General features: G+C 42.6%; 2 protein-coding genes across 6 annotated transcripts; both read left to right on the top strand.

The window, feature by feature from the left end:
* Positions 1-2,823: 2,823 nt before the first annotated feature.
* PTK7 (protein tyrosine kinase 7 (inactive)) lies at positions 2,824-127,177 on the top strand. The gene is made up of 20 exons (XM_020796900.3): positions 2,824-3,026; positions 96,870-97,163; positions 101,193-101,295; positions 101,711-101,901; positions 103,647-103,794; positions 104,445-104,575; positions 105,353-105,622; positions 106,358-106,491; positions 107,984-108,119; positions 108,486-108,605; positions 109,521-109,670; positions 110,635-110,785; positions 111,683-111,810; positions 112,714-112,917; positions 118,277-118,432; positions 120,002-120,234; positions 121,102-121,182; positions 122,876-123,027; positions 123,124-123,302; positions 125,572-127,177. Exons 1-20 carry the CDS (start codon positions 2,981-2,983, stop codon positions 125,730-125,732), a joined length of 3,168 nt encoding a protein of 1,055 aa, XP_020652559.3. The 5' UTR covers positions 2,824-2,980; the 3' UTR covers positions 125,733-127,177.
* Positions 127,178-155,638: 28,461 nt separating this feature from the next.
* Positions 155,639-240,076, top strand: SRF (serum response factor). Of its 5 annotated transcripts, none has more exons than XM_020796927.3 (9): positions 155,639-156,363; positions 189,321-189,587; positions 216,850-216,936; positions 217,549-217,810; positions 218,349-218,531; positions 230,249-230,368; positions 234,195-234,386; positions 236,112-236,188; positions 237,561-240,076. In XM_020796927.3, exons 1-9 carry the CDS (start codon positions 155,791-155,793, stop codon positions 237,654-237,656), a joined length of 1,857 nt encoding a protein of 618 aa, XP_020652586.3. In that variant the 5' UTR covers positions 155,639-155,790; the 3' UTR covers positions 237,657-240,076. The 5 variants fall into 5 exon arrangements, with proteins under 5 accessions (XP_020652586.3, XP_020652587.3, XP_020652589.3 ...); XM_020796928.3 differs by having other exon boundaries at positions 236,051-236,188; positions 237,561-239,508; XM_020796930.3 differs by lacking the exon at positions 218,349-218,531.
* Positions 240,077-243,793: the final 3,717 nt, after the last annotated feature.

Here is a 243,793-nt window from a genome sequence, read left to right on the forward strand (position 1 = left end):
GCCATGAAGCACTATGTATCATGTTGAGTGTTCATCCCATGGTAATCTAACATTTTGAATTACACAGGCTTCTTTTTCAATCCAAATATATATTGCTCCAGTAAAAGGTACCACCTTACAAATTTAGCTTTTACAACTCTTTGGGCAAAATTAAAAGGTGTATGGACCGGAAAGATTTAAAGTCCTCATGTTTGGGTCAAAATATGTCTGGTTAAGCACTAATCATGATGACTAAGAGGAAATGAAAATGTCTTTATTACTTCCTTGAGGGCTTGTGGTTACTTCTCAAAGAAGCTTGTTTAAAAACTGACCACAGACTCTAGTGGCAACCCCCCTCTTCTCCTCCCCCAGATCTTAACAACCTTGCTTCAATGATACATAGGTGGGTATTCAAGCTTGCTTTGTGACTAGAAAAGATCTGTTGGACTTGAGGTTCCCTGCAGTGCCTCAGTCACTGGAGTTGAAGGCTGTGCTCACTTGGTGAAAGTCTTTCACCAATTACATGGAGTAATCTCTAAGCATTTTTACCTAATAATGTTTATAACAAATTAAACAACTGTAAATATATTGCCCTTTTGCGATGCAACAAATGTTGCTGCCTGAAGTAGCTTAGCCATGATTTTCATTGGTATTATGTGCAGGGTAGAACTGTTTATTTTCAAAAGAAATTTAAAACTGTTTAAAGTGTTCTTGAAATGGTTTGTTTTTCAGTGTGTAAACTGCATTAGTTTGTAATGTTATTTAATTTATTTACCTTGTCCTGAGATCTCTTGTTAGACAGACAGACAGACAGACAGATATATAATGTCCACTTTTTTTACTATAATGAAAAATCTAAATTCCTTCTACTTCGAAGTTTTGTTCCTCTCTTAGGGCCAATAATTTGTACTGTACAGGATGACACATGATGGCACAGTCAAACTAGGTTCAGCATCCTGCAAGGATTCTACAGCTGTCATTGAGTGCTACATATGTCTGTTTTGCATGGGCAGAACTATACCACACTTTGTAGGCTGGCCTATTTAGGTATGTAGTAACATAGGGTCAAGAAGACAGTTGCTCTTGTGAGTATGTATCTCAGGTAGCTCCCAATAGATTTTAAATACTGCTGTTTCGAACAATATTGTTCCAATTAAAATTTAAAAACTGTTGTATAGATAAAGGTAAAGGTTCCCCTTGACATTTAGTCCAGTCGTGTCAGACTCTAGGGCGCGGTGCTCACCCCTGTTTCCAAGCCATAGAGCCAGGGTTTGTCTGAAGACAGTTTCCAAGGTCACGTGGCCAGCGCAACTAGACACGGAACGCCATTGCCTTCCGACCATGGTGGTACCTATTTATCTACTCGCATTTGCATGCTTTTGAATTGCTAGGTTGGCGGGAGCTGAGACAAGCGACGGGGGCTCACTCCGTCGTGTGGATTTGATCTAACTGCTGGTCTTCCAACCTTGCAGCACAGAGGCTTGTAGTATACAAATATTTAAATACATTATTTAAAACTATAAATCAGATTTTAAAAGACATCTCCATCTCAGTTGCCTGCTGACTTCCCAAAAGTCTGTCTAAATGGGTAAGTTTTCACCTGCTGGAGGAAAGAAAGGAACAAAGGAGCAAACAGCAGCTACAAAATAAGTGCTCTTTGGAGTTCCCAATAGATTTACTTGTGAAAATGGTGACGTCCAAGGAAAATACCCCCCTAAGGATTTTAATACACATGGGAATACATACAGGGAAATATGGTCTTTTAAATAACCTGGACTTAAGCTTTAAAGGGCTCTTTACAGGTCATACCACTCTGTTTTACAAGATCTTAGGGCAGAGTACAATGAAAACAGATTAAAACATACAAAATAATTTATCAATTACACAGCTTAAAACATAATAAAATTAAGCAACTGAAAACTATTTGAAAGAATACCCTCGCAATACACATTTATTCATTTTATTTTAAATATTTTTACCCTGCCTTTCTCTTTCAAAAGAACCTAAGGCGGCTTCCATCATTAACTGACACACTAAGTATACAAATACTAAAAAGGATCCAACAAATATCCTAAAATTAGTAAACAAAAGCAACACCAAAAAACAAAATGCTGTTTGCAAATTATAAACCCAATATAACTTTAAATACTGTTTAACTGCATCCTGAGAGCAATGCAACTGATTAATAAAACATGGATTGCAATGCAAACTGGGGATGTGATAAATTTTACTTTTTCATTTAACTATATAGCATGGTAGCCGTTAGTACTGTGTAAGTTCCTCTCCAGCTTGTGGAGGGAGCATTTTATGTGTGCTTGCTGGAAAGCTTTCAGTGTGCATTTGTTGAACCCAACTTTTAAAGATTTTGAGCGTTGTGCCCCAAAACAATTGTGTGTGTGTGCTAGTGCTCACAACGTCCTTCTCATTAAAAGGTGGGCAAGATTTATGTACGCGTGATCAGACCTTGAGTGGGTGAGAAGAGAACTAGCGTTAAACCAGAACGTTACAGCAACGCGAGTAGATGCGTTTCTCCTCAGTAGTAAGCCCCATAGAACTCAACGCAGGTTTACTGCTACGTGAATTTAGACCCAAACGAAACAATCGCCCTTCTGACTAGAGCTTGGGATATTCTGCGGGCGCCGTGAGGGAGAAAGTCACCTCAGCCTTCCTGCAGGCGTCGCTCGCCAACCAAGGCAGGTAATTCGAAAGAAGAGGGGAAAAGTAAGTACAAACGGGCGGGTAAAGGAGTGGGTTCCGGCCTGCCTTGCAGGGAGCGGGATGCTCCTCCCGGCCGGAAGCTCCTCCTCATCCCGGGTGTGTGTGTGTGTAAGGGGTGGAGTGAGAAGAGTGCGGTGGCCGCTGGCAGCCCCGGGTGCAGGGAGTTGGGTGGCGGTTCCCTGAGCAGCATGGAGTGAAGGCGGGTGCTGCCCGGGCTTTGAGCTGGTGGCGCGCCGCGGAAGGGGAGAGCGCACAGAGAGAGAGAGAGAGAGTGCAGAGAGAGATGGCCGTGGCGATGGCGCGGGGGCTTCAGCTCCTGCTGCTTCTCGGTGAGTCTGAGGGAACGAGACGAGCAGGGCTTGGCCGGCCTGCCGGCCGCCCTCCCTGACCTGGCTTCGGGGAGGCGAGCCCGGGCCCCTCGAGGCGCCCCCCCCCCCGGGGTGTGTGTGCCTTCCCTTTTGCGCAAGGCTGCGAAGGGCGGCGCGGCTCTGCGCCTGGAGAGAGGTGGGGGGTGCGCGGGGAGAGGGAGCCGCAGGAATGTAACTGAAGGGGAAAGAAACGCGCGTTCCTCGGTTTTTTTTTTGTCTCTTCTGCCCCTCCACCCCCCCACCACCCAAGGAGGGAACTCGTGCTTAGGAACCCACTAGCACCCCGGGGCGCCCAGCCCTGGAGACCGAGGCAACCTGAGCGACTCTCCCGGGTCGTGCGGGCGCGCACGCCAGGAGGTGTGAGCGTGGCCATTCGTGTGTGTGTGTGTGTGTGTGTAAGCGCGAGAAGCGGCCGGCCAAGAGCGGCCGCCCTTCAGGAGGCTTCTTTTGTGTTCCGCCCGAGGGGGTTGGAGGGAGCTGGAAAAGGGGCCGCGGAGAGTCGGTCTCTTCTCCCTCGCTCGCTCTCTCCGGCCATTTGGTGCCAAGCCCCCCCCCCCCAGTGCAGTCTCTTTGCATCCGAAAAAGGGATTGCTATCCGCCTCCCCCCCCCCCCTCACCCGCAGCACTTTGGTTTTACACCCGCCGCCACAACAGTTACGCTCCCCCCCCCCCCCCGGACCCCGCGCCTGTTCATTAAAAACGAGGCCAGCAATTGCTCGGTGCCATTCAGACTGAACAGCAGGATCTTTCTCGAGCAGGCAGCCAGGCAACGTTTCCTCTTCTGGCTGCCTGTAACGTGCTGGTTGGAAACGGCTCCAGGGAGAGAGGGGTGTGTGTGTGTGTTTAGGCTGGCTGGAGCAACCCAGGATACACTCCAGTATTTTTCTTTTTAACAAGCGGACGCAAAGAAACATAAAATTACATTCCTGTCCTTTCATTGAGGTTCGTCCCTCCCCCCCCCCCCCCGAACTTTTTCGCTCGTTCTTTCTTTCCCTTTGTAGCAGCGTAAGGAAGGACTTTTGGTTGCACAGAGGGAGAATTAAAAGTTAGAGAAGGTCCTGTGTTTTGCAGTGCAAAACATGTCTGCTCAAGTGTAAATTCGATTGAATCAAAGGTAAGTATAGGTTGCTGTTTTGCTAGGCCAATGCTTTTGCAGAACTGTGGCCCTCTGCTGAGGAGAAGAATTTAAAGGTGTTCCGCCCCTTATAAGAGAAGCCTCAGTCTAATCTGTAGGATGCAGGCTGGGTCTCAAATTTAGACATGGATATGGTGAATTTGAATGTCAGTGCAGATTTTAGAAATACACTACAGCTTTCTAGGCAGTCTGATCACAGATTGGTTAGAGAAGCCCAGATTGTCAAATTGACTACTTGATAGACTTAATGTAACTCTGCAGAAAGATGAATTGATTACTTTAACTCAGTTTTCAATAGGTATTCCAAAGTTGAAATTTACAGACCACTTCTAATTAGGCAAATCTGTGTTTTACATTAGATCATTTTGAATACCTTTAGCACCTCTGGTTGATAATGTAATGATTCTCACATAATCCTGGGACAGGGTGTTGACATAAGGTCATGAACCTAACTATGAGTGGAATCTCTGTGTTAGGGAGTTCAACAAATATATATAATTGACACAAACAAGGAGTATGCTGGTTGCTTGTTGCCACGTTGTGCAACTGCTGTGCTATTCCAACTGTGTAGTTCCTTCATATGAACAAGCTAGAGGCAGATTTTCCAGTAGCTTAGATTTTGGAGCAGATAATCTTAACTGAAGAGACTGTATCACATGCTAGAGAATTAACTGGTACAGGTACAGTATTTGTCTGCCATAAGATGCAAGATAGGGCAGATCCCATTTTCACATTATTACTTTTATCCCACCCTTTCTTTGCAAAGCAGTAAAAATCCTTGTTCATATGCTGTGCTGCTCAGAGAGAAAATTACTCCAAGCTGTTCAATCTGAGATTTACAAAACTGTTGAATTCATGCAAGGGAGATTGCATTCCCTTTTTTCTTCTTTTCCCTTCAAACAGTGTTTTTAATTGAGGTTTCTCAGAGTGTAAATTAATATGTTGCTTTCCCTTTTTTGTGTGTACTTTGTTGTGTTTAACTTGAGTGTCATTCTCCAAAATTCTGGTTTCAGGGTACAGTATTTAATTTTCAAGATATAAAGTGGTGTATTATATACTCTGTAGGATTCAGGGATGCTTGATGTGAATGAGAAACCCACCTTGATATTTCTTTGAAGGTCTTCTGGAAGTGTGACATGTTTAATCACATAGATTCCTCAAGGATCATCTATTGGAAGTGGAGGAAGACAATGAGGGGGTTAGGGTTGCAGATGGAATCCTGATGGATTGGTTGGGGTAAACCTGTGCTGAAGAGCCAGATACAGTTTTTGAGGAAGCTCACTGGTTATATTTTGATTTTAAATTGTCTCTGCTCATCCTTTGGTGTCAAAAAGTCTTTGCAATTTCTGAGTTTCTGTGGTAGAAATGTGAATGAATTTAAGAGTTGTTGGCTCTTAAGTCATGATTTATGCAAATAAAAGTGTTGGCTTTTGTATTACTGACTAAAGCAGTGATGGGAATGTATGTCCTTTAGGTGTTGTTGAATTACAGTTCGCAGCAGCCTTAGCCAATGGTAGGGAAGGTTGGGATCTGCAGCCCAGCAGTGTCTGGAGAGCAACACTTCACACAAACCTTTTTTTATTGTTTTCCATCAGTCTTTTGTCCCCTTTTGGTCAGTTTAATTCTGAGATCTGTTTCAGAAAGTATTGTTTTATAAAGTATTGTTTCAGAAAGTATTCCAGTCTTCAAAAGCTTATGTCAAATAAAACTGGTTTTAAGGCACCACAAGATTTTTTTTTTGTTGGTTTTGTTCAACAGACTGACATAACTCCATTCTACTGTTTATTAACTGTTTGGTTAATAAATTGGTTTGCAACTTACTTTACTCCTCAGTAATTTTCATTACATTTTCGTTCTGAATAGTTTGATGAAACAGTATACTCATTCGCTGAAATCCTTTGCTTTGCATAGCAAGTTGCAACTAGAGTAGCCCTATTGTTCAGAGAAGGGCGACCAGGATGATCAGAGGGCTGGAAACCAAGCCTTATGAGGAAAGGCTGAAAGAATTGGGCATGTTTAGCCTTGAGAAAAGAAGGCTGAGGGATGATATGATAGCACTTTTCAAATATTTGAAAGGCTGTGATACAGAGAAGGGGCAGGATCTGTTCCCACTCATCGTAGAGTGTAGGACACTCAACTATGGGCTCAAGTTAAAGGAAGCCAGATTTCAGCTGAATATCAGGGAAAACCTCCTAACTGTTAGAGCAGTGCAACAGTAGAATCAGTTACCTTGGGAGTTGGTGAGTACCCCACACTGGAGGCATTCAAGAAAAACTTGAATAATCACCTGGCAGATATGCTTTGATTGTATTCCTGCATTGAGCAGGGGGTTGGACTTGATGGCCTTGTAGTCTTCTTCCAACTTCACTTTTCTGTGATTCTATGATTCTGTGAACCAATAGAACTTATGGAGACGTTGATTATCAAATTCCCACTGATTCAGTGTGCTCGTTCTAGTTGCAAATTACTGTGCTAACCAACAGGATTGTAGCCTATACAGTACGTCTGGGTTGAAAAGTGGATGCACTTTTACAGTAAAACATTTTATGTCTCCCCAGTCTTTCTCTTACTGGTAATTCCTTGCAGAGCGGCTGCTGCTTAACTGTATGTTCCTTTTCTTCCTATAGCCATTTAGTGATGCTATTTTCTCAAGTGCATTCTTCTAAATGCATTGCTAAGCATCAGAGAACAGTATAATTACACAAGTACCAAGAAGATCAGAGACTGAGGGGAAATCCACTATCCCTTGCAGCTTTTATGGTTGAGTGAAGGTGTTGTCTGTTTGGTTTTGGAATCTTAGGCACAGAAAACATTTACTCACTCTCAAATTGGCAGAGGTTTTAATGAACACATTCTAGGTCTTGCAGGTCTGTTGACTTTGCGTTTATGGCATATGGATTAAAATCCAGATATAAAATGGTTCAGTTGGAGGCAGAGGTTGTGTGTCTTCATTAACAGAGCAAGTTAATGTGGTTAACAAAGCAAGTATCTGTGGCCAAATAATCACTTCATAATAAAATCCTCAAGTCCTAGTGAGTTCAGTGGAATTTACTTGCATGAACTTTAATCCTTTAAAACTCCTAGTCTAAGACAGTGTTTTAGAAAACCATGTATATTTGTGCTCTTGTGAAACACAAATTCATCAATGTAGAATACTCAAGGGGCTGGTCCTCCTGCCTGTTTATTGTACGTGATAGAAATTTCAGTGGTTTGGGTTTGCCAAAATGGCAGCTTGTGTTGCCATTAGTTTATCTCGCTATCAGCAGGACAAAATTAAGGAGGCACCATTCTCAAAATCATAGACCTGGAACAGACTCCCAATCCAACTTCCCACCCAGAGATGTTTTACATAGGAGAAAGCAAAGCTAAAATAATAGTGCCCATTCTGAATCCCACTACTCTAAGGCATGAGGTTGGAGAATTATATTTAGTGTAATGCTCAGTATTTGCCTGCCAACACTTGGGATTATATGGCACTGAATAAACTTGACTGAGGAGTGTGTGAAAGTTATAAGGAATGTGTCTGTATCCTCTTTTAAGCATCTTATAAAATAACAAGCAGAAAATGTTAGAAATGTGGCTAGAAGTACAGTTGGCTTAAAATATACAGTGGTGCCTCGCTAGACAGTTACCCCGCATGACAGTTTTTTTTGCTAGACATTGACTTTTTGCGATCGCTATAGCGATTCACAAAACAGTGGTTCCTGTGGGGGAATTTCGCTGGACAATGTTTGGTCCCTGCTTCGCAAGCCGATTTTCGCTAGACAGTGATTTGACAGTTCCCTCCGCGCTCACAAAACGGGTGTTTTTGGGACCTAAGCTTCGCAAGACAGCTATTTAAATAAAGTGGCTTTCCTATGGCCAATCTTTGCTAGACAATGACGCTTCTTCCCCATTGGAATGCATTAAACAGGTTACAGTGCATTCCAGTAGGGAAATGCTTTTCGCTAGGCAATGATTTAGCTAAACAGCGACTTCAGTGGGATGGATTATCATCGTCTAGCGAGGCACCACTGTCTGTAAGTTCTTACACTGGCTAGTTGAACAATTGATAGAATATTTAAACAACATGCTAACTTGTTAATGAGTAGTGCCTGAATGATCAGAATATGTCAGTACTGTATATATTGGTTAGATACACAGTCTTGTGTAATGTTGCCATATAAGAAAGATGTTATCTTAATTGTTCTTAGCCACTGACATTAGTGGATTTAAGGTAGTCATGGCTATCTTGTCCTGCTTAAAAGGAATAAGAAATTGGAAGTGGTTTACCAGCACAGTATTTCTTAACCTTTTCTTTGGCCACAGCCATAAATACAATATGAAAGAAATATAATCCAAACCAGGATTGTGTAAGTTGCATAATGGACCTTAAAAGGTGGTATGTGAAGAATTGTTTCCAGTCTGTGGGCCTCTTCAAATGGCTGCACCAGCTGAAGCTAGGATTGATTTGCAATGATTTTGCTTGGCCTCTTTCAATATGGTAGTCTTCTGATGTTTTGAATTACAGTATAGCTCGTTCATGGAAGGTGAAGTCCAAAACAGAGGACATCACGTTTGTTAACATTGATTTATGGCAGGCAGTGAAAAGGCAGATTTCTTTGCGGACATTAAGTAATTAGAGCTAGTTAAAACTATGCTAAATTCTGATACTTACATTTCTGAAACATTTTGGTGTGGTTTAACTGGAAAGAATTAAGTTACTTGCTTAACTTGCTAAATGAAATAAATGGGACTTGAAATTTGCCTAGATTATGTCCATCGTAGTAGGCATCCTTCAGTCTCGAAAGACTATGGTATCGTGCTCTGTATGGAGGACTTGGAACAGCGTCTAGTGTGGCTGAGGAGGCCAATTCGAGAGTGACAATCCCTTCCACACTGGAGACAAATCCAATCTGTCCCCTGTCCAGCTCCCTGGTTTTGCTTCCTTTGTGACTTCCTCTTTGCCTCAGCCTGCTGGACAAGGGTCTCTTCAAATTGGGAGAGGCCGTGATGTACTGCCTGCCTCCAGGCTGAACGATCAGATGTCAGAGTTTCCCATCTGTTGAGGTCTATTCCTAAGGCCTTCAGATCCCGCTTGCAGATGTCCTTGTATCGCAGCTGTGGTCTCCCTCTGGGGCGATTTCCCTGCACTAATTCTCCATATAGGAGATCCTTTGGAATCCGACCATCAGCCATTCTCACAACGTGCCCAAGCCAGCGTAGACGTCGCTGTTTCAGTAATGTATGCATGCTGAAAATTCCAGCTCGTTCTAGGACTACTCTATTTGGAACTCTGTCCTGCCAGGTGATACCAAAAATCCGTCGTAGGCAACGCATATGGAAGGTGTTCAGCTTCCTCTCCTGCCGGGCACAAAGTGTCCAGGACTCGCTGCAGTGCAGGAGTGTGCTCAGGACACAGGCTCTATAGACCTGGATCTTGGTATGTGTTGTCAGTTTCTTATTGAGCCATACTCTCTTTGTGAGTCTAGAGAACATGGTGGCTGCTTTCCCAATGCGTTTATCCAGCTCGACATCTAGAGAGAGGGTGTCAGAGATGGTTGAGCCAAGGTACACAAAGTCATGAACAACCTCCAATTCTTGTGTGGAGATGGTAATAGAGGGAGGTGAGTCCACACCCTGGCCCATGACTTGTGTTTTCTTCAGGCTGATTGTTAGTCCAAAGTCTTGGCAGGCCTTGCTGAAACGGTTCATGAGTTGTTGGAGGTCTTCAGCAGAGTGGGCAACAATGGCTGCATCGTCTGCAAAGAGGAAGTCCCTCATGCATTTCAGTTGGACTTTGGTCTTCGCTCTCAATCTAGAGAGATTAAAGAGCTTTCCATCTGATCTAGTCCGGAGATAGACACCTTCTGTTGCAGTTCCAAAGGCATGCTTCAGCATGACAGCAAAAAAGATCCCAAAAAGTGTTGGTGCGAGGACACAGCCCTGTTTCACTCCGCTTCGGATGTCAAAGGGATCTGATGTTGAGCCGTCAAAAACTACAGTGCCTTTCATTCCATCGTGGAAGGACCTGATGATGTTAAGGAGACGAGGTGGACATCCAATCTTGGGAAGTATTTTGAAAAGGCCATCCCTGCTAACCAAGTCAAATGCTTTTGTAAGGTCTATGAAGGCCACTAAGAGTGGCTGTTGTTGTTCCCTGCATTTCTCCTGCAACTGTCGGAGGGAGAATACCATGTCAGTGGTGGATCTATTTGCTCGAAATCCACACTGTGATTCCGGATAGACTCTGTCTGCAAGCACCTGGAGCCTCTTCAGCACAACACGGGCAAGCAGCTTCCCTACAACGCTAAGAAGAGAGATACCACGGTAGTTATTGCAGTCACCCCTGTCACCTTTGTTCTTGTACAACGTGACAATGTTTGCGTCCTTCATGTCCTGTGGTACTCCACCTTCCCTCCAGCAGAGACAAAAGATTTCATACAGTTCGGTGATGATGATCTCCTTACCGCATTTCAGCACTTCAACAGGGATGTTGTCCCTTCCAGGTGCCTTGCCAGAGGTGAGGGAATCCAAGGCCGCATTTATTTCTGCTAGGGTTGGTTCGCTGTCCAGCTCTTCCAAGACAGGCAGGCACTCAATGTTATTTAATGCTTCTTCGGTTACTACATTCTTTCTGGAATATAGCTCGGAGTAGTGCTGCACCCAGCGTTCCATCTGCTGTGCTCGGTCCTGGATGATCACACCTGTAGTAGACTTTAAGGGAGCAGATTTCTTCTGTAATGGACCTAAGGCCTGCTTGATACCATCATACATTCCTTTGATGTTACCTGTGTCCGCTGCTATCTGTATCTGAGAGCAAAGCTGAAGCCAATAGTCATTGGAGCATCTCCTGGCAGCCTGTTGGACTTGGCTACGAGCGGCTCGAAGAGCTTGCAGGTTGTACTCGCTAGGACAGGCTTTGTATGCTGCTAGAGCTCTTCTCTTATCCTCAATGGCTGGCATTAACTCCTCCGAATGGGCTTCGAACCAGTCAGCCATCTTTCTGGTCTTCTTGCCGAAGGTGGACAAGGCGGTGTTGTAGACAGTGTTCTTGAAGTGTTCCCATCGTTCAGGTGCATTTACATTAGCTGGACCTGGAAGGGTTTCCTCGAGTGCTTGGGCAAATTCCTTCACTTTTCTTTGATCGCGAGTCTTGTTGATGTCAATACGTGGTCTTCCTTCCTTTTTCATGTGATACAATTTCTTTGTTCGCAGTTTTACTCTACTACACACCAGGGAGTGATCGGTATCGCAATCAGCACTCTGGTAGCTGCGTGTGATCATAACACTAGGAAGGCTAGAACGTAGAAGCAAAGCCGTAAAAAAAACTTGGGGTGTTAGCAAAAAGAACTCCAACAGCACCAGGAAGTATACTGTAAATTCTAAATTAATATGTGCCACTGGCCAAATTCCTTTTACATAGCTAGGCAAATAGTGTATTTTTGGAGGCAAATTACTCCAAATTAAAAAAATCACTGTAGACATTATCAGCTATATGCTGAGTCACACAACTAAAAGTATGCAGCAGATAGTGTCTGTGATTATTTCTTAATTTAAGACAGTTTACCTCCAGAAGTTACAATGTTTGCGTTATGCCAACATAACTAGTCATGAAGACATAAGCCATCAAGTCTGTTCTCACTGATGGAAACCATGTTAGGATTTCCTGGGTTATACTAAAGGGAGCATTCTGAACTACGTACGTGTTGTTGGGTTCTAAAGTATTGGCTTGCTGTGAATAAGATAGTTTGTAATTTGTATCTGTTGCAAGGACTGGGGAATAGTGAGAAACAGCACAGTGAGAGCAGTCTGTGTAGTGTAAGAACTGGGGGCTGGAACCAGATTTAGTTGAATGCAGGTCCCATTGCAATCCATGGGACTTGTTAATTTCACTGGGACTTGGGTTCAGTTAAATAAGTGTGACTAATTCAGAGACCTCATATGCTAGAAAGATGTTTGCATTTCTGTATAGCATAGCAGAGGTTATTTGTGAAGCTGAACAGAACAAAAACACATGTGAAACTGATTAAAGGCTGGGTTGGTTTATATACAGTGTATGGTGCTGTGGCAGTCACATCCCTGAGGGTGACTTTTATATCCTTCTGGAGTTCTAAACATATAAACTGGAAAATGCGAATGGCTGCCTGCTAGTTTGGGATTCTGCTATAGGAGTTGCTGTTTATGTCATTTAGAGTAAATGCAGAAAAATACACTATATGCCTGAATGCGTTACATTTCTAAAGTACTTAAATATTAAGCTGTTCCTCAAAATAGTGCCAAGGGCAAGTAAGCACAAGTACGAGAATAACCCATGAAAGAAGGGTGGGAATGCATGGAAATGAAGCTGGTGTGATTAGTTAAATTATAGGGCAGAAATGTGGGCATAGCTGGATGGAATAGCAGCAATCTTTGAAGTAAGGTAGCTGTTAAGTTGTAAAAGCAGTCCTTATACTACCCTTTCACCAGAGGTAACATCTGTAGAGTGCTGTTGAGCTGAGACATGACTGGTAGGCCCAGCCAAATACAGGGGGAATTGCACTCTTCAGATTACATTTATTTTCATGCGGAGTCATGTGGGTGTGAGTATTAAAAGTGTGTGGGAAAGCGGACACCTTTTAAAAATTTATAAATTCACAACTAGCAAGTCTTTGGCTGCTGTCCTGGAGTTTTGAAAATGTTTTCCGTTTCAGATAACAAAAGCTGTACAGTGGTCCCTCAACTTACAGACGGCTCCACTTACAGACTTTTTGAGTTACAGACTTCTCTGGCTGCAAAATTTAGATTCGACTTGCAGCCAGAGAATCCACTTACAGACCAGAAAAAACCAAAATGGAATAAAAATAGAATAAAAACCACTGGTTATGGGATTAATCGGTTTTCAGTGCATTGTAGGTCAATGGAGATTCGACTTACAGACTTTTTGACTTGCAGCCACCATTTGAATACGGATTAATTCCTTAAGTAGAGGGTCCACTGTATCTACATAAACTGTCTCTAGAAGCTGTGGGTAGTAGGAATGCTTTGGTGTTCCAGCTATCGCTTCTTGACTCCAAATCCCACTGTCCCTAGCCAGCATAACCAGTGGCCATGGGAGTTGTAGTTCAACAAAATATGGAGAAACACACCCCTCACTCTTGTGAGGCAAGGGCAAGGTGACTCTCTCTGCCTTTGTTTGCCATTTAGTACAAGTGACAACAAACATTTCAACTTCCAGTATTTACAAAGGAAGTGCTGGACAGATTTCAGTGTAAATGATTACAGTAATATTCTCAGCTTTTGGAGTACTTAAATTTTATAATTGCTTTGAATAATGTGCTAGATGCTGCACAAATAACAAACAGTTTATAGCATTGTTATTGCAAAATAGCACCTTGGGATGATAAATTCATACGAAGATGTACACGGATTTGTTACATTAATTAAGCTGAATATATTTTGTTGTTGAATGTGGATTAACCACTAGCATGACTGAGGGTGTTTCTGTAAATGTGATCCTTGTTGCAGGCAAGTTGGAGCTGCTGTTTATCCAACTATAGAGCTTTAAGCATGTGTATGCTTTGAGCACAATGCCCTTGGGAGGGAAGGAAGGAAGGAAGGGCTATGTTAAAGAATTCCTACAGATGCCTGTGATAAAGCGCTTTGATGTGAAGGATACCCAGTCCTCACCTTTTTCACACTGTCTTGATAACTGTCCTTTCCTAATAATCCTTTGTGTGTCATGTTGGAAGAGGAGGAGATGTGGTGATGTCACAAAGACTTCTCATTCTCCTTTGCTTACAAGAGGTGTTTAAAATGTCAATAGCCATGGGAGTAACTAGCGTGACAGGGGAAAGGAAGAGGAGAATAGGGGGGAAAAAAAGCTATACTGTATCTAAAAGAGTTATGTGACTCCTCCTTCCAATCCCCCCTCTAAAGAAAACATACAAGTGTAAATGCACATGCATATACCAACCTATATGATGAGTCGTATATTATTCTGTATGCAAATAAGGTTTGAACTGAAGCACTGTGCTTCAAAACAGGAAAAAGGTGGAAGAAGTCTTATGGTGCCTTTAAAATAAAGAGATTTATTTTAGCATGAGTTCTAGTGAATTAGAGTCCTGTTCTTCAGATGCACACCCAAGAAAATGGATTGTAATCCACAAAAGTTTATGCTGAAGTAAATCTAAGCTACAAGATCTTCAAACCTTCTTTTCTTTTCTATCATGTTGTGGAAGACTAATATAGCTACTTGACCTCACGGACAATTGATACTTGTTTCTGTATGTCTTGTCAAAATCATGCTCATAAAGATTAATATTCTTTCCTAAGTTTTGTGGCTATCCCTTAAGAAACATTTTCCATTCATCCCTGGTAACTGAGGTTACAAATACCAAATACTTACTGAATTAACATATGACTGAAACAGTTCTGTAAAGTAATGACCATGTACTTCTCAGTAGATGAGGCAATTTAAATCTATCACAGATGGATAGAACAAGCTAAATTATTTTCCCAGACAAAACTGCTTCTCTTTAGAAGCCTCAACCCATCTCCTGGCACTGATTATCTTTAAAGCCCTACCAGGAGAAAAATAGTTTTAAGTGCTGTTTTAGGAAGAAAAGTAAGATGAGAAAGTTTGATCTGACATAAAGATGTCTTGCAACTGTGTCTTTTTTTTTCTTTTCAACTAAATAGCCTATGAGAATAACAGGGAAAAGTATGTTTTTGCCATGATCTGTGTGGGGAGCTGTAAAAAAATAAGGTTTTAAAGCTATTTTAGAACAGAAGTCATTGCAGAATGCACCGTGGAGAAATGAGGGGTTTCCCATGACTTTGTTTAGGCAGCAGACAGGAACACTGCTAATTAGTAGAAACAAAAAGTGCATTTGTACAAACTGCTTCTTAACAAACAATACTCAAGCAAAGTTTTTTAGTTGTAAAAAGAAGCAGAACGAGTTTTTGAATATAATATCTATAGGCGCACAACTCTGCTCCCACAGACACATTCAGTGTTAGTAAACATCTAACTTTTGTGTTGTAAACAAGAGTTGGAAGTGACAAATGATTTTATTTAACTGAATAGAGAATACACATTACAGCTGAGTGCTTTTCAAAACCCAAGTTCTCAAGAGTTCATTAGTGTGCCAAATATGCAGTTCTTTGCAAGAATGCGTGTGTAAAGAAGCATTTATGAATAACAGCACACTTCAAAGACTGAAACCTTGCCCTGCCCAGGAACACTTTGGCAGGTATCACAGGCTCTCTCTGTAGCAGGTGTGGGGACAGGAAGAGGATTGTGTCTGAGAATATTAGCAAGAACCAGAGAGAAAGAGAGAGGTTCTTGTGATGTCTAAACAAGAGAAAAATTGAATATAGTATTACTAAGTAACATCTTGTAAGAACATTACCCTCAAATTAATTAAGTGCCCATAAGATAAATACTTTAAAAATGCATCCAGGAATCATGTTTTAACCTTCCTTCTCCTCCTGCTGTCATTATGAACAACACCAAACAAAAGAGGAAGGGAAAGCATAAGTAACACTGGGAGATTTCTGAGACAAAATTTGAAAGAGATCAAGCTGATGAAAAGTGTTTAGTCTGCAGAAACCTGCACAGGGCTCTAAAACAGAAATCTTTGGGGGGGGACATTGATTCACAGTCACCATAAGTGGGCAATGACCGGACAATATGTAGCAAATTAAACGACCTATCAACTTTTAGCAGTTTTTTTTAAAAAAGAAACCGATATTGTTGCTTCTTTACTCCTTGAGGATTCAGCAAGAAGACAAAATATGAACATTGATGTAAATAAATATTAAAACTGCCAATAAATTCTTTCCCAACCTATTGCGTTCCATTCATTTGAACTCATTAGCAGGTGACCTCTAACCTGTGTATAAGCTTGCACAGTATTTGTAACACAGCTGTACAGGGGATCTTTTAACCTTGACAGTACCACATCAGAGCAAATCTGTCACAGTAATATAGACTCAAGCCTGTCCTGTTTCTCGAGAAGTGTTTATCACACAAGAATAAAAACATATGCAAAATGATCACTTGGCTGCTCTAATGACTGCCAGCCTCCAAGCTGGGTACAGAGATGATACAACCGAAGAATATTTAGGTTATTGTCTTCTTTTATAAAGATAAAGATGAAAACATATTTTAGAATTGTTCTCACGCAAAGAAAATCAGCCACTGGAATTGGGAGAGAACTCTGCATTTCTAAACATGTATCAAAACATTTGGAAGATGTGTATTTTTTTTTAAAAAAATAAAACACCTGTAATTCTACAAAAAAAATGAGCTACTTGTGACTCCATTTATTTAATGAGGGTGCTAACTTTCAAAGCCAGTGATCCTTTGATCGCTTAAGTGAATGGAATGTGGGTGGAATGGAGTGGGAGTGAACCTCACAGAGAGGGGAGTCCGGGATGCAGGAGAGAAAAATCACAGAAAGGCAAGCGAGAGAGACATACATTGAAGGAGACTGAAGATAGGAATGTCAGGAAAAACAGGCCTCTAAATGTTTCCATACTTCTTCAAGAAAAGAATAAAACAACTCAGTTCCCAATATTTAAATTCAACACTAGTTTCTTTATTAAGAATTATTCCTCCCAAATTCCTACAACTTACAGAGCAAGAAAGACTTTGAAATAGGAACAATGCATTGAAAAATCCAACATATAAGATATTTATAAGAAACCACAAGAAATCAGCTCTTCCCTTTCCTCCCCTCACCCCAATAGTGGGATGGATGGATTTACTAACTGTACGGCTTTACTTCGTCTTTGCTTAGCATAGTTGCCTTTGAGGGCTCTTAGGAATTCCATCCTTGGATTGCTGCAAGGCAGCCATTCAGCCTGATACTGTGTACTTACCCCTTGTGTGTGGTACTTCTCAAAGTCTGATGGTTCAGGAAGGAAGGATTGCAAAGTGTTGACTTCTTAAAGTTTGAGTTTTCTAGAAGGAGGATTGCAAATCTGTGGACAAGACATAGAGGATCAGTGTGCTGGAACAACTTGTTTTCTGGCAAATTTGCAGTAGAGCACTAGAACTGCAGACATAAATATTTCTGAAATCAAGCTTGCTATGTAGTCATGGATCAAATGGAGTATGTTCTATCTTAGTATCTTTCTTTTGGCAGCGAATTAATTTTCTCCTACTTTGATAGTTATGCCTCTAGCTTTTTTTTCTCTCTGAAGCAGAAACTGCCTCACCAATATTCATTAGCCAGGGTATTAAGCTGGAAGCCATTTTAAATGAACAAGACAAAGAACATTAATGGAAATGTGTCTTGTTCTGGTACAGTACTCTTTCTCCTTTGTCCCCAGTTGTATTTCACCTTTTGCTCTAAATTAATAAAACACTCTGTTATCATTATTATTGATAATGTGCCATCTGTTTCCTTCAGAGGCAATCCCCTGTTAAAGGTGTTACATGACAGATGCACATCATAGGAGTCTCTTGCCTAGCAAGGCAGTGCACTTAGGAAGAAACAGCAGGGCCCTTTCTGAAGAGTTGGGAGGATTCCCATATATGTGTGTGAAGCTGTCATGTCACAAGACACCTGGTTGAATCTTAGAGAGAAAGGAAATGTTTGGGATCAAAGGACCTCAATCAGCCTGTCTAAGAAAGGTGATTGTCTTTAAACTATTTATAGTATTATATTCAGTGATCAGGTGGAGAGAATGATGTGGAGCTGTCACATCACACAAGATCATGCTCCCATTCCATGAAAAATGAAAAGTTGAGTTGGAAAACCAACTTGTAACTTGTATAAAATAGATGTGATCATGAGTGTGAGTAGACTGCTTGCAGGAGTAGGGTCTTTTTCTTTTTGATTAGTGAACTCTTACCAATCACAGAAGACTACTGTATGCTGGTCTATAAGGTCATTATCTCTTTGTGCAAGGGATGCAGGGTGAGGATTATTGGGCAGCACAACTTTGGAAAACACTCTCTGTGTTACTGTATTTAAAACATACATAACTTGTAGACTTCAGGATAGCAGTTCTGGAAGCTTGGGTGTAATAGTCCATTTAGAGAGAGTGTGCGCGTAGAAGTAACATTCAAAACTGTCTGCTCTTTTTTACGACTAAAAGCCTTTGCTCTGGCATTGCTTGTTATCTCTTTGAAAAGCAGGCTAGTTCTTGCACAAATGTACCTTTTGTTTGTGCTAATTAGCAGTTTCCCTGTTGGCTGCCTGAGCGAAGTCATTGGAAACAAGCTTCATCTAAGAGAAACCCTTGATTTCTCTACAGTGCATTCTGCAGTGATCTCTGTTCTTCTAAAATAGCTCTTCTATTTTACAGCTCCCCACACTGATCATGGTGAAAATACACTTTTCCTTACGATTCTCATATATTTTTAGTTGAAAAGAAAAGGAAAAAAGTCCCACTTGCAAGATGTCTTTATGTCATTTTTAAAAGTAGTGTTATTGTTTTATAAACCGTTTGCCTTTTTAATCTGCTGTCATGAATTCTATGGGGCTAAAGGTAAAAACCTCATTGGTAGAGATAATTTAAAAGAATATATTGTTTATCCTCACTAAAGAAAGCCATGGCCTTTACGTTGCAAAGTCTGGGCAAGCCTTTTGGAGGCAATGAATTCATAGGGTTGCCATAAGAGGAAGCAAAGTGATAGCACATAATAAAGCAGAATCAGAAAGCGGAAAGCTGTTGTGTTGACTAAATTGTTGCACTTAGATTCCACAAAATCATTGGGACTACAGTTGATTTACCCTGTTGATTCAAGTGATATTGTACAGTGGTGCCTTGCTTAACGATTACCTCGTTAAACGACGAATCCGCTTGACGATTAGGTTTTTGCAATTGCAAAGCATTGTTCTAATGGGAAAAAAACCGCTTTATGATGATAGGTTCCCTGCTTCGGGAACCAAATTTTTCGCTTTATGACGATCAAAACAGCTGATCGTCGGGTTTCCAAAATGGCCACCTGCTGTGCAAAATGGCTCCCCCGCTGTTTTTAGGACAGATTTTTCGCTATACAGGGAGCAGAAAATGGCCACCCTATGGAGGATCTTCGCTGGACGAGCAGGTATTTCACCCATTAGAACGCATTAACCGGATTCTAATGCATTCTAATGGGCTTTTTACTTTCACTTGATGATGATTTCGCTCTACAGCGATTTCGCTGAACGGATTAACGTTGTGAAGCGAGGCACCACTGTATTCAGTTAGTGTCATCTAGAGGCAACCTGCTCTGCTCTCGGTAGTTCTATGCATGTTATAGTGAAAGCATGAGAATGTTTGAATCATTCAGGTTCTTCAGCAGTAGATTGTTCTCACTGTTGTTAAAGTTATAGCTGTGGTATCTGTGTCATAAGGGTCACACTAGTTTTAGATCATGGGGTGGCATCTCTGGCTGTTTGTCTCCCCCTCCCCATTCCTTTATACCCAAAGTATAGGTGTTTGTCATTTTAAACATAGAGATGATCATCTCTTTTACAAAGTGTACTATTACCATGAGTCTTTTCTGATGTTGAAAGGAACATTAAACATTTATATTGTTTAGAGTTTTATTTTAGCAGCCTTTCCCATTGCTGGTAATTTGCACAAGCTAATAATGTAGTGTGCCAGTTTAAAAAGCAAATTGGCAACCATTCAACTTAATGCAAGAACAAAGCCAGTATTTTATTAAATCAAATACACATTTCCCAGCATTACTCTTACGTGGTTTACTTGAGTTTCATCAATAACAAGTATACTAGTTTTCTTTTATTCATTTATTTTGCATTTCACACCTTCAGTAGATAGTATGTATTCCCTTACCTGCCATCTCTGGGAGTTTGGATGATATGTAGATTACAGTACTTAGGTTTTCAAAGTGGAGCTGTCATCTAGATGAAGAACACTTAATTGATAGTATGAGTTTTAGTTGATTTAAATTTGCTTATTATGTATCATGCTACTCAGAGGTAAAGCCCACTGAGCCTAGTGGCCTTGCTTCTAAGGAAACGGATGAATTGTGAAATAGGACAAGAGCTGTCTCATACAAGACACCATTGCTACTACTCCTGTTTTTTTTTGTCTTATGAATAGTTTTGTTTTTGTTGATGCAGGCAGTTTCAGAACTGACTTCTATCCCCAAAATGTGTTCTTTCTGGATTGAACTGAATTTGTTTTGTTACAATTCAAGATTAATTTTAATTAATGTGGTTCGGATTTTTTTTTAAATTGACTTTTCTCCCACTTTTCCTCCTTGCTGGCCCCACCATAGATGCACCTAAAACATGATAGATTATACTTTGTTGTTTAGTCATTAAGTCGTGCCCGACTCTTCGTGACCCCATGGACCACAGCACGCCAGGCCCTCCTGTCTTCCACTGCCTCCCGGACTTGGGTCAGATTCATGTTGGTAGCTTGGATGACACTGTCTAGCCATCTTGTCTTCTGTTGTCCCCTTCTCTTCTTGCCTTCACACTTTCCCAACATCAGGGTCTTTTCCAGGGAGTCTTCTCTTCTCATGAGATGGCCAAAGTATTGGAGCCTCAGCTTCAGGATCTGTCCTTCTAGTGAGCACTCAGGATTGATTTCCTTTAGAATGGATAGGTTTGTTCTCTTTGCAGTCTAGGGGACTCTCAAGAGTCTCCTCCAGCACCACAATTCAAAAGCATCAATTCTTCCGTGATTATACTATTAAAGCATTATTAAATAAATGGTCACATTGAAACTAACACCAAATTAATACATTTACAAGCCATTTAAAAGCAGCAAGAAAAAGAACACCACCAACTGCTAAAAGGCACTTCATCAGTTAAAGTTAATTGGATGATCCTCTTAAAGTATTGTGTCAAAGAATGCTTCAGCCGTTTCCACTTTCTTGAAGATATTTTTGCAACCAGTTCTTACTGTTGGAATGTATGGAGCAGGATCAATTGTAGCTATAAATCAGTAAAAGTTGGTATAATTTGAGCAACAGTGGCCTTTTTAAAAAAAAAATTGACATGAAAGGACCATCCAAGTAGGTAACTGCAGGACATTAAATGGAGTGTCCTGCTTCTCATCAGGCTTGTTGCTCAGATCTGAAGATCAAAGCCTGGTCTTATCAGGTATAGGCTGGCATAGGTAAACAGGCAAGTTAATAGATAGCGAGTAAACATTTCAACTTCTAGATACCCGAAGCCAGGTTTTAGGTACTGGAATGCAGTCTCCTTCACGTGGGCTGTGCTATCATAGTTTCTACAGTTTGCTTTTTTTTTTTTTGTGCACATGAAACAAGTGTTCATTTAGTTGCAGACAAGTCCTGCTATAGATGTCATCTCTGTGGAAGCTGAGGCTGATGGTACCACAGGTATTTTTAGAGAAATTCCACTGGGATATGTGTGCATGTTGAAGGATGACAGGAATGTACATTTAAGTCTACAGCGGTATGCGTATATATACTACTGAACTTATAGGGACTTTTGAGTAACAATGACTAGGATTGCATTAAAAGTTAAATGTTAAGTTCCAGGGCTTTTAACTTCTAGGGTTGTAGTATCTATATAGCACGGACAAGTAACACAATGTTTTACTTTTAATTTTGCTTACAGTTCAAATAAAGTATATAGGGGTCTCTCCCCCCCCCCATAAGCATTGTAATATCTGGAGAACCAGATTAATACTCTAAGGCCATTTCTAAACCCAATAGTTTTGGCAGAGTTTGGGAACATTATTTCTTTAAACATTATTTCTTGTGGTTGTTATTTGGTGTCAAGTTGCATCTTAATTATATGAACTATAATAGGGTTTTCAAGGTGTATGAGATGTTTAAGGAGTGATTTTATGATTGCCATCCTGCAGTGAGGTTCATAGAATAATGGAATCGGGCCAATAAGGCCATCAAGGGCAACTCCCTGCTCAGTGCAGGAATCCAAATCAAAGCAGAACTAATAGATGTTTGTCCAGTTTTCTCTTGAATGCCTCCAGTGTTGGAGTGCTCACCAGATTGTGAGGTAAATTGGTTCTACTGTCACGCTGCTCTGACACTTAAGAAGTTTTTTCTGATATTCAGCCAAAATCTGGCTTCCTGTAGCTTGAGCCCATTATTACATGTCCTGCACTCTGGGATGATTGAGAACAAATCCTGCCCCTCTGTATGAGTACCTTTCAGATATTTGAACAGTGCTTCATATTTCCCCTCAGTCTTCTTTTCTCAAGGTTAAAATGCCCAATTCTTTCAGTCTTTCCTCATAAAGCTTGGTTTCCAGTCCCCTGATCATCCTTGTTGCCCTCCTATGAACTTTTTCCATGGCTGAGCAAGGATTTGAACCAAAATCTTCTGAGTCCTACTGTGACACTCTAGACGAGTGGTTCTTAACCTTTGTTACTCGGATGTTTTTGAACTGCAACTCCCAGAAACCCCAGCCAGCACACTTGGTGGTGAAGGCTTCTGGGAGTTGCAGTCCAAAAACATCTGAGTAACCCAAGGTTAAGAACCAGTGCTCTAGACCACCCTGTCTCTCACCACATTAGCTCTCCATACCTGGACTAAATAAAATACCCGTAATCCACAAGCCTTCATAGCTGAGAGAGTCTGGTAGTTTAAAGACCATTTCCATGGTCATGGTTTTAGTTTAAGGCCAAATGTATATTTAATTTTGAAAATATGGGTCGTAGCACAAGTCACTTTGATTTGGAGTGCTTACTGAATTACTGTACTTAATGGGAGAAATAGAAACACTTCGAACTTTTTGCATTATCTTGAAGAGATCTAGCTAAAGATCAAATATTAAATATCGCAACCTGTATCCTATGAGTAAGATGGAAAATACAATTAAAAAGTCATAGCCTAGGAAGATTAATGGATGGAGGGATGCCGCTGCTTTTAGAGATCACTTTCTATTGTAAAGGGAACATGAGCACAAAACATAGCTGTACACATTTTTCCCCTTCATAGTCTTTGATATGGTAGATGCCAGAGGCAACCATCATTGTAGGTAATGCTTAATTTACCTTGTCTAGTAATGACATGCACCCCAGAACAGGCTCTTTATAAAATAGTGTATTGTTTCTGTGTACAATTTATGTGATGGTGTGGAGAAAGGCTGTTCAGAAACCTTAGATAATGATTGTCAAAATTACAGTGGTGCCTTGCATGACGATGTTAATTGGTTCCATTAAAAACATCGTTATGTGAAAACATCGTTAAGCGAAACGCCATTTCCCATAGGAATGCATTGAAAACCGGTTAATCCGTTCCAATAGGAGCCTATTCAATACATTTCAATGGTGAAAAAAAATCACCAAAAATTCAAAAAGACTCAGAACGAAGCCAAATTACTTTAACGAAGGTTTTATTAGGTGCACTAATGATTCCAAGTATTTTAAACATTTTTTAAACATTTTAGAATATTTTTAAAATAGCGAAAACAGGGCTGTCAAAAAAAAAACGTTAAGTGAAACAGGGGACCTAAAACTGTCATCGTTAAGTGAAGCAAGGTCCCAAACATCGTTATGCGAAAATCCCCCATAGGAAACATCGTTAGGTGAGGCGGCAAAATTTCCAGCAAAGGCCATCGTTATGCGAATTCATCATTGAGCGAGGCACTCGTTAAGCGAGGCACCACTGTATTGGGATGATAGACCTATCTGGAATGTTGAGAACGTGTCATAGTTTAAGCTTGGAAACTTGACTTTGAAAAGTAATTCATTATTTACCTTGTAGAGCTCAGCTGTGTGGCCTGTTAGTATTATTGAGGGAGGGGGTGCTGTTACATTACCTGACTGGATAGCTTAGTGGTTTAGACATCTGGCTGCAGAGACTGCATTTGGGAGTTCAGGCCTCCACTGTGCCTCCCAGGAAAATAACCAAACTGTGTAGCCTTGGGCAAGCTGCATAGTCCCAGGGCTTCTTAGAAGAAGGAAATGGTTTACCGTTGAGTTCTCTGTACAAAAAAAAAAATTGCTGGAAAGATTTGCCACAAGTTGAAACTGTATCGTTATTATCATCAATCTACCAAGCAAGCAAGCAACAGAGGACTTTGGCATACCACAAAAAGAGAGATTGAGTTTTAGCAAGACATTTACTTAGTTTCTGATGAAATCCAGGAATCTGCATTTCCTAAAATATCACTGTACCCACATTGTGTTCAGGGGCATTCTGAGAAAAGCAGATGAGAATAACTGATGGCTGGAAGGTGGGTGCTTTTCTTTGCAGCTCCCCGTAGTGTGTATGTATAGATCACTGGTTCTTAACCTTGGGTTACTCAGGAGTTTTGGACTGCAACTCCCAGAAGCCTTCACCACCAGCTGTGCTGACTGGGGTTTCTGGGAGTTGCAGTTCAAAAGCATCTGAGTAACAAAGGTTAAGAACCACTGGTATAGATAAATGAGTGAAACAAAGTAGGTTTTTTTTTAAAAGCGGGAGAGGCAGAAGATGGATTCATTCACCAAAGGAGATACCAATAGTCATTTTACATGTAATAGGAGCTCATGGAGATGTGGGCCAAAGCAGTACAGTAATTTACAAAGCATTGCTGCCACAGAATAGATTTGTCACAGAACTCCAAACCTCTTTTAGCTTCCTGAAATTCTCAGAGTAAATGTTTAGTGGCAGCCTTCCTTTTCTTTTTCTATTTTTTTTCCTTCATTGGAGGAGAAAAGAGGTTTCTCCCTTTTTTTTCCTATTTTGCACCTCTGGTGAGTTGTTAAGCCATCCTGCCCTTCTTAGCAACCATTCATTGTATTTCAGCTGACACCTCTTGCAGCTATCATAGAATGCTGTCTCCCAGTTTGATCTTGTTCAGCCAGAGAACTTAAGAGGAAGAATTATGTGATGTAGGGAAAGGTGTGAAGTGAGCAGGAGCATATCTTTATTACTATTTTGTTTGCACATCCTCTCATTACAGTATGTCTGCATAGCTACTTCACACATCCTGAACCTCTGATCCATACCTCTCCTCTATATCTCCTTTATGCACTGGAGCCTAAAAAAGAAAAGTTGCAATAACCTTATGCAAAGTAAAATTCAAAATAAAAAATTACAAGAGTTATTTTGAGCTTGTGAAAGTTAACATCTTAGAACAGGAATGTGTCTTGTTTCTTGAAACTCCTTACAAGTTGATGTTGAACGATCATCAAAAGTATTTAATTGACAGTCATATTAAGCTATCCTCATATATATGACAAATACCTATATACTAATGCAGTAACATAGGTGTGTGTGTGTGTGTGTGTGTGTGTGTGTGTGTGTGTATATATATATATATATATATATATATATATATATATATATATATATATATATATGACAAGTAATCATCTTAATTATCTGCTTAAATTGCTCTCTGATTCCTTTGGAGTAAACAGTGCAAGGTGTGTTCCTTGTGGAACAAGATATGCAGGGTCTGTTCTGGATGGATGTTTTTGGGGTAACCAGTTGCAGAGAAATAGCAAATTAGCAAAATTCCTAAAGCTTTCAAGTTTTTGCCATTAAAGGCAGGTAGTGGCTTTGACGTTTTTGACATTTATGCATCAACGTACGGCTGGAAGATGAATTTTCATTTTGTGCAGGTTTAGTAGCAGTGTTTGGAAGTTTTCAGTTATGTGAAAAATTTTGCAGGTCTTGGTCTAGTTTTGTAATGGATAGAAATCTTCATGAATCTTGACTATAGAATTGATTTGGATTGCATGTAGGCTGAAAATGTGTTAGACACTTTAGTGGAATAAGGAGCACATTGTTTGCATTGCTTCTGGTCATTCCGTCCCAACTCACATCACTCACTGGTATTCAGTGAATTTTGTCAATTCTCGGTGTGTGTAATCTGCTGCTAAATTGAAAGCAAATGGAAATATATCCAGAAAACATACATGTGGTGAATTGATTGTGTGTGGATGTATTTTTGAAAGATACAGTCAACCCTCGACTTACGAATGGCCCTAGATACGAACATTTTGACTTACGAAACGCTCTGATAGGAAAATGGAACTTGGACCTTGCGAACTTGGATTCGAGTTACAAACGGAAAAAAAGTGCGGGGAAGACAAAGAGAGCGGGAAATTTGAACTTTCCGTTAGCGAAGAGGCTGCTTGTCTGCTTCCTCGCTTGTCCAAGCGGTTAGAGAGTGGGAAGAGAGACCTGGGACTGCCTGGTATTGTCATTTTTAAATGTAAAATTTAGTTTAAAAGGTGGTTTGTTTGGGTTAAACGGTGCTTGGGTAAAAAGGAACTCGGTTTGAGTTAAAACCTGCTTGGGTAAAAACGTGCTTGGTTGCTTTAAAACAGGCTTGTCCAACCCGCGGCCCGAGGGCTGCATGCGGCCCAGGTGAGCTCGTAATGCGGCCCAGTGCAATTTTTTATTTTTAAAGAAATTCCAAAGTTTCAAGTTACACTGCCGGAATGTGGCTGGGGCATGTCACAACAGTAGAGGGGGAGAGAGGGAAGGAAGGAGTGGGAGGGACGGTGACAGGGGGGCTGTGTGACTGTATTGCGCCATCCCCGTCAATAGGTGGACCTCCTCCTGGCCCCATAAAGCCGCCGGAGTCGAAGCTGGCAGCCTCTGCTGTCTGAGATTGCAGCTACCGGTAAGCGCGCTTGGAGCGGGACTGCGGAGGACGGCTAGGGCTGCCCCCCCATGTGGCCCAAACCAAATGTATGTGCATCCCAAACCAAATTTTCATCTTCTAATGTGGCCCAGGGAAGGTGAAAGGTTGGACACCCTTGCTTTAAAAGCTGCTTGTTTTGATTTAAAAAATGCTTGGTTGAAAAGGTGCTTGTTTTGGTGTAAAAGGTGCTTGATTTAAAAAGTTTTCTTTTTAAACATTGTTCGTTCATTCCCTCCATGCCTGCCTTTATTTTTAACCTACGCCATCTTAGGTTAAGAAAAATATTCTGCCCCTAGTGGTAGGAATGGATTAACCGGCTTTGCATTAGTTCCTATGGGAACTAATGCTTCGACTTACAAACCGCCCCTCGATCTAAGAACTAAAAACAGCCGGAATTGATTAATTGGTTTTAAGTGCATTCCTATGGGAAATGCTGATTCGAGTTATGAACTTTTTGACTTACAAACCTCCTTCTAAAATGGATTAAATTCATAATTCGAGGGTTGACTGTATTGGACTCTCTGTGATCCAGATTTTGTGGTTTGATGTGGGTTTTTTTGTACTATGTAGACAAGAGGTGGGTGATCTGATCATTGAGGGTTAACGTAGCTTCATTTTCATGAACAGATCACTGATCACGTGTTGACATTCTGGCATTGTAATGTCTTCAAGGGATGATGGCTTATTAAGCCAATCCAGGTCTTGGTGGCTCACCGGCTCTGAAGAATTTTCTTCGTTTTCTTAAAAGTATTCAAATGAGGATGATTTATTAAGCCAATTTAGATTTTAGTGGCTTATTGGCTCTGAGGGAGTTTCTTCCTTTTCTTGCTGAAGATTTTCTCCAAACTTTGGAATGAAGATGCATCCCAAATAATTGACATAATTGCTCCTGAATACCCGTTCCACTTGGTAATGGTCAGTGAACTCTATAGTAGGCCATCAAGGCCTTGAAGGCAAAGAAATATAAAGTGAGACAAAGTGGGATGAACTGCAGTGATAAAAGCATGCCATGCGGTAAGCTTCAAATTGTGTTCTATCTCACATTCACTTGCACTTTTTGTTTTAAAATAAATCTAAATAAAATATATTTAGTTATATTAAACAAAGTGCATGAGTGACTTACTGGTTTTGGTGCCTTTTGAAAATAGACAGGAGAAATAATTATACCTTCTTATAAGTATTTTTTAAATTAAATCAGTCATTTTAAATCTTGAAAAGTAGTTTATTTGGATGTATCTCGCATTAATATTAGATTGATAAACTATTTTACCCAAGTGGGGGAAGTACAGACAGATTTTTTTTTAAAAAGTCAACAAACCAGCAATCAAACAGAGTTGACAGATTATTTTGGAATAATTTTGTGAAATTATGTTGCTACAGTGTATATGTCAATGGAAATGGATTAGACACATCTTTTCCCCCTTACTTGTGTATATGTTAATCAACGTACAAATTACAAATCCATCACTTCCAGTTAAGAGAACTAAATGAAGGAGAATTAGAAAACCTGTAGAGATGACCATTTTTGCTCTGTAAATGAGGGTTGTGTTACCATTTCAATAATTCCTTTGTTTAAAAAAACCCACACTCAACACTTTAAGAATCTGGAGTATTAAAAAAAAATTCTGTCTTACCTGTCTGGTCTGGTCTGGTCTGAAGCCACTCTCTGTGACAGGGGTTGGGTGGATGCATGGATAGAGTTTTGAGGCTGGGGAAATCTGTGGCCTTCTTCAGCTTGTGACTGTTTTTCAAATGAACTTTCAAAATCAGCAGACAAATATCCTCCCTCCATTAAGAGAAATCTTGCAGACTGTATTAGTTATATTAAACGTTTCCTTTTTTCCCCTGTCCAATGAAAGGGTTGTGTCTGTTTTGTGTGTATATATTTGTACATGTGTGTGAGAGAGAAAACATACAGGCATAAGAGGCTGACTGATTGTGGATTACCATATTTTTCGCACCATAAGATCCACTTTTTCCCCACAAAACAGGGGGTGTGTGGAAAGTCTGTGCGTCTTATGGAGCGAAGAAAACAGATTATATTTTCCTGTTTTCTTCTCCTAAAAATTGGTGCGTCTTATGGAAAGGTGCGTCTTATGGAGCGAAAAATACGGTATATTCTGCAGCATTTAGCACAATGCACTTCCAGTTTCCTACTCAATAGTTTTTTCATATTAACCATATTCTTTAAAAAAATCTACTTTTTAATAAAAACAGTATATTTTGAAATTGAAAAGTATGGTAAGACCTATAGTTGGCATAGATAGTACCTATTGTTCTCTTGTTTAAACTGTCACAGTTCAGCTGTTTATCCAGATTCTGGAAAAGAAGCAAAAATAAAATGCATTCTTGTACATATTTACATGTGTACGTACATCTTATTTTGATATAATCATATACCCAACTTCCTTAATAACTTACAATTGAGATAGATAGATAGATAGATAGATAGATAGATAGATAGATAGATAGATAGATAGATAGATAGATAGATAGATAGATAGATAGATAGATAGATAGATAGATAGATAGATAGATAGATAGATAGATAGATAGATAGATAGATATGTGTGTATCACATATGATTCATGATCGGACATGTGTTAGGAGGTAACAAGGAGACTAGTGAATTTTCTTAATGAATATAATTAACAGAAGAAGTACTGTGATGATCAAAAGGCTTTACTTCAGGCTGAATGCAATTTTTATTTATAATATTCTAGATGTTTAGTGTAGGAGGTAACCTCCTCCAGAAGATTAAATTGGTGGCTGAAATTCTGTTGCTTAGAGTAGTAAATTGCACTTGAGTGTCCCATTGAATCAATGGGGATTTGTTGAATTCATTAAATTAAAATAGGCTTACTTTAAATGTGACTTACTATTGTCATAGTACAGTAAGTCACAGTTAGAATCCTGTTGTGTGGTATAGTAGATTGCACTAGAGTCGGCAAATTGAACTGAAGGGGATTTAGTGAGTTGGCTCTTCTGTAAGTTCATTGATTGAGATGGGCTGACTCTGTGACTTACAATGCTGAAAAGCAAATCATAAAGTATACCTATTTGAATCCATGGAATTTATGGAGGAGTTGACTCACTAAATCCCTTTTTATTCAGTAGGCACCAAGGAAGATGATTTTGACCAGTATTATTTTATTTGCAGACCCATTCACATAATTATCTCATCTGTTCATATGATTTAAATTTTTAATGCTAATTTGTATAATATTTGCAGTTATTATTTATGCTCATTATGCCGGTCTAATTATGTTGCATTATAAATGGTGTTTGGCTGTGGCACTTATTTCTTTCATACACTATAGGAGGGATTGTAGAGCAGGATCAACACTGTCTATGTTGCTCTTGATGCAGACCTCAGCCCTTATAGTTATGGTAGGAATAGGCAAAGTGTGGCTTGTGGAACTGCATATGGCCTTCTGATCACATTTTTGCAACTTTTATGGGCCCTTATACTGAAAAGCATGTCACAAAAAGTTGCTTTCTATGGTTTTGCAGTAAAACATACGGTACAGCTTCCAACTTTCCCAAATTACAAAAATGAATCCAGAAATGAACTTGTAGTGACATTTAATTTTTTAAAAAAATCTTTGCTTATTTTCTGAGCTATTGTGGCACCCTCTGCTTTTTAGGCTGGAAAGTTAACCAGGTGCAGTTCTGTTTTAGTGAATAATAATTACTATAACTACCACAACCAATTGTATGCGGTCAAGATTCGGACTTATGGTGACCCTTTCGAGGTTTTCTAGGTGGAGCATACACAGAAATAGTTTACTGTTCCCTTCTTCTGGGGGCGCCCTGGGACTGTGCCAAAGACTAAGGCTGGCACATCTCCCAGGAGGCTCAGTGGGGGAATCAAACTCCCAACCTCTGGCTCCACAGCCAGATGATACCTAAGCCCCTAAGCTATCACCTCATATGGGAAGGAAAGCTTTATCAGGTACCAGGTAAGCAATTTCCATCTGCCTCCCAGCTGTGTTTATATTTATAAATTTGGCCTTTGGACTCCTTATTTCCATTTGGCATTTGGAATGAGTTTTTTTCACATTCCAGAGGTAACAAATATGTATGCAACATGGACTTTTTAATATCAACCCGTTTCATGACTATGGCCAGTAGATGGTGCTGCTTAGAGAACTGATTCTCATGAGGTGCAAGAACTAAGTCAGATATACTGTTTTCTTTCTGAAATATATCCCAGAAATAATTGCTACACATTTATTTATTTATTTATCGGTCACATTTATATATAACCCATCTAGTGGCAAGCTGCTACTCTGTAGTTTACAAAACATAAAAACACATTTAATTCAAATATTTTATCAGATACATAATTGCATTAATGAAAGCATCATCTCTTGTTATTGAAAGGCCCAGCTAAATCCAATCTGGAAGAAGAGTGGTGGATTTCTCCATATATCTTGTGGGGCTGACAAAGAAAAAAAGGCTTTAAGGCAGTACAGTTTCCTATATTTACTAGCAGTTCTCCCCCCCCCCCCCAGGGCAAGGAGGCAGCTAATTTTGTATTGTAAATAAATGTGGCCCCTCGTATTCTCTGAATATTACTGCTTTTTCTAGTTTTTATATCCATTGTGTGGAATACATTGCTCAAATGACTGTTGTCTTGAATGATTCAAAAAACTTTGCATCCATAATAATAAGCCCTAAATAAAAAATCCGAAATGACTTGAGACCATAACATCAGGAAGACCATCTCCTTCCCTCTGCCAGAAATTTGATATATTTAATAAGGCTCTAAGGTATGTTCCATCGCCACAAGAGACTTGATTGATGAGTAGAAAAATGCAGCTTGCTTTATGGCAGTACCTTAAGGGTGGTCCTTCCTCAAGATGGGCTAATATTGAGCTGGCACACAGTTAAAACTATTATTCCAGCTTTTAAAATGGTTTCTAAGTTGTTTTTAAAGAAAGTTTTTATCTACTTGACTATACATCACTGTTACAGGGCTCTGCTGGGGGCAGAAAGCAACAGAAATACAATCGATCAGTTTGTTTTCCTTTGTATATGAATAATAATTTCTTACATTCTTTCAAAAAGATACAATTATTGCTATACGTTTGTATATATTATTTTCAAATTTTAGAAGTATCCTCCACTACTCTTCCAATCATGTATCGCACGATGAACAGTGATGAACAGTTCTTGGCTAAATGTAATATTTTTGAAGCTTCAAAAATAATTATTACAGATCTCTTTTTAAAATTGAAATCCAAGATTATTATTTTTGACTAATGTTCCTCCTGCATTAAAAAGTGATTGAAATGAATGTCAACATTGGTATTAGCTTGTTTTTGCATTACAGTGGTGCCCCACATAGCGACGTTAATCCGTTCCGGATTAATCGTCGCTATGTGGAAACATCGCTAAACGGAACGGAAAACCCCATAGAAACGCATTAAACTGAGTTTAATGCGTTCCTATAGGGCCCTAAACTCACCGTTCTGCGATGTTCCTCCATAGCGCCGCCATTTTCGCTGCCCTCGGTAAGCGAGGGCAGCAGAAATGGTTGCGGGGGCCATTTTGGAACCGCCGATCAGCTGTGTGAAAATGGGGCCTTTGGGAGACCAAAGCCCCCATTTTTACACAGCCGGAGTGCTCGCGGCGAAAATGCCGCGAAAACACACACACACACACACACACACACACACCACAAACATAACCCCCCACCCTCCAAAACCCACACAGAAAATTTTTAAAAAAGGACTTACCGTCCGAAGCCTCCCGGCGCTCTGCTGGCTCCGTGCGGCGGGGGGCGAGCGACCAGGGCCCCGGCCTGCTCTAGCCGCCCGGACCTCCGCTGGTTCTGTGTGACCAGGGGCTAGCGGCCAGGGCCTCGGCCTGCTCTAGCCACCCGGCCCTCCGCTGCCTTTGGAGCTTTCAAAGGGCTTCCTCCAGTGTCGGGGAAAGCCCTTTGAAACCTCTGAAGGCACCGATCGTGGCGGCGAGGACCCCCAGGGAGGTCTCCCATGGTGGCATGCAAGCCCTGGGAGACCTCCCTGGGGGTCCCCACCGCCACAGTGGGTGGCTTCGGAGCTATCTGAAGCCAAAAAGGCAGTGAGAAAATGCGGGAAGTTCGAACTTCCCGCGTTTTCTCCCTACCTTTTTGGCTTCAGAAGCAAGCCGGGGAATCATTGCAAACAACGCTGGGTCCCCCTCGCGCTGGGATGAGCTCATCCCAGCCCGAAGAGGACCCATGGTTGCTTGCAAGGATTCCCCCCCTTGCTTCTGAAGCCAAAAAGGCACGGAGAAAGTGCATTTCTCCCTACCTTTTTGGCTTCAGAAGCAAGCTGGGGAATCCTTGCAAAAAAACGCTGGGTCCCCCTCGCGCTGGGATGAGCTCATCCCAGCGCGAAGAGGACTCAATTTTGCTTGCAAGGAGGGAGACGATTCCTCTCTGGCCGCGGGCTTGCTTCTCCTTTGGAAAAGCAAGCCAGCCAGGCAGGAAGGAATCGTCTCCCTCCTTGCAAGCAAGGAGCAAATGTCGGCCGGCCGGCGCGTCAGAGCGGCCGCGGGAGAGACCTCGCCCGCGGCCGCTTCGACGCGCCCGCCCTGAAAATGCCGGCCGGCCGGCCGGCGCTTCAGAGCAGCCGCGGGAGAGACCTCGCCTGCGGCCACTCCGATGCACTCACTGGGGGCCTATGGGGAAAAATCGCAAAGCGATTTTTCCCCATAGGAAACATCGGTATGCGATCGCATTTGCGATCGCCAAATCCACATCGGTATGCGGATTCTTCGTTAAACGGGGCGCTCGTTGTGCGAGGCACCACTGTATCTGAATTTGTGCAGAGTACATAGACATTTGAGGATAATTTTGGCAGCTATGATGGACAGTAAGCATTAATCACTTGAGAGTACAGTATAGCAAATGCAACCTTTATATGGGAGCTTGGAAGGAATCAGTGAAATTGTTCGTACAGTATTAGCATTTGTGCTATTGCAACATGCTCCAAAATACTGCATACTGTATTGGCTTTAAATATGTATAGGAGTGGAGGAAATATTCTGAAAAATGTAAGGCAAATAATTTTGCAGATGTCTTTTTCACTGGGATCTCTGCAGTGAAAAGCAGCCTTTTAAAAATAGCATTTCATCTCCCATTAATGCTCTGTGTTTAGTGATAAGAGAGCCTAGCTGTAAAAAACATTAGAATCCCATAGCAAAAATGCAACAGAAGCAGCTAATATTGAGCAATACGTTAGTGTTAAAGTGGTACATCATTAAAACCTCTTGAAGCCTGAGAGGCTTAAAAAAAGAAGTCTACTGTATTTGATGGTGACAAGATTGCATTGTAAGTTCCAACTAAGCCTCAGAGGAGGAGAGCATTCATAATTGGGGGGGCCACTACTGAGGAGGCCCTCTCATGTCGTTATTATCTAGGGGCTTTGCTTTGAGGGAGACAGGGAAAGAACCTTGATTGACAGTCTTAAGAAGCAGGTAAGTACACTTAGATTTGTGTAAATCCTCCCTTACTGTCAATGGGAATGATTGCATGGAAACCAAAGCCATTCTGTAATCTCTGACTGGTTGAACTGAAGAATAAAAGGGGAAAGAATTCATTACGAAGAAATGTATTCAATAGAAGTCGATGTATTGCTGAAATTCCTTTTTTAATTGACTGTCATAGTTGGTTGCTGATGCTGTTGGTCATGCTCTGTTGCAGCGCACATTATACCCCCTTAATGATTTTTTTGAAAAGTGCTTTGAAAAAGTGCTTAGATTGTTCTTTTCTGTTGTGCAAATGGCTTTTGGCATTTTGGAGGGGAGGAAATGACACAATATTTTAGGAGTCGAATACTGCAATGAATAATACATGAATGTGGGCAAACCTGGCAACCTTTCTCCAGTTGATCACCACTCCTGTGGCTTTTAATGCAGGCTTACATGTTTATATAATCCACCACATATCTAAAGTTATGCTCTCTCCTCTTTAGCTGTGTACTCATAAATAGTTGATCAGTCAAGCCTTCTTCTTGCAACTAAATTTGCTTAATAGTTGCTATTTTTGGAAGGTGAATATGGAGGAGCAAAAAGATCATTTTCCCTGGAGCCTTGTTTTTATTAGACTTTTTAGAAAAACATTGGTGCTCTGAAATTTAGCATGCCCTTTGATGCTCTTGAAATCCCCAGCTTTCTTTCAAAATAAAAGCACAACATCTTGGTTTGCTAAATCAAGGAAGAGTGTTGTGTTAACACATAATTCCTGATGGTGTTCAACGTTCTGGCCGTCCAGAAGTTTTCCAGACTTCTTTTTATCTCTTTTACTCCGAAGAAAGCAAAAGAGAAGAGAGATTCCTTAACAGGAATGTTGGGGTTTTGTTTCATTTTGTTCTTTAAGAAATGAGGAGTGGTTTCAAAGAAAGCTCTGCTGTTACTCAGCTTCCAGCTCATCATCTGGAAAATAGAATGATGATGATCTGCTGCATATGATCATTCTGATGCATGAAACTGATTAGTGTTGTTGAGTACACTTGGCACTGGAAATGATATTTAATTATCAGCACAACCGTAGACCTAGACTCACATAAATTGAACTGTCACCTTCCTTGGCAAATTGCAAGTATGGGCTTGGATCCAGTCATTGCTTTTGCTTTTAAGGGGGGGGGAACACCCTTAAAATATAGGGAGATAAGAATACTCTCCAGCATAAGTAGAATCCTTTTCCCAGTTGAAATGCCTTCCATGGTTGTTGTTGTTTAGTCCTTAAGTCGTGTCCAACTCTTTGTGACCCCAGCACGCCAGACCCTAACCTTCCATGGTTAGAAGGTGCCATTCCATTCATGAAATTAAAATTCCTGATCCAGCACATGGTGGATAAAAAAATTAAATGATTTAAATTGCAATTCATTCATTCATTCATTCATTCATTCATTCATTCATTCATTCATTCATTCATTCATTCATTCATTCAATTTATACCCTGCCCATGTAGACCGAAGTCTACCCTGGGCAGCTGACAACAATACATAAAAGTAAAAGCAATTTAAAATATAAGCAACAGTATTAATATAATTCAAGGCGGCAAAGGATAGATTAGGTGATGACAGGAGGTAAGGCCTGCCTAAAGAGCCAGGTCTTAAGTTTGCTCTTAAACACACCCAGCAAGGGAGCCAGGGAGATCTCTGTGGGTAGACTGTTCCAGAGGCAAGGGGCCACTGCGGAGAAGGCCGGGTTTCTTCTTCTTTCTCTTTAGGCCTCCCTCAGCATTAGACCCCTCAGTTGCCCATCTTGGCTAGAAAGAGTTGGGAGAAGGAGTTCCGCTAGATATTGAGGTCCTAAACCGTTTAGGGCTTTATATGTCATCCTTAACACCTTGAAATCAATGTGGAAATGAATAGGCAGCCAACGCAAGGTAGCCAGAGTGGGGGAAATCTGCTGATATTTTCTCACCCCAGTGAGACGTCTGGCCACCGCATTCTGCACCATTTGAAGCTTCCACATCAATCTCAAAGATAGCCGCACATAGACTGTATTACAGTAGTCTAATCTCGAGATTACAAGTGCATGGATCAGAGTGGTGAGCACTGCAACATCAAGATAGAAAAGCAGCTGAGCAGTCCGCCAGAGATGGAAATAGGCAGAGCGGACCACTGACGCTACCTGGGTTTCCATGGTGAGCACCAGATCCAGATGGACCCCCAAGCTGCAAACCTCACTCTTTGCAGTGAGAGTCACTCCCCCGAAAGAGAGGGAGTTTCCCAAACCACCGATGATGGGGTTTAGTCCATTCTCCTGCATCCATTGTAGTACAGCCTCTAGGCAGCGCTGAAGGGACAGAGCAGCATCCAGTGTTGTTGGAAAAAAGGAGATGTAGAGCTGGGTGTCATCAGCGTACTGATGACATGAAGCCCCACACCCCCTGATGGCCCCACCCAGTGGCCTCATATAGATATTAAACAGCATTGGGGAGATAATCGAGCCCTGAGGAAGCCCACAATTGAGACTCCACGGGGCTGATACACTATCCCCAAGCTGTGCTCTCTGAGGACGGTTCTCCAAGAAGGCTCGGAGCCAGGCAAGCGCCAGACCACCGATTCCCAACTTGGGACAGCCTCCCCAGGAGGATACCGTGGTCAGTGGTATCGAAGGTGGCTGAGATATTGAGGAGGACCAACAGACATTTTGCCCTGTCAGCCTCCCTCAAGAGGTCATCAAACAGGGCAACCAGTGCCGTTTCTGTGCCGTGGTGTGGCCTGAAGCCCGACTGAAACGGATCCAGGGCATCGGTTTCATCCAAAAGGACCTGGAGCTGGTCAGCCACCACCCTCTCTACCACTTTGCTCAAGAAGGAGACATTGGCGATGGGCCTATAGTTGCCAGTGTTGTCCACCACCAGACTTGATTTCTTCCTGATGTAGGCCCATGAGTGTCTCCTTGAAGGCAAGGTGAACCTTGACCTGCTGGAGAGACCCATTAATTATTGCAGTGGCCCATTCAGTTGTTACAGGCCTGGCTGCTTTGATTAGCCAGGCTGGGCAAAGGTCAAGGGAGTTGGTGGTGGCATGACAGCAATCAAGCACTTTGTCCACCATATCTGAAGTCACATGCAGAAAACGATTACATCTTACTGGGCAAGGTGGAGCACTGGACGTTTCCGCTCGATGTACTGTTTTAAATCATTTTTTATTTAAATCAAAAATCTGATTTTTTTCAATTAAAAATATGATTTGCATCAATTTGATTTACATAAAATCCACTCTGATTCAGCCCATGACTTATAGGAATTGATTTCCTTTAAATGTGCAACAGAAGCCCAACTAATTAGAGTTAGAATTTAGCTACAAGTCTGTCTTTAGACACCATCCTTTCCCATAACCAGCACTTTGTAGAAATAATACTTAGGAGGCCAATTGTAGGTAGAAAAACAAAATGTATATTTTACTCACTATTTCAGTCGGCTTCATAAAGGACCAGAAGTTATGAGAAGAAAAGAAGACTAAAAGTAGCAAGAGATGGATTTCTCAGCCCCATGTGGCTGGAGAGAATCCATATTGCACAGAAAAGGCTTAGTTTGTTTGTTTGTTTGTTTGTTTGTTTGTTTGTTTGTTTGTTTGTTTGTTTATTTATTTATTTATTTATTTATTTATTTATTTATTTATTTATTTATTTATTTATTTATTTTATATCCCGCCTATCTAGTCACTTAAGACCACTCTAGGCGGCTTACAACAGGCGTGATACAATATAATTAAAACAATTTTAAAAGGGGGACAAACTTTGGACAAGATGGAACAGACACTAGGACAGAGGAAAAAAGAGGGAAAATCAGGAATTGGTTGAGGGGAAGTTTGCTTCCTTCCCTGGAGGTTATAGAAAGAAGAGGCGCTAACAAACAAAGGCAGTGGATGTGTGTAGCAAGAAGGAGGACGACAGGGGTTTCTTCTAGCCTAGCCAGAGGAAGATGGGCCCCCTCTGTTTGGTCAGTAATGCAAACAAACATGTAAGTTTGGTGAAGGGGCTTCCTCCTCCCATATAGCCATGTGTTTGATTTACATGTAATATTGCTAATTTGCCAACATAAATTTGTCAGTCTGATACTAAGTACTTCATCTACTTAGAAAAGGGTAAGCTGTGGGTGAAATGGTAAAAGACAAATGTTAGAAATTGTTAAAGGAAAAAAAAGAAACTCAGTTTTTCCTGAGCCTGTCTTAAGTATTCCAATTTAGAAGTCTGTTTCTTCTCTTTGTGTGCTTTATGTATTTTTTTTCCAGGCATCTAGCAGATTAACTTTTGGCCCTGCTAATTTATAAAATTTCTAGCGGCTCAGAGAGAAGTACACCATTCCTTTTTAATTTCGTCAAGACCACAAAGTCATGAGGCCATGGCTTCCCGTTCTAAGCACAGACATCACCCTGTTTCCATTAAGCATTGCTAAGCCAATTAAGTTAGCTTGCTAAAACTTAGACTTTTATAGCATCCATGTAAGTTTCATTTCTCTTCTCAAATTTAAGGGAAGAACAGTTTGGGAATTATGTATGGCAGGAACGAATATGTAAGCTGATGATGATGCAAAAATGTACTAGGAATAATATTCCTAGCCTATTCTCGTGCCTATTTGATTTCTCATTTGAAAAAAATAATAATAATAACTTTTTGCTACCTATGATTTATCAGAGATGGCCTAAAAAATACAAAAGCTACTAGTTGTTGCTTTTCTAGAACAAACAGATCTCACAGTGGTAGGTTTTAAAAATTCTTTATACAATGTGATTATTCAAAGGGGTTTACAAATCCTTCCAGTGCGTATGTGACCCTAGTACAGTGAGAGTATATTTGTATTCATTTTCTTCTACTTAATGCCATCCTTCTGTTTGCTGATGTGAACCACTGGCTACACAGGTGTTGGTGTTGGGAAAGATTGAGAGTCCCGGATGACGGCGGTCTCTGCTTTCATAAAAAAGGACTTTTGGCAGTAGATGAGTTGTGGCTCACAGAGATTGAGAATAATATTTTTGCTAGGCATCTTGCAAACCTGGTCAGGCTTTAAACACAACTGTGCCAGGGAAGGAGGTGGTATTTGAAAGGACAAGCGGGGATTGAACAAAGTACAAAAGTATCAGTGACACATCAGAAATTGGAATGGTCGAACTGGAATTCATGGATGGATGAAAAAAGAAAGCAGCTGGAAGAAAAATTGATCTAAGTGACTTAATACCAATGTACCATCTGTGGGAAACTTAGCAAGAGTATGACTTTTTTTAATACAGGAGGGCAAGTATAATTTACCAGGCATTGTGGAATGAGACTCATAACTGAAATGTAGTTATTGAAGGGTATTAGACATGAGATATTTGTATTTGTCTCCCAAGGGAGAGGAATATGAATATCTGTGCTACAAGTGCCTGGGCTTTTTGGACCCTTCTCCCAGAACCAGTCGGTCCACTTACCTCTCGCCGTGCACAGGTATCATCGTTCATGTCATGCCAATTGCGAAATAGCCTGTCTGGTGCTTCCTTGCCTCCCTGTGCTGCTGACCACTCCAGCAAGGAGGCGGTATGACGAGTCTCCTTGCTGAGCTGCTGAGTGATCAGCAGCGCAGGGAGGCAGGGAAGCACTGGCGGGGCTACTTCCATGATTGGTACGATGCAAACGACGGCGGCTATGTGCGGCGAGCACCAAGTGGACTGGTTGGAGTTAGGGGGAGGATCCAAACAGCCCAGGCACCTGTGGTACCAATATTTGTGAGCTGAATATGAATATCCCATGTCTAAAGGGTATAATTGATTGGAAAGAAACAAGAAGAAAAGGGGAAGTAGAATTCTGTGTAAAGTATATATACATTTGTAAGGAAATCCGTGACTTGAACCATGGAAGTCTGGTGTAGAGCATTTGGGTAAAAATGAAAGGAAAATGAAGCAGTGACATCACTGTGGGGAAGATCTGTTACAAATCTCTACTCAGGGTGGACATTCAGCATTTTCATGGGGATCGAGGGACTATTAAAGCTGATGTATATATGACATTCACACTGTGCATGTTTGCTGTGAAAAATGAAGTTTCTCTTGCTAATGAAACTTTCTGGTTGACCTTTCCACGTCGTCGTCTCTCAACCAGCTCCACTCTTAGGGGTCTTGTGAGGCTAGAACACTCTCTGAATACCTCTAGAACAGTGGCCCACAACCTACGGTCACCCAGGTGTTCTTGGAATGCAGCTCCCACAGGACTTCACCACTAGCTGTGTTGGCTGGGGTTTCTGGAGTTGCTGACCAGGAACATCTGGGGACCGAAGGTTGGAAACCATTGTTCTAGAAGAATGGAACGCTATAAATACAGTAAAATTCAGATATAAAGGTATATTAAAATAATTTTATTAGGATGTTTTCCTCTTTTGTACTTGCTGCATTATATGCCTTTCCTGTATAGTGTTCTTTACCCTTTGAGCTTCAAAGCCAAGCTTGCTTGCCACTTGAATACATTACACATGCTGTGGTTCAGTCTCGAAGTATCACACTCATCTTGATGGAACTCGTTTTGCATTTACTGATAAGCTGGTCTAAATGAAACCTTTCTAGTTTGTCTCTTTCTTTGTGTAGTACTGGCTGCTGACTACAAACATGAGGCTGGTTTTTCTCACATGATAGCAGCCACTCCTTGCATTGTTCAACTTCATTTTCAGCTATGTGTTTATTAAACTCTAAAGTGAGAAAGGAAGGAATGTAACATGAGATAGAGTCCTGTAAATGATTATGAACAAATAAGAACTACTTCTCGTTTGCTGTGCCTTTTGGGGGGGGGGGTCAATGCAGTGGATTTTATTCAGTGGGAACAGAAATTGAAAGGCTAGAAAATCTGAGGGTGGAGAAAGAATCCCACCAAATTTATTTCTTGCACTTGTTAATTGGTGGTTTCAAATGTGAAGAGGGTTAGGACAGCTGTCCCTATAATACTGTGTTGAGCATTACAGCCAGGAAACAAAAATTAAGTAAGTTGATTGCGCAGTCAGTCATGCAGTTCCTGTTGTGACCAAGTGTGCAGTGCACACGTGGAAGTGTTTCGGGAACAGCACTTCTATCTTGCTGTTGTTACTACTAATTCTTGCATAATTTCAAATTACACCAGTTTAAGTACACGGCAGGATTTCAGCCTTTGAGAACCACTTGTTACTATGCAGTTGTGGAAAATACCAAAGTATATATGAATTGCATCCTTACAGCACCCAAAACATGGTATTTTTGAAACTTGGGGGAAAAAACATATGGACAACCCTTTAAGACATATATGTTCTTGTAGTTCAGATGGGAGGGATGTATCAGTGATTTCAGCAAGCAGGAGTCCCATTAAAAATAGGGCTCAACTATCAACAATATAAAGTTTCTTTAGATAACTGAAGTCTCAGGATAAGTTGGCCTCAATTGCAATCTACCTGTAGATCTGCCAGAACCATATTGTATGCTGCCAAACATAGAAATGGAGATTCCAAATGGGACACTTCTCTTGCAAGCCAGATGATAAATCTCTTCAGCTTTATACACATTAACTGTGAGTGCAGCATTCTGGATAGAGGCCAGATTAATCTTGTCCAGGTTTGTTATCAGCATTGAACATGGAAATGGCCAGGAGATTCTCTAGTTTCCTTGTGGTTTTTTTGGAACGGAGCAAGTCTGTTCCCTTTTCAGACTTTCACAGTACTAGGTAGCATGATAGGTGTTATCTTCTTTTATCAATGATGTTTTGAAAGCTTTATTGTTATGTTTACAGCAGAACATGTTTTCAGTCTCCCAAGATTTTTTTTGTGTTGGCTCTAATGATTGCGTTTTCTTTCATAAAGCATCTTACACTGATAAAATGATAATAACAATAAGATGAAATGTTGCTGCTGCAAAACTGGATTTGTTGATCTATCTTGGAAATAATTCTGTATTGCTACAACTGATTGTGATTGTATCTTAATTTGGGGACTTTTCCCTTCTTGCTACCAAATAAACTTTTCTGGTTAAATGCTTTCTCGTGGGGGGTACCTTGAACTTTGTATACTGGAGGAGAACAGTCTTTTTCAAGCGAGTTAAATTCTTCAGATTTTCATTAACTTGAGAAATCTTCTACATTTCTTGAATTTCTCAGTATTCTGATTTTGAATTTCTCTGGGGAGAGTCATACGTGGATGAAATACCACTGCCAGCCCCACACAACACAGCTAGTTCCATATTCAGGAAAAACTAATTTCAGTGAAAGAGCTTATCAAAACAGCTTGCCTATTTATTTATATCCTACTTTTCCTCTAGAAATGGTGCTTCAGGAGGCTAGTAAGCTGTAAAATGCAAGATGAAAAACAATAATTGTTAATGTAAAAATAATCTGGTCACTCATCAGTTAAAATCTACTTGGCAAGCATTTTAAAAAAATCAAAAGCTTATCTAAATAAGGATAGTTTTGCCTGGAGCAAAAGGATCTGAAAGACAGAATAAGCTTCCCTTGGCATGGAATTCCAGAGCCTAGGAGCAGCCAGTGGAAAAGTCCTATTTTAGTTCCCACCAATAAGCTTCTTTTTCTTTTCTTTTCTTTTCTTTCTTTTTTCTTTTCTTTTTTTGCATTTTTTGTTTTAATCTGTCATTCAGGGAGTTGGAGAAAGGTAAAGGTGAATACATATTGCTTTCCCAACAGCAGTTCCGATCAAAAGAAACAAACATTTTAAGTATGATTCCAGAAGGCAAATAAATGTATACTCCATCTTTCATTAAACATATTCTGAAAATTAAAAATACATTAAAAATAATTACAAATAAAAGCAATTCACTATGATATAATATGTCCTTAATCTTCTACTCATACCTACATTCTCCCGACACAATGCCTGTCCTGTTTTATTCATAGGTTTCTCATTGAATAGGCTTTCTTCTTCTGGTGGTGGTGGTGAGACAGAAGTAAGGTCCTCTTCTGGGGTCCTTAAAACCTAGGAAGGTTCATATAGAAACATGTAATGTTTCAGGTATCTTCATCCTAAGTCCCTGGGCCTTTATAAGTTGTAAACAGCAATGAATTGTCTCCAGAAACAAAATAATAATTAACAAAGCTATTCTTACAAACATGTTCCCTGCAACTGTTCAGGTCAGTACTTTTGCACCAGGGTTTTTCTTGGAAAATGTCCTGTGATAGTCAAAAGGTGAATTTAAAAAAAAAAGCAAAAGGTTGGGTTCCTGAAGCAGCAATATGTCTAAGGTTTCCAAGGCTTCAGCCACTGGCAATCAGGATGAAGAGTAACCGTTCAGTCTCATTAGAACTCTGGCTAAATAGCAGAGTTTTGATAGAGCAAAACAGAACTGCTTTGTTTCCTCGAGTGACCTGGCCAGATGCTCCATTAGCCAGTAGTGTCTGTAACGTCGCCTGTACAAGTAAGTCTGGATAATACAATTCCGTTGCCAACTGCTTTCGCAGAAATATTGCTTTAGTGGCACAGGAGTTAAAGTGCTGGAACCTCAAGCTCCAGGTGGATCAGTTTGTCTTAAAACAATAGACAGATTTACAGGGAATCCCAGTCAAGCTTTTGTCTGGGAAGGGAAGGAGTAATTGTAAGATGATACCTTGACATCTGGATCTTTAAGCTAAAACTGCAAGCTGCATCTAGCCTTGTTAGCAGTCTGTGTTCGAGAAGAATGAATAGCAAGTCTGCCGCTATTTTTTCTTGGACTGCTTGTTTTCTCCCCACCCTGGAATATTATACCATCTCCGTCTGATGGAACATTTCCAGAAAAACTTAAAAGTTTGACTGGTTTGTAACATCTTAGTGATTGACAAAGATATTACCCAGAATTTTTATTTTATTTTACGTAGTTATATGCCATCTTTCTTCCCATAGGGCAATGGTCCCCAGTCTTGGGCCTCCAGATGTTCTTGGACTTCAACTCCCAGAAATCCTGGCCAGCAGAGCTGGCGGTGAAGGCTTCTGGGAGTTGTAGTCCAAAAACACCTGGGGGCCCAAGGTTGGGGAACACTGCCATAGGGGACCAAGATGGCTCACAATCAGTTAAAACAGAGTAGTAGTTGTTGTTTAGTCATTAAGTCGTGCTCAACTCTTTGTCACCCCATGGACCAGAGCATGCCAGGCCCTTCTGTCCTCCACTGCCTCCCAGAGTTTGGGCAAATTCATGTTGGTCGCTTCGATGACACTGTCCAACCATCTCATCCTCTGTCGTCCCCCTTCTCCTCCTGCCTTCACACTTCCCCAACATCAGGGTCTTTTCCAGGGAGTCTTCTTCTCACATGAGCTGGCCAAAGTATTGGAGCCTCAACTTTAGGGTCTGTCCTTCCAGTGAGCACTCAGGGTTGATTTCCTTCAGAATGGATAGGTTTGATTTCCTTGCAGTCCTGGGGACTCTCAAGAGTCTCCTCCAGCACCACAGAACAATAGTCATCATTAAAAATCCACCCCTAAAAACACTTCAAAAACCTTTCTCAAAATCCCCAATTTAATCAATGAAGCTTTCCTAAAAAACTCATTTGCTCAAATCACTTAAAAGCCTGCCTGAAAAGGAAGCTCTTTACCTACTGGTGGAAGGACAGGAGGGATGGGGGCCAACTTGGCTTCTCAGGGGAATTCATGCCACAGTCTGGGAGCAACCACTGAAAAGGCGGTCTTCCAGAAATCTTTGTTTCTACAGATAGCTTGCATGGTGATGTTTAAATTTTAGTGTAAAATCAGTCATTATACATACTAAAGGATTGCAGGGAATAGCATACAATGTCTTTCATTTTCGGGTATTTAGAGCCCTATCTGGAATACAGACATACCTTGGTTTACGAATGCCTCGGTTAACGTAATTTTCGGTTTACGAATCAAAATCTATGGAAAATAATGCCTTGCTTTACGAGTTTTTTTCAGAGTACGAAGAAAATTTCCCCAGGATGCGTTGTGCCTGGAGGTTTGTAGTGCCGCCCCCCTTTCCTATGGCAATCGGCGTTTCAGATTACAAATTTTCTGCATTACATAACATTCCAGAGAAAGCATTACATTTGTAAATCAAGGTACGCCTGTACTGAGAATGTTAACACACATGTCGCACATGTGGGCAGAAAGGATGCTGAACAAAAACTGATAGCTTGACTAAGTACTTTTCATAGCTTTCCTTTACCATCCACCTGGGCAGGTGCCTCAGTTAACTATTGAAAGGGAGGAACAGCTTTACTTTCATCAAGAGTTTTACATTTCTTCTTTTGCTTTGGGTGTGCAGAGGAAAAACATGGGTAGAATTTAGAACACAAAGGGAGGCATGGTTGTGGACTTTAAACCTGAATTCTTTGTGGAAATTATGGCAGATGAATGCGCATGCAGATCAGATAATAAAACTGCAGCAGTGAAGAGCAATACTAGTTTCATGCTCAGTCAGTAAGTAGCACAACATTCCTGGCACTTAGGAGGGAATTAAGAAGGAAAGTTTTAGATAGCCTGTGTTTTCTCCGGGTGTTTTAACCAGGCAAGGAAAGTTTTATCTGTCTTCAGGGTGGATAAAATAATCAATGATTTTTTAAAAATCAAATTGATTTAAATCACAATTTAAATATTTTTTAAAGTTTAAATCAACAAAAAATTCAATTTTTAAATCAGTTTAATTTAAACAAATCTAACTTGCTTGTCTCAGATCTTATTCCTATGTGGATACTGATTCCTTATACATTAGGCATTATTCTGGGCCATTTCTTACTTATTTTGGTACATTTCTTTTCATTTTTTTTAAACAAAGCATCTTGCAGCACCTTGAAGACTGAACATGTTTTGTTGGGCATAAGCCTTCAATGGACTTCATGCACACCTTCTCGTAGGCTGCAGTCCATGAAAGCTAATGTGAAACAAGACCCCTTAAGGTGCCAGAAGACTTATGATTTTGCTGTAACCGACGGCCGTGAGGCACAGCGACTCTTCTTTGTGTTTTCCTTAGGGACCAAAAATCTGCCACTGGAATTTGTTTAGAAACTTTAGTCAAGGGGGAAGAAACTTGCTGTGTTAGATGATGGAGGTGAAATAGAGAAGCAAGTAGAAAGATGAAGGGTAGGAAGAATCTGCGTAGACAAACGAATGTAAGTGATGGTCACTAGAAAGAGTTTAAAGGTTTCAGATCTTGTGTTTTTTTAACTGGTTCATGCGTCATCAGGAATATTAGAAGCAGTATCTTAATGAGAAGACTTTAAACCTTTTGAGGAAACTGTTTTTTTTGATAATCCACTGTTGAATTTTTGTTCCTTTTGATAAAGTGAGGCTACTTTTTCCAGCTTGGGCCTGTATTCTGTGGTTAAAACAATGCTGGCAGCAACACCTTGATTGTAGAAGACAACAGAAATTCTTTTGTTTCAGGTGATTGTGATTCTGTGAGCACAAAAGAGAACAAGGTCTTAAAGATGCCACGAAAGCAATTGAAGGGGAGTAAAACAAAGAAAGCAAAACAACATTTTTGTCCTCTGAAGTATTGGAAAAAGAGTTTTCGCCTTGCAGTCTTGTGTTTTTTTAAGAACAATGCTACCCTAGAGCCTAGTTAAAAGTGAAAAATAAGAGTGCTTACAGTCTATGCATTATGGTGGGAAGATGTACAGTGAAACTCTCATGCTGAGTATAGTGCTGGGGAAATTCTTCTAAGGTTTCCTGGGAATGGTTTATTCTCATGTACGCTATTGTGATACTTACTTCAACACTTTTTCAAGCAATCAGTTTACACTGTAATCCCTTTATATGCTGCCTTTAAAAGGTTGTAGTGGCTGATTAGAAACTCCAGATGGCTTGTATCTTACTTACAGTGCCCTTTGTGTGTATGTGTGAAAAGCATTTGAAATGGAATGAAGTTGTTAGTGGCAGCATAGCTTTACAATACTGTATGAGGGAGGCGGAACTACTTAGTGGCGCTTGCACCCCGAAGAAAGGGCTTACTTCAATTTAAAATAAGATAAAGCTGTGAAATGCTTCTGTATTTCGAATGAGAAAGGGGAGGAGAGAGCATATTTGATCTCTTCTCTGGAAGAAAAGTTTTGAAAGAAACAATTGCTTTCTTTGTAAGATATAGTTAATGAAGTCCTGAAAATTAAAAACTCTTAAGTTTAGATCAGAACATTAAAATCATACAGGGAATGAAAGGAGCTTGTCATATATTTCTTACCTTATCTCTAATTTGTGCATAAAAATCCCAGTTTGGTGTAGTGGATAAAGTGACGAGCTAAGACTGTGAAGAACAGGGTTCAAATCCCCACTCAGTTACGGAAGCTCACTGGAGGAGTGGGAATGGTAAATATCTCACTTCGTTATGTAAGGAAATGGAATTAAACTGGAATTGTAGTTATACCAAAATGGAGTCTATTAGGTTCTGTGTAAAATGGATTTAAAAAGAGAGTTTTTTCATGAACTTGTTATGCAGAGTTGTTTGTCTGAATCACAAGGTGGAACAGTCCACTGCAAAGCCACCCAACAAAAAACACTAACTTGGAGAAGATAAGACACCTGGAGCCAGGATCATGAGCACTTTGGGCGGTGATTGGAGTGTTCTGAATTACGCCTACTTGGACTTAATTGGTTGACAGCTTGGAAGAGTAATTAGGAAGGACATCCTAAAGATATGTAAAATTAGAGGGTTTGTGCATGTGAAAGGAAGGGTCCCTGAATGCTGTGGAATGTGAGACATAGAGATTTATTTTTCTTTTAGAAAGAAGGAGGGGGGAATTGCTCATCATCTGATGCTACTATGTAGAAATCAAGATGATTACTTAGACTTAGCTGTTTATTATTTTACTTAGAAATTGTAAGTTTATTTAAATATTGTAAGAGTCTGAGAATGTATAACGCTATAAAACTTCAACAGAGGACTAGTCTCTTGATACAGGACTATAACTAAATCCAGTGTGAATGAAAGAAGGTTAATAGTGGCTACCGTAAGTAGAGGTACTACTGTCCTACCTCACAAGGCTGGTGTGTATTCTAAGGAAACACATAGCCTATGTTTTACTGCTTTGGAAGCAATCAAGGTTACTTTTAAGGTTCAGGCTTGTCTATGGGGCTTACTACGCACTTCTGAGGCCTAAAGGACCTACCTCAGGAAATAAAGGTGGTAGTTTTGCGCCCAGAGGGACTCCCTAACTGCAGTCATTGTCTCTTTAGGGAGATGGGATTGTTACGCCTTGAAAGCCCTATTACGGTTACCATAGGTTGGATCTGATTTGACAGCACAGAACACAGCGCGCACATTTCCAAGCAGGGAGTATAAACCAGCACTGTACATGGTTAAATGCACTTGAATCCTAGTGGCCTTAGAAATCAACACTGTACGCTGTTGCTTATGTTTGCCAAATGTTTGCTAGTTCCACAAAGCTTAAGTAGGCAACTGCATAAGTAATCCTACCTGTATTGCTGGACAGCCGTCACATTCCTCAGCTCGTTCAAGTCATAGAAGTATTTGTGTGCCTTCTTGTGTGATAAATGGCAGGCAACAAGAGAAAAACCACTGCATGGTTGCCCATTTATGGTTTATCCCAATAGTGTTCAGGCCACTGTGTTTCTCTCAGAGCTTGGGGGGGGCATTCCATTTTGGTCCTTGTAAGCCAGAAAGTAACTTGCAATTAAGACTGTGCTCATGACGTGAGTTCGATCCTTCAGGCAGCCTGCTTGAGGTTGACTCAGCCTTCTGTCCTATCCTCTGGCCCAGAGTGGTCACAAGGCCAGATAGGTGGGACAGTAAGTAAGTAAGTAAGTAAGTAAGTAAGTAAGTAAGTAAGTAAGTAAGTAAGTAAGTAAGTAAGTAAGTAAGTAAACAAACAAACAAACAAACAAACAAACAAACAAACAAACAAATAAATAAATAAATAAATAAATAAATAAATAAATAACCATCCTAAGTCAGTAAATTGAGTATCCAGCTCGCTGGGGATGGAGGCAGTGTATAGCCTGTATAATTAAATTGTAAACCTCCTGGAGACTGGTTTAAGCACTGTGGGTGGTATATACGTAAGCAACACACTTTCTCTTTCACAGATCTGGCACTGGGCAGCAGCACTTTCAACCCAGGGGGACTGTAATCCAAACCATCTGAATTGAGGGACAATTTGTGAACAACCAATACCCTGATTCTTCCCCCTCTTGCATAATAACTTACCTTTCTCCTTACATTGTGTCTCTTCCCCCCCCTCCCTTTCTTCTCTGTGACTGCAGTGGCTGCTACCCCTCACCACCCTCCCTCTTTCGTTAATGCATCCCTCCCAACAACATTGAATCAGAAAGGCAAATGGGCAACTACCAGATCATTTCTCTTCCCCTCTGCCAAGTTGAAAATCTGGCCCTTGCCCTCATGTTTCTTTGTTTTTAGTTAAATTTTTCAGAACTGTCGAAATAAACAACAGTGAACACAGCAATATTTGTATGTATATACTGTATATATAAAATCCATTTTGTAAAGTAACTCAGAACGTGAATAAAGTGGTTAAGGAAGCCACAGGCTTGAGTTTGCAACAGATGAGCTGGGCTGTTGAGGGCAGGACATTCGTTCATTCATTCATAGGGCCGTCGTAAGTCGGAACTAACTTGATGGCACATAACAACAACAACAACAACAACAACAACAACAACAACAACAACAACAACAACAACAACAACAACAACAACAACAACAACAACAACAACAACAACAGGGCTCATTTGTGGGCTTGGGTTTATGTATGTGTTCATTTAGTTTGCTCAGGTAAACTGAACTAATTAATTTCCTTCTGTATAGCAGTGAATAATTCACTAAAGCATATCGTATGTTCATAGACATGAGTTTACATCCAAAGAAGTATGCTTGCATGCATTGCACACAAAATAAATGTAGAATTGATTTCTTGCCACATGAAGTGCTTCTTTCTTCATCTTTGCAAATAAATTGGCCAAGCTTTCTTCCATAGCCTGATGAAAATCTGATAAAGTCTGATGATCTAACCCCTAGGCCATGGGGTTGGCCATCCATTGTATTTCATAATTAATTTGTGGTTTGTTCTAATTCACTTCTTTAATATCAGGAAAAATAGAAGCACTGACTCCTTAGTCACTCACAAAATTTGTTGGTTTGCCTCAGGACACTAGAGTTGAAATTCATTTCCTTTCAGTGTCATAGCTGTTGTTTGTAATTCGTGTCATGATGAAAGAAGGAGCCATTGGAAGTAAAAAAGTTACTAAAGAAGGCTTAGTGTATGTTCCAGTTTCCGGAAAACACAGCTCTGTTGAGTTACTTCATGTTTTGCAAATCTGAATGCACTGGTTTTGCTCTTGGATTGTCATGAAACAATACATTTTTTAATGCATGTCATTGGAAAAATGCCTGTTTGCTTGCTTTGTAGCATCTAGCTTACAGTATCATATACTTCTTGAAAAGTTAGCTTGGTGGGCTTCAGGAAGAATTTCCAGATGCTGAATTTGATTAAAACAGGTCAGCTGTGTATACAGAAAACCTTCCCTGTGTTTAAAATATTTCCATATGCCTGGATGTTTAAAACATTTTATTGCAAGCTTACATAGCTCTTGGGGGCTTTATAAACTGGAGATCCTCACACAAACTATGTAGCTGGAAAGAAAGCACATTATGCTTTGATTTCTTCTCTTAATACAGTATTGAAGAGCTAGGATTGGAGGTGCAGACCCCAAATGGTTTGTTATCTGGTAGGATTAGAATAACTTTTAAAATTTATTTTAAAAGTGATTATTCTTTAATACTTTGCATTGTTAGATTTAATGGCTGGGATCCAAACAGCCACTTAAAACTCATCCAAATGGATTATTTTCATTCTCTTACCCTCCATGCTTATAGAAGTGCATACCATATCATAAACTGCTTAGAAAACTGTCCTTAGTTACAAAATAATACTATATAGATGAGCTTTCCCTCTGTTTTGGGTTAATTCAGAAGTTATCCAAGCCTGCCCTACTATTCCCCAGCAGGATTTGGACATTTCCCCAGCCAATCTGAGGTTCAGGATAAAAATGGGGATTTGAGTCCAAGTGTCCCATTTGTGTTGTGTGCCTTTGCTCACCTCCGTTTTTCCATGAAAAGCCCTTCAAAACAACCACTAGGTCCTAGGCTAACAACAGATACTTGTTATATTGTTTATTTCTCTTCTGTCTTTTGGCCAAAAAAGATAACAATGCCAAAGAAAACTAGAGTACTGTGGGTCATTATGGAATGGTGGGGGTGGTAGATTGCAAAACCTTCCCTCAAGGTATACAAAGCCTAGTATCGTTGTCTCCAAAGCCATGATTCCAGCATTTCAGCAGGTCCTATCATCTTTGGTGATGGGTAGTCTCATTCCTGCAGCAGCAGCCAGATGATACAAGAACCAAGCATGGTAATATATGCCTTTTTTGTTTGTGAGGAGGATCCAGGCTTTGTTCTTAGGCTCAGGGAGATTTACCGTCATATATCACCAGCACATCATTTTATGCATGCAGTGGGGGCTTTGAATATTTTCCTCTAAGTAAAAACCTACCCTTGGAGGGGAATTGAGGGTTTCTCCATATTGCAGGTGATTTTGAGCCGCCGCCCCCCCAAGTTTCCCCAGGGAACACTTCATCAAAAGGGGAACTCTTATCTTGGATTTTAGGTGTTTCCAATCCTGAGGTCTCCTTTTTATGGCAGCATTATGAAGGCCTCTGGCCTTACTTTTGGTCTTGAGTCCAGTGAACTTGGTTGGCACCTCTATAAAAGAGTATGGCATGGCTGGAGGGAAGATGCTGCTTGATTTATATATGTTTGTTGCTGGAGCATATGAAATAAGTTCTTAGTTCTTCTGGATATAGTACAGTGGGGTCTTGACTTGAGAACTTAATCCGTATTGGAAGGCGGTTCTCAAGTCAAAAAGTTCTCAGGTCAAATCTGCATTTCCCATAGGAATGCATTGAAAACCATTTGATCCGTGTCTGCTCTTTTCCGTCCATAGAAACTAATGGGAAGCTGCTATTCTGCCTTCGACCACTAGAGGGGGATATTTTGTTTCTTTTTTTCTTAGGTCAAGAAAGGTTCAGGGAAGGCAGGGAAAATACAGTCCAGGCAGTCCAGTACCAGGCAGTCCGAAGACTGTCTCCCAATCCACTCTCTAAACGCTGGGAGGAGTGAGGAAGCAGACAGTCACCCTTTTCACTGGCCAACAGTTAACTGAAAGTTCACATTTTGCACTTTCCCTGCCTCCCACGTGGTTTTTTTCAGTTCTTAACTCAAATCTAAGTACAGTGGTGCCTCGCTTAACGAGTGCACCGTATATCGATGTTTCCGTATAGCGATCCCTTTTTCGGGATCGCTATACGGAAACATACCCGATCTTCGCAATGGGGAAAACCCGCATTGCGAAGATCGGGTATTGCGGCGGCCATTTTGGAGCCGCCGAACAGCTGATCGGCGGTTCCAAAATGGCCGCCGGAAGCCCGGAAATGGCTGCCGGCAGCCGTTTTCGCGCCCTGCCCTCGCTTAGCGAAGGCGCGAAAATGGCTGCCGGCACCTGGAATCCTCGCTGAACGGGTAAGTAACGAAGGTATTGGAACGCATTAAACGAAGTTTAATGCGTTCCAATACCTTTCCCCTACCCATTTAGCGATGATTCCGTATAGCGAGGGTTAATCCGGAACGGATTAACCTCGCTATACGGGGCACCACTGTACGTAAGTCAAGTCAATATTTTCCTATGAGAGTGGTTCTTAAGTCAAAATGTTCTTAACTCAAGCCGTTCTTAAGTCAAGACCCCACTGTACAGAATAGAGATGGGCATGAACCGCCAGTTTGGGGCAGTTCATTTTTCGGCTAACAGGTGTTCAGCATTTTAGATCCCTGCCTCCTCCAGCAGCCGCCCACTCAGAGGTAGCAGCCCTGATTCCCTGTCCCACTTCTTCTGGACACGGCCTCTGAGTGGGTGTCGACCAGAGGAGGTGGGGCTGGGAAGCACCGAACACCTTGTTCAGCTGAAAAACAAACTGGCACAAACCGCTGAACCAGCAGCTCATGCCCATGTGCAGAGGTTTGCACATTTTAGCCAAATAGGGCCATAAAGAGGAGTCTACCTTCCGTCAGCAAAGCAGTGTTTTGGTTTGATATAGAAATCAAGGATTGTGATTACAGTCACACAAGCTTTAAAACGCAGTGGGGTGTCCCCTTGTTCAGATAGTTACAAGAAACAGTCCTTTGGTTACATGTACATGAATTATTCAGTTAGCTGGTATATACTTTGCCACATTCAAATTCTTTCATTCTTGCTCTGTCACTACCCTTACAAGTAAATCTCACACAGTAAAGAGAGCTGCCAAGCGTCTCCTCTTTGTCAGCTGGTCAGAGAGTAAAAAAAAAAAAAAGCAGAAGGAGCCAAAGTGAACTGCCAGCAAAAATCTATTCATGTTCAATCAAGTCATGTGTTTCTTGGCTTCATTCAGAACATAATTAGACACTTGCTTCTCTTAATTCTAATTTTCTGTGCTATGTCTTGGAGCAGTGCATAACTGAGGTTTATTTCCCCAGTGATTAAGAATTTAAAGAAACACTTTCAGTTTTGCTGTTCGAAACTTTATAAGCATATGTGTCAAAAAGAGAGAAAAATAAAACTTGCTGAATGTGTATATGTGAGGATTTCTGTATGTTTATATGCTCTTCATTTCACATAAATATTTACATTTGATGACTTTGCAAGCAAACAGTGTAACTACTTCTAATAGTAGGCCTACTTTATATTATAATATGCAGAGTGGAGTTGCAGCATTCTAAACCTACTTATTACATCACATCAAGATTACTGTATTTATAATTTTTAATCTGGATTATGATGCTTTGAATAATCCACCAGTTCTTAACTTTATCTACAAACTTGCCAACCTATCTGAATCAAGCCAACAGCCCTGAAACCAAGCTTGGACATTAAAATGTTAAAATTAACAGAAAACGTATTACTTTGAGAGTCAGCACCAGAAAAATACCCTCAAAAACTAATGCTTGAAAAATAATTTTGTAAACATAACAGTAGCTGGAGTCTTATATTTAAACTTCTAGGTTAAACGTATAGTTAAACATTTAGTTTGCATGCCCCAGTCGTAAGATCGAATCCACGCGACGGAGTGAGTGCCCGTCGCTTGTCCCAGCTCCAGCCAACATAGCGGTTCGAAAGCATGCAAATGCAAGTAGATAAATAGGGACCACCTTGGTGGGAAGGTAACAGCATTCCGTGTCAAAGTCACCCTGGCCATGTGACCCCAGAAGATTGTCTTCGGACAAAACACTGGCTCTATGGCTTGGAAACGGGGATTGAACACCGCCCCCTAGATTCGAACACGACTGGACAAAAATTGTCAAGGGGAACCTTTACCTTTTTAGAGGATACAGACACACCTTGGAAGTGGAAGAAGAGCAGGCATCCAGGGGCTTATCAAGTCAGGATGTGGTCATTCAGATCAAGATAAATATCACTGTGCCAATAGGTATCATTTTCTACCCTTATCCTACAGCAGCCCAGTATTACTTCTAACAAACTACACACAGCAGAGGAAAATTGGTAATGATCCAAGCTGTAATTTGGACGCTGTTTATCCTCTCATTGAATTATCCCCAGTGAGCCTCTAGGGAACCTGAATTTCTCTGAAACAAAGTTTGAAACCCACTGCTTTGGAGTGTGCCCCTAAGCATAGATGGCCATTATTTTGGCTCTCAATGGACTCTTTATAGCTGCTTAGAACCATTGCTTTACCTTTACCTTTTACGCAGAGAGCACTATGTTATTGAATCATAGAATACTGGAGTTGGAAGACACCTATAAGGCCATCAATTGCAACCCAATGCTCGGTGCAGGAATCCAACCTAAAATCTACCTAAAGGTATATTTAAAATATATCAATTCACATCCTTTCCCAAAGCTGTGAATACTTATATTTTGCTTTAAAGATAAATTTGTGCTGTAGAGCCTAAGTTTGGTCTTACGAATGTATTTAGACTCCTTAAGGTATTAGGTGTCTAGTGTACTTAGAGGTTTTGACTGAGATAGTTAAGACAATATGATAGTTCTCCATGTTTCTGGAGATTAATGGCCAGAATCCTATTGTGTAGCTCTATCGGTGCAACAGGAATTGCCAGCTAAGTTTGCTGCTGATTAAAAACTTGTTTCCATTTTGGGAAAATGCACAGCTTGCGTGCAATGAGACAAAGTCACATGCACCCGAGAATAAAAAGAAGGAATGAAAAAAAAGTCTCTGGCAACAGTCAGCCACTGTTGATAACATCATTCCTGTTCCACAGGCAAAACTTACCCAACAGGATTTTGGCCATGAGAAACCCCAGGTTTGAGAACAGTTGCTCTGTAAAAAGCTAATTAGCCACTCTAGGTATACTTTAAAAATTGCATCACAAGAAATTATGAGAGTGTGAATTTCTTTAAAATTACTTGAGAGAGCTGGCCTGTTTTGATCCCAGATAGTTATTCAGGTTATACACCCCATTCCTGTTGCATCCAAAATCATGTGGACTGCACTGTTTGACAAATGAAATAAATACTGGCTTCAGTATTTCATAGATGTTTGGAAAATAATGTTATTTAGAACAAAATGTAACATAGCCTGTATGCACAATGGAGCTGTGATTGTATGAATTCCCAAGGATACTTGCTCAGAGGAAAGCCCCACCTACCATTGAAAGCATAATTGAACTGCTCATCCCATGAGTGCTTGCAAATTTGCTTGCTTGAATGGGGCACACATGAAATGATTGGTTAGTCGACACAAAAATGAAGAAAAATCCGAAGTTTCTGTTGCTAACAAGGAATATTAGTGACTCAGCAATGCTATAAACACAAACAGGTAAGCTACTACCTTTTGAATCGCAAATGAAAAATTCACTCCTTGCACAAATAGAAAAACTTAACATTTGTAGATTCTTGGCTGTGTGGGTTAAGACGTCTGGATGTTGTAATCTGTTTCTAATAATATTCTAAAGTAGTAGGCATCCTTCAGTCTCAAGAGACTATGGTATCGTGCTCTGTATGGAGGTCTTGGAACAGTGTCTTGTGTGGCTGAGAAGGCCAATTCGAGAGTGACAATCCCTTCCACACTGGAGATAAATCCAATCTGTCCCCTGTCCAGCTCCCTGGTTTTGCTTGTTTTGGGACTGCCTCTTTGCCTCGGTCTGCTGTACAAGTGTCTCTTCAAATTGGGAGAGGCCATGATGCACCGCCTGCCTCCAGGCTGAACGCTCAGACGTCAAGGTTTCCCATCTGTTGAGGTCCATTCCTAAGGCCTTCAGATCCCGCTTGCAGATGTCCTTGTAACGCAGCTGTGGTCTCCCTCGGGGGCGGCTTCCCTGCACTAATTCTCCATACAGGAGATCTTTTGGAATCCGACCATCAGCCATTCTCACGACGTGCCCAAGCCAACGTAGACGGCGCTGTTTCAATATTGTATACATGCTGAAAATTCCAGCTCGTTCTAGGACTACTCTATTTGGAACTTTGTCCTGCCAGGTGATACCAAAAATGCGTCGGAGACAACGCATATGGAAGGTGTTCAGCTTCCTCTCCTGCCGTGCACAAAGGGTCCAGGACTCGCTGCAGTATAGGAGTGTGCTCAGGACACAGGCTCTATAGACCTGGATTTTGGTGTATGCTGTCAACTTCTTGTTAAGCCATACTCTCTTTGTGAGTCTAGAGAACATGGTAGCTGCTTTCCCAATGCGTTTATCCAGCTCGACATCTAGGGAGAGAGTGTCAGAGATTGTTGAGCCAAGGTACACAAATTCATGAACAACCTCCAGTTCTTGCATGGAGATAGTAATAGAGGGAGGTGAGTCCACGCCCTGGCACATGACTTGTGTTTTCTTCAGACTGATAGTCCAAAGTCTCGGCAGGCCTTGCTAAAATGATTTATGAGTTGTTGGAGGTCTTCAGCAGAGTGGGCAACAATGGCTGCATCATCAGCAAAGAGGAAGTCCCGCATGCATTTCATTTGGACTTTGGTCTTCGCTCTCAATCTAGTGAGATTAAAGAGCTTTCCATCTGATCTAGTCCGGAGATAGACACCTTCTGTTGCAGTTCCAAAGGCCTGCTTCAGCATGACAGCAAAGAAGATCCCAAACAGGGTTGGCGCAGGGACACAGCCTTGTTTTACTCCGCTTCGGATGTCAAAGGGATCTGATGTTGAGCCATCAAAAACTACAGTGCCCTTCATTTCCTCATGAAAGGACCTGATGATATTAAGGAGTTGAGGTGGACATCCAATCTTGGGAAGTAATTTAAAAAGTCCGTCCCTGCTAACCAAGTCAAAGGCCTTTGTGAGATCTATGAAGGCCACAAAGAGTGGCTGTTGTTGTTCCCTGCATTTCTCCTGCAGCTGTCGGAGGGAGAATACCATGTCAGTGGTGGATCTGTTAGCTCGAAAACCACACTGTGATTCTGGATACACTCTGTCTGCAAGCACCTGAAGTCTCTTCAGCACAACACGGGCCAGCAGCTTCCCTACAACGCTGAGAAGAGAGATACCACGGTAGTTATTGCAGTCGCCCCTGTCGCCTTTGTTCTTATACAATGTGACAATGTTTGCGTCCTTCATGTCCTGTGGTACTCCACCTTCTCTCCAGCAAAGAGAAAAGAGTTCATACAGCTCAGTGGTGATGATCTCTTTACAACACTTCAAAACTTCAACGGGGATGTTGTCCTTTCCAGGTGCCTTGCCAGAGGCAAGGGAATCCAAGGCTGCTTTTATTTCTGCTAAAGTTGGTTCACTGTCCAGCTCTTCCAAGAGAGGCAGGCACTCAATGTTATTTAGTGCCTCTTCCGTTACTACATTCTCTTTAGAATATAGCTCAGAGTAGTGCTGCACCCAGCGTTCCATCTGCTGTGCTCGGTCCTGGATGATCACGCCTGTAGTAGACTTCAAGGGAGCAGATTTCTTCTGTATTGGACCTAAAGCCTGCTTGATACCATCATACATTCCCTTGATGTTACCTGTGTCCGCTGCTATCTGTATCTGAGAGCAGAGCTGAAGCCAATAATCATTGGAACATCTCCTGGCAGTCTGTTGGACTTGGCTACGAGCAGCTCGAAGAGCCTGCAAGTTGTACTCACTAGGACAGGCTTTGTATGCTGCTAGAGCTCTCCTCTTATCCTCGATGGCTGGAATCAGCTCCTCTGAATGGGCTTCGAACCAGTCAGCCGTCTTTTTGGTCTTCTTGCCAAATGTGGACAAGGCAGTGTTATAAACAGCGTTCTTGAAGTGTTCCCATCGTTCAGGTGCATTCGCATCAGCCGGGCCTGGAAGGGTTTCCTGAAGCGCTTGGGCAAATTCCTCCACTTTTCTTTGATTGCGAATCTTGTTGATATCTATACGTGGTTTTCCTTCCTTTTTAGTGTGATACAATCTCTTTGTTTGCAGTTTTATTCTGCTACACACCAGGGAATGATCAGTGTCACAATCAGCACTCTGGTAACTGCGTGTGATCGTAATACTAGATAGGCTAGAACGTCTAGTGAGGATCAAATCAAGCTGATGCCAATGCTTCGATCTTGGATGTCTCCAGGAAACTTTGTGTTGAGGCTTTGTATTAAAGAATGTGTTGGTGACACAAAGACCATAATAACAGCAAAACTCCAGCAAACGTTGGCCATTTTCATTCATCTTCCCAATGCCAAAACGGCCTAGACAGGTGGGCCAAGAGTTGTGATCAGCACCAACTCTAGCATTAAAGCCTCCGAGAATGAACAGCGGCTCTCTCTCAGGGACTTTTTTGATAGTAGCTGCCAAATCGTCATAGAATTTATCTTTGACTTCTGTTGTGGATGACAGTGTTGGTGCATATGCACTGATGAGGGTGACCAGTCCCGCTGATGAGTGGAGCTGCAGAGACAGGATTCTTTCACTCCCCACAGTAGGTGGAACAATGGATCTCAGCAGAGTATTTCTGACCGCAAAGCCAACACCATATTCCCTGGTCTCGTTCAATGGTTTTCCCTGCCAGAAGAATGAGAAGTTTTTTTCTTTGACAGATCCCATGTCTGGCAATCTCGTCTCTTGCAGGGCAACAATGTCCATCCGCAGTCTACTCAGTTCAATGTCGATAACAGCTCTCTTGCGCACGTCGTCTATTTCCTGCAGGTTGTCAGAAAAGCCAGGGGTCATTGTCCGAACATTCCAGGTTCCCAACTTTAGGGCAGATGTTTTCTTTTGATTGTTGCGTGGTGCATGGTTATTGATCTGTTTTTCGGCTCTCCGACCATCAGAAGTAGCCCCTGGCATCATGCTCTATGCCAATCGAGCAAAATTATAACCAGTAACTGCTAGTTCCTGTGTTATTTCGACACTGTATGCAAAGCTGGAGTGTCCTCTCCAGAGCACGAAGCCTGGGTAGAATAATATGGAAGATAGGCTGTTACCCAAGCAGCAAATCCCCCCTCTCCACGTCACTGAAATAGTCCAATGGAAAGGCAAGAGCCAATACAACTGGTTCCAGCGACGTCGCAGGAGTTGGCAGAACAACACGAACTGTCTACGGGACTCCGGCTCCGGATTTTGCCTCGAGGTTATCTCCTGAAGCCTTTTCCATGAGTGGATATAGCCACAAGGCAGTGGAGGTTTGAAATCAGAGTTTTCCTTCTCCTAGATGGGCTGCCTTACATGGCTGACGAGTCCCACCTACCCGGCTATTCTAAAGATTGGACTGTTATAAATCTAGTTTTTAAAGGGCAATATAGACCCTTTTCTCTTTGGCAAGTGGGAGTCATATCTGCAGAAACTAACATTTAAATTAACACATGAATACTGTAATACTAATTTAATAAGTTGTTTCCCAGTGTCTAGTATTCCAATTAATGAACTTTTAAATTTCCAAATGCTGCCTGAAACACACCTGAAGAACAGCTTGCCAGTTTTCAGTGGTACAAATGATATTACACTAAATTCAAATTTTTTCCCTGATGTTTCCCCCAGTTGCTCCTGGGAGGATGCATCTCCTGGTGCTTATTAAAGTTTGTAACTCCAGCGGCTTCTGATGTAGCTCCTGGTTTCCATTCTGAATTCTGCCAGAGTTCAGCCGTTTGTGCTTTCTCTGTTTCATGTGGACAATTCAGCACATCATTCTTTTCATTGGCAACATTTGAAATGCAAATGTTAAGAGTTCTATATTGAGAAAGACTTGATTCTTTGTTACTTGCTGGGTTGGTTGGACTTCCTTTCTCCTTAATGTAATTTGCGAAACACAGAATGTAATTGTGAGGGCAGTCTATATCTGAAGCAGAACATCTCCCTCTGCAGCTTGGAAGACATTCAGGAACACGCACTTAAAGCAAAAAGCAATGTGTGATGCTTATATATTGTCCCATAGCATTTAAAGCACTCTCTGGGCAGTTTACCATTTAATTATGCAAATTCACATCTCCCTCTCCCCCAAGAGTGAGTAATCAATTTACTGACCTTTACTGAAGGATTAAAGGCTGAGTCAACCACCGGAACCCTTTAAGATCAAACGCAGGTCATGGACAGAGTCTTGACTGCAGTACTGCAGTTTAACCACTGTGCCAGGATGCTCCTAACTTATAACTTTAAAAAACCAAACAACCAGTTTCTCCAGTTTTGACCTGGAGATGAGAGACACAGCTCATTATAGTTCTACATTCTGTGTGCAAATACAGAGTCAGAATGATTTCTAAATTGAAGGCTCCAGATTCATTGGAAAACTCAGACTTTTGTTTCTTATTATGACGAGGTGTGATGACCAGGTGTATTATTCAGTCCTGTGAGACTGTAAACTGGGAGAGAGGTGCTATTTCAGTGTGCTTTGATTGTGGAGTTGTTACTCTTTTGAGAGTAAGCTGGGAAGCCCACAGCTGTTTTTTTCATTCATGTGTTAATCCGGATATAAACTTCTACTTCACTGACAGGCTACTCCAGGATCATTTATTCAGATCAGGACTGAACCTTTTCCTTGCATTCTTTGTAAAATAAAATTTGGGTCCTTTTTGTACATGTAAAATGGCTGTTGCATTGACATACAGTCCTGCCTTCTGTACAGTATTTGCTTTTGGCTCAGATCTTACTGAACTGAGAAAGGTTTGTGTTTCGGGGTGACATCTTTTAGAAGGCAAAGCTGATAGAATGCTTCGAGTAGCTGTTTCATATGCTCAGTGCTTGCCGACCTTGTTCATGGACTTCAACTTCCAGAGATCTTGGCCAACACTGCTAGTGGCAAAGGCTTCAGGGAGTTTTAGATCTGGAACATTTGGGGACCCAAGGTTGGGATCCATTGTGCTACGGCATCTTGCTCTGACCTGGTACCTTCAAAATAATTGGGAACCCAGCTCCTGTTATCACTGGTCATGAATGGTCATGCCAACTCCATGAATGAAGCTGTGGTCCAAAACATCTGGAAGGTGCCAGGTTACAGAAGGCTGTGAATCCAACATAAAATCAAGGTTGTTCGGTGCAAAACCATATTGTAAGTAGAATTAATATATGTTTGCTTAGTTGGAGAAGGCAAATATATTACAATCAAGAAGTCCTATTTCTGTTGTTTACAACAACAAGAAAACCTTTATGGTTTTCCTCTGATGAGAGCAAACTAGCTTTCCACGTTAGTAGTATCACAAAGTGCCATCTGCCTCTTTTCTCTAAGCCTGCCTGGGCAACTAGTGGTTGCCTAGTACACTTATCAGGCAATCTAATGGCTTTGCATATCTCTGGAACAATATGCATCATTTGCATAATGCATCTGAATTTTGTATGCTTCCTCTTTCCCTCTCCCCTGTATTGAATATTCATACTCTGCCTTGAATAGTGACAAACAGTAAGAATATTCATAATCAAGTTTATATTACTTGTATTGGAAAGCAACTTCTCTTCTATTAGGCCATTGTAATTAAACACTGTTTAGTTAACTGGAGCATGTGAAATCGCCTTATATGCCATATTCTTATGGTTATTTGTAGTTCTCCTGGTCTAACCCTGAACATACTTGGTTTCCATTCCTTTGTGGCGGATATTTATTTTCCTATTAAGGAACCATTGACAAACATAAGCAGCCCAAGTTCTTGTGTACAAATGTTCATAAATGAATTGAGTTAGTAATATAGCAGGTTACTAGCCAATACTTATGTTCCCAGATCCTTCTCTAGAATGCTGTAAGCAATACAGTCATGCCCCGCTTAATGATTACCCCGCATTACGACAAATCCGCTTCACGGCGGTGTTTTTGCGATCGCAAAACAATGTTTTAAATAGGGTTTTTTCGCTTTGTGAAGATCGGTTCTTCGCATTACAACGATCAAAACAGCTGATTGTTGGGTTTTCAAAATCGCCACCGGGTGCTTAAAATGGTTCCCCGCTGTGCTTAGGGACGGATTCCTCGCTATACAAGCACCAAAAATGGCTGCCGCATGGAGGATCTTCGCTGAACGGTGAGTTTTTAGCCCATTGGAATGCATTGGACGGTTTTCAGTGCGTTTCAATGGGTTTTAAAATTTCGCTTTATGACATTTTCGCTTAACAGGGATTTTCCTGGAACGGATTATCGTCGTTAAGCAAGGCACCACTGTACATCTAAGATAATAGCATTCTCGAACCACTGAAATGCAAGGTTCCAAAACCTCTATGGTAGAAAACTGTTGTTCAGTATATATAGTACAGGGTGGTGGTGGTGTTTACTGTGAGGTGGTCCATTAATGAATTAGTAACATTCATTTTGCAGGTTGCTTTCATTTTTCCAGGTTTCTGTACTCCACAAGGGCACAGAAAGGCCTTTTGTCTACAGGAAATAAAGAGACTGTAATCTGATACGTTGACACCTTTCTTTTGCACTACATCTGCATTCTCCTTGCTTTGTCAGTTTGCTTTCAGGAACAGTGACAAAACATGTAGTCAGGTTTTAATTTTTTAAAAACTTTTGGCTATTCAGTTCTCAGTTTCCTTCATCCCTCAATTTTTATGATGTCTGTTTCTGCAGAAGACACACACAAGACCGAGAAGCTTGCCTTGTTTGTAACGTTTTTGTGATCCCATAAAGATATTACCCACCCTGGACTTCTGTTTTTACATCTGGATCAGGCAGCCACTGTTAACTGAGAAATTCTGTGAATTCCGGGGTTTGTGTGTGTGACTGTAGTCATTTTGTAATAATTGCTATGTCTCACATTCTGCAATGCAATGCAATAACCACTTCCCGGTGCATCACTTTGGAATTAATTATTAATTAATTTTTTAAAAACTGATCCAGATGATGCTTCATTACTGGGGAGATGTGAATCAGCCCATATACTTTAAACTTCCTTGTTAATAAGGGGGATGAGAAGAGAGCAGTGAAGTTAAGGAACCGCTTGAAGCATCGGCTGAGTTGCACTCCCTTGTTTGCTTAGTCTGTGAAAGAATCCCTTACATGAACATGAGCTGCCTATTTCTTCCTATCAAAGGCCTGCTTCCCTTGGAGGGTATTACCATTAGCTAATAAAACTAAAAGAACAACTTTTTAAAAGATATAATGCTGCTTTGTGTGAGTTGTGGAAGGGGAGTAAGATGATGACTCCTCTGCACCCTGTCTCCCTTAAAGGTAAAGGTTCCCCTTGACAATTTTTGTCCAGTTGTGTTCGACTCTATGGGGCGGTGCTCATCCGCCATAGAGCCAGCGTTTGTCCGAAGACAATCTTCCGTGGTCACATGGCCAGTGCGACTTAGACACGGAACGCTGTTACCTTCCCACCAAAGTGGTCCCCATTTATCTACTCCCATTTGCATGCTTTCGAACCGCTAGGTTGGCGGGAGCTGGGACAAGCGACAGGCGCTCACTCCGTCGCGTGGATTCGATCTTACGACTGCTTGGTCTTCTGACCCTGCAGCACAGGCTTCTGTGGTTTAGCCCGCAGCGCTACCACATCCCATTTGCACCCTGTCCCCCTTACAAGCTGCTTAATTCAGATGCTGAATACTAGAGATGGGGACGGTTCGTCGTGGTTTGTGGGTCAAGGTTGACGACCCACGAATTTCTAATGAACCACGAATTGGTTTGTCGGGTTTTTTAAGATTGCCCCCCACTCCCTTCCCACAGCCCCCCTTTGCCTTCTTACCTTGGTCTGCCGGCGACTGTGCTGGTGATGATGGAGGTGATGGAACTGAAGCCATGGTTCCAGCAGGAAAGCCTGGCCTCTCTGCCTTTGTGGGCACCGATCAGCTGATTGGCACCCACAGAGGCAGAGAGGCCAGGGTAGCCTGTGCACATGATTCCGGCCGGCTAGCCTGTTCTCCCCGCCTGTGGTCCAGCCCACAGGCAGAGAGAGCAGGCTAGCTGGACACAACCATGCTGGCATGCTCTCTCTGCTTCCGTGGGCGCTGATCAGCTGATTTGCACCCGCAGGAGCAGAGAGGTTGGGCTAGCCCACCGGAATGGCGGTTTCCTTTCCGCCAGCAGCGAAGGCGGTGGCAGCAGCTACAAGACAAGGTAGCGGGGCAACAGGGCAGTGGGAAGGGGCAGGAGGTTGGCTGTGGGGGCAGAAAGAGTGGGCCTGTTTGGCGGGCCAATATGGACAGTGAGCAAACTAGGCTGCCAGAATATTTGTTTGGGCACCCTCGCTTGCTCTTTGGGTCCAGGCCCAGCAAAGGGACCAATAAAAAGGGTAAATATTCGTCACTTCGTATTCGTCAGGGCCTCTAGAACTGATGAGTACAAAGTGGTGAATACTGTATTACACAAATCAGTGCTTTCTGGTGAATATCGAATTTTTAAAATTTGTCCCCTTGTCTACTGAATACTCAAGGAGCATCAGGGAGCATGGTCATTTGTAATGTTATGACTTATAAGAGCAGCTGGGATTGCTTCATCAAATCAACTTTATGGGTCAACTTGGCTTTCTTCTCTTAAGTTTCAGAGTTTGAGAATGTCTGCAAAGAGTTTCACAACAAGTTGCAAGATTCAGAACCCGTAGGTGCTGGTGTTGGGCAGATTCTCAAAATAAAAATGTTTTAAGATTGTTGGAGAGAAAGAGAGAGAAGGAGGGGTTATAAGAAGGCAGCTATTGCTTTTTTTAAACTTTAGCTGCCTTGTGAAAACCTTCCTTTAAAAGTTGCCAAGTGACATTTTGAAGTTAAACTAGACTGCTGCATTGACAACTATCAGGAGAGTGTGTCGTCAACTTGATTCCAACTTGTGGCAACCCTTTCTAGAGTATTTTTAGAGAGAGCTGTATTCAGAAGTATTCTAAGTCATTCCTTTGTTCTCTGATAATGTTGAGGCTCTGCAGCTTGAAAACATTCTGTGTTCTTCATCATTTCTCATAATCTCTCAATGGCTGGGAGCTCATATTTGCCAATTAGCTTTGGTTGCGTCTCTCATTATCGTTGTTTCATACTAACCAGCAAAACCTTCTTTATTTTACCCCAACTCCTAAAAACCTGTGCAGTGTGTTGTTGTTATGTGCCATCAAGCCACCCCTGACTTATGGCAACCCTATGCATGAGCAATCTCCAAAATGTCGTGTCCTTAACAGCCCTACTCAGCCTTTACATACTCAAGTCTGTTGTTTCTTTAGGGAATCTATCTCATATTTGGTCTTAATTTTTTCCTGGTCCTTTCCATCTTTTATCAAGGTGGATAAAATTCAATGATTTTTTAAAAATCGAATTGATTTAAAACATTATCATGATTTAAAGAACAATTTAAATCAAAAATTAGATTTTTTTAATTTAATTTTTTTAAAATCTGATATTTTTAATTTAAATCATGATTTAAGTCAAATCCACTCTGCTCATCATTACTGGGCAGAGAATTTTGTCTTATGATGTGCCAAAAGTATGACAGCCCGAGTTTCCTCATTTCTGTTTCCAGAGATCGTTCAGGCTTGATTTGCTGTACAACCCACTGGTTTGTTTCTCTGGCGATCAACGAAGCTCTCCTCCATCACTACAATTCAAACAAATCATTTTTTTCTGTCAGCTTCCTTAATTGTCCATCTTTCATACCCATACATGGTGATTGGAAATACAAGCATGTAGATGATCTTGGCCTCCAGTGACACATCCTTGCACTTGATGACCTTTCCTGGTTCCTTGATTACTGCCCTTCCTAGTCTCCGTCTTCTTCTGATTTCTTGGGTGCAGTCTCCATTTGGATTGCAGTGTGTACAATCCAAACATACAGACAAGTGAACATCATTGCCAATTTTAAGAATATAGAGAGCTATCTTGTACTTGTCCAGTTACATCATGATTGTGAGATTCTTTAAATAATCCAATTCTGCTTGCTAATCAAAGCTGTTGAAGCGATAAATTCCAAAGAGGGCGAATGACTTGGCAATTGTGGTCTTCCAAAGTATTTCTGAGGTCAAGGAGGAAAAGGGAGCAGCAGAGTAGACTAGAAGTATGTTGCCAAAAACACTACAAAACTACTATGTGGTTCAGATCAATATTCAGCTCCCACTTCTTGGCCCTTGTTCCAGATCACAGCACTGCATTGACAAGGAGAAGCTGCAGCTGATAATTCCTCTCCTAAATATTTTTTAAGGTTTGCTTTTCTCTGCCTGTCATAACCTCTTCGGTCAACTGTTCTGCCTCATAGTGAAAGCACAGAGGTGCCAGTTCTGAAAAACACTCTTGTCTAAACAGTCCAGAGAAGTACCTCTGAAAGGTATTGCAGCGTTCCACAGGAAAATCTGTTTGTAGCAACAGCACCACCAGAGGAGACCCCCCACACACACACACACCATTCTTTTGCTTCTCGCCACTTCTGGCCTGTCCCCACCCCCAACATCTGTTCAGATCTGAGCAGCATCTGGAATTAATGTGATTTATTTGGGCAAGCTTTTATTGGCCATGGATAAGCAATTTTTTCTCCCCCTGCTTGCCATATACATTTTAGTAGGTTTAATCATATTTTTGTAGGCTTCAGCCTCTACAAGATGGGGTGGGTATAAATGTAAATACACTTCTGAGATTTTTCAGCATACGAATTCCATTCCTGAAGTATGTTTAATTCTGAAGCTGTAAAGTACTTTTCAAACATTTTAATTCCCTGTCAATCCTACTCCAGTGACAGCTTGAAATACCAGTGGTCGATGTTCCCACAGAAGTTTCACGCAACTCTAATATTTTTGTTCGGCAGTTGATTTTGCTGGTGAGCATTGCAACATGCTGGGCTGCCTCTTCCTATAAAACATTATAGATAAGAGAGGTCATCACAAAGACAACGAGGGAGCCTTAGATGGACGGTCCTGTGGTAAAAGCTGCATTCTCCAGCCATTTCTGTAAGGAAGTTGCTGAGACAAACATTTTTTCCCCAATTGCTTCAAGATGTGAGCTTGTTTGGTCATAGCCAAGACTGGATCTGTCCCACCTTGGCGTCTTCTTCTGTTCTGAAAAAGAGTCTGTTATCCACAGCTCTTTGGGAGAATTGCTAAAAAGACAGAAGAGGTTGCTTTGTCAGCCAAAATGTAAACGCTTAAGTTAATCTTGTTCAGCTGCATGTCAATAGAATCCAGGAAAAGCCTGGTTTACATACTATAATTTAGGCACAAACAGTTTCTAACACATTTAAGTTGAAGCTTTGATGTTCTAGTCGTAGAATAATCCAGCACCTGCAAAAATAATTTCTGATTTTCAAACCAAGGTTTACTAGGTAAGTCATTATGGAGAGGTAATATTCCTGTGAATGCAATGCAGATATCTCTAGACTTCTTTACTCATTAAATCTAGTGGTCACTAATGCAGGGTCTTACTTACCGTATTTTTCGTTCAATAAGACGCACCTTTCCATAAGACGCATCAATTTTTTAGGAGAAGAAAACAGGAAAATATAATCTGTTTTCTTCAATCTATAAGATGCACAGACTTTCTACCCCCCTGTTTTGTGGGGAAAAAGTGCGTCTTATGGTGCAAAAAATACGGTAATTATCTTTGTATTCCCTGTTCTTCCATATTTTCATAGCAAGTGCACATGATGGTTTAGAAATGACATAGTGAGGTTTGGGTTAATTAGAATTTCTTCTTTACTTGTTTTTTAAAAATCACACTTAATGTTGTAAATTTGTGGTTCCCAACCTTTGGCTCCCACATGTTCTTAAAAACTCCAAGAAATCTTGGCCAGCACAGTTACTGGTGAAGGCTTCTGGGAGTTGCATCCCAAGAACATCTGGGTTATCCAAGGTTGGGAACCACTGTTGCAAAACTGTTATCATTGAGAAAGTACTATCACAAATTTTCTTAGCGGTCATTACCACAATGCGCTACCAAGTTTCCTGTGACAAGTATCATAGTGGAACTATGGTTTACAAGACCATTGTGTCGATACATTTTTTAAAAAAGCAAAGGCAATACCATGCTTCATCACTCCCTTGGAATTTCGTATTCCCTTTGAGCTCGCCCGCTGTTCACATACTAGCTGTTGCGCAATGGGGGCGGGGAAACCGATTGTCTCAACGACTGTGTATTTATTTGGGTTGTCTCTGATTTCATCCAAAGTATTAATATATTATTTATCATAATGAAAATTATTTATTGAGTGGGGGGGAGGAAAGAATAATAGATTACAGGACATATAAAAAGCATAAATCTGCTCATTTTAAAATGCTGGAAGGTTGATTCTTGTTTGGGCCAGTGTTGAGGCTGACAATTAAAATAAATCAAAATTTTTTGCAAAGGTTCCCATAGTCTTTATTGTGGGCACTGTGCAGAACCGGAATCGTCTGGTGAATTTAAGGCTGTCTCTTTAGAGCAAGAAGATGTTGGAGTGGACTACTACAGCAGGGAGCCAGCCGAGGGTAGAAGTGTGTGTTTAAACTGGCTTTGTTCCCTGAACAGTCATGGCTGTGGAATGCCTTTGGCACCCTGGCGCTGGGCCCAGTTTAAAGTTATTTTCTCCTCCACCGAGATGATACAAAATGCTGGGTTGCACAATTCTCAAAGCATTTTCAAAGCCGAAAATCCTGTTGCTTGCAACACAGTCGTGAAAAATCCCCATTTTAGATTTGCTAAAAGCCAAGCTTTTGTTTAAATAGGACTGTAATCCCATTTGCCTTTAGCCCAAAGTAGAAAGCTAAAATAACATACAGTACTTTCATCTTAAAGGAAAATATATGTGGTATGTGGTTCATATTGACTGGTTATTGCTTGTAACCTGAAATTATAATATTGGAGACTGAGCCTGTTGTGTATTGTTGCATACCATGCTGGTAGAAGCATTTTTAGGGGCAATTTTAGGCTTTATGGAAAGATCACATGGTATTGTAGGTAAATTAAGAAGCGGTGAAGCAAAGGCACTCCAGCTTATTTTGTTATTTGGTTTGATATGTCCTTTGACAAACTATAGCCATGCTTTCTGTACCCAAAGTAAATTTCTGGAATGTCAGATCACACAGTTGCTGCTGTATTGGGAGAAATCAAAAATAGGGAATCTTAGGCTTATGGATCTGGCCTTTCCCAGAAGGCCATGAGCCTCCTATATCACATTGCAATGGAAAGAAAAGATTGCCCCCTTCAAGTTCTGCTAAATTTTACTTCTGCACTTGTCAATATTCACTGTTGGATCTTTCCCATTTGCAGCTAAACTCTTAATAAATATTTTGGTCAACTGGATTTTCTTTTCTTTTTCTTTTTTTGCGAAAAGAGCCCTGAAATCCATAGAGAGAATTGTATGGTTCACAACTTTTCTAATTTTATTTATTAATTTTTAATTTTTTTTATTTTATTAGATTTTATACCCCGCCCATCTAGACCAAAGGTCTACTCTGGGCAGCATTACAAATGTAAAAACAGTAAAACCAATTCCCAGCTAATATAAAATATTTGGGTAACTAAATCACTGCAGGTTAGAGAAGACAATGTTCTTTGAATCGTTGAATGGTTATAGCCTTGGGAGCCCAGAATATTAAATAGGTTTGACTTACTTAGCATAAATATGATTAGCAGTGTGAAAATACATCAGCCTTCTTGCTGAGTATCTCATTTTCTCAATGACATTCTTGTTCTGTCTTGTTTCTTTATTGAACTGCAGCACCACTACCCATGAAAATTCATGAGATTTTTAAGCAAACTTTTTGCATTGAGTAAAGTATGATATGTATATTTTTAGTATACACATTTTTGTAGTGTGCTTATTTTTGGAAATGCATGAATTATTCTCTGCACCTTTTTTTCTCAAATGCATTGACTGTATTTTAGTTATGCAATTTTCAGTGGTAAGATTAATTCTGTATCAGTCCTGGAAATGAAAAATATGTATTTCCTTGGGTAACATGAATCTAATTTCTTTCCTAGCTCTGAATATGATACAAACTGTTGAAAAATTCTTTTAAACAACATGCTTTTTGAGCTAATTGCATTATGTATTTGGCATCATTATGGGACTAATTACACAAAGGTTGTTTTCTTAATGCAATATAGCAAATCAAACCATGTAGCAGCATGTTTACATATTAAAAAAACAATTTTAGAGACAACATGGTAACAGTGTGCAAGTACTGTGGAGACTCTTAAAACTTTGCTGCTTACTAAAAAGTTTGGTTTTAGGTTAATAGAGAAAACTTAGCACTGTAGTTGGGAAAATTAGCATTGATTTATCACGTTGGAGGAGATTTGAATAACATTCCCTCTTTACAATCATGTTATTTTTTCTAAGCTTCTTTATGAAATGAGGAATTGAGAGTTAACAGTTGGCCACACAGAACATGAGTTGAAACTATGCAATGTCAGTAAAATTTAGTATTAGTTTTAAGATGGGGGTGGGGAGAGTGATTTAAAAAAAAACTTTAAAAATCGATTTATTTAAATTGTCAAAAAACCAATTTAAATGTTTAAATCCACCCTGATTATTTTCACTGCCTAACACATGATTACTGGTCCCCAGTTCAGGGGTTATCATAGAAGTATTGGGCATAAAAGCTTTGAGCCTCTTAGTTGATGACATTGCTAGTTTTGTGAGCATCTCACACTTGAGATGTGGTCCTACTGGTGAGATGTCTGTCTCCATAAATATCCCATTCTTATTTCAGATTAATACAGTACCTCCAGGAAGATTTTCATAACCCTGAGTAATTGTTGATAGTGACAAGAGAAAAATATTTGGTTTAAACATTTTGTTAATAGTTGAGACCATTCCGCAGGCATAATTTATACAACTTAAACTTAGTTTATAAAACCAACTTGTGTTTTGATAACTGAATGCTGCTAATAGTTCTGTGTAAAATGCAGGTCCTGTAAAAAAAGAGGAGGAATACTGTTCTAGTTTAGTCCTACTTCGCAGAAATGTATTTCTCACTTGTACGGGAATGGACTTTACAAACTGAAGCTGTGTTTTTAATCTGATGCTGATTAATCAGATTCTCATATACTTTAACCAATGTATATATGGTCTGAGAAGCAGTTCAGAAAACCCAAATATTATTATTTGATAATGCTATGTCTAGTTGTAGTTGGAGGTTTGTGTGGTCCAACTATGGATGGAAAGCCAGGAGGAACAGTTTAACCCAGTCTTCTTCTTGACATGCTACGTAGAGGGAGGTTCTTTACATAAGGGAACAATCCTTTCACCTGCATCAAGATATGCAGCGCCAGCTTGCTGTATCTGCATGTTTTGTGTGTCATAGAGCCAGTACCATATTTATTTTTCATTTCGTTTTGCTGCATTATATGCAGTCTGCATTCCCGCCCTGTGTAATACATTTGTCTTAAATTTAAAAGTTGCTTGCTATCACAATCATTGTTGGCACATGCAAACAAAATTATGGGTTCTTCAACGTGGTTCTCCATGAATCCACACTAATGGGTTAAGTCAGCACTTGTGCTGGCCTCTCGGAATCTTCTAGAGCTGCAAGAGAAAAGTAACAATGTTCAGGTTGCCCTGCACTGAGCATGCTCAGCCCGCCAACGGCTCAGTTCCTTTTTTCCGCTTGTGAAAGTTGGAACCTCTCGGACTGAGCTCCTGTTTTTTGGCTATTTTTTCGTGTTTTATCTTGACCGGACTGGAAATCGTTGATCTGCCTGTTGTTGCCCTGACTTTGGACTGGATTTTGACTTCGTCTTTGCCTCTGGCGGCTTTGATTACTCCTACTTTGGCCTATTTGGCCTTCTAGGCCACCCTCTGAGGCGCCACGCGCCACTTGAATTTGCCAATCAACGGTAATTGGCCACCTGCGGGGCGCCACGCGCCTGCCGGATTCCTTCAATCTTCTGGTATCCGGCGTCTTGGCCTACCCTTCTTTACCTGGGATTCCTGGTCTACTTCCCTTCGCTACGTCAGTTGAAAGCTCCATAGCCTTCGAGACGCCCGGTCTACCGACCTCTACCAAGCCCAGCAAAGGATCCGCTACCCGGGACTCCTGGTCTACTTCCATTTACCGGTTAGTCTATGCCTCCAAAGGACAAACCATCCCCGAGGAGAGGACCCTTTCGCCTCTGTACTGCCTGTTCCCGGAAGCTCCCTTTCCAGGACGGACATTCTCTTTGCCTGTACTGCCTTGGAGAATCCCATTTGGTCTCCAACTGTCGGCACTGCAAAAGATTCACTAAGGTGACTTTGAAGGCTCGGCAGCAACGTCTTCGGTATTCTCTTTGGAAGCAAACGTTGTCCGCCTCACAACCATCGGAGATGGAGGTAGCCCAATCCTCCTCCTCAGTACGGTCAGAGATTAGGGTAGTCCAATCCACCTCATCGGATACTATCCTGGATGTTCCTAAGAAGGCTAAAACCAAGTCCAAGGCGAAAACCTCGCCCAAGAAGGTACTTACCTCAGCGTCGACTGGCCCCATATCTCCACCGAAGTCGGAACACCTGAAAAAGAAGAAACAAAAGCTGAAGGGAGCATCGACATCGAAGGAGATTACACTAGTAGTGCCTCCCATCTCCTCCTCACTCCCTTCCCCGTTCCTGGAGGACTCTTCGAGAGACCGAGAGTCCGCGTCGGAGCCTGGAGCCTCTCTTCCTCCACGACAAGAACCATTGGTCGTCGTCGAGAGGTCTCCCACGGCAAGCCAGATTGACAAAATCATCTCTGGCTTGACCGATGCGCCTCGGAGCCCAATTCTACCTGGGCAGGCGTCTCGATCCCGGTCGTCTACACCGGGATCGCCGGCTACTAAGTCTCCGACACCCTCTCCGAGGAGACCGCGGGAGCCGGATGTACCGGTACCTCCTCGACGCCCAACGCTCGACACCGAGGAGGACACTGTCCCTAAGAAGCCTAAGCGCCATCGCAAGCGAAAGCGTACTGCGGATGGCGATAGACGACGGAAACATCGACGTCGGGATTATTCTTCCTCGGACTCCGATGACAGCCATGAGAGACGGAGGTCTCGCCGCCGTCATCGGCATAAACGGGACTATACTTCTGATTCCTCTTCCACGTCGAGGGACAGGCGGCGTCGACGAAAGAGGACCTACTCTTCCTCCTCGTCTACTTCCACTACGACGCCTCCAAAAAAGGGTCGACGTCGAAAGCGCCCTCTTCCAGATAACGAGGAGCGCGCTACTCCGGCGGAGGGTCGGTCTACCAAACACGGTCTCCCGACGCCGACGCCTGCTGACAAGCCCTCGGCGCCTTTGCCGAGCCCGAGTAGACCGTTACCCACTAAACCTCCCAAGCCTACAGAGGGCATACCACAGCCTGTCGCCCCTCGGCTTTTAGAGGAGGAGGATGAACCTGACTCGGTTTCCTCTTCTGAACATGAGGACGAAGGTACATCCGACGCCTCCTTGGAGACACCGGTACCGGCTGAACCATTGGGGTCTGATGCGGCCGATATCCATCCTTCATCCCCATCAGAGGATTTTTCGTCCTATCCTCAGATGGTCGCAAGAATGGCTGCTACCTTGAGGATGGAGGTAGAGAAATCTCCTTCTCGTGAGGATGACCTCATCTTTGGGGACATCCACAAGGACAGATCTCGTCCAGTAAGCCTTTCTTATGTGCCAGAACTCATGGATCTCATCACTGGCTATTGGGACCATCCAGCTGATTCTCCCACCTTTTCCAGGAGGACCGAAAACATGTATCGGGTCCATGGTCCAAAAACTGAGTGCCTTCTAAAACACCCAGCCCCTAATTCTCTTGTGGTGGAATCTAGTGCTGGACGTTTGCCCACTAAGGGTCACCCTACGCCAACTAACAAAGAAGGTAGAGACTTAGAGGTGCTTGGAAGGCGGCTCTACTCAATGACCACCTTTGCCCTCAGAGCCCTTAACTACTTGGTGGCCATGGGGGCTTATCAAAAACAACTCTGGGCGAGAGTGCTCCCAGCGCTCCAAGTGGCACCAGAAGACATCAAGCAGGTGTGCCTTGACGCTTATGCTGAGGCACAGACTGTGTCTAAGCACCAACGTTTGGCTTCACGGCATGTAGCGGATGCCAATGCTAGAAATCTGGCATCTATCATCACTTTGAGGCGTCACGCCTGGTTACGATCTGCCAATATCATGGATGACATTAAAGCCAGGATTAAGAACTTAGCCTTTGATGCCACTGGCCTTTTCAGTGAGAAAACAGATGAGAACTTGAAATCCCTCCACGAGAGTAAGAAAACGGCAAAATCTTATGCCATACAGCAACAGCCGAGGCCTTCAAAACCTCAGTGGCGTACCAGGCCTCAACAGCAGTCGTACCAGCAGGGTACAACCTCCACTTATCGCCAGTTTCGACCACAACCGCCTGCAAGATCTTCTCAGGCTTCTTCATCCGCCTCTAGCTTCAAGACACACAGCAAACGCCAGTCATTCAAGCCTTCTGGCCGGAAGTTCAAGCAATACCTTTGACTTCCCAGTCAGCATCCGGATCCACCACCATCTGACTCGCCTTTCTCCTTACCTTCAGAACTGGTACAAGATCACTCGAGACACCTGGGTCTTGAAAATTATCAGCTCCGGCTACCGCCTGGAGTTTATAGAATTGCCTCCTCTAGGATGGGTCAGGCATACATCCTTCGACCCCGTCCTAGAGGAAGAGATTCTCACTCTGCTACAGAAGCGAGCCATCCAGAAGGTACCTCACAGGGACATCCTGAACGGGTTCTACTCCCGATACTTTGCTGTTCCAAAGAAGGACGGGGGTCTTCGACCCATACTGGATCTGAGGGATCTCAACACCTACCTCAATCCTCGAAAGTTCCGGATGGTTACTCTGGAAGCAATCGTCCACCTGCTCAAGAAAGGAGATTGGTTTGTAGTGGTGGATCTGAAGGATGCTTACTTTCATGTAACGATCCACAAGGCCTACAGAAAGTACCTTCGACTGATCTTCCAGGACACCATATACCAATTTGTAGCTCTCCCATTCGGCCTTTCCACCGCCCCTCGGACCTTCACCAAGTGTATGGCCCCAGTGGCAGCTTATCTACGTCTCCAAGGGATTCAAATTTACCCGTATATCGACGATTGGCTGATCGTGTCAAAGTCCGAACACCAGGCCTACCAGGACACTCATCAAGTTCTACAGACCCTACGGGCCTTAGGCCTATCCATCAAGTACGAGAAGTCTCATTTACGGCCCTCTCAAGTGATGGACTACATAGGGGCCAGGCTGGATGCTGTACAAGCCCGCCTGTTCATACTTCCAGAACGTGTCCAGAAAATAAGAAAAGCAGTTCTAAGGTTCAAGCCAAAAAGGACAGTATCTGCAAAGCTAGCACAACACCTGCTAGGCCTCATGGCCTCGACAACGGCCACTTTGCCCCATGCGAGGCTCAAAATGCGCTCTCTACAATCTTGGCTGATGGCCCTGTTCAACCCGGTAACAGACAGTCAGCACAAGCGCCTCAGGGTCACTCCAGAACTTGCAAGGCAGTTACAATGGTGGCTCTTTCTTCCACATCTGCTAATCGGGAGACCCTTTCGTCCTCTACAACTTACCATACAGGTGACAACGGACGCCAGCCCGATGGGATGGGGAGCCCATTGTCTACATCACCAGATACATGCTCTGTGGTCTCCGCAGGAAGCATCCCTGCATATCAACCATCTAGAGATGCTAGCGGTAATAAAGGCCTTCAGGGCTTTTCTTCCTCTTCTCAGAGGTACAGCTGTACAGGTAGTAACAGACAATACCACCACGATGTACTACCTGAACAAGCAAGGGGGCACGAGGTCCAAGTCTCTACTGTTTCTCACAGTTCATTTCTGGGAATGGTGCTACCTGAGGCACATCTTTCCAGTGGCTATCCATGTGGCCACATCAGACAACCAGTTGGCGGACGAACTCAGTCGTCGCCCGTTCCAATCCCACGAGTGGCAACTGGACCAGAAGGTGTTCACCACCCTTTGCCAACGATGGGGGCATCCACTGGTGGACATGTTTGCGACGCAACACAACACGAAGTGTCCACTCTATGCGTCCCGCGCGGGCAGAGGACAAGACTCCCTCGGAGACGCGTTCATGGTACCATGGAAGAGAGGGCTCATCTACCTGTTTCCCCCTCTGCCACTCCTTCAGAGGGTCATAGTCAGACTACTACAGACGAGGGCAGAAGCAATACTAATTGCCCCTTGGTGGCCACGTCGACCGTGGTTCTCCACTCTGTCTCAAGCGTCAGTGGACAGGGTGACACTTCCATTGCAACCCAACTTACTCACTCAGAGCGGAGGGAATGTTCTTCATCCAGACCTTGATGCACTCCACTTGACTGCGTGGAGGATTTCCCATCATTGACAGAGGTCATCAACAAGGCACGGAAACCTGCCACTAAGTTGCTTTACAACTACAAGTGGAGAAACTTTCTTATATTTGCTCAGGAACGTGGCCTACATCCCTCACCTGTGGCCTTATCGACTCTACTGTTATACCTTAGGCATCTTTTTGACTTTGGCCTGTCTAAGTCGACGCTAAAGGTTTACGCGGCAGCTATAGTGGCTTTTCAACCTACGGGTTCAGAGTCATCCAGATGGTTCTCTCACCCAACCCTTAAAGCCTTTTTCAAGGGACTTGACAACATGCGGCCTCCAGCTAAAAGACCAATACCTCAGTGGTCGCTACAGACTGTCTTGCATTGTCTTACGAGGCATCCTTTCGAACCCATGGCCTCTTGTGACTTGAAATTCTTGTCCTTCAAGACGCTGTTCTTGGTGGCCATTACTTCGGCCAGAAGAGCTAGTGAGTTAGCTGCCCTACGTGCAGATCCTCCTTATTTACAATTTTTTAAGGATAAAGTGGTCCTTCATCCTGATGTCACATTTCTGCCTAAGGTTGTCTCTACCTTCCATGTTAACCAACCATTGATTTTACCAACCCTGTTTCCCAATGCACTTACGGAAGTTGAACGCATGCTCCATGCTTTAGATGTTCGTAGAGCACTGGCCTATTACGTTGCCAGGACTAAAGATTTTAGGAAGGCCCACAGACTGTTTCTTTGTTTCTATGGGCCCCGCAAAGGTTCTCCTGCTTCCTCCTCTTCCCTCTCCAGGTGGCTAGTCTCTACCATTTCGTTGGCATATGAACTGCTGCAGAAACCTGTGCCGGAAGGTCTCAAGGCCCACTCCACTAGGGCTATGGCTACATCTACGGCCCTATTAAGAGGAATCGACATCCAAGAGATTTGTCGGTCTGCTACTTGGTCCAATGCTTCTACCTTTGTTACCCACTACAAGTTGGACCTTCGGGCTAAAGCTGAGACAAAGTTTGGAAGGGCTGTTTTGACTTCACTGCTTCAGTGACGGCCCGCCATCCTGTAAGTGTGCTTGCTAGTCACCCATTAGTGTGGATTCATGGAGAACCACGTTGAAGAAGGACAGGTTACTTACCTGTAAACATGGTTCTTCAAGTGGATTCTCCATGAATACACACGTCCCGCCCGGCCTCCCCACTTGTTCGTCACTGAGGAGTGTTCTGGGTTCCAACTCTTCACATGGCGGACAGGGGGAACTGAGCCGTTGGCGGGCTGAGCATGCTCAGTGCAGGGCAACCTGAACATTGTTACTTTTCTCTTGCAGCTCTAGAAGATTCCGAGAGGCCAGCACAAGTGCTGACTTAACCCATTAGTGTGTATTCATGGAGAATCCACTTGAAGAACCATGTTTACAGGTAAGTAACCTGTCCTTTTTATAGGTCAAGAAAGATACCCATATTTAGGGCTAAATCTGAAATGACGTGGCACCTTGCTGCCTAAACGATTTTATTTAATTATGAGGTGACATTGTGACACATTCCTAATTTGCATAATTAGCATTTTTTGCAAGGCTTTTGAAAGATCTTTCTGACTGAAATTGGAACCATCATCTTATTCATCCTGTCCCAGAAACATAAAGGTAGAACTTTCGGTCACGTCCTTTTTTTCACATTATTTCCTTCCAAGTAGAATACTGTATGTCCCAATTTCTTTCTGAATATTAAAGTATATGTATGCAGGTGGTGCTTTTCAACCCCTGCCCTCCCCTGAAACCACAGAGCTTTGACTGTTAAAGACCCAAGTAACCGGTCTAGACTTGGTTGTTGAATATTCTTGATTGTTAATCCTTTTCTGTTCACTGCCCAGAAATCTTCTAATACAAGTGTGTGTTGTTACAAAGTCCCCAAGTAAAATACTTAATTTTTCCAAACTTTTTGTTACATTAATCCCAAGTTTCATTTTCTTTTTCTTGCTCTCTTTCACACATAGGCAGGACTGCATATAGGCAAAATGAAATTGGCCACCCCTGCTCCAAGGAACAGCGTACAAGGGGCGATGTTTTATTTTGGAGGTGGGCTGAGGAAGAAAACTGTTTATATTAGAAGGTTCCACACTTCATTGCTTATGTAAGCAGTGTGAACACAAGAAGAGTTCTGTCTTGCTGAATTTGGTATAATTTGATGTAGGGCAGGAAATCGGTTCTCGTAACTACCCTTTTGTTGCTTTCACAAGCAGAAAAAGGGACCCCTTTCCGGCATCTTTTGCTGCTCCATCTGTCACCTTTCACCCACGCCAGCACCAGGCAGCACTTTGAAATAATCCACAGACTCTGCAGACTCTTGACATGGTGAGGGTCATCTTGGTTTAAACAGTCACATCCAGGTTTAATAAGCTACTGGATGCCTGTTTTTCTTGTACAGTACTTGTAAGCACCCCCTGTATAAGTCAAGAAATATGCAAGCCTCATTTGCCTCATTTAATAATGGGTTCATGCTACATCCAAACCAAGAAACAGTGGTTAATTGCTTCTATATAAGCCAAGATTTGAAGCTATAAATATTGGCTTGTTTTAAAGCCTTCTCGCCATCTTTGTCAGTTGGGTGGTGATGGGAATCTATAGCAAATGCAACTAGAGGAGTTAGAGTCATCATGTGGGTATAGAGATCTTGCGTATATTCTGGCTTACTTAATTAGGATCTTATTATGTGAACATGATTCCTGTCTGCAAATTTGCCATAGGTGCTTAGTGTCCTTACTTATCTCTTGAACATTTCAACGTAGGATGTTTCTTTTGCAACTAATGTACATCACTGCAAAGAGTCTTAGGTTTATTTATTTATTTTGCTCTTGATCAGCACAGGAGCTTTCCTTTTTTTTGGTCTTAATTACTAGGAAGCTCATGGACATCTGAGGAAGAATTGGAGCATGTATTTCATAGTGGGTCTGCTGGATTGGGAGGCTGCTCTTATTTTTTTTCCCTGTAACATATTTGCTAGTGAGGTAATTTGTAGGGAGGAGGCATAGTGAGAGTAGGTGGCATTGGCCAAAGCCAATGGTAGTCAAAGCGGCTTTCCACCATCTAGTTTTCTTTCACTTTCTTTCACATTGTTTCTTCTCATATCCTGTTCTCCCCTTCTTCCCTTCAGTGCAGTGGTTCCCAATCTTGGGCCCCAGATGGTCTTGGTCTACAACTCCCAGAAATTCTGGCCAACATAGCCAGTGGTGAAAGCTGGGGGTCTTAGTCCAAGAACTTCTGGGGAACCCAAAGTTGAGAACCACTGCTTTAGTGACTGAGCTGTTCACTTGCAGAGAGATTTTGAAACTAGGCTAAGGACCACATTCAGTCCAAAGGCTGCAGAAAATGATATCTACTGGCACAGTAAACAGTGGTTTCAAATCTTGTCTTATTTAGAAGCTACTAATCGCTGCTTCTTTGTTTGGTGCAGTATGAACTAGTCATTAACTGAGGCTTCCCATTTTGAATATTTATTGACTTAACTAGAGGATACTGGGACGTGGTGGTGCTGCGGGTTAAACCGCAGAAGCCTCTGTGCTGCAAGGTCAGAAGAACCTGCAGTTGTAAGATCGAATCCACACGACGGAGAGCCCCTGTCGCTTGTCCCATCTCCTGCCAACCTAGCGGTTCGAAAGCATGCAAAATGCAAGTAGATAAATAGGTACCACCACGGTGGGAAGGTAATGGCGTTCCGTGTCTAGTCGCACTGGCCACGTGACCATGGAAGATTGTCTTCGGACAAACGCTAGCTCTATGGCTTGGAAACGGAGATGAGCACCGCCCTCTACAGTCAGACACACCTGGACAAATTGAAGGGGAACCTTTACCTTTACATTTTTAGAGGATACAGACACTCCTTGGAAGTGGAAGAAGAGTAGGCATCCAGGGGCTTATCAAGCCAGGATGTGGTCATTCAGATCAAGATAAATATCACTGTGCCAATAGGTATCGTTTTCTACCCTTATCCTACAGCAGCCCAGTATTCTAACAAACTACACACAGCAGAGGAAAATTGGTAATGATCCAAGCTGTAATTTGGACACTGTTTATCCTCTCATGGAATTATCCCTAGTGAGCCTCTAGGGAACCTAAATTTCTCTGAAACAAAGTTTGAAACCCACTGCTTTGGAGTGTGCCCCTGAGCATAGATGGCCATTATTTTGGCTCTCAATGGACTCTTTATAGCTGCTTAGAACCATTGCTAAGGTGAGCATTTGAAAGTTTCAAAACCATACAAGGTTAAGTTTGAAAATATGACTGTAAAGTTTTCCCAATCAGTAAAAAACAAGAGATTCTGGCACACCTTCTATCCAAATTTCAGTATTTCCAAGTCTTATCTCATGCTCTTAAAGTTACAGTTAATTTAAATGTATGCTGTCATTTCCCTTGCACAAATTGATTAAGTATGCAAGAGTAGTTGGACTGCAAATATATTGAATGTAAAAACTGACTACAGCAATTTCAAATTAACTTGCATGTGAATTGAATCTTCCCAGAAAATCTAGCAGAGTTACATTTAATTTAATATAGGACATATCTTTCATAAAATGCGCAGGTTGAGTGAAAGGGGGCTAAAAGTTCCAGTTAGAATGAAAATTCCTTGACGAAACAATTTTATTTTATACTTCTTTAATTCATTTTGTTCAGTGTGTTGTACTAGAATTCTAAATCTGACTTTTGGAGATCAGATTTAAGTCCCCACTGAGCCATGTAACTCTCTGGGTGACTCTTGAGTTACTTATCCCTCTTTCAGACTGTATCTCAAGACCATTGATCTGGGAATGAAGTAGGGAAGAGAAAAAGCCATATATACTGTCTTCCGCTTGCTAGATAAATGTTGGGTATAAATGTAATTTACTGTAATGTGCTCTGTTGCAAATGGTTTGGTAGTATATGAACGACTATTTATTGAAGCATCACTTTCTGTTAACATCTTTTATTTTTAATCTCTTTTGCTGTATTACGTAGCAGACATTTGTTGCGTTAAATTTTCGGTGAAATGGATATACTGTATTGCTAATTCCACATATGTATCTTAATACAGGAACATGTGTTTCCGTTTGCTGTGTAGCCTTGAGATACTTAGGCAGCCTTTGTTGTTTGGGCAGCAGCTGCTGTGAACTGATGGATAAACAGGGCATCATTGTAAGTCATTATTATGGTCATATAGCAGCTGATGATGGAAACTGCCTCTGGCATTCCACTGTCACCAGGATAAGAGAAATAGACCTGTCTATTGTGTATGAGTGAGTGAGTGAGTGAGTGAGTGAGTGAGTGAGTGAGTGAGAGAGAGAGAGAGAGAGAGAGAGAGAGAGAGAGAGAGAGAGAGAGAGAGAGAGAGAGAGCATGTCTGTTTTGGATCATCATTCATCTGGACATGTACGTGTATAAAATTATTCTTTGCCAAAGTTGACTGTAAAGTTTTCAGGGCATTTTGTTGTTACAGTGCACCCAGTAAGGCTTACCTATCAAGGAGAACATGGATTGATGATGGTCAAATTCTCCTTTAGTTAAGGCTAGTGCTTGCTTTAAAAACATGCACTGGCAGTGGATTCCTATGCCTGTTTACTTGGAAGGGAGTTCCACAGAGTTCAGTGCAATGTACCCTCATATAAGTGTGCACAGGATATCAGATTTCAGGTTAAGGACCACAGTACCGCTTATACAGCCTGATCCATTCTGGAGATGCTCTATTACATTGTTACTGAGTTAAAAGATATATCCAGTATTAATTGGATATGTTATGTCATTATGTCATTCTGTTCATTCCATGACCATCTGCACTTTGAGACCAGTAGGAAAAAGAGTCGATAATATAAGACCTCAGTAAATAAAGCAGTAAATCAAGAAAACAGACTTTATAGTTGCCACCCAAACAAGGTGAACACTAACAACTGTAGTGTTTAATACTGGGGGAGGATATTCTTCTCCATGCTATCACAACCTGCTACTTTTGAGCCTGATTCAATGATTTCTTCATTTAAAACTTTAATAGGGTTGTCAGTAGTATAGACACACACCTCTGCAAAAAGATTTTTGCAGCATCACACTGACCCCTGTACGTGAGCTCATTGAGTTGTTAAGATACAGTAGTCACTCAGCATGTTGAATCAATGAGCTCGGCAGGATAATGGGTATGACTAACATTCCTGTTCTTAGTAAGAAGAAAGAATGTTAAGACTTTTTGCTGTTGCCAAGAGTATTTGAAAATGGATGTCTCTGCAGAGTGAGGCTGTTTCCAAAGGATTCTTCGAGCCCTTTGAGAGTTCTTAGTTCTGGCGGAAGATTTAGGCAGTAATTTTTAAATAAACCATTATTTGTGTAAAATATAATTTGCACAAACCTCCTGTTTTCACTTGAAACTAGTGCCTTCTTTCCAGTTGTGAAGCTAAGAATATGCACAACAACCACAGGAGGGCAGGCTGATTGAAAAGATACAAGCAACCCATCCAGGGCAGCTGCTTTTACTGGTTCATGCAAAAGGGCAGTACAAATTTTCCCTTACTGCACATTTTACAAAAATGTGCAAAAAACCCCACAAAATCCATTGGAAAAAAGAGGAATTTATTGAAAGAGAAAGAGTGTCTGGGTGACAGGTGCAGATTTTTAACCCTGTAAATTAAAGGAAGAAGGACTATCTGGAAGACTCGGGGAAGGGCATATATTATGAACTGACTACCCTCCCAAGCTCCTTGTGTTCATTTGAATATTTAATACAGTGGTGCCTTGCTTAACAAGGAAATTGCTCGACGATTAGGTTTTTGCGATCGCAAAAGCGATTGCAAAACAATGGTTTAAATGGGAAAAATCCGCTTCACGATGATTGGTTCCCTGCCTTGGGAACCAATTTTCGCATTACGACGATCTAAAAACAGCTGATCGTCGGGTTTCAAAATGGCTGCCAGGTGTACAAAATGGCCCCCAGTGAGGAATGGATTCCTCACTTTACAGGCAGCGAAAATGGCCGCCCCTATGGAGGATCTTCGCTGGACGGTGAGTTTTCAGCCCATTGGAACACATTGAAGGGTTTTCAATGCGTTTCACTGGGCTTTTTTATTTCGCTTAATGAGGATTTCGTTCTACAGCGATTTCACTGGAACGGATTATCCTCGTTAAGTGAGGCACCACTGTATGTAGATCTCTGACCAGACTCTACATCCTTCAATATGAAGCTATTTTTAGATTACCACTAGTGACCTATATATCTAAATATTCATACCTCAGAGGATCCATTTTTTTGTCCACAGAGAAAGATGCTGTGCACAGGAAGTGCAAATATCCAGTTCTGAAATAAGGGCTGTGTTATTAGAAAGTAGACAGCTGCATGGGATGAAGACTTTGGCCACATTTCAAGCACCAAAATGGAAGGATATGGAGAAGAGGAAAGCAGTTAGCAGCTGATTTTCATCAGCTGTTCTTGAAGATCTGGATGCCCAACATTTGTAGCCCAGACCGGATAATTTAAAATTGCCTCCAGACACTTCCTTTCCTCTCTGCATTTAGAGTTTTAGATCCTTTAGTGTCCATAGGCTAGTTTGCTAACATCCAACAAATTGCTGGGTGAACAAGATGTGGAACACCAGCAGCAGAAGTATACTATTTCTTATGCTTTGTGTTTTCCTCTCTTTATTTATTTAAAGGAGTATTTTATGCTTAAGCCTCTTAGCGTCTGCCTCATATCTGGCTGACCCTGAGATTCCAAGCTGCTTTGGCTTGGTTCCACCTGAGAGTTCATTCCTGGGGGCTGAATCAAATAGAGAGCAGCAGTGGCTGAATTTGTCCTTTGTTTCCCTTTCTATAGCCAGTTTGTAACCTGAGGAGTGTAAAGTTGTGCAGCTATTTGTAGGCCCTGGCTTGGGAAGGCTGGTTGTGAGATCTCCCCTTGGTATAGAAAGGTAGGAGATTCTGCCAGATGGGAGATTCTTCTAGATGGGAGAATCCTGGAGCAATGGGCCATCCGCTGTGTGGTCAAAGGGCAGTTGGCTTACAAGCAGCCATGGGGTGTAGCTGTTCCGTCTATGTCCCACATGGACCTTTGATGAGACAGAAGTTAGGCAATCTCTGCTTCCTGCCATTCATGACTTTCATTGATCCTTTTTCCTGTCTCTCTGCTCCAGCTGCAGTTGCTCATTGATACAGTTAGAATGTTCCTTCCTTCTGCAGGGAGGGAAATAACAGGACCTAAAGCTTGTTCCACTGACTCAGGTTGTGTATGCATTACCTCATAACAGCTGCTTTTATTTGAATGGCGGTAAACTTGTTCTCTTGCCCATCTATTCAGACAGCATCGATAGAATGACTGCCAAGTTAGTTTTCAGATCAAGGTGGAGCTTGTGTGCACATAATGGATGTAAAATTAAGAGATTAACAAGGACGAGACTTCATCCTTACTCAAGCTACAGATTTGTGAACACACTGAGTAGAAATGACAGTAACAGTGGCATTCCACCAAGATTAATTGTTGGCTCACATAAATGAAACCTTAATTACCATTGTTGATATCTGAAACCAGCCCTGCTGTTTTTGTGCAGGGAGAAGGAAAGATAAAAGCTACCCGTCATCTTTAATGGTTACTTATTAACAGATCAGCTTTAAAATGAAAGGAATTATTACGACTTTCTAAAAGCAGGTCCACTGTCAAAAGTTAGCATTCTTACATAGTGGTCGAAGCTTTAAGATAGATGGTTCCTGAATTCCCAGTTTGTTTCTTTGCTTGTCCGTTGGTTATTTCAAATATTTTTGAATATATTTATATATTTATCCTTAAAAAGTATGAGGGTGGCTGGCATCAGTAAAAATTAACATTTAAAACTAAAAATAGTAATTATACAAATACTAAAAAGGATAAAACAAATACTACTCAAAAATGGTAAATGAGAGCATCACCAAGACATATGCAAAGAGGTAATGCACAACAGTCCATTAAAAAACCCTACTTAGGCAGCCATTCATTAAGGGAAAGCTTGTCTGAAAATAAAGGTCTTTGCCTGCTTTCAAAAATAACTGCAAAGATGGGGTGAGCCTGGTCTCTTGTAGGAGGGAGTTCCAAAGTCTAGATGCAGGGACAGAGAAGACCCTCTTCTGTGTCCCCACCAAAAATAAGCCCTCTCCTGATTATCTTAACATCTGAACAGGTGCATAGAGACGCAGTCCATGAGATAGCTTTGACCCAAATCCATTTAGGGTTTTATAGGTTAGAACCAGCATTTTGAATTGTGTCCAGAAATGGATCAGCAGCCAGTGGAGCTGCTGTAACAGAGGTTATGTAATCCCTGAGACCTAACTCCTTTTAGCAACCTGGCTGCTGTGTTTTGGACCCATTGAAGTTTCCAAATACTTTCCAGAGGTAGCCCCTCATAGACCATGTTACAGTAACCCAGTTGATACGTAACTTAAGGCATGCTTCATCATGGCCAGATCAGATCTTTCCAGGAATGGGCACAGCTGATACATTAGTTTTAATTGTGTAAATGCAGTCTTGGCCAGTGGCAAAACCTGGGTGTCCAGACTGAGAGACAAATCTAAAAGCAACCCCAAGCTGTGTGCTTGTGTTTTTAGAGAGAGCGCAACCCCGTTCAACACAGGCTGCATCTCTTTTCCTTGATCTTCCTTTCAAGTGACCAGTTTCCTATTAGTACACCAAAATCTGGTACATAAGTCTTATGGAAAAACTGAATGCTCAGATCTGGGCTGTACGAGGAAGTAGTGAATGGCACACAGTTGTACAAAACCTGGTACCCATTTATACACTGTAAACTCAAATAAAGAGGAGATTTCTCTTCCATCGCATGCTGATTTCTGGGATGATTTACTCAATTGATCTCAGTGAATTGACATTCTTGGCAATCCTTTTATCTTACGGTTCGTTGTTTTATAAGTTGAATGTTATTTATGTGTTACATACTGTAGATATTCTGATAACAATAAAAAGTTTTTTAAAAAAAACCTCCCCTTGATTAAAAGCAAGGATATCGCTGTGACTCACAAACAGCGGTAAGAGCAGAAGTGGAATAGAGCCTTCTTAAATGTGTATCATTAAGTTGGCTCCTGACATATTGCAAGCTAAGCCTGCTATAAATAATAAGGAGAGATTAAAACCTTTGGTCTATTCTCAGGATATAGTACAGGATTATTTTCCAAAGGCTATGTCATTGCAAAATACCCCAGCTTGATTCTAAATTCACAGGGTGCTTTTGGAAAAGTAAGTGTCTCTGTCACAGTTCTTTAGTCTATAAATTCAGTTTAGGGTCTCAACCCACTTCTGATGGCAGTTGGATGGGGACGGAAAAATTACCGAGGTTATGCCGCAGTTTATGTACTAAATAAGCTCCATGTGACTAGCAGATAGAATTTATTGTTCATTAAAAATGAAATCTAGATCAATCATTATTTCAATGCTGGGGAAATTTGCTGCAAGATAGCTCCATGGTCATTTGGCTGCAGAGCTAGAAGTTGGGAGTTCGATTCCCCACTATGCCTCGACAGGGCTAGACTCAATGATCCATAGGGTTCTTTCCAGCTCTGCAGTTCTAAGATGATGATGATGATGTTATAAATTTTGCCAGCACCATTCTTCTCTTCTGCTTTATTTAAACACATCCATGCAGTTCTTCTTTACTTTTGAGATGTTTTGTGAGCCCTTCACTCTTTCTCTTTTTTCCCCTTCTCTGTTTCTATTGCGATAGAGTCTAATTGGCTCAGGAGGACTGTGGGAAAGATTTGCTTCATTGCCCTGATATCAGGAATAGGGGAAATTGTTCTCTTGAAAGGCAACTAGAATATCCTCTTAAGGATGTTCTTGGAATTGCCATCTGAACAAATAACTGTTTCTTTATCCAATATTCTTTAATCTTACCTGTGATTTTGTTTTCCTTGAAGGCCAAAAAAACTCCACTTTTTTAGATTTTTGAAGCTTTGATTTTGTGATCTGGAGGACTGTTAATAGGATTTACATGTGAGCATCGTACACCTCAATTGAAAAATGGCAGCCCAAACTGTTTAAACATATTGAACCTCCTAGAGATTGGGGGATAGTTGGGTTGAGAAAAAAAAAGCCTGATAAGGTAAAATTTGGCCTTACTGTTGTATCAGAAGGAATTGCAAGAAAGATTCTCACCAAAGAGCTGATTGCAGCCAATACGTCACAAAACCCAGAAATACATTGAAAACTGAACATAAGCAGAATTAGTGAATATGAATATATGTGCCATAGTCTTCAGTCTCGACTATGCCTTGAGTTGTTGTGACTATTTGAAAATCATTGTTTTTCTTAGGAAAATTTGTTAAGACAGTGCAGTGTTAACGTTTAGGCGGAAAGCAACATGTGTAGATGCTTCATGTTATTATCTCCCTAAGCAAACATAAGGAAAAGCAGTGGGTTTTTTTTTGTTCCTTGTATTGTAAGATTACAAATGATTGTCTTTCATCTGCTCATCACAAAGGGCCATAGCTCAGTTGAAGATCAGATGTGTTACATCCAAAAGTTCCTAATTTCAACCTCCACCATCTCCAGAGAGGTCAAGGAAGGACTCCTGCCTGTAACCCTGGACAGTCCTTGCCAGTCAGTACTGACCATAATGGCCTAGATGGATCAAGGGTCTAACTCATTATAAGGCAGCTTTCTAAATTCCTACCTGTCTGGCATGGTGTAGCACTTGCATGACATGTATGTTGCATTTCTGTAAAAGGGTACAAAGAAACCTCAGAGCTTTTATTTGTCCTGAAAACATCTGCTCTATATGTTTGGCCTGTAGTCTTCCTGTAGATTTTTACTGCACAGCTGAAGAGCCAGAAGCCGTGCCCACTTCTGTTCTATATCTGTTTATAGGGTAGATCAAAGTGCTGGCTTTCTGTAAACGTTCTTCAAAAGGCATTTTATATGTACAGAAATGTTGCCCCTTCCCTCCCTTTGCTGACCCTCTTTTGAAAATGCTCAACACATGAGCTTCAGGAGAGATCTTTCTAGGTAACCACAGAACAATGGACTTTGGACTTTACTTGAAACGAAACTTTGGAATTTATAGAGCTAGCAGTTGAAAGGCTCTGATGATGGTCCTTGGAGACATTATGGGCTTCTGTGCAGTTAACACTTAATGATTTTTCGCAACCAACTCAAAAGAGTCTCATGGATGGACGGACGGACGGACGGACGGACGGACGGACGGACGGATCCATCCATCCATCCATCCATCCGTCCGTCCATCCATCCATCCATCCATCCATCCATCCATCCATCCATCCATCCATCCATCCATCCATCCATCCATCCATCCATCCTATCACACCCACCTTTAGGAGTCTTACATCATTTAAAAAAGATAATATTGAAAAGCTAAAACAGTACGTTCATAATTTATGTTGGAGATCAGTGACACAGCTCTTATCCTCTTGCCCAGTTTCTGCCCTGTTGGTGTCCCCCTTTTCCAGACCTTTTAAAAATTATTATTCATGTAATCTTTAGAGCACAGATGGGGAATGTGGGGCCTTGAAGCAGTTACAGCTGGATGGCTATGGAATAAAACTTGAAGAATATTAGCAGAGCTGAACTTCCAGCTTGATGCTGCGACGAGACAGTAGCAGGAGGACAGAGCTCTGTCCCCTGGGCTGAATTCTGACCTGTTTGGGACACCCCAGGGTGTCGAAATCACCCCGAAGAGGTGGTAAACTGGGGGGGGAGCCTGTTGATCATGGGGGGGATGGCGGTCATCCCCGTTTGATCCAGGAAACTCCCTAATCAGCCAACGGGCAGAAACAAGCAGCTTGGGCTCGCTTGCAAGTTGTCAGCAGCCGGCTAAGAGAAGCAAGAATCAGCTATCTGGCATCAGTGTTACTATCGGGTGAGATATATTTTTACAACTAATTGCTTATGATTACCCCTGGAGAAGACAATTCCTATATACAGAAAAAAGAACCTGCCATCAATCTCAGCAATCATAAAGCGGCAGAAAATCTGGAGAGAGGGATAGCTGATATAAAGAAAATAATTTAAAGATTAATGGGACATTAGCTACTCATTCCAACACATTTAAATACAGTGGTGCCTCGCATAGCGATGTTAATTCGTTCCAAAAAAACATCGCTATGTGAAATCATCGCTATGCGAAACACCATTTTCCATAGGAATGCATTGGAAACCGGTTAATCCGTTCCAATTGGAACGGATTGCCATCGTTAAGCGAAAAAACCCATAGGAAACATCGCTAAGCGAAACAATGTTTCCTCCATTAGAATGTATTGTAGCTGACTCAATACATTTCAATGGCTTTGCGAAGTCAATTTTTGCAATTTTAAATGTGTCATACAAGGGGCAAAAATGGTTTTAAATGCTTGGAATAGCTTCTGCACCTTCTAAAATGGGTGCAGATGTAATTTGGCTTTGATCTGACTTTTCGTTAATTAATGGTGAATTTTTTCCCCCCAACTTTTGACAGCTGTCAAAATCTGACAGCTCCATTATTTCCTATGGGGGAAGAAAAAATTCACAAAAAATTAGCGAAGACTCAGCAACTGTTCTAAATGCTTGGGTTCGTTAGAGGACCCCCTAAGTCATGTGCAAACCTGATTTGGCTTTGATCTGAACTTTCGTTAATTTATGGCGAATTGTTTTCTCCCCATAGGAAAGCATGGAACTGTCAGATTTTGACAGGTCCATTAGTTCCTATGGGCCGAAAAAAAAAATTAACCATAAATTAACGAAAAGTCAGATCAAAGCCAAATCAGGTTTGCACATGACTTAGGGGGTCCTCTAACGAATCCAAGCATTTAGAACCATTTTTGACCCTTCTAAGACACTTTTTTAATTGAAAAAAAAACATCGTTAAGTGAAGCAGGGGACCTAAATTCGCATTCGTTATGCGAAGCATGGTCCCAAACTTCGCTAAGCGAAAATCGCCCATAGGAAACATCGTTATGCGATGCATATTATTTTCTTAAAAAACACATCGTTATGCGAATTCATCGTTAAACGAGGCAATCGTTAAGCGAGGCACCACTGTATACTTCAAGAATATTATAATTTGGCGTTATAAATCTTAAAAAAATTTCTCATAAGTTATACAGTACTTGATAAGTCTGGACTTTGTTTTGTCTACCTGAGGTCTTTTGGCATAAAGCCCAGGACAGTGACCTTGAGTATTCTACTGCTGCTTAAAGCTTGGAAACCTGTTTATTTCTTTTTGATTTTTTATGCCTGGCTGGATAAATTAACCCTAAAGTAGACTTTTAAAAAATTGTGCCTTGGGAATTAGTAAACCTGTGGGAATTAGGCCATCAGGCCGCGGATACAACCATTACATTCTACCCTGGTACTTTTGGGGTTTAAATTTGGTTCAGGCCTATTTAGCCAAAGCAGACATTTTGAAATTACTCTGGAAACTTGGAATACAGTGGTGCCCCGCTTAGCGACAATAATCCATGCAGCAAAAATCGTCGCTATACGGATTCATCGCTATGCGAAATTAAAAAGCCCATAGGAATGCATTGAAACCCCTTCAATGCGTTCCTATGGGCTTAAAACGGCGGACATTTTAGCTGCCCAGTAAGCGAGGAATCCGTCCCTGTTTTACCCGGCGGCCATTTTGGAACCACCGATCAGCTGGGGAAAAAACATCGCTATGTGAAAATCGGCAAGCGAAACAGCTTACCGATCATCGCAAAGCGATTTTCCCCCATAGGAAACATTGTTATGCAATTGCAAAAGCGATCGCAAAAACATTGTCGCTATGCGGATTCATCGTTAAACGGGGTGCCCGTTATGCGAGGCACCACTGTATCTGTTTAGCTGGCATCAATTTGCCACAGATCAATTAGGACACAGATACAATCATCGATCTGGACTGTGAGACTTGGGGACTTCGAATCTTGGCTTAAGCGCTTGGGTAGCTGGAACAGAATGGCACAACAAGGACAATTTTGGGATGAAACAAAATCTACCCTTCAAACAATACTAGAAATAGTGAGATCCCATTACCAAGAGGCAAAATTATTCAATCAACATCTGAAGAACTATAGTCAACAAGCGACAGGGAACAACGAAGAAGGAAATGAGAGTGTGCCGGATGATGTGTGCCAGTCAAAAGAGGAGCTGGAGGAAATTAATGGGGAAAACCTAAGAGAAACAACGTCAATCTTGGATCCGAAGAGAGTATTAAGGGAAGATGAGGGGAGAAAATCAGCAAAATTAACAACGAAAAAGCCTGGAAGACCTATTGAAGATAGACCAAGTGCATGAAGAGCTAGTGGACATAAATCAGATGCACAAAATGGTTTCAGAGGGCATGAAAGATGGCAGAATGCTTAGAGACACAGAAACACAAAGTGAAAAAAGAGAAATGAGAGAGGGAATTACTTAGAAAGATGAAAAAGGGGAAAACAAGAAGGGGCCCCTTAATGTTGAAAAACATGTATATATTTAACATTGGAAATTGTAAAGGTATATCCTTTATATTAAAAAGGAGAATTAAATTGAAATAAGGGAGCCCTAATCAGGGTAAAGATGTAATATGGTGGGTTTTCATTTTAGGTAAACTAAACTAGATATAAAGCTGGGGCATGGATCTGGAACCACTTTCAATAAGAATGTTATTAGAAGACCTTGAGAATATTGTACACTATGAGAGTAATATTATGATAGTAGTCATATTATATACTAAAATATGTTCATGAATGGTTTGAATGTCTGAAAGATGTCTGGAATTTAGGGGGACAACTGGGAAGACACTGAGATGTAAAAAACAAATAATTGTAAGCAAAGCATGTAACACGATGTTTGACAAGCACAAACCAATGTAGATAGATTGAAAAACTAATAAAATGTTTAAAAAAGAATATTAGCAGAGCTACTCCTGCTGGTTTGTTTCCTCTTTTGCAGTAATGTGCCTTCTTTTTCTTAGTCTTTTTTAACTTGTTGAAACCTTTTCATCTCTCTTTTCCAGAGCTGCAGAATATGTATTTTAATTTTAAATCTTAATTTTAAGTCTTGCATGTTGCCTCCAGAAGAAGGGAATGGTAAACTACTTCTGTGCATTATCAACTTAGAAAACCTGGAAAGGGATCGCCAGAAGTCAAAACTGATTTGATGGCACACCATTATTATTATATGTTCCTTTTACTTACTTTATTTTATTTTATTTATTATTCAATTTATTTACCACACATCTAGCAGATTGCTACTCTGGGCCATATACAAAAAAATAAATTACGAAATGACTCTGAAAGATAACCAAGATGGCGGCAAATAAAAATTTCAGAACATACAGTCATGGCCCAAAATATTGGAACCCTTGCAATTCTCTCAGAAAATTGTTGCAGTTGTAAATGTTTGGTATACACATGTTCATTTCTTTTGTTTGTGTTGGAACAACACCATAAAAAAAAAAGAGAAGGAAAGTCAAATCTGATAGAGTCCCACACAGAAGCCCAAAAATGCACTAGCCAAAATTATTGGCACCCTGTCTAAATTGTAAGAAATAATTGCTTTTCAAGCATGTGATGGTCCTTTAATTTGTATTTAAACACCTGTCACAAGTAACAGTTGTGGGCAATATAGTAATCACACTTGCAATCAGTTAAGATGGAGAAATGTGGACTCAACCTTTGTGTTGTGTGTGACACTGAGCATGGAGAAAAGAATGAAGTGTAAAGAGTTGTCTATGAATCGAGAGAACAAATTATGGAAAAACATTGACAATCTCAAGGCAGCAAGTCCATCTCCAGAGATCTTAGTGTTCCTCTGTCCACTGTGTGCAATATCATCAAGAGGTTTAGAGCCCATGGCACTGTAGCTAACCTCCCTTGAGATGGGTGGAAGAGCAGAATTACTGAAAAATTATAATAAAGGGCTGTTTGAATGGTGGATACAGAACCCAGACAAACCGATAAACCCAGAACCAACAAATTCAAGCTGATCTGCACACACAGGTTACAACAGTGTCAGCTCGCACTATCCGTCACCATCTGAATGAAAAGGGACACTATGGTAGGAGACCCAGGAGGACACCACTGCTGACACAAAGGCATAAAAAAGCAAGATTGGAGCATGTCCAAACTTATGTGACAAAACCACAATCCTGGGAGAACGTACTGTGGACAGATGAGACAAAAATAGAGCTTTTTGGTCAAGGGACATCATGTCACTGTTTACAGAAAAAGAAATGAGGCATTCAAAAAAGAAGTCTCTACAGTCAAACATGGTGGAGGTTCAAAGATGTTTTGAGGATGCTTTGCTGCTTCTGGCAGGACAGTGACCCGAAACACACTTCAGAAATGGTTACAAACAAAGCACTGGAGAGTTCTGAAATGGCAGCAGTGAGTCCCATAGAACACCTGTGGAGAGATCTCAAAACAGTAGTTGGGAGAAGGCATCCTTCAAATGTGATGAAGGCCCTGGAGCAGTTTGCAAAAGAGTGGTCCAAAATTCCAGTAGAGAAGTGTAAGAAACTCATTCATGGTTACAGGAAGTGATTGATTTCAATTATTTTTTCCAAAGGGGGTGCTACCAAATACTAACTTAAGGGTGGCAATAATTTTGGCCAGTGCATTTTCGGGTTTCTGTGTGGGGTTGTATTAGTGACTTCTCTGTTGTTTTGTGTTGTTCCAACGAAAACCAAAGAAATGAACATGTGAGTACCAAGACATTTGCAACTGCAACAATTTTTGAGAGAAGGGTTGCATGTTCTGACAGAATTGCAAGGGTTCCAGTATTTTGGCTATGACTCTGTGTTGTTGTTGTTTAGTTGTTAAGTCTTGTCCAACTCTTCATGACCCCGTAGACCAGAGCACACCAGGCCCTCCCTGTCTTCCATTACCTCCCGGAGTTGGTTCAAATTCATGTTGGTAGCTTCGGTGACAATGTCCAACCATCTCGTCCTCTCTCATCCCCTTCTCCTCTTGCCTTCACACTTTCCCAACATCAGAGTCTTTTCCAGGGAGTCTTCTCTTCTCATGAGATGGCCAAAGTATTGGAGCCTCAGCTTCAGGATCTGTCCTTCCAGTGAGCACTCAGGGTTGATTTCCTTCAAAATGGATAGGTTTGTTCTTCTTGCAGTCCAGGGGACTCTCAAGAGTCTCCTCCAGCACCACAGTTCAAAAGCATCAATTCTTTGGCGGTCAGCCTTCTTTATGATCCAGGTCTCACTTCCATACATTGCTAGTGGAAAAACCATAGCTTTGACTATGCGGAACTTTGTTGGCAAGGAGAGGTCTCTGCTTTTTAAAATGCTGTCTAAGTTTGTCATCGCTTTCCTCCCAAGAAGCAGGCGTCTTTTAATTTCGTGGCTGCTGTCCCCATCATGGAGTCCAAGAAAGTATAATCTGTATAGTGACTGTATAGTGTATAGTGCAATATTTCTCTGTTCCTTCCTCCACTGTCCAAATTCATTGTGGAGAATTTCTCCAAAAGCTTCCCTAAACAAATCTAGTTTTAGGAACTTTTTAAAGATGCAGAGGGAGGGTGCCTGCCTTCTTGCTGGAGGGCATTCCACAAGTGGGGCAACACTACTGCGAAAGCCCAGTTCTTCACAGTCTCTGTGAATCACACATATGGATTATGTAGTGAGCATGTGCAAAGCTTTGAAACATTCTAGAGCTGAGAAACAGAGACCATTGGTCATCTCCTCTTTCCAGTGTGCATGTGTTGATGTGCGTCAGTACTGCCTGTTTGTGAGGTATTTACAGTCTTAATAACAGGGACACAGATTTAATAAGGTCCTTGGTAGATGCGCACTCTTTGCCACTTAGCTGCACAAGATCCTGTCTTGTGGGGACACGTAATAGTGGGAATAATGTTGGAGGGTGTGCTTTCCACTTCTAAAAATGCACTTCTTCATAAAAATAACTACCGGTATAACAGATTAGTACAACACCAGTCAGACTGTCCAGTTTTGAAGTTGTAGTTAAGGGTTGACTGTAATGTATGTATTAAATATTTATTACAAATATATACCCATACACAAGATCTATATGGTTGTAGACTAGGTTGAAGCATAACTTAAACTGTGTGCGCGCGCACGTGCTAGCTGGAAAAATCACTGGAAAAAATAATGCTGGGAAAAGTTGATGGCAACAGGAAAAGAGGAAGACCAAATATGAGATTAATTGACTCCATCAAGGAAGCAACAGCTTTGAGTTTACAAGAGCTGAGCAGGGCTGTTGAGAGCAGGATATATTCATAGGGTTGCCATAACTCGGAGGTGATTGATGGGCATGCAACAGGAACATACACTAGCCAGATCTGCTAAATTGCATCCCAACTCATTTAAGGTATAAATTTTTTGCACTTCAAAATTTATCACAAAACTCATAAAGCTGACTTTGAAAGGATATTCCAAAAGAAGTTTGAAAGCAGAATATTTTGTAAGAACTGTCTGAATAATCATTTGGATTATTGTGGTAGGCTACCACACATGCCTGGAGTGGTGGTGCTGAGAGGCCTTGCTCTGTGTGTTTTGATCCCCCTTAACAGAGTCTTTCATAGCAGAGCTATGGCGCCTTGGCTTTATAGCTTATATTATAAAGGCTCCTGCTGTGAGGTCTGGCAATTCTCTGCTGAAGTGGTGGCCATCTCATAAGCACTTCAGGGCTTTGTTAAGGTATATGTTTAACAATAAAACTCTTCTTTCCACATAAAGTTATCCCATTCTAAATTTGCAAGTTAGAATAGAATATCTCTGTGTGAGTTTCGCGTTACAGCAACCTATTGTATGCCATCTAGATAGTTGATCCATGAGTGGAAGGAAATGGTTGAAGGTGTCTTTGTGTTACAACCCATTCCTTCTCTGACCTCCAGCTCTATTTATACATCCTACAGAGGTTATTTCTTATGATGCTTATCATGTAAATTCCATACAAGAAAATAATTATACATTATTTTGTTATTTAAGCAAAATATGTTGAGAAATAAGTGTGCCCTCTAACCTAGTTTAATAGTAATTATTTATTTAACTAGAATAATAATTTATTTATTCTAGTTAAATAAATAAATAAATGAAATAACCGTGTCCAGCTTCTTTTTTTAAAGCAGGCGAAGACAAAAATTCCATTTCTTTTCCATCCTCATTGCCACCTTACCCTTCTAAATATTTTCAAAGTCTGATATCCTTTTTTCTCTCTTTGTTTACAGCTGTTGGGGCTCAAGCTAAGATATCGTTCACCAAGGAGCCCTATTCCCAAGACGTTTTGCATGGCCGCAGTGCCATCTTGCGCTGCGAAGTGCAGGAACCCAGTGACATTGAGTTTGAGTGGCTGCAGAATGGGGTCCCTGTTCAAGATAATGAACGCCGTTTCAAGGAAGGGAGCAACCTTCAATTCACCTCCGTGGATCGGCAGCAAGATGGTGGGAATTTCCAGTGCGTGGCCAGGAATACGGTGACTGGAGAAGAAGCTCGGACAACAAATGCGTCTTTCAACATAAAGTGTGAGCACCTTGCGCACAGCCTAATCTCAGTTGGTCTTGGTTAAACCATGCTGACAGGGCACATAACAGGAAACCTCAGTCAGTTGCACCTCCATGTGTTTGTCCATTCAGGGGAATAGGAACATGTAGCTGTTTTTAGTTAGGATGATGTTACAAACAAAGAGTTGACACCCCAAATTCCAGTTAAGCAAAATTTGGGAATAACATAATATACATAGTTTTTTCCATAACCTTTATAAATGATATAATTGCTCCATACTTGCACAGCTTTTTTGCTCTTTAATCAGAGCTCTGGGTTTTCTTTGTGTTGTGTCTTCTGTTTCATGGGAGTGCTTGAAGCCAATGGAGTTCATGCGTTAATGGCATATGAAATACAGCAACTCTCTAGAAAATGGGGGACTATTAGTATGGATGTTCTCTTTGTAAGATAGATGATCACAGGATCATTGGTAAGGGAGAACAGACAAATTAGTACAGTGGTGCCTCGCAAGACGATTGCCTCATGGGAGGACTAATCCGCAAGACGGTTGGTTTTTGCAATCGCTGTTGCACTTCGCAAGACGATGTTTTCTATGGATGATTTTCGCAAGATGACTATTTTTCCATTGGAAAACATTAAATAGATTTCAATGCATTCCAATGGAGAACCGTGTATCGCAAGATGATGTTTTTGCAAGACAATGTTTTTCACAGAATGAATTAACATCATCTTGCAAGGCACCACTGTAGTTAAACACCAAGAAATGCATCTTGCTGTTCTTAAGGAGGGCGACTCAGAGTGTATGCAACAGTGTGAGGTATGGATTACACTTAGAGATGGGGGTATTCATATTCGAATAGCCGTGCACAGTTGGATTTAACAAGGGGCTAGCCCTGTGGGCGGGCCATCCACTCCCACGTCTGGCGGCGGTCTCGCTTCTCCTTCCAGTCGCTTCCGGAGCCCCACTCTTTTCTCACTCGGCTAGCCACTCCAGGCAGTGGGAGGGAGGGCGAGTCTACCTGCATGGTTGCTGAGTCGATAGCTGAGCAAGAAGAGATCCGAGATCCACGAGTGATCGGAAGGATGAGCAAGATTGCTGCTGGACATGTGAATGGATGGGCTGGCTACACAGGGATATTCATATACGAATACAAATGCCCCTATCTCTAATTACACTGTACAGTATGTGAAACATCTTACTTTTAATTTCTCGGTTGTCAAAAATGCCATTTTTCTGCAGTTACTCTTAAAGTCATATTTGTTAACCATGCATGATGGGTTTTTCCTTTTCTTTTTGCAGCATGCACGAATACAGGTCTTAAAATATGTACTTGCAGCTGTTTTTCTTATATTGGAAATGTGTGGATATTGGTAGCCCCCATACACTCACATATACACTCTCCTGAATGTGCTGGCACAAGTGTATGCTTAGCAGGTGTCGAGGAAACAGGATACTGGTGAAAATGCTATTCTTCCCCAGGCAGACAAAACAATTTAAAAAGGGCCTATTATCTTGGCTCATAGCCAGGTTTGAAGACACATAATACTGTATAGGCTCCTCTCTGAAACTGAACTGGCTTGGAAAATAGAGTTGAAATATCTAAGTATCTCTCCATGAACTGCAGCAGGAGATTCTCCCCCCCGCCCCGAGGAAAGCAGTTGCCAGTTGCTAAAATGGTGAGATGGACATGTATCCTGGGCCCTGCCCCCAACCCTAGTTATTACTAGGGTTTAATTAGCTCTTTGAGCCAGGCCATAGTTACAGTTACTAATCCCCCTTCCTGGTTCAGAGTTAGATAAAGGTAAAGGTTCCCCTTGACATTTAGTCCAGTCGTGTCTGACTCTAGGGCATGGTGCTCGTCCCCCTTCTCCAACCCATATAGCTAGCATTTGTCCGAAGACAGTTTCCGTGGTCACGTGGCCAGCGTGACTAGACATGGAACACCGTTACCTTCTCACCGAAGTGGTACCTATTTATCTACTCGCATTTTAACATGCTTTCTAACTGCTAGGTTGGCTCAGAATTAGGCTAGACTAAAAGAAGTTGTAGGAGATTTGCAAGATGCCAGATAGAAGTCTGAGAGAGAGAGAGAGAGAGAGAGAGAGTGCTTGGTTTGGCCTGCCAGTTTAGTTTTAACACTCCAGGTGTAAATCCTCAGTCTGGCACAGATGATGTTTGCCTTTCTTTTTTCCTCCACTCATCCCTGATGAATTCTGGTGCACAGAACCATAAGGAACGCAAGGACCTCATTAGGAGGCCAGCTGCACTGCTGAAGTCTGATTAGATCACACACGCTGTGGTCCCCACCTGCTGTCTGTTTGCTTGGCATTGAGACTTTGATAGCAGAAGGTTTGTCTTGGAGACGTCCCAGGACTTTTGTACTGCTTCCAAAAGGCACAAATGCTGTATGTGACCAAATAATTTAGAAACACATGCCTTTGATATGAGAGACTGGAGTTCACTGCACTTTTATCATGATAGGAGCTGCTTCTCGTGGCATATGTACTACTGCCTCTGACCAGCATACATCTAATTCCCTCTCTGGATATTGGGGTGATCAACTAAATAAAAGAATAGAAATCTAATTTTTCTGAGTCTCAGACTATAGGCAACCCGTAACACTTTTTCTGGATGTAGGCCTTCTATTCTCAGACTCCTGGCCTTTGGCTGGACCTAAACTAAGTGTTGTAGATCTGACTCGTGGACCATCTGAACAAGTGACTTCCAAAATATCACACTACCAGCAGCCCTGCTCGGCTCTTACAAACTCAAGGCTAAGTAGATCAGAAGATGAATCTCTTCTGCTTCAACATTTGCAAACGCTAAGTGGAAATTGTGTGTAGGCAAAAGAAGATTTGCTTCTTACTAGTTCCTTCACCTTGGCTTTCTGATGTAAGGATTCTAATAGTTGATGTGTACATACTTTTCTTTGTCTGGTGTGAAATAGTAGGTACAGCGGTGCCTCGCTTAACAGCGATAATCCGTTCCAGGAAAATCCCTGTTAAGCGAAAACGTCGTAAAGCGAAAATAAAAAGCCCATTGAAACACATCGAAAACCGTTCAATGCGTTCCAGTGGGCTAAAAACTCACCGTCCAGCGAAGATCCTCCATACGGCGGCCATTTTCAGTGCCTGTATAGCGAGGAATCCTCCCTAAACACAGCGGGGAGCCATTTTAATCACCCGGCAGCCATTTAAAAAAACCCATAATGCAAAGAATCGGTTCCTGAAACAGGGAACTAATCATCGCAAAGTGAATTTCCCCCATTTAGATCATAGTTTTGCGATCGCAAAAGTGATCGCAGAAACGTCATTGTGTAACGCATTCGTCATAATGCGGGGTAATCGTAAAGTGGGGCACGACTGTAACTAAGTACATTGTATTACCCATGTGTAAGCAAGAATGATGCAGGTTTGCTATGCAGATGATGCAGCATACAGTGGTGCCCCGCTTAACGATTACCCCGCTCCATGATGAAATCGCTTAACGATGAGGTTTTTGCAATCGCAATAGCGATCGCAAAATGATGTTTAAATAGGGAAAATCCGCTTGATGATGATCGGATCCCTGCTTCGGAAACTGATTTTTCGCTTTACAACGATCAAAACAGCTGATTGTTGGGTTTTCAAAATGGCCGCCCAGTGTTCAAAATGGCTCCCCGCTGTGTTTAGGGTGAATTTTTTGCTTTACAGGCACCGGAAAATGGCCGCCCTATGGAGGATCTTCACTGGACGCTGAGGTATTTCGCCCATTGGAATGCATTGACCGGTTTTCAGTGCATTTCAATTGGCTTTTTACTTTCGCTTGATGATAATTTCGTTGTACAGCGATTTTGCTGGAACGGATTATCGTCATCATACAAGGCACCACTGTAGTTCTCTTTTGCCACTAAGTGCAGTCAGACAGAGACGGAAGTATCATAGCATTCTTAGGCTGACCTTTTGATACCTGGTGCTGGATATATGGATGTTTCAACTTCTAAGATAGCATAGAGGGAGGAGGCCTCAAAGTTACTCCTGTTCTCTCTCCCCTGCCTTTGTTTTGTCAGGGATTGAAACAGGAGGCATTGTCTTGAAGAACCCAGCCAATGTAGAGGATATACAGAGTTCTGCTCCAGTGACATTACGTTGCCATATTGATGGACATCCACGGTAAGGAGCTGCTAACGGAACAAAATCTGTATTTTTTGCTGGCTGTCTTTCCTTTTCCTCTGTTGCCTGAAACCTTTCTTCTGCAAGAAACAGTGGAACAGTAAACACCGTTGAATTGATCCTAAAAAAGAAGGTGTTTTCCGTCTAACATCGTTTTTCATCCCTAAGTTGCTGTGCTGATATGAAGATGATGGAGCTGGTTTAAAGAATAGGATTATGACTTCTTAGAACAACCTAGTTTTATGATTTTGCTTTCTAGGAGTGTTGTTGAATTTACCAATTTTCATCTGAATGTATGAGCCTTGACCCACTTGTGTTGAGAGAAATAATTAGGGAGGTGGGCCAGTTGTCATCTGCTTGTTGATCATTGACTCTTGCTGTTGTTCATATTTGTTCAACTGTGTTCATGTTATAGCCCAACAAGTCAGTGGTTCCGGGATGGCACCCAGCTTGTAGACGATCGTACCAACTACTCGGTCAGCAACAAGGAACGGACGTTGACTCTCAAGAGTGCCAGCCCAGATGACAATGGGATCTATTATTGTTGTGCTCGAAATGCTGTGGCCTTTGTGTGCAGCAGCAATAACTTCACTCTCAACATAATAGGTAAAAACACATGCTTTCTTCATTTTCTAACCATAGGGAAGACCTCAGATGTGTTTATAAAGCCCTCTTTTGTGTTAGATACAGACTGGACATATGGTGTATGTTTGAAACGGCATTCATGCTCATGGGCACATCTGAAATCCAGCAAGGGCTTCATGCCACTTCTTACAACAGTGCCAAACAAACACCGGGTTCTTTTGCTGATATGTATGAAACAGAGCTGCAGCGAAAGGACTGCTCCAAGTATCTTGATTCTCTGTTGCAAATGCATTCTGCAAATATGTTCTAATAGTTTTTAAAACATATGACTCAGTATGTTTTTTAAAAAATCTGTATTATGCCTATGCCTTTATTAAGCCAATCACAAGAGTACAAAATAGGTTTAATCAAGATTCCTGGCTCTCTTCATCATACAAGATGCCGCAGAAAGCGTGTGAAGGGAAGAGAAAGGGAAAAGAAACTTGTTCTTAACATATAGCATTTGCATGGTTGTCTTGAAACAGTGGGAGGAAGAACGATCTCAGGACACCGAAATGGAGCTATATCCCATAGTGCCGTATTATTGTGTTTCATCCGTCATGCCGTCTAGGTATTCCATAAGCAGGGAAGGGAGCAAAGTTTATTTTTCCATTTTTCTTAAAAAAAATCCTGCTGTAGACTGAAACTGTTTCCACCCTGAGAGAGGCTGGCAGATGCATTTGCCAACAGAAAACCAAAGAGCAGCAGTGCTGTCTTGTTATTGGCAAAGATGGAGAAATTTTCGTTCCGAGGGTGGGGAGAAGGTAGCTGTTCTGATGTTACTGGTCTGCTCATCCCAGCATTTCTGACCACTGGCTATGCTGACTTGGGACTGGTGGGAGTTTCTGCCCAGCTGCATCTGACGGACTACACTCTGCTCACCCTGGGTTCAGATGGCTTCACTAGGCAAACACAGGAAGTTGGAAACAAACTGAGTAATTTTACTGAGTGGTTGGAAGGGACGAACCATCAAAGTCTGAATTTCAGTGGTGCCATCAGAGGAAAACCGGAGGCTGGTGTACCATTGGGAAACCCCTAAGCTGGAAAAGCTCAGTCAGGCCATGCCCAAGCTGGAGACCATCACTGGCAACTCCCAAGGCTTACTCCACCACAAGCAAGGCGTGTTCTCTTTCAATAACTCCACAGACCCTGGAGTCAGCCTACCCATGCCAGGACCACATTCAGCCTGAGTTCCCAGAGAAACAAGAGACTGCTAGGCTTCAGGCCCAAATTCTGTCCCTTTAAGGCTTCCCATTTTGTGGGCGAGAGTGGAGGCTGCCTTAGCTGAGAGGTATAAAAGGCCTCAGTTGTATCCCAGTCTTTTTTTTTTAACATGCCTCCATGGTTGCTAGTGTGGTCCTTGACAGTCAGAGCAGACCTCGTTAGAGCAAAGTGCTCTTTTGGAACTCTTCTAGCTGCCTTACTGTCAACCTTTTCCCCTATTTAAAATTGTTTTAATATATTGTATTGTGCTTGCTGTAAGCCGCCTAGAGTGGTCTCAATGAGACTAGATAGGCGGGATATAAAATAAATAAATAAATAAAATAAATAAATAAATAAACTTGGATGCTACATCTGAACCACGGGACTACCTGTTGATGTAGAATTGCCAGCCTTTCCAGCTTCCGCCTCTCTTCCTTTGCGAAAGAAAAATGATGAACCTGGATTTGGGAAACACAGTAATAAATGATCACCTCTCCATGTCCTCCTCCTCCTTCTCACCATAGACGAAAGCTTCCCCAGCCCAGTGATTGTTCCTGAGAACCAAATCGTCAACAAGAACGAGGAGGCCATGTTCCATTGCAAGTTTGAAGCGGTGCCACCTCCCACTCAAGAATGGTTATTTGAAGACTCTCCTGTTAACAATCAGAGCAGGTAAGAGGCACCTGGGGGGGAGACCAAAAGCCAACTGGTGGATCCTGCTGCTGCTCTTTGAAGCAGAAGTGTCCTGCTCGAAAAGGATCTCTTATATTACTCTTGTGTACATACAAGCCACAGAACCCAGGCTTCTGCATTGCTGCTGGTGTTGACACCAGGAAAGCTTTCAGATCAACTCAGTGTCTGCTATCTACGCTGAGTAGATGCACATCTGGTAAAGTGACGAGTGTGTTAATTGCCCATGATGATCGGATTCCACTCTTTGAATAAAACACCAGTTTCTGCTCAGATACTCTGTTTTTTCTCCCATTGTTCACCTACCTGTTTTAAAAGAGCTTTGCAGACTGGGGCCGCATCACAGTGGAGACTGAAGTGATCATCTCTACCTTTCAGTGATTTTAACTATATTGATTATTGTGAGGATTTAAAATTTTGTATTATGCCTTTGTTGTTGTTTTTAATTGTATTTTGCAGCCTCTTTGAGTGCTATTTTTAGTGGAAAGTTGGGAGGAAATTACAATAATAAAGAGAAATAAAAATAACCAAAATCGCTGATAATATTATTAGATGGCAGCACCTTTTGTTGCCTGCAAGCATCTGGTGCTCAACCGCAGACTTCAGAACTTCATTTCTCCTTTTCCCCAAAGGATTTTGGTGTTTTCCAATGGCTCTATACTAATAACTCAGGTGAAACGACGCAGTGCTGGAGTCTACAAATGTGTTGGTCGTGGACAGAGAGGGAAACCTGTCATCTTAGAGGCTACCCTTCAAATTGCAGGTATGAACTGGTATCTGGGACTTTTTCCTAGTTTAGTAGACTTTAAATTGATGTCTGTTAGACTTAATTCCCAATTAAAGAAAGCTGTCTAGGAAATTCTTGTTGATAACTTTTTTCTCTGACCCTGAATACCATAGAACCCCCCTATCCACGGGATCAGTATCCACGGATTCACTTTTCCACTGCCTGAAAATGCTAAATTAAAATAACAAGAACAGAAATATGTATTTATACGCATTTTGAGGGTGTATTTACCAGAACTGGCTGCTAGATAGAGCCAGAGACCATGCAATGTATAGTGTTTGGTACTTCTGTGTTTTTTTGGCATCTGTGAGGGGAAGGGGCTTGGAATCGGTCCCCCCGCGGATACCATGGTCTTACTGTACTTCCTTGTAGTAATGTAAGTTTTAATTTATTTTTATCTTTATCTCTTTCTTGTATATTTATTTATTTTATTTATTTATAACATTTATAGCCCACCCATCTAGTCATATAGATTACTCCGGGTGGGTAACAACATGACATATAACAATTTACAGTTTAAATTGACAATATATTACTAAAAAAAACACACAATGATCCAAGATGGAAGAAACATAAGAAACAAAAATTCAGAGAGTGGATGGAGGGAAGGCTTGCTTGATTAAGTATCTGTCATAAAGATGTAGTCAGAGATTCATACATGTTTTGGTGCCCTGTGGCCACAATGTGAACAGACCCCACTCACTGCACGTTGCAACAGTCTAAGCGGCACCTTTGGGCTTTTTTCCCTTCCAGAAATTGAAGATTTCCCCCACCCATTCGAGCCAAAGACTTTCATAGCCAACAAAGAGCACCGCGTGACCTGCGTGGCCCCTCGAGGGGTTCCTGAACCTCACATCTGGTGGGAGCGGAACAATGCTCAGATCCCCACCACTGGCAGGGTCCACCAGGAAGCTCAGGACCTCGTCTTCACTAGCATTGGAGAAAAGGATGCTGGATTGTATACCTGCCATGCTGTGAACAAAGCGGGAGAAAAAAAGCAAGATCTGACCATCACAGTAGCCAGTAAGCAGGTTTTGATGGATTACTGAGAGAACAGATGGATGACTTTTCCTTCTAAGTGAAGGGATAAAACGAGCAAAAAGGGACAGGACTTGATAGCCAACCAGAAATACTGAGAGAAGGAGTTCTCACAAGTGCCTGAATTATGGTTATACCCATCGCATTTTGAAAATACTGTTCCTTCTTCAGGGGCTTCTAAAAACACAAGGAAATAAATGAAAATATTAATTCCAAAAATGTAAAAAGTACATTAAAACTAGTTTGCAATATGTAAGTGGTTACAGCAAACTTCCCCCCCACCATAGTATAAGCTGTGGTACACATATTGCAATGGCTTTTTAAATTTATGCGGAGAAGTATGTATTATAATTCCACTGACCCACATATTTAGAAAGCCGGTGTCCTTATTCTGATTTGCTAAGTAGAAGGTTGCCACATTGGCTATGGACAGTGATAGCTTCTATCTGAGCCTCCATTTTTCTGAGTTTGAAAGAGTTGAGGTTTTGGGGACTTGCCGCTCCCAGCATCTGCCAGCTAGAATGGCTGGCTCTTGGAATCCTCCTGCTGCCTTGGAAAGTTGAGGAATTGTAGTCTAAAAAAGTAACTCTTCTGATCTGTGGTATCAGGCAGCCACTTTGGCAAGCCCTTTTAGCAAAGGTGACATTGCAACATATATGCCAAAGCCTTCTGTGATTGTCAACTGTGATTGCAGTTATTTATTTCTTCCTCCCATCCCAGCAATGCCAAAATGGGTGGAAAAGCCCAAGGAGAGTTATCTAGAAGAGGGTAAACCAGGCTACCTGCATTGCCTTAGCAAAGCCTCCCTGAAGCCCACCGTCTCTTGGTTTCGCAATGGCTTCCCTATTTCAGAGGTGAGTATCGAAGGACCATGTGCCATCTTGAGGATCAACCTTTGTACTGCTGCTGCTGCTCTTCGCCATTATTTTAAGCAGCCTGTCTGTCTGTCTGGTTCTGCTTTCCTTTTTTAGGTCTAACTTATTCTAACATCTCCTCCCTTGTAAAACTAGCGGTGGAGAACTTCGGGGTCTACTTCTCTCTGGCTGCTTCTGACATTTCAGAAGACATATTCATGTGTCTGCTGTTTTTCCTGCAAAAGTCTCTCAAAAGGTTCTGTGAAGGAGCATGGGATGAGATGTGTTAGGGAGGAGTGTGGTATTGAAAAGGCCTTGGCTTGAAGATCTGTGTTGGGTCTGTGGCTCCTGTTTTTTGTTTTTCTTCCTGTGTTGTGTTTTCCTCCCCACTCCAAACCATATGGGGAAAAGAAGCAAAGTGCCGAAAATTACTTTTCTGTGTGCCAGCTTCCAGAATTCTTCAGCTGGCATATCACTAGCCATGCTGTTGGGGGATTCTGGGACTTGTTATTCTAAACATATAACATTTCCAGGCCCTGCATGGTCTCCAGTTTTCCTGCCTCTTAATAAGACAAAATGGTGCGTGCGCGTGCGTGCGTGCCTGTGTGTGTGTGTGTGTGTGTGTGCAGTCATCCACCTGGGCATGCATGCTTCTGCCTGGGGATGCCTTTGTGTTTGTGAGTCTTCATGCATGTCTTTTCTATGTTTGTATTCTTAGTCTGGAAAAAATTTGTGCCCACACAAGAGGCCACACATGCATTTTAATACTGCAAACCAATAAAATAAAACTGGCAATGTGACTCCCAGTCAGGGCCTCCATTTTTCTGTCTCATTAACACAGATGCTCTGCCAACCCTTGTATGGTCTTGCTGTTTTAACAGCTGGATGTATCCTGGGGTTTTATATATCATACTCCAACTGGCTTAATCCCATTAAACCTTTTTCAGAAAAATGCAACAAAAGGGAGACAAACTCAAGTGTCTGACATCTTACAAAGTCGGCTTCCTTGTATAGTCACTCTTTTAATCTCCCTTTTTTTGTGTGAGATACTTCTGGAAATGCTGCCTGTTCTTGCCATTGCAGACAAGAAACAACTAGAATCTAGCTGCTGGTGCGGAGTGGGCGTGCCAGGTGGGAAGAGGGCACCTGAGGTACTTTGAATTCTTCCCAAGGGCATCATGGGTCTGCAGCCAAAGTTTATCATACCTTCAGCCAACCAGTCTTTCGGGTTTCTGTGTGACAGTGTTTTGTCTAATATGCTTCTGATAATGTACACATACTTCTTGCTGTTCTCTTCTGGGAGATGCCCCAAATCATGGATGAAATTTGAATCTAAAAAAGTATAGATGAAAGACTCCTGTCTCCAGTTGCCTGGAACTTTGAGAAAGAAGTAACCTGCTCTGAAGCAGCTCTGAAATTATTTATATTTGATTATTAAGATGGAAAGCCATCGTGACATAAGTCTTTGCCATTTTTCCTCTCTCTTGTCCAGGATTCTCGCTTTGAAATTGCTGAGAATGGGACACTACGCATTAACAATGTGGACGTATACGATGGAACGATGTTCAAGTGCGTGAGCAGCACTCCAGCTGGCAGCATTGAGGAGCAGGCCCGTGTACATGTTTTAGGTATGGGTTTCTGAGAGCCATCTTAGGTAGCACAGCCAGCCAGTCTTGGAATGTCTTGATAATGGGACTCTCTACTGACCTTTGAACTTCTTATGGCCCTGTTTGTGGAATTTGGAAATGTTGCTGCTGCTGCTGCTGTTATTGTTAGTATTACTATTTTGGTTGGCACCTCCCAAAAACCCCTAGTGAGCATGGCTAATGTTAGGCTGCCTGGAAGGTTCTCAAAACTTTAGTCCAGAAAGTTAACTTTTCCAGGCTCCCCTTGCCTCTTATCTGTGTGGCCCACAAACAGTGGCCTCTCTCTTTAGGACGAAGAGTGTATTGTTTGCAGACTTTATGTCTCTGACTAGGAAAATTTTATTTCAGAGAAGCTGAAGTTTACTCCTCCTCCTCAACCTCTGCAATGTGTTGAATTCGATAAAGAAGCCACCGTATCCTGCTCAGCCAGAGGCCGAGAAAAGCCCACAATTCAGTGGATTAAAACTGGTGAGTATGGATGGTGAAAAGGTGTCAGAACAGAAGGTGGCTTTTTCAGCTGCAAGTCTTGATTAGTGCATTAGGCATTAATTGATTTTATCACGAAGAATTTCTCAATAGGTGCCTTCTGCTTGCAAAGATACTACTTCCAGGATTTTGGCCTGTTTTAACTATCCTCTGTGTTCTGCTAGGTCAGTAGTTCGCAACCTTGGGTAACCCAGGTGTTCCTGGACTGCAGTTCCCAGAAGCCTTCATCGCCAGCTGTGCTGGTTGGTATTTCTGGGAGTTGCAGTCCAAGAATACCTGGGTTACCTAAGATCGGAAACCACTGCTCTAGATTGTTGTCATTCCACCTGCAGACTTGGATTAAAAATACAGTGGTGTCTCGCTTAGCGATTGCTCCGTTGAGCGATGAAATCGCTTAGCGATGGGGTTTTGGCCATCGCCAGCACGATTGCTTAGTGATGGTCCCTATGGGTAAAAATCGCATTGCGATGATCGTGGGGAAGCGATCATGGCAAAGCGACCCTTTCTAAACAGCTGATCAGCTGTTTCGAAATGGCCCCGGAAAAACAAAATGGCCGCCCGCTGTGTGTCCTCGCTTTAGAGGCATCGAAAATGGCCGCCCCTATGGAGGATCTTCGCATAAGTTCAGTTTTTAAGCCCATAGGAACACATTAAACGTGTTTTAATGCGTTTCTATGGGGTTTTAAAAATCGTTTAGCGACGAAATCCCTTAGCGACGTTTTTTCCTGCACGGATTAACGTCGCTAAGCGAGGCACCAGTGTACCATAGATAAATAAATCTGTTGATTAAAACTTAATTTCCTTGTCTCCTGTCAAAGATTAATCTTCCGTAGTGCTCAGGCCCCACTGGGCCACTTGTGATCTGCTTTTGAACAATCTCTCTGCTTCTGTGTTCAGATGGGAGCAGCCTGCCAAACTGGGTCCGTCACACTGCTGGAAACCTGCAGTTTCAGAAAGTGTCAAGGAGTGATGCTGGAAACTACACTTGCATTGCTTCCAATGGCCCACAGGGAGAAATCAGAGCCACGGTTCATCTCACAGTGGCAGGTAAGCATAGATTAGAGCTGAATCTTGTTTCTACGTTGGCTGCTAACTGAGTGTCTTATCAGTGAACAAGCTGGTCTCTTCTGAGCCTAGAAACTAACTGGGGATTAATAGCATGCTTTCTACAGAGAAGATTTACGCCTTGTCTTCTCCAGAGAGCACTGGGGAAACGATCTCTTCCTTGAAGCCTTTGCTGCTGGTCATGATAGACCAGGAGTGGGCAACTTACAGGAACTCATGTGTATCTCTAGGGGCATTTGCACGCCACCCGAGGCCCTCCTATTTTAAAAATATTTTTGTGAAAAAAACACTTTTTTCCCCCTCGAAAATTCTCTTTGTGCTCTCTAGGAGGTCTGCCAATCTTGGAGGTTCTGCCAGGATTGCTCACCCCGGTAAACACAGTACTCTAGTAGTAGATGGGCCAGTAGTTCGACTTGGTATAAGACTAAGTTGCTCCTACAGATCGATACCAGAGGTGGGTCTTAAGCCAGATTTCTCGGATCCACGGCGCACTCTTCAGCCTCCTCTCATAAGCCACCTTGTAGGTATGTTCAGAGCCAGTTCTAGAGGTCAGTAAGGTAGGGCATGACACAGCCCATGAGACAGCCCAGAGAGGGTTGCTGGAGAGAGGCTAAGAGCAGGATACTATCTAAAGGCAATCCCGCAGAGGCAAGGGCCTGTGCTAGAGCTTGTATTGTCATAGTCCAGCAAGATGTCTGGTGACATGACAGCACTGTCACGGTTTCTTGAGGAGTTGAGGGGATTAGAGAAGAGTGAGAAGACACAGAAGTCAGTGTATGCACCAGATCTGCTGTCTTCTCCAAAGTCAGCGAGTCTCCTTTCCATCCTGACTAGGATTCTACTAACTGTAATTCAAAAGAAATAGTAATAATTTTCTCAAGCTCTGATCACCAGAGGCTGTGAGGTATGCTTGGAATTCTCCCCCCCCCCCATTTTTCTCTCCTAGTTTTCATAAGCTTTAAGCTGAAGCCAGATGACACCACGGTGTACCCAGGACACACAGCTATATTCCAGTGCCAAGCAGAGGGTGACCCATTGCCACAAATTCAGTGGAAAGGGAAGGACAGAATTCTGGAACCTGACAAATTTTTGCCCAGGTAAGACTACACATTAGCTTCTCTGTAGTTCCTTCTACATTAGTGTTGACTAAAGACCCTCTGTCAGTGATAAAGAATGACTTTAAGACCAGTATCAGTTGTACGTGCTCAGGGGTTGCATCTGCCATTTGTTCATATTGGTCCAGCTCAAAAGCTTTGCAGCTACCATACATAGTGTGTCCTGACAATTTAAATAAACATTTGCAAGGAAGCTGGAGATTCAGTCTACAGAAGACTAGAACCTAGGCTTCTTTAAATATAAAAGTCAGATTTTCACAATCCATTGACATAATTTTGATGATCCAGGTCACTCATTCTCAACAGGAGGCCTAGGGCTCCCTGAGGGTCCTAGGCACATTTGAAAGCGGGGGGGCACAGACTGGAAACAATTTAGGTTAAGGAAGGAGTGACCTCCAATTGGGTAATGTTTGGGAAAGAGGGATGAGTAGAGAAGGAATTGCAATTCCCTGTAAAGTTTGGTCTAGCTTGCCGGTTGATGTCACCTGAAGCTGATGTTCTGCAGATGCTCTTGAGCAGTGCAGGTGTATTATAATCCAGTCAAGCTTCTGGGTGTTAATCAGGCTGCAGAGAGAGTTTTTAGGAAGGCATGCTATGCTTTCTTTTTTTAAAAATTTTTTATGTATGTGTCTTTTTCCCTGTTTCGGCTTTAAAATTATTTTTAGTTTTTTTGTCTTTTAATATAATATGCTTCGTAACCCTTCCCACCGCCATTTTGTAAGCCATGTTAGGTCACTGAATTGGGAGAAAAGGTGAGATATAAATGCAGTGCAGTGCCATGCAATAAATAACGCAATGTCCTAGTTTATGTAATTTAGTTAATAGAGGGTTCTGCCATGATCCCTTCCTATTATCTGCTACTTCTTGTATTTCTTGCAGGATCCAAATTATGTCCAATGGCTCTTTAGTAATATATGATGTCACCACGGAGGATTCTGGCAAGTATACATGCATTGCTGGCAACAGTTGCAACATCAAGCATCATGAGGCCTTTCTTCATGTTGTCGGTAAGTAATACATGTTTGTTGGCAATCAGGTTTCTTTATTTGGAATGCCAGAAAATTACTCCTTTGTAAAAAGAATTTTGCATCTTATAATTTTAATGGAAGCAGATTTGTTGAATAGCAGAGAGTGGGGATACGGATTCTTCCATGCCCGTATTCTCTGAGTTTATTGCAACACTATGACAACCTTCCCCAGTCTGGCTCCCCCCCCAACAATATTTTGGTCTGTAGACCCATCATTCTGGGCAATGGCTTTTTAAGTCCGTGTCCAGAGGTCACCAGGTAAGAAGTTTTTTCAAAGATCGTCATACAGAGAAGAGGCAAGATCTGTTCTAGATCATCCCAGAGTGCAGGACATATAATAATAGGCTCAAGCTACAGGAAGCCAGATTTAGGCTGAAGGAAAAATGTCTTAACTTTTGGAGCAGTATGACAACAGAATTAATTACCTTGGGAGGTGGTGAATGCTCCAGTGCTGGAGGCATTTCATAGAAAATTAGACAACCACTTGTCAGATCTGCTTTGATTTAGATTCCTACATTGAGCAGAGGTTTGGATTCAATGGCCTTTTCAGCCCCTTCCAACTCAATTATTCTATAATTCTGTGAAGTCACAGTTGAAGAAGCTGTCTGATTATATTTGCCAGACTGGCTCTAATTATCTTTTGGCAGTGTCTCTAATTATTTCATACAATAAACTTTTCAAGATTATATTCTTTTAAAACTGTCAGCACTTGATGGTACAACTGAATCTTGTGGAGGGACAGTTCTGAGATTAGTTATGTACATTACCAGGACGAGTAACATGTAGTTTTTTGACCACGTTTTCCATAACTAGACCATATACTGCTATAATATGAAATCATCATGCTGTCCGTCTTATGTGATGTCAACATCTTACTTCCAGACAAACCAATGACAGAACGGGGAGATGCACCCAATAGCCACACTCCCTATAAAATGATCCAGACCATAGGATTATCGGTGGGGGCTGCAGTAGCATACATTATAATCGTGCTGGGCCTCATGTTCTACTGCAAGAAGAGAAGGAAAGCAAAAAGATTGAAAAAGCAGCCGGAGGGTGAGGAACCAGAAATGGAGTGCCTGAACGGTAAGGATCATAATCCTGATCAGGAAGGTAACTCCATTCAGCTGACACGTTTTTTGTGATCATCACTAAATGAATTACTTCTGCTTGTTCTCACCATAGTAGGATCATTATTGTGTTAAACATTGTAGAGAGGTCTGTGTCTTGCTTAAAGTGAGATGCACTATTCCTGGTGACTAGGAGCGGCAGTTTGTTTTTTATAGAGAAAGCTTCTTCTTTTTTAAAGAGACGTGAAGGAGCCTAATCCCTGGGCTGCGTTTTGCCCACCTGCTCCCTAGGCATATTGGGAACAGAGCAGGCAGAAAAGTTTGATCTTCTGTTTTTGAAAATACAAAATCCATCTCTAAACTCAGAATACAGTGGTGCCCTGCTTGACGACGATAATCCATTCCAGGAATATTGTTGTTAAGCGAAATTGTTGTCAAGCGAAAAAAAACCCATTGGAATGCATTGAAAACCAGTTAATGCATTCCAATTGGGAAATACCTCTCATCGTCCAGCAAAGATCGCCCATAGAGAACCACCGATCAGCTGTATAAAATCGGTGTCTTCCGAAGCAGGGGTCTGGAAAACGGCCATTTTGTGAAAGGAGGGAAGCCATTTTGCGAGGGGAGGGAAGCCATTTTGCAGAGCTGGAAAAAACATAGTTTTGTGAACAAACGGTTCGCGAAGCAGCCACCTAATCGATGTAAAGCGGAAAAAACCATAGGAACCATCGTTTTGCAATCGCTATAGGGATCGCAAAAAACTCATCGTCAAGCAGGGTCGTCATCAAGTGGGGCACCACTATAGTTATGTTTCTTCCTCAAAGGCTCCTTTTATCGGTAGAAACAGAGCAACTAGAAAGTGAATGGTCTTTCTTCTCTCTCCCTGTTAAGAAATCTGTAGAAAATTCCAGATGTTGAACTGCATTTTAAAGAAATCTCCAGGGGGGCATATTGGATAGTTTGACTCAGAGCTGGAGGAAGAGTGACTTTCCATTTTTTGATCATTTAAAATCCTTTTCCTCCAGCTTATGGCCCACATCTGAGCAGCTAAGTTAGGATTCTGCCCAAGCAAAAGCAGACATACTGGTCATAAGGAAAATTATGTACTTTGACTTTTATGAAAATCTTCTTAGTAAGTTTAAGTGATGGGATAAGATCACTTAACATCTGCCTAAAGAAGAGAAAATAAAGAGTGGGAATAAATGGCAGGTCTCATAATGTGGGAAAATAAAATAAGAACAGGGTGCCCCACGGAACAGCTGCGGTGGTTACAGACTTGGTAACCCCAGAGCAGAAAGCCTGAGGAAGCTGGATGTACCACAGGATTCCTTCCTTTAATGCCAGTTGTTGTATTCCACATTTTTCTCAAAGTGGCTTAATCCTTGCCCAGGAGAACCTGAGCCTTAGGTGAGGGACTTGTTCGTCTGTGCTTGAGCAATCTCATTGTGCTCAGGGTTTCGGGTTCCATCTTGTTGTGTAAAAGCCACTTCATCCTTGAGGCTACTCTTTACAGCAATGCTTTCTCAGCTATCCTTAATGAAAAAACTCCATAAGGAGCAGAATTAATTGAAAATAACTTGCATACATTAGCTTTATTTGCAGGGCATAATTTAGAACTACCTAGGTGATGGTCTTAGTGGATTTTAGCGAATGTTTCTTAATTGTTCCCCAGCTTTCTCCCCTGATGGCTCTTGGGGAGTTTCCTGTTGCCTCGGTAAGCGATTCTGTTGAAGCTCTGGTTGACCTCTGGAATGGGGAAATGGCCAGGGTGGTGGACGCAATCGCTCCTAAGTGTCCCCTCCCGCGAAGTAGAGTCAAACTCTACCTGTTTACTGGGTTTAGCTCCCTGGTTTACTAGGGAGCTGATGGTGATTAAACGAATGGGACTGAGACTAGAACAGCGATGGCAATAAACTCGGGGTGAATCTGACTGAACACAGGCTGGAGCCCATTGGAAGGCCTTTCCATGGCAGTGGCGGTGGCAAAGGAGTCATTCTTTGCCACCACCGTTGTGTCTGCTCAGAATCGCCCAGTTGAGCTCTTCTGAGCAGTCAACAGCCTGTTGCATCATGGCCCATAGAAAGATAGTGCTGACCACTTGGGAGATCACTTAAAAATTGGCACAGCACTTTGCAGGCAAAATCGCTCGGATCCACTCTGACTTAGATGCTGTAGTGAATACAGATCCTGTAGATGAAACTATGGCTCCTGCTTGTCCTGTGTTGATGGATAAGCTTCAGTTTTTGCAGCCTGATGATGTGGACAGGATCCTTGGACTGGTGAAGGCTACCACTTGTGTGCTGGACCTTTGCCCATCCTGGCTTGTAAAAGCTGCCAGAGGGGGACTGTCGGAGTGGGTCCAAGGGGTAGCGAATGCCTCCTTGCAGCAGGGTAGGATCCCAGCTTGCTTGAAGGAGGCAGTAGTAAGATCACTATTGAAACCCTACAGTACAGCCAGTCTCTGACATCCCATTCTTGGGCAAGGTGCTGGAGTGGGTTGTGGCATCTCAGCTCCAAAGATTCCTGGATGAGACGGATTGTCTAGTTCCATCTCAATCTGGCTTCAGGTCTGATTATGGGACAGAGATTGCTTTGGTCACCTTGGTGGATGACTTACGCCAGGAACTGGACAGGGGGAGTGTGTCTCCTGTTGGTTCTGCTGGACCTCCCAGTGGCTTTTGATACCATCGACCATGGTATCCTTGTGGGCCCTCCTCCTTCAGGGATGGGACTTGGAGGCACTGTTTTACAGTGGCTGTGGCCCTTCCTGGAGGGGAGAACTCAGCAGGTGGTGCTGGGGGAGTCCTGGTCAACACCCTGGCCTTTGACCTGTGGTGTTCCTCAGGGATCTGTTTTGTCCCCTATGATATTTAATATCTACATGAATCCTCTGGGTAAGATTGTCCAGAGTTTTGGGGTTTGGTGTCATCAGTACGCTGATGACACCCAACTCTATCTCTACTTTCCATCTAAATCCAAAGAAAGATGTCTCAATTCTAAATCAGTGTCTGGTGTCATTAAAGGACTGGATGAGGGCAAATAAACTGAAAGTTAATCCAGGCAAGGCAAGAGGTGCTCCTGGTCAGTCGAAAACCAGATCAAGGTTGCAGCCTGTGCTGGATATTTGTATATTTGTATACTTACTGTTTTAGCTTTTAAATATTGTTTCAATCATGTAAGCCAACTTGGGGGGTCCTTTTGGGGAGAAAGGCGGCATAGAAATGTTTTAAATCAATCAATCAAATAATAAATAATGCTGTGCAAGGAGAAGAATGTCTCTTCTCTTGTTGGTCTCTCTGGGTTGGTCCCTCTTGCCTGGGAAGTACTTCAGATGATTCTCCAGCCTTCCCTGCTCAAAGGCATACTTGAATTTCCCAGCTCCTCTGAGGATGGAAGAGTGGCCCAGAATACTCTGTTAATCCGTCATGGCTGACAGCAGTAACTTCCTGCTGCGGAGGGACTGAGATGAGTTCTGCTCTAGCTATTGCAGGGCTATGAAATAACCATGAGTGCTATCCTGCACGAGCCTCGAGTAATGGGTCAGACAGCAATAGGAGCTAATCAGATTTCAGGAATTGGAAGGCAGCCGATGCGCTAAACTAGCATCCTTGAATGTTGTGGCTGTGTTGCCCTCTAGTGACCATAATTAGCTGCTTTGTAAGTCTGGTTAATTTTTCCAAGAAATAAAATCCCCACAAATTTTTTTGTTGCTCTTAAATGATTAATAAGGGGGATGTTTATGCTGCAGCCTCCGCGGTTCAGGAGCTGGTGAGGGACATTGACTCATGCTTTCCATAGTTAAGCTTTCCATCCAAATACTAGAATAGCTGTACTAGCTCACTGCAGCAAAAAATAATCACGCCAGGATTGTAGCGTGTTACAACGATCAACTGTGTTGTAACATGAACTTGCACAAGCGAAAGCCTGCTTCTTTTGAGGTGTGACCTAGACAGCAGAGTGATGGCTATCTATGGACTATGAGGTTTGAATAGCTGGGAAGATTAATGATGTGATGTGGTGATGCCTAACATGAATCAGTAAATTGAATTAAACAAGGTTTAGTCACTGTTCAGCCTGCAATTTTGCCCGTAAGGAAGACAAGTGACTTGAGTTTTCATAGGAGGCTAGAGACCGCCATTAAGACATATAAGCAGCAAAGCAGAGGAGCTCTGCATTGTTACAAAGAGAAAAGGACAAGCTTGTGCGATAAGATCAGCAAGTCACTAGGTCTGTTCTGGATGCTATATTTGCTGGTAAACTGTTTCTCAAAGCAGAACATTCAGGGCACAGGAACCTCTTGTTAAGGGTGGGGAAGTAAGTAAAGGTTCCCCTTGACAATTTTGTCCAGTCGTGTTCGACTCTAGGGGGCGGTGTTCATCCCCGTTTCCAAGCCACAGAGCCAGCGTTTTTGTCCAAAGACAATCTTCCGTGGTCACATGGCCAGTGTGACTTAGACACGGAACGCTGTTACCTTCCCACCAAGGTGGTCCCTATTTATCTACTCACATTTGCATGCTTTCAAACTGCTAGGTTGGCAGGAGCTGGGACAAGCGACGGGCACTCACTCCGTCACGTGGATTCGATCTTACGACTGCTGGTCTTCTGACCCTGCAGCACAGGCTTCTGTGGTTTAGCCTGCAGCGCCACCACGTCCCTATTAAGGGTGGGGAAAAAGACCTCCTATCCTCCACTGCCTCCCGGAGTTTGGTCAGATTGATGTTGGTCGCTTCGATGACACTGTCCAACCATCTCGTCCTCTTTCGTCCCCTTCTCCTCTTGCCTTTCACACTTTCCCAACATCAGGGGCTTTTTCAGGGAGTCTTCTCATGAGATGGCCAAAGTATTGGAGCCTCAGCTTCAGGATCTGTCCTTCCAGGGAGCACTCAGGGTTGATTTCCTTCAGAATGGATAGGTTTGTTCTCCTTGCTGTCCAGGGGAGTCTCAAGAGTCTCCTCCGGCACCACGATTCAAAAGCATTAACTATGTCTGTACCGGATGCTATATTTGCAGGTAATCTGTTTCTCAAAGCAGAACATTCAGGGCATAGGAACCTCTTGTTGAGAAAGAGACCTTACTCCCTTTCAGCCTTCTGCATTCATTGCAAAGTATTTCAGTGAGTCAAAAGATTTATGTTCCGGTTAGTATCAGGGTGTGACATGACCATAGGAGCTCACTGGAGACTGGCAGTGTAAAATCCTGCTTGAACATCTCACATGTTTTGAAAATTGTATTGCAGTCACTGTCTGTTGGACGTGACTTGATGGCACATGGAGGGCTTATTTATAACATGACCGGACAGGCTCTTTTGATGAAAGTTGTGAACATTACCCATAAGACACATGATCCCCTTTCTGAAAACAACATTTTCTTTCCAGGGGGAACTCTGTTGCAAAATGGGCAGACCACGGCTGAGATCCAGGAGGAAGTGGCTCTGACGAACCTCGGTGGCAGCGCTGCCGTCAACAAGAGGCACAGCACTGGGGACAAGATGCACTTCCCCCGCTCTAACCTGCAGACAATCACTCCTTTGGGTATGTTGCATTCTGCTTCCTCTCCCTTTAAATAAGGCACAGGTGAGCCTCTCCCGCCTACCGCCTGGCAGTGCCATCATCAATAACAGTCCGTGCTATGCAGTTCCTATGCCCCGCCCCACTGCAGTCTCTCTCCTTGAGCAAGTTCCTATAGAACACTTGCTTTTAGATTACATGAGAACGCCTGTGTATGTGGGATCAGTATCCACAGTTTCACTTATCCATAGTCTGAAAATATTAAAAATATTAAAAATATTAAAAGAAAAAGAACCAGAAAAAAACTATTTTCACGTGTATTACATAACAGGGCGCCAGATGGAGCCAGAGACTGCTACGAATACTTCTTAGTGAAAAATATATAGCATGCCCCCCTGTTGCCCTCTTGTGGTCAGTTCTGGTAATGCATGCAAAAAATTTTAAATCCCCCCCCTTTATCTATATCTAGCTATCATGTTTGCGGTTATCTGTGGTTTTCAGTGTCCACAAGGGGCCATGGAACCAATCCCCAGCAGATACAGGGGTCTTACTGTTCATGTACATAAATACAGTGGGGTCTTGACTTGAGAACTTAATCCGTATTGGAAGGCGGTTCTCAAGTCAAAAAGTCTGTAAGTCAAGTCTCCATTGACCTACAGTGCATTGAAAACCGATTAATCCCGTAACAGGCCGTTTTTGTTCCATTTTGGTTTTTTTCTGGTCTGTAAGTCAAATCTCAGTCTGCAAGTCAAACCTAAATTTTGTGGCCAGAGAAGTCTGTAACTCAAAAAGTCTGTAAGTCAAGCCGTCTGTAAGTCAAGGGTCCACTGTACTTACTGCACTGACTCTATTTGTTGAACATTATAGGCAGCTAGGGAATATTGGCTGTTATCTTCTATCCTATGTTGCTGGCATCAGAGCTTCAGCAGAGTTCCACATCACCTACCCACTTCAGTGACGGATTATCTTGCTGGCTGCTCACTCCTGGATTGGGTTATAGGTGGAAAACACAGTAGAGAAGCACCCACCTTCAGCCCACCCAGCAGCAATTGCCTCCACCATCGCTCAGTCCAGGCATTGGAGGCAGTGCTTCTAGGCAACAGCAGGAAGGGCTGGGGAAGATAATCCCTCACTGAAGTGGGTAGATGATGTGGGACTCTGCTGAAGCTCTGATGCCAGCAACAGCGTGTAGGCTGCCCCAACCCATGGGACAGAAACTTGGGATCAGGAAGAGACTGGGTTTGACACGAGTGGAGCTAATTCAGCCCCACTGCAGACCGGTGGAATGGGTTTGACTGGTGCCCTTCCTTTTCTTTCACCCCATTCCATTCCATTAATATAAAATTACGTTTGAGGATCTCAGGGAACTTAGAGTTTATAGCGACCACGACTCCCTGCTGCCTTCAACTTGGGATTGGTGGCGCGCACACCATGTTAAGCGTCACTAATGTCATGTGTTGTGCAAACATTTTGGATGATTTAGAAAAAGGCTGTAGCAAATACGCACTTGCAGTACTCAAGTGTAGAGGTGGTCTTCTGCATTAATACTGTGTGCACCATGGACAGTCCTCGCAAGTGGCTCTCTTCTTTCAGGGAAAGGGAAGTTTGGAGAAGTCTTCCTAGCCAAGGCCAAAGGCATTGAAGACAATGAAACTGAAGTGCTTGTTCTGGTTAAGAGCCTTCAAACGAGAGATGAACAACTACAACTGGACTTCAGACGGGAGTTTGAGATGTTTGGCAAACTGAACCACAGCAACGTGGTGCGACTGCTCGGTCTATGCCGGGAAGCAGAGCCTCACTATATGATTCTGGAATATGTGGATCTGGTAAGACTTCCTTGTTCTGTGAGAGCTTTTTTGTTGATAGGTTTGCCATGAGTTGACTGGGACATGTGATGAGCCCCTTGGCCCAGTGGTTAAACTGCAGTACTGCAGCCAAGCCTCTGTTCATGTCCTGAGTTTGATCCCGGCAGATTCGGGTAGCCGGCTCAAGGTTGATTTAGCTTTCCATCCTTCCGAGGCTGGTAGAATGAGTACCCAGCTTGCTGGGGGGCAAAGTGTTGTTCGCGTATTTATGTTGTAAATCAGCCAGCGAGTGCTTTAGTACTATAGGGCAGTATATAAGTCAAAATAACAACAACATGACGTTTCACCCAGCAAAGGATAGTAGATGTACACAGTAAAGAGTGCTTTGGGTAAAGCTAGGCAGACAGCTGAAGTTTATTCAGTAAGATTTCCAGTGGCAGATAAAGAGATTATCTCAGTTTATATAAAAATTCTACTCTTATTTGATTGGAGGCAGTTACTTGAAAAGGGGATGTGATGAACAGAGACCACGACTGTTGCAGAGCAAGGCTGTCCTGTGTATGAAGGACATGAACAGTTATAAAATGGGGATAGTAAGAAAAGATTACAAAACATCCTATGTAAGAAGTGTATCCCACACTTGGTGAAAATCATTTCTGACGCCCCAGTAGGACATTCCAAATGCTGTACCCATGTGGTGTAGCTAAATCTAGACTGAACATATGCTACACATATGCTTTATCACTTTCATGTTCACTTCATGGCCTCTGAGAAGTGGTGTCCCTTTGTGGGCAAAGATTAGGCTTGCCCTTCCTTCCGGCTTGACTGTCTGCCTCTGGATTTTGCCTGCCTGGGGCTGAACATAATGCCTGCTTGCTTTCCTAATAGGGAGACCTGAAACAGTTCCTGAGGATTTCCAGGACTAAAGATGAGAAGCTCAAATCTCAACCCATCAGCACAAAACAAAAGGTAAGGTGGGAAAGTTTTAGGTCACTTGGAGACTTTAGCATCAAAATGTCCCCCCCAAAAAAACACCCTTTTTTATTTGCAGAGGAGAGAACAAATGCATGGGGCCTGATACCAAGTAGGCACATAAGATAGTTTATAGGCTAGAGCAGAGATGGGAGACCTATAGCAATCCAGATGCTGGTGGACTACAAGTCCCACAGTTCCTTACTATTGGCTATTGGAGCCGATGGCTATCATCACCTGACGACATGGCTCCATGTTCTCCATGGCTGGAATCACAGGACTTCCCTTGCAGCTCTCCGTTGTCTTGCCCTTCTGTATTTGTGCTTTAGATGCAGCGAGTTGATCTCTTCTGAGAAATGATGTTTGCAGGTAGATTTTGATTGATTTTAGAAGCTACACTCGTGGTCTGGCTACCAAAGACTCGAGAGACTATGCGGAATGGCAGGCATGTGAAATTTGGCTCCATATGGGCAGGTATCTGAATGCTGCTTTTAAATTATGCCAGCAGACCTCCTCATTTCTGTATTTTCGAAGGAGGCAGCCATGTCTGTTGGAGCAAATGTGACCAACATGCTGAATTTCTTGCATTTTCATTTTATTTCATATTCTTTCCAGCCCTTTTTGAATGTCTGTTTAACCGAGGCTGCAGCCCACAAGTGCTTATGCCAAAAAACGCTTTTTCATTTTAAAGATGCCACAGGACTCTTTAGCATTTTAATTGGTGATGTAGTTGAAGTGAGCCGAAAATGCAACAAAACTACAGAAATTTATTTTATTATTTACTTTATTTATTTTATTTATTTATTTAACTTGTATCATGCCCCATTAGTGCAAGGCACTGTATCTGGGCAGTTTACCACATGATACTTCCCCCATTTCTATTTTTTTTCTTCTTCTAAGATTCTGGGAGGAACATAGCTGGAACTCAATTAGAATAGTAAAAACACAGGGGGAAACCATCTGATCTGGTATCCATCAAGTGCATTGGATTCATCTTTTAAAAGAACTGAAACAGGAACAGATGTAAGCCAGCTGCAGGAAGTATGCAGAGGAAACCGACATAAGGATCAAGACAGGGTGGATTTCATGAAAGGGCAGAGATGGAACATGTGTAGATGTAAGGGAAATGCTTGAAGCCCTGTGTGTGTGTGCGTGCGTGCGTGCGTGCGTGCGTGTGTTCTGTGTTTAAAGTCTCCCATCTTGGATCGTTTTGCTTAGTAATCCATTGTTATGATTTTAAATTGTACTTAGATTTGATATGCTGTCACCTGCCCAGGGTAGTCGGTACGACTAGATGGGCGGGCTATAAATGCAATGAAGGAATTAATGAGTGAGTGAGTGAGTGAGTGAGTGAGTGAGTGAGTGAGTGAATAAATAAATAAATAAATAAATAAATAAATAAATAAATAAATAAATAAATAAAGTGATGTGCCCTATTCCAGGCTGGCAAGCAGAGAGGAGCTAGGTGTGGGTATGGCACTGCAGTTAATATTTACTAGATTTGCAACCCATTAAACATTTTTAAAAACTGCCAAGCTTTATTTCTCAGGAATATGGTGTGGCCACGGATGGTGTCGGCACACGAGATGTCTGTCCTTCACATTTTGTCACCTGCCAGCCAACAACCGCCGGACGGGTCGCTTGCTTCATGATTACTTTCTGCAGCTTGTATGTTCCTCTTTCCACACAGGTGTCCTTCTGCTGCCAGGTGGCCCTGGCGATGGAGCATCTCTCCAACAACCGATTTGTACACAAAGACTTGGCCGCTCGGAACTGTCTCGTCAGCGCACAAAGGCAGGTGAAGGTGTCAAGCCTGAGCCTTAGCAAGGATGTTTACAATAGGTAAGGGGATACTGCCCTTTGGCTGGGCTGGGTTGAAGGCAGCTGTTACGTCTTTGGCACAGAGCTGATTTTTATCCTTTGCTTCCTGGTGAGCAGCGAATACTATCACTACCATCAAGCTTGGATCCCGCTCCGCTGGATGCCCCCTGAAGCGGTCTTGGATGACGAGTTCTCCACCAAGTCTGATGTTTGGTCCTTCGGGGTCGTCATGTGGGAGATATTCACGCTGGGGGAAATGCCCTATTCCAAACTGGCAGGTGAAGAGGTGCTAGCAGGTAAGTGAATGTTCACCTTGGCCTCTCAGCGTCTGCCTGTACAGTCTCTGCTGGGAGCCGGAAGGACACCTGATCCAGGCCTGCCACCAGAAGGGCTCCTATAGACAGCAGATTAGTTCAAAGAAAAAAAGAGGCGAATCAAAAATGAAACTGAGTGATTGTCAGAAGAGGCCTTTCTCTCCGTCCCACTACCCTCACAGATGCTTTGGGTGGAGACATGGAAGAAAGAGGGCCTTTTCTGTGGCTGCTCCCAGACTTTGGAACTCCCTCCCACAAGAGGCCAGTCTAACCCCATCTTTGCTGTCCTTCCACAGGCAGGCAAAGACCTTTCTCTGCAGGCAGGCTTTCCCCGAGCAACTGACTGGCTGCTTGAGTGGATCTTTTTAAATGGATTGTTGTACCTTACTGCTTTGAACGTGTTTCGGTGTTGCTTTTTGTTTACTGTTTTTAGTGCAGTATTTGTTTAATCCCTTTTTAAAGTTTTTGTACATACTTAACAGTTTTTAGCTTTAAACATTGTCTTTTAATGATATAAGCCACCTTGGTCTTTCTTACGGAGAAAGGCGGAGTAAAAATGTATATTTCATTGTTAGAAGATTTCCCATTCCCAAGATGCAGGTTCAGAAATATAAATATAATTGCAAAATTTGAAAAATTGTCTTTTCAGAAAATATTAGTTCCTAAAACCCTTGCATGTGAGTGTAGGTTTCCCACATTTCCCTGGAAAAAAAAGCTACAAGTTGAAGCCCAGATGTGTTAAATCATAGATGTGATACTCCTCCTCCTGACAAGATCAGTTCTGTAGGTCCCCCCTTCCATCATTATTTAGTTCCCTGTGTTTTTCCATCTTTACTTGCTTCGGGGGTGGGATATTGTCTGTTTTAATCCTTGTTTTATATTGCTCGGACTATAAGCCACCCAGAGTAGATTCGTTTCAATCTAGATGGGTGGAGTAAAAGCATCATCATCATCATCATCATCATCATCATCATCATCATCATCATCATCATCATCATCATAGTTATGTGCTTTAGAATAAGTTCCATGGGCTTGCTTCCAGGTAGATGTACCTAGGACAAGATTGAACTATAAATTAGGAAGTACCTGGCTGAGATTTCACTTTTTGCCTTTAGCTCACTGGTTGGCCCTGTGCCAGCCAAGGTCTCCCTGCATCAGCCAGCCATAGCATAATCATGCTGTTGTTAGGCGCCATCAGATCTATCTGGCGCATAACCACTCTGCATCTGTGACCTTCAGAAGGCTCTGCCATTGACAATTCTGCTCAGGTCTTGCAGACTCCACAATGCAGCTTCCTTTATTGAGTCAATGCAGAGCACTGATCCTTCGTGTATCACCCTTTGCTGGTGATGGAAAAGATAAGCAGAATTAGTATTTTGTGAAGTCTTACAAACCATCTTTATATCTTTGCCCCAAAAAGGAGGGAGGGAAAATCCAGATGGTACGATGATAATACGACAAGAAGATAAAATCTATGGAACACTTGAAAGTAATTCAAAAGCACTTTTTTTGATGATAAGCACTGCTGTTTTATCTGATTTCACAAGCAGCCTGAAGCTCCCCAAAGATAAGCTGCTCATATCTAATCCCTCCTTGGGTCTCTTTGACAGTCCTGGGTGTTCTGGGGTCAGCAGGAAGATGCAGAAGCCTCAGAAGGCATCAGGACGAGGATGACATCATGAAAAGCTTGCTGTGTGTCCAGTCCCTCTGATCTTTATGGGAAGGATTGATGCAACCCACTGCGTGTCGACCTGTTGAATGGCTTCTGGCCGCTCCAGAGCTGAAACGAAACGATATGTCTGCCAGAATAATGCAGAGTGGAACTGTCTTGGGAGAAACTAAAAAGGCAGCAGGGATTCTCACAGGACACACATACTGTATTTTCTGTGTATAAGACGGCCCCAATTTTTTAACCCAAAATTAAGAAATCTAAGTGGGGTTTAGCAAGTGGAGGGGAAAACAGGCAGGTTTTTTGATGCCTGCTTTCCCCGCCACTTGTTTTTTTCTCTCTCCTCAGCTTCTGTGTATAAGATGACCCTCAATTTGTAGTCTAAAGGTTTTAGACAAAAGTATAGCCTTATACATGGAAAAATACGGTAGTTAAAGGCAGATTCAATGATAGCCTATGTTGGTGCACAGTGGCTCAGTGCTGTGTGGCAGTGCAGCCCATGCCTCCCCCCGATCAAGGGCTGGACTTTGAGTTCCTCCTCTCTTCAATCTCTGCTTTCTCTCGCCTGTGTTTTCTATTTAGGTTTACAGTCTGGAAAGACGAAGCTTCCCCACCCAGAGGGTTGTCCTTCTAAGATGTACAAGGTGATGCAGCGCTGCTGGGCCCCCAGCCCGAAGGACCGCCCGTCTTTCAGTGAGATCGCCAACATGCTTGGAGAAACCCCATCCGAAAGCAAAGCCTGAGTGGAGAAATGCTGATTTCCCCATTGCCGGGAGTAGCGGGGATGGGTTCAAAACCTTGTTTTTGGTCGTTCGACTGTTACAGACTTTCCAGTTGGGACCTAGGAGTTGAAACCCAACGGGACCATGGAATGTTAAAACTGGTGGACAAAGATAATGGACATCTTCTCCTTGACCTGAGAGGCCTCTTCATCAGGCCCCGTTCCCCTGTGCCTGACCAAGGCTGCATTTCCTATAGGTTCTACCTCCGGTGTCCACAGGGCTACTTAGCAACATCCAAGAGATCAAAAGGGGGACGCTGGGAGCCACTGCCACCCCCATCGGCCAACTTCATAACGAGTGCCTGTGGCAAGATTTTGGGACTTCTCTGTCTTGGCACATCTTCTTCGCTATCTTTTTCTTGGATCGTCGTCACAATAAAAGCACAGGCAGGCTGCTCCTAGGAGCAACTTTTACGTTGGGGGAGGGGGCACCCACTTGAGAAGGGGCTACTTGTGTCCTTTTGACTGGGGGGGGGGGGTTGTGGAAGTGATCTCTACAATGAGACCCAAATAAGTTGTGCAAGTCTCCCAGTGTGTCGCCTCTCCCAAGGGAGACGGTCGGCTTTCATATCTGTATCTCCACCTCTGTATCTGGATGGATTTTCCTGTTGTTGTTGTTTAGATTTACATAACCACCCCTTGGTGCTAGGGCATACTCTGGGTAGTTTTCAGCTTAATTACGCAAACAACAACAGGTTGAAAAAACGAACATAGCCATGCAGGTTACTGCATCCTCTCCTTCCCAAGGAATGTAGCACAGCAGTATTTCTGAACCTTCTGACCTTCTCCCCTTGTAGTGGCCAAATTGGGATGCTATGTGTGGCTCCCAGCCCTCAGTGAGGAGCCCCATCTGAGAAAAGAGGAGTGAGTAGCTTCATCTATGGCTATGGCCCTTTCTCTTTCCTTGAAACAGGCCTCTTCCATAACATCTGGTGTCCATCCTCACTGGAAGGGAGACCTTTTTCCTTAGCACCCCTGCACAATATGCTGTTCTCTCCTTTTTTTTTGAGGAACCTGTATATTTATTAAGCAGTTGTTTTTGTCTCTCAGTCAGGCTATCTGGCACCTCCCCACATATCAAAAAGAAAAAGGAGCAACAAACACTAAGTGCCTGACATATGAAGGAGATTTTTCACTAGCTTTTTTGACTATCCAGTGTCGCCTTTTTTATATCATTATTTGGGTCAATGTTTGTTTTTCCTTTCTTACTTAAAAAAATATGTTGACACCTCTCTGCCTTAGCAAAAAATGTTTTATATATTATTACTGGAATTGCAGCCTAGAGTCATTTTAGTTTCTGTTTGCTTGAGCGGAGGGGTAGAACAGCCAAGAGGTGTTGTTGTTTTTTTAAAATGCTGCTCTCAATAAAGAGTCCCTCTCTTTTTTTCAAAAAAAAAAAAGTTAAAATCAAGTTTGTGTTGCTTCTCTGTTTGCTTCTTTCTAGTTGAATATTGCTGTCAAGAAGGCAGTTCTTACTGGGAATAATGGGTGCAATTGGAGACAAACCATGTCCTACCTCTTAGCTTGCACCAGTTGACTGAGGATAATAGGGTATTGGCAATCTGGAAAAATCTTTACAGTCTTTAAAATGCTTTTAGTCACTAAAAGAGTCTGTTTAATGTATCTTAAAACAAGCATTGTATCAATAACAGCTATTTTTGCAAGATTTCCTTGGTTGGCACTGGCTGCAATCCTGTTCATGCAGCCGCACTATGTAAGGCTGATTGCTAGAGGAGGGCATGAACCTCCAGTTTGATGTTTCATGCCAGTTTGTTTATCAGCTGGACAGGTTTCACCGCTTCGAAGCTCTGCCTCCTCTGTCGGGCACCCACTCAGAGACAGCAGCCTGACTTTCCTCCCCTCCTCCTCTGGCTGCTACCTCTAAGTAGGCATCCATCAGAGGAAAGGTGGGGCTGGGAGGCCTGATAAATGAACCAGCAAACTGGCAATTCATGCCATCTCTGTTAATTACCAGTGGCAGAAACTTATGGAAATTAAAGATTCCACCACCACCCTGTCCTGCAACCCACACCGATTTCCCCATGACAAATGTAATCCCATGGACATCATTTCTGATACATTGGCGCAGTGGTCGATATCCTGAGTATTGCACAGTATAACTTAAGGAACGAGATTCAGCTACTGACTGCTATTTTAGGAAGAGTCTTAACTTCAGCGGTCAAAATCCTGTTGCTTGGTGTAATAAATTGCAGTAGAATAAGCCCATTGAATCAATTAGTTAATTTCTCTATAAATTTCATTGATTGCATGGGGCCTACTCTAATTGTGACATGTTTTAGCATAATATGTTATAGTTAAAGTAGGCCTATTTGAATTAATGGAACATAGAAGCATAGAATCATAAAGTTGGAAAGGGCCTATAAGGCATCGGGTTGAACGCTTCTGCTCAGTGCAGGCATCTAAGTCTAAGTCTATCTCAATAGACCTATTTTAGTGCTATTTATTCCACTAAGCGAAGGGATGTGGTGGCGCTGTGGGCTAAACCGCAGAAGCCTGTGCTGCAGGGTCAGAAGACCAAGCAGTCGTAAGATCAAATCCACGCGACGGAGTGAGCGCCCGTTGCTTGTCCCAGCTCCCGCCAACCTAGCGGTTCGAAAGCATGCAAATGCAAGTAGATAAATAGGGACCACTTCGGTGGGAAGGTAACAGCGTTCCGTATCCAAGTCGCACTGGCCATGTGACCACGGAAGATTGTCTTTGGACAAAACGCTGGCTCTATGGCTTGGAAACAGGGATGAGCACCGCCCCCTAGAGTCGAACAGGACTGGACAAAAATTGTCAAGGGAAACCTTTACCTTTACCTTTATTCCACTAAGCAATAGAATTTTGGCCAATATTTCAATAGTCTGTATTGGTCCAAGACTGAATATTTCTAAGATGTATACCACAAAAGTTTCTCCAGTATTGATATAGTGATCTCCTATATAGCAGGTCTTCTAAGGAGACGCTGGTGCTTTTTGTATTCTCTGGAATACCATCATGTGCTGTTCCATAATCAGTATGACAAGCCTGCCTTCTACACTAGACTCAGATGATCTTTCGTGTGCGTAAGAGAGAGTACCAAAGCAACACACATCATCAGTTCCTGACCAGAAGGGGGGAACAGAAGAATGCACATGTTGTTCTTTGAACTGCCTGGCCCCTTCTGCGTCATTTAGACAGATATGTTTAGCACAGTCCCCTACCAAATTTTTTGTTCCTTCTCTTTTCTCAAAGAGTTAAATAAACTCACATCAGTAGAACGCCAGTTAAGGAGAACGGTGAATCTTAAAGTTCATATACAGCAGGAGAGAGCAACATGCAGCATGTGGATTCTGTGTGAGCCCACCCCCCGGGGCCCAAATGCTCCCCCCCACACAGAGAGACTTTTCTTCTTTTATTTAGTCACTAGGCATAAGGATTTTTTCCATCCTGTTTTATAAGAACAAACTTTGGGTGGTGGGAGTGAGAGTCATCCTGCAACGTTCAGGAATGAATATGTCCAGACCCAGACCTATGAAGAGCGATCACCCTGTTACAAAGGATATTAAAATGTAATGGCTGAAAAAGGTGGAAGGCTGGTTTGGATGCAAAACATCTATTTTATTGCCAGCAGAGGGCAGAAAGGAACTTTTCAATTTTGTTGAAAAAACTTAGGGTTTGGCTAGCCCTCCAAAAGCCACTGTAAGGCACTTTTAAATGAGCGAAAACGGACATCAGAAAGAGCTTCAAAAGCAGGAAAACGGAGATCAAAGAGCCCTTTCCAATGTCCGTTTTCGCTCATTTAAAAGTGCCTTACAATGTTTGGAACAGGTTTTAAATGCTTGCAATCGTTATCCCACCTCCTGAACCCTATGCAAACTTAATTTGGTGTTGTTCTGAGTCGTCCTTAATTTTTGGTGATTTTTTGAATTTTCTCTCATTGGACTGCATTGGACGGAAAGTTCAATACATTCCAATGAGAGAAAATTTTAAAAATCACTAAAAATTAAGGACAACTCAGAACAACATCAAATTAAGTTTGCAAAGGGTTCAGGAGGTGGGCTAACGATTGCAAGCATTTAAAACCTGTTCCAAACACTAAGGCACTTTTACAGTGCGAAAAAGGACTTCGCAAAGCCATTGAAATGTATTGAGTCGGCTTCAATACATTCCAATGGAGGAAACATTGTTTCACTCAACGATGTTTCCTATGGGTTTTTTCACTTAAAGACGGCAATCTGTTCCAATTGGAACGGATTAACTGGTTTTCAATTCATTCCTATGGGAAATGGTGTTTCACAGAACGATGTTTCACACAACGTTGATTTTTTTGGAACCAATTAACATCGTTGTGTGAGGCACCACTGTATCTGGAAAGTAACCAGTTGGAGAAAGAAATAAGAGTCAAAGATGGCACCTGTCATCTTTGGTTTATCAGTTATTGCCAAATACAGAGAAATGTGTGTGTGTTGCTCCTCTGTGGGCTCACAGATGGTTTCAAATAAAAATTCAAGATGAAAGGGAACAAGGCTTCGAAGCTGTTTGCTTAGTGAAGCTGAAAAATTTAACTATACTTTTAAAAAAAGTGTATCGATATAATAGTAAACCTTGACCACAAGATAATCAGAATAACATCAAGGAAACAAGTACTGTACAGGTGAAAATAAGTACTCCTTTTTTAAAAAAGTAAAATACTTAATTTGAAACCTGATTCATAAGAGAGCAAAAGGCATACATGTTTAAATTAGAAATGTTCTTTGGAATGCTGGCTAGCGTTTCATCCTCCTGCCTATGTTGTACAACTCGGCATGAAGAGCTTCTGTAACTGGAAATGAGATAGTAAATTAGCAGCAAGAAAAAGCCCCTGTCTGGGATTAATTTCTATGGCATTCCAAATATTTTCTTGACTTTAAAAAAACCTGCATTAATCTGGTTTTGCTGACTTAAACCCTAAGTTACAGAGGTTGTTGGTTTTAAATTGATGGGCATTGCCTAAAAAGGCATTCATTCGAAGCATGTCAGTGGGTGAAATAAAAGATGCTCTCCCCTCCTTTGCACATACACACAAACAGATGGGAATGTCTCTCCCAACCTATGTATGTTTACTAGTGCAGGTTTAACCTCTTAATTCCAATAACTGCATTTGAGCCTATCTCCGATCTAGAACAAGACAGGAGTACTGGGTGCCAGTCAGCCAGCTGTATTCACTTCAAGGATATTTTTGTGCTTTCTCTGCTATCTTTTCCACCCCAGGAGACGTTTCTGTTGGCACTGGACACGGTACATTACGGCTGGGGACAAAGAGGGTGTCCTTGTGTTTGTGAGTTCCTGAATGTTGATATGATGTTCTCTTAGCCTGTTGATTTACTCTCCCTTATGTGCAGGCAATGACAAATCTTGACAGCATCTTAAAAAGCAGAGACATCACCTTGCCAACAAAAGTCCGAATAGTCAAAGCCATGTTTTTTCCTGTCGTGATATATGGAAGTGAGAGCTGGACCGTAAAGAAAGCTGACCGCCGAAGAATTGATGCCTTTGAATTGTGGTGCTGGAGGAGGCTCTTGATAATCCCCTGGACTGCAAGGAGAACAAACCTATCAATTCTAAAGGAAATCAACCCTGAGTGCTCACTGGAAGGACAGATCCTGAAGCTGAGGCTCCAGTACTTTGGCCATCTCATGAGAAGAAAAGACTCCTTGGAAAAGACCCTGATGTTGGGAAAGTGTGATGGCAAGAGGAGAAGGGGACGACCGAGGATGAGATGGCTGGACAGTGTCTGCGAAGCAACCAACATGAACCTGACACAACTCCGGGAGGCAGTAGAAGACAGGAGGGCCTGGCGTGCTCTGGTCCATGGGGTCACGAAGAGTCGGACACGACTAAACGACTAAACGACGGATATGCAGGCAGTACTGTTCTTACTATGTAATGAGCCATACTAAGAGTTCACTCCTCATACTTATAGATTGATGCATCAAAGGTAGAATTTCAGTCAAGCATGGACATTAGATTAAGGCTCTCCCAGTTTAATCACAGTTTGGCTGTTTTATTTTCATCTCCTTCCACAAAAGCTTACACAGTACTCCTTGAAGACTTTGCAAGTTTGAAAAGCATCTGGTGTCATGGAAGACAAATGGCAGGGTGATGGGGACATTGTGCTACAAAATGATTTTCTCCCTGTTTGTTTGTTTTTCTGTCACTTCTATGACTGAATCCTGGGAATCAGTTTTCTTTTTGAGGTCTATATTTTAGCAGAAATCTGCTGGGGAACTGCAGTTTAGCAGTGGTAGTGGCTAGAGACCAAGATGTTGTTTTTGCTCAGTAAAAGCAAAGTGTGCTGCTTATATGTATACCGCCTCCTAGTGCTTAAAACTCTCTCTGGGCGGTTTACAAGTTAATTATTCAGGCTGTACATCCCCACCTGGAGCAAGCTGGGAACTTAATTTATTGGCCTCAGAAGGCTGAATCAACCTTGAGCCAGCTGCCTGAATCCGTTGTGATAAAACTTAGGTCATGAGCAGAGTCTTCACTGCATTACTGCAGTTTAATCACTGCACCATGTGTCTTTATAAATGTGTGTGTGTGGGCATCCTTCAGTCTCAAGAAACTATGGTAACATGCTCTAAATAGAGGTCTTGGAGCAGCGTCTAGTGTGGCTGAGAAGGCCAATTCGAGAGTGACAATCCCTTCCACACTGAAGACAAATACAATCTGTCCCCTGTCCAGCTCCCTGATTTTGCTGCCTCTTTGGCTCAGCCTGCTGGACAAGGGTCTCTTCAAATTGGCAGAGGCGATGATGCACTGCCTGCCTCCAGGCTGAACGCTCAGATGTCAGGATTTCCCATTTGTTGAGGTCCATTCCTAAGGCCTTCAGATCCCGCTTGTAGATATCATTGTATTACAGCTGTGGCCTCCCTCTGGGGTGATTTCCCTGTACTAATTCTCCATATAGGAGATCTTTTGGAATCTGACCATCAGCCATTCTCACAACATGCCCAAGCCAACATAGACATCGCTGTTTCAGTAATGTATACATGTCAACAATTCCAGCTCGTTCTAGGACTACTCTATTTGGAACTTTGTCCTGCCAGGTGATACCAAAAATCCATCGGAGATGATGCATATAGAAGGTGTTCAGCTTCCTCTCCTGCCATTCACAAAGGGTCCAGGACTCACTGCAGTCCAGGAGTGTGCTCAGGACACAGGCTCTATAGACCCAGATCTTGGTATATATCATCAGCTTTTTGTTAAGCCATACTCTCTTTGTGAGTCTAGAGAACATGGTAGCTGCTTTCCCAATGCATTTATACAGCTCAACATCTAGGGACAGAGTGTCTAAGATCGTTGAGCCGAGGTACACAAAGTCATGAACAACCTCCAATTCTTGTGTGGAGATAGTAATAGAGGGAGGTGAGTCCACACTCTGGCCTATGACTTGCGTTTTCTTCAGGCTGATTGTTAATCCAAAATCTTGGCAGGGTTTACTAAAATGATTCATGAGTTGTTGGAGGTCTTTGGCAAAATGGGCAACAACAGCTGTATCATCGGAGAAGAGGAAGTCCCGCATGCATTTCAGATGGATTTTGGTCTTCACTCTCAATCTAGAGAGATTAAAGAGCTTTCCATCTGATCTAGTCCGGAGACAGACATCTTCTGTTGCAGTTCCAAAGGCATGCTTCAGCATGACAGCAAAAAAGATCCCAAAAAGCGTTGGTGCGAGGACACAGCCCTGTTTCACTCCTCTTCCGATGTCAAAGGGATCTGATGTTGAGCCATCAAAAACTACAATGCCCTTCATTCCCTCATGAAAGGACATGATGATGTTAAGGAGTCGAGGTGGACATCCAATCTTGGGAAGTATTTTAAAAAGGCTGTCCTTGCTAACCAAGTCACAAGTTTTTGTAAGATCTATGAAGGCCACTAAGAGTGGCTGTTGCTCTTCCCTGCATTTCTCCTGCAACTGTCTGAAGGAGAATACCATGTCAGTGGTGGATCTATTAGCTCGAAATCCACACTGTGATTCTGGATAGACTCTGTCTGCAAGCACCTGGAGTCTCTTCAGTACAACACAGGCAAGCAGCTTCCCTACAACGCTGAGAAGAGAGATGCCACGGTAGTTATTGCAGTCGCCCCTGTCACCTTTCTTCTTGCACAATGTGACGATGTTTGCATCCTTCATGTCCTGTGGTACTCCACCTTCCCTCCAGCAATGACAGAAGATTTCATACAGCTCAGTGGCGATGATCTCTTTACAGCACTTCAGTGGGGATGTTATCCTTCCCAGGTGCGTTGCCGGAGGCAAGGGAATCCAAGGCTGCTTTTATTTTCACATACTCTTGAAACCTTATTAGGGTTACCATAAGTTGATTGTACTTGATGGCACATAGCACACATCTACAGGTGTATTCAGAAAGCCTGCTTCTCTAACTTGTGCAAGGATTCGAGGGACAGAGTAGGCTGGAAGAAATAGCCTGGAATAGAGTTAAATGAGGGGCATGGGCTGATGAGAATTCCATGAAAGGGATATGGTATGGCTTGGTTAACCAGACTGAAAGGGCTGGAGATAGGCCAGATTTAAGTTGATTAAGTGAATCCACATCTACTTGGTTTGTTCCTCCTCGTATGGCAGAGAACACAGAGCACAGTAGGGTGCTCCATCCCTTCCCATAGGCATTATAGAAAGGTTACAACCCAGAGTTTAACTGTACGACTTTAAAGAGTGGCAAGGGTAGCAGGAATAATAGTATGCTATGGTAATCATACTGTTGAATATCTCATTAATAACCCTGAGGTGTACCTTCAACAGACCAAAATCTACAGGAAATGCTGCTAAACATTCTTCACTGGATTTCAGATCATTTCTGGAAATTACAGAATGTAAAGCTATGCACCCCAGAACTGCATAAGACAACCTCAACAAACTGAATAATTCCACAAAGGCACGTCAAATTACCAAATGAAGCTGGCTTTTAATTTGCTCCAGCTCACTGAATGGATCAGTGCTTTACGTTTCTGGCTGCAGAGCCAAAGTCTGAGAGTTCAAATCCCCACTGTGTCTCCTGCAAGTAGAGCCAGTCTGTGTGGCCTTGGTCAAGCGTCACAGTCCCAGGGCACCCCACAGAAGAAGGGAATGGCAAACCACTTCTGAGTATTCTCTTCCTGGAAAACCCTGAAAAGGGTCACCAGAAATCAGAATTAATTTTAACGACACAGGATTGTGCATCAGTTTGTGTTTCTGCTGTGCACTATAGAGTAAAAGGACAGAGATGTGCCTTTTAAAAAAATTGGTGCTTTCTCCTCCATTTTAAAATTAATCTGCATCTTAGGTAAAGGTAAAGGTTCCCCTTGACAGTTTGTCTAGTTGTGTCTGACTCTAGGGGGTGGTGCTCATCTCTAGTATTTGTCCGAAAACAATCTTCCGTGGTCACGTGGCCAGCGCAACTAGACCCAGAACGCCATTACCTTCCCACTGTGGCGGTACCTATTTATCTACTTGCATTTTTGCATTTTGTATGCTTTCAGGAGCTGGGACAAGCGACGGGGACTCATTCTGCGGTTTAACCCACAGCACCATGACGTCCCTTTTGCATCTTAGTTACATCCTATTTTATTCGTCCTGTACTGTGGGCTAGCTTATTCTAATCATCGGAGTATCTCAAGACCCAAAGATGCCTTTGCTTGATTGACCACATGAGGGCACTGTGCTATATGATCTCTTAATCAGAGCACCTGATCGTATACATATTGCGAATTAACCTCTTTCTGACCCAGCTTCTGGATCTAGAAACAGCTTTATTACATGCTGTGGAGCAGAACAATAATACTATTTCTAAGTGTTTTTTTTTCCCTTCTGATAGTAATCACCACCCTGAGATGTGGCTTATTTGAAATCTCTTGCAAACATTTTGGGTTTCTTATCCTACCATCTCCATCATGGTGACACGTATATGGTGCAGATGTGCTAGCCAAGCCCAACACATCTGGAGGGTACTTGGTGGCAAAACACTAGCAATTTTGTGTTCTTTCCTGGGCACCAACTTTTAAAGCCCAGCGAACCTTCTTGTGGGTTATGTCATGAGCCTGCGGAGTTCTCCGTTTGTTCCTTCCTCGGCCCTTCTGTGCAGTCGGCTTCTCTGCAGCATTCTTAGAACCAAGACAAATTATAGCAGGTCAAGGAGGGGAAGGTACAGTGGGGTCTCTACTTAAGAACGTCCCTACTTAAGAACAATTCTACTTAAGAACAGCTCCGTTTGCTAAATTTTGCTTCTACTTGAGAACAGAAATCCAAGATAAGAACAGGAAAAAAAACCCTTTCCTGCTCTTTTTTTAACCTTAGGTCATCTTAGGTTAAAAAAAATTCTCCCCCTAGTGGTAGAGTATGTATTAACCAGCTTTGCATTAGTTCCTATGGGAACTAATGCTTCAATGTACAAACGCACCTCTACATAACAAAAAAACAGCCAGAACGGATTAATTGGTTTTCAGTCCATTGCTTCAAAATTAGCTTCGTCAGAAGTGCTTTTAACACTGTTCCCTGACCTAAGGAAAAAAAGAAAAAATATCCCCCTCTAGTGGCAGAAGGGGGAATAGCAGCTTCCCATTAGTTTCTATGGACGGAAAAGAGCAGATACGGATTAAATGGTTTTCAATGCATTCCTATGGGAAATGCAGATTCTACATAAGAACTTTTCCACTTGAGAACCACCTTCCAATATGGATTAAGTTCTTAAGTAGAGACCCCACTGTACCAGCTGACAGACTGTTCCTGCCTTTTCTCTTTGTCAAGGTACAATTTTTTTGGGGGGGGGTTATGTGCATTTTAAAGCAAGCGACTGCTTTCTGGGTTTGAATCTGGCAGCCCTATCCAGACCACAATGCAATTCAGTGCCCCGTTCCTTGATTTTTGACCCCTCCCACCTTAGCTGATTGTCAGTATTGTAAAACTATTACAATTGATCTCTACCTTCCACTGCTAGTGTTTATTTGCGAATATTCTGTGACATCATTGCAGAAGCGAGCGAGGGGAACGAAGTGGGGCAGCCACACAAGGACACATATTGTCTTTTATTCTATATAGATGATACAGGTTACAGATGAATGTATACAGCATTTGGTGATGTGATGCTTTGGAGGTTTTCACTTTTCCTCCCAACTGTCCTGTATGTTCTCAAGTTCTTCTTGGCCACAGACATTTTGGACTGTCCAGAACTCTGAATTTACATTTTCTCTGCAGCTCCAAATCCGACACGCGTTGCTATGAGTGAAGAGAATTCAGGAGAGCCTCACCTCACCAATAGTCTTTAGGTATTTGTAGAAAAAGCACAGTTCATGATTTACTGAACTGGGAAAGGACGGATGATTGACTGGGTCCATGTTAAAGCCCAAGAAAATGAACAACTGTGCAAGTTTTTTAGGAGCTGGTGGTAATGGAATCAGACCTGGCTCTTGTCGTTCGTAGTGGAGAGGATACGGCTCCCAGCAAGAAGCAGAACTGGATGAAACAAGTTGAATTGAAATAGGCAGTGAGATTTTGTATACCTTGATCCAATCATCAGTCCTCCTGGGGACTGCAGCCAAGAAATCAAAAGAAGAGGGAGACTAGGAATGACAGCAATGAAGGAATTAGAAAAGATCACCAAGTGTAAGGATGTGTCATTGGAGACCAGCACCAAGATCATCCACACTCTGGCATTTCACCATGTGTGGGTGTGAAAGCTGCACAGTTAAAAAAGCTGACGGGGAAAAAATCAGTTCATTCGAAATGTAGTTATGGAGGAGAGCTTTGCGGATACCCTGGACTGACGGAAAGATGAACAATTGGGTCCTAGATCAAATCAAGCTTGAACAATCTCTGGAGGCAAAAATGTCAAAATGGAGGCTGTCCTACTTTGGGCATGAGGAGACAGGATTCTCTGGGAAAGACAATAACGCTGGGAGAGGTGGAAGGCAGCAGGAAAAGAGGGAAACCACACACAAGATGGCTTGACTCATAAAGGAAGCCATAGGTTTGAATTTACGCGAGCTGAGCAGTATTGTGGAGGACAGAACATTTTGGAGAGTGCTCCTTCATAGGGTTGCTATAAGTCAGGAGCAACTTGATGCATATGGCGGCGGCAGCAACAGACACAGCAAGCCAGAGCACTTTTATTTCAGCATTACAGGGTAAGGAATAACATGATCGAATGCTTATGCCATCCTAATTAAAACAAACAACGAAACCAGCAGGGTGGGGCAGAAGATCAGACATTCTGAAGTGCCAGCCCTTATCTCCATAGTCATGACCCTCTCCTCAATCCCACAAAGGTGTTGAGTCCATATCTATGAATCAGTTTTAGCAGGTTGACATCTCTACCACCGATTGGTCTGTTGTAAACCTCATGTATCTTAACTGGTCCAGTCAGATCCCATTACATTAAAACGGGGGACAATTGCTGGGGGAAAATTCATTCCTCTTCCACCTATCTACCATCTGCTAGAATTGCTAGATCCATGAGGTGCAAAGGGAAGCATACACCTCATGGCCCAAAACGTATAAGCAACACCTTGGATTTTCATGCTTGTAGTTCCCCCCTTCTGTGCGAAGGTCATAAATAAGATATGAGGATGTTCGTATGCTGAAAGACAAGTTCCAGGTGGATAGTTTGGAAGTGTCATGGCCCACCTGCCTGTTGAAGTGAAGGGGCCCCAGAAAGGTCTGACCAGTGCTTGGAAGAGTTCCTAGTTTGACTACAGCTCCCAGACTCCTGTGGGCTGTGGGGTCCCCAAAGCTGTAGCCCCAAAAGGTTGCCAGATGCTTTTTATGTACACTAGTTCTGAATAGACCTACTGCACACATTGCAAGACAGAAAGCTTGCAAATGTGTGCATGCGTGTGCATGCATGCATGGGCCTTCAGCACTCCCCACCATCCTTCCCGATTTGCTGTGCTACCTGGGGCTAATGGGCATTGTAGTCCAGCAACACCTTAAGGACAATGAGCTCCCTAGTCCCGCTGTAGAACTTGGTGCACTTCTGGAAGGGGCTTTTAATACAACGGTAGGAAAGTTGCCCCACGGATCCATTTCTCACTAGAGAGCCTGGCACACTCGGAGTACGCATCCTTCTGATGTCGTAAAAAAGGGTCCATGATTCCCCCCCCCCCCATCAAGGATACTTCTTTGGAAGGCATATTTTCTGCCCACATCCCGATGGCAGCATAACTACAGCCACAGAAGGCAGCAAGAAATAATATTATGAAATAAATTTAGCAGCCTGCAAAGTGTCACATTAACTATAGAGCTCTGGATGGTTGCTGTGGGAACCAGATCGTCAAACCTCATTAGATTTGTGCACAACTGTCAAGTTGTGAGCAAAGAAGGGTGTCTGGCGTGGTTGGAGGGAGGTTGTACCTACTCGTATTGGGCCATTTCTAGGCTGGAAAAACTTCTTATATAGTGAACTGGCTCTGGAGAGGTGCAGATATTTGACTTCCCCGTTGCATTATTGTTTGCTCTGTTGAGAACACATGGTTAAAAGCAGAATTCCTCCTCCAATTTTACTTTTTTAAAAATAGATCTTGGCAGTAGATGGCTTATTTTCCATCCCTGGACTCGCGAAACTGGTTGAAAATTGCATCATCAGGTCATCTGCAATAGTTCGGATCAAGGCTTAGTCATGCTTCATGTACGCCCATGGAAATCAGTGGGAGTTATGTTGGTTACAATCAAGGAAAGTATCCGTATCACTGGGTGTAGGATGCTGAGACTGACCAAATCTGGATCTAACCCTTTCTTTCTAATGTGTGACTCTCCAAAGAAATTGCCATGTAAAATATATGCAGTGTTTATTGTGTGTCTACTACCCAAGACAGGAACTAAGATGTTGCCAAGTTTTCATGCGTTTTTAGCAAAGCCATGTCTGTCACAGAAGCAGACATGTACAGCTCATAAAGCATGTATATCTTAAAGCTATCGTCTACTGTATATTTATCAACATGCACCCAATGACCCCAAATGGTGACAGGCTTGCACATAAAACTTTTCCAGAAGGCGGCTTACCCTGTTTACCCGAAAAAAAGACCTAACCTGAAAATAAGCCCTAGCATGATTTTTCAGGATGCTTGTAGAGTGGTGCCTCGACTTATGAACTTAATCCATCCCAGAAGATGTTCGTAAGTCAAAATGTTCATAAGTCAAATCAGCACTTCCCACAGGAATGCATCGAAACCCGATTAATCCATTCCGGCTGTTTTTTTGTTTGTTTGTACGTAGAGGGGCTGTTTGTAAGTCAAAGCATTAGTTCCCATAGGAACTAGTGCAAAACGGGTTAATCTGTCCTCTACCACTAGGGGGAGATTTTTTTTTAAAAAAAAACTAAGATAAATGACTTTGTTAAAACCTAAGGGCAGGAAAGGAGGGAGGGAGGGAACAAACACTTTTAAAACAGAACACCGTTAAAACCAAGCAGCTTTAAACCAAACCATGCACCTTTTAAGCCAACTTTTACATTTTAAAATTACATTAGCAGGTAGTACCAGGCAGTCCAAAGTCCATTTCCTGCTTTCCTGCAGTTTGTTTTTGTTCATAAGTCAAAGCTCTGTTCGCATGTCAAAGCAAAATTTTGCAAACGGAGCTGTTCATAAGCTGAAATGTTCGTACGTCGGGGTGTTCATAAGTCAAGGCACCACTATAAGTCCTACCCCCAATCCAATTAGAAAGGTGGACAAGTGAATGGTATACAGTACTAAAGAAGGGAAAGGTAGAAAAACGACAAAATTTGAAGAGATTATAGAAAAAAGATTGAAATTGGAGGAAAAGACAGAAAGAAAAGGAACTGTAAGCCAAATATATAAATTATTAATCCAAGTTGAACAGGGTATTCTAGGATTAAAAATGCAATGGCAAAATGATTTGGATAAAGAAGCAATGGGAGAAGAATGGGATAAAATATGAGATCAGAGAATTATGAAGAACATGTCAGTAAGGATAAAAGAAAATTGCTGTAAAGTAATATGGAGGTGGTATTTAACGCCGGTCAAAATGAATATAACAGATAAAAGTGTGTCAACATTATGTTGGAGCTGTAAAAAAGAGAAGGGGACGTATTTACATATGTGGTGGTTATGTGAAAAAAGAAAGAATGGAATTTAATATTTAAAGAAATATCCTGAAATTATTGGATTGAATATTCAAATGTCTCCATTAATAGCCTTATTGAATCTGATTAAGAAAGATCAATTGCTGAAAGAAAATAAGGATTTAATTGTAATAATGATTACGGCAGCAAGGATAATTTTTGCAAGAAACTGGAGAAATGATAATCAATTTAACTTGGAGGAATGGTACAGAGAATTATGGGAGATGGCAATTAACGATAAACTGACATGTGATATGCAAATAAGTAGAGGCCAAATGAAAAATAATGATTTTAAGAAAATATGGAATGTATTTTTGGAACATGTATTTCGGAGAGGGAGGGGGTTTACACCGAGGGAAGAAACAATGAAATTTTGGAGTGAAAATGGATGGAATGAAGTGTAATGCTAGTCCTGAAGGTGATGGGTGCACATGGGTAATTGTATTTTATTGTATTGTATTGTTTTGTATTTTATATAGATTTTTTGGTGTAGTAGTAGGTTTATTTTGTATTAATTAAGAAATATTTTTAAAAGTCCTACCCCCAAAATAAGCCCCAGTTAAGTGAAACCCCGCCCTCCACCATGGTGCAGCAACTGGAAGAAAACATGACTTTAAAATAAAACATCCCCTGAAAATAAGTGTTTTTTTTTGGAGCAAAAATTAATATAAAACCCTGTCTTATTTTTGGAGAAACACGGTATTCCTCTATCCAGACAGATCTGACCAATCTAGATGGGGCCCTCTCTGCTTATAGTAAGCGACAGAGAGGGAGCCATATGCCGAAATGAGAGCTCAACCTCCTTGCTTTGCACTAACAACCTTGGAAATCATTTGCCTTTGCTTCTTCTTTTTTTGTACACATAGGGCTCGTTGCTGAAACAGAAAAATGCTGTTGGGTTGCCTTGTGGATCTTCTCCCTCCTAGCTTAAAGGATCCACTTTACAAGTTACTTTTCCCCAGTTTTCCTTTTTGTGTGTGCAATGGGTTATTGCTGCAGGTAACTGCCACACACTGGCTCTGCCTACCATAGGCTGCCCATTTTCTCCACCCTGTTGGGCACTAGCCACCAACTATTTCTAAATTTAAGACAAGACAAATCTCTCAGAGGACATATATTTCTATATAATATGTATTTGTTATACATTAGGACCCCCAATTCCATGGGATCAGTATCCACTGATTAATTTATCCATGTTCTGAAAACATTGAAAATATTAAAAGAAAAATCCCAGCAGTACAGTATATATTTCTAAATAAGAAGTTACCAGAACTGGCCACCAGAGGGAGCCAGAGACTGTGCTGAGATTGTTGTTGTTGTTTAGTCGTTACGTCGTGCCCGACTCTTCGTGACCCCATGGACCAGAGCACGCCAGGCCCTCCTGACTTCCACTGCCTCGCAGAGCTGGATCAAATTCATGTTGGTTGCTTCAATGACACTATCCAACCATCTCGTCCTCTGTCGTCCCCTTCTCCTCTTGCCTTCACACTTTCCCAACATCAGGGTCTTTTCCAGAGAGTCTTCTCTTCTCATGAGATGGTCAAAGTACTGGAGCCTCAACTTCAGGATCTGTCCTTCCAGTGAGCACTCAGGCTTGATTTCCTTCAGAATGGATAGGTTTGTTCTCTTTGCAGTCCAGGGGACTCTCAAAGAGTCGCCTCCAACACCACAATTCAAAAGCCTTCTTTATGGTCCAGCTCTCACTGAAATAGCATTTGCTATAATCTGTGTTTTTTCAGCATCTGCACGGGAGAGGGCTGGAAAATGATTCCCCCGCAGATAAGGGGTCCAAACACATGGTTGTTGTGGGTTTTTCCAGGCTGTTTGGCCGTGTTCTTAATATTTTTCTTCCTAATGTTTCGCCAGTCTCTGTGCCCGGCATCTTCAGAGGACAGGAGTTAGAACTCTGTGTTCTAGTTCAACTGCACCTCTGGTAAGTTCAAGGCAGTGTACATGATTTTCGTTTCCATTTTTAGCCTGGCAACAATCCACTGAGGCAGGTTAGGGTACAAGATAGTAAGTGGTCCAAGGTTTGCTGTTTGCCTCACAGCCAAGTGTGGATTTGAATTCAGAGTTTACCAGTCTTGGTCCAATGCTCAAACAAAGCTACCATACTGCCTATGACCCCCTGCCTTGAAATGTAGACTTGCCATTCTGAATGCAAAATGCTGGAGGCTAAGAAGGAAAGGTTGTCAGAGAAAGCAGCTTCCAAATTAGCATATAGCCAAGTTTACACAATTCTATCTAGCTTTGATAGGAAATGGGTTTTAAAATATGGGGTGTTAAAAACTGCATTTACATTACTTGGGTTTTCGTTCCGCTAATCCTTTCTGTTTCTTTTGAAAATAATTCTGCCTAGCACAGTTGGCCTTTTAAGACTCCTCCTTATAATTTGGGGGAAAGTATGCCAGATCTCCAGAGCCTGAACCCCTTATCCTAAATAGCTTCAAGGGCCGTTAATGTCAGCCCCAGCTGCACAGATCTGAGTTATAAGACTGTGGGATAGGTTTTCAATAAAGGCAGAGATTTGGTATGTGTTGGCAACCAACATCAGGACAGTATGGAATACACATTTATCGTCATTTACTATTTTTAGTACGCCCATAGATCTTTAGATCAAAAGACTTCCCAAAAGAGATGTTATCCATCAGAGTAGTGTCCACTTGCCAACCACAGGTTACTTCCTGGGTGGGGAACCTGTGCCCCCCCCAGGTATTTTTGAACTACTAGTCCCATCTCACTTCACAACAAGCCAGATCAGAAGCCGATGAGAACTATAATTCATCATAATCAGTCCTAAACTATTCCATATTCTACTCTTCAGGCAAAAAGACTGCATCCTCTGAATCCTGATTACTAAAATTCAAGTTCCATTTGAGCGATATCCTCCCCCTTACTAGATTAATGGCTCCACAAGGGGTCAGAATGGGGATCCCCACTGTAGTATTTGTACAGGCAGTCCTGTCATCCATACGTTAGGAGCGGGTCTACCAATGGAAAACGTACAGAGCCCACCCACATTATCTGTGTGTTCTGGTGAACTCCTTGCACACTTATGGAGAATGTTTCTTAGCCTTTTTCTTTGGTTCCAAACACAGATGACTCTCTAGTGTCATCCAAAGACACATTATAGTTCTTCTTGCACGAACTGCATAAATACTTGCGTTTTACCATCTTGAATTTGCTCATCTCTCTCTCTTTTGTTTTGATATTGTTTGTTTTAATTCTTGGTTTTATATGCTCGGACTGTAAGCCGCCCAGAGTACAGTAGTTTCGTTTAGATTAGAATCTACTAGAATCGTCCTAGACCAAACCACTAGAGGGAGCAGAGGAAGGATGGTCAATGTACCAAGCATCCTAAAGCAGCAGAGGGAGATCAACCTAGGTCTTTGGTAGACAAAGTCTCTGGCCTGTACAAGGAGAAGCAGGAAGCATCACTTTCCCGACCAGGTGGCTGACTGACACACACACACACCCAACAACAGCAATGGGTAGACCAAGTCTTCCTGTCAGAGCACCAATATGCTTCACACTCAGCCTGGATATGGAAGACCAGGTGCTAGCATTTATGCACAGGGCTGGTCTGCCTGCACTGTTGGTAGACCAAGCCTTCTACATTGGAGGGCAGATTTACCCAGAGGAGACTAGCCTCTGGGAAATTAAAATGTGTTCCAGTTCAACAATCTCATTACAGAACAGGGATGATGTGAGCAAGACCTTGGCAAAGGCGAGCTAACCTCGTCTTCGTTTAGTCGTGTCCGACTCTTCGTGACCCCATGGACCACAGCACGCCAGGCCCTCCTATCTTCCACTGCCTCCCGGAGTTGTGTCAAATTCATTCTGGTAGCTTCGATGACACTGTCCAACCATCTCATCCTCTGTCGCCCCCTTCTCCTCTTGCCCTCACACTTTCCTAACATCAGGGTCTTTTCTACGGAGTCTTTTCTTCTCATTAGATGGCCAAAGTATTGGAGCCTCAGCTTCAGGATCTATCCTTCCAGTGAGCACTCAGGGTTGATTTCCTTTAGAATTGGTAGATTTGTTCTCCTTGCAGTCCAGGGGACTCTCAAGAGCCTCCTCCAGCACCACAATTCAAAGACATCAATACTTCGGCAGTCAGCTTTCTTTAGGGTCCAGCTCTCACTTCCATACATCACTACTGGAAAAGCCATAGCTTTGACTATGTGGGCCGTTGTTGGCAAGGTGATGTCTCTGCTTTTTAGGATGCTGTCTAGGTTTGTCATTGCTTTCCTCCCAAGAAGCAGGTGTCTTTTAATTTCATGGCCTCTGTCACCATCTGCAGCGATCATGAAGCCCAAGAAAGTAAAATCTGTCACTGCCTCCATATCTTCCTCTTCTGTTTGCCAGGAGGTGATGGGGCCAGTGGCCATGATCTTAGTTTTTTTGATGTTGAGCTTCAGGCCATTTTTGGCGCTCTCCTCTTTCACCCTCATTACGAGGTTCCTTCATTTCTCCTCGCTTTCTACCATCAATGTGGTATCATCTGCATATCTGAGGTTGTTGATATTTCTTCTTCCGGCAATCTTAATTCCGGTTTGGGATTCCTCCAGTCCAGCCTTCCGCATGATGTATTCTGCATATAAGTTAAATAAGCAGGGTGACAATATACAGCCTTGTTGTACTCCTTTCCCAATTTTGAACCACTCAGTTGTTCCATATCCAGTTCTCACTGTTGTTTCCTGTCCCACATATAGATTTCTCAGGAGACAGATAAGGTGGTGAGGCACTCCCATTTCTTTAAGGACTTGCCATAGTTTGCTGTGGTCTATACAGTCAAAGGCTTTTGCGTAGTCAATGAAGCAGAAGTAGATGTTTTTCTGGAACTCTCTGGCTTTCTCTATAATCCAGCACATGTTAGCAATTTGGTTTCTAGTTCCTCTGCCCCTTCGAAATCCAGCTTCTACTTCTGGGAGTTCTTGATCCACATACTGATGATACCTGTAGGATTTTGAACATAATTGTAGGATTTTGAGCACAACCTTGCTAGCATGTGAAATGAATGCAATTGTACGGTAGTTGGAGCATCCTTTGGTACTGCCCTTCTTTGGGATTGGGATGTAGACTGTTCTTTTCCACTCCTCTGGCCACTGCTGAGTTTTCCAAACTTACTGGCATATTGAGTGTAGCACCTTAACAGCATCGTCTTTTAAGATTTTAAATAGTTCCAACTGGAATGCCATCACCTCCACTGGCCTTGTTGTGAGCTATGCTTTCTAAGGCCCACTTGACTTCACTCTCCAGGATGTCTGGCTCAGTGTCAGCAACCACACTATCTGTGTTGTCCAGGACAGTGGTTCTTAACGTGGGCGATAATGCCCCCCAGGGGGCGATTTCATTTTTCAGGGGGGCGGTAGAACGAAAAGGGGCGGTGTGGGGGCGCTGGAGCAGAAGGGGGGCGGTAGGGGGGCGCTGGAGCAAGCCCAACCTGTGAAGATGGCTGCACCCTTTTTACAGTGTGCATGAATATATATTTTTCTCCCATTTTAATTTAGTTTGACTTTTTGTCTTGAAATTTTTAATTCCTGCATTTGTTTTTATGCCCTTTTTATATTTCTTTTTGCATCTTAAAATTCACTTGCAACTAAATCATTAAATGTTGCTTTTTGAGGGGCATTTCATTTTCTTGGAATTTAATTTTGTTTTCAGGGGTCATTGGATTTAAGTGTCTTAAATGAATGAATGAATGAATGAATGAATGAATGAATGAATGAATGAATAAATAAATAAATAAATAAATAAATAAATAAGATATCATGGCCGCAGGGAGGGGGGCGATGATAACTTCCTCAATGGCTCAAGGGGGCGTTTCTTTCAAAAAGGTTAAGAACCACTGGTCCAGGACATCCAGATCTTTCTGGTATAATTCCTCTGTGTATTTAATGTATTCGCGAAGGCTTTCACAGCCGGGATCTAATGGTTGTTGTGGATTATTCGGGCTCTTTGGCCGTGTTCTGAAGGTTGTTCTTCCTAACGTTTCGCCAGTCTCTGTGGCCGGCATCTTCAGAGGACAGCACTCTGTGCTCTGGTGTAGTTTGCTTGGGAGTTGAGTATTTATGGCTGTGAGATCAGCTTTTGTCGTTTTCAGGAGATGGTGCTGTCCTCTGAAGATGCCGACCACAGAGACTGGCAAAACGTTAGGAATAACAACCTTCAGAACACGGCCAAAGAGCCCAAAAAACCCACAACAACCATCCTCTGTGTATTCTTGCCACCTCTTCTTGGTGTCTTCTGCTTCTGTAAGGTCCCTCCCATTTTTGTCCTTTATCATGTCCATCTTTGCACAAAATGTTCCTTTAATATCTCCAATTTTCTTGAGCATATCTCTGGTTTTTCCCTTTCTATTATTTTCCTCTATTTCTTTGCACTGTTTGTTTAAGAAGGCCCTCTTGTCTCTCCTTGTTGTTCTTTGGAAGTCTACATTCCATTTTCTGTAACTTTCCCTATCTCCCTTGCATTTTGTTTCCCTTTTCTACTCTGCTATTTGTAAGGCCTCGTTGAACAGCCACTTTGCTTTCTTGCATTTCCTTTTCTTTGGGATGGTTTTTGTCGCTGCCTCCTGGACAATGTTACAAGCCTCCATCCATAGTTCTTCAGGCACTCTGTCTACCAACTCTAGTTCCTTAAATCTGTTCTTCACTTCCACTGTGTACTTATAAGGGATTTGGTTTAGATTACACCTGACTGGCCCAGTGGTTTTTCCTACTTTCTTCAGTTTAAGTTTGAATTTTACTATAAGAAACTGATGATCAGAGCCACAATCATCTCCAGGTCTTGTTTTTGCTGACTGTATAGAGCTTCTCCACCTTAGGCTGAGGAGAACATACGGTAATCAATCTGATTTCGGTATTGCCCATCTGGTGATGTCTATGTGTAGAGTCGCCTCTTGTGTTGTTGGAAAAGAGTGTTTGTGATAACCAGCTTGTTCTCTTGACAAAACTTTATTAGCCTTTGTCCTGCTTTGTTTTGAATTCCAAGGCCAAACTTACCTGTTGTTCCTTTTATCTCTTGACTCCCTACTTTAGCATTCCGGTCCCCTATAATGATAAGAACATCTTTCTTTGGTGTCAGTTCTAGAAGGTGGTGTAAGTCTTCATAGAATTACTGTGATGTTGAAAGGTCTGCCTTGGATTTGTATTGAAATCATTCTATCATTTTTGAGATTGTATCCCAGTACAGCTTTTCCCACTCTTTTGTTGATTATGAGGGCTATTCCATTTCTTCTACGGGATTCTTGCCCACAATAGTAGATATAATTGTCTGAATTGAATTCACTGACACCCAGAATGTCAATGTTTATTCTTGCCATCTCCTGTTTGACCACATCCAGCTTCCCAAGGTTCATAGATCTTCCATTCCAGCTTCCTATGCAGTATTTTTCTTTGCAACATTCGACTTTCATTTCACTTCACAGCTGAGCGTCCTTTCGGCTTTGGCCCAACCACTTCATTAGCTCTGGAGCTACTTGTACTTGTCCTCTGCTCTTCCTCAGTAGCATGTTGGACGCCTTCCGACCTGAGGGTCCCATCTTCCAGCATCATATATTTTAGCCTTTTGTTTCTGTCCATTGAGTTTTCTTGGCATAGATACTGGAGTGGCTTGCCAGTTCCTGCTCCAGGTGGATCGCATTTAGTCAGAACTCTCCACTATGTCCTGTCCGTCTTGGGTGTCCCTGCACGGCATAGCCTATAGCTTCTCTGAATTACTCAAGCCCCTTCACCACGACAAGGCAGCAATCCATGAAGGATTGGATTCCCCAGGATTGGATTGTTTCCCTGAGTAATGCTGATTCCCTCTGAATGGCAGCTTTGTCCCTCCATAACTTTGCGTTGGTAAAGCCAAGCCCTTGCTTCTCATTGAATGTGTATACTTTTAAGCACCCAAGAATGTCAAGAGATAAAGCATTAGTGGACGTCAAGTCCAGATGGCCACGGAGGAGGTGAAAAATAGGTAATAACACTATATATAATAAGCAAGGTTGCAGTCTGGTAGAACGAAAATCCATGTGATTAAATCAACTCTTTCTGAATAGTGAGTGATTTAAATCAAATCCGCCCTGTAGATCACAGTGCTTGAGCTTTGGAAATAATTATTATTAACTAATTACTTCTCAAAAGGAATGGTGAACGTTCGAAAGAGCAAATTAGGAAAATCAGAGATGGGGAAGCAAAATACTGTAACATTTTAAGGACTAACAGATTTATTTTAGTGTGGGCTTTTGGGAGCTCAGAATCCACAGTGTGGAGAAGGGGATTCAGATTCAGAAAAGCTCATGTTGAAATCAATCTGTTAGTCTTTAAAATGTTGCAACATTTTGCCTTCCGCTCCCTTTACTGACATCAACATGCTGAGACACACTAACACAGCTACTTCTTTGGAAATCCTGAACAGCCCTTTTTTATTTTATCTTTAACATTTTAAAGATGTTTTGGAAGATAAAAGTCAACATTAGCCACAAGAACAGGGCATGGATCTGTCCCATCAAGGGAGATCACTAAAGTCTATATTGAAGATCATTGAAATCTATAATCAAACTATATTGAAACAAAGTGCAATAAAATGGAAAGAACAGGGTAGGCTGAGAAGCAGATGAGCTAAAGGTGCCTGAAGGCAAGGAGTCAGTTTTCCCAAGACTGTGTACCTTTTAAAAAAGTTGTTTGCAAATTAATTGAGCAGTATGTCTCTATCATCTCTCTTGCCCCGTTGCTTGAGTAAATTGCCAGCCCATTTCACTGCTGGCAGAATTCTTTTGCAGTGTGAAAGATAATACAGTACTGTAATTAGATGTTGGCAATGCCAGCAAAAGCCCTGGAGTTGGTTGCTAGATATAAGAGAGAAAATACCGCCTCATAATATTCCTGCTGCTGGAAGGCGGAAGAAATGGTAAGTCTCCGTGCATAACTAAAGTGCATCTCCTCTGTGTGCATTTCAGCTGCACATAATATTTCCAAAAGCCTGTTTTACCAGCAATAATATGCTACTAGTAGAAGAGTGGCGGCTGCTTTATTAGAGTAAGTGACTCATCTAAGATGGGGCCAGTCCATTTTTGGCTGCCTCCTTAATACAGCTGGAGGATCAGAGATCCACCTCTGACCTTGCCTGATGGGTGTATGTATGAATGCTTGCCTGTTCCCCTCCGTCCCTCCACGTTTGTGCATGCCTGAACACTCACTTTTTGCTCCTGGCTTTGTCGTCTACCCTGGCTCTGCTTATGGTATTTGTGCCTTCTGCTTTGTCAGCCACAATGAGGCCTAGCCTCAACTCTGTCAAATATTGTTGAACCTCAATATTTTGTGGTGGTATTTGAGCACTACACAATTCTCTCTGTGTGTGTGATTAGAGATATCCCCCCCCCCACAACTATGGACCAATACAATTGTGAAGTATTATTTCTTTATTTGCTTGGCACAGTTTAAAATTACTGTATGGATTTATATGATAGTGGGCAGTGGCTCAGAAATAGCCTTGTGGGACAGAGATGAGTGCCTGCTCTGTGCTAAAATAAGGGTGGACAACGCTGGCCCTCCAGAGGTTTTAGCTCACAAGCCCCATCAGTGAATGGAAAAGGGTGGACAAACCATCTGGAAGGCCAGAAGGTCCTCACTCTATAGTTAAAAGATCTAAATCTCCTATATCCCAGACCAGTGCTTTAACCACTCCACAACACTGCTTCTCTACTTATCTTTGCTTGTGAACCTATTCCCAATAAAAGGTGTCACCTCAAGCTCCAATGTTACACAATGGGAAGCAGTCCCCCTTTCCCCCTCATACTGCCGATAGCTAGAATCCTGTTAGTTACGCTTGTCAGTATAATTACATTGGTGTACATCTCAGCAGTGAAATGCTGCAAGTTACGAAGTCAGCCCAGGCATTTGAGAGCACACGCCAATGGCGTGACTTGGCTTGTGACAGCAAATGCCTATGCCAACTTCTTAACTTGTGTCAATTTGCAAATGTTATTGACACCAATGGACTAATACCCACATAATTTTTCAGATAGATTCTGACCAGCCTACACACTTTCCATTACCACCTGCAAGAGCGGAGTGTTTAGGAACTAAGAAGATGAACATATTTATATATGGCTTGGCTGAAGACCTATAGAAGCTTCTAATTCATAGTGTGTTTAAATTAGATTTATTCATTTGTAATATGCATTTTTTAATACCCAGTATGGTGTAATGGACTCAGGAGGTCTAGGCTCAAGTTCTCGCTTAGGCATGGAAACTCATGGCATGGGTGAATGGAACTGGTAAAACCTCTCCTTCAAAATCTCACTTACTTTGAAAACCCTGTTAGGGGTCACTCGACAACACATAACATTTTACAATACCGTAGAAGATAACAGAACTTAAACATGAAAGAAGAAACACACATTAGAATAAAGCCTACATGGAAAATGTTAGTGCCCTTGGGAAAACTGGCTGGAAGTAGGCCTCCTTCTACCAGAAAATGTCTCACTTAACAAAGAATGGTGGCCCTAAGTTTAATAAAACAAACAAACATCTAAATTGTGTTCTAAGAACTCGAAACCCTGGGAAAATGCACCAGGTGAGCCCATCTACTATGTAACCAAGATGCCACCATAGAAAAGTTCCTCGCCCTCTCAGTCATTGTTCCCCTCTTTTTTGTAAAACCCAGAGAAATGCCGGAGCAGATAGATATGTAAGGACACTGTTCTTCTGGTAACCTGGGCCCAAGCCATTAGGAGAGATTCCTACGGGCATTTTTATTAGGGATAAAGGAGTTATATTGTTATGGGCACTATTTATACAGCTTGAAAAGGCTATTATTTCTGGACTAAAATTCACATTCTGGAATAAAACCCACATTCAGCATGGCCACTGGTCCAGGTGCTTCAAAAAAGGAAAATTTCTAAGCTCTGCATTCTGATGGATCACATAATAGTGGATCCAATGGAGCAGGAGTGAAAACTGGGGGAAGAAGCATCAATAATTTAGAAATGCAGAAAATAGCATTGACTTGAAACAACTGCTGAGGAAAGTTAAAAGGGAAAGTAGAATAGTAGGATTAGACCTGATCACTAAGAACATAAAAACAATAACGAAAGAATTAGATAATTTTGATGTTGATCATGAAGAAATGGAAATAGTTCAAGATTTCTGGTATCATGGTTCAATAATCAATCCAAATGGAGATTGCAGGCAAGATATTAGAAGACTGCTGAGACCTGGAAGGGCAGCCATGAAAGAACCTAGATCTTTAAGTGTAACTATATCTTGCTAGAGGGTTTCCTAAGTATAGAATACCTGGAAATGGTTTATCATCCCCTTCTTCTGGAGGTGCCTTAGGACTCAGCAGCTTGCCCAAGGCTATACAGACTGCCTGTTCTCCAGGGAAGAGGGAATAGAACTACCCATCATCATCTAATTCACTGATCTGTCTAGCCAACCAATACAAAACATGTCAATTAATTTACTGTATTTTTCTGTGTATAAGATGCCCTCATGTACAAGACACCCCCACTTTTCTAACCCCAATTTCCTTTCTTTGCAAGTGTGAGGAAGGAGCAGCTAGTGTGCCATCCTCTGAGATGTCCATCGTTGAGGAAGAACATGGCTGTATAGAGGGAGTGTTGGTGGAAATAGATCAAGAGGGGATAGAGAGGAAAGCGGTGTTGGAGGTGTGTCTAGCCGATGGCAAAGGGAAGGAACTGGACCTAATTGTGTGGGAGGAGGTGTTAAAATAGGGGGAAAGCGCACACGTTTTTAAGGTAACAGACGAGCCGAAAGGAGGGAGGAGGGATCAGGCAGTCCAGACAGAGGGAAAAGGTGAACAGGAAAATTTATTTGGACTGCTGAAAGAATTCCCTAACCTGCGCACAGGGGGAGGACTGCTGCCTGATCCTGAAGTGAAAGGCGCAGCAAAGTATGACCTCGAACCACTGGAATGGACGGTGGTCGTTTATCCTTGCAACCAGCGTGGGGGGGCGGAAGGTGATTCGACCCAATCCCTCTTTATTCTGGCAAAAACACGAGGGGGATTGGGTGAGACACCCCTGCTGCGGCACGGTGTGTGCAGTGCGAAGCACTCCTCTGAGGTCCATGACGGACAGGGAGCGGTCTGGGCCAGCCCCGATGTGAGAAGTGACTGGACAACTCCTGATGTTAGAGTGAGAAGTTACAAGGTTTTGCCTGAATTAAGTTTAATTGATCCATTTGACACGGTAGAGTTAGAAGTGTTGAAGAATAAAGGAGATCTTGTTGAAAATTCAAAACAGCCTCCGTCTCTCTTTCCCGCACAGACTTGGGGATCATCCATGGAACGAGATGAACCAGATCACAGCAAGAAAGTGGAGGGGGAAAGCAGGAATCACCAAAGCGCTTTGATTCCTGCTTTCCCCCTCCACTTTCTTGTGAGGAAAGTAATTTTCCCCTCCATTTTCTTCACAAAAAGTGGAAGGGGAAAGCAGGGATCAAAGCTCCTTACTTCTGAGTATAAGACGACTCTCAATTTTTTATCTAAAAATTTTAGACAAAAGTATTGTCTTATACACAGAAAACATGGTACATCAGCCGATATTTTGAGAACAGCCAACTGACAAAGGTCAATATGATGATTACCTCTGGTGTGTTATATTTGAGCTGGAAAGACCTGGGATTGCACAAAAATGGGGGGAAGAAACAGCATTAAGACCACGAGTTCAAGATTTTCTTGGAGGTTATTTTCCTATGAGTAGAGATCATTTATCTTGAAGTCAACAAACTAGTCCTTGCAGTTCTCATTTCTGCCAGATGCAGCCCCCTCTTTAGAGTCAGCTAGTTAGATAGCTCAGTGAGATGGAGTTGAGGAGCCAGAGGTCAAGAATCTGGTTTCTCATTGTGCCTCCTGGGAGAGGCTATGTAGCCTTGGGCACGCTGCAAAGGCCCAAGACACCCCCAGAAGAAGGGAACGGCAAACTATTGCTGAGTACCACATACTTAGAAAACCCTGGAAAAAGTTGCTGTAAGTTGGAAGCAGCTTGATGGTAAGTAATTAATTATACAGTGCCTCATAATTGCCTATTTAAAACTAAGCTCCAAAATATTTTGCTAATATTTTCACAGGAGTAGGTCACAACACTGAGAGCCAGTATGCTGTGTAGCAGATATGAGTGTCAAACTAGGGAGACCTAGGCTTGAATCCCTGCTTAGCCATGGAAAAACACCAGCAGATGAGATTTATCAAACCACATTACAGTAGTATTCTAATATATCTTGAAAGCTGTGGCACCAGAGGTTGGGAGTTCGGTTCCCCGCTGGGCCTCCTGCAACTAGCACAAGTTGCAGGAGTGGTAGAATATACCAGATGGGTGGGATATAAATCGAATAAATAAATAAATTTGATATAAATATTTGATATAAATTGAATAAATAAATAAATAAATAAATAAATAAATAAACAAATAAATAAACAAATAAAGAAAAAAGGGAACGGTGAACCTCTTCTGAGTATTCTCTCCCTGGGAAACCCTTGACAAGGGTTGTTGTGAGTCGGAATTGATTTGACAGCACAAAATCATCCTCACCCTTACAGCTATTGTTCCCTTTACTGCTGTGCGGGCAAGCAGACTGATGGGAGTTTTGGCTGGTAAATGAGAGGTGAAAGTGGGAAAAATGAGTTACTTTCCCAGTATCCTTACATTTTCAGATCTCTGAAGCCGGCTCATTTCTCCTCACAGCTTATTCTGAAGCAGATTTGGCAACTTTGTGTTTCTTTTTCCGACTACAACTCCCAGCATCCACCGCGGCAGCGGCCTTAACTATGGAAGATTTTTCTGGGAATGACCATCCCAAAAAAACAAAAAACCCCACAGCCATTTCGCCAGGCTCTCTGGGCTGTCAGCGACGGGTGTGCGGAGAGCCTTTCTTTCCCCTCCTCAGGGGCTCCGGGGGCAGCAGAGCCGCTCGCCCTGGCCTGTTCCCCGAGGCGAGGCCGGGCCGGGCCACGATCCTGGCTCCCTTCCGTAGCCGGCACGAGGTAGGTCGGGCTTGGCTGGCTGGCCGGCCGGCTTGCCCGCGCGCGCCTCGAGCCCCCTTTCTGCTCCAGGAAGGAAGAGGCTGCTTTTCTTAGTCCCTGGGTTGGAATTTCGAATTGGTGGGAATGCAATCTTCCTGCCCCTCCCCCTCCACCCACCCTCCGGGTGTCGGGCAGGTCCTAGAACCCCTCTGTTTTCACCAGGGCACCCCTTGCACAACTTACAAGGGAGTAAACGCCCCAGAAAGACTCGGGGAGGGCATCGATCCGACAGTTTCTCAAGTATTGGGCCCTGTTGTAAACAACGTCTAAGCGTTAGTTTTACTTTCTCGTGCTCAACCCGCACTTTCCGCCTTCGTTTTCTGATCTCTCCCCCTCCCCGCATTTATCCCCCGAACATTCCCATGTTCCTCCCTCTAAAGGAGGGCTCTTTCCCTTTAAGAGCTGCGCCTCCGGGGTGACGTCGCCACGAACGCAGAGCTTTTGGAATGTATGCAAATGAGCCCTTATCCCTCCGGCCAACGAGAAGCCGAGGTTTTCCGTCTTCAGCCAACGGCGTGAAAGCGGTGCTAGGGGGCGGCCAATAGATGCAAAGCGCCGGCTCGCACCATATAAGGAGCGTCCTCGCCATAAAAGGCAACATTGTATCGCTTTATATGGGGGGAAGGTAGTGCGCGGGGGGGGGGCGGTGTTTGCCCCGGGCCGGCGCGGGTCCCGACTCCGGCGTGAGCAAGCCGATAGGCAGGCGGACGGGCAGGCAAGCAAGCGGCGGCGGCGAAGGCCAGCGGAGAGAAGGGGGCCGGGCCGGGTCAGAGCAGCCGGCGCTGGGGCCCATGGCAGCGCCGGCCTGACCCGACACTTTAGTCCCGCTCGTACTTCGAAGGAGGCGGCAGCGGCGGCGGCGGAGGCAACGGCGGCGGGAGCGGCACCATGTTACCCAGCCAGGCCGGGGCCGGGAACGGCGCTGCTGCCCTGCCCCGGAGCTCGGGCATGGGTCTGCCGCGAACGTCCTCGGGCCGGCCAGGGGCCGGACTCCCCCGCGGAGCCAACGGCGGCGCTGGAGGCGGCCCCGCGGCTGCGGGAGTCCGAGGGCCCGGCAATGGGACGACGGGCCCGCCTAGCGGGCAAGGGGCGGTCGGCGGGGGTCGCTTCGACCGAGACCGGGACCTCGGGGTGGCCTCGGCGGCGGCGGCGGCGGCGGTGGCCAGCGGCAGTGAAGGCGACTCCGACTCGGCCGACGACGAGGAGCTAGGCGACCGGCGCGGCATGAAGCGGACTTTGGGTGACATGGAACTGGGGGTGGTCGGGGGGCCCGAGGCGGCGGCGGCAGCAGCGGCGGCGGCGGCAGCGGCGGGGGGCTACGGCGGGGTGAGCGGCGCGGTGAGCGGCGCCAAGCCCGGGAAGAAAACCCGCGGCCGCGTAAAGATCAAGATGGAATTTATCGACAACAAGCTGCGGCGCTACACCACGTTCAGCAAGAGGAAGACGGGCATCATGAAGAAGGTACCGCCGGCGCCGCCTGGGGAAAAGAGGGGGGTGGGGGTGGTGGCGGGACGACGGGGCGAGGGCCTCCCCCCCCCTTGCAGGCTCCTTAGCTGGGGCGGGCCGGAGAAGCGATCGCCCTCCAAAAGCTTGGGAAGGAAACGCGATCGCCTCCAGCGCCGTCCGAAAAGTGCCCGGGCTGACTGACGCCCCCCCGCCCCTGCCTCTGCTGCCCGCCCCAGATACTCGTGTGGAGCGGCCGGGTGGGAGGGGGAGAGGAAAGGGGAAAGCGCCCTTCACATGCTCAGAAGTGCCCTTTCCTCCCCTTTGCACGTGTTGTTGAAGCCTCCCCTGGCACTCCCAGCAGGAGGAGCCGCCGCCGCCGCCGCCTGTCATTCGCCCCGCCGGGCGACCCGGAGCGAAAGGGGCTTGGGCACGGGCAGCGGAGAGGGGAGAGGCCCGACCCTTCCAGCCCCCACAAGTTCCCACACCAGAAAGTCAGGCACCCCCCCACACACACACACACACCCGTCGGCGGTATTCAGCTCCAAAGCAGCCCCCGATGGCCAAGCCCCTTCTTTGCCAGCCACAGAAGGCTTGACCTCGGATGTTTGCTGAACCCGGTGACGTCCAAGTGAAAGGTCGCATCCTGGCCTCTGTGTGAGGCAAAGCTACCGTCCCATCCCAAGGAATGGGACAATGGTGTGCCAATATCCAGAAAAGCCCCCCCCCCTCGGTGAGTGTGCAAGACGGGCTGAGTGGAGTCCGGCGGCTGGAGAGGCAGACGCTGTTAATCGGTTGCCTCCAGCGCTGCAGAGACTTGTGGCACCCTCAAGATTAACGCATTTTTTTTCCTGGCCTGTGTTTCCTCAGGCATCTCTTTCCTTGGGACCCCTTTGAAATATAAGGCACTTTAGGGTTGGGCTAGCAAACTTGGAAGGGTTGGGCTTAGCTCTGGAATGGGCACGGCGTATTGCAACTGTCAGGCCGGCAAGCTGTGGCAGGAAGTGAGTGTTGAAAAAAAAAAGGCTAGCTGAGGGGCAGCGAAGTTTTGTGTTGAGTCTTCTGATTTGGAGAGCAAGATATCAGGGTGACTCATGGTGCAATATTTGTGTTAGTTTACGTGAAAGGAAATCCCACTGTGTTCCACAAGTTTGCACTGGGATAGACGTGCATAGAATTATAGTGTTCTGAACCATAGGGGATGAAGGCAGAACAGTAAGTAGACTCTGTAGAGTGTCCCTCACTGACTGGACCGACTGACTAGGCCTGCCCCATGAGAGATGTTTTAATACAAAATTGGGCAACATGTGGCCCTCCAGATGTTGCCGGGCTTCAGGTCCTTCAAGCTCTAACCAGCATAGTTACTTGTGAGGGATGGTGGGAGAGCCACAGTCGAGCAACATCTGGATGAAACCGGCCTGCTTGGGTTTCTTTATATAGGTTCAGTTGCCTTTCCGTATAGGGGCAGATTTAAGACCCATAACAAACACATGTCTATTGTCATGTGTTTTGAAGTAACTGGCTAGTTTGCACGGATGCTACATGGTCGACAATAACTATAGGGAGGAAGCCAGACTGTAGCAGTGGAAACATTTAGGGACCAGGTGTTACCTTTAGACTAACAATTTTATTGTGACACAAGCTTGTAATAGAATAGGTTTATTTACATTTTATGTACTTTAATTTAAAAGCCAGGAAGAAGAAGAATAAAAGATGTAGTGAATATAACAAGCAGATTTGCTTACAGTATTTATGGTATGTCCAAACTACGTGTAAGTAAGGAATTTTCAGTAAAATACAGCTACAGATTTGTGGTGGTTGTCCTGAGTGATGGGCATTCTGCATAGTGGTTAGCACAGGGAAATAGTTTTCCTCCAAATGACTGCAGAGCAGAATACCATACTTTTAAAAGAATATACATATACATTAGATAGTCAACAGTGGTTTGAATCTAGATTAACTACTATGGAGTCCTGGGGTTCGTAGTTTGGAGGGAATTGTAATTCAAAGGAGGGCATTAGAGTGCTCTAGCAAAGACATCTAATTATGTAACTGAACGACAAATCCCAGAATTCCATATGATGGGAGTGGCAGTTAAGCCTGTCTTGAATTGCTATAACTGTGTAATGCAGAGGCACTCTTTTGACACAGCAGTGTGACTAGCACAACACTCTAAAAGTTGCAGTATGCTGAATGGTGTCCTGTTTAGGTCAGTGTAAAATGATTTGTTGGTTGGTCTCTGTATCTTTTTGGGAGCATCTGAGATGCACATCACTTAACGTTATAATGCCCGTGGGAGTCAAAACCAGCAAACATCTTTAAATGCTTAAGCAAGACTTCTTGAACTTAGTCTCTGACTATGTTGAACTATAGCCTCCATTGTTTTGATACATCTTGGGTGTTGGGCAGAGATGGGTTGGTGATGATGATGATGGTGGGGGTTGGGAATCCATGTGTACATTAGGCACCAAATAGGAGTTAGATTTTTTTTTTCAATCAATGGTTCTCAACCTTGGGCAACCCAAGTTTTCCTGGACTGCAACTTCCAGAACCCTTGACCAACATAGCTGGTGGTAAAGAGTTCTGGGAACTGCTGTCCGAGAATACCTGGGTTAACCCAGGTTGGGAACCACTGCTTTGAGTGTTAAAATATCTGTTGAGGGGTTGTTGTTCTAGATGTCAGCACAATAGTCTGGTAGGAGGAGGGAGGACCTGTTATACCTCTAGAGGTGATATTTTCAATTTCTTTCGACGTATTGTCATCAACAGTGGTTAACATCAGTAGTCACGGGTCACACTAGTCATGTGAGTGGTACTGCCAGCTGTTCATTGCATGTGTGGATATGCCTGGATTGTATGTATTGTATGATCTGGGCACATGACAAATGGCCAGCAAAATTTGAAAGCCATTTGCATGATTGCTCGTATGCACACACGCAGTATTTTGCAGCAGGATTTGGCTGCTCCAACAAATGATGATGATGTATCATCAAGTCAATTCTGACTTATGCATACCTTTAAAGTGTGTGTGTGTGTGTGTGTGTGTGTGTGTGTGTGTGTTCTGTGTTATCAAGTCAGAACTGACTTATAGCGACCCTAAGAGGACTTTGAAGGTGAGATATTTAAGGAATGGTTTTACCAGCTCCATTCCCTCCCGGTGAGTTTCCATGGCTGAGTGGGAAAGGTGACCTCTAACTCCAGAAGTGGTTGTTTTTATTGCCCTTGTAGTGAGGTTAATCTGACAGTAGGGGAAAAAAAGAAAACAGTTTCTCCTTGAAGTGAAGACTGCAACTTCTCCTGTGTTTGTTAAATCACGATCATCTTGGAACCGCAGAGTTGGAAGGGATCCTCTGGATCATCCAGTCCAGCCCCTGTCAAGGAGGTACAGTGGGGAAACCCTAACTCCCAACCTCTGGTTTGTTCTGACTGCATTAAAAAAAATCATTTTTGCAGTTATTTTATAGTGTGCATGTATTTTTGGTATCCTTACTGGACTCTTAGCCATGTCAGCACACACATTCATAATAAATGTTACAACATCAGACATGTACCGTATTTTTCGCTCCATAAGACACACCTTTCCATAAGACGCACCAATTTTTTAGGAGAAGAAAACAGGAAAATATAATCTGTTTTCTTCGCTCCATAAGACGCACAAACTTTCCACCCCCCCGTTTTGTGGGGAAAAAGTGTGTCTTATGGTGCGAAAAATACGGTATTTATGTTAGAGGTGGGGGTATTGGTATTCATATACGAATATGAATATTGCTGCACAGCTGTACTTAACAATGGTCCAGCCCCTGGGGCCAGAATGTCCACTCGCGTGTCCGGTGGCCATGGTTTTGGTCAGCCTTCCAATCACGCCCGGAGCATCGCTCTCTTCCTGCTCAGCTAGCCACTCCAGACAGGGGAAGGGAGGATGAGTCTCCCTGCACAGCTGCCGAGTGGCCTACTGAGCAGGAAGAGGGTGGCACTCCGGGAGTGATTGGAAGGATGAGCGAGGCCGCCACCGCCAGTGGACACGTGAGTGGATGTTGTGGCCCCAGGGGCCGGACCCTTGTTAAGTCCAGGTGTGCAGGAATATTCATATACATATACACTCAGTCTCTAATTTATGTGTGTTGCTGCCAGGAACATTTGTACAGGGTGCAAAAACGTAGTTTTCAAGTTTGTATTTACGTGTACAGTATCTACTTGGAGCCTGACGGGTGGGGAAAAAAAGCAAACTAGGATATTGTGCTCGGTTAATAGAAAGAACGGGTAGTTTTATGGGCCCTACTAAGATGATTGACGACTCATGGAGCCAGGAGTAACTGTCTCAGTTTTGACAGATTTATTTAGGGTACCAAGTCTCCCTGTTCTTACTGATAGCATATACACAAGGACAACTTTCTTAACCATTTTTAACTTACCTCCACATATAATTCCCAATAACAGATACTATCCTCTGTCCAAGATAAAAAAAAGGTAAAGTATACATATAAATGCACACGTATGTTTTGAAAGCACATGCGAGGCTGCTGGGAGAGGTCATCTTGAGATTTGGAGTATGCTGATGATATACAGCTCTCTCTGTCCTTTACATCCTTTGCAGTGGATGCTGTCCAGGGCCTGGAGCATTGCTTGAACTCAGTTCTGGAATGGACAAAGGCTTAAACTGAACCTGGGGAGGTCATGTTGTTGGGAGTAGCCTTCCTAGGTTGGATGGAGCTCTCCTTCCTTTTATGGAGCACATTTGTAACTCGGGATGGGGGTGCTTCTGAGCCCAGCCTTATCCTTAGAAGATCAAATTGCGGCCATGTCCAGATCAGCTTTCAAACAACTCGGACTCTTTGCCCAGATGTGCCCCTACCTGGATAGGTGGGTGTCTGGCAACATTGGTCCATGCAGTGGTGATCTCTAAGATTGATTACTGTAATGCTCTCTTTACGGGTCTGCCCTTGAAGCTGGCAGAGAGCCTCCAAAAGGTCCAGAATACAGCAGTTAGGCTGGTGTCAGGTGTGAGCAAGTTTGATCACATCTCAATAATGCTGGTTTGCCTTCACTTGGCTCCCTGTTGTTTTCTCTGGCGAATTCAAGGTGCTAATAATTAGTATATAAAGCCCTTAACAGTTTGGGCCCTCAGTATTTGTTGGAGCATCTCTCCAACAAAGGCGTCTCTTAGAACATCAGTCTGTGTTCTTCATAGGCCAAAGGAGGCTAAGAAGGGGGTTGCTAGGAATTGTGTCTTATCAGCCATGGCTCTTACTTATGAAATGGGCTCCCAGTAGAAATTCATCAGGCCTCCTTTGAGGGAGGATGCTTTAGACACTATTTTTCCAAGAATCTTCTAAGGGCATCTTGCCTCAAGTTATTTTTATAGGTGTTCTCATAGTCAATCATCACACAGGATCTCATTTAGTTATCTTATTTATGTGTTTGGATTGTCTTTGTTGATTTCTTACTGTGTTGGGTTATTCTTTTTAATTTGTAAAGTGCTTAGAGTAATGTTGTACACTAAGTCAGTGGTATAAAAACATACGAATAAATATTCAAGTTATATTTTAGGAATGGTATTTAGCCACTCTTAAATATTTAAAGCAGCCTTCCTCATCCTGATGTCATTTAAATATGTTTGACTATGATTCCCACCATCCCCAGCCAGTATGGCTAGTTTTTGGCATAAAACTGGCTGCTTAAATTGAACTTAAAGGTGTTTCTTATCCATACCATTTCAGTACTTGAATATTGCTAGATCTGTACACTTTCCATAGGCTCCTGATCTGAAGAATGTTCTCCAGAAGCAGTGTGCTCAGGATCAGACCTTGGAGGGCCTCCCAATAAAAAGAACACTTGGAATCAGCTGGCACTTTGACCCTCTTCTTTGTATGCCTTGACCTTCACCTTGCTTGCATAGGAGGGTGTTATTAACCAATCAGCACTGCCAAATCATAGATATATCAGAGGATGATCAGAGAGTCGCGTCAAGAATAGTGTAGCTCAGTGGTTCTTAACCTTTGTTACTCGGATGCTTTTGAACTGCAACTCCCAGAAACCCCAGTCAGGACAGCTGGTGGTGAAGGCTTCTGGGAGTTGAAGTCCAAAACTCCTGAGTAACCCAAGGTTAAGAACCAGTGGTGTAGCTCCAAGGTGTTATAAGATTCTTCCCAACCCCAACTGTTCTAGATTCTGGCTTGATGAAACTCCCCTGTGAAAAGTAGTTTTTTTCTGATGGAAAAATAGGGTGTGGCTTCTGCAAGTTGTGATTCCCCTTTTAAATAGTGACAAGGCTTCCCTTCAGTGTTTAATATGAAAATATATCATCTTTTCAAAAGAGCAGTGGGATTTGTGGCCATGTCCAGTTTCATTCCTGCCATATTTTGCAGGATCTCAAGGGCAGAAAAATCAGCCTGTGGACAGAGTTGCCCATCCTTGTTTCAGAGGATGAAGGCCGAGTACCCCTGCAGCGTTGCTGGACTAGAAGAGTGGGCCGTTATCCAACAGTTTATTGGCACTACTAATGTCAATGGCTTAAAGGTTTGGGTTCTTCTCTATGTTGTTCCTAGATGAAGCTTAAGCCTTGAAAACAGACTTTTCAGCACCCTCCCAAACAGGATGGATTTGATTTAAATCACAATCATGATTTCAATCAAAAATTTGAATCTTTTGATGGTTTCAATTTCAGAAATTGATTTTATAAAAATCATTGATTTTTATCCACCCTGCTCCCAAAATAATAAACCTTAAGAGTCCACAAGAGTTGAATTAACTTTCAGGCCACTGCTATTCTTGTAGCCCTGATGTATCCTAGCATACGAATAAATGCCTCTTGGTGTTACCTTGACTGCTTAGAACAGTGGTTCCCAATCTTGGGTCCCCAGATGTTCTTAGATTAAAACTCCCAGAAGCCTTTACCACTAACTGTGTTGGCCAGGGTTTCTGGGAGTTGTTGCCCAAGAACATCTGGAGTCGCAAGTTTGGGAACCAATGGCTTTGGAGATGGTGACAAGAGAGCTAAATCTCAGCCTTAAATCTCTGGACAGGTGTTACTATGATCTCTGTTTTTGCCTTTCCTCTCTTCAGAGCAGTAGCTTAAAACAAAAGAGCCTTGCTAGAGGAAGGAGGATTTAGCATTTATGAGATGAGGAAATAAGATACGTTTGGGATGGGGATTTGGAGATATATGTATACAGTGGTGCCTCGCATAGCGACGATAATTGGTGCAGCAAAAATCGCTGCAAAGCGATTTCGTCGCTATGCGATATTAAAAAGCCCATAGGAATGCATTGAAACCCCTTCAATGCGTTCCTATGGGAATCAGACTTACCTTTAAGTGAAAATCCTCCATACGGCGGTAATTTTCGCTGCCCGGTAAGCGAGGAATCTGTCCCAGAAAACAGCGGGTGGCCTTTTTTTTTAACCTGGTGGCCATTTTGGAACTGCCGATCAGCTGTTAAAAAATCATCGCTTTGCGATGATCGCTAAGCAAAACAGGGTACCGATCACCGCAAAATGATTTTTCCCCATAGGGAACATCGCAAAGTGATCGCAAAAGCGATCACAAAAAGTTAATCGCTATGCTATTTCGTCGTTAAACGGGGGGGGCGTTAAGCGAGGCACCACTACGATCTACAGTAGATGCCACTTGGAACCCACAGGAGAAGGAAGTCAGCCAGTTGTGTGAAACCTCTCCAGAAGTTGGCCAGCCATTTACAGCTTAGCAACACCCTCTGCCCTTCTCATTGATTGATTTCAAGTACTTCTGCATCATTTTTCTGCTCAGCGGGGTTCCCTATGTAGAATAAAGCTTACAATACTTACAACAGACTGAAAACATTACTTTAAAGAAAATCTTGATTGAAAATAATCTTTAAAAGCAGTTTTAAAACATCTTAAAAAAAAAAACAGTTCTGAAAACAGCCTTAAAAGACCAGAGGCTTTTTGGAACAATCCATTTTTTGCCTTCATGCCTGAAACTCAAAAGGGCCATCATGTTTTCCCTTTGGATGCAGTTCCATAATTGAAGTGCTGCCTTAGAGAAAGCCTCATTTTGTGTAGTGTGACAAGTCTTAAGTTTTCAAGGTGGAGGAATATTCAAAAACCTTTGCCGAGGATTTCAGATTCTTGAATCTGATATAGCTGGAGGTGCTCTTTCAGAGATCCTAGCCTCGAGCTGTTCAGGCCTTTTGTAGGTCAAAACCAGCACCTTGAATTGAGCTCAGGAGCAACTTGGAAACAAGTCTAGCTGGTTCAAGACAGTCTGGCGACTGCATTTTGCATTAAATCTAGCTTGCAAACACTTTAAAAGGCAGCCCCATATAACTGGCATAGTCTGATAGTGGGGGCAGTGGGAAGGAGGTAATTAAGGCAGGGATCACAGTGGCCAAAATCTTGCCTTCGCCAGGAAGGGGTGCATCTTGTGCATCAGCTGCAGTTGGGCCACAGTAGCCATCTCCACTCCCACCCCACAACCCTGGAAACTGCCATTCTTTTATTGTTGTTTTAACTGGAAAATTCTTATGATTATGTACACAGGACCAAACAGTTCCCTCTTCCCATCTTCCTCTTGTGTCCCGTGTGCAAGCCAGTAAATATAAAGAAAGCAAAAAATGGTCCTCTATACTGATGGACACATATACATATATGTTCTATCTAAATTTTTACTGATTTCTAGATAAATTTCACATAGTTGTCTTTCTTTTCTGCTGCAATCCAGGTGGCATTTAGACTGTGCAGAGCTCCAAAACCCAACCCAGACATTCACTGGTGAGAGTCAATGAAGTCCTGCTTTTGGCAGCAGGATAGTGTGTGTGTATGTTGTGGCAGAGATCTTCCTTGTCCTCTGCAGCTCTTTCATGCCCTTAAAATTGGCTTTAGTGCATGGTCTGGGGGATGTAGTCAGGCAGATGCTATGGATCCTTTTAAGGAGAAAGGCGGGATAAAAATAAATGAATATGGTCCAAGGATGTTTCAAGTTTGAGGCAATGTTGGAGTTGCTGAGAGTTGCTAGTGTATCTTTTAACTCTGGTGAAGTATCTGTATTCAGCGTGTCACCTGGTTTATCCAACATTTCTTGTTTAATTTAGCCATAGAAGCCAGTTTCCAACATATGTTAATTGGCAGTGACATGGTTAATTAATTTATTGTATCCTCAGCTGAAGCACATCAGGATGTGGTACATGCAAGATGAATCACTTGATTGTTTCAGTTATTAACTAGTTCAGTATTTAATTGATTAACTCGTTAAAATATTAATTAGGGTTATGAAGTGGTATGCCAGTTAATTAACCTGAGATACATCACATCTAAGTTTGGCCAGTGAATTTCTTGTAGCTGAACTGCTCCCGTAATCTTGTCCCTGCTGAAATTTTTGTAGCATTTGGAAAGGTTTCTCATTTGACTCTAGTTCCATGGTCCCTCAGCATCTGTGGATAGGTCTTGCTGTTTTGGGGAGTCCTAACTAATTAGAGATGATGGGAATTGTAGTCCAAATGGTCCACTTCTGATAAGTTCATGTTAATAAAAGGCTGTGTTGTTGCTGCTGTTGTTAGTTTTATTTATATGCCGCATTTCTCCCAACAAGGGACTCGAGGTCACTCACAGCAGTAAAATTCACACAATTAAAACACAGTGAGTTAATATGAAAAGATAAATTAAACAATATATGATTTTAAATAAAATTAAAAGATTAAAACATAGAAACATGGGAAAGATTAAAATTATCTGCTAAAATGGGGTTCGGGGATTCCGTTTGTAATTGTTAAAAGCCTGCCTTGAAGAGATGGGTCTTCAGCTTTTTCTTTTCTTTTTTTTTTTTTTTTTTGGAAGGATTACAGGGAAAGGGCCATCCTGATCTCCTGAGGGGGAGCGTTCCATAGCCTGGGAGCTGCCACCGAGAAGGCCCTCTCCCGTGTTCCCATCAGCTGTGCTTGTCCTGGCAATGGGACCAAGAGGAGGGCCTCCTCGGCTGACCTTAACCGCCGAGAAGGCGCATATAGGGAGATACATCAGGTCCTGGACCCAAGCTGTATAGGGTTTTAGAGCTAATGACCAGCACTTTGAATTGGGCCCGGAAACAGATTGGTAGCCAGTGTTGGGCTGTCTCAGGGACTTCTCTGGTTAGATTATCAGTTTGTACTGCTCTGCATTCCTTCCTTACAAGATGAAGCCTGGGCTGCAGACCTTGTCTGTCAGGAAAGAATGGAGGGCAGTACAAATATTACAGTCCTTATCTGCTGAGCCTTTCCCCACTACTACCTTGTCTACTGTCTGCTTGTATTTAGCTTCTGTTCAGTGGTCCTCGTCTAACCCATCTTGAATTCAAGCTCCTTGCAGTGCAAGTTCCAGAATACAGTAGTACAGTTCCTTCCTTCCTTCCTTCCTTCCTTCCTTCCTTCCTTCCTTCCTTCCTTCCTTCCTTCCTTCCTTCCTTCCTTCCTTCCTATCGGAGTTTGAAATTATGGACACGTATGAAATATAGGTAAAATTAAAAACAAATTAAAATAATTTATAATTAATATAATTAGACTACTTTTGACCAGATGTGGGCTACTTCAACAGTGTTATCTTGATCATTAACCAGACCTTTTTTAGTACGTGGGGTGGGGCGTAAATTGCATGTATGTAAATGCTGGATTGATTGAATTCTTCCATGATGGGTGCTGAACCACTCCCTTGGACTACCATACCCAAAATACCACAGCCAGCACAGTTACGAGAAAGGTCACTTTAAAAAATTCTGGCAGGTTTTCTGGACTAAATAGCACTTTCTGTGGGAGCAATGCAAAAGAGGGGCTGACGGTTCGTTTGCCATCTGGTAGTAGCTAGTTTGAACCCTTCTGCTTTTCTTTAGGTGAGCGTGATTGCGGGCCTCCATACACTGCTGCCATTTGAGATGTTACTGAACAGCCGGTCTTGCTCAGTGGCATGAAGTGAAGACTGTGGCAGCTGTTTGTTGTTGGGATGAAGTTGAACAAGGCTCTGTTTTCCTTCAGCTGTCTTACTGTCTAGTTATGACATTGGGTCAGTTGCTTTAGAACTCTTGGTTCTTCGTGGTAGGTAGGAGGCAGTTTGGCTGAATGAGAATGGGAGGCAAACTATTGGATGGAAAGCTTTAATTATGCCCAGGGTCTGATTTATGTATTTAAAATATTTATATGTTGCCGTGCTCCTAAAGTTGTGGTTTCCAACCTTAGATCCCCAGATGTTTTGGAATAAAACCCCCCAGAAGCTTTCACTACTTGCTGTGCTGGCTAGGAGTTCTAGTTCTAAGAACATCTGGGGACCCAAGATTGGAAACCACTGTCTTAAAGGATCCAAGGTGATTTACAGTATAATACTGTAAATAAAGTTAAAAGCTAAAATAATAAATTATTATAATATTTAAAAGGATTTAGATAACTATGTGAAAATGTTTAAATAAGAGCAACGTTTAAAACACAAGTAAAACAGAATACAGTGGTGCCTTGCTTAACGAGAATAACTCGTTCCAGCGAAATCTCTGTAGAGCGAAATCCTCATTAAGCAAAATAAAAAATCCCATTGAAACGCATTGAAAACCCGATCAATGTGTTCCAGTGGGCTGAAAACTCAATGTCTAGCGAAGATCCTCCATAGGGGCGGCCATTTTTGGTGCCTGTAAAGCGAGGAATCCATTCAAAAACACAGCGGGGAGCCATTTTACACAGCAGGTGGCCATTTTGAAGCCGCTGATCAGCTGTTTTAAAAAAACATCGTCTAGCAAAAAATCGGTTCCCGAAGCAGGGAACCGATCGTCGGGAAGTAAATTTTGCCTATTAAAACATCGTTTTGCAATCGCAAAAGCGATCACAAAAGAGTCATCGTATAGCGGTTTCATCATTTAATGAGGCAATCGTTAAGCGAGGCACCACTGTACAATAATCATTAAAAAAACCTCTTGGTCAAGAAGTCATTTAAAGGAATACCTGCCTGAAGAAAACAGTCTTCGCCTGCTTGTGGAAGGTCAGTGAAGATGAGTTCCAGAGTCTGGGAGCAGCCACAGAAAAGGCCCTATCCCATGCCCCCACCAAATGCACCTGTGAGTGCGTTGGGACCAAGAGAAAGGCCTCGCCTGATGATCTTGGTATATTGGCAGGCTCATATAGGGAAATATGGTCTTTTAGATAGCTTGGAAGCCAAGCCTTTTTTCTTTTCTTTGCTATTCCATCTTGGTAATCCTCTCTTTAAATTAATTGTTTTAAATTGAAATTGTAATTGTAATTTTATGATTTTATATATTTTTATACTGTTCTGTTTTATTTTGTAAGCCGCCCCGAGTAGACGTGGTCTAGAGGGGCGGGGCAAAAATCAAATAAATAAATAAATAAATAAATAAATAAATAAATAAATAAATAAATAAATAAATAAATAAATAAATAAATAAATAAATAAATAAATAAATAAATAAATAAATAAATAAAGCCATTGAGTTGTGTGTGGAAACAGGTTAGCAGCTAGTAGAACTGCTACAACAAGGACGCTACATATTCCAGGTCACCAGCCCCAGTTAACAATCTGGCTGCATCATTTTTGACCCGCTGGAGTTTCTAAATCCTTTCAAAAGGCAGCCCCATGTAGAGATGTTATAATAATCCAGCCAAGGTCCTAGCTCACTAAGGCCTGTGCCACTATGGCCAGATCAAAATCTTGTGTCTAAGGACTCATAGGCATTTGTAGGCAAGGTCGACAGTGGAGTTTGGCAACAGCCTCTTGTGGCAGATGGCTGTCTAGATTCAGCTGCTTGGGAAGTCCTAGGCGTTGTCTGCTCTGCAGGAATTCATCATGTATCTGTTGCATTGTCACAGCTTGGAAAAAAAAATCCCTTTTTGAATTGTAGTTCTTAAAGGCCCTAGCCCACATTTTCAGGTTTTATGGAAGTCAAGTCGGAAATGTTCGAAGAGCCAGCATGGCCACAGATGGAGTCTCAAAATGTAACTTTTCCAAACTTTGGGACTTGTACTCTGCACAGTTTGATTCATCAAGCTGAACGGCTATAGCATTTCATTAGGCTGGTTTGATGAGTCTCTAGGAACAGCTTTTCCAGAACCACACTTTTTTGCTGGTGCTTTTGTAAGTATTATTTTCATATAATTGAAGGAGCTTTGAAAGGATTTGAAAAAGGAGCTTCCATAGGTGACCACTGACATCTTTTGCAGTGCTGCAACTTCTTTTATTTCAGTCCTTACTTAGTCATATTGCAGAGATGGGCCCCTTTCAGCCCTTCAGATATTGCATACTATGCCTCCCAGAGGTGCTAACAGGAAATGCCAGAGATACAGGTTATGAGATTTGTAGCCTAAAATGTCACCTGGGTCGGGATTCTGTTTTATTCTGGTCTTCAGGTGTAATGACTGGGAATGTCACTTGAAAGGGATGCTTTGAGGGGCTGGCTCTAGACAACAGTAGAATCACAGACTTCTAAAGCAACACATGAATCAACAACTTGGCGAAAAGATTGAGATTTCCCAAGGCTTTTGTTGGATTCTGTAAGAGTTGGGAACCACTTGTGCATTGCAGAGGCAGCTTTAATTAACTGTTCTCTAATTAAGCATGGAGCTCTGTTGATTGTTCATGCCTATGTCTAAACACATGCTTGTGCACTTTGGTCTTAAAAAACCATGAACTGCATATCTTGTTCTAGAAGACAGTTAGTTCAGAAAAACATGGAGGAACTGCTTAGAGTCATCCTACACATCCTACACACATATGAGTCACCCCCCCCCCCCGGTAATTGTTTGTCTTGCAGGCAACCTTAGTTTGGCACATCTTGCTTATTCTTGGTTGTGGCATGGTGTCAGCCAGAGGATATTGATTCCTGTAGTGACATGGGATGATCTATATGACCATTGGGAACCCTTCCACCTTGACAGTTCTCTGACTTTGTGAAATGTATGGAAGTTTGGTGGCACAGAAGACTCTGCAGCAATGAATAAAATTGAATATATTTCCAAGTGGCCTGGCCGGCCTGCACTTTTAAGATCCTGTGAAGTAGCTTTGGCAAGATCTAAGGGTGTCGTAAGCTAACTGTTGTTTTTTAATAGCTCAGGGCATTTAGTGTCTCCAGCCTCATGCTTTGGTTACTTAAAACTGTTTGTAGAAGCAGCAATATCAAGAATGCTGCTTGCCAAATTGATCCTCTGAGCACATCTTTCATAGTTTTGTGTTCTTTCCCGTTTTAAGGCTTGCATCTAGATTTCTTTTTGTCTCCAGACAGATGTTTTTGTCTGCACATTAGTCAGGATGTGGCACTGAAAGCTGATCTCAGCTTTTCATGCTCAGTGCATCTCTCATTGTATTTGTTGATGGTGGAATCTTGGTAAAACCTTATAGAGAGTGTTGGGGTTCTTGAAATGCGCTGAACCCTTTGAATAGGGTCAAGCAGTTCAGCATACAAAGTGGTGAGTTACCACTAAACAGTCAACTGTGACGACTCTTCACTGGTGTGCCAGGAAGAGGGGATTGTTCGCCATTTTCTTCTAGTACCAGTTCAGAAGGCTTTCTCCAGTATTGCGTTCTCATTCATCACCCGTTGATCTTTGTCAGGCACACAGTTTCATGTTTTGACTCTGAAGCTTTGTGTAGTGAAACTGTCCAACAGAACAGTGAGCAAGTAGGAGTTTGAACTTGGTGGGAGGAGTGTATAGATCAATACAGTAGTAAGAAGATGAGAAGCACTTCCTAAGAACTGCTGTGATGCATCAGATCAAAGGTCTTTATAGCCTGGCATTCTATGAACCCAGCAGCTAACCTCTGGAAAGCCCGCAAACAGAACTTGAGGGCAGCACCACCATTACCATCTCTGCTTGTATTCAAAAGCATATTGTTTGGTAATATACAGTACTTCCATCATGAGTAAGTACTGTAGCTAGCCATATGTGGTTAGCTATATCCTCCACAACTTTATCTTGATTCTCTTTTAAGGCCTGCCAGGTTGGTTCCCATCACTCTGTGTTCTAGTAGCAGATAGGTTAACAAGTTCCTTTGCTACAGTAAGAAATATGTCCTGAATCTCACACTGTTGCCTTCAGTGGATGATCCTATGTTCTTATATGTTGGGTAATGGGGGGAAAAGCTTCTCCTTATCTACCTTTTCTGCACTTTGCATAAGAAGAGCATTTATTTATTTAAAATATTTTTACTCTGTCTTTCTTCTCAAAAGGACCCAAGGTGGCTCACATAATTATAAAGACAATAAATATGTGCTTATACACATCTGTCATACTTTTAACTGCCTTGCGTCCTCTTTAGGGAGAAAGGTGGCATATAAATAATGTTCAGAGATAAATAAGTACACCTTCCTTACTCACCACCTCTGCTAAGCTGCCTGTTGATCTTACATTAATCAGAGAACAGCTTGGCAGAGTTAGGCATCCTTCAGTCTCGAAAGACTATGGTAACGTGCTCTGTATGGAGGACTTGGAACAGCATCTGGTGTGGCTGAGGAGGCCAATTCGAGAGTGACAATCCCTTCCACATGAAGACAAATCCAATCTGTCCCCTGTCCAGCTCCCTGGTTTTGCTGCTTTTGTGACTTCCTCTTTGCCTCAGCCTGCTGGGCAAGGGTCTCTTCAAATTGGGCGAGGCCATGATGCAATGCCTGCCTCCAGATTGAACGCTCAGATGTCAGGGTTTCCCATCTGTTGAAGTTTATTCCTAAGGCCTTCAGATCTCGCTTGCAGATGTCCTTGTATCGTAGCTGTGGTCTCCCTCTGGGGCGCTTTCCCTGCACTAATTCTCCATACAGGATATCCTTTGGAATCCGACCATCAGCCGTTCTCAAGACATGCCTGAGCCAACGTAGACTTTGCTGGTTCAGTAATGTATTCATGCTGAAAATTCCAGCTCGTTCTAGGACTACACTGTTTGGAACTTTGTCCTGCCAGGTGATACCAAAAATCCGTCGGAGGCAACACATATGGAACGTGTTCAGTTTCCTCTCCTGCCGTGCATAAAGGGTCCAGGACTCACTGCAGTACAGGAGTGTGCTTAGGACACAGGCTCTATAGATCTGGATCTTCGCATGTGTCGTCAGCTTCTTATTTAGCCATACTCTCTTTGTGAGTCTAGAGAACATGGTGGCCGCTTTGCCAATGCGTTTATCCAGCTCAACATCCAAAGAGAGGGTGTCAGAGATGGTTGAGCCAAGGTACACAAAGTCATGAACAACCTCCAATTCTTGTGTGGAGATGGTAATAGAAGGAGGTGAGTCCACGCCCTGGCCCATGACTTGTGTTTTCTTCAGGCTGATTGTTAGTCCAAAGTCTTGGCAGGCCTTGCTGAAACGATTCATGAGTTGTTGGAGGTCTTCAGCAGAGTGGGCAACAATGGCTGCATCATCTGTGAAGAGGAAGTCCCGCATGCATTTCAGTTGGACTTTGGTCTTCGCTCTCAATCTAGAGAGATTAAACAGCTTTCCGTCTGATCTAGTCCGGAGATAGACACCCTCGGCTGCAGTTCCAAAGGCCTGCTTCAGCATGACAGCAAAAAAGATCCCAAAAAGTGTTGGTGCAAGGACACAGCCCTGTTTCACTCCGCTAAACATTTAAAACGGGGGTGTATATGTTGATACCACTATTTATATTAGCCAGCCTGGCATTAAGTCTGTAAAATAAAATGAAGTATAATATAATACTAATTGGGCTGTATATAAGTATGTGAAAGAAATAAAATAAAAATTAGCAGCCTATTAGAGACTGACACTAGAAGGACAGAGAATCCTTCCCTGTTCCAGCAACAGTTTTTCCCCCTGATTTGTTGATCGTAATAGAGGAATTGCAGTATATGCTGGTTGTGGAAGGAGGGGAGGTTTGTTCCTGGCAGCACACTTGCTTTGTAGGCTGGACAAAGAGGAAAAATGAGGTATTCCATCCTTCCTCTGCCAGCCCATATAGTCACCTGTGTTCATGCAGATATCATGTGGTGAGCACATTAGGGCTGAACTACAAGTTCATTCACTTATGGTTTCTTTCATGAGGAAAGACAGGGAATGTGGGACAGAGGATAGGTCTGTGAGCACCTCAGGGTCATCTTAGGAGATTTGGCTGCTTGTAGCAGTAAATGGCACCCTTTATCCACCCAAACAAAGGTACATATTGCCCCAAAACAGGCATGTTATTTTGGCACATGCTAGGTAACTCCCACAGATACTTATTTATTTATTTATATTTATTTATTTATTGGACTTATATACCGCCCCATAGCGCTACAAGCACTCTCCGGGCGGTTTACAATTTTTAATTATACAGGCTACACATTGCCCCCCCCAGCAAGCTGGGTACTCATTTTACCGACCTCGGAAGGATGGAAGGCTGAGTCAACCTTGAGCCGGCTACCTGGGATTTGAACCCCAGGTCGTGAGCACAGTTTTAGCTGCAGTACAGCGTTTTAACCACTGCGCCACGAGGCCCTTACTTACTTCCACCACAGCAGTGAAAACATATCTACAAATCAAATGATTAATGATTTTTTATCCTTTCACAAAATTCCAGATTTGCAGCAACCTCCCATTGTCTCAGTATGTACAGAGCTAGCCTGCTATAGGAACTTGGTTGACAATAGACCATGTCTGGAGCTTCCGTTTATTTGGGTTACAACCTCCAGAATTCTCCAGCCACTGTTGATATATCCTATGGGATTCTGGGTGCTGTATTCCTAAAGCATAGCTTTTCCACACTCCGGCTTGCATGCTTTCAGGTGCTTGCATCACGCACGGTATACTTTTGAATACAGACAGGAGTGGCATTGCTGTGTGGCCCTCGAGTCCCGCTTCTGAGCTTCCCAACAGCATTTTGTCTGGCCACTGTTTGAGACTGCTGGACGTTTGGCTAGTTATAGCAAGGCTCTGATGTTCTTAGATCCAAGCTGTGCAACAGCAGGAGAGTGTCATACTAGCAAGATTGGATTATTAAACTGCTAGATCTAATGCTTTTTTGCTCTCTGACATTGCCAGTGGTGGTTAGGAGTAAAGGCACCTGCATACAGGCAGCTCCACTTGGGGGGTCTGCATGGATTCTAAGAGAGGTCAGGTCATGGCATTCTTGCTTGGTGCTGACTTTGGCTGATGTTCTAAAAGCACAGCTGACTCCACATCCTCTGGCTGAAAGATGGCCTGCATTGAAGCTGTCAATCATAGTCCTATGTTCCCACCATTGCTTTTAACCTCTGCACAAAAGGCCTGCAGTAAATGACTTGGGTTGAGAGTGGAACTGTTCTCAAGGAAAGTTATTGTTGTGTCTCACATGGTGTTTCTTGTCCCTGATCTTTGTGTGGATTAGGGAGATACCAGGTGGGCAGTTTGTAATGTTGTCCGCACATGGTTGAAGCATTCTAATGGCTAAGAATCTATTTGTTCTATTTTAAACCGTGAGGTTCTCTGAAATGAGATTTCTGATCATCTAGTAAAAATTTCCAGGAAGCAGCCAAGTTAATCTTCTGGAGCAAAAATGTGAATGTTGTGATGCCGTGAAACTAAAGTCTGTTTAGCATAAACCTTTGGTGAACTTAAGTCAGTTTAGCCAGATGTCTCTGATGAATCTGATCAGATATATCTGATGAAATTAATTTCTCTTCCAAAAGGAAATTAAAACACACCAATAAAACATAGGTAGGTCTGGTGAAGTGGACTGCAGTGCATGAAAACTTATGCCAGATATATTTTATTAGTCTTTTAATGTGCTACAAAACTCCGTGCAGGTAGCATGTCGCAGGGTTGAGTTTTGCAGGCTGACCACTATAAAATATATGAAAGTGACTGGCAGTTATCCATTATTATTTGTTATTATTTTATTTTAAATATTTTTACGTGGCCTTTCTCCTTAAAAAAGGACCTAAAGCAGCTTACATCAGTAGAAGGCAGTGTTTAAAAGCTAAAAACAGTAAGTATACAAATATTACAAAAGAATCAGAGAAATTTCACACTAAAATGGTAAAAAAATGCCAAGACATATAGACTTACAAGGCACAACAATGTATTAAAAAAATCCCCTCAGAAACTAGTCACTAGGGAAGGCCTGCCTGAAGAGAAAGGCCTTTGGTTGCTTGTAGAAGGACTGCAAAGTTAGTCGGGCCTTCAGTGGGAAGGAGTTTCAGAATCTGGGTGCAGCGGTGGAGAAGGTCTTCACCTTTGTCCCCCACTAAATGCAACAGTGAAGTTGGTGGGACTGAGAGAAGAGCCTCTCCTGCTGATCTTAACACTCGGGCTCATAAAGGAAGACACAGTCCACGAGGTAGCTTGGACACAAGCCGTTTAGGGCCTTATAGGTTAGAGCCAATTGGTTTCACACAGCAGTTAAAACATTTTGACGGGGATCAGATGTGGGATGAATGGCATAAGAATGAATATTTTTATGTTTTGTCTACGCTAGTGGCCAGCACTTCAGATTCTAGAATGTAGAACTCAGGGCACAGAAAAAATAACTGAAGCTGAATCCAATTACTGCCAGTAGATCTGGCTTTAAATCTCCAAACCAAACCTGTCTTTTCGGAGCTCTCCAAAGGGCCACACTCTTTCCCTGGTGTTACCATCATTTAGTGGTTTCTCAACATTTGTCTATTTCTCCCTTTTTCTAAGAGATTGAAATGCTCCCCTTAAAGCTTAGTGACTGGTAGTAAGAGCTTAAATCTAAAACATGGTGGTATTTTAGGTCCACCCTTTTTGCCTTTGACTCCATCCTGGAATGCAGGGGTCCTTATCCTTGGTCTACCTTGATGAAATTACAGTGGTGCCTTGACTTCCAAACTTAATCCATATCAGAATAGTGTTCTTAAGTCAAAATGTTCAGAAGTCGAAGCACCATTCCCCGTTGAAATGCATGGGAACAGGATTAATCCGTTCCAGCATATTATATATAGCATACAGAAAGCCCCATCAGAAGGCGCCAAGGCTTTAAAAACAATAACAACCAAAAATAAACAACAAGCCCCGAAGGCTGAAAAAAAAAAACCAAACCAAAAATAAATATCGAGCAATCCCCATGCTGGGACTGCAAAAAACACAGCACAGAAACATAACCCCCCTCAGCCAAAACCCACCCAAAACTTTCTAAAAAGGAAAAAGCAGCACCTTACCAGGCAGACTGAAGCCTCCTCCAATGGCACTCACACCCTGCAGGGAGTGTTCTCCTGCGCTACCGCCACACGCCGCATCCGTGGAGGAGCCCCTCCAACCTCCGTGCCTCAGGCCAGTGCCTTTGGTTGCCCTTACTCATGAGTAGACCCAGGTCAGGGATCGGTAGGAAGCTCACTGGCTTCCTGCGCCCGGCGGCAATCCGGAGCTGCCCACGCCTCTCCCTCCTCCTGCCCCGCAGGAGTAAAAAAGTTCCCTAACCCCCTGCTCTAACCATTGGGGCGAAAGAGCTACAAAGAAGCAGCCTCCTCGCCACCAACAGTTTGAATTTCCCACCTTTCCCCCCTGCTCTTTTCTGATCTTACATCGAAGCTCCGCTCGCAAGTTGAAGCAGAATTTTGTGAGCGGAGCTGCTCGTAAGTCGAGATGTTCGTAGGTGCGTTCGTAAATCGAGGCACCACTGTATTTGGCGTTTAAGGCAGGGGTCTTTGCTAGCCCTATATGGAGATGCTGGGCATTGAAGCTGGGGCCCTCTGCATGCATGCACCTGCTCTACTGTGGAGCACAGAAATTTGTAAATACAGTTGTGCCTCGCTAAACAACCTTAATTCGTTCCAGCGAAATCGCTGTATAGGGAAAACGTTGTAAAGCGAAATTTAAAAACCCATTGCAACACATTGAAAACCGTTCAATGCATTCTAATGGGCTAAAAACTCACCATCCAGTGAAGATCCTCCATACGGCGGCCATTTTCAGTGCCTGTATAGCGAGGAATCTGTCCCTAAGCACAGCAGGGAGCCATTTTAAGCACCCGGCGGCCATTTTGAAAACCCAACAATCAGCTGTTTTGATTGTCGTAATGGGAAAAATCGGTTCCCGAAGCAGGGTACCAATCTTCGCAAAGTGAAAAAAACCCTATTTAAAACATTGTGAAGCGGATTCGTCGTAATGTGGGGTAATCGTTAAGCGGGGCACGACTGTAGTACCCCCTGAATTTCAGTACCTGGAAGCAATGCATGTGAGCTCTTTTACTGGCTCTTTACTTGTGTGCCAAGGTGAGGAAAGGTCTTTGAGGAGGAAAAATAAGATTTGAAAGGTCTGTTGGGAAGCCCATGTTGCTTTTCATGTTAAAGCAGGAGCAATCAGGAAGGGAGCTCTGAGGCTCTTATTTATTTTATTTATTTATTCAATTTATATGCCGCCCAAACTACCCAGAGGTCTCTTAGACAAAGTTCTGCTCTCTCAGGTACCTTCTACATACCAGGATTTTTTAAAACTCCTGAATGTTGTGCAGTGGGCTGCTTAGGAAGCATTTGCCATAACACCCTATGTCAGTGGTAGGCAACCTTGTGCATTTTGGATGTTTTGCATCACAACTGTCATCAGCCTTAGCTAACCTGGCCTGTGGTCAGAAGTTGTGAAAGCTGTTGTCTGGAATATCTGGAAGGGGACTGGCTGGCTTAACCACTGCCCACAGTGAAGGTGTGTGTGTGTACGTGTGTGGAAGCAGTATATCAATTTAGAATCTTATGCCTCAAAACCTTCCCTCTGTAGCCGTGTAATACATCTCAGATAAAAAGGCACTGGAATATGTGTTAGAGATGCTTACCTTTGGATGGAGTTTAGGGAGCTCTCGTCATTCATAAGGGTCAGGAAAAAAATACTGTATGTAGGCTTCCCCTCTCTGTGCAAACAGGAAGCCCATGCTTCAGTGACAGCAATTTGTGCCCTTCCAGGTGGTTTGAGACCCCCACAAGCCCTTACCTTTGGCTTTGTTGGATGAACCCAACAGCTTGGGTTACTCAGGTGTTTTTGAACTGCAACTCCCAGAAATCCCAGCCAGCACAGCTGGTGGTGAAGGCTTCTGGGAGTTGCAGTCCAAAAACATCTGAGTAGCCCAAGGTTAAGAACCACTGCTCTAACTGGTACCTTCTTACATGCTGCTTGATCAGTGTAGTACCTCCTGCCTTGATAAGTAGAATGGGGTTACTTCCCCCCTGTATTTGGGTAGCAGCTTTATATAGACAATATAAAAGGTTTTGTATAGTTGGGGGAAAAATCTGTATAATATAGGCAAGAAAATTTGCATTTAAGCTAGGGTACACATTGCTACCTGGAGATCTTGAATTAATGGGCACAATTTATTTGAAACTGTACAAGTCCCATTGGGTTAAAGTTTTACTAAAACCCAGTAATTACCTCATATGAGACTCCTCACTTTAAAGTGACTTGTACTGGAGAGATCCTCTGTGAATGTTACCTATTTCAGTCCAGCTTGGTGTTTGTTTGCTGCAGAAAGAAGCAAGAAACAAATAAAAATGCTACTGTAATATATTCTGGAATGAAAAGAGCCAAGCACAATTGTATTCTTCCAGCAGGATTAATGTTACTGCATGTCTGTTTGCTGGAGCAGTTATCTAGCTTGGATATTCTCCAGTTCTTTTCAGTGTGTATTTTCACTATATTAGGAAGTGGTAAATGGCAATGCTGTTTTGTTTACTTCAGTTTTGGTACACAATCACTGCTGTTAGTATTGCAGGGTGGATTTTGTTTAAATCATGATTTGAATTTAATAACTCAAGAGTTTTTGATGATTCAGATAAAACCTTTTTCTAAAATTTAAACTGTGATTCAAATTGTGATTTAAATCAATTTGATTTTTAAAAAATTGATTTTCAATCTACTATTAGTAGATTTAAATCTACTAATAGTAGTATTCAATCTACTATTTTTAATCTATTGTATTAATACCTCAACTTAAGAACTTAATCCATATTGGGACTGCGTTCTTAAGTTGAAACGTTCTTAAGTCTAAGCACCATTTCCCATAGGAATGCATTGAAAACCATTTAATCCGTATCTGCTGGTTTTCTTTCTTAAGTCGAAGCATTAGTTCCCATAGGAACTAATGCAAAGCCAGTTAATCCGTATCTACCACTAGGGGGCAAATTTATTTTTATTTATCTTCTTTTGACCTAAGGTGAACTTAGATCAATAAAAGGGCAGGAAGGTTTTTTTTTTCTTTTTTTGGTTCTTAACTTGTGGTTCCGTTCTCATGTCGAAGCAACTGTTTGCGAACGGAGTCGTTCTTAACTCGAATCGTTCTTATGTAGGGACTTTCTCAAGTCGAGGTACCACTGTAATGAAAGTGAATAGAGAAAAAACTGACCTTTTCAAACTTGAGGGTATCCAGTGAGGCTGAATGATAGAAGTTTTAGGAAACATCAAAAATATGTTCTTCGTGCAACATGTAATTAAGCTGTGGATTTTACTGACACAGGATGGAGTGAAAGTCACTAGCTTACAGACAGAATAAGACTCTCAGTGGCATGTAGACCTGAGGCACATATTCTCCCTCCATTTGCCAGAGGCAGTATGCCACAGTTTAATGCATTGAGAAGGTGCTGCTGTTTCTGTATCCTGATTATTGGCCTCCCGTAAGCAACAGCTTGACAGCAGGGAAAAACAAGATGCTGGACTAGAATCATAGAAGTCCAACCTGCTGTGAAAGCAGGAGGTCCACAGCTAAAGTATCCCTAGCAGGTGGCCATCCAGCCTCTGAAAACCTTCAGTGAAGGAAAGGCCACTACCCTTAGAGGCAGCCCATTCCACCGTTGAACAGTTCCTACTGTCAAGAAGTTCTATCTAACGTTTAGGCAAAATCTTCTTTCTTGTAATTTGAATCCATTCCATCGAGTCCTATATTAAAATGAACTTCCTCCATATTCCATGCAGTTGTCCTCCAAATATCTCATGATGCCTCTCCTATCGCCTCTCACTCAACTCTCTTCCAGACTAGACCGAGCATTGGTGCAGTTCAGCATGAACAGTCTTCTGAAATCCATTTCATGCCTTTGCATTAACATGGAGTTTCTTTATGTGGAGCTATGAGGATTTGACCAATCTCCGGGAGACAGTGGAAGACAGGAGGGCCTGGCATGCTCTGGTCCATGGGGTCACGAAGAGTCGGAGATGACTTAACGGCTAAACAACAACATGAGGGTTGTTTTCCCCTCCTGACGCTGACTGCATTCTCCAAAAACTCTTCTGAAGGTTTTGGGGGACCACTCCAGGTCAAATTTGGTGGGACGTTGGGAGAAGTACACATGGGAGGAAGATATGGGAACGTGCCAGTGCAGGACCAACAACCCACCTGGTTGGTTCTCAGCCCCAACATTTATGATCCTCTCTACATATTATTTATTATTATTATTTATTTGATTTATATCCCACCCATCTGGTCTGGTCAACCACTCATAAATTTAACTTAAGGCAATCCCTGCCCATTATTCATCAAACTAAGATAGCTTCTGCTTGTTTAATACCAGTACTGCAATGGTAGGAGTAATGGTGCAGGATTTCCTCTCCACTTTTTTTCAGAAGCTGCTACTGTACTTTTAATCATGGCCATTAATGTGTAAGAATGTACAGCTGACTAATTGTCTGCCATTTAATTAATGAATTCGTTATTAAAAATTAAACACATAAGCCTGTTGCCATACCTCCATGCCGAAACCTTTCTGAACATAACAGTGGGAACTGAACAATTTGGAATACAAAAGCAGTTCCTCTCATTTGGAAGCAAAGGCCATGGTTAAGAATAGATTTGTTTTTATTTCCCTCTTTGCAATAATGTATCGGCTCCAAACTAGCTTTGAAAGATAAGGTGGTGTGCTTGATTTTTTTTCACCCTTTAAAAATCTACCCCCACTAATGAATGTTCGCCCGAGTCAACAAAAGCTATAGAATTAATATCCATACCTGTTAATTAAAGCACTCAACTCTATCCTTCAATACTGTTAATTTTGTTAAACCTAAAATGTGTAGCAGAGTTTGGCATGGTATGGCGTAGTCAAATGCATGAAGGTGCTTTATGCTGAATGATAAAATTGGTTCATTGACTCAGTGTCTATTCTCGTTAGCAAGACTTTGGAGCTTGGAAAAGTTACTTCTTTGGACTGCAACTCCCGGGAGCCATGCTAGGTGCACCATTCTGGGAGCTGTAGCCCTCACCCCCTAAACTATTTTCCAACCTTTGCAAGAACTATTGGTGAAGATCTTTCCCAGCAACTAGCTAACCTGAGTGGTTTTTACTGCTAGCTGGGAATTTTATGGGGATTCTAGTCCCCCAGAATAACTTTCTGGAGCCCTGATGATTTTCCCAGCTTTGGGTGAGTTTGTCAAAATTAAGGAAATTCTCTCTCTCTGCTCCAGCAGAGGAATCTACTACTATCTGAAAGTTTTCCGTGGTGTTTTTATGAGCTGCCTCTGAATTCTTAGCTGCTGATTCCTCTGCTGTGTTTCAGTGGGAGAAGGAACCCTTTTGAATTTGATCTACAGAAATAAAGCCTACAGAAATCAGAAGGCAGCTTCCATTCATTGCAGCTGGTTTGATGTAGAATTTGTGGTTCTAAAAACTTCTTCCTGGAATCTGAGTGGGTTTAATTTTGAAATGTTGGAACAGACTGTGCCTCTGTATTACTTTTTGGTACCATCTTTTATTACAAAAAGAAAGAGTGTAGATACCATACCTTTTATTAGCAATTTCTAATTTATAGAATTAAAAAGATATCAGACTGGAAACCAAGGCTGGGGTGGAGTAATTCATTCAAGACAACACATTGAAAAGATAGGATTTGAAGCTGTATCTTGAAAACGATTAGAGTTTCTTTCATTTATCATCCAAAAAACCTAAACTTTCCAAGCTTTAAGAGGGAGGGGGAGATCACTGTTCCCCAATGCTTATTCCCAGGTGCTTTATGAAGTCTGAAAGACTGGTTTGCTAGTTCTGGTGGTATAGCCAGCATAGCCAGAGGTTGGTATCTGGCAGCATAGCCAGAGGTTAGCAGTTTGATTCCTCATTGTGCCTTCTGTGAGCAGAACCAGCCTGTGTGGCCTTGGGCAAGCTGTACAGTCCCAGGACGCCCCTAGAAGAAGGGAATGGTACACCACTTGAGTATTATCTACTTGGAAAACTCTGAAAAGAGTTGCCATAAGTCAGAATTGACTTGACAGCACATAATTATTATTATTTATGAAGCCTGAATTGATCGTCTGAACAGGTTCAAAGGCTGTATATACATGAGGATGTCTTCACATTTTACCACAGCACTTGTGTGGATTTGTTTTAAATCTGGGTGATTTGAAAATCATTCATTCCAATCCCCATTTTGAAAAGCATTTCTGAACGACACCTGACTTTTGTTGCATTGCCAGTTAGTAGATGGATGGATAACTTGTGGTCGCATTAATGTCCTGTGCATCTTCTCATATCTTTTTTTTCCATACTGCTGAGTTGGACAAGAGTCCCTGTGCACCCCCTGAAATAGCACTGTGCTTATCTGTGCAAATGTTCTGTTAGGGTCCCATTTAGATGAACAACTTGTGGTCCTTTAGGTGTGGCTGCATTGCTCCCAACAGCTGATGGTCCCAGTCACTAACCAGAATTCCTTGTGTGCTTCCTTTTGGATCTGCCTTTTTTCAGCCTTGGAATGTAGTTCAGTGTTTCGGTCATCCTTTCCAATGAGAGGAACCTGGTGGTTCCAGGCAACCTGGATCAGCGATCTTTTATATATATATATGAGAGAACAAAGATAGGTCTCATCTTGTTGAGGTTTGGGAACAGAAGGTGCTTTTTCTTCTGTCCCATCCTTCCTTTTTGAAACCTCCTCCTGTGTTTTGCTTGCAGTGTTCTTTATAGATACAGCCGGAAGATACAGCCAGAAGATAAACCCATCTTACTTCTCCATAGCATCTAACTCTTGTGTGCTGTATTACATATAATTAGCAGAGGGATTTTGTAAAAAAAATATGTAGAGTGTGTAATCTAAATGTATTTGTGAATCCTTCTTGCGCTGGGATATAAAAGTTTAAGTTTAAATGAAAGATTTAAGTTTCTAGTCCTGTGCAACTCCTCATATATTTTCTTCCATCAGAGCTAGATGCTCAGCTGAGCTGGGCAGAAGTCGTTATGTAGTTCCTAAGATAGCATTCTATTCTACCCTGCTTTGAACAGCTGTCTCTGAATGGATAACAAAGATTAATTATCAGGAGCACTGTGTATGTATTAAGAGATAAGTAGCACTTAGGGGCCTTACATTCTTAACAATTCTAATGTGAATGATATCCAAGATTGTTAGTACTTCATTGATAGCTTATCTTTTGCCCATGATGGATTTCAAAGCAGCCTTACCTAACAGTCTTTCCCCTCTTTCTTTTTTTAAATGTTTGCTCGTAAAACCTTGATCTGGATAGCTTCACCAAGGTGTTGCTTCATGTTGGTTCAGATTGTTCACTGAGATGTGAGGAAGGAGAATGACGTAAATAGGATGGTTTATATTTTGTTGTTTCCAAATCTGTTTTAGTAATGCTCTTACCTAAAATTAGTGCGATTAATTCTTTTTAAATATATGAATAATTTATTATTATCTTTTAATATTGTTCTTTTATAATATTGCAGTTAATATTGTCTTTTTAGCCATGTAAGCCACCTTGGGTCCTTTTTTAAGAAAAAGAGAGTAGGTAAAAGATATTTTAAATAAGTAAATAAATAACTAATTGGTAGAATCTGTACCCTCCACGGAGAGAGTCCCAGGCAGGAATTAGGAAGGATTTCTGTCAGGAACTTTTTAGATCCATTGCTCTCAGTACAAGCCAGAGTTTTGGATTACTTAATTAAATACCAGTTTCTTGCCCCAAATTTTAACAGTTTTAGAAGTCATTTAAAGCATTTAGCAACAGAATAAAAACTAATATTTCCATGTTATTTTAGTCACCCTGAGCAGTTGTGGTGAAGTTGTTCTCTTTCTTTAATGATTCTTGTACATACTTTGAGATGGCTGGACAGTGTCTGCGGGAGACAGTGGAAGATAGGAGGGCCTGGCATGCTCTGGTCCATGTGCTCACGAAGAGTAGGACACAACTAAACGACTAAACGTACATACTTTTAATTTGAAACTAATGATCAGAATTCTGTTGGTGTTTGCACAAGGTCTGTGTAACATCCTGCAGCTAACTGATCATGTACCAGGGCAGGTCTAGTTTGTGTATCTTACCTCTTGTTTGATTGTGTATTCACAATCTTATTCACTTTGTCAGTTACTGTTACACTATGTGAGCAAGTTACATAGACCTTATGTGAAGATCAACCATACTCCTGCCTATGTGTTTCTAACACATTTATTTAATTGTATTTATTTATAATATTTTTACTTCACCTTTCTCCTCTAAGAAAAGAACCAAGGCAGCTTACATCATTAAAAGAAAATATTAAAGCTAAAAACAGTGAAATATTCAAATATTAAATGAGTTAATAACATCATAAAAATGCTATCCAAAGCATTACTAAACAGATTTAGAAGCAACAAAATGCAGCCATCTCATTTTAAAACCACTCCTGGAAAGTCTGTCACTAATAAAAGTAATGCTGCTGCTCACGTAGTGTAACAGCTACCTGAAAATTACAAAACCAGAATTCACAGACAGGCTGTCACGACCATTCAGATAACTTTATTATTTGTTTGTTTGCTTCAGTCAATTTAGTTGATCTTGTATTTTAAAATGTGCTGCTTTACAAGTTCTCCAGTACTTGCTATTGGCTAGTGATATATATAAAAATTAGGGGGATAGGGAAAAGAAGCTCAGAAGTCTAAACAGTTGGCCAGATGTTGTTGTAGCTATAAAAACTACCATTAAATTAGTCCTTAGATGGAGATTTCAGGCAGAGTCAGTTACTGCTAGGTGTGTGCGCATCAGATTACACCTAGCAATGCATAGTGAGATGAAAACTTATTTCTGAGAACTCAGGTTTGGCTGTAGTTCAGAGATCTGCCTCTTTCAGGTCATTAACAATCAATGCAACAGGTTAATATTACAAATTGCACTAACATATTAAATATTAATGAATTCATCACCACCATGTAACTTAAGGTTTACATTTGGTTTTCCAAGCTCTGGTGAAAACAGAAGGAAAGTAAGATGGACCAGTGAGGAGGGAAGACCCTATGATATTGTGAAAGGTGGGTGTATACTTAATGGTCTGGTATGAGCAGCAACATTGTGCTTTCTGTAGTTGCCAGGCTGAAAAAGGATGGGCTCAGCCAGAAAGCAAAGCTCTGAATGTTGTGGCTACTTTGTGGCAATGTACAAGGGCTCTTGGCCCTCCAAATATTTTTGGATTCCAGTTTTCGTCAGCCCCAGCCATCCAAGGCATGATGAGGGTCATCCAGATGTTAGCAACATCTGGAAGGCCATACATCCCACAACCAAACAAATCAGAATATTTCTAGAGGAGGCAACAAAGATGTTGAGGGTCCTGGAGCAAATGTTGGAAAAGTTGGGCATATTTAGCCTTGAGAAGAGAGAACCATCTTCAGATGTTTGAAGGATGGCCACACAAAGAGTGAAGCAAAATTGCCATTTGGGTTAGCAGGTTTGAATTGCAAGAAACAGTGTTAGTGACTTGGCTTTAGGGAGAGCATCTGAAATACAGATTATTTGTCAGTGGAGCAGACTGCTTTAGAAGGTACGACTCTGCTTTGTTGGAGGTTTTAGGCATAGACCTGAGGACTAGCTTTCAAGGTATTTATTGGTGGGCTGTCTGTACTGGAAGGCAGTTCAACTAAATGAGCTTTGAGGTACTTTCCAAGTCTACAGTTAGATGACTTACCAAAAAAAAAAAAAAAAAAAGCATTAAACTAAATCATGAAAGATTGGTTTTCCATCAAGTATGATCTGGTATTTCTGAAGGGATATTAGTTCACCTTTTGTTTTATCTTTTCCCAATTTGTATTTTCAGCAAAAATTAAAGGCAAGTTAAAAAAAACAAAAACACAACACCCTTGTCATTTACAGTTGAGAGTATTCAATGCACGATAGCCTGAGTTGGTTCAGAATGTTTGCAGTGCTTTTTAAGGTTGACAACAGTTTTATTATTTTGATAGCATTCAATCAATAACACAATACTGTACTTGGTCCACATGGTGGGGAGCCAGTGGCATCTCCTGGTGCTGTTGGCCTGCAGCTCTCATGATCCTTCATCATTAGCTGTGCTTTGTGGACCTGGTGGGATCTGAAGACTTCTGCCATGTCCTCAGTCCTCCCATCTTTCCAGGCCAGAATTCTCAGTTTGTCTTTATTGTCGAATCTATGGTGGAGGTGATGTTAAAGACCTTCTCCCTGAGGCTTTCGACTTCCTATTTCAGCTAGCATAGACAGCCCTGTTTTGTATGGAAAGTAGTGTGACTGTCTTATATTCCAGCTTCCTACATTCTTACATCTCTAGCGTTTGCCATGTGGGATATTAATTCCTAGTCCCTTATGTTGCGGTTTGTAAAACAGACTGCATTATATTCTGAAGTAGTAGTTGATGAGGCACAAAAACAGCCATCATACTTGCTCTCTGGCTTCATAAAAAGCAATTTCTGAAGGGGAAGGAGCACATGCTGGCTGGGAGATTTGGGGAGTCATTGTTCAAAAAAGTAAATTTTCGAAGCCCTGAGAGGCAGGCGGAGTCTCGAAGACATTGGCAGCCTGAATCTTATGTCAGTGGAGCCAAAAACAATGAGGGTGGGTGGCTCAAGGAGTGTGATAGATAAGAGCAAAGCATTTGACAGATGGCTGAAAAGAATTGTGGCATGTTGCATGTGAATGAATTGATTTATGTATACTTTCCTTGGCAAAGCTAAGAACTTTGAGACATGGAGGCTACTCTTCCCAGCTCATAGAGACGCTGTACTTTTTTATCTTAGGGCTGCTCCTCTTCTCTTCTCCAATATCCCAGGTCATTTACTCCTTAGTAACCTTATTACTGGATTGCCCAGTCATCACTCTGTCTTCAAGGCAACTGTGGCTCTCTATTTTTAAGCTTCCACTTCCCTCCGCCCTGTTGCCGGGTGAATATGATGCCGTCGTCTGCATGTCTCTTCCTGTTTCCCAGAATGCTTCACTCCTATAAGAACAGATTGTGATGGAAACAGGAGAAGGGAGTAAAATGTTCTGTAATGGAGAGCAGTCCCTCTCAAGCTGTGGCACCTCTAGTGCCGTTGAACTATAGTTCCCATATTCTTTGTACAGTAAGGTCATCGTGGCTGGGGATATTGGGAGTTGTAGTCTGAAAACCATGAGGGAAGCCATGGGGTTGGGAGAGGCTGGACGTGCAAAGTGTGATATGGAGAAGAAAAATACTTTATATAACTCTCTGGTATTTTTCTCTTTTATGTGGTAGTAGAGGCCATGTTTTATCTTGCCTAGATAAACCTGTCAACTCCGTGGTATAAGTACTATGACAGCCTGGAAAATTCCATTTTTAAATTTTTTTGGGAAGAAGCAGGAATGTAGAATAAATACTTAAAGGCAGCTGTCAGTCGGAAGAGAATATTGGGTAGCTTCTGTTGTTTGCAGTTGGCTAAGAAAGATTTTCTGGGCATTGGCTGTTTACAAAGAAGCTTTAAAAACTATGTTGGATGCCCTGCTCCACCTTTTTCTAACCTTGTGCCTTCCAGAGGCATTGGATTACAACTCCCCCCCCCTTTAATAATGGGTGCTGTAGTCCAGAACAGCTGGGGAACAGCAGGTTGAGGAAGACTGTTCTACTCAGTGCTCTGTCTTTAAGGTAAGTTAGATTGAGTGGCTCTAGGAGCAGAGTCTTTTCGATGGTGGTTCCTGCCGCGGAGAGTTTTCTCCCGAAGGATTTGCAGTTGAGACTCCGTTTTTAAAGAAAAATGTAAGCGACCAGGCTGATTGAGGATGATGGGAATTGTAATCCAGTAGATCTGAGGAGTGCTGTATGTAGAAGCTGTGTACTTCTTGATTTTTTTAAAAGGGTAGCTTCACAGTCCTGAGTGTGAATAGTCTGGTGGGTATTTAAAACAACAAAAATGAAAACTGGAATGTGCAGACTGAAATTCTGAGATTGCACCATGTGGTTGTTGAAAATACGCAGCCATGGGCATTGATGCATAACAGATTGTTAACTTGTGATTACTTAGTAGTTAGTTACATGCCATCAAGTTGGAACTGATTTATAGTGATTCTAATAGGGCTTTCAAGGTAAGTGCAATATCTAAGGAGTGGTTTTATAAGTTCTACTCCCTCAGTGAGTTTGACCAAGCAGGGATTCAAATCCTGGTCTCCAGAGTCCTTGTGCATCACTCCATCCACTACACCACACTGGGTACCCCTTACTTACTTGATAATCATAATTACATGCTGCCAAGTCATTTCTGACTGATGGCGACCCCTTTTCAGGGTTTTCCAGCAGAGAATACTCAGAAGTGGTTTACCCTTCCCTTCTTCTGGGGACATCCTGGGAGGTTGCAGCTTGCCCAAGGCCAGACAGAATTGCTCTGTTTATAGGAGGCACAATGGGGAATCGAACTGCCAACGTTTGGCTCCAGAGCTAGATAGCTAACCCACTGAACTATCCAGGCAACTCATTACTTAAATAGGGCCAAAAAAATAATTTGCGGCTGAGCGGAAAGCTGAGTGCCCACAAATAAAGTAGTGATATAGTCTTATTGATCATAGTAATGGTGGTCATGATGCGGGACATAGCAAAAGCAGTTCAAACTCTAAACCTCCTATGTCAGAAACATTTTCTCTAGGTCTGCAGCCTGCAGGATCTCTCTCTCCCCTGGCCTCATGGCCATTGGTCCTGCTGTTCTGGTCCAGAATTACATTTCCACTAGAATGTTGTCACTGGATTCTTATTTATTCAATATTTTAGGCTTTTTAGGAGCTACACTCAGAATGAAGTTTAAAAGATGGGTGTGGAATGCCACCATTTGGATCTTGCATGAAAACCATACCTAATGTCCTGTTGCAGTATTGATCCATTTGTCCTTCTTGGCAACAGGATCTTTTAAAAGCTTGTCCTTAACTTTTGCTTCCCCTCTGTTTCTTTATTGCTGCCCAGGCCTATGAACTTTCCACCCTAACGGGTACACAGGTGTTGTTGTTGGTGGCCAGTGAAACAGGCCACGTCTACACCTTCGCCACACGGAAGCTGCAACCCATGATCACCAGTGAGACGGGAAAAGCGCTGATTCAGACATGCTTGAACTCTCCTGATTCCCCTCCTCGGTCGGACCCGACCACTGATCAGCGCATGAGTGCAACAGGCTTCGAGGAGACAGATCTCACTTACCAGGTTTCTGAGTCTGACAGCAGTGGGGAAACAAAGGTAAAACCACCCTTGTCCTTGACTTCTACCTTGAGCAGTCATGTTGGAATTACATGTTGTAAATCTACTGCTAAGAGAAAAAGGTTAGTGCATGCACCCTTTCCTTCTAATTGAGGGTAGATTAAGTAGTGTGTGCTGCTTATTACTGTGGTTCTCAGCCAGTGACACATGTACCACTAATAGGAACAGTTCTCATTTCTTTGTGTAAATAGACTAATGAAATTATTAACTAATTGACAGTGGAAATTTTCTTTTCTTTTTGTTTGTCTTTGCACCCAAAAAGTTAGTATCTTTTAATTTTTTTTTAATTTACTCTCAAACATTCTACCAAAAATTGTCAACATACTTACAACTTGCTCTAAATCATTAGTACGCAAAGTATGGCCTTTGCTTATATCAGTCCTAATGAGAAACTGCAGCTTCCATTAGCCGTAACCTGAATACCCAATAGGGAAGGATGATGGGGGGCTTCACTCCAGTCACATGTGAAGATCCCATTCTTATCATAAATGATAAACAGGATACTTGGACACATGCAGATGTCCTTCTTTGGTAATGTGGGCACGTTATGCCTATTAGAGTAGAACATAAGCTTGGAGATGGTGGGACAAACAGTATAGCTTTGTAAACAGAAGGTACAGGCTCTGAGTTGGGGGAGGTGTGGCACATGAGCCCAGTGATGTGTCAGGTTTAAAAAGTAGCTTCACATGATGGCCACATCTTTGTAAGGCAGAGGAAGGAGCAGAAAAGAGTGATTACAATTTTCAGAGAACTGGAGCATCTACCTTACAGTTGAAAGTTACAACATCTGGGATGCTTTAGTTTAAAAAAGTGGTGGGCAAAATCCTGCTGTATTGCACAGTTTTAGAAAGCAGCCATGTACCATAGGTGGTGATGATTATCTTTTGGTTCTCCATCGCACACCTGGCTGTGGACAGGCTATGCAACTAATGACATGCCCAGGTGGGCAACAAACAAGAATCCCACAAAAGCAGTGTATGCAATTGCACCTCACACACAATAAAATGCGACATGATTTGGACTAAGATAAATAAAAGGGTGTGTTTTATGAGGATAGAGACATAAACATGTGCATGGTGTGAAGAAAGTAGATAAGGAGAAGCTTTTATCCATTCATAATACTAGAAACTATGGTCATCCAGTGGAACTGAATGGCTAGAAATTCGGGACAGATAACAGGAAGTATTGTGCCACACTTTGGAATTTCCTGTGATAAGATGTAGTGATAAGCTTTAGCTGAGATAGGGGATTGAATGGATTCATGGCAGAGAAGGTCTGTAAGTGACTACTACTATTCCACCTTCTCCCACTATATAGTCTTTAGAATTTAAGTACAAATTGTTTCGAAGAAGGTTCAGAACAGTAAAAAGAAATCCTCCCTCCCATTCTATGTCTAATTATAGTTATTAGCTATATATAGTTGTCATCCATAACTAGCTTATTAGAGTTCACTGTCACAAGAAACAGAGTTGGCCACTTGCTAAGGTGACTTTGAAAAGAGAAGATAAAGGTTAGATTTCTTAGAAACCTTTAGCCATAGTTGGTAGGTGGAACCTCACTTTAGCACTAAGTGCCAGAACTGGAAAAACGTCTCTTGGGAAGAGAGGCCTTTGATGCCTTGCTTTGGGTGTTCCTGGAGGGAACTGATTGAATTAGATCTAATCATTGCTTTATTAGATTTAACAAGAGAGTTCTCTTGGATGCTATCAGAGAATGTCGGGCATTGCTTGGTGTTTGAAAGAATTTGGTAGGAATATGATACAGTATATATTTAAATCCAGTATTGGTGGGTGAACATTTCGTCAGAGGGAAAAACTGCAGGTTGAGTCTTCGTCATCAGAGCTAAGAAAAGTTTACTTTTTAAAAGACTACAAATTCCCAGAATCTCTTAGCTAGCAGACCATGGACCGAGCTAGCAGGGATGTTCCTGGGAGCCATAGTCTTTAAAACGTTAGATTTTTTCCAAACTCTAAACATTAATGGCAGGTTGGTCCCCACCCCACCCCATCACCCCCTTACCCTGTGACTTTCGAGTAGTGCCATGTCAGCTGTGCTGGGCATCTGCCAAAGTGAAAACAGGGCTGCGTCCTGCCTTGATTTGCCGGTAGCAGCAGTAGCATGGTAGGCTCCTGCGCTGTGCCGGATTGGGAATGACAGGTGCTGTTATCCTTCCTTTTGTGCCCTCGCAGAGCAGCTCTGCTTTTCTGTTATCTCTTTGGGCGTCTCTCTGCGCTCGGGCTCATTGATAAAAATTTGATTCTGCCTCCGTGGCCATATAAGGCCTGGTTTCCCTCCCCAGAGTCCCTGGCTGGGCCCCTCACATTCCTTATAAGCTGCAGCTGTCTCTTGCGTTGGTGCTGTTTTGGAAGGGGGCAGGGAGGACATGGGGAACTGAAACACTTGGCTGAACAGACTATTCCTTTTCTCGCTCTTCTCTGTCGCCAACCAGCTACTCCACTGGCTTAACTCATTACTTTCTTTCCAGCAGTTGTACTATCAGAAAGGGAAGGGGTTGGGATGGGTGGGGCAATTGACCAGTGCTCACAGTAGGGTGCAATTGGTTTTCTGCCCAAAGGCACCCAGTCCGTTACACAAGTAACATTCCCTTATACCAGTAGTTCCCAACCTTGAATCCCCAGATAGATGTTCTTGGACTTCCCAGAAATTGTGGGAAGCACATCTAATGGTGAAGGTGTCCAGGAACATCTGAGAACTCAATGTTGGGAATCATGGCTTTATCAATGCTTTGTACCGTGCTTGGAAAAATTGCTTTACAGTACTAAGCTACAGCTTCCAGAGTAACAGAGCCAGTCCCATCAAGACAAGAGTCTCAGCTGGACTGTCTGGAAACCACTTAATAGACTCTGAAGTAAAGTAGGAAGATCAAAGAATAACCAAGTAAAATGGGGCTATTTGTCTACAGGACAGATTTTCTGTGACTTTGTAGAAATACACCATGTGTACAAAAGAACATCAAGCAAATAGATAACACTATTTTAGTAGCCCACTTCTGATCAAAGGTTTCTCTAATAATCTTAACAATTTGTTTTTAATTTTACCTATATTTCGTATACATCCATGATTTTAAATTGTGCAACACTCTGATACAAAGAAAGAAAGACACAGCCAGTCTGGCGCAGTGGTTTTGCTGGCTGCAAAATCTTGGATATCATAGTTCAGATTCCTTTCCCCTAGCAATACTTTTGCGAAGTTCTTCTGCTTTAGGATATCAGAGCTTGTCTGTTATTTGTTAATGTGTTCTTTTGTCAGTTAATTAGTTAATGAGTTTCAATTATGCCTGTCTTTTTTCTTTTTGAGACTGCTCAAAGTGGTGTACATGATTCTTTCTTTTCCCACATTGTCCTAACAATAACCCAAGGAGGTAAATCAAACTCTGAGAGAGTGACTGATCCATGATCAGTCACTGAATTTCATAGCTCCGTAGGGACTAGAACCTTGAATGTGCAAGGCCCAGTTTGGCACCTAACCAGTTTACTACATTGATTCAGTCATAGGATGATAGAGTTAATAAGCTCAGTTAATTGAATCCAGCAGTGAAATTAGGGGTATTGTTGTTATTCATTAATTTGAATTAACATGTTTGCTCACTAAAAGGCAAACCAGTTGTCTTACCCCATTTGCCTCTCATATTAATTTATTCCACCAGCTATAACTCCCCAGATAAGAAAGATACTCCAAATCACAGAGAAGAACCTTACAATGCAATTGCAAAAAGAATTAGTCAGCAATCAAATCCACACCTAAAATACTCACATTCCACCCACCCACCCCCAGGATCCCTAGTGACCGTGGACCCCACTAGGTTTATATAAACATCAGCTATGGATTGCTGCAGCCACGTACTGGCTCCTCATGTTCCACACAATATTTTTACCCAGAATAACTATTTAACCAGAATTATTAATGTGTTTGTTTGTTTGTTTGTTTGTTTGTTTGTTCTAGAGCATCTGCCCACCTTTGAGTTGTCTTGGGGTTTTACCAATGATGGGTCATTATGTATTCTCTCTGGAAGTACAGAACATTTTAGACTAGCACAGTGCAGTTTTTTGAAAGCCTGTGTGTCTGTGTGCTACAGGCGAGCTCTGAATCCCTGTTGTATGTCTTTATGGAGCCCACACTCAAAGACTGACTTTGAAAGGGCATAGTTGTTTGCTTGCAGTAGGAATGCGCTCGTCCTTTCAGAGAAAAGGATTATGGACTGAAGAAGGTTTTCTGTCCCCCTTACTTTGGGACCCATTCTTGAACACGTGCCCCTTTTTCTGTTCAGAATTTGGTTTCACGACTAATGATAAAAGCGAAGGTTTTGAACTGAACGGTTTTGGTTTCGGAGCACAGGAGACGGACCTGAGATCTTTTGAGATTTTTGACTGGACATGGTAGGAATTCAGCTGAGACTCTTGTACATCTGTCACCCCTATGACGACACCTGTGCCACAGCCCTTATGTAGATGGTTAAGCCTGAAGATGGACCCAATAGAAGACAGGCCTGCCAAGGAATGAGTAAACTGAGATGAGTGACAAGAAAGATCTTGACCCATTTTGCCCAGGAAGACAAATCCCTATTATGGGAAGAGATTAAATGTAATTTTTTTTTACTATAAAGAAAATCCTTGAACTGGATGAATTTCTCTTGCATTTTTACTTGAAGAGTAGATGAGTTAAAATATTTTAAAGGCAACATCCTCTGTCAGTAATCAGACGTAATGGTCTTGTTTTTGTCTTTATCTTTTTTGTTTTTGTTTTGTTTTGCTATTTCCTACAGTGACGGAAAGATTTATAATACTTGAATAAAAATGCTTTAAAAAAATCCCATCCATCCAGGGTTTTTTTTTAATATTGGGGTTTTACATGTCTGGGGGAACACAGTACCGAATGCAAGTCCTGAAAACTGTGTAGTGGAAGACATGTCGCAGTCTGTGGGAAGGTGGGATTCTGACTCACCTAACTTTATTTCACTGTGTCAATTTTCTTGGGTTCTACCTTCTTTTAAAATGCCACCTATTGGGTGACGGTGCACAACTTGCCATGGAAACATTTCTAGCCAGTTACGTTCTGGCACATAAAATAACATAGCAACAGAAGATAGCACCTTGACAACAAGCAGTGGTTGCTAAAGCATGGAAGGTAGAGAGGGAAAGTGGGAAGTGAAAAAAGGAGGTATCTGAGCCCCAGATTCCAGTCGCGCGTGAGCTCTTGAGACATCCATGTATAAGGACCAGGACTCCAGAAGCCTGGGCGTGACTGTGAATCCTTGCTCAGCCATGAAAACTCACTGGGGGTGTGGAATTGGTGACGCCACTCCTTAAATATCTCATCTACCTTGAAAGCCCTATTCAGTTTTGACTTGACAAAACACTATGGGTGACCTATGTACAACCCATAACAACAACCTTTGTAATGTTGGTAGTAGAGATAGTTGGTGCCCTCCCCAACTCGACCTGTGCCTGATTAAGGTCACAGGGCTTGGTGCTTGACCTGCCTTTCGCCCTTTTGATGGCATTCCCATCCAATCCTAGTTGAGGTCTGGGATGCCATTTGTGTGTTTCCAGACTTCCATGAAAAACCCCACTCTCACACAAATGGGGAGAATACAAATGGCTATGACCTGGGAGTGGGGGTGGAGGCTACACAGTGACATCAATCTCAGGCATGTGGTGGACAAGAGTCTTTCACATTTGCCCCCAGGTATTTTTCTAGCAGTTGCACACAAAAGCCAGCAGGAAGTGGGATTTTGTTCAACTGCAAAGAGGGTGAAAGAGAGATGGAGAGGAGAAGGAAGACCGATCTAAGCGCATTAATTCTGACCATGCCAGTCAAAGCCCATAGAAGAGGAATATAGTGGACCCTCGACTTACAGACGGCTCGACTTACAGACTTTTCGAGTTACAGACTTCTCTGGCCGCAAAATTTAGGTTTGACTTGCAGCCTGAGAATCGACCTACAGACCAGAAAAAAACCAAAATGGAACAAAAATGGAACAAAAACGGCCGGTTATGGGATTAATCGGTTTTCAATGCATTGTAGGTCAATGGAGACTTGACCTACAGACTTTTCAACCTGCAGCCAGCATTCCAATACAGATCAATTCCGTAAGTAGAGGGTCCACTGTACAGCTTTCTGTAATCACATACATGCTGAATCCTGATAGTAAAGTGTTTAATAAATTAAGATACATGGGGGGAAAATCTAGAATGAGAATCCTGACTAACGGTGATGATATGTCTTTCACTTTGTTCTACCCGTATGCAAAATGGGTATCAGGATAGCTTCAGGGACTTTGGGATGGGTGGGAACAGATCTTGCCCCTCATCTGAATGACAGCCTTTCAAGTATTTGAAAAGTGCTATCATATCTCCCCTCAGCCTTCTTTTATCAAGGCTAAACATGCCCAGTTCTTTCAGTCTTTCCTCATAAGGCTTGGTTTCCAGCCCCTGACTATCCTTGTTGCCCTCCTCTGCACTTGTTCCAATTTGTTGGCATCCTGATTAAAATGTGGTGTCCATAACTGGACACAGTACTCAAGATGAGTCCTAGCCAGTGTTGAATAGAGGGGAACTAGCACCTCATGGGATTTGGAGACTATACTTCTGTTAATGCAGCTTTAAAAAAGTATTTGCGTTTTTTGTAGCCACATCACACTGTTGGCTCCTACAGTATTCAGCTTGTGATTTACAACAACTCCAAGATCCTTCTTGCTCATACATAGTATTGCTGAGCCAAGTATCCCCCATCTTGTAACTGTGTGTTTGGTTTCTTTTTCCTAGGTGCAGTACTTTGTAGAGTAACAGTCCCCAGATGGGTGGGCTTGAGCTTGGAGAAAGCTTTCTTTGGTTCTTGTTCCCAGTTTCTAATAACTGGTTATTTGCTGGAGACTCTGAAGGGAAAGTAAAAAGGCTTTGCCTGTGCTGCATCATTCTCTCACCCATTCCTTCTATCTTCCCTTTTGTCATATGTATCACATCTGACTGGACATCACAGATTTAAAAATAAGCTAGAAAATTTTAGAAATAAATTAAATAGAATTTTATAATAGGGGTATAAAATGCTGCACAATATATATATAAAATGCTGTGCTAGTACAATACCATGGGTAGAATCAACCTATGCTAAAGATTGCTGTGTGTTTGTATTCTATAAAGAAAAATAGCTTCTGACTTCATAAGAATCTGGGAAGGAGAGATTCCCAAACTTTACACCCACAGGGTTTATCATTATTCTACTTACATTCTGTGTTTCTTCATAGCAGCCCTAGCAGACAATCAAATGACTGCATGCTGCAATCTGGAGGACATTTGCAGGAGCAGCTCTTATATTAGCCTGGCCAGCTAAAGAAGTCTGTTGAATTGATAACCCATATCATGATGGCTAACAGAGAAAGGGTTTTCCACATTTCTTCCTACTAATTATCTTTGGCTTCCAAGTAGCTGAAATCCTAATGGTTGATAAGCTGTTTTCAGATCTCTATGTTCTTAGCAGAACTTGATTGCATACCCTTTAAAATGACAGACTTGGCAGGTTGGGGGGGGCAATTTCTGTCTCTGGCAGGGCAACTAGTAGAAATATTCCCTCTCCCAATTTCTTTGAAACTACATTTTAGAGCTAACACTAGATGTGTAATGATTGTGTACCTTGTTTAGAGGATAACTGCATTTCCCAGACTTCCAAGGGTATTACTTCCCTTTAAAACAAGGTGTCCAGTCTCCATGCACCTTGTTTTTTTTTTGGTACAAAATGTGGTTTGTTAATCTGTTGCACGTTTGAAACTTAGTGGCAGAGGTTCTAGCACAATATAAAATTAAAAGAGATTCATTTGCTCACTCCTTTATTTAAAAATATATTGAGGACTCAAAATACATTGTATTTAGAAAGACAAAGCTGTTCGTTGATGCAGTTGATGTCCTCAGATTCTATAGTTTAGTATTTGTTGTACAGCAGAATGAAGGCCCTCCACACATCTCGTCATCCTGGCAAGTCTAGACTGTTTTACTTGAAATGATCACAACACTGATATTGTCTGAAGTAAAAAAAACTGCAGTTGTCTCTTGGTAGATGTGCTCAGAATTATGTTATACAATCCAGTGAGATGTACTCAGAAGGAATTATAAGCAAAAACCTCACTGCTGGAAACCTCAGACCTTCTTCGTGATTCCATAGCAGCAAATGTTCAGATGAATTTTCTCCGCTTAGCCCAGATTTCATTTATATGGAATGCTAACAGTTCTAGCTTCCCTGCTGATAGAGAGAAGTAACATAAAGTTTTGTCTCGTACCCACATAATCTTAGTGGTGTGAGTTCTGTATAGAGGCAGTTTTATAGTTTTCTTAACATGGAAGATACTCTTTGAAGGAAGATAATCATCATCATCATAATTATCATATTAGAACTGCAGGAAGGGACCCTATGAAACATTGAGTCTAGCCCCTGTCCAAGAGGCTCAGTGGGGAATCAAACTCCAAACCTCTGGCTCCACAACCAGATTCCTACACTACTGAGCTATCTGTATCTGTGGAGGGGAACCTTTGATGCTCCTAATATTTTGGACTTGAATGAAAGTTATGTGGGCATAGCTAGATCTCCATCGATCCATTGGTAAGATGTACGCTTGGCAGGAAGCCACAGTTGGCCACAGTTCTTCAGTATCTCCAAAGAAGATCCATGTGCAGGCCTCACATGTGACGCTGATGCAATGCTTTTGCCTGGCTTCTGTTAACTTTCCTACATTGAATTGATTTTAATGTCAGAAAATCAAAATGTCAGAAACTGCGTTAAGATAAGGTGATGAGTAAGCGTCGCTGGCTAATCCTTTCTCTCTGTGTGTGCTTTGTTTGTTTGGGTTTTTTTTTAAGCACAGTGAAATAGGGAACAGCCTTCTGGCTGCCCAGAGGCCAAATTCAGCTCTTGAAACCATTTTGTGGCCACTAACAAACCAAGCAGATTTTAATCATAGAATTTGAAGGTACCTGAAATGCTATCTGTTTTCTTCCAGTGGAGGAAGTGCGGGGCCACAGTATCACTAATAGACAACCATCCAGCCTTGAATTAAGGTCCTCCAGTTTCCAAAGCAATCTGTGCTACTTTCAGATAGACAGGATGTTTTTTAAAAATGTTTCATCAAACCCTTTTTTGTTACAGTTTCGGCCAGTCCAAGTATTTCCCTGCAGAGCCACAGAAAATATGGCAATCATGTGCCATCTTTCTGATATTTGAAGACTGCTGCCATTTCTCTTCTTTAAGCTAAACTTACCCAGTTTTTTCAACCTTTTCTCATAGGACATGGTGTCCCAGTTTCTAATCATCTTTTTTAGTTTCCTTTGGACTTCTTCCAGCTTGTTCAGCAGTAGGCAAAGTGCAGTCCTCCAGATGCTGGACTGCGACTTGCAGGTTCCTCTACTACTGGCTGTGATAGGCTGATAAGAGTTGCAATTTAAAAAAATACCTGCAGGGCTGTACTTTTCCCACTCTGGTCTCTATCCTTATTGAGCTCCTTCCACATGAAGTCACATCAAAGCAGAATAGATTGGTACCATTGCTTCTTGTGATCAGGACAACATTCTTCTAGACAGAATGAGAGAGGCTCCAAAGTGCAATAAGCAGTGGCTCATTTTTTACTTCTAAGAAAAAAAGGGATAATTGTTCTCAGAAGTTTGGGAAAATAGGTATTTAGTCATGGAATGCAGTTCCTCTTTGGTCCTCTTTTATAGTGCCTAGCTATTAGGGATTGGGTTTGCACGGGGAAAAACCTCCCAGTCCCATGATTCAGTGGGAAGCTCCCAGGCTGAATTATAGGATGAAGAGCCATCAAATAGCAGGAGCTAGAGCAGTCCTATGGACCATTTCCATGCCATTCCTGGACCATTTTTTTCATGCCTCTGAAAGGTGCCCCACTGCACTTTTGCAAGTCACAAGGATTCCCTGCAACTCACAAGGTTATATGGGGAAATGAGTCCCTGTAGAGGCTGCCTCTATACAGTTCCACAAGACTGGGAGCTCCCCTCCCCAAAAGTCCCATCCCTACAGGCTGTGTCCCAAAACACAGGATCTGTAAGGGTGACTGCCCCAGCTGCTGGCTGTGAATTAATTTTCGAAGGTGACCAAAGGTAAAGGTTCCCCTTGACAATTTTTGTCCAGTCATGTTCGACTCTAGGGGGCGGTGCTCATCCCCGTTTCCAAGCCATAGAGCCAGCATTTTGTCCGAAGACAATCTTCCGTGGTCACATGGCCAGTGCGACTTAGACATGGAACGCTGTTACCTTCCCACCGAAGTGATCCCTATGTATCTACTTGCATTTGCATGCTTTCGAACTGCTAGGTTGGCAGGAGCTGGGACAAGCAACGGGCGTGCACTCCGTCGCGTGGATTCAATCTTACGACTGCTGGTCTTCTGACCCTGCAGCACAGGCTTCTGCAGTTTAGCCCGCAGCGCCACCATGTCCCTACCTCAAAGGTGACCAACTGTGCCCTAATTGGATTGTGCATTAGGCAAGCCATTATTTGGAGAATCAAAGCTCCTGGAGAAGGTGTTCGTTCAGTGGTTCCCAACCTTGGGTTCCCAGATGTTCTTGGACTAAAACTCCAAGAAACCTTCAGAAATAGTTGTGTTGGACAGGATTTCTGGGAGGTATAGTCCAAGAACATCTGAAAACCCAAGGTTGGGAACCACTGTGCTAGCTGAACATCCGTGCATGGGTGTGTTGAAGCAGTTTTTTTTCTCCACAGCTAAAAGGAGCTACACAACAGGCCGTTTTTGTTCCATTTTGTTTTTTTTCTGGTCTGTAAGTCAATTCTCAGTCTGCAAGTCAAACCTAAATTTTGCGGCCAGAGAAGTCTGTAACTCCAAAAGTCTGTAAGTCAAGCCATCTGTAAGTCAAGGGACCACTGTAATCCCACCAGTGAGAATCTCTGGGATGCCAGCTTTAGCTAACTGGTTCCCATTCATGAACTGGTACCCATTCTGTTCTGTTGCCTAAATTACAAAGATTCTTTTGGGGAAATGCATTTGCCGCTGTGCTAAATTTGTCTACTGCAGACCTGGGCAAAGTGTGGCCCAAGGGGCCACATACGGCTCGCGAGCCGCTCCTGTCCGGCCCGCGGACAGTTTTGAACATCAAAACCATTTATAGCTTTTTGTCTAAAGTTGATCAATTGCTTATATTTAACATACTGCAAAAAAAACCTCTTTAGTATTTGTGAAGATAAACAAGTTTTAAATAAAAACAATCAAAACATCACTGTTTCATTTTATTTTTAAGTAAAGTTGGTTCGGCCCCTAAACAGTTCAGATTTTTCATGTGGCCCCCCCATAGAAATTAATTTTCTCCCAGAACTCCAGGAGGCAGTGGAAGATAGGAGGGCCTTGCGTGCTCTGGTCCATGGGGTCACGAAGAGTCGGACACGACTAAACGACTAGATGATGATGATGGTCTATTGTGTGGTCATATTTTTCTCCATAATACAGTTATCACACAAGATTGGCAGGTGGTGTAGTCTAGATGTCATTTAGAGTCTGAAAGTAAGAAATCTGGGGCTGGAAGTCGTGGTTCATCCTTTTAGTATTACGAAAAAATAAGAAATTGTGAAGCTCTTCATTTGTATGGTTTATAGCTCAGTGGCTTAGGCTGTGGAGCCTGAGGTTGGGAGTTCGATTCCCCACTGTGCCTCCTTGAGAGGGCTGGACTCAGTGATCCACAGGGTCCCTTCTAGTTCTGCAGTTCAAAGGTTATTATTCAGAATTTAGACTGCCTGTTCCCCATCCCCACCCCATACAAAGCCTGCTAATGACTGATTATTATGTGCAGTGGTGTTAAATGTTAGGTCTAATGTGATGTCTAATCTTGTTGGCATCCTTCAGTCTCGAGAGACTATGGTAACGTGCTATGTATGGAGGACATGAAACACCATCTAGTGTGGCTGCGAAGGCCAATTGGAGAGTGGCAATCCCTTCCACAATGAGGACAAATACAATCTGTCCCCTGTCCAGTTCCCTGATTTTGCTGCTTCCAGGACTGCCTCTTTGCCTTGGCCTGCTGGGCAAGGGTCTCTTCAAATTGGGAGAGGCCGTGATATACCGCCAGTCTCCAGGCTGAACGCTCAGATGTCAGGGTTTCCCATCTGTTGAGGTCCATTCCTAAGGCCTTCAGATCCCGCTTGCAGATATCCTTGTATCACAGCTGTGGTCTCCCTCTGGGGTGATTTCCCTGCACTAATTCTCCATATAGAAGATCTTTTGGAATCTGACCATCAGCCATTCTCACAACATGCCCAAGCCAACATAGACGTTGCTGTTGGCAACATGGCAACAATTACAGTTCATTCTCGGACTACTCTATTGGGAACTTTGTCCTGCCAGGTTTACCAAAAATGTGTTGGAGACAATGCTTCCTCTCCTGCCATGCAGAAAGAGTCCAGGTCTCACTGCAGTCCAGGAGTGCGCTCAGGACACAGGCTCTATAGACCTGGATCTTGGTATATGTCATCAGCTCTTTGTTAAGCCATACTCTCTTTGTGAGTCTTGAGAACATGGTAGCTGCTTTGCCAATGCGTTTATCCAGCTCAACATCTAGGGACAGAGTGTCTAAGATCATTGAGCCGAGGTACACGAAGTCGTGAACATCCTCCAATTCTTGTGTGGAGATAGTAATAGAGGGAGGTGAGTTCACACCCTGTCCCATGACTTGTGTTTTCTTCAGGCTGATTGTTAGTGCAAAGTCTTGGCAGGCCTTGCTGAAACGATTCATGAGTTGTTGGAGGTCTTCAGCAGAGTGGGCAACAACGGCTGCATCATTGGCGAAGAGGAAGTCCTGCATGCATTTCAGTTGGACTTTGGTCTTGCTCTCAATCTAGAGAGATTAAAGAGCTTTCCATCTGATCTAGTCCAGAGATTGACACCTTAAGTTGCAGTTCCAAAGGCATGCTTCAGCATGACAGCAAAAAAGATCCCAAACAGGGTTGGTGCGAGGACACAGTCCTGTTTCACTCCACTTCGGATGTCAAAGGGGTCTGATGTTGAGCCATCAAAAACTACAGTGCCCTTCATTCCCTCATGGAAGGACCTGATGATGTTAAGGAGTCGAGGTGGACATCCAATCTTGGGAAGTATTTTTTGATGTCTAATGTGGGTACACAAATTATTGACCTCAGAAGGATGGGTGGCTGAGTCAACTTTCAGTCTGCTACCTGAACCCGTCAGAATTGAACTCAGGTTGTGAGCAGAGGTTTGACTGCATTATTGCAGTTCAACCACTGCACCACAGGTCTTGTGTACCTCTTCATTCTTGTCTTCTGTTTTAAATGAAGTAGGAACTTGATTGCTTCCTCTGCTGGTTTGTATTGTACCCTTCACATATTTTGGATGTAATGAAATACAGCTAATGCCAATTCGTTGGAAACCCAGTGTGGTGTAGACCAGGATTCAGGAGATCTGGGTTTGAACTCTCACTCAGCTATGAAAAACTACAGGGAGTGGGGGGAACTGTGTAAAACCACTCCTTAAGTATCTCATTTACCTTGAAACTCTCTTAGGATTGCTATAAGATATAGTATACAGCTTGGCAACACATAGCACAGAATGAGTCCAGTGTACTATTATTCAGAATTTAAACAATGCTGCCCCTCTTATTAAATCAAATACTGCGAATTAAATTGAGCCCCAGAATCTGAAAAGCTAGCTATAAAAAGCTTATAAGGGGAGGTTGGGTACCATTCATTTATCTCAGACTAATTTCCCTCTCAGAGTTAGAATAAAACAAGATAACTCAATATTTGTCACCTTAAGGTGCTTGTGACAATTAGGCCCTGGTGTATGTCAGAAGTTAGTGTGGTATAATTGGTAATAATAGAACCCAACGACTGGACAGCTCAATGGTTTAGGTATCTGCCTGCAGAGCCAGAGGTTGGGAGTTTGATTCCCCACTGTGCCTCCTGCAAGTAGAGCGAGCCTGCGTGGCCTTGGGCAAGCTGCACAGGCCCAGGTCACCCCACAGAAGAAGGGAATGGTAGACCACTTCTAAGTACTCTCTCCTGAAAACCTCTGAAAAGTGTCGCCTTAAATCAGAATTGAATTGATGGCACACGATAATGATCATTAAGTCATATAAACAGAGCTTGTGAGCCAGCATGATATAAAGGGTATAACTTTGGATTATGGCCCAAGGAGACCTGCATTCAAACCACTGCTTGGCTATGGAAATTCACTGGACAGTGGCAATGTAAAACAACTCCTTAAATATCTCACATACCTCAAAAACCCTTTTAGGGTTATGATAAATCAGAAGAGACTAGGTAGCACATGGCAACGACAAGATGGAAATGTAGTAAACAACAAAATAACAAAGGCAAATGATAGAAAGAGCTTGGAAATGCCGCCAAAAGCACTGCAGGGTGCAGACAAGTGGAAGCTTAAACCAGCTGCCCTAGGAAATTATTGTCGCATTGCCTTTTATACAGATGGTCTCACTTGGGGTGTTTAAGCTTGCAGAGGGTCACATTTCTGTGGCCAGTCGCTCTTAACTCAGCCTTTCCCAATCTTGATCCTCAGATGGCGATCGACTGTAACTCCTAACATCCATGGCTATTGGCCATGATGGCTGAGGATGGTAGGCATTGTAGTCTGACCGTGTCGGAGGAGATGAGAGTGACTATTAATGGTTTGAAGTTAGGGGTAGGCTACAAAATAGAATTTCAGCACCACCAGCCTGAATGATCCCCCAGTATGGACTTCTCCTAAGTGTCACCTGGCAGTTGGTGCAGGAGCTGGGGGCAGCTCATGGATACTTACATATGGCTTGCTGGGAACACTGTTGATCCTCTTCCTCCTCCTTGTCGTCTTGTTCTTTGTTCTTTATGACAATAGTTTTATCTGTTGGCTCTCTTTAATCAGGCTATGTAAGGCTGCGGCTCATATTGAGCCATTCATTTTGTGTCTGTTCCACTGGGAGCCCCTATGAGACTAGAGGGAGGGCTATCTTGAACATCTGTGCAGACAATGCATTTGTTTATTTGTCTGGCAGGAAACATTTTACATCTGGAAGTACTGAAGAGGGTATCACCCATTTGAGGCCTGAAATAGTATATTCTATTTTGTCACTATTGGATGCTGCATATCTAGGCTAGGTCTTACAGACTCCTTTTCTGGTCTTGCTTCTTAGCAGCTGGTACTCAATTGCACACCGTCTTCATGAATAATATAGATCTAAACAAGTGGGATTCATAACACACTGCTATGCTGTTCAATATGTTCCAGGAGCCTTTTTTGTGAAAAAAAAAATACTGCTGAGTGCAGTGTACCCTGTTTCCCCGAAAATAAGAACCTAACCTGAAAATAAGCCCTAGCATAATTTTTCAGGCTGCTCATAATATAAGCCCTACCCCCAAAAATAAGCCTCGGTTAAGTGGAACCCCACCCTCCACCATTGTGCAGCAACCAGAAGAAGATGACATATTTGAATAAATCTAGATTGTTGTATATGAAAAAAATAAAATATCCCCTGAAAATAAGCCCTAATGCATTTTTGGAGCAAAATTTATTATAAGACCCTGTCTTATTTTCGGGAAAACACTGTACCTAGAAGACCTTGGAAAAGGTTGTCATGAGTCAGAATTGACTTGATGGCACATAATTGTTAATTACTTCAACTGGTGCCTTCCAAACATTTTGGGATGCAACTCTCCTCATCCCCATCCAGCATGGTCACCCACCAACTGGCCTTATATGGACCGTGCAAGGCTGGCACATAGGATGAAATTAACACATTCAAAAGGCCTCTATGATTTCTTCATGTAAGTTTATGAGAAGCTTCTCTGTGCCTGGGAAATAATGCATTTGCCGCAGCACAATGGTCAGTATGTTCCACCGTGATACCATAAAAACGATTAGATCATGACATGAGGTATTCTTTGGTTGTCCGTAACATACAAAGTTGTCCTTTTGGTGCAGATGTATTTAATAGAACTGGGCCAGGAAGAAGTAATAGAGGGCAAGAAATTGGAACCCTAATGGTCTCCAGGGTGAAACATTACTGATCTCGCTCATTTTAGATTCAGACCTGTGGCTCTGTTTAGTTGTATGGACTAATAACAGAGCTGTGAAATGTTATTTATTGGATGAAAACTCCCAGAAATTCCTAGCATCTGCAGTACCTGCCCTGCTGAAAGGTGGTTGTTCAAAAACTTGTATTTCATATCCGTGTGTGTGTGTGTGTGTGTGTGTGTGTGTGTGTGTGTCTGTCTGTCTGTCTGTCTGTCTGTCTGTCTGTCTGTGTGTGTGTGTGCATGCGTGTGCGCGCGCGCACACACACACACACACACACACACACACACACACACACAGAAATAGAGAGAGATTTTGCCTCCTGTAAAAATTGTCTTGGTTTTACAAAACGGTGTAAATACAGAAATCTTGTACTGTATTTTGTACAAAATACATTTTTTAATGTAGACTGTATCCTTTCTGTATAAAAGATGGGTTTCTTTGTGCAACCATCCTACCTTTGCCAGAGGTTTTTTGCCAGAAATATCTCAAAATGCAACCCAAAGTGCATGGTTTTGTAATTTCATCAATCAAGAAAGGGAAAAAATTGAAATCTTTTGTTCTTGCCTGTAAGAACAAAATAAGCAAAAATTTACATCATTGGCTTCCAGCAGTTGTGCTAAGACTGTTTGACTGGTCATTCTTAGGCAAGACTAGGTCAAAGTTCTTTTGAGAGCATCTTTAGGATTTTCATGTAGGTTTGAGGTGCTGCCTATGACTACTACATCTTCGCCTGTCCTGCTGACCCCTTTGTGACTTAGAAAGCTGCTGCTTCTGTCTTCCTGTGCCACTTGTTCCCTAACAAATGGAACAGCTGCCAAATTCCTCCCTTTGGGTGTGGGGCTGGAATGTCCTCTGGCAGGTGTGTCAAAAGGGCCTAAGGCTATGGGGCTAGAGTCTTACCCCATTCAGCTTTGCATAACTCTATTTAGCTGTCTGTTTCTCCCATTTCTTTTACTTCACCTGCACCTAAGCTGCGGTTGCCTTCTGACACAATGACATTATTGAATGACTTTCCCAGTAGTGCATAGCACGAACTTCACAGCTGTGTCTGTTCATGCTGTCTGTCACAAAGGAAGGAAACAGAAAGTATACGCAGCGAGGAAAGGGCATTTAGACTGCTTTTGGTGTGTAGGCATGCCTAGCACTTATGTACATAACAACAGTAGTGCAGAGGGATCAGAGCTCCTATATGCTATTTCCTTTAGCCTTATTTAATTTTCCTTTGGGTATTTTGCCTGGGTTAAACAGTACTTTCTTTCCTAAATGCTTTCTGATTAGCCTTGCTGTTCAGCCTCTTGATTCACAGTAGGAACCTTACAGTGGAACCTGGAAGCTTTTTTCCTTGGGATTCCCTTCTACTGATAATCCAGGCAGAATTGCGTCTTCCAAAGCAATGTTTTGCAGTTATTGCTTTAAATGTTACAGCAGGAATTGGTGCTTCCCACTTAGTAAGTGTGACATTTAAAAAGCACTTAACCCTCATGCACTTATTCCTATGCAGACAGACCCTGTGGTTGTACATGCAACTTCGTGCAGGGGGTTAAAGCAGGAGTGTTGAACATGTGGCCCTTCAGCTCTGTCTACCATCGACCTGAGTCACCATGTTCAGCAGGCAAGAATAATGGGAGCTGTAGTAGATCAGTATCTGGAAGCCCAACGTTTGTCATGTCTGTTTCAAAGGTTCCTGTTACCTAATGTAGTGCCTATTTTGTTAAGCCGTCTTCAGCAACTTCTGTTCATGAGCCGAGATGTTTAAATTAGTGTTCTGTGGAATTGATGAGCTTCTTGACTGAATTTCCAGTTTTGCACTTGCAGAAACATTGGTTGAAATTGTTGGTTCCTTCTGTGTGCTACTATATTAAGCATCTGTTTGTGTTCAGTATTTTGAACGTACAGTTTATAAACACAGTGATGCTACTGTCCTAATCCTGTGCATGCAGTGGGTGATAAAATCAGGTGTGTGGCACTGTGACTCCCATCATCCATGGTTAGTACAGCCAAATGGAATTGTAGTCCAGCATACTGAGAAGGACACAGGTTCAGAGGCGTCGGCTGCAGTGTCCATTGTAGCTTTTCATGTGCCAGTAGTGGAGTTTCTACAACGCAGCCACTTGAGATGATCCTAGATTGACTTATTGGTAGCAGGGAAGCTCTTAGCCAGAGAGTGGAGGACCTGCCTTTGCAAGTGGCATTCCATGTGGTAGCAATCATGCATGTCATTTTTTAAACTTTCTGCGATTATCCAGTGTCCCTAAAGGACTAAAGCACCCCCACCCTCTTCTTGACCCCCTTCGGAAAAGGGCAGGTCTCCTAATGTAGACAGCTGTCAGAGTAAAAACCAAGGAATGTGAACTCTTGAGGGGCACTCCAAACGTTGCCTGCCTGAACAAATGGCTTTTAAATGAGATGTGCGAGAGTGAGCATGCCAAGGAAGTGGATGGTGTGAAGGGGAAGAGTGTATTAGTTGAACTCTTCTGAGCCAATTGTGTCCTGGTTTGAGAAACAGAGCTCAATATCATTGGGTAAATCAAGTGGTTACTCTATGTGAGAACTCTGGGGATTCAAAATCCTCGGAGGAAGGAGATGGCCACCCAGAAAGTAATTTCCTGTAAAAGTCATATCTTATATGATGGCAGACCAGTGCACATATAGGGAGGGGCATACAGATAGTCCTGTAGAGAGGAACTGATTAATACAGTAGAGGTAGTGTTTTTTTGTTTGTTTTTAATTTTGGTATAATGAAAGTCATATGTTTTAAGATCAGACAGTGGGCAGTTAGAAAGAAGCGTCTGCCTGACAGCCCAGAGAGCAGCTGCCAGTCCCGAGTACTTAATACTAGACTGGATGGAGGCATAATCTAACTTATTTTAAAGCTATATCCTATGTTTCATGTTATGACCTTCCTTGAAAAACTCTGTACCTATAAATAGCTGTACTTGTGTTTAGCATTTTAAATGTACGCTTTATAACATGGTGATGTTACTCTGCTAAACCCTAGTGCAGAAGATATATTTTGAAGTCCTGTGTCTTGTAGGGTGACCAAATGACACCTAGATGGTAGGAGACAATCCAAATTAGACAATCCATTAAAAATGACAGTCTCGTGGCATCTTAAAAGATTAACACATTTTATTTAGCTTGAGGTCCATGAAACCTTTTTGAATACTTCTTGGTTTTGCTGGAAAATGAGAGTACATTGGATGAATATGACTTTTCATTCAGGATACATAATGTAGAGGGTTGAGGAAAGAGGTTAGATTTGAAGAAAAATTAGTACACCTGCTGGAAAAAGGATTTGTCCCCTTCTTGCACTACTTCAATAAGGCTTACAAAGCAGACATTCCCAGAAATGAGAGTGTACAGCGAGCAGTTTTCGTGGTGTGCTGTCCTTTTAGAGGACTGGTCATAGAGATACTTGACAGGACTCTGGCAAACTGTGTTATGTTATTATTTTTTGAGTATCTAGGTTCATGGGGACAGCGGAAGATCTGTGAAATCTTTGGGGTGAAAAGCCCCATGCGGCCATGTCTTAGATTGTGTTTGTGCTAATTCTTTTTCATATAGTCCATTGCTCTTATCCATAGGATTAGTGTATGTTCACACCATGTCATATTTCTTCCCTGGATTATGCCTGCTGACTGTATATTGAGTGGATTATGCGTGTATGAATGTGCTTATGCATGCACAGGGTGTTAGTGAAGAATAATGTCTTTTAAACCAAGCCTGAGAGTGACAGAAAGCTGGCTAACAACGTATGAACCTCATTGAGAAAACGTTTAAAATACTGAACACAAGTACAGCAATCACAAAATTCTTTGGTGGTCTGAGCAATTTTCCTGGACTCCATTTTTCTCATTTTTTAAATTTCTCCCCACTTCCTTTTGTGCAGTTTTATATTTCTGCCTTTTCCACCACCATCCTGGCCAACCTACCCTGGTTACCTGTCCGCTTCTGTATCAGCTTCAAGGTGATGGTTTTATCGTCTAAAGCGCTAAATGGTTTGGGACCTCGTTACATGGCAGAACCTCCCAGCAGGGACTGCCTGTCCTACTTAATCCTCTCAGGCTGGACGGCTGAGGGCGCTAACCCTGAGGGAAGTCCGGGAAGAGAGAAGGAGGAATTGAGCCTTATTGGTGGTTCCGCCTGCCTCTGGAATGAACTGCCAGCTGAAATTCACCTGGTTGCCCTCCTTGGCATCTTTTAAGAAATTTCTGAAAACACATCTCTTCTGCCAGGCTTCTCAAAACCTGCCAATTAAAAAACATGTTGACTGTCAGCCTTTTATCCTATAGCCCAAGGGTCCCCAACCCCTGATCCGTGGCCCTGTGCCGGTCTGTGGCCTGGGCCGGCCTGGGCCACGGAGACAGATCTCCTCCCACACAGCCCCTTCGCACATGTGTGCGTGTGCCTGTGTAAGTGCCCCCTGAGCGCCCCGCCCTTCGCACATGTGTGAGTGTGTGCACGTGCGTGCATGCCAGTGTGAGTGCTCCCCACCCCTTCGTGCATGCACATGAGTGCGGGGGTGCCCCGCCTTCCCCACACATGGACCCCATCGTTCCCCAACCAATCCGCGGTGACAAAAAGGTTGGGGACCACTGCTATAGCCACCATTTTATCCTATGCCCAGAGCGGCCACTGGTCAGATGGGTGATATATCAATGAATGAATCAATCAATCAAATAAATAAAATCTTCCCATGTCTAATCTCTGGTTGTAGACTCTAGTACCACAACCTTATAAACAAACAAACAGTGGAGTATTTTCCCCAAACCAGATTCTGTTTGAAACACAATCACTTCCAAATAATGTTAAACTTAACTGTCCTTCTGCAGATGAACATGGTTTCAAACAAAAATTAGGCAAAGATAAACATGAGTACAAATGATGTGGTACAGCCCACATGGTGTGGGATGAAACGTTAAATGTGGCATTTATCCACCATGTAAACAAGTGTAAGCAAAAGAAGGGTAATTCAGGTGGGTGCTGACACAGAACCTTTGAAAGATGAATCAGGAAGAAACCAGACAAGCTATACAAAGATCAATGACAAAGGGATGGCTATTTTATTTATTTATTTATTTATTTATTTATTTATTTATTTATTTATTTATTTATTTATTTATTTATTTAACTAACTTATATGCCGCCCACACTACCCGAAGGTCTCTGTCACTTCTGTAGCAGCAAATGCTTTGAAGGGTTTTATGGCACTATAAGTACTTAAGAGATTTTTTTGACTGAAACCCACTTCATCAGATGCATGGTTCAAAAACAGGTTATGCCAAACCACAACAAATTTATCTTGGCATCTGGCAAGGTTATTTATATATTTAAAATATTTTTTCTTCCCTTTTTCCTTAAAAAGGACCTAAGGCAGTTTACATCATTAAAGCACGATGTTTAAAGCTGAAAACAGCAAGTATACAAATACTAAAAAGGATTGATCAAATACCATACTAAAAATAGTAAACAAAAGCAGCACCAAAACCATATTCAAAGCAGTAGGGTACAACAGTGCATTTGAAAACCCCGCTAAGGCTGCTGGTCGTTCAGGGAAAGCCTGCCTCTGAAGAGAAACGGCATCATCAACTGTGGAAGGCTCGCCAGTTGTCATTCAAGAACTTGTTTGTAGAAGAAAAGGACTGCAGTAGAAGAAAAGGAAGTAAAGCCAGGGTTTTGGCTTGGCTGAAGCACCAATAATATTTATTTGGTGCCTTCCCTCTGTGAGCTATTTCTTTACCAGCAGATCTTGCTAAAAGAGACTAGCAGTGCTTGGTTGCAGTACAGCTGCCTTGTATATGTCGATTATAAGAACTGCACAATATTGAGGATTTTCCTTCTTCCATCTCTCCTTCCTTTCATGCCTTTTTAGATCACAGGCTTGAACACAGCTACTTTCTTGGTTTGTGTGTCAGCTGCTTCTGATTGAACAGCAGAGAATAAATGCTTTTACAGTGTTTAATCAAGATAGAAATAGTAATGATACCCTGTTTCCCCGAAAATAAGACCTAACCTGAAAATAAGCCCTAGTATGAGTTTTCAGGATGCTTGTAATATACGCCCTACCCCCAAAATAAGCCCCAGTTAAGTGAAACCCCGCCCTCCACCCTTGTGCAACAACCAGAAGAAGATGAATTGACTGTATTTGAACAAATGTAGATGGTTGTATATGAAAATAAAATAAAACATCCCCTGAAAATAAGCCCTAATGCATTTTTGGAGCAAAAATTAAGACCCTGTCTTATTTTCCGGGAAACACGGTAGTAATGATAATAAGGAGGTGTGTGTGTATATTTGTCTAATAATAGTGAGGAGGTGTGTGTGTGTGGACGATGAAAGAGATAGGAGGGTTTGGTTCCCTACCCTCATCTCATAGACCTGTTCTATAACTCTCCAACAGATCAGTGAGAGTTGTGGGGAGAGGATCTGGCTTGGAGTTCTCCACTGCATGGATCTTTGAGAATACAGTGGTGCCTCACTTAACGAGTGCCTCGCTCAACGATGAATTCGCCTAATGATGGCCTTTGCTGGAAATTTTGTCGCCTCACCTAACGATGTTTCCTATGGGGGATTTTCACATAACGATGTTTGGGACCTTGCTTCACTTAATGATGACAGTTTTAGGTCCCCTGTTTCGCTTAACATTTTTTTTGACAGCCCTGTTTTCGCTATTTTAAAAATATTCTAAAATGTTTAAAAATGTTTAAAATGCTTGGAATCGTTAGTACACCTAATAAAACCTTCGTTAAAGTAATTTGGCTTCGTTCTGAGTCTTTTTGAATTTTTGGTGATTTTTTTTTCACCATTGAAATGTATTGAATAGTCTCCTATTGGAACGGATTAACCGGTTTTCAATGCATTCCTGTGGGAAATGGTGTTTCGCTTAACGATGTTTTCACATAATGATGTTTTTAATGCAACCAATTAACATCGTTATGCAAGGCACCACTGTACATTGTTGGTGCTGCACATTTGGATCCTGAAGGGGCAGGGTGTAGAGTACATTGCTCCGTTAACTGGTAAGGGCAGAAATCTGATCTCATTGCACCTTTAGGCTAGGCCTCACTCATCTAGAGGCTTACTGCTTGTGTGGGCAATCCTTCGAAGTCAGGGGCAGAGAACCTCAGGCTCAACTTTGCCCCTCTGGGTTTCCCTAGAGAGTCACTCCTGCTTCTACATGACACTCTCTGTTGGTGGTTTTACAAGATTTGTGTGGGATTTTTTCCCATTCCAAATGATTTATTCCTGGCAATAAGAGATTTATGCTGGTATTTGACACTTGCCCTAGTAATCACTTCCTTAGCTAATTGATGAAGAGCTAGTGTGGTCAGTGGTGAGAAAATATTAATTCAGTTTCCCCAAACCTGATACTGTGAACTCATGCTGGGCTCCAATGCCATTGCCGTTCCAGCTGGCTTCAAAACATATTTGGAAGTCTCATGGTTGAGGAAGCCTGGAGCAGGGTCAGGAAAACTGGAATCCAAATCTGAATCCCCATTCAGCTGAATCTGAAGCTTCCCAGACTGGCCCACTTTCCAACATTGTTGTAAGAAAAAAATGTGCATGGAGGTCATGTATACACTCGTATGCTTCTTGGAAGAAAGGTGAGCAGAAATATACGATAAATAAAAGTGTTGCAGTTCATAGGGCAATGCCATATCACTGATCCATTGCTTCCCATGCATTTGTAGTTTTTATCTGCAGGTAGTGAGGCTTGCTGTCCAAATACTAGCCACTTTCACACAGAGACCCCAGAAGCACAAGTGCGTATGTCCATCCACGAGAGAAGCCTGCTCTCCTTGCCGTTTCCCTAGGGCAGGAAGGTCTGCTCTAGTGGGAAGGAGGCTGTAGTTGAGAGAATGGAAAGTTGATTTGCCCAAGTACGCAACATTATCACATGCTCATCCTAATTCCATCTCCACAAGATCTTCATGCCAGGGCTAGATAGAAGATTGGGGGCAGGCGTCTGCTGGCCAGCCCTCTCCTCCCCTTCTTCCCCCTCCCCTTGTCCCCTCGATGCCGCAAGGAAGGATGCTCTGGATTGGCTGCCTCTGTCCAAAATGGGCTGCCTTTCCTTTTTTAGATGTTAGTTGAGCTGTGAATTCCTTGTGTTTGGCAGAGTGTCAGGTCAGGAGCCTGGAGAAGCACATGGGGAGTGTCGGACTTGCCAGTCTGCGTGGAGGGAGGGCCAAGAAAACTGACAACATCAGTACTTTAACCCTTTCCAGGAACGGAGGGTGCTGAGGTGTTGGCCGGCTGTGCAGAAATAAAAGACTGGAAAACCAAGTACTTTAGATCCTTTGGGAAGTTTTCACCCAACTCCTATTGCCTTCTCATGTTTGAGCAAATAGTTGCTGCTCTCTCAGGTTAGAGACATTTCAGGCTGACCCAAGGACCAAAGCTGGGAAAAATTACTTTTTTAGATTGCAGCTCCCAGAACCCCTCCTGTCTCTCAGGACATCTTGCCATCTGAGGGGAGGGATAAGATGGCACACCTCCAGACTGCCCCTCTGTAATTCCACCTACAGAATTAAACTGGACTGGTGACTGACTGCATTTTACTTGGACACTAGTGAAAGGGCAGTGACTTATTGCACCGCAGGGCAGTAGTGTCATTTTAGAGGGTGCAAGAAGGACATGTGACACACACAGGTGTGCTCTTCATTAAAGAGTAATGGGGATACTCAGGAGGTGTAAGTGTTGCTGCTCTCTCTGGTCATCTGCTGCTTGAAGTAATTGCCTCCCTTTGTCTAATAGTAGGGCTGCGCTGGGGGGGGGTGGCAGCAAAATGCTGCTCTTGGATATGTTCTGCTTGTTGAGCTGACTTGGACCTTGGGATAGGAATCTTATCAGTTTTGCTTTCTTTCACATTCAGATTAAGCTCATTTTTTGTTCCAGATAAGTGGTTTTGTGAATTTTGGCATAATCCATCCAAAATGAGCTGAAACAAAATTCTTCACTAATTGTGCATGCCAGATTTAGTAGACAGAATTCCAAAGTTGGGGAAGGCCATGCTCTATTTGCTTTCCAGATAGATGGCAAATATGTACATCTTCTCAGAAAAAAGATGTCAACCCTATTTGTTTCCTAAATCATGCACCTTTAACTGGACAGGATTTAAACCCAAGCTTTGAAAAGTTGTGTACTCAAAGCCTTGGGTCTAGGTGGATAAATCAATTGGTTGTGTTCTCTCCTACGTTCATTTTCTTTCTTGCAAGTTGTATTCCATTCCAAGCAGAAGAAATTTGCAAACTTTAGCAAAGGCTCATTTAAAAAATCCAAAACAAAATAGTCACCCATCCTACCTGAATCCAAAAGAATGCTAAACTGACCCCTCAATGACAGGTCACACATGTAGCCCTGGATAGACCTTGCATTTCTCACAAGTTGTTATCTGGCGAACTCTTGGGGGTTTAATGCTCCTTTTCTGTCTCATATTTGATTGTGTAGTTCTGTTACTTAGCAGTATGTAAACCACTGAGCTAGCCAACTAGCTACTATCATTAGTAGTGCCAAAGCAGTCTCTTATTCAGCTACGGACTCCCATCTTCTGCAGGAGAGCAAACAAACATTCTCCTTCCTTCTTCCCTATAGCAAACTAGTAGGCTCACATAAATTAGAACAGAGGTGCATTTTGATGTTATTCTGTTTCCCTATGGACTCTTCTCTCTGTTCTTGGCTTTGAGTTGATTTATACGACTGGAGCAGCAGAGCTTCCAAATATGTTGACTATGGCATTTCTGATCTCCCTTGCTATGTTTCTAGCACTGTGAGTTTATTTCTGAATGTACTTATCTGTGGGCCATAGTCATTTCTAGTACCAAAAATGTTTTTTTAAATGCAAAGGAGGTCCAATTTCTTTTTGTTTAAAAAGTATTATTATTGTTTGTTTGTTTGTTTATTCATTTAAAGAAAAAGGAAAGCTTTTTCACTAGTGGGAGACGCCGATGCAAAATTGTTCCTGCAGCTTGCTTATTTGTGTGCCTGAAAGTCTCCTGTGCTAACTTAATAAAAAGAGAATCAGGCTTGCCAAAGAACTGTGTCTTTATGCAAGGCCACATACAGTTATATAGTTACTCCTGCACACAGGATCTAAGGAATGTTGGCCATCAAGATGTCTTAGACTTTAGGTTCCAGAAATCCTAGTCAGCATGGCTACGGGTAAAGCAGTGGTCCCCAACCTTGGGCCTCCAGATGTTCTTGGACTTCAGCTCCCAGAAATCCTGGCCACCAGAGGTGGTGGTGAAGGCTTCTGGGAGTTGTGGTCCAAGAACATCTGGAGGCCCAAGGTTGGGGACCACTGGGGTAAAGGATGGTAGGAGCTGATGCTCAAAACATCTGGAAGGCCAAAGCCTATTGGAAGACCTGGTCCGATTCTTTAAATGTACCTGCAACCAAGTAAACTGGGGGAGGGGGGAAAAGAAGAGAAGCAATAGCCTGGTCTTAAACTAGGCTTAATGAGCCCCATGGCACTGTGGTTAAACTGCAGTACTACAGTCCAGCTGTAGTCCTGAGCTGAGTTCAATCTTCATAGGTTCCATCCTTCCAAGGCTGGCAAAATGACTACCCAGCTCGCTGCATCTTTATGTTTTAAACCGCCCAGAGAAGTTTAGCACTACAAGGTAGAACGTAAGTCAAATCAACAACCACAGCTAGGGCAAGCTGGGCTTGATTCTCAATGAGAGTGTGAATAGGTACGTGTCCCAAGCTGTGGACCTTGTTTCCAAAATTATCTCAGTCTAGTAACGTCAGTTTTTGACATCGTAGTTGGAACAGCTATCCTCACAGACTTTGGAAGTGTAACTTTTTAAATATGTACGTCCCAGAATCCCAAACCAAAAGCTGGGCTATTTATTTATTTATTTTGGACAACAACTCTCAGAATCCCCAGTCCGCCTACTTGCTACTTTTGGGGGCATCTCCCAGAATTCCATAGTCAACACAGTCAACTTGTTCCACTCGCCTTCTGAGGAAAGAGGCCAGTATGACGCTTCCAGCCCAGTTTTACTCTGGAGTTACATCAGTAATCTAGGAAACAACAGTTACCTTTTAGAGGCTGTCCTTAATTTCTTTTCGGGAGAATCCAGCTAATTTGGAGGTGTATTGCTGTGGACATTCAACTGAAAAGTCCTTCTCACCGTGATTCCCAATCCACTTGCCAGGCAGTGATTCCCCCTCCCTCTGTGCCAACAGGGTCATTGGTCGGAGGAAGGAGCAACCGGCTGTTCAGGGCAGGAGGCAAATACCACAGACCAGAATCCCCCTGGTTCTGGAGATCAGGTGAATTTTGGGAACTGGGGGAAGCTGATCCCATTCCACTGCTTGCTTTTCTGCTGCAAAAGAATGTTGCACTCCTTCAGTCTGGTTGACTGAGGGAAGCCGCAACATGCTCCTTCTGCATCCCCAGGCTGCTTGCTCCCTTGTCGTCCTGCATACCTGTTTGTTCTGCTCTAGATTCTTTCCACCCTTGGGGGAGGTTGACTTTGGGGCGAATTGCTTGCATTTACTTTTCTTGATCTCTTGTCGCTTTTGCCTCCTTCCTCCATAAACTGTATTGCTGATTAATATAATCACTGTGGTGTGAATTCTCAAAAGGAGGGTCTCTTGGTCACACTTGGTTTAAGATGGGTGGAAGATCTATGGCCTTTCAGATTTCGCTGAGAACCCAAGTCCTATCAGAGCCACTTGGCATAGTTTGGGATGATGGGCATTGTAATCCAACAGCATCTAGAGGGCCACACATTCTCCACTCCTAGAAGAACACTTGACCTTCCTTAGATTCTCTCATGAAATGTAGATTCTGGAGGGCAGTGGGAAGGGAAAGGCTGTGTTTTGACTCAAGAGTGGGATTGAATTTTGGCTCAGCTGTTCTCACCTGCCCTTTTCTTGCAGGACTCGCTGAAACCTGCATTCACAGTCACCAACTTGCCGGGGACGACGTCAACAATCCAGACGGCACCCACCACCTCCACCTCCATGCAGGTCAGCAGTGGCCCCACGTTCCCCATCACCAACTATCTAGCGCCAGTCTCTGCCAGCGTCAGCCCCAACACGGTCACCAGTGCCAACGGGACAGTGCTGAAGACCACTGGAACTAGTGCGGTGGCCTCCGGAGGGTTAATGCAGATACCCACTGGCTTCACCCTCATGCCAGGTTAGCCTCTCTCTCTTTCTCTCTCTTGTCAGCTCAAGCTATTTTCTCCCTTCCATTCTGCTGATGTATACTGTGGGTGTGCTTGTCTTTGGGCCCCTTTCCTGACCTGTGAGAGGCGGGGGAGCTGGAATGCCAAGACTGCAGTTGCTTGAATGGGCTCGGTCCAGAAGGGAGTTTGGCCCAGGGTAGGTTCAGCTTAAAGAGCTGGCTGAGTGGTGATCCCTAGGGAGTGCTGAGAAGCTACGACAGTGATGTTTCTGTTGCCAGCCTCCTGGCTGCTGATAGACGATGGAGATCATCTGAAATCCTTTTGGCACTCTTAATCCTAGGAATTGTAGGGGAGCTTGGACATGGAGCCAGGGCAGAATAGCCCCTGCCTCATCCTCCTAAATAAAAGACCTGCAATTAAAAAAAAAGAAAAAAATCTGGGAGGAAACTGGGCATAAGCTCGGGGGACTGAAAGAGATTTTTAAAAGATCTGGCCCTGATAAAGGCCTCTTTTTTTTTCTCTCTCTCTCTCTCTCCCTCCTTCTGGCAGGTGCTCCACTCCCTCCTGGGACCCCTACCATTCCTCTCACTCAGTTACAGCCACATTCGCTGGCCCTCTCTAGCCAGCAGGGCCAGGTGGCGTTGGCAGGTACACCTGGAGAGCTACAGCAGGCACAGCAGACAGTCTTCCGATTTCCAGCCGCAGCCGGAGGGCAGATTGTGTCTCTGACAGGTCAGCAGTGCTTGGCTTTTGGGAAGTTGATGGGAATGCACATTTCCAAGGCCATCAGTTCTCCTAGGCAAGAAAGAGCAGCCTCAGGTAGTTCTGGGATTCCTCGTAAGAGCAGGAGTAGAAAGTGGGGTGAAGCTTGCCATCAGTTCCAGTGAATGTTTGATGATCTTCATCCAAAGAGGTGTGTGTGTGGTGGTGGTGGAGGGGGGTGGAAATTGTTTTGGATTGCAGCGCCTAGGGTCTTCCATCCAGTGTGGTCCAAGAATTCCCCATGCTCGGCTCGTCTATCGGAGGAGGAAGGGAAAAAACAGTTGTGAAGGATGTTGCTGTTTTGAAGCTGGCTTGCAGTTAAAATATGAATGGCAATTTGTGTTATATTGTCATCATCATCTTGGAACTGCAGAGTTGAAAGGGGCCCTGTGGATCATCACGACCAGCCCTTGTTAAGGCGGCACCATGGGGGAATCGAACTCCCAACCTCTGGCTCCACAGCCAGATCCCTAAACTACTGAGGTATCTGGCAGTTGTTTTAGAAGCAATGGGCACTGAACAGCAACCCTCCTTTCTCCATGATTTAAATGAGTTCGCTTTCATTTCCAGTCTTTAAAAAAAATCAAGTTTCATAAGGATTTTCTAATGACATATTTTCTAATGACATTATGTTGCTTGGCATAGTATGTTATGTTCAAAGTAGGCCTATTTGAACTTGGGGAGGAACTGACTCACCAGATCTAACCATGGGTTCAGTAGGCCTACTTTATTTGCAGATGAGCACACTAAGCAACAGGATTTTAGCCTTTGTTTGGTCTTAATAAATGGCTTTGCTCTTGTAGTTAGTGTTAAATGTACATTTTCCCCCATGATTTCCCCCTGCTATTTAAGCAAGCAGTTCTTGTGATTTCTATTTGCCCAGGTATCAAAATACAGTGGTGCCTCGCATAGCGATCGCTCCGTTGAGTGACGAAATCGCTTAGCAACGGAGTTTTTGCGATCGCAAAAGCAATTGCTTTGCGATGGTCCCTATAGTTTTTTTTTCGCTTTGCGATGATCACGGGGAAGCGATCATGGCAAAGTGACCCTTTTTTAACAGCTGATCAGCGGTTTCAGAATGGCCATCGGGAAAAGAAAATGGCCACCGCTGTTTTTCCTTGCTTAAGAGGCAGCGAAAATGGCAGCGCTATGGAGGATTTTTGCTTAAAGGTGAGTTTTTAAGCCCATAGGAACGCATTAATCGCATTTTAATGCGTTTCTATGGGCTTTTTAATATCACTTAGCAATGAAATCGCTTAGCAATATTTTTTCCGGAACGGATTAACGTCGCTAAGCGAGGCACCACTATAACTCAGGTTGACAGTAAAAGCACTCCAGCTTCTGGAGCCTGTTGTGTCTTTGATTGGTGCAACAATCATAGACAATACATCTTTAAAGCAGAGTCAACCCCAGCTGGTTTGTTGCTTTGAAGCAAATAGCAAGATCGTGTCTGCTGCCGCCTCACGCGCCAGTTGCATGTTAAAGACTTGACCAGACTGTTGGTTAGATCTTATTTCAGTGCTGGTAAGGAAGGCGTAGTGTAGATTACATGACACACACAGCTGTATTTTTGTGTGTGCCCCTCAGCATCTGCTGTCTGAGGGGGCTGCCCCACTTTACCTAATTAACCCTATAGCAGCTGAGCAAGATGGACCAATGGCTTGACTCTCTGTATGATGGCATGTTGTAGTGGATACTCTCCTGGATGTAATGGTATATGATCTGTGGTGGACTGTGATTTAGTTTGGGGTGCAAGGCATCTATTCTTTTGAATCAGTTTTTGCTTTAACTGGCTCAGTGGTTTTCTTGACCTTGTTGATGCATCTTTTCAGAGGTTAATTACTTTGGGGCCCAGAGGCCTAGTTCCTCATTAGCTATTATAATCTGATGGGCATCACATATTAATGTGCTTTGTGCAAGACCAACTATATTAACGAGAAAAATTATTCTTTTATCTTGGAGCATGTCCTCATCTTGTTAATATTCGATGTGGTCTAGTTCAAAGCTTGATTTTTGAAGTTCTAGGACATAAAAGTTTAAAGTCCTTTACTATCTGGAAGACTGAGCTGTGTTTCAAAGTTCTGCAGAAATGAGAGCCAGGAAATTGAGAATAATTAAGAAACAAACAAACAAACACATTGAGAATCAAACAAACTCAGTATTGTCCTAGAGCAGTGGTTCTCAAACGGGGGGTCCCCAGATGCTGTTGGATTGCAATTTCCAGAAGCCTTCAACACTGCTGGCCAGGATTTCTGGGAGTTGCAGTCCAAGAACATCTAGGGACCCAAGTTTGAGAACCACTGGCCTAGGTAATCTTTTTTCGACACAGCAGTGTTGGGAGGAGGTGTCCTTAGCAGGGAGGCCTAAGACATTTTGTTGCCTGAGGCAAAACAGTAAATGATGGTATCATGTATGATATCCAAAGTTCAGTAGCCATATTATTTTGATACAGGGGGTAGAAAATTCCACAAACATGACTTCTAATAATTTTCAATAAAAATGTAATAATAACAAATCAATGTGCTTACAGTTTGCTTCCCTTTTATGACACCCAGTATGTGTCTGAGGCTGCTGCCTCCCTTTATAATAATAATAATTTTAGAACTGCAGAGGTGGAAGGGACCCTATGAATCATTGAGTCCAGCACAGTTTGCCTCATGAGAAACCTGGCCCCATCCTAAGAGAACCCTGGGATGGCGGGATAATGCTGTAATACAGTGGTCCCCAACCTTGGGCCTCCAGATGTTCTTGGACTTCAACTCCCAGAAATCCTGGCCAGCAGAGATGGTGGTGAAGGCTTCTGGGAGTTGTAGTCCAAGAACATCTGGAGGCCCAAGGTTGGGGACCGCTGCTGTAATAGACAGTAGTAGACTGTTTTCAGACTTGTAGCCTATGATGTTTGAGATTAGAATTTATGAAAGTCTGTAACGTTCCTCATATTGTGGGTGAAAGGAACTTGAATACTGAAAATTACAAATATAGGAGGTATTGGAACAAAATCTGTCAGATTTTCACCTTTCGGATCCGGTGCTTTGAGTGCTTAATTCTGGAAATTCTAGCTTTGATTTTCTGTATATTCAAGCATGTTAGTGCTGAAATACAGTTGCTACCTCTCTCTCTTTCTCTCTCTTTTGGGCAGAGTACTCCTCAGCTTAACAGCTCTACGGATAGGCAGGTACAGCAAGGGTATTCTATTCAATTTTTTTGGACCCTCAGCTCCCAAAATTCTGCCAAGAATTCCCTAGGTAGAATTTTGGGAGTTCCAGCCCACAGACCCACACCTGCAGAAAACATTTTGCTCACCTGGTCGCCGGCCTATTTCTGAGGCTATGTGACTGTACCAGGCATATTTCCTATTGTTAATGTACAAAACAACCCACAAACCTGTTGTAATGCTTCCTGGGAGTACCACTATTCTTTAGGCTTTTTGGAGAGCGCTTCCCAAAGGACTATGATTTCCACAAGGCAGCGCAGCAGCTTCCTTTTTTGTGCAGTAACAAGAGGATGCAAGTCCCTTGGATTCGGGAACCTTTTGTTTACTATGCTTTGTGATGCCATACATGAGTGTGTGTGCATGTGTATGATGACCTTTCTAATCATATGGAGAATTAGCAATTGATAGCTATCACTTATGCACTGAGTCAAACATTGATGTGTCTCTTGCTTTCCATACTCCATATAGTAAGAGGGGTTCCAAAACATTTGCGGTGTGGCATGGGGCTAAAACTTCTAGACGGTGTGCTCCCTGTGCAGTTAGAGCTATCATGCTCTCGTTTTCTGAACCTCAATTCATGGTTTTCAGAGGGACACCAAGATTTCTCCCAGCTCTCAGAGTTGAGAGACTGAAAAGTAGTTTGCTCAATTGCACGAATGCACCCCGGAGATTTATAATGTAGTTGCTGTAATAGATTGAATTGGGCAAGAGAGAGCACTGCTGAGCCGGTAATGCCTTTAAAGCAGCATAATGAATTGGATTAGGCAAATCTAGAGAAGACCACAAGGGAAGAAGTTGGCGATTGGGCAGAATAAGGGGTATGAAATTCTTTGTCCACTGGCAGGTTTTATATAGCTCTGCTGAAGCAGCCAGTTCGTATTAAACTACAGTAATTTTCTTTTCAATGCAGTGAATTCTGGTTTGTGCTGCAGCAATTTGAAGTGGCGTTTCTCTGGGCCACCTTCTGTTTCAAGTTTTGCAATTATTCTTTGTAAATTAAAAGTACCTTGTATAGAACTTGATTAGTCCTTCACATGTTTTTTTTTACCACCTTATTCAGTTAAATGGGGTTTTGTGTAGATAGAGGAGGACATTGAATGTGATAAGTTATGGTGCAAAAGTCAGAACCAGTGGCTTTTGCAGGTTAAATAATCGAAAATAGTGGGATGGAAAATATTTATTTATTAAATTGTATTGTGCCTTCCCCTAACTGTTCATGAACAGAACTCAAGGCCACTAGCAATAATAAAAATACAGAATAAAATACAAAGCTCTAATCAAAAACATAAAAGCAATATTAGAAAGAAAGAAACTCATGGGTATGAGTTAAAACCTCTTTCAGTGAACTGACAAGACAGCTGCAGAACCAACAGTCTGTCCGAATAAAAATGTCTTTGCCTTTGGAAAGACATCAGAGATGGAGCTAGGCTAGCCCCTCCTGTGGCGAGGGGGGCGGCAGCGGGGGGAGGGTGTTTCAGGACTCAGACCAGCCCCTGCAAAGAATTCATCTTGCATTGGTGCCAAACATGCTTTTGATGGTAGCAGAAGGAAAAGGGGTGGGAAGCTTTTCTCAGTTATTTTACATCCTGGGCCGGATTATATGGGAGGATGCAGCCTTTGAAATATTTTGGTCTTAGGTGATGCAGGACTTCTGCATCAAGGCCAATGCTTGGCTCTGCAGCCAATGTTTTAGGTCAAGGTTCCCCTTGACATTTAGTCCAGTTGTGTCCGACTCTAGGGCGTGGTGCTCATCCCCGTCTCCAAGCCATAGAGCCAGTGTTTGTCCGAAGACAATCTTCCATGGTCACGTGGCCAGTGTGACTAGACATGGAGTGCCATTACCTTCCCACCGAGGTGGTACCTATTTATCTACTCACATTTTTACATGCTTTCGAACTGCCAGGTTGGCAGGAGCTAGGACAAGCGACGGGAGATCACTCCGTCACATGGATTCGATCTTACGACTGCTGGTCTTCTGACCTCGCAGCACAGAGGCTTCTGCAGTTTAACCCGCAGCGCCACCACGTCCCTAGCCAATGTGTTAGCATGCCTGTTTATTTGTTGTCAGCGTGATGGCACTTCTCAGTCTCTTTCACCCTATCTTGCTATTTTGACAATTCTTAAAAACACAGCATGCCAATCTAGACAGATTCAGTGGTTCCCAAACTTGGGTCCCCATATGTTGTTGGAGTAAAGCGCCCAGAAGCCTTCAACAGTTACTGTGCTGGCTAGGATTTCTGGGCGTTGTAGTCCAAGAACATCTGGGGACCCATGCTGGAAAGGACTGATTTCGTTGAGGTGTTTAATGCACTATTAAGCCACTCTATAACCAACGTTCTCTAGGCAGTGTACAATTTGTTAAAAATACAAACTATCTAGTATGATACTTGATAGAATGATTTTTGTGGAGAAGTACAAGGAAGGAGAAGATTAGCTGAAAAAATTGGAGTCAGTTTGGAAGCAACGTAACATCACTTTTTCGAGCTGCAGTGTGCAAAGTTAGAATAATCACAATGACATCCAGCCTCCAGTGGGAGAGGAATGAGAAGAAGAACTGGATAACTGACTAATAATTAAAAACAGTTACCATTTTGCACTTCAGCTGGTAACGTTCCCAGTATGGCATATGAAGAGACTGAAATAGCTATGCACATTTTTTTAAATGACACATTTTTTTTAAATGACCAGTGTTACTCCAATTACTATGGAATAATACAGGTCAGAAGAGCTCTGGATGAGTAAAAAGATATTTATGTGACCTTGCAAAGAGAAGTTTGGTGCTAGTTCAGTCTTCCTTGGAAGATAGTTCCAGACTTGGTATGCCACAGCATAGAAAGCCTTCTCAAGGGTCACCAACCATAGTGACTGGAAATAGTGAGAATTTGGTTTAGCAGTGGTTAATCTCTAGCTCTCCAGATGTTGTTGGACCACAGCTGTCATGAGCTGTAGCCGGCACCATTACTGGTGACGAATAATGAAATCTGAAGTCCAGTTGCATCTGGAGGATCACAGGTTGTGTATGTAGCCTTTGTTTAGTCCTAAAATATCAGATCACAATTGTGGGGAGCGCTGCTGTAGCACAGAGGGAATGGAATGCAGTACTAATCCCACTGCCTCTTCAAAGAGCTGCCCACATAAGCACAGAATCACTAAATCACAGATATCCCACCTCCTGATCCTCACCTCAGATGGCACTCCCATAGGGTGACACAATCAGTGATATTAAAAGACACCGAGGAGTCGAGGAGAATTTGCAAGACGGTGCAAACTCCCCTGCTCTTTCCTTAGTGCAGCTCATCTTTCTGGATGACTAAAGCTGTTTCAGTGGCAAGCCCTGATGGGAACGGGATTGATGTGGATGGAGGGGCCTCTGGGTGTCCACAGCAACCATCCACTTGCAACACCTTGTCCAAGGAGGCTATGCTAGTGACCAGCTGGAACAATCTTCAGGGCAAATGAGAGGCCGTATTGGTGAGGGGCAGCAGAACTACTCTTTTTACAGGTGACACCTCCTTGGAGAAACAGGCATTAAATTAACCTCCTGGATCGAGATGGTCAACTGTCCCTTGCTAGATACTGTAAGAGTGATTGTCAGGCAGGCAAGCAATCGAGGAGGCTGTGCTGGTTCCAGACCCTCAGTGATTGAAATTTATCCAGCCAGCAACTGTGGACTGTACTTCTTGAAAGACAAAACATCTGCATCCTTTACTCTTGCACAGGACCTCAGTATGGAATGGTGAAATGATTGTGTAAAAGGTAACTGATTTCTCTTTCAGGAAAACAAGCTAGTAATTGCAGCATTAGTGACACCAGCATGCACAGATTTGCAGAGGAAATTAAAGATTTTGCTTTGAGAAGGCCTTCAAAGAAGCCCTCTTAAGTTGGAAAACCCAGAAAATGTAGGCTTATTAATGTGCTAGAGTGGAAACAGCAGGGTCCTGTGACTCCTTAAAGCTTGCCTAATATATATCATGGCATCAGCTTCAGTAAGCTCAACAGCTTCATGGAGAAATCTGACAAGTTACTGGGTTCTTATATTAGAAGCCCTGAAGAAATGTTGGTGGGCAGGCCTTCCTCAAGACAAGTTTGCTACCTAAGGCAGTTGAGATGGGGTGCTCCGTACTCCTTTCTTTCCAGAAGCTGACCAGGCTGTCACAATTGAATTTGTCCTGCAAAGGATCCTATCCTGTCTAAACTGCCTTGGTCGCCCTGTACGATGACCTTTGCCGGGAGAGAGATGGGAAGTGTGACCCTGTTGATATTCCTGGACCTCTCAGCGGCTTTCGACACCATTGACCATGGTGTCCTTCTGGATAGGCTGGCTGGGTTAGGAGTTGGGGGCACTGTTTTACGGTGGTTCCGCTCCTTCCTAGCTGACCGTGTCCAGAGGGTGGTGCTGGGGGACAGTTGCTCAGGGCTCGATACTGTCCCCCATGCTGTTTAACATCTACATGAAACCGCTGGGAGAGGTCATCAGGAGGTTTGGGCTGAGGAGTCAGCAATATGCTGACGACACTCAGCTCTACCTCTCGTTTTCCACCAATCCAGGTGAGGCGGTTTCTGTGCTGAACTCGTGTCTGGACCTGATAATGGACTGGATGAGGGTTAATAAATTGAAACTCAATCCAGACAAGACGGAAGTGCTGTTAGTGGGTGCTTCGCCGGACAGGTTGGAGGGCCATTTCCCTGCCCTGAATGGGGTTACACTCCCCTTAAGGGACAGGGTCCGCAGCCTGGGGGTGCTCCTGGACCCCAGTCTAACTTTGGAAGCCCAGGTGGACTCGGTGGCCAGAGGCGCCTTCCTTCAGCTGCGGAAATTATACCAGCTGCGGCCCTACCTGGACGAGCGGAGTCTCATGACAGTTACACACGCACTGGTAACATCTCGTATAGACTATTGCAATGCGCTCTACGTGGGGCTGCCTTTGAAGGCGGTCCGGCAACTGCAACTGGTCCAGAATCGAGCTGCGCGGCTGGTGAGTGGTGGAGCTGCTAGAGATCACATCAAGACGATTCTGTTCAATTTACATTGGTTACCAGTTGCTGCCCGAGCCCAATTCAAAGTGCTTGTTTTGACATATAAAGCCCTAAACGGCTTGGGCCCTGGATACTTGAAGGACCGCCTCCTTCCATATGAACCTACCCGGCAGTTAAGATCTAGCCAGGGGGGCCCTTTTGAAAGAGCCATCCCTCAAAGAAGTAAGAGGGATGGCTTGTAGACAAAGGGCCTTCTCGGCAGCTGCCCCCAGACTATGGAACGCCCTCCCAACTGAAATTCGTCTGGCGCCGACGTTGATGACATTTCGGCGCCAGGTCAAAACCTTCCTGTTCCAGAAGGCTTTTAATTGAAATAACAACTGTGGGTCCTGATGATGGCAATTTTAATTGTATTTTAATTGTATTTTAATTGTATTTTAATCATTTTATTGTATTGAATTTTAATTATTGTAAGCCGCCCAGAGACCTCTGGGTAGAGTGGGCGGCATATAAATTAAATTAAAATAAATAAATGAATGAATAAATGAATGAATGAATGAATGAATGAATGAATGAATAAATAAATAAATAAATAAATAAATAAATAAATAAATAAATAAATAAATAAATAAATAAATAAATAAATAAATAAATAAATAAATAAATAAACCAAGTCATTGTACTGGATTTTTTTAAAAAAAATGTTAAAGTAAGGCTTTACAAGTGTGTTGGCTAACGTTTCATATGGCAAATTAATTTTACGCTATTCATTAAGACCATTTGAAGTGTGCTCAGTAATGTCATTGGGTCAGTGCAAAACTGGTTGTTACTTATTTTTAGAATCAGCACAAGTGTGGTCTCTAAAATGCTTGTGCAAACAGTTATGCCAGTGTTTGTGTATGCACTTGCTCAGCTGATTGCACATCTGAATTCACAATCCAGTGCAACAGAATTTTCACAGCTTAATGATTCAGGACTCTCTTGAATTTCTTTTCTCTTGCTTATGTTAATCCTAGCCAGATTTTTAAAAAATCTAGTGATTCTTGGGTTATGTTCTGACCCTTAATATTAAAATATCTCCTTCTAATAGACAAGGGGATATTTTAACAGAATGGTTAGTGTTAAATTAAGTGCCAGCAGGATATATATTTGTTCAACCTACTGAGAATTCTAATGTTTCCTCCAAATAGAGTCAATCTACTGACATCCAGAATATACCATATCTGCTTCTCAGCATCTTGGCCCACCAAAAAAATCATGGGACATTTTTGTCCCAGTCTATTGGCTGGAAAAATAACACCCCCATTGACAAAATGGGACAAATTAGTTGGGAACATTTTTTTAAAAAATCTTAACTGGTTTTTTGAAAACTGCTTAGAAGTGGCTGGAACTTTGGAACACTGTTTATAACTGCTCAAGTGACAGTGTCATATAATCTGTAACTTGTGTGTCTAATTCCATATGCATTTTGCAAGCAAATGTGTTTCTTGTAGATCAGTGTAAAATCACCTCCTCTCTTATGGGCATGCCTATCAGTAACAGTCTTTTGTGGAAAGTGATGTATGTTAAAAATAAGTTAACTTGAGACAGGTCTTTTTCAATTGAGTGATGTGGGATTGGCCTCTTCTTTGAACAGATAAGTCACAGCTATATTGTTCCATCAGGAGTCCAGCAGTTTTGAATGGTAGTTGGGCTTCAGGGCGCACCACGGTACGGAGACGGCACTGGTCGCACTGTTTGATGACGGAGGTGAACAGGGGCAAATTGTCTCTGTTTGTCCTTCTCGATATCTCAGCCCACCTTCAATACCGTCATCCATGGTATCCTCCTGGGTAGGCTCTCTGAGCAGGGAACTGATGGTCTGGTGTTAGCCTGGCTCCGATCCTTATTGGAGGACCGTTCCCAGAGAATATAGCTTGGAGAGAGTGTATCGGCTCCGTGGAATCTTAATTTGGGGTCCTGCAGGGCTCAGTTATTTCCCCAATGCTGTTAATATCTACATGAGGCCGCTGGGTCAGGTCATCGGGTGGGGGGGGGGGCTTCGTGTCATCAGTACCACTGATGACACCCAGCTCTACATCTCCTTTTCTCCATCAACAGTGGATTCTGTTTCATCCCTTCAGCGCTATCTGGGGGCTGTACTGGGGTGGATGCAGGTGAATGGACTGAGGCTGAACCCAGACAAGACAGAAGTCCTGAGGGTGGGTGGCCCTGATGTCAGCGGTTTGGGGAACTCCCTCTCTTTTTTTTGGGGGGGGTGAGTCACCACAAAGAATTTGGTTCGCAGTCTGAGAGTCCATCTTGACTCGGCACTCACCATGGAGACCCAGGTAGCGTCAGTGGTCTGCTCCGCCTATTTTCATCTTTGGCGGATTGCCCAGGTGCGTTCCTATCTTGATGTGGGGCCCCTCACCACTCTGGTCCATGCACTTGTAGTCTCAAGATTAGACTACTGTAATGCACTCTACATGGGGCTACCCTTGAGATTGATGCGGTAGCTTCAAATAGTGCAGAACGTGGCAGCCAGACTTTTTACTGGGGTGAGAAAACACCAGCATATCTCCCCTACTCTGGCTGCCCTGCATTGGCTGCCCGTTCGTTTCTGCATTGATTTCAAAGTACTCATGATGACATATAAAGCCCTAAACAGTTTTGTACCGCAATACTGTATCTGTTGAAATGCCTCCTCCCACCTAGATGTACCCTAATCACTCACTGTAGTCAAGATGGGTGGCTGGGGGGCCTAACACCAAGGGAGGCTCAAAGAGAAAGAACAAGAAAGTGGGCCTTCTTGGCAGTGGCCTCTTTCCTCTAGAACAATCTCCCCACCGAAATTTGTCTGGCTTCTTGCTGGGTCTTTTTAAGAGCCAACTCAAGACCTGGCACTTTAGGCAAGCCTTCCCTCCTGTTAGTACTTAATTTATTCTTATCCTTATGGTTCAATTGTCATTGTTTATATTATTTTATTATTCTTGTATGTTGTTAGTTGCCCAGAGTAGACTTTGGTCTAGATGAGTGGGATATAAATAAAATAAATAATAAATAAATATTCTGTTTCTATTGTGATGAGTTCTTTGGCTTTTGTTTTTATTTTTATGATTATGATTTGTTTTTGGTGCTTTTTTTGGCTGAATTTGTATATTCCTATGAGTGCCTAGTGCATGGACGGGTGATCTATAAATATGAACTTCTTAGAACGTCATTGTGAATAAGTTTCTGTTATGTATTGTGATTACGACACATTGCCTTGACAAATTTTGGAATGAATTTTGCCAGTGACCTGTTTGGAGACACTGTTTTTGGGTCTGCAGCACCAAAATTCCTCAGGCCAACATAGATAGCAGCCATTTTGACTGGGGGATTTTGGGAGTTGCAGTCCACAAGAGCAGGATTCTGGACATTTTAATCCATAAAAATGGGTTTTCCAAGCTGTGATTGGAACTGAACTGAACTAGGCTGAGCTAGGAATTTAACAGGTACTCTCCTCTTTTCCCAGGTGGCGCAGTGGCTCAGCAAGTTCCTGTGCAAGCCATCCAGGTGCATCAGGCCCCGCAGCAGACGTCTCCTACGAGCGATAGCAGTACTGACCTCACCCAGACATCTTCCAGCGGGACAGGTAAATGGTCCCCTTTTCCCTTTACTCCAACTCCAGATGCCTTGTACTTCTACCGGCACAGATAATTTATGTGAGCTGGGAGTGGTGGGAATTGTAGTCCCAAACACTTTCTTTCTTTCTTTCTTTCTTTCTTTCTTTCTTTCTTTCTTTCTTTCTTTCTTTCTTTCTTTCTTTATTTATTTATTTATTTATTTATTTATTTATTTATTTATTTATTTAATGAGAAAGCCTACTCTAGCCTTTGCAAGTCCTGGATCCCTTCAATTTTATCCTGCCAATTCTGCAGTGCAGTGAAATACACGCACATCCACTGCCTTCAACTCTCTGAAGGACTGTCATAGTGAAAATGGAGCAGGCGTCTGTTTTTTTCCAAAGGGGAATGCGGAAACAATCCAAGGAAATTGCAGGGAATTCTTTCTTTATTTGTAGCAGCATGTTGCACAATTTACAAATTATGGACACATAGAATGTAAATAAATTTCCAACAAATTAAAATATTGAAATGATTAGACTGGAAGTGGGCTTCTTCAAGAGGTGTTTACTAGATCTTCTTCTTCTTCTTCAACATCAGGAGAAATTCCCTAATGGCAAAAGAACAGATTGCTTCCACTATTCACCAGTGAAACAGAATGCTCAAAGGCATAATGGGATCTCCATGGCTGGAGGCATTTGAATGAAGTTAAAGTTTAAAGTTCCAGTTGTTTAAGATGATATCTGACCAAGGAAAAAATCCTGCAGAATTGTTGTGGTTAATATTTCTGACAATTCTAAAAAAAGCTAATGCAGAAATGTGCAACAACTATGAAGTAATTAGTCAAATGAAAGATTTTAAAGTAAAATGTGAGAATAATATAAATACACAGTTTGGTCATGAGTGGGCACAAAATAAGTGCTGCTTAGTTTAATAGTTCTAGTGGAAAAGGGCTTGAATGTATGCTAGGATCTATATATAAGCTTCACTGAGTTTGAAGTAGTATTCAGTAATGTTCAGCATTGTAAATTAATAGAAATATTAATGTCAACTACATATTGATGGAAATGATACACATATAATAAAGAACTTACACTGGAAACAAACAGCTGAGATTGAAATAGATGGAGAGTTAACAAACGGCATAGAAATTAGAAGAGGAGTCAATCAAATATCTATCTTGTCACCAGTTTTGTTTAATATTTATTCAGAAAAGGTAATGCAAAATGCTTTTCAAGATAAACCTGAGGGCATTAAAGTAAATAGTATAAGTGATGATACAGTCCTGATAGTCAGAAGGTAAGATGATCATCAGATACTGTTAGAATGAGTTGCAGAAGAACATAATAGCATAGAACTGTCAGTCAATGCAAAAAAAAAACCTCTCCAAAGCAATGGTGATAAATAGAGATGAAATCAGTATAGAGATGGGCACGAACCGCCACTTTGATGGTTTGTACTGGTTTGTCTGTTGGTCCACTACGTATTCCGTTAGTTCCAAGCCTTTAAGTGGCTTGAGTATCTGGCTGCAGAGCCATAAGTTTGTTTGTTTGTTTGTTTATTCTATTTATATCCCGCCTATCTGGTCAGTTACGACCACTCTAGGCGGCTTACAACATAAAATACATGAATAAAATATAAAAAGATTATTATACAGTTGGGAGTTCGATCCTCCACTCTGCCTCCTTGATGGGGCTGGACTCATTGATCCATAGGCTCCCTTTCAACTCTGCAGTTCTGTGATGATGATGATGATTGGATAGGAAAAGAAAAAGTAGAGTTGATTACAAAGAAAGGCGAGCTCTCATATCGCGAACACATTGTTTATCAGGATACATATACCGCAATACGTTATTGAGGGTAGAGGTGGAAGACAATGGATTTCTTGGTTGAGTAACATCAGAGACTGTCTGGGCCCTAGTTAAGAATAACTGACTCGCACAGTGAGAGAGAAGTGGAGATACGCCATGATAGTAGCCAATGCCAGCAACTAAGACAGTGCTGAGAGAGAAAGAGATTGCTGGAGGCATTTGAAAACCGTATACATGAGTGGCTGTCGTTGCTTCCAAGACCGCTGGCCCTGCACTGAGCAGAGAATTGTCACTAGATGACCTCCAAGATCTCTTCCAACTTGAGAAGTATGCCTTGTCTTTTGATCGTCTTGCGTTTCCCAGGGCAACTATCTAAAATAATTGGTTAATCTCACCCTGGACAGTGTTTCCTTTATGTTCAGTAGCCTCTTTCTAAGCGATGCTGATAAGCAAAAGAACCTCCATGAAAAGTTTTAGGAAAGTTTATCTCCTAATATAATGTCATGTGTGTGCCATCTAGTGGGGCCAGTGGATATTTACTTACTTCAAAATACTGTATTCCTGTACCACCCTTTTTCAGGTACAGACTGTTGTGGTTGTTTTCTAATTTGACCAGTTTCTATCTCCAAGTTATTTCATCTATGTCATGGTGACGGTATATTGGCAGTGTACTTCATATTGTAGATCCCACGAGTCTCATGACCTGTGTACAATAAGGCTCATCGCATGAGAGCCATTCCAATCCTGAAATAGACCCAGGAACTTTTTCAGTTACCTGAAATCTTATCCTGCTGGATGGTGCTAGTGGCAGGGGGAGATTGCCAGTAATTAAGAGTTCCTCCTTCAGTCCTGAGGCTTGCATTTCATCAGCCTTATTGTGGACAAGTTGTTTAATCTCTGTGATCAAGGCGTTCGTTCGTTCGTTTAGTCGTTTAGTCGTGTCCGACTCTTCGTGACCCCATGGACCAGAGCACGCCAGGCCCTCCTATCTTCTACTGCCTCCCGGAGTTGTGTCAATTTCATGTTGGTTGCTTCGCAGACACTGTCCAGCCATCTCATCCTCGGTCGTCCCCTTCTCCTCTTGCCATCACACTTTCCCAACATCAGGGCCTTTTCCAGGGAGTCTTTTCTTCTCATTAGATGGCCAAAGTACTGGAGCCTCAGCTTCAGGATCTGTCCTTCCAGTGAGCACTCAGGGTTGATTTCCTTTAGAATTGATAGGTTTGTTCTCCTTGCAGTCCAGGGGATTCTCAAGAGTCTCCTCCAGCACCACAATTCAAAGGCATCAATTCTTCGGCGGTCTGCTTTCTTTATGGTCCAGCTCTCACTTCCATACATCACGACAGGAAAAACCATAGCTTTGACTATTCGGACTTTTGTTGTCTCTGCTTTTTAAGATGCTGTCAAGATTTGTCATCACTTTCCTCCCAAGAAGCAGGCGTCTTTTAATTTTGTGGCTGCTGTCTCCATCTGCAGTGATCATGGAGCCCAGGAAAATAAAATCTGTCACTGCCTCCATATCTTCCCCTTCTATTTCCCAGGAGGTGATGGGACCAGTGGCCATGATCTTAGTTTTTTTGATGTTGAGTTTCAGACCGTTTTTTGCACTCTCCTCTTTCACCCTCATTACAAGGTTCTTTAATTCCTCCTCACTTTCTGCCATCAGAGTCGTGTCAAGGCAGGAACTCCTTAATCAGTGTCAGTTTCTCCCTGCTGTTGATGTCATTTCCCTTATACATGTATAATTTATTTTTGGCCATTGTGTAGGAGTGCATTTGTTAATGCCACATTTGGGGTGGGGGGGCAGCTGAATTTTTTTCAGAAACTTACCTTGGAACACCAATGAAATGCCCAATAGATGCGGTTTCCCATGCCTGCCCCTACCCACCATGTGCTATATAGTTGTGAACCGTTCCTCCAATTCTGCCTTTAAAGGAAATCATATAATTAATTTAAAGGGTTGCTGCATGGGAGACTGAGGCACAGCTGATGCAATGCCTTTGATTTGAACTCTGTTCCCCTACCTTTCTTTTTGTCTTGCCAGTGACCTTGCCAGCTACCATCATGACTTCATCAGTGCCAACCACCGTAGGAGGCCACATGATGTACCCCAGCTCTCATACAGTGATGTATGCGCCAACTTCAGGCCTCACGGATGGGGGGCTGGCCGTCCTCAATGCCTTCTCCCAGGCACCATCAGCAATGCAAGTTTCACATGGGCAGGTCCAAGATCAGGGTAAGCTCTGAAGGGGAACCTTCAAGTAGATACGATGATGGTTGTTCTGGGTTTTTCGGGCTCTTTGGCCATGTTTTGAAGGTTGTTCTTCCTGACGTTTTGCCAGTCTCTGTGGCCGCATCTTCAGAGCCCCATCGTATCGTAGATACGATGATGCTTCTGACAGGACAAAACAATGTTCATTTTACCAATTGTTTCTTATTGGGTGTTTTGGGGAGAGTAGATAAGTGCAGTCAGTGTGAATTGTGCTTTATAAGGACAAGGGGACTGGTTTCTGTCCTGAGAAGTCTATATCCTGGGGGTTGTATACGTAAGCATTCCCATCGTGCACTGATCATCCCAAAAGTTTTTAAAAACTTTCTACTTACTGCAGCCCTCATGCAACATCCCACAATTTTCTAAAGGCTGCCCCCAGACATCACACAACTTTTTTGCAGGGAGTGTCAGGGGGAGGTTTGCAGTGCAGAAGAGCTGAAAGAAATCAAATGCTTCACCTTGCACAAGTTACTTCTGCTAGAGCAGTGATGGCGAACCTATGGCACGCGTGCCACATCTGGCATGCAAAGCCCTTTCTTCTGGCACGCGAGTGAGGGGTCCACGCACCCTCCCTTGTGGGAACAAACCTTTTGAAGTGGCTGCAGCTGGGATTCCCCCTTTCTCTTCCTGTTCTGGGTCCTTTAACTTCCTGTCCGTCCCCATGATTCCCCCTTTAACTTCCTGTCTGTCCCCATGATTCCCCCTGAAACTACCACTTCCTGTTCCAGTTCTGGTCTTCCAGGCGGCACGGCAGCCACTGGTTTCTTTCCCACCCCCTCATTTTGGGCACTCGAGATGAGAAAGGTTTGCCTCCACTGTGCTAGAGCAACCCACCATGGGATACAGCCTTAAAACTGAACACAGCAGGAAAGAGGAATGCAATTGAGACAGTGGTTAAACAAATAAAGAACATGTAATGACTTAAGTTATGTGTATTGGGCTTCATTATGGTTGGACATGAAAGCAGAGAGGATAAGAGGAAGCTTTGAGAATGGTGAATGAGAGCAACCACATGCCTCTTATTCGTAGCTCAGTGATGGTACGCGAGGGTTGCATGCATCAGCTGCCAGAGTCATTTCCTGGCACCTTCCATTAGAAAGCCTTTCAGGCAGCACAGTAGAGGAATGTCTGTAGCGAACAACATGCAGAGCTAGTAAGGTTAGTCATAAATGGAGTACGAGAGCTACTTATGCATTTTATATATTTTAGTATTTTAATATAAACTTAATCAAATGTAGATGCTAGCCTGTCTGAGGGTTTGGGGGACTAAGCTCAGATTTGTTAGACTGCAACTCCCATAATCCCGCTGCCACCATAGAGTTGCCCATCTGAATGACAACACATTAGAGATGATTGGTGTGTAAATGAACTGCCATGTAGAACTTGGAAAATAGACTATAACTATTAACCCGTTTAACTTTTCCAAGCTGGGATGTTTCTTTTGGACACACTTCATTTCATCAGGTCTGTCCTTTTATTAAAAAACGACATGTTTAGTTTAAGAGATCATTGATTGCTTTTAGCAAAGTGATCAATTTTAGTCAGAGAGCCACTTTATGGAGCCTGGTTTTGTTTTGTTTTGTTTCACAATTCTGATTATATCTGAATCATTTTGTGACTTTGAAAAGGAGATGTTTCTTACTGTGGATCATGGCTAAGCAGCCTGCCTTGTGATTTTCGGTCTGGCAGGTGGAGTTCCTCAGGTGTTCCTTACAGCACCATCAGGAACAGTTCAAATCCCAGTCTCTGCTGTCCAGCTACACCAGGTAGGTAAACTATACAAGCCTCTCACTTCCTGTCATTTCTCTGGACCGAAGGTTTGCTCCCAAAAGAGTGAAGCTCCAATCCTAAGCATTCTCACAAGGGAGTATGCCCATTTATATTTCATAATGTATGCTTCTGAGTAAAATGCTTAGGATTGTGCTATCAAGTTGGTTATAATTTTTTTTCAGTTGTAGCCTAGCTTCCAAATCTGTTTCTTGTCTTCCTTCCTTCCTTCCTTCCTTCCTTCCTTCCTTCCTTCCTTCCATCCACCCATCCACCCATCCACCCACCCATCTGTAATTTTATTTAATAATTGTTTTGTTGATAAAGGAGAGCCTAGGAAATTATGAGAAAAAGAAAAATATTCAGGTGAGCTAGGATAACAGAAAATGTTCAACAGTAACAACAGATGGAGTAATGAACATCAACCATGAAAGATTTGGAATCTCCTTTGAAAGCTAAGGATGAGTCTTTGTGGTGAGAAGGAGAAATGAAGAGCACACACTTTGCCCACATCTGATTTCAAACTATTGGCAAGTTCTGAGGATTTGGGGGGCCAAATTCAAAGTTTCATACACACCGCTGCACTTAAATGGCCATTTAAAAAAAAAGGAAGAGCTGGACTTTGAGCAGAGCCTAGTAGTCTTGAAAAATCCTGCAAGGCACAGGAAGAGAAAACTGGTGCTCCTGGAGACCTCTTTCTGACCAAAACAGGTTGGTTTTTTTGATCATAACAGTGTTAAGGTATTTAGAATTTTTAGGGACTCTATGGAGCTGCAAAATTTGTGGGTCCGTTTGCCCTCCTCACAGGCTGCACTTTGCCGGCTCCTGCCAGTTTGAAGCCAAATTATGCAAATTATCATGTTCACATAAACTAGACTGCTTGAACTATTAAAGGCTAGCAATGGAGCCCCTTTTGGCTGGCCAGCCTGCCTCTGAGAATAAATAAAACTGGAGAGCGTAAGGGAGAGCCCATGCTCTGGCGGGTGTGTGTGGGGGTGTCTAAGTAAAGACACTACCCATTAAAGTCCACCAAACTCTGTTGCTGAAGCCTTTCAGTAAAGACCTCAAGCCTCCTTTCTTTTTCTTGTCCTTCATTTGTTCCTAGTATACCACTGGCATTGCTTTTTTTTTTAAGTTTATATTCGAGATGTTGAGGAACTAAATGCCTTGTTCTATTATGTACTGTTGTTGGCTTTCCTTCATTCTGTTGCACTGTTTTTAGTCTCTGGAGCCAACCCAGAGAAGATGCCCTGAGAAGCTGTCTTTTAAGATACCTTTAAGTAAATACAGTTTTCTTGCCTCTTTGGCATGCAGGGACCTATGATGACTTCTTTGCTCAGAGTCTGATTTTGTTCTTCTCCTTCTCTGCAGATGGCCGTCATTGGCCAGCAGTCTAGCAGCAGTGCCAACTTGACAGAGCTGCAAGTAGTCAACCTGGATGCATCACACAGTTCCAAGAGTGATTGAGCAAATATGGGAGGACCTGGTTGCAGGAGAGGGCAGAAAGTGGGTACCTAGTACCCAAACCTGCAGCTGCTGCCACCTTCGGCTTTGTGCTGTGTGCATGGCCCCAGGATCTGCGTCACTCCTCAAGCTGCACCAGGATCTCGGGGTTCCCTGTTTTTTTGTATGGACTGTCACTTATTTATTGTTGCCTTTTTCACGTTTTTTCTTCTCTCACACTTTACACTGACACACAAACACAGTCTCACACACACACACACATACACACAGACTGTACACAAATGCATATTAAAAGTGGCTGCAAGGCCAGCAGCAGGGAGCTGAGCCTGGGCGGGCGGGTGGGGGGTCTTTCTTGCATTTGAACACTGCATTTACTGTGTTTTTGTGTTTTCTTGGGGAGGGTTTTTTTTTTTTTCCTTCTACACTCCAGCCAAAGAAATTGTCTCTCACGGGTGGGAGAGTTTGCTCTGCCATGTACATAACACTCCTTCTGTTTTTGTTTTGGGAACCTTTTTCTTCACTCCTGTCCCCTACATCCACACAGAATGTCCATGAATTCCTCCCCTCCTCCCAGTTTACTGCCTCCAGGCAGAGCAGGTGAGGCTATGTGGAGAAGCTGGAATGCAGAATGATTCAAAGCCATCATAAAAAGGGAATTTCTCATCAATTGTAGACTTCTGTCCTATTATTCCCCCGCCTCTCCTTTTTTAATCTCTGCTGGGGCAAAAAGTTTTATTGGTCTCTCCCCACCCTGATTCGAGTCCTCCTGCTGGCTGCAGAATTGTGCCTTCAAGCAGTTGTGTGATGCGTTGGCTGCCATAGTGGCCTCACTTTTAATCCTCAACAAAGAGGGGTTGCTACTGTCGGTATCTTAATCTCTGCTGAGGCGGCCAGACTGTGAGTGAAGAGAGGAGGACAGAAAACAGAGCGCCTTGAACGCCCCCTGAATTGTTCCTATCTCAGAATGTATATTTGATTTATAGGAACTGACTTGACTGGCCTGCAATAGCTTCTTGCCTGGGTATGATATGCCACCGCTTCATAGCCAAGAGGGTGTGAGCCCTGGCAGCTCTTGAGACTGGTCACTGCCGTTGCACTTTGCTTTGTGTGGTGCTTTTCAGAGATGGCAAACAGTTCTGTTTTCTGGACTCCCCAGCTCTCAAATCCCACAGCTAGCATGAGCTATGGACATACTGACTATGGACCTCTGGGAGCCGATCGTCCAAAACAAAACCAATCCAAATGTTTTCTATCTCTGATGTCTGGGAGATTATCCTCTTGGATTTGTTTGGTTTTGTCAGTGCTTTTCTCTGGAGGAGGAAGAAGTGCAGTCATGACTCTTTTAATTCAGGGAAGGGAGTAAGGAATGAAGTTCTAAACAAACAGAAGCCTATTTTTGTTATAGGTTTTTAAATCTGACTTGCTAGGCTGTCCCTAGGCAATTGTGCCCACAAACTGATATGCCACCAGCTTGCAGAGCAATAATCAGTGCTGGTCTGTGGCATTTTTCCCTTTCCTTCCAGATAGCCCTGAAGTAAAGTAGTGTGTTGTCTGAATGGCCGTGAAGCATGTTCTGCCTGTACGAATCTCCCTGTGGGAGATGTGTTCCTAAATCAGCTGGATGAGATCAGGCCAGAGCTTGGAAAAGTTTTGTTTTTATTTTTATTTTACTACAGCTCCTGCAGTCCCTTGCACCACCAACGGAGGGATTCTGGGACTTGAAGTCCAGAAAAGCAGCTTCTTCAAACTCTGGATAAGGCAGATTTAACTCCAGAATAGTTGTGGAAAGGCCATTCCCATGTATTAAAGAGGGCAGGAGAGGAACAATGAGCACCTGCTATCATGTCTATGTACTTCTGAAAATGTGCTGATTCAAAGATGAGGTTTTTGGAGCGAACAAGTGAAACAATGGGGGGAGGGAGGGAAAAGCTTCAGGGCTAGTAACGTCTGTGATAAGGGGGCAAAGGCAACTTGTGGCTATGAGCGGGAAGCCAGAGCGTGGAAATGTGCCTTTTTGGACTACAACTCCCAAGAATCCCCCAGTCTACATGTGCATGCATGCTCCGTTCATCCAGGAATTGTAGTCGAAAAGAGAGCTTTTCTGTACCACGATGTGTATGTGGCGGGGGGGGGAGCGGTGTTCGAAGGTGGGGCTGTGCTGTCAGATAGTTTGCTTGTACACAATCATACACTTCATTCTAACCAATCTGAGAGCCACGAGGGGAGGAAATTCTTCATCCCTACCATGGGGAAGCAAAAGGACTAATTTGCCCTGAGCAGCTCAGCGGTTTCTACATGCCTCCCCCCCCCCTCCTTTTACCTTGCTTTGGAGCAAGGAGGCTGCAGACTTCTAGAGAAAAGGAAGCAGCTACTGTAACTTTTTCTTTTTTAATTAAAAGACAAAAGAAGCCTTGAAAAAAAAAGACTTTATTTTTCTAAGTGTTAAACTCAGTATTTATGTAATTCTTAAAGGAAATCTGGCTCCTGTACAGTTTTCATGGGGTTTGTACTTTGGGGTGGGGGAGGGGAGAAATGGGCCATGGGGTGGGTGGGGAAAAGGAAGGGGGGCTTTTTAATTTGTACGATAACCTGTTGAAATTATGTCCATGAACATTAGCGTTTAAACTGGTCTTCTGTCTCCGGTACACAGTGGATAAGTTGAGACAACAAGATAGGGAGGCCCATACAGTATTTTGATTTTATTGGCAATGCCTGTTCAGTTCATCATTCAGGTCTGGTTTTCAGTTAATAGTAGAGTGGTCTTTGTAATTTCAAACCTACTCGTGGTGGAGGGTCACATTTCTGAATGCCTGCTGAACAAATCCAGAGTTGAAAAAGTATTGCCTGAGAATTCTGAGAGTTGTGCTGCCAAGCAGGAGCAGTTTTTCTAAAGTTTTCAAAAAACAAAAACAAAAAACAACAACAAAAAAGAGTTTTTAAAAACAGTTGTTAAGTCCAAAATTAGAATAAAGGGCTAAGCTGGTTCAGGACTTTTATTCTTCTCATAGGCTAGCATTTCATGTTATGCATCTGTGTATGTGTGTGTGTTAATGTCAACCGTCATTAAACATGGTATCTTCCTAACTGCAGTGTGAAGGAATAAATCCATTCTAAAAACATCTTCACTATCTATGTAGATCAAACCTCAATCAATCCATATGTCAGAACAAGGGAACCTTTGGCATTCCAGAGGTTTTTGACTATATACCATCCCCACCCCCAATCCCTGACCATTAGACATTCTAAGTGGGGCTTGTGATAATTGAAAACATAAGCAGGACTAAACGTTCCTCAGAACTGATATATTTCATAGTACATTTTTAGCACCTAGTAACTGGAATAGAGAGATACTTTCACTTGAATCCAGTTGTAAGTCCCAGGCAGAGAAGTCCCATTTGCTGAAATCAGAACTTAATGCCATGTAAGGCTGAGGATATAATTAGCCTCTGCAGTTTTTCAGAAATTAAAAAAGTATGATTTTGCTCCCCCAAGACCCCAAAGCTTCTTGGGGTTCTTTCATGATGGGAACATCTTAGGGGGCTGCAGGACAGGGGAAGTCATCAATATCTGAAAACCAAACCTTCCTCTTTGTCCCACAGCACCCAAAGGCTTCCCCATGACAAAAGGGGTTCGAAGGGAGACCCGGGACCTCTGGGGTAGCGATGGGAATCAGTTTTTAATTTCTGAAAATCCGCCATTGTTGATGATATTGTTAGCCTTATATGACACAAGTTGAAGCAACTGGATTTCAGCCACTGAATCAGTGGGAAGTTGGTAAGTCAGTAGTTATGTGAGTTCCATTAATTCAGTGGGTCTGCTTTAGTTGGGACTAACAGTTTGGTTTAAGGCTTTGAATTCCCATTTGTCCTTTTCATGTTGAGTTGTGACTATCCTATAAACCATCCTGGGAGTTCTACTGAATCTTGACCCCTCCCTAATGATGTGCAGTAAGCTTTTGTTGTAAGCCGCTCAGAGACCTTTGGGTAGTGTGGACGGCATACAAGTTAAACAAATAAATAAAATAAACTCATACCAAACTTTGAGCAAAACAATTTTCTCCATTATTTACTCTTCAAAATGCATGGATGCCGTCATTTTGTTTTCTACATAAATGGTTGCTATAGATCTTTTTAAAGATAATGCACTTCCACTATTTGATAATAATTTATTTAAAAGATTTTTGACCCAGTCTTTCTAATGAGTGCATGAGCTGAAGACTATCTGACATACATTGGTAACCAGAGATCATTTTGATCTGTAGATATGCACTTAGTATCTCGTGCTCTGTGCTGAGCTGCAGAGTGCTAGGAATTTACCTTTACCTCTTCATTTGATCAGAAACCTGGAAGGAAAGAAAGTGGTAATGTTTTCTCCATATAACACAGAAAATAAATTACCAGTACCCAAGTAGTTCCCCTTGTTTGTAAGTTGACCCCTTCAATAACTTATCCCCTGTGTTCACCCACTGAGAAGGTAATAAGGGATGGGTGGGGGATAGCATATGTCCGTCCATCACTGATGTCCAGTTGCCAACAGAGCAGCATCTATAGGTAGAATTATTTTTGTTTCTAGTCGAAAGTATTATGGAAGTGTTTGGAATTAAAGCACACCTGCAAAGCAGTAATTCTCTAATCATGTTTCTAATTCAGAGTTACCTGCTAAATAGAAAGAAGCCAAGCTCCAGAAATTCATGCTCTTTTCTGAATTTGCTTTCCATACTCCCTCATCTTCCCCCTCCCCCTCCCATTTTTAGAGCTGTGGATCTCCACTCACTGGATATTTCTTGTTTAGGAAACTCTGTCCTACAAAAGCATATGCAGATTAAACGCTAATGTTGCATGTAATTTAAAGTGTTGACTTGTAAGAACACTTATCAGGGATGAAATGGCATTTATTGTGTGGTGACCTTTTTTAGTTCACTTTACAGATTGTTTTTGGATTTTGTGTGTGTGTGTGTCTGCGTGTGTGTGTGTGTGAGTGGCTGTGTGTGTGGTTTATTAATTTCCAGGGTTGTGTTTCTGGAAGGATGTGACAGTAATTGCAGTACTATGTACAGAGCTTTCTTTTGTATTAAAAAAAACTTTCAATAAATGTATCATTTTGTGCACAGACTTTGTGTCCTTCATGTTGTCTCCAAAGGCCAAAAATAGGGGAGGTTGGTGAGGAATCTAATGGAGGATTCAGGTTCACACAAGTTTTCAATAATTTTTTTAAAAGTTTTCAGGGAGCTTCAAGAGAGGCTAATGGTTTTGCTGCAACAGATTAACAAGGATACCAAATTAAACTAATATAGAGTTTCCCTTGAAAGGCTCTGATAACCATACATACCAAAAAGAAAGGAAGAAAATATTCCACAAAATGAGTATTTATTTATTTATTTATTTATTTTATTTTATTTTATTTTATTTTATTTTATTTTTATACTGCCCATCTGACCAATGGTACTCTGGGAGGTTCACAACCTATAACAATTACATAAGAGAATAACAAACAAATAATCTCAAAATAAAACTCAAAGCAAGCATTTAAGACAAAATGATCAATGAGGCCTAATGAGATCAGGGGTTTTAAGTTTTGGATTTGGACTATTACTGTGATAGCAGGAAATGGTGGGCTATGACTTCCTCACACTGGCGAGGAGGTGACAGCCTTATCCACTATCCTTTTTACACAAGGCACCTTTGGGGCATCTTTTAGCCACCTAGGGGCACTGGGGAAGGCATTAGCCTGGAAGGACAACCACCCCACAGAACCACAAGCAAGTATTTTGGGGTTCTATTCTGCCTCAGCTAGAAACTCTTAGCCTCAAGCTGGCACCTTAAATTATTCAGGTGTTTAGTGAAAGACTTGGTTCTATTTTAAATTGACCAGTTTGTTTCTACTGATGGAATATGGCTTCACGTGATTCAAGTGTATTATTGCTTGTTTGTAGTTTGCTTGAGTGCTTCTTAGTTACATATAAAGTAAATAATTAAGAGTTTTACTTAAACAAATAGGATTTTTACTGCTGGACCACAGATAATAGGTATGAATGGAAAGATAGGTTCTAGGATGTGAATGATGGAAGTCAGATCAACAGTAAAATGTAAATATACCTTTATTTCTTTACAGACTCTTAGTCTTTCTGCACACACACTGAC

Source organism: Pogona vitticeps, chromosome 1 (genome assembly GCF_051106095.1).
Source record: "Pogona vitticeps strain Pit_001003342236 chromosome 1, PviZW2.1, whole genome shotgun sequence".
Lineage (NCBI taxonomy): Eukaryota > Metazoa > Chordata > Lepidosauria > Squamata > Agamidae > Pogona > Pogona vitticeps.

What these genes read in the sequence shown, in the direction of transcription:
- PTK7 (XM_020796900.3), top strand. Translation starts at nt 2,981, where the DNA reads ATGGCCGTGGCGATGGCGCGGGGGCTTCAGCTCCTGCTGCTTCTCG. An exon ending in GGCCCGTGTACATGTTTTAG is followed by an intron (nt 108,120 to 108,485) that starts GTATGGGTTTCT and finishes ATTTTATTTCAG; the next exon opens with AGAAGCTGAAGTTTACTCCT. An exon ending in AGGTGAAGAGGTGCTAGCAG is followed by an intron (nt 123,303 to 125,571) that starts GTAAGTGAATGT and finishes TTTTCTATTTAG; the next exon opens with GTTTACAGTCTGGAAAGACG.
- SRF (XM_020796927.3), top strand. Translation starts at nt 155,791, where the DNA reads ATGTTACCCAGCCAGGCCGGGGCCGGGAACGGCGCTGCTGCCCTGCCC. An exon ending in AGACGGGCATCATGAAGAAG is followed by an intron (nt 156,364 to 189,320) that starts GTACCGCCGGCG and finishes ATTGCTGCCCAG; the next exon opens with GCCTATGAACTTTCCACCCT. An exon ending in CTGCTGTCCAGCTACACCAG is followed by an intron (nt 236,189 to 237,560) that starts GTAGGTAAACTA and finishes CCTTCTCTGCAG; the next exon opens with ATGGCCGTCATTGGCCAGCA.